General features: G+C 42.4%; 1 protein-coding gene and 2 non-coding genes across 3 annotated transcripts; 2 read left to right on the forward strand and 1 right to left on the reverse strand.

The window, feature by feature from the left end:
• The first annotated feature begins 6,730 nt into the window (after positions 1-6,730).
• On the forward strand, positions 6,731-186,922 carry LOC124595905 (serine/threonine-protein kinase 26-like). Its single transcript, XM_047134816.1, has 10 exons — positions 6,731-7,405; positions 122,085-122,309; positions 162,462-162,627; positions 163,129-163,286; positions 164,969-165,154; positions 167,213-167,358; positions 170,223-170,424; positions 171,464-171,784; positions 175,934-176,136; positions 182,821-186,922. The coding sequence occupies exons 1-10, from the start codon at positions 7,226-7,228 to the stop codon at positions 182,831-182,833; spliced, it is 1,800 nt and encodes a 599-aa protein (XP_046990772.1). The 5' UTR covers positions 6,731-7,225; the 3' UTR covers positions 182,834-186,922.
• Positions 85,635-85,708, forward strand: Trnat-ugu. The gene has a single exon. It is a non-coding gene; the product is annotated as a tRNA-Thr (tRNA).
• A 28,771-nt stretch (positions 186,923-215,693) lies between the features above and the next one.
• Positions 215,694-215,768, reverse strand: Trnas-cga. Its single transcript has one exon. It is a non-coding gene; the product is annotated as a tRNA-Ser (tRNA).
• Between the last annotated feature and the right edge of the window lie 72,590 nt (positions 215,769-288,358).

The raw sequence follows: 288,358 nt of genomic DNA on the forward strand, positions 1-288,358 counted from the left end.
GAAAGCTCCGCGCCATGTGTGCAACTAGCTCTGACTATCGGCAAATTCACAAACTACGCTGTGGTGGTATACATGCAAGAAAAAAAAAACTTTCATGGTTTCTCTTCAAAATGATATGTATGACATCTGTACAGTGTTTGGTTCTTGTGCAATAAACAATTGAATGTGTTCCCGGACTTTATGTACGCCCTGTATGAGTTATCTAGTGGGTAAGTCGGAAACTCCAAGAGACGGATCACAGACAAAGCTATTGTCTATAAAAAGATTGCAACGCTAGAAGACGATAATGAAATGCAAGAAAGACTGCGGAGGATCGTTGACTGACGCAGGGACTCGCAGTTGATCTTGAACGTAAATAAATGTGACGTATTGAGCATAAACAGGCGATAAGATCAATTACTGTTAGATTACGAACGCAATGAACATTTAAAACTAATTTTAGAAAAAGCAGATCCAATCTGAGATTAATTGGAAGAATCGTAAGCAAATGTAATTCATCCACGAGAGGTGTGCCTTGCAAAATACTTATTCGACCGATTCTTGAGTGTATTCATCAGTCTGAGGCCTTTAGCAGGTTGGATTAACAGGGGCAGGGGGGAGGGCGGGAAGGGCCAGGAAGAGAGAGAGGGGGGAGAGAAAGATCCAATTAAGAACTATACGACTGACCATGGGATCGTTTAGTAAGCGTGAGAAGTGTTATGCAGATGTTCAACAAACTTCATTGGCAGATGCTACAAGACAGGCGTTGTGCAACATCGATAGAATTATTGCTGAAATTACGATACCATCCCATGAAGAGTAGGGAAACATATTATTTCTCACGAAATAGCCACGACGAGAAAAGAACACGAATTACAGCTCTTGTTTGTCGATGGTCTTTCTTTCCATGCTCTGTTCGCAAGTAGAACAGGGAAACCGGGAGGGAATAATGGGACCAGAAGTACCCTTGATGTCCTTGGCGTATAGGACTTCTGTAGTCAACGATTGGAAATGCAGGCGTTAGTGCAAGTTTCTTTTTCATTCTAAGTGGTGAACATTTTATATTTTTGTAGTGCTGAATCTTCTTCCAAGTTGTAGCTTTGTGTGCGGCCCAATTTACAAAATGCAAATGGCTCTGAGCACTATGGGACTTAACATATGAGGTCATCAGTCCCCTAGAACTTAGAACTACTTAAACCTTACTAACCTAAAGACATCACACACATCCATATCCGAGGCAGGATTCGAACCTGCGACCGGAGGGGTCGCGCGGTTCCAAACTGAAGCGCCTAGAACCGCAAGGCCACACCGGCCGGCCGAATTTACACTGCGCCTAATATTATTCCTCGAGTGTCCTCAGGGAAATAGAATTGTTTGTCCATTAAGGAGAGATAACGCATGCTTACTAGAAACACGGACTTCAACTTCTCTACATCGTCATATGCATCGTATTACAAGGAAAAACCAGCTTCAGTTTTTTTCCTTCAGTGAGTTATCTGGAAGGGTGGAGGTGGGGGTAGGGGGGGGGGGGTGGAGGGACGGGTGTGTCGTGGTGGCGCGTAATTGGGGCGGATAAGGGGACCGTTGCTGCCCAAGGTCCGTAATAAATTGTAAATGGAATTGTGATCCAGTTAATAGAGTAATCTATTACGAGGATTAGATGCTCATTAATTTCGGACCCAAAGCTAACATCCCCCGAATCTGACAAAATATTTCGGCACTATGTCGACGGGATTTGGGGGCCATAACCAATTCACAAGGCACAAGAACTCAGCAGTTAAGTGCACCAAGTTCTTTAAGGTCCTTAAAATAGACCAAGAAGTAACAGAAATGCAGACAGTTTTCAGCAGAGAGGTAACTGGGAATCATTTCGTAATATCATCTCCCGACTCAGGTAGACCTGCACTCCTTCTGCTCTTGGCCTTTTAAGTGTCACTGTACAGATTTATCAGATATTTTTAAGGAAAAAAATACACAGTTAAAAGAATTGTTGAGAAACGCAATCGTAAGCAAGGGGATGTTTTGTGTTGTCGGGTAATTGCGTGAACGGGGAATAGAATGTAGGAAAGAGATGTTGGGAGAGGAAAGGTATGAGCGTGGGACGTGAACCATGCCTCGATTGCTCAGCCGCTAAGATCGTTTCACCCCAATGGACAAGGCCTTGGTTCGAATCTTGCTCAAGTATGCAATTTTAATCTGTCAGTAAACTTCAGTTCCCTGTGGGCTTTGAACTCAACACGTGAGGTGCTTCCGTACGTCGCAAGTCTAGACATACCGGTACCGTAATGTCAGGAAATATTGTAATACATACTATCCTTTCTAATGAGCAAAAATCTTTCTTTTGGCACTATACTTGACCAAAATTACCGATCCGTAATTTTTTTATAGTAAATACTGTATTTTCTTGACGATAATAAAATATTTGAAAGCTCAGTACTGTGTTACGAGAGAGAGGTTCGAATCGTACTTGATAAGACTTTTGCTTTGAACAGCCCCTCGGCATTTTATAGGAAGCGCGCCAGGGGAAACTACGCCGGGATTTCTCTTGCACAGCATTTCGGCGACCCAGCGTTAGGTAAGTTCAAAGTATTTCATCGTTACGTAACACGTTTCTCGCTGCAAAGCCGTAACTCGCTGCCATGGCTCGGCAAGTTCTCCGTCGTTGCGCCCGGCTGCGTAATTCGTAATTGTCAGACCAGACTGCTGTGGAAAGCGCTTTGCTGTGTCATAAGAAATCCGTGTGGCTTTTGTGCGTTCGTGTTATCATGAAAAACTTGATTCTCTGTGTCTCTACACGATTACCCAGTCAGTTAATATCGACAGAGATAATTAGTTAATCGCTTAGTCTATGTTAAAATTGTAACACATAAGACAGTATTTTTTTCTTATTTAAAATGTATTAATTTCCGATTATTGTGATTAATCGAAAACATTATAACCATAGTGTTCACGTAAATGTCAGCTGATAGCTGGTAGACAGTTTTAACCGATGATCACAGGCACATACTGTGCAGTGATTAAGTACGGGGTGCTTGATGTTTGTCGGTATCTCTGTCCCGATTTTTGAAGGCGCAGTTAACGGCATTGAAAACAATTCCTTTACCATTGAAAAATCCATTTAGTGTATGTTCTAATAGAAAATATGAAGGTCATGTTGATGTATCAGAAAGACCGTGGGGAAATGCGAAGGGAAACTATCCAGCAGAAATGGGAACTGTTAGAAGACGGTCTGTTGGTTGGCAAGCAGGTATTCTAAAATATATTAATAACCGACACAGAAAAAGACGGCGAGATGGAAAAAAATGTACATCAGTTATCGGAGAACTGAGCGGTAACTAATTTGTTCCTATAAAGCATGGAATGCGATTTCCATAGCTAAAAACGTGTTCAAAAATGCCCTGAAATACAGATATCTACGTTGCGTTTCCCTTCTGCTGATACCTGAGCTTTGAACGTAGTAATCCCTGTAAATTTACCAAACATAAATAATTGGAAGCACCAAGCTAAATACAGTTACGAAGTAGCAGGGCCTGTGTTATTCAGAAGTACGATGCGCAGGAACATTGCATGTTATAGTGACTGTGACTTGACGGCCGTTTGTGGTGTCGAATAAAGATTTTAAATGTCATTCAGTCACTCCTTCATGACAGTTACGTCGAAATACAAAATATTTCGTGTTACTTCCCCAATACGAGGTCCTAGATTCTCGATAAATATTGTGTTTCTGGACGGGAATATATAACGTACGTGTGCAGTTGTGACACAAGGACGACGACATGTGGAAATTGGGTCTGGCTGTGATTCGTGCACGGATAGGCGAAGCGGTTAAGGCGACCGTTCGTGTGAAGCGGGAAATCCGGGTTGGCGTTCCCGTCCAGCACAAATTTTCTCTGTCGTTATTCCAATATACAGCCAATAGTGGTTCATACTCGCAGTTGCGAATACATTTCCTAAAAATACTGGTAGTGACAGAGAAGTTCAACAAAGAAAGCTGCGGCCAGTGTCTTATGGTGCGTCAAACGCGTACTGCAAGTTCAGCTTGTGGAACGAGGTGCAAGAATGAGTACAGAAGTGTTAACAAAAAAACGTTTAAAAAAAGCTACGAAGCACAGTCCAAGACGAATGACGAGGCGCTTTGTGTCCTTTTCTGTCTCTCGTAATTACAGTGAAATCAGGAAACGTCGAAGTTTTTATTTCTTGTTCCTGAACTTCAGTTCCCAATTCAAATTTGTTTGTGGTTTCGTCCACAGCTTGATCAACGTGCATGTTGAATTATTTGGGATGGCTACGTCTACATGATAACTCTGCAGTTCACGATTAAGTGCCTGGCAAAGGATTCATTCAACCACCTTCAAGCGACTTCTCTACCGTTTCACTCTGGGAACAACGCGCGGGAACAACGAGCATTTAAACCTTTCCGTGCGAGCTCTGATTTCTCGTATTTCAGTATGATATTATCATTTCTCTCTATGTACCTAGACACCAACAAAATATTTTCACACTCTGAGGAGAAAGTTGAAATTTTTCGAGAAGGTCCTGCCACAACGAAAAACGCCTTTGTTTTAACGATTGCCACCCCCAATTCGTATATCATATCCGTGACACTCTCTCCCCTATTTCGCGAAAATACAAAACGAGATGCCCTTCGTTGAACTTTTTCGATGTCTGCCGTCAAGCCTATCTGTTACGGATCCTACGCCGCATTGTAGTACCCCGGAAGAGGACGGACAAGCGTGGTGTAGACAATCTCCTTAGTGGACCTGTTGCATTTTCTACGTGTTCTCCCAATACATCTTAGTATTTGGTTTGCTTTGTCCAAAACATTATCTTTGTAGTCCCTCCAATTTAAGTTATTCATAATTGTAATCCCTTAGTATTCGGTTGAATTTACTGCTTTCAGATTTTTGTGATTTATCATGTAACCGAAGTTTAGCGAATTTCTTTTATTTCTCACGTGAATGAGTTTAGACATTTCATTATTTAGAGTCAGTTTTCCCTTTTCGCGCAATACAGATATTTTGTCTAAATCATTTTGCAGTTCATTTTTGTCACCTGATGACTTCACAAGACGATAAATGTCAGCATCATCTGCAAACAATCTTATGGGACTGCTCAAATTATCTCTTGAACCGGTTATGTAGATCAGGGACAGCAGAGGACCTATAACACTACTTTGGGGAACTTCTGATATTACTTAGTTTTTACTCGTTGACTTCCCGCCAGTTATTACGCATTGTAACCTTTGACAGGAAATCACGAACTCAGTCTTACATTCAGACGATACTCCATAAGCACGAAATTTGACTAGAAGTCGTGTGTGAGGTATGGTGTAAAAAGCCGTTTGGAAAAACTTGGAATCAATTTTAAAACCCCTCTCAGAAGCTCACATATTACTTCGTGAGAATGAACAGCTAATTACATACATTTCACAACAATGATATTTTTCTGAATCGTGTTGGCTATTTGTCAATAAATCATTTTCTTCGAGATAATACATAATGTTCTAACACAGTATATGTACAAAAGCCTATCGCAAATCGATGTTTGTGATACAGGTGTGTAACTCAGCGGATTTCTCTGTTTCCTTTCTTTGGTAGTGGTGTGACTTATGCAACTTTCCAGTCTTTGGGTACGGATTTTTGTACGAGCAAGCGGTTGTATATGACTGCTAACTGTAGAGCTATCGTATCAGGATACTCTGAAAGGAACCTGACTGGTATACAGTCAGCACCAGCGGCTTGGTTCTTTTAATTGCTTTAAACTGCTTCGCTATACTGAGGATATCTACGTCTAAGTTACTCATGTTGGCAGTTGTTAGTGATTTGAATTCTGGAATATTTTCTTTATCTTCTTTTGTGAAGGAATTTCGGAAAACCGTGTTTAGTAACTTTGATTTAGTGGGAGTGTCATCAGTAATATCACTATTGTTATTGCGCGCTGAAGGTATTGACTACGTCGTGCCCCTGGCGTACTATACATACGACCAGAATCTCTTTGGGTTTTCTGCCAGATTTCGAGAATGTCGGAAAATATTAAAAGCCTCTCGCACTGAAGTATGGGCTAAATTGCGAACTTACGTAAAAATATGTCAGTCTTTGGGATTTTGCGTTCTTTTAAATTTGGCAATTTCGTTGCTTCTGCAGCAGTATTCTGACATGTTTTGTGTACCATCGGGGATGAGTACCACCTCTTATTAATTTATTTGACATATGTCTCTCAATTCCCGTCGAGACGGTTTCTTTGAATTATAGTCACGTTTGGTCTACGCTTGCGCAGTCAGATGGAAGGAGAGAAGACTGTCACTTAGGAAGGCGTCAAGCAAATTTTTATATCTTTTTTTAAATAGACGTATTTTTCTTTCCTTTCTTGTCCTTGGACTCTTATCAGTGCAGTCTGGTGCCTACAACTTGTAGATAACTTTTAGCTGATGGTATCTTATCCCTGATATCTCAGCAGTTTCGTAGAATGAGTTATCATTTTCCCAGTAACCGAATCGAATCGGCGTCGTATGTGCGTGGAATTTGATCAGGTGGGACATGGAGAAGTGCAGTCACGTCGACGACGTAGGCGGTCGGCGCGAGGCGACGCTTATCGCGCTGTGAGCAGCTGTTGGCAGCCCGCGGGCACGGCAGGCAGGTAGCGCGGCAGGTAGCGCCGTGGCCGCCAGAGGGCAGTGGCGGCGCCGTCACGTCATGGCTGGTGCTGACCCACAGCTGGGCCGCCAGCAGCCAGCCAGTCAGCGGCGCGCCGTGTCTGCAGGTAGCGTGGTGCGCGGTCGCGGCTGTGGGCTTGCGCGTGCCCTCAGTGTGTACGTGTTTGTTCTTCTGTGAATCTGACGCAGTGTTTCGAGAATGTAATTCTCCAGGCGGACCAGGCAGTTTCTTTCGCAGGTCTCCACACCGAAACTAACAACTGCGGTGATTCTGCTGTAGAAGTGCCCTCCATATGTACTTCACCACAAAGTATTCAGCTACAGAGGCAGTCCAACACTGTAACAGTATCGCCGGAATGTGGTCAATAGATCCAGTGTGCTAAGGTTTGCGAGGTTATTACTGGTGCCGATTACGCAGCTGTGTACAAGGAACCTATTATCCGTTCCGTCAACGTTTATACTGCAGAATTAGCAAAGGAAAATACCTGTAAACAGAAATAGGAAGACTGTAGGCCCCTTGGAGCTGACCACTCAGAGTGGAGACCAGGCGTGGTAGTGTGTGGTGTGGACGAGAGTGATGGTCGCGTCACAACAATGAGGGGCACGTCGGAGTCTAACGGCAGCAGCAACGGAGTGTCGAGCCGGCAGCAGCAGTGGAGCCCGTCCGGCGGCGGCGGAGGCGGCAACCTGCGCTTCTGGCAGTCGCAGCACGCGCATGCCCCGCCGCTGCCGCCCCCCAACAGGAACGGCGCCGGCGCCGGAGGCGGACCTTTGGTGAGCGACAGCCACACAGCGTGCTCTGGTCAGGGCGCCTTGCATCTACTTCTGTGCTCCGCAAGCCATTGTACGATGTCTGACGGAGGGTGTATATTGTACGAGGGTCATAATCGCCCTGCCACCTCTCTCCCCAACTGATTCCATACAGGGATATTGCGCGGGTAGAAAGACTCGGTACATCTGCGCAAGTAAGTGAGGCTGTCATCAGCCCCAAGGTTGGTTCCAACCGCAGTGATGCACAAGACTTGGTCTACATCTACAGCTATACTCCGCATGCCACCTTTCGACCTATGGCGGAGGGTGCTTTGTGTATGTCAGTTCCCCCTTTTCCTTTTCCAGTCGCGACTGGTTCTCGGGAAGTGACTGTTGATGAGCCTAAGTATGAACTCGAAGCGCTTCAGCTTCATGGACACTCTGCAATGCACACAAAGAAGGAAGCAATATACATAGTGTTCGGAAATTTCCGTTACATACTTGTAGAGGGGAGTGAGTACATAATAGGCTGTTTTGAATAGGAACCCATGTCCAGAAACGTCATCCAACGACGCTGCGGAGTGTCAAACTTTTAGGCCCCGTAACCTGTAAATGTATGTATATACAAGATAATTCTCTGATGATGTTACAAACTGTCTAGGATGATGGAGAAAGCTGACTGTATCAATTTGAGATAAGGGTCCCTGTACCGGAAACGAACGCTTCAGCAGTTATCATCGAAAGCTATTCTGATATCTTTGATAGTGGAATAAATGTACCGGTAATGTTGCTAAGATTTTACGGTAGGCAGTTTTCAGAGCTGTTAGTATGGACCAAAATAAGAGAAAAATCTAGTATACATGGGCTCTAAAATTCATACTTAAAGAGCTATGCGCATTTTTTCAATGAACGAGATGTTTCATAGTAGCGAAGAGGAATAAGTGTTCGTAGCTCCTCATGTATGCGTCTTAGAACCCATGGTTACTGCACATTTTTTCCTTGTTTCGGTCCATACTATCACCTCTGAAAATTCCTTACCCAATCTTGCCAACATCAGTATCAGTACATGTATTCCACTGTCAGAGGTATCAGAACGGTTTTTTCTTCTAAATTTCGACTCGTTAGTTTCCGGTACATGTATCCTAACTTCACATTGATACATTTAACCTTATCCATCATCCTAGATAGTTGGTAACGTCACCAGGGAATAACCCAAATCGCCGGCGCCTATAACTTCGTTAGTTTACATTTCTCGCCATGGTACCCTGTTCAAAATATTATGTACTCAATCCCCTCCACAAGTCCTCTAGTTTGTAATCCGGAATTTACGAACACCCTGTGTATTGACTGACTCTAGGAACGAACGTTCTCAGTACGCGGTCGGTAGACCACACCCCCATCCTACAAAAAATCCGAGCTTGTGTACCACTCTAATGACGTCACTGGCGACAGAATTTTAATCTTCCATCTGTCCTTCACACCGTCATACAGAACGCCCCTCTTGCAGCGCCTGCCACTGGAGTTGACTGAGAATCTCCGCGACGCGCTTTCGCCCTTACTAAATGAACCTGTAACGAAAGGCGCTGCTCTTCTTCGGATATTCTCTATTTCCTCCATCAATCTTATCTTGTATCGATGCCAGTCGGACTAGCAGTGTTAAAGTTTTGGTCGAAAAAGGGTTTTTAAGCTAGCTCCTTTGTGGAAGGAATACATTTTCTGAAGATTCTTCCAGTGAATCTGTCTTGCATCTGCCTTGCCAGCGCTTAGTTTTATGGGATGGTTCCACTTTAAATCGTTCCCTACGCATACTCCTAAATATTTTATGAAAGTAACTGTTCCCAGTGATTGCTCTGCAGTGTTGTGTAATCATACAGTCACCAGTTTTCTATCTGTTACGCAGTACGTTACATTTGCGTATGTCGAGGGTAAGCTACCAATCCCTCCACCGACTGTCGATCCACTGCAGGTCTTCCTGCATTTCTCTGCAATTTTCTAGTGTTGTGACTTCCATACAACAGTAATATCCGCGAAAAGCCTCGTGGAACGTCTGACATTATCTAGTAGTTCATTTATATACATACTGTGAGCTTTCAACGGATTTCACCAGCCAGTTACAATGGGGGCCGGCCGGTGTGGCCGTGCGGTTCTAAGCGCGTCAGTTTGGAACCGCGTGACCGCTACGGTCGCAGGTTCGAATCCTGCCTCGGGCATGGATGTGTGTGATGTCCTTAGATTAGTTAGGTTTAAGTAGTTCTAAGTTCTAGGGGACTGATGACCTCAGAAGTTCAGTCCCATAGTACTCAGAGCCCAGTTACAATGGGCCAATAGCAGTAGCAGAAAGTGGACCCTGAACCGCGGTGGTTCTTGTCGTCCCCAGAAGTGAAAGATATGACGACAAATATAGGACCGTCAGGTATCGAACGTCGGATCTGTAGATTTCTAGTCCGGTATTTTCACACTGAACTACGGAACCACAAATATGGGTCCAAATTTATCCAATTGTAGCGTCTTGATCTTAACGCGAGATACACGTTCGTTGAATTAATACGGCCCTTGAATCGTTTCGGAACTTCAGCCATTGTAAGTTTGCCACTACAAGCTTTCCGCAGTGCATACCATCCCTCTTATAACGTCGCCCACTGCAGTTAGTTAAACATTTCCGTCGTACGTCACGGTCACACTCACTAGACAAACATGGGACAAATCGTTCAGCGTTACTTCTTTCTCCGGACCGAGATTATTCTCACGAACTCGATTTATAAGCGACCACTTTCGTGCCTGAATTGCTCATCTTCAGAATTGTTCCAATAAATCCGATTGTGGCATTTGCCTTCCTTTCTCAGGCTTAGATTTATGAAATCATTTAGTCTTAAATCGTTCCGATCAGAATCTCGTAGATACTTGAAGATTGTGACTAGCTCCGGTGATCGCCGATCGCGTCCAACGACAACGGGCCTATTCGTCCAATTACGCTCTTCACATTGCAAGTCTTTATGTTTACAGTCAGCTGGTTATCTTAACACCAAGTGCTGATAACCTCCACCATTGCAAATTCGCTATTTGTGTCTTCGTTTTTGTATATCAAACATGTTTCATCCCAGATGTGCAGCCTTCATGATGCTCTTTTTTTTTTTTTTTTTTTCTTTCATAACCTGGAATTTTGTTCGAGTGACGAAAAGATACATATTTTGGCTTAAAACGAATATGCAGTTTATAAGAGAAATGCAGCTCTTCCATTGACAGGCAACGACAATGTACACTTGCCCTCTTCTTTTCGTCTGCTAGTTGTCATTCTTGACAGTCTATACCTCTACCAGTCTGAAAGCAACTTGATGTTCTATCGAAAGATGAACTACAAGTTACACGCCGATACAAGTGTTTTTGCCTCGCGTAGTGCATACCTATATTTGAATCCGTTTATCTTGTACCTGGATATGTGAAAGGTAACGACCATCCCAACCAGTTGCACAACGAGACGAAGACTGCCCGTGTAGTGAAAACACTCTTCTGAGGATTATCAGCCACCACAACCGTCCTGGAATGTCCGTCCCCCCCCCCCCCCATTTGTGTTCCTGCCACTTTGTATGGATCTTCGATACGACGTAGTTCGGAAACTAAGTCTTTCTTACTGTCTATTCATCGGACTTCATGTGCGTATGTGCCCTCGAAAGACCCCATGAATTTCCTCATTTAATTACAATGAGCTTATGTTGCGTTTAATGCTTCTCAGTGAAACTGCTTTCTTTGGTTTAGTGCGCCGGTTGTTAAAAGTGGATACTACTGCGTTAGTTGTAATGTGACACTTTTGTTAAGGCATAATCTTTTTGCTGGTTATTCAGTCACGGAAGACGTGGAGAAAAATGTCTCCCTGCCATCTGAAGAAGTGCTAGGAGTCTTGTTCTTTTAAGGCTTGTCGAATCCAGTGGAATATACCTGTATACCTCTCATTGGACTGTTCGGCTGGCAGACAATATTCTTATAGCACTTCTTTGTACATACTTCTGAAAATGGAATTTAATCTTATCACGCGAGTATTTTCCGATAGTTAAGAGAACTCGATAACGCCAAGAGTGTTTAATTGCTTTTGAGATCGTCTGGAAATTTACTGAAAATGGCAAATGTGATTGGGTAGTTTGTATGTTTCACTCGTTAGAGGGAGCGTAGTTTCCAACGCTTCTGTTGTCATCCTGAAGAAGACTCCACGTCTGGCACCTTTTACCTTCCTGGTCAGTGGAGGTATGGCATAGATAAGTATGCACGGACGTGAAGGGGCGGTAAGAGCCCATTGTGTAGTACACGGTAAGGTGTGAAGGAAGGCAGTTCCAGCAGATGCCACACAGAAGCTAGCAGAGTTAGCTAAGTGCATCCATCAACACTGGAAAATATTCGTACTGCTTGTTTCTGCCATCTCCTCACCATCGTCCCAGGTGTAAGCTTCACTACTGTTCAACACCAGTTGGTCAGTGTTCAACACCAGTTGGTCTTAAATAATGAAGAAAAATGTGTGTTACCAGTTTACCGACCTATGATAAGGGATTCTTCCACATAACCGACAATACCCTATTGTTGCTCGGTACTGTGTGTCTGATGGTGTAAGCGTTAACGGATTCTTAAACAGTTGCATTCTGAAGTAAACAGTATACTCTTTTCCGTCTTCGGACCGTAAAGCCCGCTCAGCTTCTGCAGGTCTTCATATTTTTATCCAGAAATATTCAGAATTTTCAGCTCACTGATTCGTCTGTATGTAATTTCGTTCACATTTCCGTAAAGAAAATACCTGGAGAGAACAGCATATATGTCTTTAGAAGGGCCGTAAGCTGTTTGACTCTGGAGGAATGCGGTTAGTCCTTCGTGCAACAAGATGGATTGACCTCGGACGTATTTGGTCAGTCAGTTGCGTGTACGTTTTGCAGTGTTCGTGTGGACTCTCTGGTAACGATTTAAACTGTACGGTCTAAAAACCATTAAACTCAAGAGGATAAGAAAGAATGTTTGAGTTAATGATATTATCTGTTAGTCGAGTTTTTGTACTCTTGTCTAATTTGGTTAAACTTTGCTTGATTGGTTCTGATCTTGCAATATTATGTTTCAGTCACCATATTAATTACAAGTCGCCCAAACATTTTGGTTTTCATTGCCTTCGGTGGGATGAGCGTCAAATTTTCTTCGATATCATTAGGATATACCAGGACGGGGATAGGTGCAACTATCGTCCGTGCCCTGTTCGAAGAGTGTCTCGTAGCTGAGCCCCGGAGTAATTTTCAGAAATTACTGGAAGCGTAAATCGGTATGACAAGATGAGTATTCGAACTCTTCTCCTCCCGAAAATGAGCTAAATATCGTGGCCACCTAAACATCTCCCGCGTTTTTGTAAGCCTTACACCTGTCGCGTTTTATAGTTTTCTAGACCTTGTTTTGTAATTATTGTTGCTGAAGATCTCCCTGTACTTTATCATTTGCCCTGTAGGACATTACACTGTATTACCACCCTGCAGGGAGCCATATGAGTATCGGGAGCTGCCCATTTCTTCCAAAAAACGTCAAAATATTATGCCACTCGGCCGTGCCTTACTGTCAATTCAAGGATCTGCTGATGGCAGTTAGGGGTAGTTTTATTTTTCACCGACGAAACTCAAGGTCGTAGGTGGTGTTGCGGGCTGTAGCTACTGTCTGCGGCCAGGAATATTCCACAACACAGTTCGCACGCGGAAAATGAGTCAAATGGACGGTGATCTACTGTCTGGGGTAACACGCTGCGCCCTTCCGTGCTGAAGAAAGATGATGTAATAAAAGCATTTGATAGTTACTTCAGTCATTGTTGATTTATTGATGAGCTGATTTTCGTTTTCTAGCCTCTAAACCTGAACAACAGTAAACGTAAAGTTAAAGATATAATAAGAGATACTGGCTACAGAGGAGGGATCACACCCACTCAAGGCAACTTGAGCGCAAGGCACATCACAGCAGCAGTACATCCAGGCCTGTTTGAAGTGCAATCATCTCACTTGTTGGATGCTGCCGTGTGCGTCTGAAGAGCGTACGAGATCAACAGAAAAATAAGCCTTAACCTGCAGAATGAACGAGATAATCTGTTACCGCAACCCAGTCTCTTCCAGTTTAATCTTCTGAACAAACTCCTTATTTGTTCCCGTATAGGGATTATCATATATTCCTGGAGTCATCATTTAAAGCCAGTTCTTGAAATTTCGTTAGCAGACTTTCTACGGGTAATTTGCGTTTATCTTCAAGTCTCTGCCAGTGTCAGACAAACCTGCGACCATTCGTGCAGCCCTTCTGTGCCCTGCCAGTCCTATTTGGTATGGGTCCCATACGCTTGTGAACAGTCTTCCAGGATGGGTTTCCCGAAAGATTTATAAGCAATCTCCTTTATAGACTGATTGCATTTCGCTAGTATTGCACCAATAAGCTGAAGTCTGCTACCTGCTTTACCCACGGCTGAGTGTATGTGACCGTTCCACTTAATGTCGCTATGAAGTGTTACACCCAGGTATTAGCTAATTGTTAACAGAGGGGCTAACTTAGCTGCGAATTGGGCATAGAATCTAATAGGGATTGAATGTATGGAATCTATACCACAGGAAATGAAAGCACAAGAGTTTCCATAGATCACAGAATCAGCAACGATAATGAGACAAACATAAGACTGAAAATGAGTATGAGGTGAGTCAGCATTGTTGGATCCAACGACACTTTTCAGTTAGTGAAGTCACAATGTTTACGTAACAACATGAAACGGCAAGGGTCCATTAAAAATACAATATTGGTTCATACTACGCACACTCTCCATGCAACACATCACACAGCGCTGAAGAGACGCCAAATATGCACACACTTCACCTTACGTATCTGCATTTCCTGCAATCAAATTCGTTTCTTTCGCCTTATAATTACCTTGGTCTCGAGTATGTGTGCATTAAGCACGCGGGAAACGACTGATAAACACAGAAAGGAAGGGTTCAATTTGGCACTTTCAAATAACACTCTTAATGTTCCGAGGTTGCTTGACACACACACACACACACACACACACACACACACACACACACACACACACACACACACGGATGTGGACAAAGAAAGTGCGTGGTGCAACTGGAAAAGAACATTTTTCTTCAAAATTATATTATTTTCTGTTGTCTCTGGTTCCAGTTGAACATAATTTTTATGTATCTATATGCAAAATTTGACCCCGAATCACGCGAATTCGACTTTTATGGTTATCACTCTGTCGCACCAATTGCTTAAGTCCGGAGTATTGTTAAATTTACAAATCCAGAGATCTGGATTTCAATCCTCGATTGATCCTAAATTTCTTAAATGTCAATCTATCGCATCTTCCATTTCTGACAATAGCTTGTTAATAAGAAATAACAGCGAGTTGCATCATGGTTCGGAGTCGACGTTAAACTGTAGCTCCCCTAATAATCGTTTGAGTAAATCAGTTCAGGTCGGAAGCCGGCGAGAGCGTACCACTTGCAATAAGACCATGCTTAGTTCAGCAGTGTGGCGATGAAACCAGCGTCCGGGTCGATGACGACTTACATTTCCGTATTAGTAAGTCACAGAGCAATATTTTGAACAAGGTTTCAAAAATTATACGTGTTCAGACAACAGGTTTCGACCGAGCTTTTCGGGAAGTTTCTCTTGCTTGTCACATTTATGCCGTAACTAGAATCACGTTTCAGATATTTCCAGTTGGGTACGCCTTTGCCCCACTCCCAGACTGATGACATTTGGCCGAAAAGAACGAAGTTAGGCAACAGCCAGCCTGACAGTCCTGTCCTCATAAAAAGAAAAAGAACCCATGCACATTATAAAAAAGTGTGTGTACCATATGTCCTCCTGAACTCCTGGATCGATTTCAGCCAATCTTGGTACATATATCCCTTACTGTCAGACAACTGTCTCTGTGGGGATATTATCCAGTTCAAGAGATATGACGTCATAAACATTGAGATCCGTGAAAAAATGACGCATTATGCATGAAGTTCTAATACGTTTGTTATTTACTACTAAGACACTCCTACAGTCGAGGCAACTTGAGGATATCCCTGACTCCTGGCAGCGTTTTTAACAGTTTTCAGCTGCGAAGCGGAACCAGCTGTAGCCGAAAACAGTAGTCTACAGAGATCGAAGAGGCGTCGCTTTAGAGACGTTGTAGACACGCGAAGCAACTACGCCCAGCTACTTGGACATGTAACTGGAAATATTGTTTATAATCAGGTTCTGAATTAAACAGGCATTGCGTTTCTACCTTTATGCATATTTTTTGTACGACTGTTTCATAATTTCAAAAGTGTTTTCTCGACTTCATAGAAATGAAGTTTTTTTGTTGCACTATATCTACAGTTAATTATTTTCGTTTCTAATAGAAAATTAGCAGTATAAATTCCAGGGCAGTGCTGGTTTTGTCAGCTAGTATTTTAAAAAAAGTGAACTCATTAAGAAGAGAGCAGCTCTGATAACTGCCCTAAAAGTAACGTGTAATTCAAGGCGGAATTTAAAGTGAAAGGTATGATATTAGGATTTTGATTTTACTACTGTAAAAGTCATCGTAGTTAAAGTGGCAGGTTAGTGACAGAAACAGTTGGTCTGATGCAGACGCCAGTATGCACAATGGCGTTTATACACAGAACGGACCCGAGCGGAGACGGTGACGAGTGTGGGGCAGGCGGAGTTTGTGTGTGCTCTGCGGCCGACCAGCCTTGCCGCACGGCGTCCTCGTTGGCCGTGGGCGCATGCCAGCACGATGTGGCACGCATTTCCTTAGGCGACCGTTGCGAGGCCCTGGGCTCTGGTGTCCAGGCCGGCGGCCCCGTGTGGCTTGAGACGGGCCAACGTCGCTCCGACTTGCCATCTGACGACAACCAGGCTACCAGAGGCTTTATAATTCTGCGCTGCTTTCCAGATGATACCGCGACCTCGTGATGAAACGGACGAGAGATGCCGAATAGGCTTACGCACGCAACGTGTTTGCCTTGCATTGTAGTGTTCTGTGTCATATAAACGAACTAAGGAAGATACGTAACCTTCAGTGATGTTTATCTCTTTATCTCGCTTTTATTTTCAATGTCTTTGAGTTCAGTGTGTGTGCGTATGGTGGTTGTTTTTTTTTTTTTTTTTTTTTTTTTCCAAAGGCAAAGGAAATTTTTCTGTGGCTAAACGATTTCTATGGAAATATGCTGTAGTGTTTCGCGACTGGTGTTTCTAACAAACAAAAATTCACAGCAAATCAAAAGTATAAAAATGAAAGCTCTTGGTGTATGACTGCGAACTGCATGTGAACGCTTGCCTGTCGTGGACAGTGTTCCTCATCCGTCCCTGAAGGATCAAGCCAGTGAATACACAGGCAGACGTAGTCCCACGAGTTACAGCAAAGCACGCTGAAGTTGGCTCAATGAAAGGGTCACCTAATTTACGGTAGTATGGAATTCCATTCAGACCTTCATGCAGCCATCTCGATTTCCTTATATCATCATACCTAGGCGCCAGGATGTGACCGCCTTCATGGAAGATCTCTTGCTCATTCTGGTCTAAGATTATTCGCCGAACTGTCCCAGTGAGCGACGGTAGATCCTCATGATCGGAAACATTACAAGTACCCGTTAACAAAAAGTGTAAAATCTAATAAAGTAGAGACAGTGTGTGAGTGTAGACTTCCCCGGCGCTTACGAAAAGCTGTCGGGCTTCCAGCCTGGTGGCAGCGTTGAGATAACCGCGACATTCCGAAGAGTACCATATTATCATCTTCTGACGAAGTTCTGAGGTATACAGGGACATCCACAATACGTCTTCACTTCGCGACTTCTTGATGGTACTATGACACTCGTCGAAACATCGTGCTATCTCAACTATACCACCTACATGGGAACTCGAGGGCTTACCATCGTAAGTACAGCGCGAGATGCTGATGGTGTATGACACTCTTCTAAACATCGCGGTATCTTAATAATACCACCTATGTGGAAACTCGAGGGCTTCTGATCATAAGTACAAAGAATATTTATAAAGAATCTGCCGGTAGATCGGAATAACGTACTGCGACTAGTATGGAAATTTCTATTAATTCTCTGGTTGGCTCACCTCACACGAAGGCATCTTTCCGTGCGACATAACATACTTAGGACTAGAGTAGCAAAAACTACCGTAAGCTATCGTAAGTACGCGTAGACTACGGTAGTTTTCCTGGTAGCTTTTGTCTGTTCTAACCGTGTTGTCTATATGTTAGGTATGTCGCATACCTGTTGGGCGCTACCTCATTTCGATCGCTTTGTTTGCATGTGCGATCTTTGTTTTACTAGGTTCCCCAAGAAACCGGAAGTGGTGAATCGTCTAGAAACTAAGTGCTACGTAACATTTCCTTTCTACGTAGTTATTTTCCTGTCTCTTACCTAAAATAAACAGTATTTATAGCAAATTTGAAATTGTTAATGTTCATTCGGTTCCTTTCGAAAATTATTGGTTTGCAACGTGGAACAGAGAGGTACTGCAGAAAAAAATAAAAAGGATACGCCTTTATCGTATAGCGGTAGAAAATGCACTTTCAACATGTCAAACATCGCTTTAATTTTTAGTTGAGCATATACAAAACATATTTCTGTTATTCCTAAACAACTTTCGCACGTATCAGTTATAGCAAGAAACTCTTGCCTTTATTCATGATGAAGAACGTTGTATTGTGTACAAAATAACAACAATAATTATACAGAATTTTTTGTGTTTGTGCATGTAAACTATACTTGCATCAAAAGTAATTGTTTTGGTTACATAAAAACGCAGAAGTTTCTTGATCAACTAACTTATTTATTTATAAAATGAAATTAGTATTTTGTAAGGATGTAAAATAAGCAGTGGACTAACACTGAACGATATGCGGCTTTAATTATGTCAAAAATGTAAGCAAATAAAAAAACAAAGATAAGTAATTGGTTCCAGTTCCTCTCTTATACCTTCATGTTTTCTCCCCTACCAATGCTACCAAAACTATCGAATTGAGGGTTTGGTAGTGCGCAACTCTACGTGGCACTAACCCTAATGCGCTTCCTTGTATCCAGCAACTGAGTATTTGTACATTCCATACAAATCTCCAGAGTACGCCCATAGAACAACATCGTCGATGAAACCATAACACCGCTGATTTCTCTTCGCGTCAGATGTGAATTCCTTTCCTTTTTAGAGAATGAATTTCTGCCTTTTTAACACACTTGGGGTTCCCAAATGAGAGGCTGCGTGTAACTGCAGGATGCAATCAGTGCAATAATGTAAGTCATTGTGCCATCCCAGTCCCGGTTACATATACGTGTTTATTTAAATAGGCACTTTTTCTTTACCGCCGTCTATTATTAAATTGGCTGTAGCATAGTTCGATCTTCATGATCTGAGTGTCATTTCTACCCCACTGGAAATCATTATTTGTCTTTCACAAGACAGTATCCAGAATTTGGTGCCGAGTGCATTTTACTCCGGTATCGGTTGCCATCTTTCCTGTTGCATTCGTTGGCGGTTCGTGAGAATAATTACTCGTGGGAATCACCCTCAATTCCTCTAAAATTTATAGTAGTCGTCATTGGCTGGAAAACGCCTCTCCCTTTTGAATCTTCTCCGTCTCCTGTTTAAAGCTATGTAGCGGAGCACTGAACAAGTGAGTGTAACGGATGACAGCTCTACCTCGTGTATATTTCGTACTAGAGCATTACTTTCCATGTTTCCCATCGAATGTCTACCTAGCATCTGCCTCTTTCACAGCTGTAGCTCGGTGAGTGTTCATTCCACGTTGCTACGAAGGGTATCACTAAGTACTTCATTCATTTCACTGACTCTTTCACTGCGTTTGATGGAGTGGATCGTCTCGCCCGAATGTTATGGGGAATCTGCTGTGCTGTGCTGTGCTGTGCTGTACTCTGTCTGTGCTCGCTGTGCCGACACACTGGTTTAATGCTGCCGGAAATAGAACGGAATAGCCGCGCCGATTGTAAATTGCTTTCGACCCAGCGCGTCGGATATTTCGTTAGGGCGAGGCAGGTGGCAAGTGGAAGCAGTCTTCTGTTTGCTATCACATGCAGTTGAGACCAGAGAACGATTTAATGAGTCGATGCTACTGAAAAGTCAATGTTAATGCAGACGTTCCGAGGGAATACTACGTGCTGTATATAGCGCTCATTGGATTTATGACTTAGTAAAGATATTGAGTTGTTCCACAGAAGCAGCTTGTGAAACAAATTGTAGGATACCATTTACCGTCTTATTAACGCCTCAGTTGTGCAGCACAGTCGCGTTAGCACACACTAAAACTATTTGCCGCCAGAAGTCAGCGAAATAAAACTGAAGCTAAAATTTTGTCACTAGTTACACTTAATGGTTGGTTATCGAAGCTGGAACATTACTTGTTAGAGGAAGATGCAGACTAATGTATTGTGCAGTAGCAGGTAGTGACGGAGAGCCGAACGAAATACAAAGAAAAGCTTGTGCAAAGGCCATGAACCAACATTTTACTACTTCGTAATGGATCTTAGGAACAAAAGCAAAAAAGGTTGATGGTGGAATATTATTCATAAGAGAGTCTTTCATACTAATGTGGTGTGCAGCAGCATGCAGAGTCCGTAGAGCCGAACGAAATTATAGAAAAAGGTTTCTCAACAGGCGTTGATCTACCGCTGTAGACAGAAAATTACGAGATACGCGGTCGCTTGAGTTAGAAAGAGATGGCATTCACAGTAGTACTGAATAAATACTTGATGACGATTACTGCTGTCGTGGGAATTTCTTCTAGTGTGTGTCATGGATCCCATTGCCGCGATAGCGAAAGTTCCGTTCTTGGCTCCACGTCGCGATGCATGTGCTGGCTATTCAGTGGAGCCAATAAGCTGTCGTATTTACTTTCCTCGGCTTAGGCTCATAGTCAGCGCGTAAAGCCTTCAAACCGACTGTTTTTGAAAATTATTTACAAAATTAACTAAAATTAAAGTCCTCATGCTATCCTGGCCGCATAGTCGTATCGTTTGGAAGAATCTGCAGCCATACAAGTGTAATATTCTTCTTGTTTTCGTTGTGTATTACGCATTTTATGTAGTGTACAGAGACGTGAGAAAACGTCGAAGACTTGAGTAGGATTGATCTAGTTAGCTTCAAGAGAATGCCATACAACTTTGAATCGAACTACACGCTAGAACTTTATGAACGCCTGCTGCTGCTCCCTGGGAGCGCTTGTGGCATGGCGATGTGTATTACACACCCCATTTTGTGGCTTGATTACCAGTCACATTTCATTTGAAATAGTAAAAATGATACCGAAAAGGCATTAGACGTATTTTTTTATTCCAGTTATTTTACTGTCTCGGTTTTGTCAAGAACAGGCACTCCCTTCCATAAAAACAAGCCGCTTCATTTATGGGAATTCCGGTAATTTTTTGTGGCAACTCTAGGGGAAAGTAACGTTTTGTTTTGTTTTCTCGTAGGTGATGTATCCGTGACAAGGTCGAATGTAATTGAAGTTTCCAGATCAACTTACTGTACTTAATGTGATGATAGTAGAGTGTATTCGGGATCTGAACTGACGGGAACGCCTCATATAGAAGGGATGGGGTGGAGGAATGGAAACCATTTCGTACAAAATAAAACTCGTAAGTATCGAAAAAAGTGTTCATTAACCACCAAACATAGTAACTCTACCACTTTATAACAGGTGCCTTTTGAGAGAGTATAATTTCACATTTATTCTTACAGTTTTGTTGTCAGGCAGGTAATATAAAAAAAAAATTGTTCAAATGGCTCTGAGCACTATGGGACTTAACATCTGTGGTCGTCAGTCCCCTAGAACATAGAACTACTTAAACCTAACTAACCTAAGAACATCACACACATCCATGCCCGAGGCAGGTTTCGAACCTGCGACCGTAGCAGTCGCACGGTTCCGGACTGAGCGCCTAGAACCGGTAGACCACCGCGGCCGGCAGGTAATATTCAGATAGATGGTATCTTCCTTATATTTACATTTTTGGTAGTCTTCGGCATTGACTGGTAATGTGAGGAAAAAATCAGTCTGAATTGATCGTACACCGATATTGGAGTTTGTAGAACCCAGAATTACCTGGCATTTTCAGTTGCGAAATAGCCACTACTGCGAATGAACCGATTCTGCAATAAAAGTAGTGATTCTGTTGAGAACAACACCCACTGAAATCGTACAAGGGAGAGAGACTTCTCCCAAATGCGAATCATGGTTTAGGCTGTGTAAGGTGTGGTTGGTTACACCACGATTTTCGATGACGCATATGTTCGCATTGAAAGCAACATGACTATTAAGTTAAATGAACTCATTTTTGGTGATTGTGAGCATTTAATGGTTCTGGCAGTGTCCGCAGAAGGTCCCATGTGACCTCCGCAATAGTGTGGTTTGAACATTCCCGAACATTTATAGTTTGCGTAGCAGACAATCTCATTTTACTTTACATTGTAGACAAAAAGCCTGTTCCCGCTCCATCTAGACAGCTACTTTAAATTTTCGTTATCTTCCGCCGTCTCATCCCCCTTCCAGGCCGCTCTTGTGTTGGTATCACGAGTTTCTCTCTATTTTTTACAAATTGTTTCTTTTCTTGCTTGGTCTATTTGCATTAGATGTGTTCGCATTTCTCTCCTTGGAAAGCTTATGAATAATATTAAAGTCCCTTGTACACAAGAGTAAGACTTAAAGTTGTGTGTGTCGCCGTGAAGCCTGTTGCCTTGCCCGATTTGTTCCAGTTTCCTTGTCTAGGCGGGTTGCTTTCAGCTGCGTAGTCTCAACTACCTACTTAAAAGAAGTCGAAGAAAGGAAGATAGGAAGACACACTCTATCCTCGAGCTCTCTAATTACGTTGGGATCGAAGAGAACTAGAGATGGTGCAGACGGACTTACAGGATATACTAAATAAGGGAACCGCCTCAAAGTAAATGTAAACAGAGATCGAGTCAAGACAGTGGAGAAGGCCGCACTCCTACTCCCTGGATCTCTTGGTTCACGGGTTCTTCGTTATATTCTTGCCACTTCACTGTCCGGTTGGACCCTTCATCTGGCACCTAGAGGACGCACTCTGTAGATGTCAAGATCCTCCTCCAGTACGTAACACGCATCGGTATGTGGTAGAGTTGGAACTGTGCTTTTTTGCGCCAAAATTGACTGTCCACCACATGTAACCACATGTATTACTGTGTCCAGTCATTTTAGTTGTTGCGTGCTTGCCGGAAAATAGCAGTTCACTCTTGGCTAGCCGTAGAGGAGATGCTCGGGGCGGTGCCCGCTAGAGTAGAGGACGTTCTGCAGTCAGTGAGCGTCGAGAGGCGCGGCGGGCTGCGTATAGCGTATTTAAATGGGGCCGCTGGCGGCGCGGCGAGGCGCCGTTACTTGTCGCGTCGCAGCCGTGGAATGCACTCCGCCAGGAGGAAGCGGCTTTCTTCACCGCCCGCCACCGTCCTCGACCTGTTTGCGCCGCCAGCTGCTGAGCTATGCTATGCTGTGCTGGGCCTGGCCGCCTCACGCACCTAGTCTCCAAAACACCTTTGTTTCCATTTCCTCCCCGAAGTTGACTGCCAAGTGCAGAAGGTTGTTGACACTCTACGCCACATATAAAGGAGCATGCAAGTATGTATGTGTGTCCAGATTCTCCTCCAAACTCCTTGATCGATTTCAGCCAAATTAGGTGCATAAACGCTATACTTGACGAGTATCAGCACCGTGGGGTCCCTAGCTCTAATATGAGCGGAAATATGGTGACGTATAGGCTGCCTGGCACTATGGTGTGTGTTGTTGTAGTAGTTGTCCTGCCGTATCGACCTGCTTTGCCAGACAGCCTGCATGTCAGGGCAAAGAAAGTATTTTGAAGCGCGCACCCCCCCCCTCCCCCTCCCCCAATGTGTAGGATACTCCTCACAACAGGTATGTTATGCGGGAGCTATATCAGTGGAGGGAGGAGAAGGAGGAGAAGAAGAAGATTGATACAGAAACGGTTGAGGTGAGAAGAACAGGGAGAGATTGTGGAGGAGAAAATTGATTTAGAGGGGGTCATAGGAGATGAATAGGGAGTGGTGGGGAGGAGGAAGTGGATAGGGAGAGGGGGCAGCAGGAGATGGATAGGAAGATGGGGATGGGAGGAGGTGGATAGGAAGAGGGAAGGAGATGGGCTGACAGGGGGCAAGTAGAAGATGTATAGAGAAAGAGCGATGAAGAGTATGGTCAAGGAGGGCCACCTGGCGGAAAAACCGTCCCACATGTTTACCTGAATTTAATACCAGGCGAATTTGGTTGCTAAACCACTGTAGCATGACTGTGGCTTTGTGACACGGATGGTGCTCTTGCTGAAAGATGCCACCACTGTCAGGGAAGAAATCAAGCCTGAAGAGCTGCAGATCGTCCGCAATTATGTTCAGATAGTCCGTAGCTATCATGATGCCTTCGATTACTACCACTGGTCCATGGAAGCGCAGGTGTAGTACGTCATAGCGTAATACTGTCCCCACTGGACTGGTTCTTAGGGCAGTGCATGTTTCAGGCAGCCGTTCACCTGGATGACGATGCATCAGGAAACAGCAACCGACCTGGTGTAACAAGAAACGAGATTCGTCCGACCATGCAAGTCGTTTCCATTGACACACGGTCCGAACTCGATGATCCTGTCCCCACTGCAGTCGTAACTGACAATGTTCTTAGGTCAATGCCGCCAGTTCTACCTTAGAGATCGGAACATTTGGGGATTAGACGTTACGTTAAATTGTTTCAGAGTTGTGACGTATGTTACCCATGCCAATATGAATGGGCAGTTACAGGAGCAATTATTTTCTGGGAGTTGTGAGATGGCCACAGTCGATCATACAAAGTATCCATTGGGATTTTCGGAAGAGTTTAAAATTAAATGGGTTCTGAAATAGTCACTTTATTGGCTTCATTAGGGGAAAGGATTTCGTTCCCCAAATCCGAGCTTAGAGTGAGCCTTGGGGAAATTTTCACTACATCAAATATTCATAGGTTTTTCCAGTGACGCCATGGAAGCTTTCGTAGCTGCTACTTTGCGGTATTCTGATGCGAGTTGTTTCTGCCGTCAGACAGCACTGAATAGAAGATTGTTGCTAGCTGTAGAGGAGTCTGGACCATTGAAGGAGCACATGTGCGAGATACAAGCCAATCATTCGGCAGCATATGCGTTAACATCTGAGCTGCTCTGTTGGGTTATGCAGTTGTACTTACACTGAAGTGCTCTCCGTGTCCATTTGACGAGTTACTATGTATCGTATTCAAATGCGTGTTTGCTGTACTAGGTAGGTTTGAATTATTTATCGTCACCTGGTTTATTTTTAAGGAGCTGACCTGATGATGGCGACTTTCTAAGAAGTCGAAACGAGTGATAACATGCGTATGATCTGAGGCTCGAAAAATAGAATAAAATTTTGTTTACTAGGCGGTCACTGTGTCTCCTTAGACAGTATCCTATCACTATGTAGGTAATGAGGCTTATGCTGAACATACGAAATATGTTCAAATACCCTCAAAGAAAGGCACATTTGAGTCATTGCCAATCAACACACATCGACATTCGTTCCTTCCACTGCTCCACTGATTTTAGCATGGCATTTTTCGTGAGAGTCCGCAGGAGCTCCGCCGGTTATGCCTTCTGCGACAGGCAATAACATATAGACCCGTGGAGCAGATTAGTTGGTCGATCTCGTTGAAACATGTGACAGTGAAGTACACAGTCGGAGGGTCGGCAATAATGTCACACAAATTAGGCCACTACAAGTACAGAACGGTGGAAAAAAATGTGGGAACACCAAAAAGTCATTACTACGCCTAACACGATGTAGAAAATCCTTTAGTTTTCAAAACTAGTTCCAATCGTCTCGGGAGGGATAAATACAGGTCCTGTATAGTTTTGAAGGGGTCGTATACCATTATTCCTGCAAAATAGTGGCAAGTCCAGGTACCTATGATGGAGGTGGATAGCGATAACGCAATCTTCTCTCCAAATTAGACCACACAGGCTCAATAATGTTTAGATCTGGTGACTGTAGTGATTAGGGGAGGTGCGACAGTTCACCATCGTGCTCGGAAAGCCACTCGTGGACGATGCGAGCTGTGTGAACAGAGGCGCTGTCGTCTTACAACACAGCATTACCATTGGAGAACAAACCATGTACCGTGGGATGGACCTGATCAGCCAAAATGGTCACGTAAACCTTGGCAGTAATGCAACGTTGCAGAAAAGCCATGAGGCCCACAGACTACCACGGTGCGGCCGCCCAAATCATCATCTAACCCCCGCCATATTCGAGTCGGGGACGTAAACTTCGGCAGAAGTTGGAAACAGTGTGCAACAGACTCATCTAAGTGACTTCCTTCCACTGCTGCATAGTCCAGGTTTTATGGTTTCGGCATCTCGTCTTCCTGTTAAGAACATTTACATCAGCGATGCGTGGTTTTGGAATTGCAGCTCACCCTGCAATTCCCTGCTTCTGATGCTCCCTTAGAGATGGTTCGTGTGTGCGACATTCACTTCTGCAGTGACTTTTGCAGCTGTCGTCCCCTGTTTTTCGTCAAAATCCTGTTCAATGACCGTCTGTCGCGATCACTCAAGACACGATTTCCTTGGCGTTCTGACTTAGCGGATATGATTTTCCGCTTTCCCTGTCATGCAGTATAAATCTTCGATATGATGCCTCTCGAAACAACAAACACTTCGGCTACTGTACTGGCCGCTCCCCGCTTCTCCTTGTTGACGGCGGCAAGTAGCCGATTCTGCAAGGTTATTCCATTACATTCACGCAGCCACTGTTCGGCGTGATGATATTAGTTGCGTCGAGTTACACGTGAAAGTATTCATAGCAATAGGGAGTTAGCAACAGTCAAGAATAATAATCATTCGTTGCGGAGGCATAGAAAATATTCTGAAGTTGTTAATGTGTGCGACACTACTTGCTGTTAATCGTAGTAGGTCATAACCCCTAGGCATCGCCGGCATAAACTTTCGCTCTACGGGAAAAGCCACCAGTACGCCACACCTACGTAACTAAAGAAATTTATAGGGAAATGTGCTGACCGCCGACCGCGGTGGCCGTGCGGTTCTAGGCACTTCAGTCAGGAACCGCGTGACTGCTACGGTCGCAGGCTCGAATCCTGCCTCGGGCATGGATGTGTGTGTTGCCCTTAGGTTAGTTAGGTTTAAGTAGTTCTAAGTTCTAGGCGACTGATGACCTCAGATGTTGAGTCCCATAGTGCTCAGAGCCATATGCTGACCTTCTGCTGAAAATATTACTTTATGCTTTCAAATGGGTCATTAATCCATTAATTTATCGTATAGGTTCGTTCAGATATATATATATCTCGATCGCAACAGGCGAATCAGAATGGACATAAAAGTTAACACATAAAAGAGAAGGTTTATAATAATCTCTGACACTACTTTCGACGTTCTGTGATACTGATGTCACAGTCATACGACATTTCTTAGCACAACACTGTACACTGTATTTCATTACTGACACTTGCAGCGTGCTGAGGACGTGGCGCAAGTGCTGATCGATCGCGGTCAAATACAACAGCGCAACCTGTTGGCTTGGGGGGAATCTGCATTTGTGTTCAAGGATCCATTTCTCGCGGTGTTTCCACATGTCTGTCCAATTCCTTAGTTACTTAATAATGCAAATGGTCTCGTTTCTTTTGTACCGACGTAAAACCAGGGATGTCTGTTGCGAATCCCACAAACCTTGCTTTCACTTCTTAGAAAAATGAGCGCTTTAGCGCTTTTATACTTTTTATGAATACGACTTCTTGGAACAGTGGTTGGTACACATGATTCACCTCTTACACATTAAGGTAAAAATTTTAGTGGCGTTTGTTTCTGTGAAACGCCTGCTTGCCGTCTCGTAGACTCACAACGGACCGGAATGCCGCGCTGTCGTCAAGGCTGAGGTAGTGTTATGTGTTACAGCGGCGAGTAATATTTTCTTGGCCAGCAGGAAGTGTTGCTGGACAGAGAATGTGGGCGTTTGTATCGTGCTTGTGTCCTGGCCGGGGTATAGCGGCAGTAGCCGTCCATGGTGGTGTGCGGTACTGTGCCTTGCTGGGCTGCGCTACGCCGGCGGTTTTTATTGCCACACAGGCTGCCTGCTAGTCTTTGTGTTTCGCCACCGCCCGACGGCGAAATTGCCGGCAAGGAAAAAATTGTTTTCGCTCGCAGGCTTTCTCGACGTGACTGAGCTTTTAACTCAGCTTCAATGAAGAACACCCGACTATGGTCATCTTACATAGAAGACGACAAAAACCTGCACATTGCGTCGTAGCTAGCACACGCATCACCGAATCCGAGCTTGTGTTCCGTTTCCGTCCCTAACTACCTCGTCGGCGACTGATGTTAAACCGTAACTTCAGACTTAACAACAACTACTTATGCGCCACGACGCACGCCGAGTGTTGACCATCCCGTTTCCGATAAAGATCGTCTGACGAAATCGTGTAGCGTCAGAAGAGATCTCTATGGACTGCTACGTGTGCTGACCCTGTAATCACGTGCCAAGTACTTCAGCCAACCCGAGTTAAAACTGCTTAGTGATTACATAATCAGGGAACGAGTGTTCCGTATATCTGTGATGTATCTCCACGCGCGGCTGTCGGTTCAGTTTCCTACAAATTTGGTAGCGGAATGTAGTGTAGGAGACAGGTGTTGTAAAGTTTTCGCAGCGTTCAGCGCCATCCTTTCATCCTGTTTAAACTAGGTAAGGCTTTGATAACAGGGGCACCTGCTGCGCCGTAATTGCCTTGTCAAAAACAGCTTCTCATGTTAACTGGTACGTGGGATTCAATATGTCAGTAGCGCTTAGTGCGAATCGTGTCAGTAACAGGCAAGAATCGAAGAACCGCGTGAATGGCAAGGAGAGGTGCTACAACCAGGGGAGCCGTTACTCTCCCGGAGCTTTCATTGTCTTCAGCGCCATCGAATTTGCAAGAAATTACAACCGTGATTTTATAGTATGACTATCGCCTTATATGACTTCCTCGGTTTGAAGAATTTTTTACTTAAGTTCCTACTTACCTTGGCATTATGCCGTTAAGTTCTTCATGGTTTTAGCGAATGCGTGGATGTCTAAGAACTCTAGTGTCACCGCGTCAGAGACGAATATTTCTTTAACACAGTTGGCAGTCTCGTCATGTACAGTAATTTGATTGTAAAAATAGTTTATCATCAATATCTGTAGGGCTAGAAATGCAAGTAACTCTCAATTTTAGCGGATTTCCATTAGAGGACAGTTACCAAACCTATGTTTTAGTTAATATACAGGAACAACTCGCGACCCGCGTTCACAGCTTCCCTTCTGCCAGTACCTCGCTCCTAGTTTCCAAACTTCACACAAGCTTACTTGCATGATCTCTCTCTCTCATCAATGAAACATAATGGCGAAAAACCGTTAAAAAGCTGCGAGAAACAGACTGTGATTAATGAGTTCGAAAAGTTTGTTTTTCTAAAAACCCATTGCTACCTCAGAAATACAGAGCTTAATGGTAAGCAATTTCATTGTTGTTACAGATTATGCGAAATGTAATTTGAAGTTAAATCGTTTTTAGAATCACATGTACATCAACCGGTAAGGATGTGTGCGAGCTACGAGGTTGTATCACAGACGCACTGTAGCCCTAATAGGTCAATCGTAAATCCACGACTGCAATCATCAGGGCGTGATTTACGTTGTGCGGAACGGCAACTTCGATGAGGTAACAACAAACGTGGGAGAATACATAGCGCAGTTCTTCCTTGCAAGTTAAACCTGGCATGAACAGTGTATGGCTTGCCGTTGGCGTGCTACGCGCTGTTGAAGCAGCAGCGGCTAGCGCCAGCCGCCGGCCAAGGGCAGTGCGGAATTCCATGGCCGACCGCCAGCTGTCGCCGTGTCGCGCCCTCACGTGCAGTCCGTGCCGCGCACGCTCCCTGCCTGTCACCGGCTGCGGTTGACGGGGACTCCGGAGAAAGCAGCTGTCGCCTCACACCAGCTGTCCAGAGCAGCGAAACTGCCCGCCTTATTCAGTTGAGTGGGCTCCCAGCTGAACGTCAACATTAACGACACCGCGTTAGGTCGGTATTACACCATCAAATTTCTTTGTCAAAGATTTGATGAAATATTCGTCAAATTTACTTGACAAAGATCTTTGACGTGGCGCTAAAAAGGGGTATTGCACTGTCATCATATTTTTCGTCAAAGTTCAAGATGGCTGACAACAACAACTTGTTATTAACCGCAGCAGTTGTATGTGCCACAATTGCACTGTGTGCACATGCGGAAGAGAAGCTGGGGGGAAAAAGGAAACGTACCTGGGTGAAGCCGTGGGTTTTACGACGAGACGGTAAAAGCATTCAACAAAACTTATGTGAGCTTGTACTGGAGGACGTCAAGTCGTCCATAAATTACTTAAGAATGGATGAGCATACATTTAAGTATGTGCTCAGTGAAGTGTATCCTCATATCACAAAGGACAATACTCACTTAAGAACTGCTATATCTGCCGGCCAGTGTGGCCGAGCGGTTCTAGGCGCTACAGTCTGGAACCGAGCGACCGCTACGGTCGCAGCTTCGAATCTTGCCTCGGGCATGGATGTGTGTGATGTCCGTAGGTTAGTTAGGTTTAATTAGTTCTAATTTCTAGGCGACTGATGACCTCAGAAGTTAAGTCGCATAGTGCTCAGAGCCAAGCCTCCAATCTTCTTAATCTATTTTTGTATTCAGGGTGCCTCACGTTGTAAAGCGCCTCATCAGCTTCTTACATCTCTGTTAATTTTGTAGTTGTCGATGCACACCAATTGTATGTGCCGGCAATGCTTATAAAAACACTACAGATCACAGAAAGCTGCAGATGTGCTAGCGCTCCTCGTGGTAACATGTCACATTGCAGTGAACAGAACACAAACCACTTTTATGATTAAATCTACAGCGAGGTCCTAGATTTGATGAAATTTATTTGACGACAGACGAGATTTGACAAATTGCCCTATTACGCCATCAGACTTCTTTGACAAAAATATTTGACATATCAACTTTGACAAAGAAATTTGATAGCGTAATACCAACTTTGACAAAGAAATTTGATAGCGTAATACCGGCCTTAAGAAGAACCATTGGCAAAACCGCAATCCAACTCTTTGCGGTCTTTCGTCCGGTCATATTGAGGGAGCTATCGCCTGGACAAGTAGCATCAAGATGAAAGTCTTAGGACAGCAAGACACAGAGAATCAGGTCACATAAGAAAGCAGATCCCGAGATCTGGGGCCAAGTTTTAATGTCGGAGATTATCGTGATCATAATTTACAAAGTAACCTTAGTACAGCACTGCGCTGAAACTAGCCACTCAGACGTCATCAACAATGTCACAGTGTCTCTCGGTTGTTCTGGGCAAGTAAGCCAAATTACGTTCCACGATTTTGGGTGCGCATATTGATGATCGCATGAACTCGAAGAAGCATATTAATGAAATGCTCAAACAATTTAGCTTCAGTTACATTGTAGATACCGAGCGAGGTGGCGCAGTGGTTAGCACGCTGGACTCGCATTCGGGAGGACGACGGTTCAATCCCGTCTCCGGCCATCCTGATTTAGGTTTTCCGTGATTTCCCTAAATCGTTTCAGGCAAATGCCGGGATGGTTCCATTGAAAGGGCACGGCCGATTTCCTTCCCAATCCTTCCCTAACCCGAGCTTGCGCTCCGTCTCTAATGACCTCGTTGTCGACGGGACGTTAAACACTAACCACCACCACCACCACATTGTAGATATCTCTTCAAGAAGTTAGGCATTTTAACTACACCTCCACGATATTCACTAATGAAGTTCGTCGTAAATAATCCATCGTAATTTCAGGAGAATAGCGATATTTATACCTATAAAACTAGAAAAAAATAACCTATGTTATCCATTACGAGATCAAAGCTGTCAGTGGCTCCGAAAGTAGTCCTACATCTACATCTACATCTACATTGATACTCCGCAAGCCACCCAACGGTGTGTGGCGGAGGGCACCTTACGTGCCACTGTCATTACCTCCCTTTCCTGTTCCAGTCGCGTATGGTTCGCGGGAAGAACGACTGTCTGAAAGCCTCCGTGCGCGCTCTAATCTCTCTAATTTTACATTCGTGATCTCCTCGGGAAGTATAAGTAGGGGGAAGCAATATATTCGATACCTCATCCAGAAACGCATCCTCTCGAAACCTGGCGAGCAAGCTACACCGCGATACAGAGCGCCTCTCTTGCAGAGTCTGCCACTTGAGTTTATTAAACATCTCCGTAACGCTATCACGGTTACCAAATAACCCAGTGACGAAACGCGCCGCTCTTCTTTGGATCTTCTCTATCTCCTCCGTCAACCCGACCTGGTACGGATCCCACACTGATGAGCAATACTCAAGTATAGGTCGAACGAGTGTTTTGTAAGCCACCTCCTTTGTTGATGGACTACATTTTCTAAGCACTCTCCCAATGAATCTCAACCTGGTACCCGCCTTACCAACAATTAGTTTTATATGATCATTCCACTTCAAATCGTTCCGTACGCATACTCCCAGATATTTTACTGAAGTAACTGCTACCAGTGTTTGTTCCGCTATCATATAATCATACAATAAAGGATCCTTCTTTCTATGTATTCGCAATACATTACATTTGTCTATGTTAAGGGTCAGTTGCCACTCCCTGCACCAAGTGCCTATCCGCTGCAGATCTTCCTGTATTTCGCTACAATTTTCTAATGCAGCAACTTCTCTGTATACTACAGCATCATCCGCGAAAAGCCGCATGGAACTTCCGACACTATCTACTAAGTCATTTATATATATTGTGAAAAGCAATGGTCCCATAACACTCCCCTGTGGCACGCCAGAGGTTACTTTAACGTCTGTAGACGTCTCTCCATTGATAACAACATGCTGTGTTCTGTTTGCCAAAAACTCCTCAATCCAGCCACACAGCTGGTCTGATATTCCGTAGGCTCTTACTTTGCTTATCAGGCGACAGTGCGGGACTGTATCGAACGCCTTCCGGAAGTCAAGAAAAATAGCATCTACCTGGGAGCCTGTATCTAATATTTTCTGGGTCTCATGAACAAATAAGGCGAGTTGGGTCTCACACGATCGCTGTTTCCGGAATCCATGTTGATTCCTACATAGTAGATTCTGGGTTTCCAGAAATGACATGATACGCGAGCAAAAAACATGTTCTAAAATTCTACAAGAGATCGACGTAAGAGATATAGGTCTATAGTTTTGCGCATCTGCTCGACGACCCTTCTTGAAGACTGGGACTATCTGTGCTCTTTTCCAATCATTTGGAACCCTCCGTTCCTCTAGAGACTTGCGGTACACGGCTGTTAGAAGGGGGGCAAGTTCTTTCGCGTACTCTGTGTAGAATCGAATTGGTATCCCGTCAGGTCCAGTGGACTTTCCTCTATTGAGTGATTCCAGTTGCTTTTCTATTCCTTGGACACTTATTTCGATGTCGAGTCCTATTGTTGAGGGCAATATTTCTCGCTGCATATTGACTCAAACCTTCAGTAAGCTGATCTCTGAAGGCACCATCGTTCTCAAGCCTAGACGGATCAAGCAATAAAGACCGACCAGCAGTGTTTGCGCCTTTCACCGATGCAATGTGAACCACAATGTTGTCAGCAATAGGACGAACTGTTCCAACTCCTTGGACGGCACACAGTGCTTATGTGGGATGCCTGAAGATTCGTCATCAGATTGGAAACTTTATAAATAGTCAGTGTCTTCTGCCTGGTAAACATTTTCAGAGTCGGTACCACCAGCAAAAATCACTAGATTCAGAGTTTAACTGTTGCTAAAATACGTTTCCTCTGCGTACAAATATTCACAGTGAAACAGTTCAAACACTGATATAGAAAGTTATTAAATGTAAAGTTGTTCGTCTCGAAGGAATGAAACTAAATGGCCGCAGACTTTCGAGCGTCCAAACGCTACTCGATTTCACTCAGCCCTGAATTTACGTTCATAGGAGCTGTACCTTCGTATCATACAGTACATATTGAATTAAAAGAGCATGGACAGGGTGTCCGTATTGTTAAACTTAGTATCCGAAAGCCACGGGAAAGGTTATGCCATTTGAAGTGCTGTATATGACGCACAGATGTGACTAAATGATTCGGCGCATGGCGCTAAATAGACACTATATTTGAATAGTCTGTTACAGATATATGTTTAATGAACATGGCAGCACCTCGCGAGTTAATCGACTGTGAACGTGGATTAATAATCAGTTTAAGACGCTTGGGTCATAGTATATCCGAAGACGCAAAAGACTTTCAGTTTTCGAGGTCAACAGTGACAAGGACGGATCTTCGGCATCGCAGACACAGGGTTTCCACACGCTTAAACCTCCACATCACAAATGTTTGACGTACAGACGTGACGTCATCTCACAGGGCCATATGGTCTACTGCAAGTCAGATGGCCGCCAATTTGAAAGTGGGGTGGTCCGGAAGCCGTTTCTACCAGGCTGTACGGAGATCAACGCACCGCGGAGACTTCAGCAGTTGGCGACTGACTGGTGTCCCTTTGGCGTCCCATGACATTCGGACACGCCGTGTTCTGTTCCAGTGTGAGAGAGGACTAGTTAACTTAGGCTAGAAAATACTGTTGAATACTGATAGAAGTTAACATATTCATCATATCATTTCCCTCGTACCTCTCATACTGCCACACTGAGCGATCCAGCCGATCTTAGAAGGGAGATGTCCCCAGCGGTGGGATCGACGATTGAAACCAAATATACGGTGATGTAGGTAAAGAGTCCAAGTATCACACCCCGCATTGATTCCTCGTTTGCAAGTAATTGACGAAAAAGAATTTCGAAATTTTGCGTGAAGCGTAATAACGTTAAAAAAGCCGTAATACGTAGACTGTTTGCGTGGTGTAGTGGATAGGATAATAGCGTCACACGCAGGCGGTTATGGGTTCGAATATCGTCAGGTGCAGTAAAGTTTTTTTTACTTTTAAATCTTTACTGAAATGATTTTGATCATTATTTTTATTCAATTAATTGGTTTAAATTTAATTTTTGATTTCTATTTTGTTGTCACATCATTTTACTCACCCTATGTACTTTCCATTTGTTTCATTTCCTCTTTATGTCATTCTTTTTCCAATCGGAATTTTCGTGGATATGAATTTAATTATATTTATCTGTTACAATAATCAATTATTTGCAAAATCCGATCTACGATTTAAAAAACACAAGACGAAATAATATATTTGAATTGACTGTACAGTGGTGTGAAAAATGTATGTTTCGGTCCAGATGTGCAATATTTTGCACGATAATTGTCATGCAAACATTATTTTAAAACACAATCCATATACCAGTTGTGCTGTGGACAAAATAACGCAGATGAAGATTTAAAAGAAACTTGTTTTATAAGTAAAACGAAATTAAAGCAAAATGAGAAATAGGTATAATGAACGCAATAATGTGGACGAAAAAACAGGATGATAAAAGAAATTAAATCGAAATTAAGACACAAAATTAATCAAAAATATAACGAAAAAGTGGAAAAAGAGTGATAGGAGGAAAAATACGAACAAATGAAGAAGTTGATATGTGATTGAAGTTACGTTACGAAGGAATAGAAATAAAAAATTACATTTAAATCAATTAATTGAATAAAAATGGTGAGCAGTCATTTCGATAATGATTTAAAGGTAAATAATTCGAACCCACAACTTCCTATATTGAAGCTGTTATCTTATCCATTACACCACGCAAAAACGCTATACACTGTGTGATCAGAAGTATCCGGACACCTGGCTGAAAATGACTTAAAAGTTCGTGGCGCCTGCCATCGGTAATGTTGGAATTCAATATGGTGTTGGCCCACCCTTAGCCTTGATGACAGGTTCCACTCTCGCAGGCATATGTTCAATAAGGTGCTGGAATGGCAGCCTATTCTTCACGGAGTGCTGCTTTGAGGAGAGGTATCGATGTCGATCGGGGAGGCCTGGCACGGAATCGGTTTTCCAAAACATTCCAAACGTGTTGTATAGGATTCAGGCCAGGACTCTGTGGAGGCCAGTCCATTGCAGGGATATTATTATCGTGTAATCACTCTGCCCCAGTCCTTGCATTATGAACAGGTGCTCAATCGTGTTGAAAGATGCAATCGCCATCCCCGAATTGCTCTTCAACAGTGGGAAGCAAGAAGGTGCTTAAAATATAAATGTAGGCCTGTGGTGTGATGATGCCTCGCAAAACAACAAGGGGTGCAAGCCCCCTCCATGAAAAACACGACCCACCATAACACCACCACCCCTGAATTTTGCTGTTGGCACTACACACGTTGGCAGATGACGTTCACCGGGCATTCGCCATATCCACATCCTGCCATCGGATCGCCACATTGTGTACCGTGATTCGTCACTCCACACAACGTTATTCCACTGTTCAGTCGTCCAATGTTTATGCTCCTTACACCAAGCGAGGCGTTGTTTGTCATTTACCGGCGTGATGTGTGGCTTATGAGCAGCTACTCGACCATGAAATCCAAGTTTTCTCACATGCCGCCTAACTGTCATAGTGCTTGCAGTGGATCCTGAAGCAGTTTGAAATCCCGGTGTGATGGTCTGGATAGATGTGTGCCTATTACACATTATGACCCTCTTCAACTGTCGGAGGTCTGTCAGTCAACAGACGTGGTCGACCAGTACTCTTTTGTGCTGTACGTGTCCCTTCACGTTTCCACTTCACTACCACATCGGAAACAGTGGACCTAGGGATGTTTAGGAGTGTGGAAATCTCGCGTAGAGACGTATAACACAAGTGGCACCCAATCACCTGACCACGTTCGAAGTCCGTGAGTTCGGCGGAGCGCCCCATTCTGCTCTCTCACGATGTCTAATGACTACTGAGGTCGCTGATACGGAGTACCTGGTAGTAGGTGGCAGCATAATGCACGTAATATGATAAACGTATGTTCTTGGGGGTGTCCGGACGCTCTTAATCACATAGTGCGTATCGCAAGTTTTTTTAATGCTATTGAGCATTACGCGAAATTCCTAAACTTTTTTTCGTCAATTACTCGCGAACCATGGCCCAGCAAGGTGAAAGGCTGCAGTGTGTGATAACTGGGATCTTTACCTACATAACCGTATAAATGGTTCCTGTTTTGTGATCCCCAATGGCTGTACTCTTAGCGTGCTATTCTCCTGCAGCGTATGCATGTAACTCGCTTCATCACTTCAAGCAGTGAAGTTACGACTTCGAAACCCCTCGTCCGTGGAGTGATAAGAGACAGTTTTCGAAGGTATAAGCACCAATCAACTGTGAAATTTTTGAAAGAACTTAACACCAGTTCCACCCCAATCCAGTGTTGTGCTCCGTCGTGTAATGATCTCGTCGTAGACAGGACATTAACCCTAACCGTCACACCTTCCTTCGTTTCTATCTTGTTACCATACCTATAAAGTATAAAAATAAGTGTTGAGATGGAGGCTCTACCTTTCACAATGGAAAAGTACTAAAGTATACGCGTTTGATGATCTGAATTATTGTACAAGAATCTTAGAAAAGCGGTAAAGATAAAAATGTTATGTCTCATTTGTAAGGTTCTTGTACAGTAATTCTTATGATAAAGGCTTATTCCTTCGAAATGCGTCAATTTAAGTGCTTTTGCATCTTGAAGCACGGTTGCGCCTGCTCTTTAACATATATTTTAACAACCAATACCTCCTATCCTTATGGATAAAATCAACGCATAAAGAATGCTCCCCTTGTCCGTTAATAATATTTTTTTTCGCCCAAATATTATATTTAGGAGTGAAGGCAATGTTTTTCTGTTCAAATGACTTTTTACAGAGTTGTTTTTTGACTCAATACTAAAAATGTCTTAACGTATATTTCTATACAGCCTGTACGTGGATCACATTTCATTTTAGTATAAATATGCCAGAGATTGTTTTGTTGCTGCATCGTATAAACAAGGCAGGGAAGCCATAAACCGTCAGTGTCGTTATACAGTTGCTCAGAGCTTGTAAATGAGATATTAATGCGTGTAAACTTTTGCGAACGGTAACACTGTCTGAACTCTGTGGCGTGAAGAAAATAAATACATAATAAATAAAATGAAAATAGGTACATCGAACCATTTTTGTGTTTCGATATTATAGCACTGTGAAGCCTTGGAAGGCAGAGATCCAGGAAAATAAAATTTTTTGGTGCGTGTAGTCTGCAGGTTCCGTAGTGGCTGACTCTGATATTATTTAACCATGAATTCCTCGAGTGTAACGAATCCACAGTGATTGAGTGTTGAGTTACACGCAACGCTGTAATTGTTCGATTTCCATTTTATAACTGCAATGTCTTTTATCTCACGAAACATTAGAAAAGATAGAACGTCATTACATTTCCTATGACATAATGTATTCAAAGCATACGGCGCCAAAGAAAAACTTAGTTCTTCTTCTAATGTACAGCAGTGAGTGGATGTGTTGCGTGATAGGAGTCTAGGAAATGAAAATAATATATTTCAAAAAACACGCGTCGCTGATATGTTACTAGAATTGTCGTCAGTATCTATGCGTTGGACATGTTTTGTTTCCTGGTAACACTAACGTATTTGCAGGAGGAACGAACAGTAGTTGTAGAGTATACCTTAAGCGTAGTTCGCAGGTTTGTCTTAAGTGATATCTCGCTCGTATTCCACTTACAGCCAAAGTCGCGTAAGAGCGACAAATCAGAAACACTTTGAAATACGTGTGCGTGCTGAAGTTTGGTGTGAAAGCCTATATTGTCCACTATACAGAGCCAAAATGGCAACGTTTCTCCGGGGGTACCGTGTGAACGGCTGGCTACTTTCTTCCTTTTTTTTATTGCGCCATTTGAGTTTTAACGCGGATATCCTCCAGGAAAGCACACAACAGCATGGCGCCGAGTGTCCTTCCGCGTTACAGGTGGAAGTCCAATGAAAACGTGATGGGGTGGGGAAGGGGAAGCGCCACACCGCAGTTCCGCTGGAGTGGTGGGGAAGTTACATTCTCCCTCCTCTTTCTGTTGCAGCGCAGCCGATTCTGTCGTTTTGTTTCTCGCGGGGGTTAGCATACGCTTTACAGGCTTTCTGTAGCAGTAAAGTGTGGTGTTTCGCGGAAAGAACGTCTTCCTGCCAGTGATTCTCATTTGTGTTGACGAAGCATTTCCGTAATATAACGTGTTGATTGAACTTGTTACACACTTTCCGAAGACTGCGTTCAATAAGTTGAACATTCTTGCTATATTCATCTCTTAGTCTTCCTCTCATCTAATCTTCAGCATTCTTCTGTAGCACGTCTCAAAGGCTTATGTTCTCTTCTTGTCTGAACTGCAGGCTACACTCCATACGAATACTTTCAGGGAAGACTTGCTAAAACTTAAATCTATATTCGATTTTAACAAATTTATCTTGCTGCGAAACGCTTTTCTTACCATTGCCAGCCTACGATTTAGATCGTCTCTCTTCGGCCATCATTAGTAATTTTACTCCCCAATTAACAGAACTAATCTACTACTTTCAGTGCCGCATTTCCTAACCTAATTCCATCTGAATCAGCTGATTTAATTCGATTGCATTCCATTATCTTTGTTTTGCTTTTGTTGATGTTCATCTTACATCATCCTTTCAAGACACTATTCATTCTGTGCGGCTGCACTTCCAAGAACTTTGCTGTCTGTGATAGAATTACAGCGTCGTTGGCACACCTCAACGTTGTTTTAGCCTCCCTGAACATTAATTATTTCTCCAGACGTTTCTTATATTTCCTTTACTGCTTGCTCAGTGTACAGAATGAATAACGTCGAAGGTAGACTTCAACCCAGTTTCACTCCCAACTCAACTGCTGCCTCCCTTTCATGCTCTTCGACTCTTACAACCGCCGTCTGGTTTCCGTGCAAGATGTAACTAACCTTTCGCTACCTGTATTTTACTCCTTCAGCCTTCAGAATTTTAAAGTGTGTGTTCCAACCATCATTGTCAAAACTTCTAAGTCTACAAATGCTATGTTCGTAGGTTTGCCTTTCTTTAACCTCTCTTCTGAGATAAGTTGTCGGATCAGTATTGCCTCAGGTTTTTCGGAACCAAAAATGACCTTTCATACCAGTTTTTATCAGTTTCTCCATTCGTCTGAAAGCAATTTGTGTCAGTATTTTTAGATTATGACTTGTTAAACTGATAATTCGGTTACATTAATATCTGTCAGCACCTGCTCTCTTTAGAATTGAAATTGTTACGTTAATCTGGAAGTCTGAGGTATTCCATGGGTCTCATGCATAGTGCACACAAGACAGAATAATTTTGTCATGGCTGGATCTCCCAAGGATATCAGTAGTTCTGAGGGAATGTCGTCCACTCCGGGAGCCTATCAGTGCTCTGTCAAATTCTTTCGCACAGTATCCTTCTCACGTCACTTCATCTACTTTCTCTTCCCTTTCTATAACATTGCCTTAAAGTTCGTTTCCCTTCTATAGCTCCTCTGTATATTCGTTCCACGTTTCAACTTCACCTTCTTCGCCTAGTACTGGTTTTGCATCTGAGCTCTTAATATTCATACAGCTGCTTCTATTTTCTCCAAAAGCCTCTTTAATTTTCGTATAGGCGGTATCCATTTTTGCACTTGTGATACACGCTTCTATCAAAAAATGGTTCAAATGGCTCTGAGCACTATGGGACTTAACATCTATGGTCATCAGTCCCCTAGAACTTAGAACTACTTAAACCTAACTAACCTAAGGACAGCAAACAACACCCAGCCATCACGAGGCAGAGAAAATCCCTGACCCCGCCGGGAATCGAACCCGGGAACCCGGGCGTGGGAAGCGAGAACGCTACCGCACGACCACGAGATGCGGGCACGCTTCTATCCATCGAACCTATCGGTAAGAAATGTTGGAGCACGTTTCTGAATTACTTCGCTGTCTTCCTTTAATCCGGCCTCGTGGCAGTCTCAAACAGTCGAGCAGTACTCATGAATGGATCGCACAAGTGTTCTCTACGCGGTCTTCTTCATTGATGACCTGCGCTTTCTTGGAATGCTTCCAGTAAGCCGAAGTCGACCATTCAGCTTCCTACAACCTGCCTTATGTTCTCTTTCCATTTCATCTCGTTTTACATCACTACGCTTAGATATTTAATCTACTCGATAAGCTAGAATGTGATATACTAGAATAATATTTACGTCTTATTTAGAGTAGATTGGCGAATTACATATTAATCAGTTAATGTCTCAAGAAATTAGCTGTAATGAAACCGCCTGTCAGACACATTTATTTTGAATTTTTGAACTTGAATTGTGGCATGTTACATTTTATAAGCCATAATCTCTATAGCTCTTGCAGCAATTGGGTATAACATAGCAATGTTCATTCTACGATAGTGTTTCGTTCGATACTACGTTGCCAAATTCCCAACACAGCATCAGAATAGGAGTAATTACTCACGAAAAGCTGACCGTGACCCGTCCATCATTCTGATATTACTAGGCTGAGTGTCGTTGTAGTTACGCCACATGCAAGTAAATATGTTTGCGAAAAAGGAACTGCTCGAAACGGCACACTTTTCAAGAAACGAGTGTTCAGTTCAATTCTTGGGCAGTCCGCCTAATGATCATTGCAGATATTGGCATCATTAAGTTATTTTTGGCTTGATTGGATGCACGAAAAAATTACTAGATGAATTACTGTATTGAAATTTATGTGAATAAATTTTCATCCGGATTCCAGTTTCTATATTCATATTTTTCTACCTACATGTGTCATGTGGCAGACTATGATGTAGTGCTAAGGGCAGTTATCTTGAAGACGAGTCGTAACTCATTTTATTCAGATATCAGTCAAAAATAAACATTGCATTTAGAAACAAGACAGGAGCCTGAATTCGTTCTCGGATCAAGTGAACTGCACGAAATGGCAAATGGAATAAGGCATAGGACAAGCCTTCTTTAAGTGATGCGATGTTTGATCAATATCGTCTACTATGAAGTCCACTGTCATTTCATTTAAGCAGAACGGCCGTAGCTAAATGCGTTATTAAAAAGTTAAATATTTTGGGCTACACAGTAAGTTATTCTATAAAGCAAACAGTATGTCGAAGTGTAAACCTCGATATCAAGTCGCAAAACCATTGTTGTTACGTGCTATGTACATTTTATTTCTAAATAAAAAATGTGGCTACGCGTTTCGCGCCTCATCTCATCATCAGTTGATCAATCAGAAAACGTGTTTCATTGTCTCTCTAAGCTTAATCTAAACTGCGTGACGTTAAGGATGCACCATTTTTGTGGAATGTTGCTGATATCTTCCGGAATATTTCTCGCCTAATGAATGAAGCCTGTGAACAATGCTACTGCCTAATAAAAATTTACATTTGTAAAATTCATACCTCTTGGCTGCGATTTTAGTTTTGCGTTTTATAACTTCACTTGCGCACTGTCGTTGCATGGTTGTAGTCAGACCCGTTAAGTTCTTTCTGGTGAGGCATATATTGATGCAAACGCTTGTAGTTTTGATTACAGCACTTTACAGATGCGGCGTCAGCGCATTCGAGGCAATGAATAGTAAGCGTGGTGCACAAAGAGGTTGGTCTTCGGATGCCGATCACTTTCACACTGACATACAATATACTTTTATATCAATAATTGGAAATGTTTTCAAATTGTGAAAGACGTATTTAATAGATGGGGAAGGATTAAAACTAAAACTATTTTATTGAGATTGACCATCAGTGTGATGGAATCGTCATGTAGTTAAACGTATGTGCAATGAAAAGATTACTTTTGCTATTTGCAAGAACATATCGCACACAAACAAGTTCTTAAAGTTTCCAATACTTAAACTATTTTATTGAGTATGAACGTGTGATGTTCAAGTGCCAAAATGTCAGCAGATTTTATTAATAAAGTCAAGAAAATATAACACACGGTTCCTACGAGAAACGGGTCTCATTTCGCACGAATTAGATACCGTGATGTAGACAAGATGCGTCGTGCAATAGCTGTAGCCATCTAACGGTTGTTTTCTGCAGATGAACGTGGGGAGGGAGCCCTTTTGTGTGCGAAGGCGACCTTCTGGCAGGGCGTGTCCCGCCGGTTATTGGCTTGGCCAGCTGCCCGCCGCAGCACACGGAAAAACTAAACCTTGCCGCCGCTTGCTGAAGGCAATGCGCACCTTACGGGGGCGAGCTATCGCCAGCCGTGTTAATCGCACTCCTCTAACGTGTTTCCAATATAAGGAACGGCTGACGACGCAGCCTCATGAAGGCAGCCGTTAGTACTGCTTTGTCAGGGTGTCAGTCGACGCGTGGCGTGGTGACAACCCTTGTGTCACGTCACGTTACGATAGTCGACTGGACCCTCAAGTATTATTTCGCACACACTCCTTTGAAGACTCAACGGGTCTTGGCTCGGGTCTTTCATGGTCAACGAGTGTACAAGTGGGAGAAAGTGAATTAGCATTGATTTGCTCGCGGTACCGAACTGCGAAATTACTTCTGATGTGTAACGTCACGTCGGCCTGGTGACTTAACCTGTGCAGCGTCACTTACTTAATTTAAAGTGAACGTGTTTCATTTTGTGTGCTGGCTGATCTGCCCAATGTGTGCTCCAGCGGTGAGACGAGACTAGTTACGTGTTCTGTTGTAGGCTCTCTTTTATATCCGATCCCCTGCCCTCATTGCTCGGTAAGGTTCAAATGGCTCTGAGCACTATGGGACTTAACAGCTGTGGTCATCAGTCCCCTAGAACTTAGAACTACTTAAACCTAACTAACCTAAGGACATCACACACATCCATGCCCGAGGCAGGATTCGAACCTGCGACCGTAGCAGTCTCGCGGTTCCGGACTGCGCGCCTAGAACCGCGAGACCACCGCGGCCGGCGCTCGGTAAGGGAGTTTCATTTTTTGTGCTTATGTCCAAGAAGTGACTTCAGGTAGTCATAATAAATTTGCGAAGATCCAAGTTCAGATATAAATCTGGTCGTCGTTCGTAAGTGTGTACCTAGTGTTAAATAAACTACGCAGTCAGATAATGTTTTCAACAAAGACACTGGAGATTTCGTGTCCAGTAAATATTTAAATGCCTCATTACCTACAGCACGTTTCATTTTGACAAAAAACTGAATGTATATTTTGTAGAACACTTTTTTAGTTGCGTGTTAAAGAGCACTCTGTGAATGATGACAGATGTCGACGCGGAGAGTGTTTAACCCGCCTACTTGTGCGTTATTTTTGGAAGTGACACTGCCTGCAAAAATTGCAAGTCACTCCAACCTTATGGCTCATGCATCCAATTTATGCGGGAAACGTTACCAGCGGAGGAGTACTTACATACGAGTGCATGGTCCCTCAAGTAAAAATGTACTGAAATTTATCGGCAAATTTCGCGCGATACCAAGTTTTGTAGTTGTGCCAATTCATAGTGGCTGTTTTTCCTGAATAAACTTCAATCCTCGTTTTTCTTCTGATGCAGTTATATTCCGATTTACTCTTCAGAATGTTGTTGTTGTTGATGATGATACCGTGTTAAAATGTCTGTGATTCTACGTGTCTCCTACGTTTAGACACTCAGAGATACTCGTAGATGGCGTAGTTCCGCTAGAACAACTCACGGTCTAGAGTTAAGCGCACCTTAGGCCCTTTAATGTGACTCACTATTGATCAGTCAGCCGCGGAGGAGAACTCAGTTAATACAACTATAACGTTTCCAGAATGAGATTTTCAGTCTGCAGCGGAGTGTGCGCTGATATAAAACTTCCTGGCAGATTAAAACTGGGTGCCGGACCGAGACTCGATCTCGGGACCTTTGCCTTTCGCGGCCAAGTGCTCTACGAGACGAGGTACTGGCAGAGGTAAAGCTGTTAGGACGGGGCGTGAGTCGTGCTTGGGTGGCTCAGTTAGTAGAGCACTTGCCCGCGAAATGCAAAGGTCCCGAGTTCGAGTCTCGGTCCGGCACACAGTTTTAACCTGCCAGGAAGTTTCATATCAGCGCACACTCCGCTGCAGAGTGAAAATCTCATTCTGGAAACGTCCCCCAGGCTGTGGCTAAGCCATGTCTCCGCAATATCCTTTCTTTCAGGGGTGCTAGTTCTGCAAGATTCGCAGGAGAGCTTCTGTAAAGTTTGGAAGGTAGGAGACGAGGTACTGGCAGAAGTAAAGCTGTGACGACGGGGCGTGAGTCGTGCTTGGGTAGCTCAGTTGGTAGAGCACTTGCCCGCGAAAGGTGAAGGTCCCGAATTCGAGTCTCGGTCCGCAACACAGTTTTAATCTGCCAGGAAGTTTCAACTATAACGTTAATTGAGGGATCGCTAATCCTGTCTCTAAGTACAACAGCTGCTTTTACGGATGAGGTTTCTGTAGACAAGTAAAGATATTATTAAGGGACACAAAAGCGCTATAAAACTGTTGATGTTTTTACCAGGACCGAAAAGGATTCATTTCTGTGATCGAATATGTGATTGTAACACAGTTTTTTTTTTCTTGTTTTTTTTTGAAGAAATATTCTATTTGCATTTCTTTCACAGCTGTAGTAAAAAACTATAGATCTATCACTAATCTTGCATTTTGTAGATATATTGATACCCAAACACACACAGGCACACAACCTAATAATTTTGATAGGTACATATATAGTACATTAAGGAAAGCTGAATGGTGGATACTATTTTCTGTGTCGTGTCTGTTCCCTTTCATGTGAAGTAGACACATCACTGCATTGTTCTCGTGTTGTTTATGTTCTTCCGCTGTCATTCTCTAAACAGTTTTCGAAGTTCGATTGGCATCTTTTTTCACCACGTGAAATCATTGCTGTTGAAACAAAATCATCGCCTGACTGCTGTCCTTTTTTCATAGTCGTATGACTTTATGCACATCATTTGGCATTACTTCTAGATTTCCGTTGTATTAAACATCTAGATATGTATTCTGCAAGCCACTATACAGCTGATGGAAGAGGGAATTACGTACTAACATTAGCGAATTCAAGTCATCTTCCGTTCACTCACTGAGTGAAGGAGGAGAGTTGGCTGAAACCTTTCTCTGTACGCGCCCTTAGTTGTTTTTGCTTCCTCATATGTTCCCTACGCGTGATACACAATGATGACAGTACTTTTATCGCTCAGTCTTCATCGAATAGCTTTTTTTAAAATTTACCCTTCATAGTTTCGTTTGAATAACATCTGTCTGAAATAACCTTCATTTCAGTTACAGCGAGGTGGTGCAATGTTCCCACACTGAACTCGGATTCAAGAGCACAACTGTTCAAAACCGCGTCCCAGCATCATGATGTGGGTTTTCTGTGATTTCCCTAAATCGCTCCAGACAAATGCTAGGATGGTTCCTTCCTCATCCTTGAAACCATCCGAACGTGTGCTCTGTTTCTAACGATGTCCACGTTGGCGGGACTTTAAATCCTGATTTCTCCTTTTGCAGTTTCAGGTGTTCAGTTTGATTCCGAAACTGGCTGAATTTGTAATCTTTATTTGTATTACTTCAGTGTCGAATGACCAAGCAGCTGAAACTACACTAACACGAACAACAGGCTTTATTTCCTATTTCTTCTATTCCAGTTTAAGTTCCACAAGAGTCTCTGTCACACTTAAGTGTTGGCTATACCGACCTGTGACGATTCTAACGGCGCTCTCTGATTTCGTTCGATGCGGGTGTCGTGTTTAAATGAAAGACTCCAAACGTTGGAGGATTATTTCAGAATTGATCACAGTAAAGTGTTTTGTGCGGTATCCTTCTTAGGAGCATTGCACTTGCCACAACCGTTCCATTCGCTTCCCTACCACTCATTTTACACTTTCCTCCTATGTAATATGTTTTCTAGATATTACCCATGCATACTTAAATGGAGTGATGTGACATACTCAAGACGTTCAGGACGAATGTTGTAATGGGTTACTGTCGGTTTCCTTGCCATTCTTATCTTAGCTAACCACATTTAAAACATCCCTTACGAGACATGGAAATTTCGTCCAACTCTTTTTGCCTTTCCTTACAGTTCTTTGCTACAGACAGCAGCATCTTCAGTTCCCATGTGGAGATAACGTAGTCGTATCCGTCATACGAAGCGATCTACGACGCACTGTTTCAGCGTAAACGCCCAACCAGTCGCTTCTATAGTTACCAATCATCGTTTTCAGGCGTGTTTCGCAGAGCGCCATCCTCAGTGGCAGTTTCAGTGTCTGTTGTTCAAGAAAATTGCCACTGAAGATCAACATGTAGCTCTGCGAAACAATCCCGGAAACAAACCGTTATAAAAGCGACTGGAAGAGCGTTTATGTCGAAACGGCATGTCGTTAAAAAGCAGACAAGGTGGTCAGTTTTCACTGTCAATTGCAAGCAGCTGTACGCGCGGTGAGTGCAGCGTCCTGGTACTGAATGTGTCAGTGGCCGCAGAGCAGTGGGGAAGAGTTCAGCTCAGAAAACGCGAGCGCGGAAGTCCGTGTGACGAGTCATTTTTTAAAGGACGCGAAGTGTTGCCCAGCTGTGGGGCTGAACTGAGCCGTGGCGGCTCGGAAAGCTCTCGCGTTGTAGTGTAGTGTGTGGCAGCGGTACAGGCGTGGGCGGCGGCGGCGGCAAGAGCCGGCATTCAGGACGCAGAAAGGTCAGCGCCACAGCACAGCACAGGCACACAGGCCGGCTGGCTTTCGCTTTCTCGCACGACCGCTCGCTGCTCGGCCGCAGTTACAGCACCGCGCAAGTAACGCCGGCCGCCGGCCAGCCTTCTCTCCTGTGGTCGCTGCCTGCCGCCAGTACTAGGGTGACCGACGCTCCCGACTTCCCGGGATCTCCCGTCTTATAACATTTTCTTAATCCTCCCTGCTCCCTTATTGACCTCTTGCTTCTCCCTTATGTTTTGTCAGTGATCACTGGTTTAAATATTAATCCCGTGAAGTACTGTCGATAGTTCAAGCTCCCTCACTGGCAGATCTCGAAAAGTTTTCGGATAATAGTCGATACTATACTCGACGTGGCCCTTTTTCAGTTCGTGCTTCTACGGAAAAGACGATTTGGCTTAAACGAATACGTGGAGAGGAGAAAGATTATCATAGCCTAGAGGGGCCCTGTGTGGACAGGGGAATCTTTCCTTGTTTCTCGTACAGTACTAGCAACTCATAGAGGTGCTCGCCTCGTACCGATCAGCAACTGTGGTACAACAAAGTACAAGGAGCAGGGTAAGAGGATTATAGACACGTTCATATTTACGTACTCTCGTTGTGTTATTTATTTTTCAGTTGACTCGCACAACACGAGAACATTGGGCAGCGCTTCGAAAGAGTTCTTGCTGTTATGAACAACAAGTGGACTATTTAGAGAAACAGACTGATTAAGTCAGAGCTTATGATTGAAATCACTGTTGATCATAATTTCAAAGACTATTTTAAATTTGCATAGTAAGATAAAAGTTGGCAGAGTTCTACAGCTTCTGTCAGGGCACACCTGACATTCGTGTGGAAATTTGTTAAATTTTATTGTGGTTATATTTGTGTATTATATACGATGAAAAAATAAATTTTTTTGTTTGAATTAGAGAATTAGATTAAATTCACTTTTCTTTGCCGAATTCCAAAAATGAGGGCATACTCGTAGTTGTGGAACATGTCAGAAAACGTAATACAACAAATACATTTAGGGGTATGAGAATTTGAGAACACTGGCATCAAAGCTTCTTCGTATTGTGTGTGGTATCCATGTTAGCTATGCAGCCCATTAGGTATCAGTGTAAAGGGGACGCACGGACTCCGTTTACGGATAGTTCAGTATGCTGAGCAGGACGGCAAAGTGATGGTTTTTCTGGACGGAATGCTGTCAGTAAATTCAAGATTTGTGAGCTGCGGGGCGACAAAGACCATGCATCCACCTCAAATTGATGACTAATGGTATTCGTAACTAATTGTTATGCCAACACGTAATGCCTGATGTGTAAAAAAGGAGCTTCCGGTACTGTGGCCTTCCAGGAGTTTTTTTTTTATTTAGGCGTCTTAAAGCGTCTGTTTAACGCTTTTTTTCGTCAGAGGTACCGTTACGACTTACCGTCCTGTACCGTCACAAGTCAAGCGCTGCCAATACACTATCTGGCGAAACATTGATGCCATCCGTTTTCATACTTCCACGCTCCAGAGCACACAAACTGTGTAGTTTTATATGGAGGTTCCATGTGACCAGTAGATAAATGAACGGTTAAGACTACAAAAATATGGTGTACACGCCATCTCAACAGTTCCCTCTGTAGTGGGGCCGAAAAGGTCAGAGATACGTCAAGAGCTTTCTTAGATCTCACGTATTCTGACTGTATTATTCGAATAAATGCAGAGGACACTTTTGACGAGCAGAAATGTAAGGTAAGGAGAGCGTGTTATTATTCCACTCCAAAAATGCAAAGGGATCTGCCTATCTCGAATATTTCATTACAGTGCCCTCAAGCATAAGAATAAATTGGCACTTTCCCAACTATCTATGTGCGCATGTGCATCCAAAATTTGTTTGTGGAATAAAATTCACAATGAGAAACCGTACTGAGTTGAAGGCAATACAGAAGTGACCATAACAAAAGTCTAGCATAATCGAAGGAAGGTGAAGGCCGATGAACGAATACCGGCCGAGTAGCATCCAACCTCTGTTTCATATAATTGAAGCTTCAGTATACAAGGAACTATTTCACCCCCACAGTCCGTTCTTCCTTTTGAAATTTCGCTGCGCTGGCATAATTAGTCAAAATGTAAAATTTCTCTCTCCTTTGTGAGTGACAGCCAATATCCTGTTGCTAGGTGCAATTACATTGTTTGGGTGTGTACTGTTTGTGTTTTATGTGTCTGTCAAAGGAATCTCAATCAGGTATTTGCCTTTTTTTGTGAATGAGATAGTGTCGTTTCCTTTGAAGTTACGAGCAAATAATTAGTCGCCTGTAGGTGCACCAGCAACTGTGGAAAGCGTGATAGCATCAAGTTTATACGGTCAGATTCTCTCGCAAAGGCTTATAGAAGTACAGGCGATATGCCAGCCGGTTACCGCGTAGACCGAAACTGCAAGCGAAGACTGCGGATATTTCTTCAGAAGTATAAAGTAAAAGAATTATTAATATAACTCTGCAACTAAGTGACAATCGAACAACTTGGCAAAAGAGAAACATCATTATACGCTTCTTTGTGTACATTCTGTACTTTAGGAATCCAGTGAGTCGTTTTCATTACAGAATACTTAACGTTTATAAGTTTTACAACGTCGTACTATTACAGTTCACTGCAACAGTGCAATAATGTAAGGTATTCATTTATTGCCGTATCTCTTGTTTCTTCCCCTTCTCTGAATTGAAAGTTAGAGTAATGAAAAAAGGGTTAGATCCTCGAAAGGGAGATTTGGTTTAATCTGTTCAAGTGTTTGTACCAAGTAACAGCTTTCGGCATCGTTTGCCATGACTGTTACAGAGTTGTACTATGTGGTTCGTTAAAGTCGATGATTAAATGAATAATTTCACGAAGTGATGATCTTCTAAAAGCCTGCTGTGAACCAAAGTTCATCTCGCTAATTTCTCATACACAGTCGGATTTCAACATCCATAACTGTTCATCTAAAAGTAGCAAAAGAGTTTTGCTGTTGGAGCAACAAAAGAAATGTCGACGGCAGATAAATAAACTGCACACAGCCAAGAACAAGAAAAGCTTTACAGAAAAAGATGAATATGTCAACATCCAATACAAATTTAAATGATAGAAAAGCTTTTGTCTTTGCCTGATATGGGAGCGGCCAAGGGCCTTGCCGCAGTGGTAACACCGGTTCCCGCCATATCACCAAAGTTAAGCGCTGTCGGGCTGGGCTAGCACTTGGACGGGTGACCGTCCGGTCTGCCGAGCGCTGTTGGCAAGCGAGGTGCACTCAGCCCTTGTGAGGCAAACGAAGGAGCTACTTGATTGAGAAATAGCGGCTCCGCTCTCGTAAACTGACATACGGTCGGGAGAGCGGTGTGCTGACCACATGCTCCTTCATATCCGCATTCAGTAACGTCTGTGGGCTGAGGATGAAACGGCGGCCGGTTCGGACGGGGTTTGCTTTAGTTTGATATGGAAGCGATATGTTTTCGAGCTAATCATTCCACCTAATCGATTGGAAGCTCATTTGACTCGCAATTCCTCCTGCCAAACTCATGCAATGAGAAATGTAATGACACTGACACACTTCTATTTCGATTGGAAATGCGGTCGGACGCGTTGTAAATAATTAAGCTACAAACATCATCTTTGTCAAGTCGAATGTTGTATTAGCAAGTAATTGTAAAAATATCTACGAATAATAAAAATGGTGGGTCCAAAATTTTAGTACTGGTGTGGGGTATGTCACTTACTTCACAACAACGTGATTGGAAACTAAATCTGTTTAGAAACCTGCTCAAAGAAGAACAAACAAAGTCGTAAGAAACAATGAAAGTCATGAAACGTCATTAGTACCGTAAAAAGATGAGCTGATGAGGAAAGGAATCGCAAGGGATGACCAAGTATGTCATACAGGCTGCAGATTGTGAGTGATGTGTGATGTGCTACATATGGGGAAATGTGGGCAGATGAGCGGAACGGCGTAGTGCCGCAAACTAACTTACTGGTTGAACACACAAGAGGAAGGGGCACAGATTGAAACATCACTGGCCACCCGTTGCCTAGCAGGTGACATGAGGCTCTTAGAATGTGTAACGTGGTACACCAACCTGCAGCGAGCTCAGTAGCTTTCAGGGTCAAACCTTTGCAGAAACTGAGTCTGCAATGCGCGCCACTTGTTGAAAACTAAAAGGGTTCATTTATTAATCAGTGGACAACTCAAAACGTTTTTACACATAATAAAATAGTAAGCTTCCAATTTCCTTACAGTATTAAGGGTTAGTCTCTTATCCTCTCGCATAGCCGTGAGCCCAAAGCGCCGCTTCCGGGACGGGTACACGCGCCGAACCCAGACAGAATCCGTCCGACGGATTAACGACGATGGCCGGTGTGTTGGCCAGCCTGGATGTGGTTTTTAGTCGTTTTCCTGACATGCCACTAGGTGAACAAAGGGTTGGTATCCATGTCTCGTCTCAGTTAGATGGTTTGCAAACATTTAGAAAACTTGTAATCACTTCCACGTAAATCACACTGCACGCAGACAGTTTAGGTACACATATTCGATCACGAGGGATAACAGGTGGCGACAGGAATGGTATCCGCCAGCCCTTAAACCGTAAATAACCATGCCGACCCTGCACTGATTATTGACAAAGGCACAAGAAAAAGAAGATTAAGAGAGAGTCTTTCCCAAACGACGTTTCGAAGAAAAATGGTTCAAATGGCTCTGAGCACTATGGGACTCAACTGCTGAGGTCATTAGTCCCCTAGAACTTAGAACTAGTTAAACCTAACTAACCTAAGGACATCACAAACATCCATGCCCGAGGCAGGATTCGAACCTGCGACCGTAGCGGTCTTGCGGTTCCAGACTGCAGCGCCTTTAACCGCACGGCCACTTCGGGCGGCTACGTTTCGAAGAGTATGTGCCATTTGCTGTCAACAGCTCCTGTTGTAACCTCTTCGTGTTTATGCGCCAATACTGTCAGCGTTTCTGGAGCTGAAAACCTCTTTCTCTGATCGCGTTTTCGCTGTAGTGAACTAGAGGACGACGATGTAGTTGGCTAGAACAAGAGTTCCCTTTATAGAGTTATTATGTAGCATCTGCAGTGTTAAGTCCAAATATTGTCGCTGTCGAACAGACTGCTTCTTGATACAGATCATCTTTTTGTATACATTTTTTACACTTGTGCGATAACAACGACATGTGCTGCCCGTCTTATTGGATACAGATTGCATATGATCGTTTTTGCCAAACTAATAACGCATCCTAGAATCTTTCCTGTGGTGGATTGACTTCTAGTTAGAGTGAGCAGACTTCTAAACACAAAGAAGCGTTGGGACTTGGTTGCTGTGTGCGTAATGGATAATACTGAATGGAGGCAGCAATTCCTTGCTGTGGCTGTAGGTGATAGCTTACGTCGTTTCCTCTAGCGGTAACGGTGTATTCTACAATGGCTGATGGGCTTCCATTGTTCTCTTCGCATAGAATTGTGGTTAATCACTTTAGTTTGACAAATCAAGTGGACATTGTTAGGATAGGAAGGAGGAAGCCCCAAAAGCACTTGTAAGTCTCAGTTACGGTTTCTGCGAAATGTGAACCGATCTGATAGTTGTACTTTAATTGAATTCTCAGTGCGTCCTCGGTCCATAGCAATTACGTCACAGTAAATCATTCCGCGTAGACACGATACTGCAAGGGAAAACTGCTGATATTTCTTCAAAAGAGTGAAGCGAAAGAATTGTTAACATAACTCTCCTCCTATTTCACATCTTTGTTGATGGCGTCACTACGCACAACACTACGTTTTCATGAGTTCTATGAGCGCAGAACACTCAGCAGTCGAAGCCTTTCTTTCTGGTTATAGTGTTGTGAAGGTCATTGTGGTGCATACTTCATTTTTCCATAGATTGTTGCATCTTCAAGTCTAAAACCTTGGAAAGATTTCTCGGATAGCGCTGATAGTTTCGTCAGAGATAATTGTTTTTCAGTATTATTCTATTCAACAGCGAAAGATAAAAACCAATGAAGTATGGAAGTTACGTGAAACAGTTAAAAGAGGTTTTAGGCCTGCAACATCCAGTATACTCGTTTACTCTGAGCGCTTACTAGATAGAGCTCCTCACTCAGTTCTGAAGGCCAGGACCTGCCAGTGACGGGATGGGTTGGGAATGTCAGTGATTATGCTCTGTACAGTGCTTCTGCATTGGGATCATGCACATCTTGACGCTTGTAGAGTATCACCGAGCGAGTTGGCGCAACAGAGGTTGTGACACTGGACTCTCATTTGGGAAGACTAGGGTTCACATCCTCATCCGCCTTTACAGATTTAGGTTTTCTGTGGCTTCCTTGTATCACTTAAGGTGAATACCGGGTTGTTTCTACTGCAAGAGGGCACGACTGATTCTACCACAATCCGAGCTGATACTACATCCACTCTTCCTATCTTCATTATTTCATAAGGTGTTATAGAGAGGACAACCGCGTACATAGAGGTTTTGCCTGGTGAACGTAAACTTGCTCGTTTTGTTTAATATATTTTTGTTTTCATAATTTAAAAGGAGTGAGGGTTGATATCCTGTGTGTTATGTTGACTTTCTTTCAGGGTAAACATTGAAACATAGAACCAAGAATTAGTTTCTTGGTTCTTATGCTTGAGAGCGCTGTAATGAAATATTCGAGATAGGCAGATCCCTTTGCATTTTTAGAGTGGAGTAATAACACGCTCTCCTTATCTTACATTTCTGCTCGTCAAAAGCGTCCTCTGCATTTATTCGAATAATACAGTCAGAATACGTGAGATCTAAGAAAGCTCTTGACGTATCTGTGACCTTTTCGGCCCCACTACAGAGGGAACTGTTGAGATGGCGTGTACACCATATTTTTGTAGTCTTAACCGTTCATTTATCTACTGGTAACATGGAACCTCTACATAAAACTACACAGTTTGTGTGTTCTGGAGCGTGGAAGTATGAAAACGGATGGCATCAATGTTTCGCCAGATAGTGTATTGGCAGCGCTTGACTTGTGACGGTACAGGACGGTAAGTCGTAACGGTACATCTGACGAAAAAAGGGTTAAACAGACGCTTTAAGACGCCTAAATAAAAAAAAAAAAACCTCCTGGAAGGCCACAGTACCGGAAGCCTGAAAAACTGTAAGTCTTTCTGTATCTCAATGACAGCAAGCCTTATGCTAAAGTGTCTTTTATTGGAACGTTACAGAAGGCTACGTAATATAATATGTGCAAAACTTGCAAGATTAAAACTGTCTGGCGGACCGGGAGTCGAGCCTGGGACCTTAGCCTCTCGGGGCGAGTACTGTACCGACTGAGCTATCGACATGTGGCACTCGACCGGCTTCCACAGCTTTACTCGTACTTTTTACTTTAGTTTTTCATGTCCAGAGCTGGCAGTTTTTCTGTCCAATACTGGGCTAAGTCTAAAGCCTCCGGTTTGTCTCGCCAGAGGTCGTCTAGCAAGCAATGTGCAGGATAATTTCAGCATGTTAGAAGATGTTCCATGTTTTATATTTCTCCACAGTCGCACTTAACTGTCATCAGATTCTAATAGGCTCCATTATAGAACCTGATGACAGCTTTACACTGAAGTGATGAAAGTCAGAGAATAGCCATATGCATATGCACAGATGGCGGTAGTATCGCGTACACAAGATAAAAAAGAGCAATTCATGGGTGAAGCTGTCATTTGTACTCAGGTGATTCATGTGAAAAGGTTTACGACGTGATTAAGACAGCAAAAAGTGGTTAACAGCGCGGAATAGTAGCTGAAGATAGTCGCATAGGACATTTAATTTCGGAAATCGTAAGGGATTTCAGTATTCAGGAATCCACAGTGTCAAGAGTGTGAGAGAATACCACATTTCAGGCATTACCTCTCAATACGGACAACACCGTGGCCGACGGCCTTCACTTAACGACCGAGAGGAGCAACGTTTACATAGAATTGTCAGTGGTAATACACAAGTAACACTGCGTGAAAGAACCGCAGAAATCAATGTGGGACGTACAAGGAACGTATCCATTAGGACAGTGCGGCGAATATGGCGTTAATGGGGTACGGCAGCAGAGGACCGACACGAGTGCCTTTACTAACACCAGCTGCAGTGCCTCTCCTGAGCTCATGGCCATATTGGTTGGACCCTAGATGACTGGAAAACCGCGACCCTCTCAAATGAGACCAAATTTCCGTTGGTAAGAGCTGATGGTAGGGTTCGAGTGTGGTGCAGACCCCACGAAACCATAGACCCAAGTTGTCAGCAAGGCACTGTGGAAGCTGGTGGTGGCTCCATAATGGTGTGGGCTGTGTTTAAAAGGGATGATCTGGCTCCTCTGGTCCAACTGAACCGACCATTGACTGGAAATGGTTATGTTCGGCTACTTGGAGACCATTTATTCTCAAACATCGGTGGGATTTGTATGGATGGAAATGCGCTATGTCAGCGGGCCACAATTCTTTGAATTTGGTTTGCAGATCATTCTGGACAATTCGAGCGAATGATTTGCCCTCCCATATCGCCCGAGATGAATCGCGTCGAAAATTATTGGAAATAGTCGAGAGGTCAGTTCGTGCTCAAAATCCTGCGCCGGCAACACTTCGGCAATTATGGACGGCTATAGAGGAAGCATGGCTCAGTATTTCTCGAAGGAAACTGGAGAGACATGGCGTAGCCAGAGGCTGGGGATTGTTTCCAGAATGTAAATTCGTTCTAGGAACATTTCCAAAATATATTCTTTCATCATCATTCTTAACTCAAGCGTTCAGTAACGTCACTATGAAAAAATCCACTTTATTATCTGCTTTTAGTTCACACGTATATATTGTTACAGGATAATTCGTTCGACACAGTATCGTCACTGGTGTAAAAAACGAGACCACATCTCACTGTACGCGCACTGTACAAAGAATAATCAGTACATAGACTCTGAATTGCGTATTTTCAGTGCAGTCGTGCTGGCTTCTGATTAGTTTGCAGCTATTGTTTGAAAAGCCGAAGCCGTCGCTGGCGGCGTTATCATTGCACGTCATTGTCCCGCGACACACCACTGGCACGCGGAGGCCTGCCGCCATTATGTGTGCGCTCCACGGCTGCTGTTTAGCTTCTCTCCGACCCGCAGGCAGCGGCAGCTTGCAGTGGCAGTGGCAGTGGCGCGAGCTCGGCCGATTAGCTCGCGCTGTGTGTCAGGACGAGCGTTCCGTCCAATTTCACGGCCCGCTGCCGTGGGACAATGTGGGGAGTGGGATGCGACGGCCGGCTCTGACATTGTCACCGCCCGCGGCCGGTGCACTCGTCTGGCTGCGCCGGCCCGCTGTCGCATCGGCGCCGCCGCTCGTGCATCTCCCGTATCGATGGAGGAAGGGACTAGGCCATTCCGCACTTCCACGTACCCGTGTTCTTTTGTGCACCAGTGAAGCGGCCCATACCTGCGGCTCCCCCCTTAAAACGATATTTGCTGATTTTTTTTTACACACATTTACAAACTTAATGATTTTGTAAGTTAGCTTAATAAAAAGTGAATCATTATTGCTTCCGTAATTTTACCAAACAACCACAGGAAGCTTATTAACTTTTAATTTAACCAGCAAATCGTACCATCTGAAATTTTGGTGACAGCAAAATTTCGTATCCCGTCCAACTTCGGTGCTGGCTTCCACCACAAGCGCGTCTCGCTCTAGTATTCACTCGTCAGAAATCGACAAAAATCTTTGGTCAGATGGCTTTGCATCAGCGCCCTCTTGCTGACCTTTAAGATCCTAAAATAACACCATACCGAAGTATTACGTTGATGTATAACTTCGTAGCGTTTTTTATTTCTATGTTGGTATTCCGATTGCTAAGGATTTATTTATTGCTTGTCATTCTTTATTTGTGGTTCACTTTTGCTGTTTGAGTTTACATATTGTCCTTTGGAGATAGCGAGTGGAGGTGTGGATGCTTTAAAAATGGCTCAAATGGCTCTGAGCACCACGGGACTTAACATCTGAGGTCATCAGTCCCTAGAACTTAGAACTACTTAAATCTAACTAACCTAAGGACATCACACACATCCATCCCCGAGGCAGGATTGGAACCTGCGACCGTAGCGGTCGCGCGGTTCCAGACTGAAGCGTCTACAACCGCTCGGCCACTACGGCCGGCGGACGCTAGAAAAGGGAGTGCCAAGTGGAGAAATAGTAACGTTTCCGACGTATTCTTCTGTTTGAGTTCAGTACATGAACAGCATCGGAGGGAGCTAGAAACATTTACTCCGCGAATAGGGGTAATGCCATTGGCTACAGCACGGCAAGAAAATTGATTTCTAGTTTTAAAGAGGATCGCTTTGACACCAGTGACTCTCCACATGAAGGATGACCTTCGGGGCTTGATTAAGATCATTAAAACTCATTCAGCCAAGCGGTCTGTGTCAGTGTACTCGAAAACTGGCAGATTTGATGAACTGTCATATTCGACATTTCCATGCAGTGAGGGAAGTTCAAAAATCGAGTGTATCTGTACCGCATTCTCCAACTCAAAAATAAAAAAAATAAAAAAAAAATCTGCGGGTGACCATATGTGCATCTCTGCTTGCTCGTCATCAGTTGACTCGTTAACAGCACCGACCATTCCTATCCTGAATCATTACTGGTGACGAGAAATGATGTGTTTGTGCTAACATAAGGAAAAGAAAGGAATGGTTGAGCTCAAACAAACCAGCAACTCCCCTTACAAAGACCTGAGCGCATCCACAAAAGATAATGTTATGCATCTGGTGGAACAGCGACTGTGTGGCGTACTACGAATTGCTTCCCCGAGATGTGTAACAATCACTGCTGACATTTGTTGTCAATTATTGAAACGTCTTGCAGACGCAATTTAGGAGTGATGACCAGGAAGACTGCCTGAAATGTTGCTACTCCACGATTGTAGCATTCTGCCAGACTGTCAGGAAACACTATACACGAGGTCATTCCGCACTCTCCTTATTCACCCTATCTTGCGCCCTCAGATTTTCACGTTTTTCCGCTCTATATCGAACAAAGGCACTTCCTTTCCAGATGAAAGTGCGCTCCGAAAAAGGCTTGACGAGTTCTTCGCCTCAAAACCACATGATTTCTACAGTCGCAGAATCTGAAGGTTACTCCAGCGTTGTAAGGCTGTTGTAAATAGTGATGGGGAATATATTATTGATGATTAAAGTCTCTGTTGTGTGTATCTGTCAAACTTAAGGAAAAACGCTACGAACTTATGGACCAACCTAACAGCTGGCAAGAACTCCATTGTTGGAGATGTTCGAGCTGTGTAGGCGGCAGCTGTGTGACCCCACCTCACTCTGCCACGTAAGCGATAGACGTCCACTCGGTAGTAGTCGTTACTCTATGATGCTACTTGCGCGAAATGACACTGTACCAGAAGCTTGCCTTCTTGTCGCAGGCAGAAAATAGGAATGGATAAGAGAACTCATGTTCCTCTCGTCGCTAATATTAAACTTTCTTTTTACCCCTTCTGTTCCTTCGCCCGTGGTAGCGGCCTATTTCGCCAACCCCTGGTACGTCCTTACACAGGAATAAAGGCTACGATGTCATTAGAGACGGAGCACAAACCCGTATTGGGGAAGGATAACGAAGGAAATAGCCCGTGCCCTTCCGCAACCATCCTGCATTTGATTTTATCAATAAAGGGAAATAACGGGAAACCTGTATCAGGATGGGGAGGCAGGGACTTGAACCACCGTCTTACAGAAAATCGAGTCGAGTCTCTGACTACTGCCGTAGCCGCCTCGCTCGCTGCTCTACTGTATCGTTTCTACATTCCGCCCTGTCTACTCTCAACCATTACCGCCGTCGGGATTCCGTGTTCATTTGACGTCCAAGTTACGATATTTTGGCTAAACTATGACAAGAGTGCAATATTTGACACCCCACTAAGTGTGTTGAAGTTAGTTGGGCTTTTCAAATTTATAAGATAGACCTGTTAATCAATGTACAGCCCTGTTAATCAAGGAAAGTGGAAAGGCGAGAAAAAATGTTGAATGCCACAAAAGTTTATCCAGTTTCCTATATGGATTTGCGATACAATCAATGTTTTGTATTTTGTGATTGTGAAACTATGCCGTGTTGGTTTACTTTGCCGCCGGTAGCTGTGGCCGAGCGGTTCTAGGCGCTTCAGTCTCTAACCGTGAGACGTCTACGGTCGCGGGTTCGAATTCTGCCCCGGGCATGGATGTGTGTGATGTCCTTAGGTTAGTTAGGTTTAAGTGGTTCTAAATTCTAGGGGACTCATGACCTCAGATGTTAAGTCCCATAGCGCTCAGAGCCATTTGAACCATTTTTGAAAGTGGAAAGAAAACATTCCTGCGTAATGACCGATTATGGACGGTCAAATCGGTTAGTGTCAAAGTAATACAGATGTTAAATGATGCTAAACTGTCTTGAAATGAAGAACTAACGATCGGAAATGAATGAATAGTGTTTTATTGATATAAATAGACAGCCTCCACAGACGAATGGGTAGTATTTCTGCCTGCGGTGTGAAAGGACCGGGGTTCGATTGACATTACCTACTTCGGGTTTTATTAAGGTAGGGAGGTCCGAACGGGACGAGAGCTTCTGTGAAGTTTGGAAGATAAGAGACGAGGTACTGGCAGAAGTAAAGCCGTAAAGCCGTGGCGTGAGGCGTGCTTGGGTAGCTCAGACGGTAAAACACTTGCCCGTGAAAGGCAAGGTCATGAGTTCGAGTGTCGGTCCGGCACACAGTTTTAATCTGTCAGGAAGTTTCATATCAGCGCACACTCCGCTGCAGAGCGAAAATCTTTTTTTTTTAAGCTTCCATCTGTTTGAGACGATACATGCGTTACTTTTCAAGTTATGGGTGAGTTGGAAGCGGAAATTCAACAAATTTTTCGGTCTAAAATTAATTTATGAAATTTTATGTTTGCTTACGAAATTGCAACATAGGTGTGTATTGAGTGGAGCGCTACACTTCAGTCTCATTTAAAGATACGGCGTCGATGGACTCAAGAGCTGATACTCTCCTTCGGTAACAAGTCATGTGTACCAGTAATAGTCTCTTAGGGGTGCTGATAGAAATACGAAACGAGTGGAGTAGCTGTATGTGCTACGAAACACAGCCAAGTCGGAGTACACGTAAGAAGCGATTTTATGGTGCGGTAGAAACGATATTGTCCTTCCTTGCTATCGCTGATGGGATGGGAGCGATGAGCTGATGTGCAGGCGGTGGAGGCGAGGCTCCCGGACCTATGTTAGAGGTGCGGTGGACGGGCTGCCTTTTTGCGGCGGTGAATCAGCGCCGGGAGGAAGCCCGCCGACCGCCGGCCACGGCTCGGCTCGCCTCACCTTGCCTTTTCACTGTGCGATGCGATGCGGCGCGGACACGCCCAGCGCTGCGCGGGCACCGCCAAGGACGCCGGGCAGGGGCAGCCCCGCTCTGCACGCTTTTCTCCTCTACTTCTCGCACTGGGTGCCCGTGTACATCGAAATCTTTCGTAACGTATTGTAGTGGGTACTTTTCACGGCCGCCTGTTGCATTGCGCTTTGCTGCGCTCTGCTTTGAGCGCCAATTATGTAGTGTCGCTCTACACCCACATTAAGCACGTACACTAGATACTACAGTGAATTGCGTATTAGGCCTTCTTCCCTTTCCATTTGCATGTGAAGGGCAATAAGAGCGATTGCTTAAATAGCTCTGTGCGCGTGGTAGTCTAACTTACAGAAACGTATTCACAGTTGCGAATGTGAATGACCATCGACTGTAGACGACAGTGATAATTTGTGTCGCACCGGGATTCGAATCCGGATGTTCCGTTTTACGCGAGCACTCACCTTAATCGCTTCGGCTATAAGTGCGCGAATCACGGTCAGACCAAACTTCATATCTCGTGGTCCACGGTTCACAAGCTTCACCCGTCCGGGAACACTTACTCAGAGATGTCAAAAGTCGTGAGATACCGATATGCACATGTACAGTGGGCGGTAGTATCGCATATACAAGGTGTAAAAGGACAGTGAATTGGAAGAGCTGTCATTTGTACTCAGGTGGTTCATGTGAAAAGGTATCCGACGTGATTGTGGCTGCACGATGGGAATTAATAGACTTTGAACGCGGAATGATAGTTGGAGCAAGACGGATGGGTCATTCCATTTCCGAAATTGTTAGGGAATATTCCGAGATTCCAGAGTGTGGAATATCAAATTTCAGGCGTTACCTCTCACCATGGACAACGCATTGGCCGACGGCATTTCAAGCATTACCTCTCAACACGGACGGCCTTCTCTTAACGACCGAGAGCAGCAGCGTTTGCGTTGAGTTGTCAGTGCTGAAACAGAAGCAACGCTGCGTGAAAAAATCACAGGAATCAATGTGGGGCGTATAACGAACATATCCGTTAGGACAGTGCGGTGAAATGTGGCGTTAATGGGCTTTGGCAGCAGACGACTGACGCGAGTGCCTTTACTAACAGCACGACATCATCTGCAGCGCTTCTCCTGGGCTCATGACCATCTCGATTGGACCCTAGACGACTGAAAAACCGTGGTCTGGTCAGATAAGTCACGATTTCAGTTGGTTTCGAGTGTGGCGCAGACCCCACGAAGCCATGAACCCAAGTTGTCAATAAGGCACTGTGCAAGCATGTGATGGCTCCACAATGAAGTGGGCTGTGTTAGCGTGGAACTGTGGAAGTGAACCCACCATTAACTGGAAATGGTTATTTCCGGCTAATTGCAGACTATTTTCAACCATTAAAGGACATCACGTTTCTAAACAACGATGGAATTTTTATGGATAAAAATGCGCCAAGCCACTGGACCACAGTTGTTCGCGACTGATTTCGCCGCCCAGATCGCCCAACATGAATCCCATCCAATCCTGCACCGGCAACACTACCGCAGTTATGGACGGCTATAGAGGCAGCATTGCTCAGTATTTCTACGGGGGACTTCCAACGTCTTGTTGAGTCCTTGCCGTATCTACTTACTGCTCTACGCCGGGCAAAAGGAGGTCTGACGCGATGTTAGGAGGTATTTCATGACTTTTGTCACCTCAGTGTATTTATTGAGAGTCGAGGGTTTGGTATTGCCGAATAAATAATAAAAAGCAGTGCCTTTGTTATTTCTTAAACATTCGAAGTAGGACTTTACGAAATAATTTTGCGTTTGTCTTCAGTTTTCTATCACTTCTGATTTTCATCATCTCCTCGACGTTTCTTGTGATTCAGTGAAGTCTGTTACAATTTGTATTGCCGATCTCTATATACATTCAGTAACCCCCTATGGAGCTACTTGCTGTGGCCCCAACACACTACAGAAGTATTCTGCCATGGATTCCAGGAGTGTTTCGTAAGTAATTTCCTTTGTAGAATGATTGTATTTTCTCTGGATCCTCCCAGTGAACCGAACTCCACCAGCAGCGTTACGTATGACTGAGCCTATATCGTAATTAGATTTCATACCCCCACAAATTTCTACACTCCGGTATTTCTGTAAATTGACACGTTCCAGTCGTGATTATTGAAATTATTCCTAAACAAAAAAAGCCTGAAGGTAAACCAATCTCCTCCTCCTCCTCTTCCCGTTTCTTCTATGGGGTCGACATTCTTATATAGGTTGAGGCAGTGTTAGTGACAATGTTGCTGATATTTGTATTATGGACTTTAGGCCATGGTCCAAATATCAGCAGTGTGGCAAATACCGGCCGTGAAAGCCTGCATTCTAGGACTGGTGTTTGTGGCAGCCCCCTGGCTACCCCACTTCCACCGAGGCGGAATCTGTGTTCCTCATCCGTCTGCATTGCGAATAAATCTGTATTCAAGTGTGAGAACTGTTTCTGAATGTTTGCGTAGCGTATATCTGAGGCGGGACGTGGGTACCAGCTCCGTATTTACCTAAATGGATGTGCGAAACCACCTAAACAGGCTCGTCGGCTCACAAGCTCTCGTCGTCAGTCCGCGCGACGGTGTCGATCTGGGTTAGGCCTCACCGTATTTCGAAAGCGGCTCTTCAGTGAACTCGGCTACCCGGCTGGTCACTGGTAACGATCAGATTTATATAGCGGTCGATATGTTTAGATGAAATAAAAGTTGTAAATAGGAAATAACTTGCATTAAAACAAACAAATTCGTTGGGAATCCGTATTTTCTGTGAAAAAGAGAGATTAAATATTTTCCTTCTCCATCTCGGAGAGCAGCTTGCTCTCGGCAGAAGATTGTATGTTTAGTATTCCATGCGCGCCGCTGAATGAAGTCGCATGTGGTGGTATGCTGTACACGCTACAGATGTTCCTCTAGGTAGCAGTCGCTGGCCCTGGTAGAAAGCGAATGCTCTCCCCTCATTGTATCGTCAGCTACCATTGTGTGCCTCGCCGAGGTTGTAAATGCATTAGCTATTGGTACTTGGCTGCTGGCCAGTTGACGTCGCTCTGCGCCGGCGATGACCGTCAGTAGGCGAAGATCAGTTCTGACCTGGCGTCTAGCACGCGACAAAAGATTTCGAAGACCAACGATGGCTTACATCAGGACAGATGTCTGATTTCTTTTTTGCGCAGTCCTTTTTTGACTGTTTAGTGTTCTCTCTAATATACCTTACGGGACACAAGCTTTTTTCATTTTTGTGCTGTTGGTCAGAAATAATACGTTATTCTGTCGGTGGCGGAAACTTACGATCGTTCAAAATTCTCTCATCTTCCCAGTTTATTATCGATTCACTTCCGTTCCCCGCAGTTTCTTAAATTTCAACAGGTTGTCGAAAAACCACTGCAGGCGGTTGCTACCCGTTTCCAGGCGTAATATCTCCTCACACCGAACTCGGGCTGCCCATGACGTGGTTTCGGGCGTGACAGTATTGTAGGGGCTATGTAGCTGACGAAACAGCGGGGTGATTTATTTAATTGCGCCCCACACCATCGAAACAATGAAAAGAATTAAATGAACAGTTATATGGCCTAAGATGAAAAACCGCACCCCGTGTCGTGAAATCTCTTTACTCAGACAGCAATTGCAGTGGAACGAGGAATGCTGCGGATGTTTTCAATTGTACCCTGTCCCAGAAGGTCAAGGGATTCGGCAGGAATGGAAAAAGGAGCATTGGCAGACTACGACTTTATTGCTGCCTTGTCGAGGAATTTATGGGGATGTATTTATGATTGCCTTGCTAAAAGCAGAACTCAGTCAGCAAGACAGGCACCACAGTATAAAATACCGTTTTACGAAAGTTGCAACAATCAGAAGAAAGGACGCGGATGAACTCACACGTTTGGGGAATGTGTACTAGAGTGTACCAGTAATAAGTCAGTACTGCAAAGGCGTGGCGTTCGCGATGGGCTGAGACAGCCTCCTCTTTTGTGCTCGGAATAGTGGAGCGCCAAACTCGTAGTGAAGAGGCGTCAAACAAAGTGGGTCCGCACAAGTCAGTTGTCGAGACATCAGTGTACGAGTGAGAAACGGGCAGAATGACAGCTCTTTGGGAAGTTGTTTCCATACTGTGACATTTCTACTGGTACAGACAATGTTGCAGATATAGTAGGGTTCAGAAGGTAGAAAAGGGTTAATCTGCGATGAAGAGACCGGGGCCGAGCAATATCTGCAAACTGCTCAGGCTCCCATGGGCACATTATCTCCGTCCCTGATGTGCTGACACTTGCTTCAGCGTAACCGCATGTCGTATATACTACAATGGTGACCGCCTTGCGATCACTGCAGCTACGTATGTATTGGGGGCAGCCTGAACACAAGGAATGCTGTTTTAAAGAGTCCGAGTGTCTACCTCAACTTCCGTGAACTCCACATGCCGTATTTTAGGGAGAATGAGCAAGCTCACTTTGATTCCATTTTACGACATTTTTACGTCGTGGTTGAGTTACACAGCGGTTCAGTCTATACTACAGTCCCGTATAGACCACGTATAATTCTTTAATGTACATCATTTTTATGTTTTCTTGCAGCTGATGTGACCTTTCCGGTCGTATGTATCCCCTTGGTGTTGTACTCTCGTCAAACATCAGTGTATATGCTTCGACACAGGTAGATGTGATCGCCACGGCTGTGAATCTGGACGGGCGAGGACGTGGAATTCTGTGACATTCCGTAGTCTAGTACCTTGCGAGTCCGACAAGGGGATAACGTATTGCCTTAGATGGCTTTCCTTCTTGTGGAAGATACTACACATTCGCCATTTCAGGAACATGAACATGCTTACGGTTCTACCTCTTCTTAGAGAAATAAGCTTTGCGTATGATGTAAGTTTTTTCTGCTTTCGATGAGAGTTATATTTGCAACTAAATGTTGCTCGGAAATATGAAATAGTTGTTCTTGAAGCATTTCCTAGGATAGTAGCGTTCTTTTACCGACGTCGTCGCTACGTGGTTAAAAATAGCTAATCAGTCTTATACCCAAAGTATGCCTTGTACATATAAATGCTTTTATAGGCCTGGTCGTCATAGCTTTATTTCAAGGAATATGCAGTTATCTTCTGTGAAACTTGTGGCACAGCAATGGCTCTGAGCACCATGGGACTTAACAGATGTGGTCATCAGTCCCCTAGAACTTAGAACTACTTAAACCTAACTAACCTAAGGACATCACACACATCCATGCCCGGGGCAGGATTCGAACCTGCGACCGTAGCAGTCGCGCGGTTCCGGACTGCGCGCCTAGAACCGCGAGACCACCGCGGCCGGCTGTGGCACAGCAGCTTGTAGGAGAACGTACAGCTTAACATGGAATTCGAACCGTTGTGCAACTTGGAATTTTTTACATACGCAGAGCAGTATCAGTCACGAAAGATGTGTTGAAGACTACGTGCAGACCGACTTCGTAACTTGTGTATTTGTAGTGCGTTAATCACTCAACCGTCAAACCGCACAGTTTATCTACATTCACAGCATTTCCGAACTGAAGCCTAGAGCAAAAACAACGAAAATAAATTGTTATTAACAACGAAAATGCTCGACCTTAGACACAGTAATATGGTATTTTTTTTATACATACTCGCGACTGTTACAGAATGAGTGAGTGACAAGCTACGTTTAGCATTATTTGTTGAAGAGAAGTCGTTCGTCCATTTACAAACATACTGATTCACGTAAATAATGCACATTGCCTATTAATAACGTGTGTTTCTAAGATCATAACACTGAAGCGTTATGATTAACTTTCGAGAAGATTTTGCATGCTTCATAAATAACGTCGACAACTACAACTAAGTATTTCACTTCTGGGAGAAAATGTAGAAGAAAGGCCATTAAGAATACCATCTAACTAAGGTGATTAGGGAATTTAATTATTTTTGTGACAGAAACAAATAAAATTATTCTCTCTCGTTCTCTCTTTAGTTATTACCCACAATGTACCAGTAACGGAACCAGAAGAAAGTAGTTGCATGTGTATCAAGCGTGTAAGACATGGAGCACTAGTTCAAGAGCAGAAATAGTGGGATGGTATACGGCTGCACCACGGTGAAGGGACAATTCAGAAAATTTCCTGAAATATCCATTTTCATTTTGCGCACTTTTTTCCATTTTTCTTTCGTAGTACGGTGTCGTTCCATACTAGTGTAGTGTAGAGATAGACGGCACAATCAATATTCATAGGTGTGATACGTTTTAAAATAATAAGTGGCAGCGTGCTTATCATACTGTGGTCTATAGCTGTCTCGGAGACAGCAACTGGGTATAGTCCCAGAATTGGAGAAAATAATGTTCTGGTGTACACTTGAATGTCGTAAGTTTTCTTCCTTGATTTTCGTCTTCTGACAACTACGTGATATTTTTAATGTTGAGACGCATCCATTTAACGCGAAAGCCCAGTAAGCTAAAGCGATATTTTGATATATGGCGACCCCCATCATTCGATGACTGCTAAAGTAGGCCTTTGCGTACCTCTGAGAATAATATCAGCTAACTGGTTGGTGGTGGTACATCTCGGTAATAGTACGGGTCATTAGCTAAGTTTTCGAATCGAGTAAATCAGTTATCACGAAGGGCACGTGTGTACGGGAGCACAGCAGCGGTGTGTTGTGCCTGGGAAGAGACGTGAACGGACTCGTGAATTAGGTGTTGTACGCTGATCTTTACACAGGCGCCCTGGAGTTGAGCAACAGTTGCCTCATCCTATCCCGCAGCCCACTGCAAACACGACCGTGCTGAACCGTGGAGCGGGAGGGGGAGTGGCTGGCGCAGGATCCGCCTGATGCTGGAGTGGCGTGTTTGCTGACGGCGTCGCCGTTTCCAGAGGCTGTAGGCTGCTCCTCTCGGCATGCTGACGTCAGCCCGCAGCAGATCTTCGGCAGCGCTGACGCTGCCCCGCCGAGGCCGTTTTCCTCACGCAGAACAGACGTCACGATGGCCGAGTTCATTCCGTTCCTGTCGCGTTAGATGCACCTAATTTACGACTCGCTGACGTTGATCATTACTTCCTTTGCGTTACTTTCTGTCAGACAGTTGCGGGGTCGTGGAACACACAGAGTAGTTTATTAATTGCATTCCACTATTTTGTTCTAGACGAATTCAACAGCTTGATACACTAAAGGATTTAGTCAGTACACCCCCCCCCCCCCCACCACCACCACCACCATGCATACCATAACACCACCTCCTTCCTATTGCACTGTGTACACTACACATGATGGCAATTAAAGTTCTGCCGGCATTCGCCAAACCAGATGCTCCTATCGGATTACCACAGGCTGTAGCGAGATTCATCACTTCAGATCACTCGTTTCCAGTCAACCACTGTTCAGTGGCATCACTCTTTACGCCACCTCAAGTGTCACTTACATTAAGGTTACTTAAGTCATGGGATACCTATTAATACCGTATCGGACCTCCTTTTGTCCGGAGTAGTGCAGCAACTCTTCGTGCTGTGCACTCGACAAGTCGTTGGAAGTCCCTTGCAAAAATATTGAGCCATGCTATCTCTACATCCGTCCAAAATTGCGAAAATGTTGCCGGTGCAGGATGTTGCGCACAAATTGACTTCTCAGTTATGTCCCATAAATATCCGACAGGATTCATGTCCCGCAATCTGGGTGGCCAAATAATTCGCTTGAATTGCCCAGAATGTTCTGCTAACCAATTGCGAACAATTGTGGGCCAGTAACACGATATCGTTGTTCCGGAATATCAAGTCCAGGAATGGCTGCAAATGGTCTCCAAGTAGCCGAACATAACAATTTCCAGTCAGTGATCGATGCAGCTGGGCCAGAGGACTCAGTCCATTCCATGTAACGTAAACAAAGTCCACACCATTGTGGAACCAACACCAACTTGCACAGTGCCGTGCTGAGGACTTGAGTCATGGCTTCGTGGAGTCTGCGCCATACTGAACTCTTAGCAACTGAAATCGGCACTCATTTGCCAGGTCACGATTTTCCAGTCGGCTAGGCTCCAACCGACGTAGTCACGAGCCCAGGAGAGGCGCTGCAGGTGCGCTTGTGTTGGCCGTCTGCTGCCATAGCCCATTAACGCCAAATTTCGGCGCACTGTCCTAACGGATACGTTCGTCGTACGTCCCACAGTGTGGTCTGCCGTTATTTCACGCAGTGTTACTTGTCTGTCAGCACTGACAACTACGCAAACCCCGCTGTTGTCGGTCGTTAAGTGAAGGCCGTCGGCCACTGCGTTGTCCTTGGTGAGAGGCAGTGCCTGAAATTTGGAATTCTCGGCACACTTGATACTGTGAATCTCGCAATATTCAGTTCGCTGACGATTTCCGAAATGGTATTTTCCATGTGTGTAGCTCCAACTAGCATTCCACGTTCAGTTGTGCGGCCATAATCACGTCGGAAAACTTTTCACATAAATCACCTGAGTGCAAATGACAGCTCCGCCAATGCACTGCCCTTTCATACCTTGTGTACGCGATACTACCGCCATTTGTGTACTCATATGTGCACATAGCTATCCCACGATTTTTGTCGCCTCAGTGTGGTACCTACTACAGTAATGTTTGGCTTATGAGGAGCTGCTCGAGACCATTGTATCCTATTCTTTGTAACTCTTCACGCAATCATTTTGGTAACTGGTCTGCTGGAAGCACTTTGGAACTCATGAGCGATTCCTTCCGCTGATATCACGCGATTTTTGCATCGCCTCTAGTCGACTTGGGGAGCTTTAAAAAGGTTGCATGTCCGTGATGGGTTTGTTACTCAGGTGACATCAAATGATTTGACCGTGTTCGAAGTCACTGAGCTTGCCGGAGCGACTCAATCCGATGATAATGATTCTGCACTGTATCACTATATACTCGCAGCCGCTTATTATTGTTGGCGTGTCCGTCTCACATGAAATCTAATGGTCATGTCCGCATTAGATAGGGTGTCCTGCTACTTTTGATCAGATAGTGTATATGTAATCCCAAGTGGTCGTCTTATCATCTTCAGCAAATAAATAAACTAGTAAAGGTAAAAAATGACAGCGTTACATGACTAACTTGAGATATTTAGACGCATCCGTGCTTTTCTTTTAAATATTTAATGCTTCTGACTGCTTGACATTCTCGTAAGGATTTGAGATACCTGTTACACTTGTAAAAGAGTGTAACACATCTCGTGATTTTTAGATTAGTTATTCACCAACTCCGGTGGGTGAAGTACTCTTATCAGTGGCGCTTTGCTAGCCTTTAAGATTCATTTTTTCACTCACGAAGCGAGTAAAAGGAATAAATACTTTTCTCTGAGTGGGCGTGGTAAACACTATGGCTATCAAATAATAACGAGACGAAACAAATCACAGCCGGTCATTTTTACAATATACTTATTTTGGAATTTAGACACTTTGAGATAGATCTAACCGAGACAACTGTGTCATTTGAATTCAGAAGTAACTGTAATCAGACACTTTGTCTTTCCACTGCGCGTTTCTGATTATTACAGCTCCATCACCAGGTGGGTTTGTGTAAAACTGACGTAACATTGATGAATTAAACATAATGTTTTCAGGACGGCCTGTGCCACGGTCTTTTAGTGGTAACAAGTTGGTTTTCCACATCGTGTTGGCACTGCACTCGTCGCTGTCCCAGAACACAATCTCTGTTTATGTGAGTGAATGAAAGGTGAAGTGCGAAATATAAATCGGAACTGGTAGTGCAGCGTTTCACCAGTGAAAGTCAACGTGTATGTTGCGCAAAAAATCATACATACAAACCATGTATTTTACGAAGACTGTTCGGAAAGTAATTAACGATCGGTCTCAAAATGGAAGTCACAGTTAAAATCAAAACTGTTTTATTTGCAACAGTTAGCTTTACCTTCCAGCTACTTTTCTACATAGTCGCCGCTCCGACTTTGATATCTGTCATTGCGTTGTACCAACTTACCAATATCCTCGTTATAGAAGGCAGCCGTCTGTGCGTTCCGACAATTTTCTACATTGGACTGTAGCTCGTTGTCTGTGCCATAATGTTGTCTTCATAGCCAGGGGTTCATTTGAGCAGACATGAACATCAGAGGGAGCCAGGTCGGTGCTGTATGGTGGGTGATGAAACACTTCCTATCGAAAACGCTGCAGGAGCCTAATTTCCCCTGCAGTCTGCGGCCGAGAACTGTCACGAAGAAGGAACTGCATGACAGTTATGTTATGTGGGTTTGCATGAAACAAGGCGAAATCTCTCGCCAGGCACCCATACTTGGCGGGAGGTACTGTTTTCTAGGCATCTTCATGCTCTCCCTGTTCGCTCAGAACAGAGAAGAGCGACGTGACGCTATCTACGGGCATACCGAAGACACTGCCCAACACATCTGTGCAAAACTTCAACGGATATTCACTGTGGTTCCCATTTTGCGAGCAATAGTTCCTTATTTTCCGAATAGCCCTCATGTGTTAATTTTAAATAAGTCCACCTGATAGGTATTCAGCGAGAGAATGCTGTCGGTGACATTAATTCGGCTTGCCGAACAAAATTTTTGTGTGCATGAGGGTAGTACGTGACGTGTAGCTGAAGTGAGTGCTAGCAGCCCGCCGCGTATCGCGTCGCTCCACCTTGCCCCAAGTGCTGCCGGGTGTTACATTGTAAGATAGCTCCTGCAGCAGCGAGGGGCCGGAAGCGGCGACAGCGGGCTCCGCTCGTTACGTCTTGCCTCCCAGCTGTAATCCCGGAAGTGAAAGTCGCGTCTACGGCGGGCCAGCGTAATACCCGGTTTCATAACCGGCCGCTGCAAGTGGCTGTCATCTATTGACGAGCGTCTCACCGTGAGACCGCAACTGCGACCAATTCCAGAATGTTGTTCCAGCGCTTGGAATCCTTATCAGGTAGGCGTTATAGTCCACATGAAGGTGTCACAGAAGTGCTCGAGTAGCACAAGTAAAAGTCCTTGGAAGAAAGACCAGATAATTCTCGCTAGACTCTGTCGGATAAATTTAGAGAACGTCCATTTCAAGAAGACTGTGCGTCCTTTACGCTGTCATCTTTTACGTCTAGGGCTCGTGAGAAAAAGGCAAGAGAGATTAGGGGGTGTGAAGAGTTGTATACGAGTAGACAGTCGGTTTTCCTTGGCTCAGTACATGAATGGAATAAAAATAAAAACATAATTGTGGGACGATGTACCCTCTGGCTTGTACTGTACAGTGGCTTGTGGAGTATTTACGTGGATGTACATATTCAAAAGGTGTCGCATCTTGACGTTTTTCTAGTCCTTCGCGTTCTTCCACGTTCGTTCCCTTACTTCTTCTTCTTGCTTATTGCTTTATTTTAATCTACAGTCCAAACATAGATTCTTACATTGATCCTGTCCATTGTAGACGTTGTTGAACGCTGCAACTATGCTGTAAATTAATGATAATGATAGCAAAAGCAACAACGAATTTCGTATTTTATTTCGTGGAATTTGGTATAATCGTCATGTTGACGTTTATAGGCGGTTACAGCGCAATATTCATACAGATATTACGCAGAAAATTGCGGTCATGAAGAAACAATAAATTTAGATGGAGTCGGATACTGAAGTTGTATCAGAGGTGTGCTTAGTACTTAAATGTAGAAACTATAATAATGTGTGAAACGTTTTTGGTAGAATATTTGAAGTTCAGTTCGTATCAAAGCTCACAAGTTTACGTATTTTTATGGAAAGAATAGGAGCTTTTGAGATGCGGTTTTATAGAAGAATGCTGAGCATTATAGGTGTGGATGAAGTAACTAATGGGGAAGTTGTTGAAAGGAACTGGGGAAAAAAGAAATTCCTGGCACGATCTGACTGACTGACTGAGGTGTGTGTGTGTGTGGGGGGGGGGGGGGGGGTAAATTCGTAGAAGAAGAGTGAGACGTGTAATACAGTAATCAGATTCAAATGGAGTGGGACTTGCACAGGACAGACTAGCATGAAGAGTTGCATGAAACGACATGATATGCGTAGTAGACCGGACTGTTGTCACATATATAGAATATGTGGAAAAGAACATGAAAAACGCATTACTGGCCGTCAGAATAGTGCTGTTATCTAGGAGGAGACGGGTGACAGTGAGTACTGGATAACAGGTTTGTTTAGTCGAGACTTTGTCAGCAGAACATCGAAAAAGTTTAATGGAGGGCAGCTAGATTTTTATTATCGCGAAATAAGAGAGAGAGTGTCACAAATTTGATAAGTGACTTGGAGTGACAAGCATTGCAACATAGGCGTGTTACATTGCAGCGAGGTCTATGTATTTTCGAAATTTCGATCACCAACTTTCTCCTCGGGATGCCAAAACAGGTCTGTGACTCACATCTACTTAGGGAGAAGTGACCATCGTGATATCCGGAACCGCGGGACTGCTACGGTCGCAGGTTCGAATCCTGCCTCGGGCGTGGATGTGTGCGATGTCCTTAGTTTAGTAAGGTTTAAGTAGTTCTAAGTTCTAGGGGACTGATGACCTCAGATGTTAAGTCCAACAGTGCTCAGAGCCATTTGAATCATTTTTTGAACCATCGTGATAAAATACGAGAAATCGGAGCACGATGGGAAAGATTGAGATGTTGATTTTTCGGGAGTGGAACAGTCGAGAAATAAAGTCTGAAAGTGGATCTCTGCGCCTTCTGCCAAACACTTGAGTGTGCATTGTTCAGTAATCGTGTAGATGCTGATAGGAAAAAACGGAAACATTATGGGTTTGCGAGTTGTAATTTGGGCGAGGTAAATGCTATACAGGTAACCGTGCGATAGGTCGATGGAAACGGAGGAGGATCGTAGAATTTGTGGCGCGATATAAACGAGTGTTTGACAGCTGAAAGGCAGCAGCTGCGAGGTTGGCGCTGCTCGAAGTAACTGCTGCGCCGCGGCTGGTGGGTCGCCTCGCCGCTCGCTACAGCTAGGCCGTCCACTGCCGGCTGTCCCGTTAGCCCTGCGCGCCGCGGCACGCTGCCAGCCGCCAACCAGCCACCACAAGCTGCCGCCGTTCTCTCGTGTCTGCTGAGCACGGCTACGGACCTCACCTGGCGTCCAAGCTAGCCAAAACCCCGAGGAGGCGCGGAGCTCTAGTGGACTTCATTTTAACTTTTCCTAGCTCCATCTAATCAAGTCGTTCCGTGAACAAATAGGTTCCGTCTCTACAGTTCATAGTGAACCTTGGCTTCTTAAGTAATTCTCCGCCTGTCATCACGACCCAACGCTCGAACTTTCCATATACCCTACATCTCGTTTTCTGTGGGTAGCCTACTCTAACTATCCATCTGGTTCTCGGTCGACCACGTCCTTTTCGATCCTCTGGATTTCCATGTAATATCCTTTTATCTACTTAAGTATCACTTGTGCGTGCCTTGTGCCGTGTCCATCTCAATCAGTCTGATTTTGCTATTTTTGTAACTAGTGGATCTTTACGTATAGTTTTCATCTAGTGATTATACCTCCTCTACCATCTTCCTCTTTCACACGTTGGCCCAACGATTCTTCGAAGTACTTTTTTTCTCGAAGGAATCAAGCATTCCAGCCTCTGTTAATGTAAATGACTAAGTTTCCAAGCCATATATAATTACTGGTCTTGTAGATTCAGATGACAAAACTCATGGGATACCTCCTAATAACGCGTCAGACCCCCTTTTGCCCAGCTTAATGTAGCAACTCGACGTGACATGAACTCAACAAATCCCGCGCAGAAATACTGATCGATGCCAAGGTTCCATAATTGCGAAAGTGTTGATGCTGCAGGATTTTGTGCACGATTTGACCTCTCGATAATGCCCATAAATGTTCGATGGGATTCATGTCGGGCAATTTGGATGGCCGAATAATTGATTCGAATTGTCCTGAATGTTCTTCAACCCAATTGCGAACAATTGTGGCCTGATGACATGACATTGTTGTTTGGGAACATGAAGTCCAGGAATGTGGCTGTAAACGGTCTCCAAGTAGGCGAACATAACCATTCCCATCCAGTGATCGATTCAATTGGACTAGAGGCTCTAGTCCATTCCATGCAGCCTAAACAAAGCCCACAACAATATGGATCCACCACCAGCTAGCACAGTGCCTTGTTGACAACTTCGGTCCATGATTCCGTTGAGCTGCCGTCAGTTCTTACCAACTGAAATTGGAACTCATCAGAACAGGCCTAGGTTTTCCAGTGGTCTAGGGTCCAACCGATATGGTCAGGAGCCCAAGAGAGGCACTACAGGCAATGTCGTACTACTAGCAAAGGCACCCAGGTCGGTCGTCTGCTGCCATAGCCCTTTAACGCCACATTTCGCCGCACTGTCCAAACGGATGCGTTCCTTGTAGGCTGCACATTGATTTCTGCGATTATTTCACGCAGTGTTGCTTGTCTGTTTCGATTGGCAACTCTACTAAAACGCCGCTGCTCTCGGTCGTTACACTAAGTCCATCGGCCACTGCGTTGTTCGTGGTGATGGATAATGCCTGAAATCTGGTATTTTCGGCACGCTCTTGGCACTGTGGATCTCGGATATTGATGGTTCAAATGCCTCTGAGCAGTAAGGGACTTAACATCTTGAGGTCATCAGTCCTCTACAACTTAGACCTACTTAAACCTAACTAACCATCCATGCCCGAGGCAGGATTCGAACCTGCGACCGTAGCAGTCGCGCGGTTCCGGACTGAAGCGCCTAGAACCGCTCGGCCACAGCGGCCGGCTCGGATATTGATTCCCTAACTATATCCAAAAAGGGATGTCCCATGCGCCTAGCTCCAACTTCCATCCCGCGTTCAAAGTCTGTTGATTCCCGTCGTGTGGCCATAATCACATCGGATATATTTTTACATGAATCACCTGAGTAAAAATTACAGCGCCCCCAATGCACTGTTCTTTTATACCTTGTGTACGCGATACTGTCGCCCTCTGTATGTGTGTATGTCGCTATCCCATGACTTTTGTGATCTCAGTGTGTTTTATAAATCGTTTATTTTGTGATTCGAATCAAGCCTTGAGGAAAATAGTTACTTTAATTCGAAGAAGGATCTGTTCACTGCTATTAATCTCTTTTTAATTTGATTAGAGCTGTCATTTGACTGGGTGACTGTAGATCCTAGATATTTAAGCTGATAAACTCTCTCAGAAGTATATATGCCCAGAGGGCATGTTCTCTTAACTTGCTTTCCCACCAGCATATATTTTGGTTTCTACTAGTTTATATTCAACCTCATATTCTACCGGCTTGTTCAAGTTCCATGAATGGTTTGTTCATTGCCTTCAGAGTTCGCGGAACTGTCTGCGTCATCGTCGTAAGCAAGTATCTGCACTTGCTCGTCTCTGATGAATTTGAATTAAATGGCGGGATGACAGTTCAATTCTCCGTCTTCACATCAAAGTGTGACATAATAACGTTTGTTATGTAGAACACAAATTTCATTGCCATTGTTAGGGTAACCGCGCGCGATGAATGTTAGCACTGCACTTAAAGTTGGTACTGTCATCCCCATAATTGACAATATTGCATTGTAGTTGAAGTTGCAGTAGGATGGGTTACCTGAAAAGCCAGACCGAGCTCGATCGTGTGTACGAGCCAGACAGAGAGAGAGAGAGAGAGAGAGAGAGAGAGAGAGAGAGAGAGGTGTGTGTGTGTGTGTGTGTGTGTGTGTGTGTGTGTGTGTGTGGTAGGGCGCTGTCAGCAGCTACTAATACAAATAATCTCTGCCCAATTGCCGAAGACTAGCTTTAGCCTACTTTTTCTGCTGCTGACTACAATTTGGTGGCAGATTTCGTGCAGCTAATCTGTATTGTGAAGTCAGCTCCTTAGTCCGTTGTGAAAGTGCTGTCGTCGATTAATCCGCAATTCTACCATGATGGATCTTCGCTTGCATCGTAACTCTTATATCACAGCTCTGTCATCTGTCGACGCATTTATTGTTCAGTAATCAAGATGCGCTATTATCTTCCACCTTTAATTCAACGTAACAACACAAAATCCTGAAGACGTAATTGTTAATCATTGAAAGTGAAGCACTCACCGTCCTGCTATGGCGAACAATTGTGTACAAGTTTCTAAATAAGATCCTTCAGTTATCTGTCTGGACTATGTAGCGACCTTTGTCGATAGTTACAACACTTTTCTTGCTAAATGCTGCTTATTGAATACATGATAAAGATAGAACAATGAAATGTCGCCTGGTAGTGTTATTTGACCAGAATACTATATATAGTTAATTGCTTCACCAGCACTGATTCTCTGTGTGATGTGCAAATGCTCATTTAATGTAGAGAGACAAATTCAGTTTGGATGCTTAACAGTCACTTTTTTCGTAAAAGTTCAGTTTCGTAATTGTTGTATAAATTCGTTCTTGATCATCCCTCTGTTACAAAAACTTCTAAAACGGAATCGCTGTGACCTGTTTCTTACTTTCCATGTTGACCTCTGTACGACAGTTCTAGAGAAACAACTGCTTCGTCTTATTTAAAGCTCGTCTAAATTAAGCGTTTTACATTTGTTTTTCTCTCTTTAGTGAAAACATTTTAATCCCGTTCAGCAGCCTTTATTGTGTCCCTGCTCCATATTTCACATACAATCATCTTATAAAGTGTAAATATCTTTGAGGCATATTAGTTTAATGGAACTCACTATCGTAGTTTCAACATTTAAAATAATATAAAAAATAGCTGCACCGGAGAAGGGAAACTGCTTTGATCGAGTGTTCTCTCCTAAAATAGGGAGCTGTCCATCATTTCTTCCAGTAAGAAGCATCACCATACAGCAGTGCGAGCGGGTTCGCATTGAGACAGCTGTTTCTTTGCCGCATTTGTAGTTGATGCTACAGAGAGAGGTTTACATGAAAATGCGAGGTACTTCAGTACGATACCTCAGAAGTGACGGCAACTGGGCGATACTGTTGCGTTACCGCCGGATCATGGCCGGTATCGGCCGTAAATGGAGGGTGTGAGAAGGCTTCTAGCTCATCGCCACTCGCGAAGCCTCTCAGGCTACGACCCGCTGATGGCGAAGTAAAGCAATTGGCGGTTGCGCTGCGCCTCGCTCCGCACCCAACTGCGCCAGCGAGGAAATCGGAAACCCATTGCGCTTTCCGCGCCTCTTCAGCCCAGGCTGGAAATTGCCCCCATGCCGTCCTCACCTCTTCCAAGTCGATCGCACCGCCCCGCTCGGTGAATCGCCTGCGATCGACCTCGAGTAAGACCTGCGCTCAACTTCTGGAAACCGCGTGCGTTTGGTTTCAGCACCACAGGTTCTGGTTCTGTTGGGTGTGGATGCGGTCGTATTCAGTCACCCATAGGGAGACAAAACAGTTAACTTACGACAGAGATATCGACTAGGATTGTCAGTCAGAGATGCTAGAAGTGTCCGAGTCGACAGCATGCGATCCTTCCGTGCGCGGCATTCGCACACGATCAGGCGTTCATATGGCTTTTCTGGGTAACGGCGTTAAGTGCCAGAGCGCGACACCTACTCTCCAGTATTGGATGAAACGACGAGTATACGTCACGTGCCATTCAATATTTGCTACGTGCCAGTGTCATGCTGTAGACGTTGCTCTTTGACCATTCTACGTTTGGCAGACGACAAATTGTGCTTCGCACTGCGTTCTGATTCGCGAGTTATTGCCTTTAGCGAGTACACAGTTCGTTCCCGCAACCACCTGAGCCGGTCACGAGCTCGCTGGTAGCTAAAAGCGAGCTCCGAACTACCCTGTTTGTCCACAGTTCCGCCGCTACTTTCAGTCATCTGTATACTCGTAGCCACACTGCTGCAGTTTCTGACCACTTCCATGCGATACCATCTTGTCAGGTAGTATATTTTTCACATTCGCTAGTCATTGCCAGAGACGAAAGAAGCGACAAGGGCTAGAAAAAGTCCTACGACTGACAGGGCATCGAACTCTTCAATCTGACACTTAACCACTCAACCACAGACAATTACGTATAGTCAGTTGTAGTGACTTGCCAAAAAAAAGGAAAAAAAAAACTTGTGTAGCTTTTCGAAACGTTAAACGATAGTGAGTATTGTGATATAGCTGAATCACTGCAGGTAGAGAGAGAGAGAGAGAGAGAGAGAGAGAGAGAGGTTTCAGTTGCGGCTACACCACATGTTAATATTAATGCAGAAGCGATTTTTCTTTGACTGTTGGTTGTCGTTTTCCAGTTAAAGATACGTTTCTGTTTTCAAGAACGACACCATGTACTGAATTTGAAACGTAGTAGGTATCCTCATCTGTTTTATTGTTTACCCTATGTGAAGTAATTTTTGTATACATCAGTCGAACTGCTTGACAGACAACGGACTTTCTCGTATAACACTTTCAGCAATTTGGAAACACACAAAAAAACTGCAAAAGTTTCCATGTTTCCTGATGAATGTTGGGCCTGTTTTTTCGGTAGAAATTTGTAATGTGTTACTGATGAAACACAGCAGCCAGACACCCATTATATCGATGGTGTGACTAACATATCGTTGGGCACTGAAGATGTCTCACTATCGGTACTGACAAGTATCGCGTCGCGTCTGAGACTTCCATCATCATCATTTAAGACTGATTATGCCTTTCAGCGTTCAGTCTGGAGCATAGTCCCCCTTACAAAATTCCTCCATGATCCCCTATTCAGTGCTAACATTGGTGCCTCTTCTGATGTTAAGCCTATTACTTCAAAATCATTCTTAACCGAGTCCAGGTACCTTCTCCTTGGTCTACCCTGACTCCTCCTACCCTCTACTGCTGATCCCATGGGTCTCTTGGGTAACCTTGCTTCTCCCATGCGTGTAACATAACCCCACCATCTAAGCCTGTTTGCCCTGACTGCTACATCTATAGTGTTCATTCCCAGTTTTTCTTTGATTTCCTCATTGTGGACACCCTCCTACCATTGTTCCCATCTACTAGTACCTGCAATCATCCTATCTACTTTCATATCCGTGACCTCAACCTTATTGATAAGGTAACCTGAATCCACCCAGCTTTCGCTCCCATACAACAAAGTTGGTCGAAAGATTGAACGGTGCACAGATAACTTAGTCTTGGTACTGACTTCCTTCTTGCAGAAGAGAGTAGATCGTAGCTGAGCGCTCACTGCATTAGCTTTGCTACACCTCACTTCCAGTTCTTTCACTATGTTGCCATCCTGTGAGAATATGCATCCAAAGTACTTGAAACCGTCCACCTGTTCTAACTTTGTTCCTCCTATTTGGCACTCAATCCGTTTATATTTCTTTCCCACTGACATTACTTTCGTTTTGGAGATGCTAATCTTCATACCATAGTCCTTACATTTCTGATCTAGCTCTGAAATATTACTTTGCAAACTTTCAATCGAATCTGCCATCACAACTAAGTCATCCGCATATGCAAGACTGCTTATTTTGTGTTCACATATCTTAATCTCACCCAGCCAGTCTATAGTTTTCAACATATGATCCATAAATAATATGAACAACAATGGAGACAGGTTGCAGCCTTGTCTTACCCCTGAAACTACTCTGAACCATGAATTCAATTTACCGTCAACTCTAACTGCTGCCTGACAATCTACGGAAAGACCTTTAATTGCTTGCAAAAGTTGGCCTCCTATTCCATGATCTCGTAGAACAGACAATAACTTCCTCCTAGGAACCCGGTCATATGCCTTTTCTAGATCTATAAAGCATAGATACAATTCCCTGTTCCACTCGTAACACTTCTCCATTATTTGTCGTAAGCTAAAGATCTGGTCCTGACAACCTCTAAGAGGCCTAAACCCACACTGATTTTCATCTAATTTGTCCTCAACTAATGCTCGCACTTTCTTTTCAACAATACCTGAGAAGATTTTACCCACAACGCTGATTAAAGAGATACGTCTGTAGTTGTTACAATCTTTTCTGTTTCCATGTTTAAAGATTGGTGTGATTACTGCTTTCTTCCAGTCTGATGGAATCTGTCCCGACTCCCACGCCATTTCAATTATCCTTTGTAACCATTTAAGACCTGACATTCCACTGTATTTGATGAGTTCCGACTTAATTTCATCCACCCCAGCCGCTTTATTGCACTGCAATCTATTGACCATTTTCTCCACTTCCTCAAATGTGATCCTATTTCCATCATCATTCCTATCCCATTGTACATCGAAATCTGAAACACTGATCGTATTTTCACCTACATTGAGCAACTCTTCAAAATATTCCCTCCATCTGCCCAAGGCATCAACAGGATTCACCAGCAGTTTTCCTGACCTGTCCAAAATACTTGTCATTTCCTTCTTACATCCCTTTCGAAGACTGCTAATTACACTCCAGAATGGTTTTCCAGCAGCTTGACCCAAAGTCTCCAACCTGTTTCCAAAGTCTTCCCAAGATTTCTTCTTGGATGCTGCAATTATCTGTTTGGCTTTGTTTCTTTCTTCAACATAACTTTCTCTGTCTACCTGAGTTCTAGTATGTAGCCATTTTTGATACGCCTTCTTTTTCCTTTTACAGGCTGCCTTGACTGTGTCATTCCACCAAACTGTTTGCTTCATCCTACCTTTACACACTACTGTTCCAAGACATTCTTTAGCCACTTCTAGTACTGTGTCCCTGTACCTTGTCCATTCCTTTTCCAATGACTGTAATTGACTACATTCAACTAACTGGTACCTTTCTGAGATCACTGTTATGCACTTGTGCCTGATTTCCTTATCCTGAAGCTTCTCCACTCTTATCCTCCTACATATGGACCTGACCTCCTGCACTTTCGGCCTCACAATACCAATTTCACTGCAGATTAAATAGTGATCAGTGTCATCAAAGAATCCCCTGAATACACGTGTGTCCCTCACAGCCTTCCTCAATTCCTGATCTGTTATTATATAGTCAATGACAGATCTGGTTCCTCTGCCTTCCCAAGTATACCGGCGAATGTTCTTATGTTTAAAAAAGGAGTTTTTGATTACTAAGCCCATACTGGCACAGAAATCCAAGAGTTGTTTCCCGTTCCTATTGGCCTCCATATCCTCTCCAAATTTACCCATAACCTTTTCATACACTTCTGTTTGATTTCTAATTCTGGCATTAAAATCACCCATGAGCAGAACACTGTCCTTGTCCTTTACTTTAACAACTACATCACTGAGTGCGCCATAAACACTACCCATCTTATCTTGATCTGTCCCTTCACAATGCGAATATACTGACACAATCCTAATTTTCTTGCTGGACACTGTCAAATCTATCCACATCAGTCGTTCGTCTACATACCTTATTGCAACTACGCTGGGTTCCATTTCTTTCCTGATGTAAAGCCCTACACACCATTGTGCTATTCCTGCTTTGACTCCTGACAGGTAGACTTTGTATTCTCCCACTACTTCTTCTTTCTCAGCCTTTACCCGAGTGTCACTAACAGCTAAAACGTCCAACCCCATCTTACTTGCAACCTCTGCCAGCTTTACCTTCTGAGACTTCCATAGAAGATAAAATGCTTTGATCTACTGTCGTCCGTGGAGATATACAAGGGAACTTCTTCCAGTTCAGAAGTAAAGCACCTCTCCTCAAAAGTATTTTTCGTTACTGCTTCTTTAGGGTAGGTTAGCCGCATTGCAGGTATCCATCACCTCTTCAGTAAGAGTAAGGCGCATCACCGCCTACCGCTGTGTATAATCGTAGTACGTGGGGAATGATTCCGTGTTACGGCACAGTCTCTACTTATTCACAGTGACCCCGAGCAGCAGTATATTCGCCTAGCTGCTTAGGACTCCGTGATCGACACAGGACAGACTGTGATGAAAAACAACCACTGTGTTCTGTTGTGGTCTGACGCACTGTAGTAGAGGCTGTAGTGGGCCCGGTTAGCGGTTGCGGTGCGATCGAATCGTGCGTGCCGCTTGAAACGAGGACGCACCGCTTAACGCCACACGGCACACATCCTCTCAATTCAATTTCAGCCTTACTACAAGCATGTCGTGGGACAAGGCTACATAAACAATTGTCGATAAAAAGCGGACGATACATTCGTGGTTAGGGTTTATTATTTCGATTCAGTAAGACGTCCCGCCGATATCGGGATCATTAGAGATATAGAAAAAGGTCCAGGTGAGAAAGGAAATCACCTGTAGTGTTGCTCAATGAGCCATCCTAGCGCTTTCCCAAAGTGATGTAGGGAAACTAAGGACGACGTAAATCAGGATGACCAGGCGAGAAACACCGCTTCTTCCAAACGCGAGTCCAGCTATCAAGAACTTACCCAATTTAGACACTCGTTCGGTTGTAGCTCTGTAGACGCATGTAGCCCTGAAGGTCGATACAGCGGCTGATCTATGACAGAAGTTACAAAAACAGGCAAAAATATTGCTATCGCTACTGCTCAGCAATAGCCACATTTCATAATTATACGTTGAATTTTGACCATTCGTGTAAAGAAAAGTAGAAAAACTCTTGGAAATGTACGAATTCATTTCGCAAGATACGTGGGACCAACAGCTTCTGCGACAAAGCTTGTACGATTCGTGGCGTTGGATTAAACAGCCATTAAATTTCTGGAAATCTGTGCTTCAGTCAGATTCTCCCCATTTTTATGCACGTGTATACCGCTATATGATACCTTGACCGACGAAACCCGTTACATGTTCAGCGAATATGTCGGCAGTGGTATATAAGGGAAGTCTGTTGCACTGCATAACGATCCTCGACGTTCCTTACAACTTGAAAGAGAGAATTCGCATTTAGTTGGAATTTTTAATATTATATTTTTCTGACATGTAGTTACTAAAACAGATTGTGTTTTTAAGATGTTAAATGGTACATATACGTAATATGAAGCTTAATATTAACAAAGTTTATCAGTGTGGCAGGTTTAAATAGCGGTAAACTTAAAAACTTATTAAGAATTGGAAAGGCTTATAATTAATAATATATATATTAAGAAAATAGCAAACTAGAAAGAGAGTTCAGATTCAGATGGCTCTGAGCACTATGGGACTTAACTTCTGAGGTCATCAGTCCCCTAGAACTTAGAACTACTTAAACCTAACTAACCTAAGGACATCACAAAATCCATGCCCGAGGCAGGATTCGAACCTGCGACCGTAGCGGTCTTGCGGTTCCAGACTGCAGCGCCTTTAACCGCACTGCCACTTCGACCGGCCGAAGAGGAGGTACCCGAGAGGCTCTCTATCCTGGACAGCCATCGCCCGATCTAGTACTGCCCACCGTCCGAGGACGAAGACCTCAGCAATATTTTGAGTCTCTCGCCCTCAGATGACGTGATCCTACATCAAAGCTAGGTTACTCTACACGGCAGCGTGTGCTGTCCTTTATTTCTACATTTCTCTTACAATCTAATTCCTGTCATTAAAATTTATCCGTTGTTCTATGTTCCTACCTTTACTTGTGCAAGTACTCTTCATGGATGGTCTACATATTGTGCCGCACAGTAGTTGAGATCGGTCCACAAGGTCTGGCCTCTAAGTGATTGTGATATGTCGCCATGTGAGTGCGATAGGTCGTATTTCCCGCATGCAGTGGTCATACTGTAGAAGTACGTGTTCTGGGGTGAATCTCTCTCCACACCACAATCTGCCCCCTGACCGAGGTTGACACGCAGCAAATGAATGACGCATGATCCTTCACCGGTGAAGAAACGAAGCCCGGACTAGAATTGACATTTTTCATTCGTAATCGCTCTTTGATGCTGGGAAAGAATGCTTATACCTTTCAGGACTTTTTGCATTTTTCCCACTCCCTCTCCCAAGAATTCACTCTTTAGGTTTGAGGCGCCACGTCAGCAATGTGCCGCACTGTGGAATACGTGTGCGTCGCAGCAGACGTGAGGAGGCACATCGCCAGAATATTAGATGGTGATGCGAACAACAGTCGATATGAACGCGCAGTCTCTGACGGCTGTTTGGATAACGCGTCAGTCAAGATTTGCTGACTTCGCATTTCAAGGCCAGCTACAACGCTGACAGTACATTCAGATGTCTCTGGTCCATTTTGCCCACAGTGACACTGTTGTTGTAACACATCACCCCGTAGCAAGTGTAATTCCGGATGTGGCAAACCGCGTTAATCGAGTTAGAACATGGACCCGCGTTGAAGCCCGTGATTTGAGCATAAGGCGGCGAGTAGCGTCGGCTGTGCGTAGTGAAATGTTAAGCCGCTTCCTAGTAAGCGCCAGAAGCGGTCGGCGATCGACAGCGAGCGATGTCTGTATACGCGACACTCCAGCAAGAGGCGGCAAAACCGGGCGATATGCTCGGGTGTCCTGCGTGCGAGTGACGGAATTTTAATATAAAGACGTAATTTCTCACTAGGAGTATCGTTTGCTTACAACGTTCGTTATTTTACGTTACGACAGAAATCTCGATCTTCACAGAAATGTGGTTCTTGTCAATTTCATCGGAAGTTTCTTCCTTATATTATGCAGGTAAGGTGGTGTCAGTTGCATCTCATCGTAAACATACTTCTGATTCGTATAAAAATAAAGCCAAATGAATAAAAAATAAAGCCAAATGGACAAAACACTTTCTCAGTTATGACGTTATTTCAGTAAATAACGTCGTTTAGATGGGATTTACCATTTAGTTACTACATACAATTAAAGTGCGAATCCAGCCAAGACGTGTAAGTTTATATATACTAAGAACAGATGCCATCGGTGACCATGCAGCTCGCTAGAATGAAATTACAATGAAATGAACACCCTTAGCTGCTTACAGGCGTTGACATACGTCAGCGGGGACAGATGAAAATGTGCGCCCCGACCGGGACTCGAACCCGAGATCTCCTGCTTACATGGCAGACGCTCTATCCATCTGAGCCATAGAGGACACAGAGGATAGCGCGACTGCAGGGATTTATCTTTGGCACGCCTCCCGCGAAACCCACATTCTCAACGTACTGTCCCGCACTACATTCGTAGTGCCCCCGCCCATTATACTCATTACTCGCGGGGCGTTGCCGATTCCCGTAATTGTTCGGGCACTGTTTGTGCATTCGCACAGAAGAAGAAGATGGTCAAGTGGCCGGTGAGCCGTAACTATCTATATGTCCGAAAGAACAGATACCATCTTAGTATGTATATAGAGAGGGCTCACCGGCCACTTGACTATCTTCTTCTTCTGTGCGAATGCACAAACAGTGCCCGAACTCTTACGGGAGTTGGCAACGCCCCGCGAGTAATAAGTATAATGGGCGTGGGCACTACGAATGTAGTGCGGGACAATACGTTGAGAATGTGGGTTTCGCGGGAGGCGTGCCAGAGATAAATCCCTGCAGTCGCGCTATCCTCTGTGTCCTCGGTGGCTCAGATGGATAGAGCGTCTGCCATGTAAGCAGGAGATCCCGGGTTCAAGTCCCGGTCGGGGCACACATTTTCATCTGTCCCCGTTGACGTATGTCAACGCCTGTAAGCAGTTAAGGGTGTTCATTTCATTGTAATTACATGTAAGTTCCTCACTTTCTATTTCATTTCGGCCGACATTATTTCTATCCGACCACGTTACTGCCTGATTTTCGCATATTAATTACGATAAAATCACTTGCTGACGCAGCAGGTCGTGGACTGAATCAAGTAGTAACAGAGCTTTCGTCCCACCGTAAAGACCTGGGTTTCTGGGTTTACGCTGAAATGAGGATGCGTGAAAGACGATTTAAAGTAGCGGCTTTAGGAAACTCGAAAGTTAGTCCTGTCGGGCTGTTTAATGAGAGGCTGGTAAGGTAGTTTCATTGAAATGTTGCCCATGAGATAATGGCTGTATAACTGTGTGTGTGTGTCCACGGTGACGTCAGTGGGGGTACTGTAATCGGTCGTCAGCGTCTGTGTTTGCTTGAGGCATTACGCTCTTTGCTCTCACAACATAATTTCATATGCCTTTTCGGCTAATTGCGTTTGCGAAACTAATTTGTAGCGCGCTGTGAATGGGCAAACTTTGAACGCGTTTCTGCTTACCGGTTTGTTCCGCCATCCCGGACGTACGGCTGGTCACAGCCTTCATTTAAAAGTAAAATGAAAACACGCGTTGTGATAGAGTATGCTTTAAACTTGATTTAGTGAATGTTTCCAGTTGTATTTGATGGAATTATAAGCCAACAATTCGCAGAGAAAGTGAAAACAATAGTTGAGCAAAATAGGTGAATTCCGCTAGCAATTGTTACGAATGACACTACTTTTTCATATTCCTCCTAGTTAGGAAATTGTTTAGAAGTCAGCAACAAAGGCAAGAAGATTAGAGCCCCATCACGTTGCGCACACACACAAACTGCCCGTCTCTGCATCTCAGAGACTTTCAAAGGCATTTATGAACATGGCTTCAACTAAACAAAACATGTTGGTCGCAGTCATTATTATTTTTTCTTTCGTCACCAGTTTTGTGTAAATAGGTTTTTCACTTTGTTCTATCTTGGTACTCCTTACTTTTTATTTCCTATAAACAAAGTTCAGTGACTTGCTTTAGTGGTGGTGTTTCATTTAGGAGTTCCATTCTTGGGTAACACACTATCTCAGAAACAAAAGACATTACTAACTGCATTTATGATGAGCAGACAGGAAGAAGAACGAACTGGCAGACCTAAAATCTGCGGAGGCGACACACGCTCCGGCCTGGATACCTGCTTGAGTAGAACAATCTAATTTATATTTTCTCCGGTCTCCTGTACAGTCGGCTAAACCTATCGTCCCTTACGCAGTCAGTGGAGACGAAGAAGAGGAGCACGATTTTGACAAGAATAGGGCAGAAAATCGGCCGCAGCCTTTTCAAACATCCTGACTTAGAGGACCTATGAATAACCGAAAAAGCTGGCCGCGGTGGCCAAGCGGTTCTAGGCGCTACAGTCTGGAACCGCGCGACCGCCACGGTCGCAGGTTCGAATCCTTCCTCGGGCATGGATGTGTGTGATGTCCTTAGGTTAGTTAGGGTTAAGTAGTTCTAAGCTCTAGGGGACTGATGACCTTGGAAGTTAAGTCCCATAGTGCTCAGAGCCATTTGAACCAATAACCGAATAATGAATGGCTGAGCAGTATTTGAACGGTTTTCCTCCAGAACATTAGAGATAAATGTCGTTACCGCGTGGAACATATTAGTAACGTGCTTTAAAATGAATTGTAGCAGAATTTCATATGAAAATTGTTGTAGCTTGAAACTTATTGTGGACTAGAAAACAGGCGGTTACAGTAACGAGAATACTCGGTTGTTTGCAGATAAACTTTGGGCTCGGCATTGTACGTTATCTACCGCTGCGCAGCGTGTGTTTTGAGATAACCTGAGTGGCAGGGCAAGTAGAATTGGGGGACGAGCTCACGGCGCAGAAGCTGGCTCTGCTCCGGTGATTCAGCGGAGAGGCACCCGGGACACACCTTGGCGGCGATGTCGCGTTTGGTCAAACCTTCCACGTTGGGCGCTCTGACTCACCTGACCGCCAGGTCACACTCGCACTGCGTGGGCGGCTGGTCGCGAAAGCAGGCTACTGCGCTAGACTTCAGCAAAGCCATGAGCACCATTCGCGGATTCAGGTGGAGGGGGGGTAAAAAATGCCCCAAAGATCATTTGAATACAGTGTTTGTTTATTTACATACATCAGTGTCCAAGATTTTCTTTTCTTCCTCCCTTCCTCCACCTCACGTCTCGTTCCAATCTGCAGTTGCAGAACTCTACAAACATCAGTAGCCTTCGAACTCCCGCTCGAACGAACTCGAGATTTCGCGATAAGCCCCAGAGCTCGATTACAGTATTGAGTGTTGCTACAACAAGCGCACCGCATTTGACTCATCGCGTCGTGAGAGCAAGCGATTGCGCAAAACTAAAAGACTGCCACAAGAAAAAATTGTAGCTCTGCTTGAAGTTTGACAGTTTAGTTTAGTGAAACACCGCTGGAAATGGTAATGGTAATAAATTCTACCGCCGTACAAACTATTGGTGTATTTGAACTAATTTCAATAAAAAGGAATCATATAATAATTACGGATACCATATATAAACATTTATGTTGATTTTTCCATGTAAAGCAAACAGTCAAAGCCAAAGTATTCTTTCGAAGCTGTTACTCGATTCTGAACCCAATACTGTGTTTTCTTTAGTTATTGGAAACCATAATAATTTACCGAGTTGCTACTCTACATTTCGATCCCTTTTCACATATTATAATAACGTGTGAAAATGTTAATCAGCTTCAAAAGAAGATACTAACATTCACATGAAACAAGATAGAAAACTAATTGGGAACTGAATGAGTAATAAACGAAATAAATCGTATTAAATTGACTCTAATTGCAATCGGGAGAATAAAGGCCAGGTCTCTACAGAGATAGTACCAACAGACGTCACTAGATCAGAAGACGAGCAAAAACGGGACAATTAGATTAAATCGTGATGTGATTCTTTATTTATGTATCAGTGACTGTGTTCACATCTGACCTGCACGCTATGAGATATTGCGGTACATGTTTCAAGGTTATTTTTATTATTAATATCGCAATGACGAGTCATGGAGATAGTGTAACATAAGTCGCTAGATCGTTCGGCGATCAAAAGCTAGAGCGAAGCCCGAGCATTCTAGAGCTGTGGCGTCAACTGCACGAACTTTCGGACGGTGACCAAGCACAGCACCGCCTATAAAATAGAATCTAACCATAGAGAACTAATCGCATGAATTCGATTGTTGAGCCTGGACGGCCGTTAGACGACTGCTGTACAAACCAAGCGCACTGTTGCCACATGAGCTATGTTAGCCATCGACGTCTGTTGAGGTAGTAGTCGGGTTTTTATTATGCAACTTAGATGAAATGACAATGTGACGATAGCGTGAGTTTAACTCTTAACTCAGGTGGTTACTCTGTAATCTATATTACGATGCGAGGTCGCTGGGACCCCTGTGTTTAAACCGATATTTAAGGCCTAAATCATTTCAAAGTTTTAACTTTAATTTTATGACATTTATTTTGACAGTTATTTAAGTGATCAACTAACCCTTGTTGATCTTACTGTACTAATCAAAGCCTGCAGGCCTTTAATCTTTTATGACACATCAGATGCTTTCGTGTGGTTTTTTAAGTAATACACAAAAACGAATTGTTAACGGTACTGAATTTTACTTTCTGTTGAATTATAGTATCTGTGAAGCATGTAAATTTCCACATAAAACAAAATGCCAGGGTTTAAACTTGCACATAAAAATTGCCGTCATAGATACAAAAAGAAAATCTGCAAAACTGAAATGCAACGATGGGATCTACATTTTTTAATCACCACTCAGAACGCATTTGATTTTACAAATACTTTAAGTATTTTAGTTTAGAAACAGAAAGTTCCACATCACACATGTGAAGATCCTCTTCTGAATGGTCATCTTGTTAGCTAGCAGACATGAGATCACTGGCTATTGTAAAATAGTCGTCTTCTTCGTCTATTTCTTGATCTTCCTCCATCCACCTACAAACAATTTTATAAAACTTTCTTGCAGATTGAAACTGTGTGCCGGACCGAGACTCGAACTCGGGACCTTTGCCTTTCACGGGCAAGTGCTCTACCATCTGAGCTACCCAAGGACGACTCACGACCCGTCCTCACAGCTTCAATTCTGCCAGTACCTCGTCATCTCAGTCTGGAAACATCCCCAGGCTGTGGCTAAGCCATGTCTCCTCAATATCCTTTCTTCCAGGAGTGCTGGTTCTGCAAGGTTCGCAGAAGAGCTTGAGTGAAGTTTGGAAGGTAGGAGACGAGGTACTGGCAGAATTGAAACTGTGAGGACGGGTCGTGAGTCGTGCTTGGGTAGCTCAGATGATAGAGCACTTGCCCGCGAAAGCCAAAGGTCCCGAGTTCGAGTCTCGGTCTGGCACACAGTTTTAATCTGCCAGGAAGTTTCGTACCAGAGCACACTCCGCTGCAGAGTGAAAATCTGAATCTGGAATTTCATAAAACGTAGAATCGTTAAAACTGACAGGTTCCTGCGAACATATTTTGTAGTATACTGAAGAAAACAGGTACGTATTTCAAGAGGCGCGGTCAAGGAGACCCAGCATGTATCAGTAACACGTGTCTGACTATAAACAACTAAAGCAATAACGCAGCCGACACCAAAAAATTGTAGGGTAGGCGATTTAAGGAGGAGTATTGAAGCATTTCGCCCGAACTGATCTTCGAGAGCTAGTTCGAAAGTTTTCGCATTCTGAGAGACCACCTCTTAAGTGTTACGAATCGCGAGTCGAGGAAATGGCTTCTTGTAGGATACGAGCGCTAGCAGAACTCACGCAACTGTGTCGGTTAATTCTTAAACCGCCTATCTTCCTTTTTGTTTGCACCCTTGCGGGGGCCTATCTTGCCACCCCCTGGGCACGGCCGGGTTGCCCGGCGCACAGTGGAGCAGCTCCTGTAGGAAGCGGCGGCCGGTGGCAGGTGTCCACGGCGTGGTGTTCCTGTTCCGGTTCCCAGCGCCGCGCTCTCGCAGTGAGACCGTTCCCACAGGCCTCAATGGGTGCACGATTAATGGCCCGCCCTGCCGCACCCCTCCTTACTGGAAGCCAGGGGAGGCTGCAAAAAGACGCCGCCACCCCCTTGGCGGCCGCGCCAACTCACCGGCTTCAAACCGTTCCCGGCGCGTCCGGTTTTTGCGCTCTGGCGGTGCATTGCGGCCGCAGATAGCCTCTCTTGGGTCTTCCTTCTTCTTCTCTTCCTCCCACAGTCCACTTTTGCTTTCCCCCTCGCCTGATATCGCGCTGCCAGGTGCGTCCACCCCTGATCATTCACCTATGCGGTGTAATCGTGTCTCAGCTTTGAAAAAGAAAAGTTGCATAGAAATCCCGCCTTATCCGTGACATCATTAATTTGTCTTTCCTGTAGTAGAGGAGAGTTATTCACCCAACATGATCAGTTCCCTGCAGAAGTTTTTTTACAATATACGTAAAAAATCGCTTACGTAAAATACAAAGAAAAGTAAAAGAAATTGTCTCATGTTTTAAATATTTAGCAACGGCCTTGCCGCAAATGTAACACCGGTTCCCGTCTGATCACCGTAGTTGAGTGATGTAGATGGGTGACCAACCGGTCTGACGAGCACTGTTGGCAAGCGGGATGCACTCAGGCCTTGTGAGGATTCATTTGACCACATCACGGTTTTTCAGTCGTCTAGGGTCCAACCGATATGGTTATGAGCCCAGGAGAGGCGCTGCGGACGATGTCGTGCAGTCTGCGAAGCCACTCGTGTGGATCACCTGCTGCCGTAGCTCATTAACGCCAAATGTCGCGGCACTGTCCTAACGGATACGTTCGCCGCACGTCCCACATTGATTTCTTCGGTTGTTTCGTGCAGTGTTGATTGTCTGTTAGCACTGACAAGTCTATGCAAACCTTGCTGCTCTCGGCCGTTATGTGAAGGCCGTCGACCACTGCGTTGTCCGTGGTGAGATGTAATGCGTGAGCCGGCCGGTGTGGCCGAGCGGTTCTAGGCGCTTCAGTCTGGAACCGCGCGACCTCTACGGTCGCAGGTTCGAATCTTGCCTCGGGCATGGATGTGTGTGATGTCATTAGGTTAGTTAGGTATAAGTAGTTCTAAGTTCTAGGGGACTGATGACCTCAGATGTTAAGTCCCGTAGTGCTAAGAGCCATTTGAACCATTTGTAATGCGTGAAATTTGCTATTGCCGGCACTCTCTTGACGCTGTGAATCTCGGAATATTGAATTCCCTAACTATTTCGGAAATGGAATGTCCCATGCTTCCAGCTCCAACTACCATTCCGTGTTCAAACTCTGTTAATTCTCGCCGTGCGGCCATAATCACTCGGAAACCTTTTCAAGTGATTCACCTGAATACAAATGACGGCTCCGACAATGCACTGTTCTTCTATACTTTGTGTATACGATATTACCGCCATCTGTATAAGTGCATCTCAATGTACCTGCGACGGGTTCGTGAGTTTGCCGTTTACGATAATGACATGCCATGAATTTCAGTGTGCATTATCGGAAAGAATTTGCCCCAGCCCTCTGCTCTCCAGAGGGAAGAGAAAACGAAGTGGTCTGCATAACTGATGTAGATGGAGACCTTTTCGGCCTAGACTTAAGAGGACAGATGTGGCGAATTTGCTGAATTGGAACAAGGTTGCATTTTCGAAGAATTATTATCGCTTGAGGAGCCCGCCAGGATAGCCGAGAGCGCTAACGCGCTGCTTCCTGGACTCGGGTAGACACACCGGCCCCGGATCGAATCCGCCCGGCGGATTAACGACGACGGTCGCTGTGCCGGCCATCCTGGATGTGGTTTTTAGGCGGTTTTCCAGATCTTACTAGGTGAACACCGGGCTGGTCCACACGTCCCGCCTCAGTTACACGACTCGCAGGCATTTGCAACGCATTCACACTATTTCACGATTTACACTGGACGCAGACAGCTGGGGTACACTAATTCCGTCCCGGGGGGTATGAGGTGGCGGCAGAAAGGGCATCCGGCCACCCCCTAAAATTAACCACGCCAAATCCGTACTTAACCCCTGCTGACCCTGCACACAATGCGGGATAACGGCAGTAGCGAAAGAAAGAAAGAAAGAAAGATTATCGCTTGAGGATGTGCGCATGCCTCTGAATCGCGTCGGGACAAATGGGTGAGAAATTGAGATGTCTGTGGTGAGTATTGCGATAGCTGAAGTGTGCTGAGTGCGGAGCACACCTCCGGTGTGTTCCGGTGTGCCGCTTGCCGGAAGCACCGCTAGCCAGTCTGTGCGCGACGCCGTGTTTTGCGCCAGTATCGCCGCACAGCCCGGTGCAGCCGGTTTGGCGCGGACTCGAGATTTGCCGGTTTGGCGAGTTGTCGGCGGGCAGGCACGCCGTATAGCCCCCTGCGCGGCAGCGCTGGCGTGGCGCGGCGCGTCGTGCTGGCGCGAGACAGGTCTAGGGGGCGAGGATTGCCGGGGCACACGTGCGCAGTAGCGGAGCAGTGTGTCGCCACTGTCTGGGCCGCTACGAGGCAGAGAAATTGTGCAGTTTCTCTCAGGCAAATCCCATGTAACCTATTTCGTCACCAGCCGAAATTCTACTACACTCCACAAGCCATTTGATGCCACGTGGCGGAGGGTACTTTTGCCGCAAATGCAGGGTGTTACAAAAAGGTACGGCCAAACTTTCAGGAAACATTCCTCACACACAAATAAAAATATGTTATGTGGACATGTGTCCGGAAACGCTTAATTTCCATGTTAGAGCTCATTTTAGTTTCGTCAGTATGTACTGTACTTCCTCGATTCACTACCAGTTCGCCCAATTGAAGAAAGGTAATATTGACTTCGGTGCTTGCGTTGACATGCGACTCATTGCTCTACAGTACTAGCATCAAGCACATCAGTACGTAGTATCAACAGGTTAGTGTTCATCACGAACGTGGTTTTGCAGTCAGTGCAATATTCACAAATGCAGAGTTGGCAGATGCCCATTTGATGTATGGATTAGCATGGGGCAATAGCCGTGGCGCGGTACGTTTGTATCGAGACAGATTTCCAGAACGAAGGTGTCCCGACACTAACGTTCGAAGCAACTGATAGGCGTCTTAGGGAGCACGGAATATTCCAGCCTATGACTCGCGACTGGGGAAGACATAGAACGACGAGGACACCTGCAATGGACGAGGCAATTCATCGTGCAGTTGACGATAACCCTAATGTCAGCGTCAGAGAAGTTGCTGCTGTACAAGGTAACGTTGACCACGTCACTGTATGGAGAGTGCTACGGGAGAACCAATTGCTTCCGTACCATGTACAGCGTGTGCAGGCACGATCAGCAGCTGATTGGCCTCCACAGGTACACTTCTGCGAATGGTTCATTCAACAATGTGTCAATCCTCATTTCAGTGCAAATGTTCTCCTTACGGATGAGGCTTCATTCCAACGTGATCAAATTGTAAATTTTCACAATCAACATGTGTGGGCTGACGAGAATCCGAACGCAGTTGTGCAATCACGTCATCAACACAGATTTTCTGTGAACGTTTGGACAGGCATTGTTGGTGATGTCTTGATTGGGCCCCATGTTCTTCCACTTACGCTCAGTGGAGCATGTTATGATTTCATACGGGATACTCTACCTGTGCTGCTAGAACACGAGCCTTTACAAGTACGACACAACATGTGGTTCATGCACGATGGAGCTCCTGCACATTTCAGTCGAAGTGTTCGTACGCTTCTCAACAACAGATTCGGTGACCGATGGATTGGTAGAGGCGGACCAATTCCATGGCCTCCACGCTCTCCTGTCCTCAACCCTCTTGACTTTCATTTATGGGGGCAGCATTTGAAAGCTCTTGTCTACGCAACCCCGGTACCAAATGTAGAGACTCTTCGTGCTCGTATTGTGGACGGCTGTGATACAATACGCCATTCTCCAGGGCTGCATCAGCGCATCAGGGATTCCACGCGACGGAGGGTGGATGCATGTATCCTCGCTAACGGAGGACATTTTGAACATTTCCTGTAACAAAGTGTTGGAAGTCACGCTGGAACGTTCTGTTGCTGTGTTTTTCCATTCCATGATTAATGTGATTTGAAGAGAAGTAATAAAATGAGCTCTAACATGGAAATTAAGCGTTTCCGGACACATGTCCACATAACATATTTTCTTTCTTTGTGTGTGAAGAATGTTTCCTGAAAGTTTGGCCGTACCTTTTTGTAACATCCTGTATAAATTCGCTAGTTCCTGCTGCACTCGCAGATGGTGCTGGGGAAGAATTACTGTCGGCAAAGCCATCGGCACGCAGGACGAGATGGTTAAAGTTGATGTGGAGGTCTATGAGTTTTGTGACGTCGCTTCCTGCTATTTTACGGTGAGGAGTCATTTCGTCAAGCGAAGCACAAAAGAAGTGCTGCGATATTTCGGCCACGTGTAACGTAAAGTACAAGTAGTAGGAAGCAAGAACGCCCCCCACGTCACAAGCAGAAAGCTTGTGGTCCGCAGAAAGCAAGACGGCATATTCTATTTGTTGTGTTCAGTAGAAGTGGGTTTTATGTTATACCATACACCCCATGAATATATGCTGTTTCATATCACCAACATATTGAAAGTCTTCAGAACGAACGAGATTCGTAGGATTCTGTTGTGGACTGGCAAGACAGCCAATCCACAGTGACGGGTAGCCGAAAGGCACGCGTTTAAGCTCACGCAGGCTGGCGTGAGGTCTGGAACTGGACAAGGTAATTAGCCAATAACGTACGTAGCTGCTGGAATATTTAACTTTAATCCACAATTGGTGAACATCGGTCTGACGGTACATGCATCACAAGATAAATAGCAATTGATAATGGCACCTTGCTAGGTCGTAGCAAATGACGTAGCTGAAGGCTATGCTAACTATCGTCTCGGCAAATGAGAGCGTAATTTGTCTGTGAACCGTCGCTAGCAAAGTCGGCTGTACAACTGGGGCGAGTGCTAGGAAGTCTCTCTAGACCTGCCGTGTGGCGGCGCTCGGTCTGCAATCACTGATAGTGGCGACACGCGGGTCCGACGTATACTAACGGACCGCGGCCGATTTAAAGGCTACCACCTAGCAAGTGTGGTGTCTGGCGGTGACACCACAGATTCGTTGTACAGAACGACGGGGAAACGTTAAAGAATTTTCGTATTTAATTATAATCGCGTTTTAACTCACGTGCTATGAGAGCAAGCCGTTTTAAGGCAGCGTCACATTGCAGATTCATGAAAAACGTGTCGTTCTTGTCGGGGGATTTGTTATAATTAAATGAAAGTTCATAACACTTCGGTGATTAAAGCCTGTAGAAGAGTATAATATAAAATACAAAGCTTATCATCACGAAGCCGCAGCCTTGTGTAGTTTCCTAGAGACACCGCGTTATGGAACGCCTCAATCAATAGTGTGTTCCATTCTTGTCGTATCTAATCTTTTTTTTCCAGATTGTGGGAGTTTCTTCCGAAATTAATAGAAATAATTTATCTAATACTTCATGTTATGTAAATATAAGTGCGTTCTCTGTAAGGAGTGAGTTTGTTGGATTTGGTGAAATTTTATAAGCTATGACTTTACTGTCTGGACTTGTTTGTTTCCTTAATGCCTTATTAAATTTTGACGGATATTGAAGTTTTTATTTGTGCATACCGCAGAGAGAACAACGCAACTAGCGAAGGACAAGAGAGGAAATGTGCATTTTTAATAGAGCCAACGTAGGAATTTCATACACGACGATTTTGTGAACAAACTGTATTGTTTGCGAGTCAGATAAAGCCAACTGTCTCTGGAGACCAGTGAGAGCGCAAAATCACTTCATTTCGCGAGATGTGTGTTTGGATGGAAGTCACCTCTCTCTTCTTGGAACGTACGTCTCGGAATGTTAACAGTGAAATTCTGCTTTGTACACCGACACCTGTCCTGTAGCGACTGACGCAGGAGTTCGCCGAGCATCGCCGGAATGCTTTTGCGCTTAGTGAACAATCTCATCATGAATCGCTCCGTTCTTATTTGGACGTACTCTACTTTTAAAATTAGTCCCACGTAGTAAGGGTCTCATACCGACGAGCAAAAACCAGAAATCGGGCGAACGAGGGTTTTGGAAGGTACTGCCTTCGTGGGTGAATTACACTCGCTTAGGATTCTTCCATTGAATCTCAACCTTCCATCTGCTTTTCCTAAAACGAATTTCATGTGGTCATACTACTTCAAATCGCACTGAACGCCTACTCCTACACAATTTTCTTCTGTTGATGTTTCCAGAGATTAATCGCTGAGAGTGTAATCGAACAGTGACGAGTTTTTCCGCTTGTTGTAGCATATTGCGTAACATTTATTGATTCATCGTGTAATTTTGTCGTGAACAGTAACGGCCTCACAACACTACCTTAGCGTTGTCACGATATTACTTTTACATTCAACAGTTTTGCCCCATTAAGAACGATATCTTGAGTTACATCTACTACGAAGTCCTGTATCCAGTTACAAAGCGGGTTTGATATTCCGTAAGCTCGTATTTTGCTCAGTAGGTGCCCATACGAAACTGTATCGAATGCTTTGCGGAAGTCAAGGAGCGCGGTATCAAGTTGGGAGTCGTAAACTATTGACCTTTGGATCTCATGGACGCGCAGAACGAAATGAGTTTCACAACTTCAGTGTTTGCGGAAAACATCTCAGTTGCTACTCAGATATTTTCGGTCTCCAGAAAGGTCATAAAACGAATGCATAAAACTTGTTCCATAAACGTAGAACATATTGAGCTCTAGGCCACAGCTTACAGCCAGGCGGCATACATTATTTACTTTATGGCCAAATAAGCTTTTCAGTATCTTTAACCTTTTGACTTTTTATCGGAAAAAGTGTTCATTGTTGCAGACACCGAATGATTATAGCATCACCAAAGACCGGAGGGTAGAAAAAGTGCAGTTTCTGGTTCTGGGAACAGTTGTTTGACTTCGTGAATTTGTGGGAATGTCCGTTTTTATGTGTTCGCCATTGAATACGTATCATATGGTTATTTATTCACTGTTGGTACAGAACTCTGAATGAAACATACACAGTAATAGTTTGAGATGTTACTGCATCTGAGGGGCACTTTCACTCTGAAAAAAAAAAAAAAAAAAAAATGGTTCAGATGGATCTGAGCTCTATGGGACTAAACATCTAGCCACTGGGGCCGGCTCACTCAGCAGCTTTAATGAAAGTTTCTAACTGTGGCCGAATCGGTACTCAAACACAGACACTTCCTTTTAGTGGTTGTTAACCCGGGTACGATGCACAGGCACTCCTCAAAATCTGGGTATAACGGTTCTGTGTGGAATTACGTTTACTTTTGTCAGTTTGGCGCTGCAAGTTAACTCAGTCCGTAATAACAAGACCCTTAAAAGGCAAAGATCCGCATTGAAACGTGCAACAGGTTTGATCATTTGGAAAATTGCGTGCTATTGAGCATTAAATTCTAAGTGAATTTAAAACTATATTCGAAGCATAAAAGAACCTGTCTCTTCTCTTGAAATATATATTCCACTCTAAGATTGTCAACTAATAGCGTGTGCCATGTTTCTTCAGCCCCTTTGTCATTTAAACAGCTGTCCGCGGAGTCGAGCTACACCATGGTGCCGCCGCTCAAATCGGCGCAGTCTAGGATTCAACAAAAATGCTCATTTTAATAATAGCAGAATATAAATTAAAAATGTAAAAATAACGAAGAACAAAATTCAGCAATTTGCGTGCAAGCGGCCAGACCATGAAAGGGATTAGCATACGCGGTAGTTGTATTGCGGCGGCGTCAGGTAGCAGCCATTAGGAGAGAATCGTGCGTTATCGACCTGCGTAAGCCTTTTTGACTTTACTGTGTAACTGGGGTGGTTAATGGGAATATTAATACACTGTTCCCTTACCTCGAGACATATTCAATGAACAGAAAACTGTAATGCTTTTTATTTATAGTACTTAATTACATCGGAAGTAAGAGAGTTCATTTACAAAGCTTGTGGAAAGTGCCTTGCAGGATCGGCAATTGACTTTTCTTTGGTAATATTGGTTCTTAATGATACACTGGACTTATACTTACTAAATATTAATAGAACACACAAGAATGGGAATTTACTATTTTAAGCCAGTTCACCAATGTTTAACTCGCTGTTTTATAGAGATTGCAAATAAAATACAAAGAATTCTCCTTATCCACACATCCTCTATATTTGGTACACAACACCCAGTCTTCTTCAAATGACTGCAAACACGCAAAGCACTTTTCAGTCTATTCTGTTGACCAGTTATTTCCAGTAAATTCCAGTTTTCCTCGCCATTTTGTAATTGGCTTTCCATGACCACTCGTGGCGTGTTTATTTTATTTTGGAGCACCCTTAAGTTCAGCTTTCTTCAACTCTTTTCAGACTTCATTTTTTTCTGCTTTTAATCTCTCCTCTCGGTGGCCATCTTTTTCTTTTCTACTTGTTGAAAACTATTTAGCTGCCTCCCTCGGATTCATTTTGTTAGACGTAACACTGCCCACAGCCATTTTCATTCACTCTTCATTCCAATTTCCTCTTAGTTTTTTCTCGTTTTTCGCGATTTCAGTTTGAATAGAAAGAAGAAGAAGAAGAAGAAGAAGAAGAAGAAGAAGAAGAGTATCATTTAAAAATTGAAATTGCTTCTGGCCGACACTGAAAGACAATCGGATGGTCGGTACTGCAAGACAAGTATACGGTTGGACAGAGTCGTACCGTACCTTCCTTATATAATACAGATAACTGAAATATAGCAACGAAACTAATCGCTTACTTAAAACCGGATACCACAGGCCTCAAAATGTCTTCCATACGCTAAGAGCTACAGCAACACCATCGAACACTCAGAGCAGACAAAGCACTGAAGAGAGGAAGAAGATATCCAATTCCAGTGCACGTGGATACACGAAATTGCTTCTGCTTACTGTACACTTCTGCCATTTGGAGGCGGAAAGAGAGATCCCCTAGTGCTTGTGCTGCACCTGTTCTCCATAGATGAAAATTTAAGAGCCAAACAATAACGCATTCTGATTTTTCTTGTGTGTAATTTTTTTTCTCTAGAGATCGAAGTTTTTAATGGTTAACACTACTGGAAGAGTGGAAGTAAACTCGTCGCGCACGGAGACTGTCGTTATAAAAGTTTCGGATATTGAAAAATGCTAAAGAAGTCGTACACAGCTTCTGGATGGGAACAGTCTACTAGGATGAAATCTGTGACGAAGTAGCGGATTAACGCATTTCTTTTCCATTCCTTGTATCGCGAAAAAGAGAACTTAAAGTAGTTGCTGATCTCTCTTGGTAAAACACGGTATAATTTTCCGGCTGTATTGACGAGTGGAACAATCGACGTAATCGCATGAGACCTCCGTAGATTACAACACCTTATCCCGCTCGCCGTATCCCTCTCTCTCTCTCACTCTCTGAAGAGAGCTCTTTCAATTTTGTTTATCTCGGCAATCTGAAGAGCTTTATGCGCTATTGTGTTTCGTGATAGATATACGTTTGTATCTGTTGAAAAAAGAGGAATTAATCAGAGCTGTGTCTTGTTCGATTGGTTGGAGAACAACCACCGAAATGGCGCTAGTGGCGTATGTTGGCGGAACACAATGGCCAGTGCCGAACAAAGCGCGCAGGCGCTGGCCGCAGTCGCGGCCCCGAGAAAGGGAGGCTCCTAAATTATTCTTTTACTGCAAAGCAGCAGCCAACATTGAAACGTGGAACGACTAGTGGGCAAACAGAAGAGGAAAATAAGAGGAGGCACACCACGGTCACGAGTCGACGTTTCCGGATATTAGCAGCGAGCGTGCTCCAGCTTTTCACGAAATCGAAACAGTACAAAGGAGACAAAAGTAAATAAAAGCACAACATACTCGGAACCAGTGCGTTGCGTATACAATGAAGGAGCTGCATTTTAGCCGAGAAAGGCACAGGCAGATTTCTGAGTCGCATGCTGTTCACGGTGTGTTGTAGCCTGACGGATAACGTCTGTAGCCCCTGAGAGGATATTCGCAGGCAATACAACTGTGCACAACGAGGCGACATAGCTAGAAACCTGTTGTGAGTCTCGCAGGTAATCATGCCTGTTGCAAGCACTGGCAGTTGATTCTAAATAAGAATAAATGTAGGTTTCCAGAAATTACTGCAACCAGTCGTCTTTCGTAATGGTAGAATGATATAGATCCGATATTGTTTGACTGCACTGTCACTGGAATCAACCACAAAAGTTAAGCACACTATTTGATCGAAAGTATCCAGACACCACTGTGTAATGCGGAATTGACCATTAGATGAAAGACCTGCGAACGGACACTAAGAAAGGAGGCAGGAAGTATTGTGTTGGTAGGGAAGGCAGCAGCAACCGAATGGATCGACCAGGAGAGCTCATTGACTTCGAACGTGGTCTTTGCCAATGGATGTCACCTGAGTAATAGATCTGTCGCGGACATTTCAGCCTTTCTAAAGCTGCACAAGTCGACTGTTGGTGATTTTGTGAAATGGAAACGCGAATTACCAAGCACAGCTAAACCATGACCAAGCAGACGTCATGTAGTGACTGACATGGGTTATCGAGCATTGCGGATAGTGGTTGTAAAAAATCGGACGAAATCAGCGTAAGAAGTCACCTGCGAGTTTCAAAGTGCTGCCAGCAGTCTCACAGTGACTGAGCGCAGGGAGTTAAAAAGAATGTGGTACACTGGTCGAGCTACTCCTACTAAGCCACACATTTCTGTGGGCGGTGCTAAGCGACGCTTGAGGTGGTATGAAGAGCGTCGTCACTAGGCAGAGGATGACTGGGAACGAGTGATTTGTAGTGGGGGAAGTTCGGTGGATATGTTTGGGTTTGACGAATGTCTAGAGACCGGTACCTGTCATCATGTGTAGTGCCAGCAGTACATACGAGGTGGCATTCTGCTATAGGAGTGTTCTTCGTGGTTAGGGTGTGGTCACCTTGTTGGGCTAAAGGAAGAGCAAATTTTGGAAGGAATGAACACATTTTAAAGGATTATGTACTGGTTACTGCAAAGGAACAGTTTGGAGGCGATGATCGTTTGTTATCACCATGACATTGCACTCTGACATAAAGCAGCATCTGCGAGAGAATGATTTGTGAACAGAAAGACTCCTGAAATGGACTGGTCTGCCGAGAGTCCTGGCCAGAACCGAGTGGAGCACTTTTGGGTCGACATCTCCAGCATACAACACCACTATCATCTCTGTTTTCGGCTCTTGAGGAAGAATGGACTGCCGTTGTCCACGGACATTCGGACACCTGATTGAAAGTGTCCACAGCAGAGTTCAAGCCGTCACTGAGGCGATGGGTGGACATATCCACTATTAATCCCTACTAAAAGGTGTCCGGATACTTATGATCAGGTAGCACAACTGGGAGTGCCTGTTTGGAGCGATTTAAAGTAGAACGAGCACATAAATCTTGGCGAGGTAAAGCAGCTGTGAGAGACTGATTTACTGGAAGAATTTAAGTGTAATTCAATACGAAATAAATGGTTACAAAACCTTCGTCCGAGCGGTTCTTGAACAATATTCATCTGCCTGCGACTCTCGGCAGTTTGGATTAACAGGAGAGAGAAAATATTCAAAAACTGCACTTTCGTCTTGGGTTTGTTTATTCAGCCTGAGAATGTCACAGGAATGTGTGAGACGTTACAGAAAGAATTGTACCATGTCAACAAAATTCCGAGTGCCCCGTTGCAGACGAGTCGAGAAACAGACTGTTTCAGCAAACATGTATCTCTTGTAACAAGCAGCACAGTCTTTCCGCGATCGGAGTAGGGCGGATGAAAATTATGCTCGTACACTACGTATTCTCCCCCACACATAGTACGATTGCTTACGGAATACAGTTGTAAGTATGGGTGCAGCTAGAACTGCCTTATATACCACAGTACCAAAATGCACGACTACTTCTGCTGTGTTAAGTCTGTGCGTCTCATGACAATAAACGCAAGACGTCACGAAACATCGCCTGTGCTTAATTTTAAAATCTGCCGAGAGCGCTACAGAAACTACGATAGATAACGAGGTACACCCAGAAAGTAAATTCTCATCGTATTTCCTTCCGCGGAAGGGCTACAGTCGCAGTTTTGCTCTTGCGAGGTAGTTGTTTTGGGTCACGGAGAGGGAGAAGACACTACTTTCAGTTCCCTGTGTCCTCTTTATGGTGTATAGTGCCCGTCTAGAATGGCAAAGTTGATTGAAAATTTCGTCGCTTGTGAGATTAGATCTGTAATTCGTTTCTTGAATGCGAAGAACACTAAACCAGTCGACATTCATGTACAGACTTGAGAAGTTTACGGAGAAAATGCGACGAGTGATTCAGCCGTAGAGAGATGGGTCCGACATTTCAGCGAAGGAAATTACAAAATGTATCATGACGAACGAAGTGGGCGTCAATGTTTGGTTAGTGAAGAATTAGTCTGTGCAGAACCGGAAAGGCGAAACGTGGGGAAAATGTAAGTTTGCAGTATCCCAAATTGCTAAAAACTTTCCTCAAACTTCAGAATCTCTTCTTCATGAAACTGTTTCTCAAAAACAGTTTTTCGATAACTGTGCGTTCATTAGGTGCCAAAAACTTACAGTATGTTTAGGTAGTGCACTCGAGCTTTGATACATTACTTTTATCAAACCCTCCTGTAGAAAAGACAGCCAATGGAATGGAGGCGCACAGCATAACCAGTAAAGGCTAAAGCGATAGACACAACTTTCTTCATGTGCATTTTTTTAGCGCCTGGTGAAACAATCAGATCAGTTGCTGACTGTGAGACGCATATGAAACTGCGTTGCGGAATACATAATAAACGCCGCGGAAAGCTCACATACGGTATCATGAGTTCACTCGTAACAGTGCCCGACGTCACACTGTGAACAAGACCCAATTCTTATCGGGCTTTGGCTGGAGGCATTTTGATCACTCTTCACACAGCTCTTACCTCATCCGTAGCGACTCCCATCTTTTTCTGCACCTGAATACGTTCCTTGGTGATCATAAATTCAACAACGATGACTAACTCAGGCAATAATTACTATATGGTTGACAACACAGGCAGCAGCGTTCTGTGAAGAAGGTAAACATAGACTTGTGCCGAACGGACTCGGCACGTCATGCATTTGTCAAACATTGAAAGGCTTTGATCATACACTGCCCTCGTTACTGTGCCGATACCGTTGTCGTCCTACAGTACGCATAAAAATGTTGTTTATCGTATTTCGTGATAGCGTTCTTTTTTCGTTTGTTACCCGCACTCTGGGTGCTTTGCAAGTTTCTCATTTTCCCCATTATCGCAGATTTTCTTGGATGTTGTCGACACACTATAAAAATTTAATCTTAATTTCTGTGTCATTCTATACATTTGATTCATTGCTTTAAGATCGTAAGTGTGGAAAATCAAGTACAAGGAAGACTATTTCTGTAAGTGGAATCTATCCTTCGTGCTGACGCAACCGAACCAGTTCGTGACGCATTGCTTAAAGTACGCAGTAGTGAAGAGATGTTCTTTTCGTTCTACAAAGACAAACTGGTTTACTGTGTGCAGGAAAGAGCATTCAGCATTGAAAAGCAAGGGAATTGTGGCTTTTAGTTTACGATGTCAAATGCGAGAAAACTTGCGCACTTAACCAAGAGCCTGTGCTGGCGTTAGCACCTCCTTCAAAAACTGCACACCCTGTGTGATATTTGAAGAGATACCGGACGATATATTACTTTTAGCATATGCTACCGAAATGAACAACGTGAAATTGTTTCACAGCGATTTTTCTCGTCATTTAAGAGTTGGCACATAATTCTGAAACGCTCCCTAACGATGCAAGAATCGTCGTTACAGAGGAAAGTCGGAAGATTGGCGTTTAACCTCCCATGGACGACGAGTAGTGAGAGGTAGAATACAAACTCGGATTGGAGAAGGATTTCGGTGGAAGTTGACCATGTCGTTTTGAAAGGAACGGTCGCTACGTATACCTCAAGCGATTTTAGGGAAATCACGTCATTCCTAAATCTGAATGACCGGATGGGGTTCAGAACCAAAATTCTCCCGAATGCAAGTCCAGGATCTCACCACTCGATGAGTCCGTATAGTGAAGAAGGAAAATCCGATGTTTCGAACGTCCGCCGGGACCAGCCGCACAGTCCATTACTGCAGCGCCTTAGACCGCTCGGCTAATTCAGCGCGGCTGATGTTTCTGTTAAGTTGTGCGTTCAGTAGACAAAGGAAAAAATAATAATTTAAAAAAACCTGTGAAGAAGAGACTTTTCAAATCATATTCACATGAGAAGGGCTGTGAACGTTTGATTTTTAATGTACTGATAGCCATATGATGCAGCTTAACGACCAGTATCTCACAAACAAAAGTGTGAGAATACCAACGTATTTTTGCCAGTACAAAACTCTTCACCAGTTAGCAAAATTGGAAGCTTCGTAAACGTTCATAGCATGTCACTCAGATTGTGGCGCGTTGCACATCCGAGATATTATTAACTCGTGCACCGATATTTCAAGTGACAACCTCTCAGCCATTGTCAAGGAGAGTCGGTTGCAAGATTTTTAACGGAGTTTACACCACAGTGTAAAGGTCCATCCCATGGCATGGTTTTTATTCGCAAATGGTGATGCTGTGGCCCGAATCAAGAGGACCCCTGTTTACACTACTCTCGTCATCAAGGAGTGGTTTTATTGTGCACGAGGATGAACTGTCGCGTCGCCTCTGGGCACCAAAATCACCAGATCTCGATATCGTTGAACCTTCGTGGTCTGCTTTGGAGAGAAGACTGCGTGATCGCTATCCGTCTCCCTCATCGTCACCTGTACTTGCAACAATGTTACACGTCGAATTATACAAAATTCCCTTTAAAACCATACAAATCCAGTATTTACCCATCCGAGGCGAATGGAAGCTCTATTCTATTCCAAGGAGTTTCCTAACCTATCTCAGGCATGGTAATGCGTTGTGTTTGATGTTTCCATATTTTTGTCTATCCTGTTTTGTCGTACCTAAATGGGTACGCCAGAGACTCTACAAGCGGATACTTTCTACTTCCGGAGGAAAATTTTATGAATTAATGGGCTATATACGGAGACGGGTGAGGGAGACTTGGTCCCGCAATTGTGACGGAAAAGAGGAATGCCACAGACGGATCATTAGTTTCACGGTCCACAGCTTGTTGTTCCCCAGCTGCAGCCACTCTTCCTCGCATTTATGCATGACCTGGCTCAAAAAAAGAGAGTTACCAGCATTTAGGAGTATGACACATTGTTCAACTCTTGTCCCATCAACACGCCTCATTGACGGCTACGCCGCGTTCACGATTCGCTCCACCCGCGGGTGCCACGCTACGCAGCTGAATACAGCGTGTTCCCCATGCTGTTGAAGCAGAAGAAAAATATCCTGTACGTTATGTACATGGTTTTTGTTGTTGCGGGAGGTGTTTGTTAAAGCACCTGTAGAGCACCTAGAGAATCATAGATTTTCACATTAGGCTGCGTATCATTTACAGATAACATGTGCACGGATTCAGGTCTCAGCGGAACAGCATTCCGTGGAAATTAACAAAAAAAGCTCATTATCCCTTTCAGGTTGTTGTTAGAAAATTGCCAGTATCAGTTGCGGTTACGTAATTTGTGCAGTTACTGAGTGATATCAGCGAGGATCTTTGTACGTGTTTCTGATTTGTCTTTAATTTTGTTAATGCTGTCAGAAGCTTCATATTACGAGTTCAGGGAACGAAAGGGAAGTAGGAGTTACGGAACAGAAGAATAGCGAACTTACCGGGTTTTTAACACGAATGAGTACTACAAAACACAGCGTATTAGTAAGAATAATTTAGTCGAGAAGCGGGCAGCGTCGGTTGCAGTAGGATTTGCTGATTTGAGGTCTTCTAGGCTGCAGTGTGCGGGACAGACAGGGCAGGAATACGTTTGGCTTCCGGAATCTCACCGCTGCTGCACAGGTCAGACGGTACTGTGATCTACATTTTGTGACGTTTGCTTTGGACATTGTTTTTTCCGTCGTTAATCTGGCTAGTGATTTCCAGACTACATCTCTACTTTAGGGTGAATTTAGGGCTAGTAATAGCCCATTGATGTGAGGAAATTATTTCTTGATTTTAGCCTTTGGATTCCCGTATAGCGGGTGTTGTAAAGGCGTGGAGGACTCGTCACTGTGTAGGCATTTGCCTCACGTGGATTTGTTGACGCAGAGCTTCCAGCCAGGTGACGTAGCTTGTCTGTAGGAGTAAGTGATCGGTTTGCACTTTCCTTTGGGTGCGAAATTAATTTATGTAGCCTGGGCGGACTCGTACCAGATGGGGGAGGCGTATTCAGCGTCGGACTACCAAACTGCCACTGCTCTTCTTTTCTGTATACAAATTTGACCTGATTATTTTCTGGAGGAGGTTATTTCTGCCATTGATTTTCATGTTGGTGTTGGCACAGTGCTCCTCATACGCCAGGACACTGCCCAGGATAACACCCAATTATGGTGAGATAGGTACAGCGCTCCAGCGGCATTCGTCTCCATGTGACCGGGCATCCGTCTCGGTGCATACCTCTTGCGGAGAAGAAAAGCACAAACCTGAGTTTTTGTGCAGTCAGGCTCAAAAGCTGGTTCCGGACGTACAATTGTTAGAGCGTCTCTAGGGCTTTAGTGAGCCTCGGTTCGAGCTCTCACCTGTTGAAACGAGCGCACTCGCGGCCCGCCGCTCGCGCCTCTCGAATGACCGACACCCGCGAGAGGAGGTGGTAATTACAAGAAGAGGCGGGGCCGCGGAAACAGCGGTTTTTGCCGCAACTTTAACTGAAATCGTGACGAGGCCCGCGCACAAGAAGGAGCGCGCCGAATCGCGGCGCAGTGTGCCGCGCTGGGGTCGGAAGCGCCTCGCCTGCCTAGGCGCTGGTTGGTACTCAGGCTGCCGAGAAGATGCCGGCCCTCGGCGGTATGTCGGAGCGCGCGCGACTTTCACACCCACATCTGTCTGGTTCCTGCGGTCGGCAAGTGCCACACGTTTCTCCGCTCTGCGCTGTTGGCGAAACAAGTCTGTTGCCACTCTGTGAAACCGCAATTACATATTTTGAATTTAGTTGCTGAAGGCGGGTGATTCGACAGTAACTTCACATGAACCCTAGAGGTGTACACCAGGGTAGGTCCGACCCTGGAGGTTTTTGTTTGTTGCTGTGCAAGCGCTACCGCACACTCACAACCTGCTGCCACATGTGTAAAGTCAGCGTTGAGTGAGACTTTGTAGAGGAGGGACGTTCGAAGTCGTAAGACATCGTTGTTTAATTCATTTGACAAAAATACATTACTGGCCATTAAAATTGCTACACCAAGAAGAAATACAGATGATAAACGGGTATTCATTGGACAAATATATTATACTAGAACTGACATGTGATTACATTTTCACGCAATTTGGGTGCATAGATCCTGAGAAATCAGTACCCAGAACAACCACCTCTGGCCGTAATAACGGCCTTCATACGCCTTGGCATTGAGTCAAACAGAGCTTGGATGGCGTGTACAGGTACAGTTGCCCGTGCAGCTTCAACAGGATACCACAGTTCATCAAGAGTAGTGACTAGCGTAATGTGACGAGTCGCCATTGACCAGACGTTTTCATTTGGTGAGAGATCTGGAGAATGTGCCGGCCAGGGCAGCAGTCGAACATTTTCTGTACCCAGAAAGGCCCGTACAGGACCTGCAACAGGCCGTCGTGCATTATCCTGCTGAAATGTAGGGTTTCGCAGGGATCGAATGAAGGGTAGGGCCGCGGGTCGTAACACATCTGAAATGTAACGTCCACTGTTCAAAGTCCCGTCAATGCGAACAACAGGTGACCGAGACGTGTAACCAGTGGCATCCCATACCATCACGCCAGGTGATATGCCAGTATGGCGATGACGAATACACGCTTCCAATTTGCGTTCACCACGATGTCGCCAAACACGGATGCGACCATCATGATGCTGTAAACAGAACCTGGATTCATCCGAAAAAATGACGTTTTGCCATTCGTGCACCCAGGTTCGTCGTTGAGTACACCATCGCAGGCGCTCCTGACTGTGATGCAGCGTCAAGGGTAACCTCAGCCATGGTCTCCGATCTGATAGTCCATGCTGCTGCAAACGTCGTCGAACTGTTCGGGCAGATGGTTTTTGTCTTGCAAACGTCCCCATCTGATGACTCAGGGATCGAGACGTGGCTGCACGATTCGTTACAGCCATGCGGATAAGATGCCTGTCATCTCGACTGCTAGTGATACGAGGCCGTTGGGATCCGGCACGACGTTCCGTGTTACCCTCCTGAACCCACCGAGTCCATATTCTGTTAACAGTCATTGGATCTCGACCAACGCGAGAAGCAATTTCGCGATACGATAAACCGCAATCGCGATAGGCTCCAACCCGACCTTTATCAAAGTCGGAAACGTGATGGTACGCATATCTCCTCCTTACACGAGGCATCACAACAACGTTTCACCAGGCAACTCCGATGAACTGCTGTTTGTGTATGAGAAATCGGTTGGAAACTTTCCTCATGTCAGCATGTTGTAGGTGTTGCCACCGGTGCCAACCTTGTGTGAATGCTCTGAAAAGCTAATCATTTGCATATCACAGCATCTCCTTCCTGTTTGTTAAATTTGGCGTCTGTAGCACGTCATCTTCGTGGTGTAGCAATTTTAATGGCCAGTAGTGTAGTTTTTGAAGGGCCGTTCTGGTGAGTCTGTCGAATCTTCAGACAGCGATGAAGCAAATACAGTCGTCCACGATAAGAGTGGTCATTGCTGCAACACAGTTGTCCGTAAAGGAAGAGGCCAGTCAGTTGCCGATAAATTGCAGTTCATATTCCAACAGTGTGGAAATAATGAATGAATGGATTTATGAATAATTGAGAACACCAAAACATACTTGTGTAATATTTTCAGCTCACGGAGTGAATAGCGCCTTCATCTGATTAAGCTGTAAATAATGTCTTTAGATCCTGATCATCTTCAAATTTCCTCATTGAAAAGCTTCCGTGACAGATTTTAATTATTCTCGAGTTTTGGATGCCCTATATTAGTATTGATTGAAGAAGTACGTGGCAGAGGTGAAATAAAACGCGTTTGGGAGATGAGGGTCCAATTTCAGTAAAAGTAGTCTGTATTCATGCAGTTTGACCAGCAAATAATTGAGGGTCAATATGACCCCGATGTACAGTCAGGGTAACTAATTCAGATTTGTACACTACAAAGGTTAGCGTAACGTGTCAGTAAACCATCTCATTCAAGGTAATATATAGAGCAAACAGCAACGTGTCCTAATGTATTCGTCCTTTATATGGTCTTATAAGTAGAGCTTATGTATTTAATAGTTCGTTCTCGGAATATGAGATGATGCAACTAAACATAAATGTCCCCTATTTGCAAATACAGAACAATGATGACTTATAATAACGAAAAAAGTAAGAAAACGGCTGAAACAAGTGTTAACCAGACACAAATTTAAAGATCCGTAATGATTTTATTCCCTGTATAACTGGCTGTGGGAAATCAGTTGAAAGGTTGGAGGAAAGCAAGGGTATGTTGTTTCGTTGTGCTATATAGCCAAAAAACTGGTTTGCTTTAGCTGTCCACGATTCTCTCTGCTGTGAAAGTCTCTTGATCCCCGCAAAACTTTTTGTTTATTTACAGTTATTGCTATCGCCGCGAACCCCTGCAAAACTATGCCCATTCATCCATCTCGGCAATAGATAGACGATAAGAGAGCGTATAGGAGACGATTTTCTTGTCAGTTACGACCATAGGAGGGTAAGGACAACGCAGCAGTTCCCGAGCGGAGAAACAGCGACCCGGTAGGTAGTCCACCCCTGGCTCCTTCGGTCACCACGCTACCACGCTGAACTCACAGCTATCGCCGCGAACCCCTGCAAAACTACTGCAACCTATATCCATATAAACCCGATTACAGTAGACGAGACTTGGTCTCCCTCTGCACTTTCAACACCCAGACCTCACTCCATTACCAAATTGAGGTTCGTTCGTGCATCAGATGCGTCCTATTAACCAAGCCCATGTTTTAGTCAAGATTGCCATAATCTTTTTTTTTCTCGGTTCAGTTCAGTACCTCTTCATTAATTACTCGATCTACCCATCTATTCTGCATTCTTCTGTAGCACCACATTACAAAAGTTGCTGTTCTCTCCTGTTCGGTGTATCATCTGCGTTTCACTTCTGTGCAAGGATATTCTCCAGACAAATACCTAACACTTAAGCATAGCCGGCCGGGGTGGCCTAGCGGTTCTAGGCGCTACAGTCTGGAACCGAGCGACCGCTGCGGTCGCAGGTTCGAATCCTGCCTCGGGCATGGATGTGTGTGATGTCCTTAGGTTTAAGTAGTTCTAAGTTCTAGGGGACTGATGACCTCAGAAGTTAAGTCCCATAGTGCTCAGAGCCATTTTTGAACTTATGCATATATTCGTTACTAACAAATTTGTCTTTTCCGAAATGTTATTCTTGCTGTTGCCGGTCTGCATTTTATGCTCTCTATTTCGACTGTCATCAATTTTTTGTTGTTGCTCAAATAACAAACCTTATCTACTACCGAGTGTTAGCATGAGAGTGTTCTTTTTTTAACCGTGAAAATATATGGTGAAGTAGTATCTATCAGTTCTCGTAAAGTTAAATCAAGAAGACGTAGAAATTCAGATTCATGCAAGTCAGCTTCATTTCCCTTCTCTTTTGACTGTTCACTCCTTTAGAGGACTGATTATGCTCGTGAGTGTGAATAGTGACGAATATTTTTACTGCTTGGCCAACATTGTGTCTAATACCTAATGTCCTCCCAGAAACTTGAGAATAACCATCTGTAAAAATATAGACTGCATTTAAAGCGATACGTGGTTGCTTCAGGCGGCTGCAAATGAGGCACCCCATACCGGTGACTATCATTTCACATCTTCGTTTTTTACTAAGAAAAAAAACTGCCATTGAGTAAAAGTATGCTGTTCCCGGTGGTTACGATATTAGTGAAGGACTGCTAGTTTTGCGAATGCGTCACAAAACCACCTCACACGTTGCAGATAGCTCGATCACACGTTCTGCCCTACAATTAGTATAGCTCCGTTTAGATGTAAACACACATTCCCTGTGGCCCAGAACAGGTAAATAAAGCCCCCACTTTTTATTTGAAGAATTATTGGCTAAGTAATTAAAAACTGGTCAGAACAGTGACTGAAAGTGTAAAACTCAAGCAACAAATCTAAAGATCCGCGGTTCGCTGCCCAGTCGGATCAAAACATTTTTAGTACTACGTATCGCTTCTTTCGTCTTGTGGTAATGATTTGTATATGTAAAAAATGCCAAGTTTCACAGGAAACCACGACAAACTTTAGGTATCCCCATTACTAGCCGAGTAAGTCAGTTTACAGGTCATAAAAACGAAAGAGCGTTTCCAATGCACTATGCGAGTGCGTGGTGGTGAGATCAACCTTCAAATGGTTCAAATGGCTCTGAGCATTATGGGACTTAACATCTTAGGTCATCAGTCCCCTAGAAGTTAGAACTATTTAAACCTAACTAACCTAAGGACATCACACACATCCATGCCCGAGGCAGGATTCGAACCTGCGACCGTAGCAGTCCCGCGGTTCCGGACTGCAGCGCCTAGAACCGCACGGCCACCGCGACCAGCTGATCAACCTTCCAGTTGTAGACACTTTAGCAGGTCTAAACAGGAGGTTGTTAGAACGTCGCAGTAGGTTGACGCAATAAGTCTTCACGAGCACTTCTCTTTGTATCTGTAGTATCCGCATGTGCACTGACCGAGGTGACGCAGCCAAAACACTGCACTCGTGGGCAGGAGGAACGAGTTTCAAACCCCTTCCGCTCATCCCTGTTTAGATTTCCCATTTTAATTTAAAATGAATGCTGGAATGATTCCGTCAACATGTCCACAGTTCACATCCGGGAATGATTGCCTAATATCTACCCCATAGAGGTCACTTAGAAAGGCAAGCAGTGACTCACGGAGAGGCGTACAAGCTGTCATCTTTCTCACGCTCCATCTCCGGATGGGAAGAAAATTAAACAGAATATGATACTAGAAAAAGTACTCTGCCACACACATCACAGTGATTCGCAAGCTATAGCTGTAGATACAGAACGTCGAAGAGAGGGAGAGGTACAGTTAGTGGTAGACTGGAGGCTAGATAAGTTTGAGATTATTGTACATTTCACAGCATTCATGTTGGAAATTGGCGAATAAAATTCCAGTGAAGAAATATTTATTTCTGCAGACGATGAGATTCATACTGCTCCACCTGTGGAACGCAAAAGAACAGCGATTCTGCGGGGCATCGATTCGACAATTCTTTGGTACGTTTACGGGGTACCAGCTGTCTGCACTAGGCCGTTGGTTTGTTGTCAGCGTCCCAGATGTGTTCTGTATGTTTCAGGTCAATCTAACTTGGTGGCCAAGACATTCAAGTGAGTTCACTGTCATGCTGCTGAAACCACTGTAGCATGATTCTGGCCTTGTGACACGGACAGGCTCCCTGCTCTTTGAACAGCGCTTCGCCTGGATGACGGGGTATCCGGACACGACCACCAACCTGCCGCATTGACCCACAATCCGATCTCGATGATCCCTTGCTCTTCGCGCTCATAATTACGGACGCCAAAGTAGGAACTGGTAATGTTTGTCTTTTGCCGACCCTCCTGTTCAATAGCGTGCACTGAACGGTTTTCTCCGAGACACTTGTGCCTGTACGAGTATTGTAAATCATCGTTAGGCCTGCTACAGATCACTGTCCACCCCGATTTATAGACAGGGCAAGTGCCCGACTTCCAGGACGTATGGTGAAATGTGGTCGTTCAACACCCTGTCGCTTAATTGTGGTCTCACGATTCTTCAGCCACTTCGCTAAGATGCTTACGACAGCAGCGTGCGACCAGCCGACCAGCTTCCGACATTTCCATTCACAGGCGCTGCGTTATAACAGTCTGCCATTGTCATTCAGCATGTCAGTGGTTTCCGCTATTTGTAGGTCGTGACGTCGCTAGAATAATCCGCCTTTACGTATCTGCTCCACATACATACGTTCCTTACTGCGTCACGTGTCAGCAACGCCACTTGGCGCCATTCAGTCTCGCGGTGCGCAGTTGTCATGTTTTGATTCATCCGTGTAATGAAGTTAGTATTCCGTGTACTGCGGAAGCAATTAGCTTTAAACGATACGTGTAACTGATTAACATGCTACCCAGTGGCCAGTACCCAGTTAGTACCTAGCATACAACAAAAAATATTCATACTGCTCGTGTTCGTGACTTCCGTAGTTACTATACACCATTAAAATTACTTCATTAATCTGCAACCAAGATCCAACGAGGACAGCTCATCGGTCGGTAACGCAGCAGCTCGTGTAGCTAGTGTGAGGATTGTTTCAGGTACCGAGCGATAGCGAGATATTACAGTTCGCATTTAGCGCTGAAACTGAATTTTTTCTGTACTGATTTTGCTCTTAAAGGTTAGCTTTAATCGCCGTGAAGAAAGCGATCGCCGTTTTACTTCTGCTGCAGATTGCTGACCGCGACCGCCGTTTTCTTGGATACATTGCACATCACGAGGTTGTGGTTAGCTCAGGACAAGAGTTTAAATACAGGGCTACTAAACGTGTCGTCTGCCGCAGTTCAGTCATTGGCCACTCAAAATCAGCAGCCGACCTCGCATTTCTGACATACCTAACGGCAGCCATTTCCAACATTGCTCCACGTTACATATTAACAGCAAATTGTGAAGTGAACCGCCATGTTTGTTTGTCATTTGTAACCGAGCGGTAGCCGGCAGCCGAAGCGGCAACACTGTAACAGTAAGTTACAGACCTCAACAATCACGTAATTTTAGCCGAATTCTAGTGGTCGTCTTCAGTCGGGCTTATATCGGTGCTGTGCACGCATCGCCATGAGGTACGGTACAGTCGTAGCTGGTGCCACACGGCCCTACGCCCTGCACGTGTTCTTGGTGAGTAATCCGGTTACCAGCAATCTTGTTACGGGGGCGGCACTGTCGGCATAATGCTGTTTGTATAATACAATTAGCGGGCCGGCGGCGTGCGTACCGCTATGGTGCGGCGGTGTATTTTCGGTGCAGCCGAGACGACTTGGCGGCGTGAGAGGGGGAAACCCTAGTCGGCGCGCCTGTCGCTTCCGCGTCCCCTCCGAGAGCGGTAGATTCTGCCGCAGCTCCTCGACACAGCGCTGCCAGCGCCAACGTCGTGGTTCGCCTCCTAGGGGGTAATCTACTGTTGTACAGGACACTGTGTCTATGACCCACGACCGGCAGGCTTGTCAACATCCACATTTTTATTCAAGGGTAGTGTTGCCATATTCCCCGATTTTTGTGGGTGTCGTGATCAGTCTGCCGTATGTCTTACGCAAAATGTAACGGTCTAGTGAGTAGATCTGTAGTCTACGACCCCGGAAGTCTGCGTTCAATCCCAGTCAGGTACGGAGATTTCTTCTCGCTTGAGGCCGTCCAGGACGGACCAGGTCCACTTGGGCTGCTGTCAGATTGAGTAACGGCGATCTTTCCAGGGGAAGAAGGTCGGCTGGGGCGAGTGACTCATCGCCCATCCCCCTCCTAGTGCCGCGGTGGATAGAAGGGTGTGATGACTGGGTGTTGTGTGATGTCCTGAGGTTAGTTAGGTTTAAGTAGTTCTAAGTTCTAGGGGCTGATGACCATAGATGTTAAGTCCCATAGTGCTCAGAGCCATTTGAACCATTTTTTGATAGAAGTGTGCACCCAGTCCGATAGTCCGATCACTGGCTTGCGCCGTAGACTTTACTCTTTCGGCCACTGCTAGGAATTCACTCCACTTAATCACTCCAAAATCGGCCAAGTACATGAAAGTTCAGAAATGAGTTTTTGAACTCGTCTGTGGCGTTAACCGTGAACTAGGAATAAGGTACGCGAGGAGATTGCGATCAGCCGATGAACTAACAGAACTAGTGAGCGCGTGCCCGAAATGCGCGTTTCAAACACATTCAGCTGCGCGGTCTCCATTGTTGTATTATTAACACTAAGCCGCTGCTTCCTGAACAGTGTTTCATGCTCCCTCCTATCTCTCTCTCTCTCTCTCTCTCTCTCTCTCTCTCTCTCTCTCTCTCTCCCTCCCCCCCCCCCCTCTCTCCCCCCCCCCCCTCGCCCATTGACCGACTGCTGAGCCAATTGCCTCTTTGTTTACTTCTGCTGAAGCGTGTCGGAAATTTTTTTATTAACAGCCCAAAGTTACATTTTTGATGAACAGAAGAGTGCCTTTGACTGAAGATGTACTAGTGAAGAGCTGGCGCAAAATAACGTGGTCCCTGTGCAGAGGCGAATTTCAGAATTGAGAGCCACACCTCATTGCCTTATTTCTGATCTTGAAGACAGGCTTATGCAGAGTGGAAGAAAAAATATAACGACAAACTGGGGCGGGTTCTAATGTAGATGGCATCTTGAAGAACAAATTGAGAATAGAACCTGAGTCCGGATACGCCACCAAACGACGCTGCGGTTACGGGGGAAAAGCTTGTTGCTACGGTACCTCTACGGCAATAAACTTCAATTGCAGCGCTGGCGGAACGCAGGCCGAACACCTCGCGCTGTCCGTGACAGTGTTCTGAACGTTAGGTGGTGTCTGATTCGTGCACGCCTCTCACACCACCACCGTAGCGACCACTAAGAGCGTGACTGCAGGGGCGCCAGCGTTACAACTCACGTTTGCTGCCGAAAGGGTAGCTTAGTGGCAGGCGATGGCCCCTTATAACTCCTGACGCTTTGCTGTGTCGTTTCCGGACATAAGTGTCTGTTCTCACTCAGTTTGTGCCTCAAGACACAGTCTACACTTTAAAAATAGCCCAAATTTGTCGGTACCAAGCTTACTGTTTTCGCATTACCAAAATGCCTTTGTAGGTCTTTCGCTTATTTTTCCATGCGCTTGATCAAGAAGAGTTTGCTTATCATCCGCGAGTCTCTTTTTTACACTTCGAAGGGTAATCAGCATGAAGAAATTATTTTGTTTAAAAAAATAAATAAATAAACACCTCTGTCAACAACCTATCCCGCCGATGAAATTGACTTTCACTTTCACTTTCACTTTTGCGCGCGCGCGCACACACACACACACACACACACACACACACACACACACACACACACACACACACCACCTTCCGCCTCCAGCTTTTGTAGGCCGCTTGTTTTCTGCCTTACGGTGACGAGCCGACAGGAACAAATCGGGGTTCTCTCAATTGATTTGGTCAACAAACAAAACGTGCGCCACCCGTCCTACACAGTCTTCTCGTAGGAAATTCTACGTACATGTAAAATACGTTGTGCGTTTGCTTCTTACATACTTATAGCGTAAATTGTGTCACACGTATTTAATCACGCATCCTGCACCCCAATATTGCGCACTGTCCAGACGTTACCAGCTGTTGTTGCTGATGTGACACTTGTTCATAATGTTCATCTTCCAAAGAAACAGCGGCGATTGAATCAAATGGTTCAAAATGGCTCTGAGCACTATGGGACTTAACAGCTGAGGTAATCAGTCCCCTAGAACTTAGAACTACTTAAACCTAACTAACCTAAGGACATCGGCAGGCCGAAGTGGCCGTGCGGTTAAAGGCGCTGCAGTCTGGAACCGCAAGCCCGTTACGGTCGCAGGTTCGAATCCTGCCTCGGGCATGGATGTTTGTGATGTCCTTAGGTTAGTTAGGTTTAACTAGTTCTAAGTTCTAGAGGACTAATGACCTCAGCAGTTAAGTCCCATAGTGCTCAGAACCATTTGAACCTAAGGACATCACACACATCCATGCCCGAGGCAGGATTCGAACCTGCGACCATAGCAGTCGCGCGGCGATTGAATCCACCACTCGATTCTTATATCTCGAAAAGCAAGGTGCATACAACTCACAAACCTCCACCTACCTAAAATGCATTCCATTGCCGGTAATTCGTTCAAAAGAAATTGTCGTAACAGAGCCGTATACGACATTTTTACACGCTACGTGAGTACCTTACGAAGCCGCGTATGCCAATACCAGTACTTCTTGCTGCCGTCGCAGGTAGGCCGTAGCAAATCGGCCACAATGGGCCCCCGCCAAGGACTTATCAAATTCAAATGTAGTGGCAGAAAAAGAAAGGAAAATTAGTAAGTCTTGACTACTAAACGAAATCGCCATGATGTAATTCCAAACCAAATATCACGCGAAGAGATCCTGAGCTTCGATTTATAACATTTTGTGAGAGTAAGTACTTAATAGGAAGCACCAGGTATATCTGATAGTGTAAGAAGCCCCATCAAGAAACACGTATAGCACATTGATGGCTACTGCACAAACTAGTCTCAAGTGGAACATCACCTACGAAACACACTCTTTTGCCTTTCCGACCCGTAGTGATCTTCTACTACTTGTACCACCTTTCTTTTTCCCACTGAGATGCACAAACAATATGAGACACAGGCCAGAAGAATGTAGTTCACTATTTCTCTTGTAAGGGAAAAGAGTACAGTTTCTTAGACCTCTCCGAATAAATGTTGACAGGCCTTTCCATTTCGATCTGCTTGCATCACTTGTTCATGTCACACAACGACATTCCCAGCGAGGGGCAGGTGTGGCAAACCGGCATCCTGCTTCTCCAAACAGATAGATATATCAATCCGAAGAAAGCTAGAGTACGTACGGCGCTACGGTCGCAGGTTCGAGTCCTGCCTCGGGCATGGGTGTGTGTGATGTCCTTAGATTAGTTAGGTTTAAGTAGTTCTAAGTTCTAGGGGACTTATGACCTCAGATGTTAAGTCCCATAGTGCTCAGAGCCATTTGAACCATTTGCCAGTACGTACGGATATTGACTGGCAGCAAATGCACCCAGAGCCCCCTGTCGTGAGATCTCAAAACTGTTTCGTCATCCGCCACGATATTCTCTCTCCGCCTGTAGCTCGAAGCTACCTCGTACTGCTCTCTTGGGACATCTCTCTCTCTGCCGGCCGTTGTGGCCGAGCGGTTCTGGGCGCTTCAGTCTGCAACCGCGCTACCGCTACGGTCGCTGGTTCGAATCCTGCCTCGGGCATGGATGTCTGCGATGCCCTTAGGTTAGTTAGGTTTTAGTAGTTCTAAGGTCTAGGGGATTGATGACTTCAGATGTTAAGTCCCATAGTGCTCAGAGCCATTTGAACCATTTCTCTCTCTCTCTCTCTCTCTCTCTGTATCTCTCTCCCCCCCCCCTTCCGCCCCCTTCTCAACAATGTGGCAAACGTCCCTGAATTGAACGCTAATCTGCATGTACGTTTTTATATTTAGAGTCACCTTCCATTCAATGCCCGTAATTTTGAATCACATTAGGTATTTGTATTTGGCGTGAGTTTTCATGAGGGAGTGTTTCTTGGCACGTAACAGCTACATTTGCAAACTGTGGTAAAATGCTCTAGCCATAGTATGCTAAGCATGTTATTGCTATTGGAATAACACTGGCACCCGCTCTCTTCTTGGAAGTAACAGCAGTCCATTCTTATTTGGACCTGATGTTCTTTCATTATGCAGTACGGCTGCCGTTTGAGTTGTGATACTGTTCGATCTAAATTTTCAGCGTCTTTAATACGACTATACCGAAAAGTGCTGGTCAGCTCTCTACCTTAATGCTCAGTGACATACGCTGTTCCAACGGTGCACGAAAAAAGTACTTGGGAAAGCGCTGAATCTAACAGGGAGCGCTTTTTGCACTAATGATTAACTGTGTTCTCTCGCCCTTAACTGATTTTCATTATCAATAGCTCTTACATCTAAATGTCTTTTAATTTCTCCCGATTTGCTTCGTATCAGAGAAAAATTATTTTTGAACCATTAGCTATTGATTAAGCATCACAATTTCTCGTGTATTTTTGTCTGTTTGTCTTTGGCAGTTTTAAATGTGGCCGTAAAAGACGTTTAAACTTTGTTGTTGATACACCTATATACCCGCGCATCTTCTTCTCTTCCCTTTCAGTATGAACGATGTGGTACTAACGGGTCTCTAATCCCATGAAATATTGTTATTGAACTGGAATTGCTGCATTCCCATCCGAAATGATCTGCTGCAGTTCTTGAAGACTATGATGGTTGTTGCAATACACCTAAATTTTAGGGCCCCCCACACAAAGTATTCGCACACTGATAGATCAGGTGACCAGGGTGGCCAACTAGGGCCGCGACCAGACTGATCTCTGCTAACAACTCTGTCAGACGTGAAGATTGTGTAAATGTGCTCCAAGGTTCGGCCGGCTGTATGGAAAGTTGTTCCATCCTGTTGGAAGTAACTGTAGATCTTTTCCTCCCCACAAATTCACGTCCATTCGCATCCACTCGTTCGCGCCACTTTTATGTGCCCCACCCTGTAAATGCGAGTTTAAATTTATAAATTCCTCTCGTCTGCTGACAATTCAGGCAGTGTAGTGGACGTTGTGTTATTACGGTAACTCGTTTGTTTGCAAACTGACAAGTACTTATTCTTGGATTCTTTACGATATCTGACTGATGTTTATTTTTATATGGTAGAAGAGCTTTATTATAAGGTATCGCTTCCTATTATCAAGTAGCTCGAATTCGAACCTCATCCATGTTCAGGTATCAACAATCAACTAATTAGGAGGGGGGATGGAGAGGAGGAGGGGGATCCATTACTCCATCTTCAGAGAATGTGGGTAGAGCTCACGTGCCAACTCGGGGACTTCGATCCGGTCAGCAGTCACTCATTTGTTGCTTGACAGCCGTTTAAAGCTATTCGCAACTGCTTCGCGGAATCGCTACCCATGCACATCGGCGGCGCACTGGACTTTGGCGGCTGTGGAAAATCTTCGCCAGACTGCCTGGTGTGCAGTTCACATGCGCTGTTTACGTGTCTATCCACTGCAATGCAAAGAAACGAACATACTAACGGGAACATTACTCAGTATATAGAAAGAGTGAGCCTTTGGTTATAGACACTGCATTCCCTTCCCCAGGATAGTGCGTTCAAATCTCTGTCTGGGCAGGTGATTAAGGATTCTGTGGTTTATTTAACTCATTTAGACAAAAACCAAGCCAATCCTCTTTACTATGTCACCAGTGACTTCCTTCCCCATCCGTATCCAAATACGTACAGTATTTCTTTGTCAGTCGGTCAAATTTATCTCTAATTGTCAGGAATATTCCTCGCAGCGTTGTTCTTGCTGTGAAATCTTGCATTTCCGCATGCCGACAACACAAAACCGTTACACTGTGTGGCGATCGTAAGAAATACATGCGCTTCCATCATTCAGTTTACCTAATGGGACAACTACTAAGGATGTACGAATTTCGTATTTAGCTAACCAACAGAGTAAATAAGGAATCGTAATTTCAGTAACCAAAAAGCGGAGGTCTTTGTATGCAAAATAATTGTCAGAATGCAGAAGATATTTTTCTTTAGTAAAATAAATGCATATCTGGAAAGTACATTGTCAGAACATCTAAAAATAAATTGTGTGCCACAACTTCGTCGCATCGCACTCTTTATATCTTCAGTAGGGTGTGTTATTATTGGAGTAAAAAAGAAAGGGAAATTGTATCGTCGTACATTGCTTATTATTTCTGTCAAGGAATTTTAAGCTTAGCTGTAGCTAATTGCTGGAAGTATCAGGTCGTGTCGCCATATATCTCCGTATATTTATGGTTTTGAGCGGGCTATCACCAGCATCCACTGCGTTACCATTAATACACCACTTACATATCTTGACCCATTACTAAAAATACACATTGGATGAAATTCTCGTCTCCTCATTGTTGCCATATGTTATTGAATTGCAGTTATTTTGGGATTGTGTTTATCGACTTGTTGGAAAAAGGCAACGCTCTAGCAACTCTTCAGACTTTGTACGTAACATAATATCGGAAACGCATCGTGATAGGTATATCGTGATAGGTATATGTTCCATTAAAGATTTTTAATGAGGACCTCTATCGTATGCTATTTTGCTTTATGATTTCTGTTTGTAACGGTCTCTTTAATTTCAAATGTGCATTGACAAAGTAGCACATTCCATCTAAATTTTCATCAAGAAGAGAACTCAGCTTGGAGGCCTGTAGACATCTTCTGACTTGTAATAACTGGCATACCACTTAGTTGACGATGTTGCCTACTATTAAACTTGGGATTGTTAACCCTACCTCTACATGGAGGACCAGTTGTTACAAACTAGCTGGCCGTATTTTATTACTAGTGATATACCTTTCTTGATATGACAGCTTTTCTAATTGCGTTTTTTTTTCTGTTGCAGAAGGTGGACCCTGAGCTGATATTCACAAAACAGGAACGTATCGGAAAGGGTTCGTTCGGCGAGGTGTTCAAGGGGATTGACAACCGATCCCAGCAAGTTGTCGCTATTAAGATCATCGACCTCGAAGAGGCCGAAGATGAGATCGAGGACATTCAGCAGGAGATCATGGTGCTGTCGCAGTGCGACAGTCCCTTCGTCACCAAGTATTTCGGCTCCTACCTCAAGGTAAGTAAGCTGGTGTGAGTCCGAAGAACATATAGTTCCTACAGTTAGTCTCTCTGACCTGCGTGGTATAAAACTAATCTGTTTTGTAGATGGCGACCGTAGGTGGAACCGATCACTGTGTCATTGCTGTCTGCATTTTGGTATGAGTTTCAGAACAATGACGTGACCAAATGAGTCCGTGACAACCACTTTCGAAATAAGACGGTGCTACTAACACCAATAATACGCACCAACAATTAGTGATCCACCTCTTTTAACTTGTTCAGCATAGTACTCGTAGTCAGTCTTATGTCGATATAGGTTCCTGCTTCTCTTTTATAGCAATATACGTTATGTGCCCTTCCCTCAATACATCAGCTGTACGGATAAAATAGATGTCTTGTAAGTTGACTCCAGGAATGCATGTCTTGTACATTAATATGTTTCTTTTCGAAGCTATCGCGCGTCGTTTTACTCTGGCGTACTGAATAAAAATCTCAGATTTTTATGTTGGCTCTTTGATTTACGTGTATCAAGAAATTTGCATGTTGTCCCACAACGTTAAAAATCGTGTTATAAGCAATATGAGCTATTGACGTCATTCCGATACCACAGCCGGCCGTAGTGGCCGTGCGGTTAAAGGCGCTGCAGTCTGGAACCGCAAGACCGCTACGGTCGCAGGTTCGAATCCTGCCTCGGGCATGGATGTTTGTGATGTCCTTAGGTTAGTTAGGTTTAACTAGTTCTAAGTTCTAGGGGACTAATGACCTCAGCAGTTGAGTCCCATAGTGCTCAGAGCCATTTGAACCATTTTTGAACCGATACCACAGAGTGAATGATGTACTTTTGGTTTCAGAATTAAGAGTGGTTTACGATGCCATCGAAAGCATAGTAGGACATTGCTACGTTAAGTACGTTTTTTTTCTGCGTAGTGGCGTATGACCTTGCAACCATTAAATTAGTTACACTATAAATAAATAAATAAATAAATAAATAAATAAACACAACAAATGGCTAAACTTTATTTTTCACCTACAGGGCGATTCGGAGTCTTCGCTGCATAACTAGGCGACAGTTTTTGCTTTTGCCTCGGCACCATTCATTGTTCCTAGGAAACCAATGGTTTGAGAAATTTCTGCAGTCCTGTGCAAAGGCGTTGCGTATTTCCGACGACAGATTAGCATTTTACAGTTTTGGTTTTCAACTTGGCAGCATTGCTACCAAGAAAGCAATGCAGATGCCCAGGAGTGCAGCAAACTCAACACCGTTGTTCTGCTGAGAACAGTGCTGCTCAGTAAACATGCAAAAATCTCATCTGCAGATGGAGCCAAGCCTCCGAAGTGCATTATAGTTTAAACGTACAGTTATGGAAGCAGCCTATAAAACATGTCACAAGTCACACTTGAAGGGTATCTCTGAATAACTGGTGCTAAATCGGGCAATAAGTAATAGTAAAGCTCTGTGCCGTTTCATCGGCCATAAGTATATGGATTCTTCCCGATATAGCAGTAACATTAAAACTGAGGAATGTTCGCGTGGACGCGCAGTAACACTCGAAGGAGCAGAGCCGTTAAATCGATTCAATACGAAGCGGCACAAATTTGCGAGCCTTATCCCTTTTTTGATCGGGCCAGGAGAACTGCCGTACTTTAGTGCGGCTCGTTAAGCCGTACACTGCGGGGTGGTGGTAGAGGGAAAAAGAAAGGCGGCTGCCGGTAGCAGGTGGCCAGTGGCCGGCTGTGACTTCAGAGGGGTGGAGGGAGGGAGGGCAATCGCGTCGCCCCGGCTCCGTGCCAAGCCAGCCGGTTATTTGCTCGCGCGTTAATTTGCTGCCCGTGTGCAATTAACGTGGCGGCAGCGGCGGCGGCTCAGCGAGGAGCTGCCCTCCCAATTAACTTAACTTACTGTTGTAGCCGTCTTGTCTTTCACGTCTTTACGCCAAAAGCCAAGCCTGTATCAGTCGTCCCGGACTTTCGTCCTCAGTTGAACTATGTCACATGGTTCTTGTATTTCATCACGGTGAGTTCATAGAAATTTCAATGAGCAGTTTTTATAACATGGTCCTCACTAAAGCCGTCAGCACACGGACCGTGCATCCGAACGTTGAGCGTGCCCAGTTTCTGACGTCATAGCGTGGAGTAGCACGTTCGGGAGTTCCGAACATGCAGAGCAATATCTGGCGTGTCAGATATTCTGAGCGTGCGTCTGAGCGTTGACCAATGAGATGGCACAACGCCATCTACGTCACACGCACGCCGTCTCCCTTCAGTACGGAGTTGTAAGGCGCCATATTGGCATTCATTTCAAGCCTATATGTATATATGCCGTTTCTGAGCACCAGCACATTGAGAATCACTGGAAAACCCGTTGTTAGTTGTGTGATTCGTTCCAATAAAATAATGAGAAACATCACATTCGTGGCAAAAGAATTATTGTAACGAGCGCATTATAAGATTAGGCTATTTGAAGGCAGCGACACACTGAAGATCCGCCAAAAACACATTGTTCTTCGTACAATTTGTTAGAATTAAATTTCAATTAATAACATAATTATCTACGATTCATATTTTTAGCAAGGGGTAACACAATATTTTTAAGACATCGGAGCCTGTTGTTGGTTTAGCGTAATGAGTAGCGTCTCTGTCCAATTATGTCTTTGTTGGGGCGGTGGTTCGCGTCTTAACGCTCCCAACCTTTTTTTCCCTAACATTCGCGTTTTTATTTAGTTCTGATACTTCATTATTAGTTTAATATAAGTATATGCTATAATATTTGATGTTATGTAAATATAAGTTCACCTTTTTTTAAGGGTGACTTTGTTCGATTGGCTTAATTACAAGACAGCTTGCGCTACTTGTATAAAGATATTTTGCTCCTTTTTCTTTTACGCTTCTTAATTCACATGTTGCAAAGATTCTGCTACTGGGTAGGAACAGTGATCAAGTAAGACTGACCTTGGGGTTTTACTGAAATGTGGGAATGATGAAATAATGTTTATCTTATGCGGAGAAATATTCCAAATTTGTACCGCACTGTTTGTAATGGAACTTTCATAAACCTGTGTCCTTATTGATTCGACAGGGTGCTTTCCTTTTCGTGGACGATGGAGGAAATGTGCTTTTTAATAGAGCTAACGTGGGAATTTTACGCGCGCCCGTTGAGTAAACAGTGTGATTTACGAACTAGAAACATCCCTCAAACTGCCGCTGGAGTGTGATGCGATCGCGTATCCACTTTGGGGCCCACGTACAGTATGCACAAGTCGCATCGTTCCTGAGCGTTCAGCAGCACGTTGAACTTGGCACGCTCAACGTTAACGTTCGACAGCACGGTCCGTGTGCCGACGGCTTTAGCGACTGCTGAGAGATGTCGTGAAAATGGTGTGACGTATCATTTCCGGTCTGCGCCTGTGTCGCTCGCCGAATGGCTATTGTGCCCACCAGAGCCAGTGTCTGGGGGAGGGTGGTGTTCTCCAACTTAGGAGTGATGGACCAGTCGTTCCCTAATCCACCCAAATGAGTTTTCGCCGCAGTCTGAATGGCTGGCTGAAAGGTTTGCCGCTGTTTTCCGACACCCGTTGTGGTAGAAGTTCTAAAGCAGCAACTTGCAGAATCTTAACTAGCGGGAGCAGGAAATGGCCAGTGACATTGCCTTTGTTTTGCTGCAGATTCTGATTAGCTGAAAGATCTGTATGCTAAACACAAGGATGATGTGTGAAGTCAGTAAGAAAAGCAAGAAAAATGTTTGTTTCGTGTACAGCTCACCTTACTTCTCGCCGTGTCTCCTTTGAGGGACACACACGTAGCCCAGCGATCCTCCAGCTTTTTCATCCTGCCGGAAAAATTGTCTCTCGTAACTTGGCAACATATTCGTTGACTGCAACTATTCATTTGATGAAAATTTCTTCCCAGCGATCCAAAGTTCCAAGTTAGGAAAGAGCAAGAAATCACTTGGGGCTAAGTCTGATGAGTGGGGTGGATGAGGACCCAATTCAAAGCCGGCTTCATGCGCTTTCGCTATTATTATCGCTGATTTGTGGGATGGTGCACTATCCAGTCAACGCAGGTTTCAAGTGATCCAGCAGTGAAGCGTAATAGGGTCCACTTATGGTTCTGCCATTTTCGAAGTAATCAATGAGGATTATTCCCTGGGAATCCCAAAAAACAGTGGCCATCATCATACCAGCTGACAAAATGGTCTCTGCCTTTTTCGGTGCACCTTCACCAGCCTTTGTTCATTGTTTTGTCTGTCGTTTCGTCTTTGGTGTGTAGTGATTGATCCAAATTTCATCAACACTCATGAATCGGCGCAGAAGTCTTGCGGATTGCAATTAAACATCGCCAGACATTGTGTTGCGATGTTGTGCAGGATGCGCCTTTGCTCGACTGTTAGCAATCGCGACACCTACCTCACACACAGTTTCTTCATAGCCAATTCTCCGTGAAAGATATTGCGCACTCGCTCAGTTGAGATGTCCACAGTCTCAGAAATCTCACGAATCGGCGCTCTTGCTTTACGATGTGATGGATTTTGTCATTAGTTTCCTTTGTGGTGATTTCGGTTCGACGATTGGAGAGTGTTTCGTCTTCTCTCGTTTAAATTCATTAACCAAAAGTAAATGATCATGGTCTTCAGTGATTGTGCAGAGTCCTGGTGAACTCGATCCCATTCAGTTTTGATTTGTGCGGCAGTCCAGCTCTTCAAATGAGAATGTTAAATAACAGCACGAAACTCGGTTTTCCCCATTTGCAGTCGCAGTCGACAGACTGACCAATTCAGACGGCTGTCAGCAGTGCACAGTAAGCTTTAGATTGCTGAAATTCTGTATACTATCCTTGGTATAATCAAGCTAATCAACCATGAAGGCGCAACGAAAGTGTTTCACTCTTTAACTGAAATTTATCAATCATATCAAGCTACCCGTTCAATTTCATGGATCGGTGTGAACCACACGAAATCAACAAATCACTCGGCATCGAGGTTAGGAAGGACGTCGTGGACCCTATGAGCCGGAGATGGATTTTAAAAGAGTTGGTTGTATGAAGCCGAGAGCGAGTGATCTTCAGCGTTCAGTATAGTCGCAGAATGAGTTTTTCACTCTGCAGCAGAGTCTGTACTGATACGAAACTTGTTGGCAGATTAAAACTGTGTGCCGGACCGAGACGAACTCCAGACCTTTGTGTTTTGCATGCAAGTGCTCTACCTAGCTGCCCAGGCACAACTCACGACCGTTCCTCACAGCCTTACCTCCACCATTGAGCGCTTGACGCGAAAGGCATAGGTCTCGTGTTTGAGTCTCGATTCGACACACAGTTTTAATTGCCAGGAAGTTTCATTAGTATAACTCTATTGCGGTTTTTGAGAGAAAGGGGCGACTTAATGAGCTAACTTTTGCGAGGTGGACATAGATCTCATACAAAAACATGGAGACATCAGCTAGCTGGAGCTAGTGATTGATAATAACGAGGCGCATTTGCCCTGTTCTTATAAGAGACTAAAATTCTGTGTGTTGCAGTGGAAACTTGTGGCGTTTTCGTCTTTGTCTCTCTTAACTTTAAACTGTTATCCCGTTTTGTTTACGGAGGAGGTGGTGGTACAATCCGGTCGCAGACAGTGTAGTGACTGCTTGCGTTGCTCGCTTCCAAATCAAGTGATCTAATCTGAGAGTCTATTGAAAGCAGTTGCATTGTTATAGGGCATTGATGACGTACATGTAGGTGGCGACAATTTTAACCGTCACACGCAGGTTAAAGCGATGCTGGCCAGCCTTATTTAGCGTTAGAGTGTATAGGATGTAACGGGTATAAGTGCAAATGTTTTTATATGTGGTACCTTAATACGCACACCCATCGGTGTGTTGATTGTTGTTTCTCTGCGTCGAGCAGTCTTCTTACAAACACACGACAAACTTTACGACGTGATTTTTTCGCACGGTCATACTGGAGCGGTAAGTGGACTACGCATGTCAGTATAGATCGACCATTTTGCGTCCACACGTCAACATCTGACCTGCTGCCCAGGGGAAAATAAGCTACCTAAAAACATACGACTTGTAATGTCTATAATTAGTAGTCGGCAAATGATTTAAATACTGATGTAATGTTGTTAGTACATCGTCCTCAGTTACCAGCAGAAATATCTGCACTTAAACTCGTTTGACCCTTTATATGTAGCAGTGTACAGGAATAATCGGGGTTCGCCAAGAAATGTTCCTGAGGAAGCCTATACAGTAGTACGTTGCGTAATATGTCTTTGTCACGCGTGTAGCACGGCGGTAAGATTGGGCGTACACTGGCTGCGGTCGGGAGTTGATTTGGATGCATACTACGTAAGCCCCGTGGACAGGACGAATAGGAACAAATCAACGTCCTGCGTGACTGGCCGTCGTGACTTAGAAAAGAGACACCCAACTACCCAACTGACGGCGGCTGAAAGCATAAAACTCTCCTCCTACTGCAGTCTTCGTTTGCATTCGCATCACGCTATATGACATTGTCGAGCGGGTGTAAAATTAAGGGAGAAGAGGCGATAGAACAGCTCTGCTTAAATCAGAGTCGACTGCAGGTTCGGTTTAACAAACATATTGTACTCTTTAACACATTTCCAAGAAGATTCATACATTTAATTAATTAGAAAGCAGTGGCTGGCAAAAGTGCTATTATTGTTGGTTATCGACAGTTTAGGGACCAGTAGACAGCCGTCGGTCAGTAAGAGAAGGAACATACACGCACAACGAATTATTGGGACAGTGCTGCAAATATGGTAATTATCAGAGATTCCCGGCAGTCGAGAGACATTCTGCCCAACGGTGGTAAACGGCAGTAGAAGAGCAGAGTTTACCTTAGCGATGGCATAGAGGCGTCGGTGGCCCAGGGGCGGTCGTAATTGTGAGTTTCCGTCGTGCTTCTCTGATGGTCGTGAATTGCGTGCAACGAGAATGTAAACTGTCTTACCCAACGAAATCAGCAGCTTCCCCAGAACACAAGAGACTATAAGCTCCCAAGTAAACCACTGCAACACGGCACCTGAGTTCTAGATTCCTATGTCCTGGACGGTGACTATTAACTGCGGAAGATGCGTGTTACATGTAGATCATCCAGTAAACTAAGATCCTGTTCAAAATCTCGGCGCTCAGAGAAATCAGTCGACTGTCCAGAGGAGGACTACTTTGTACAGACAATATGAGAAGGCTATGCAGACCCGTTATGTTGCCTGACATCTAAATGTTTTAAGCCACCTCTCCATCTTAGTGAAAATTACGAACATCTTAGTGGAATGGAATAACGACTCGCAAAACTGATGGAAAGTTCCCTTTGCACTTACGTGTCATTATTACCTATTTAGTATACCCTCGTATCATCGTAAAATTAATAACAACAATTAAACACTCATTAAGAATTCAATTTTCTAAGTTGTTTCTCGCTTCAAAGAGTTTCTATGCTTTAATTGCACTAATTATTTTCCTGTATACTAGCAATAAAAATGTAAAATCGTCGTGTCTGGCTGTCTGAAAATGTTAATTTCCAAAACTACTTGAATTTTCAGGGGGGTTTTCACAGATAACTTGAGCGTAGCTTGGGGGCAACGTATAGTCTTCATGTAATCAAAATGGATCACAGAAGAAAGATATCGTAATTTAAAGTTTTTATCTCGTATGAAGAATTTAACGCAACGTAGGGAATACTCTTTGAAAAAGCTGTTTACTTTTTTACTTTTGAACTGCATCATATTTGTGAAGATGCTTTTATTGATTGATGGGTTCTACGTAATAAGATTAATCTTAATGAATACACTGCTTATACAATCCTCGACGACTTTAGTCCATGCTTCCGTTGTTAAATGCGAAAGTAACTCTCATCTGCTACGTTTTCACGACTAAACTGCTGAAACGATTTCGATGGAATTTGGTACGAGGATTGCTTGACCCCTGAGGAAGAACATGGGCTACGTTACGAAGTTAAAACACAGAAAAAAGACCTCTAAGTGTACGAAGTAGGGGATGGATCATTTTTCGCATCAGAGAATATAATTATGTTACAAAATTATTGAATTTGTTGCATAATGTCCATGTTTTATGACGTCACATCATGCAATGGGATAATTGAGTGGTGATGAGGGGTGAGGCACATCACTAGCTATGCGTACCAGAACAGGCAGACACGTGAGGGCAGCTGGCATTATTTTCACGTATAGTAGCTTAGTTACTCACCATCACTCATCGTAACAAAACTTCGTATGCGAGCGCAGCCGGGGATAACAGCTGAATTATTTAATAAATTCTGCCACCCTTAATGAATGTGGCATTACAGTGGTAACATGGGTAAAAGATGTCAATATATTTGTGTATGTCAATGTTATGTGATATACCAGATGGGTCACAAAGTTAGGTTGGAGAGAATGGGAGAAAGATGGTACTTCGATTTCACACAGAGGGCTTTTCGGCATTAGCACCATGCTTACCTTGCATTTACGGTGAATCCCCCCCCGGTGTGAAATTCGAAAAGAATGGAAAAAAAGTGCATGTGGTTATGTGGTTCCCGTGCGTAAGAATGATAAAAGAAAGGAATTGCAGAATTACTTATCAATATTCTTAGTTTTTGGTGCAGAATTCTTGAGCATATTCTTGCGGGATATGTCTGTAGATGTGTCAACTTGCTTACCGCTCTAAAATAAACGAACTGACTGATGTTGGAAATTTGTGGTAAGTCCTATGGGAGCAAACTGCTGAGGTCATCGGTCCCTAAGCTTACTCACCTCAAAATCTAACTTACACTAACGACAGCACACACACCCATGCCCCGAGGGAGGACTCGAACCTCCGACAGGGCCAGCCGCGCGAACCGTGACAAGGCGCCCTTGACCGCACGGCTACCCCACATGGCGATATTGTTTCTTCCTGTACATGCTGTATGTAGTGCGTTGGTAGGAAACCGGTTAGCGAAATAACAGCCACATTTTTGTACTTCTCATTTATCATTATGAAGTTTTTCCACGAAGAAGCGACGGACAAATCATGTTGAGAGATAATGCGTTTAACAAATTGGGAAAAACTCATAATATCGAATTACAAGACCAGGACAAAGCAAGTGAAAAGTTCCAAGAAAGTGGCGTGCATCTGTGAAAGAAATCACGTACAGGACGCTAGTGCGACCAATTCTAGGATATTGCTCCAGCATTAGGGGTCCTTATCAAGTAAACAGCACAGCAGACACTGAAACATTCGCTGCTACAACTCTGACAGGTCGGTATAGTTCATACGAAAGTGAAACAATGATGCATTGGGAACGTAAGTGGGAACTGTTGGAAGAAAAGCGACGTTAATCTTGCAGAAACCTGGTGGCCAAATTAGGATAACCGATATACAAGAAAGCCTATGCGACAATTCTGTTGCCACCATTGTATATCTCCCCTAGAGACCGTATGAAACAAAGAGGGATGCAGTCATCTTCCCACAGCTGAATTCTCGAATAAACCATAAAGTCGCCAATATTTATTTGCAGTGGATGGTGGCTTGCGGTGTGTATTTATAGGTGAAGATTTCTATCCTAACGAGTCCATTACATGCTTTGTATATACGATTTGTTTGCATGTGTGGCAGCGCACTGGCCTTGTACCCAAAACCAGATAGCACTGCTTTCCTTTACTGTTGTCTATTTCGGGCTGTTCTAATACACGAACGGTAATTCAGGGTTGTGCAAACAAGATACGTGTTTACACTGCGACTGTGGCTGAATCGTCGCTGGGCGGTATTTTTGCGGGCTCGTTTGTCGCAGTAGCTAACCGGAAACTGCGCGAGCTTCCGGCACGGCACGCAGCGCTGCATCGGACCGCGGCGGTGGAGCAGGAAGAGCGAGCGGTTGCGACCGGCTGCAGCCCAAGGCCGCGCCGGCCCGCCGTCGCCCACTGCAAGGTCACGCTGTACTGCCTCTGCCGCTGCTGGCTGGCCAGCATCTACATTCTACAGGGTAAACCAGAGCTTCACCGACAAACTTTCGAGAGTTTCTTCCGGGATACCCTCTGAGTATTGTGGTGTAATGGTCTAATGATGTAATTATGATTTATTCGGTTTGATACCGCACTTATCCTTGTTACTAGGGAAATACCTTCACAACTGTGATGAAGCCTGGAACATTCAATAACTAAAACGTACGACTCACAACACAGGGTAATACAACAAACTTCTGAAGAAATACGGTACTGTAATGTGGTTGCCGTCGCTGCGGGACCAACTCAGCAAAGCGTTCATTGTGCCGGTCTTCCATTCCATTCATTGAACCTGCGTACACGAATACGTACTGGCCAACTCTTCATCAGTAAACCGATACATACAGCTGTGTATCATTGTTAACGTGCAACACTACCGGAAAAACAAACCCAAGACAGAACCGAGCAGTACTGAATGCAAGCTTGTAGGCGAAGAGTAAAGTGGGTACTTCTGTTCTCAACAGCAGGTACCGTGAGCAAATGTAACAAGACACACAACGCATAGTATCGACATTTGGTCTGTTCTGCACTATATTCGGTGCAACACAGATACAAATCTGATAGGGACAAGAAAGCAAAAGAAATGCAGTAGCCCTATAACCAGCCATGGATCCATTATATCAAAATACTCAGAAGGTATCTCAACAACCTCTGAAAGCTTATCGGTGGAGTTTTGATTCACCTGTATATAGCTATAGCCCTGCCTGCCGCCACGGTTCAGACGGGGATATCGGTGGTGGAAGTAGAATGGCAAGAGGTGCGTGTGAGATTCTACACAGATTTTGAGAAGGAACTTGCTTTCCTTGTAGTAATAATTTAGCATAGCTCACTGGAGCAGCGAAAGGTACCTAGCAACTGGATAAAGGCGCAATTCGTTCCCATTTTCGAGCGGATCGTAAGACAAATGGATGTAATTATAGGCCCATATCGCTGACGTCAATCTGTTGCAGAATTGTGGAAAAGTTTTTTATGCTAACGTATTATGACGTTTTTGGACAACGAAAATATCTTCTATAAAACTCTTCATGGATTCCGAAAACAATGGCGTAGAGGCTTCAAAACTAGCCCTGCAGATGTATACCATGAAGAGCTGAGTGGCGGGTCCAATACTCAGACCAATGATACCATGCAACAACACTGTGTTCTGATCGACGATTGAAGACTCATGGTCTGGTTGATGAATTTCTCCGTGTCTGACGCACCAACACTTATACGATTATCACAGAAAAGCTCATATAACTCGAACTGTATGAAAGAGGGCGCTGAAAATCCTTGCCGATAAACACAAAGAGCAAAGAATGATAAAGTCACTACTTCCGCGGAGCTTTGTCCCATCTTATCAACAAAGCGAACTGCCAAACTGAAATCATTACATAACATCTATGCTGCCATAACTGCTGGATAGGTTGGCGTGAGACTTGCCGAAAACACTTAAACTTCCTGTCTCGTCAGGTCAGCGCGTATGCACGTTTGAGGTGTAAACTGATTCAGTTTTGGATTCTGAAGAGACGGAACCGACGCAATGCGACGCGTGTCATCACCAGTCCAACTGACAGTACATGTTGTAGCACAGTCGATGTAGACAGGTGCACACTCATTGCAGTGCTCCAACTATCAGTCAACGCCGTGGACAAAACTGTACAGCTCGCTACAGCCATGTGGACAACGTGGCGACCATTTCATGTCATTGTCGCACTGTCATTGTATACAGCCCTTCTCCTCCACTGGTTCTCCACATGCACTGCTGCTGCTTTTCCATCCCCGGTATAAGCCAATAACCACTGTATGACAAATCCGAAGCTTTCTAAGCCAACCGCACGTGATACTGTGCCCTTTGATGTCGGTGAAGAGTAGTGGCACTTGGTGTTTCCACATCATACGGCATTGATACTTGTAGTCTGGTTAAAATTACTTGATAGTTGACGTCTGTCACTTGCCGCTACAGTGTTGCCACGTCGGCTGCCGGTACCGCTCGGTTATAGGTGACACTCAAAGATGGTGGTTAACTTCACAAATGCTGTTAATGTGTAACGCGGACCGCCGCGAGGTACACTATGTGATCAAAAGTATCCGGACACATGGCTGAAAATGACTTAAAAGTTCGTGGCGCCCTCCATTGGTAATGCTGGAATTCAATATGGTGTTTGTCCACCCTTAGTCTTGCTGACAGCTTCCTCTCTCACAGCCGTAAGTTCCATCAGGTGCTGGAAGGTTTCTTGGGGAATGGCAGCCCATTCTTCACGGAGTGCTGCACTGAGGAGAGGTATCGATTTCGGTCGGTGAGGCCTGTCATGGAATCGGTGTTCCAAAACATTCCAAACGTGTTCTTTCGGATTCAGGTCAGGACACTGTGCAGGCCAGTCCATTACAGGGATGTTATTGTCGTCTAACCACTCTGCCAGTCCGTGCATTATGAACAGGTGCTCGATCGTGTTGAAAGGTGAAATCACCATCCCCGAATTGCCCTTCAACAGTGGGAAACAAGGAGGTTCTTAAAACATCAATGTAAGTCTGTGCTGTGATGGTGCCACGCAAAATAACAAGGGGTGCAAGCCCCCTCCATGAAAAACGCGATCACACCATAATACCACCGCCTCCGAATTTTGCTGTTGGCACTACACACGCTGGCAGAAGACGTTCACCGGGCATTCGCCGTACCCACACTCTGCCATCGCATTGCCACATTGTGTACCGTGATTCGTCACTCACGCAGCGTTTTTCTACTGTTCAATCGTCCAATGTTTACGCTCCTTACACCAAGCGAGGCGTCGTTTGTCATTTACCGGCGTGATGTGTGGCTTATGAATAGCCGCTCAACCATGGAATCCAAATTTTCTCACCTCCCGCCTAACTGTCATTGTACTTGCAGTGGAACCTGATGCAGTCAGGAATTCCTGTGTGATGATCAGGAGACGCCTATTACACATTACGACCCTCTTCAACTGTCGGCGATCTCTGTCAGTCAACAGACGAGGTCGGCCTGTACGCTTTTGTGCTGTACGTGTCTTATCACATTTCCACTTTACTGTCACATCAGAAACAGTGGACCTAGGGATGTTTAGGAGTGTGGAAATCTCGCGTACAGTCGTATGACACAAGTGACTGACCACATTCGAAGTCCGTGAGTTCCGCGGAGCGCCCCGTTCTGCTTTCTCACCATGTCTAATAACTATTGACGTCGCTGATATGGAGTACCTGGCAATAGGTGGCAGCACAATGCACCTAATATGTAAAACGTATGTTTTGATCACATAGTGTATGTCGGAAACACAACATGCTCTGTAAAAAAACTTATTTTAAGCGGCCAGTGTCTGAACTACGGCAAACGACGCGTTTTGTAGCCCTAAATCTAAACACTTACGTCGTCAGCAACCATAATCTCGTGATGTGCAGTGTAGCCGAGAAAACGGCGGAAGAACGACAGGAAAAATCAGTTTCAGCGCCAAAGACAAACTGTAATATCAAGCTACAGGCACAACGTGGGGAGCACACGCCAACACTGTGAGAACCTCTTCTCTTGCATTGTATTACTCTGCCGGAGAATACGCAAGCCCGGTGTGGTTCAGTTCTTGCCATGCCAAAACAGTAGATATCGCTCTTAATGATACATGTCGTATCATCACGGGGTGCCTGAAGCCTACTCCTCTGGATAAACTGTACAGCCTCGCGGGAATTGCACACCCCGACATCCGCCGAGAGGTAGCAGCAAAAAGTGAGAAGAAAAAAATCAGAAACTTCTGAAGCTCACCCTCCTATATGGCTATCAACCAGCAAACCCACGACTAAAATCCAGAAAGCCTCAGATATACCGAGGCTCTAGTTGGGGCACCACAGCAATGCCGAATCGAACTATGGCGTGCAAAGCTTACCAGTACTGTTGGGTGGATTACACCAAGCGAAAGACTACCACCCGGCTACACAGAGAATTGGAGTACATGGAGATCCCTCAACAGACTATGCTCGGGTGTCACGAAATGTAAGAGCAATCTGGCTAAATGGGGTTTCCTAGAGGAGCCTCCTCTCTGTGAGTGTGGAGCAACGCAGACGACCTTCCACCTGCTCCAGTGTACCCAATGTCCAGCCACATGCACAACAAAAGACCTGCTACATGCAACGCCAAATGCAGTAGAGGTCGCTAACTTCTGGACGGCAAAAGTGTAAATAATTGTCTTGTAAATATATATACGCAAGACATGTAAATATTGTACATTATTTTATGCATCGTAAATGCTTCTGACACGAATAAATAAATAAATAAATAAAATTTTAATCGGACCGTAGGTGAGCTTGGCTGACAATGGCTGATCTAGATTCACACTACCCGTTTCGAGTGCGCGCTGCCGGCCTGAAGTGTACGCAGTCTGCAATGACTTGGCACGTACCGTCGGAGGCTCGACAAGGCTGTTCGTGAATATAGAGAAGTCGTAACGCTAGAAAATTTTAGCGGATTGTATAGGTCCGATTCTTGGTGCAGGGATTGGCTATTCAACCCTCAACGAATGCAGGGAGATACGGCTAAGATTTTCGTCCCAAGATATTTCCCGAAACACGTAAAATGTCGTAACGCTGTTATCATCAAAATAAATTGTAAAAAATTCCTCACTAAATGATCTGTAGTTTCTTTTCACAGCTGTATTAATAGCAGAGATGTCGGCAGCAACTTGCCTTTTTCAAGAGGAAGTATAGCAATTTTTGATGCTAGTATCGTAGTTCTAAGAGAGACAAATTCAGTGGCGTTTCTTTTTTTCACTTTTCAAAATATAATTAGTAGTTTCGGAGTTACTACAATATTTAGAACTTAGGGCCTATATGTTTTGAACATGAAACCTCTTACTGTCTAATGCAGCTGAAGCTGGTGTTGTCCAGAACTGCAGCGTCAGGCTGCTGAGGCGCTCCAGCTTGACACAAAGCGGAATAGTCCAGAAAAGTTTGATGTAAAAGAAATACAAATGGCACATGCCTGCATATTGTTGAACTGACACAACTACTGGAGGGCAGAGGTGAGGTTCTGTGGGACCAAACTGCTGAGGTCATCGGTAAGGAGGTCAGAGGACTTGGCATATAAGGATTATTCTTCTGTTAACTACGGTAACAGTTCTGCTCTTCTTCCTGCCAGAGCCTTGAAAGAAAGGTGCATGTCAACAAATGAACGGATTTGTAAAACAGGGAATGGAAACATAAAGTTAATTAAATAATAATTTTGTGTCATGATCGTAAAGAGCACGTTTAAAATACAAAATTACATCAGCAACTGCAATAAAAAGGGAGTGAAAGAAGAATATTGTAATAAACACACGCTTCAAATTCCGTTCATGTCATCAAGCTGTCGTGCAGTTCCTACTGTCTACTGCAGCACACGTTTTCAGTCGATGGTGCAAAGAATTCTGGACAGACTGAGGAAATTCCTTTGATATCACTGCATATGCTCCAAAAGAGCGACATTTTAAATCATCTTTGATCGTCAGAAACTGTGCATAGACTTTATATTTGTGTTTACGGCAGGTAAAACAAGTCCAGAGGCGTCATATCGAGCGGACGTGCACGCCATCCGATAACGCCTCAACTTCCTCTCAAACGACCAGGAAAGAGCTGGGTGAGCGGGTATTCAGCCGGACACCCATCGTGCTGCTACCCTCCATGTATCTACACTTATAGGAAAGCTCGTAGCACTTTTGCTAAGAAATTGTATGTATGTTCTACCCTTTAAGATTTTTCGGTGAAGCAGGGACCAGTCACGTGTTGTTGTTGTTGTCGTCGTTGTCGTCGTCATCGTCTTCAATCTGAAGACTGGTTGGCCGGCCGGAGTGGCCGAGCGGGTCTAGGCGCTACAATCTGGTTAGTTAGGTTTAAGTAGTTCTAAGTTCTAGGGGACTGATGACCTCAGATGTTAAGTCCCATTGTGCTCAGAGCCATTTGAACCATTTTTTGAAGAGTGGTTGATTCAGCTTTCCATGCTACTCTATCCTGTGCAAGTCTCTTCATCTTTAGTAACTCCTGCAACATACATCCTTTTGAACGTGCTTACTGTGTTCATCTCTTCGCCTCCCCTGTACGATTTTTACCTCCCCACGCTTCCCTCCAGTTCTAAAGTGGTGATCCCTTGATATCTCAGGTTTTGTCCTACCAACCGACCCCTTCTTCTAGTCAGGCTGTGCCACAATTTTTTTCCCCCTTAGTTCTGTTCAGTTCCTCTTGATTAGTCTAATCAGCATCACCTGATTTAATTCGACTACATTCCATTATCCTTGCTTGTCTTTTGCTGGTGTTGACCTTATATCCTCCTTTCAAGACACTGTCCATTCCGTTCAGCTGCTCTTTCAGGACCTTTGCTGTCTCTGACAGAATTACGATGTCATTGGCAAACCTCAACGTTTTTATTTCTTCTTCCTGAATTTTAATTCCTATACCATTTTTTTCTTTTGTTTCCTTTGCTAATTGCTCAATATACAGACTGAATAACATCGGTGATAGACTGTAACTCTGTCTCACTCCCATCTCAACTGCAGCTTCCATTTCATGCTCTTCGACTCTTATAATTGCCTTCTGGTTTTTGTACGTGTTGTAAATAGCATTTCGCTCCCTGGTTTTTTGTTTTTTTTTTTTTTTTTTTTTTTATTCCTGCAACTTTCAGAATTTCAAAGGGAATATTCCAGTCAACATTGTCAAAAGCTTTCTCTAAGTCTACAAATGGTGTAAACGTATGTTTGCCTTCTCTTAACCTATATTCTAAGATAACCTAGTCACTTAGATTCCAGTAACCCGCATCATCGTTCACACTGCACTGCCTCTCATGCTCAGCCAGTGTGGGTTCGTCACCGGCCCAGTAATATTTCTTCCATTCATCGTTCCATGATTTGCCAAGCTAGCTTCATCGGTATAGATAACTCTTTTAAGAAAGATCTTATCGTCTTGTTGTCGTATCAGAATCGAGCAACATCCATGCTCGTTTCTTATACGTATAATTCCAGAGTTCTTGCAGCAGCGATTTTTTACATATTTGCTGCGTTGTCATTGTTGCTAAAGACCGTATGTCGCGATATCTTGGTGCGTACAGTTAAGCTGTTCCCTTCGCGTTCCTTTTGCAGTCTTCGCAGGGAAGCAGTATATCTTGTTTCTCGTGGTTAGTGAAAGCCATTTACTTTTTCAAACTAACTAGAACTCGACACTCCTGAACGATACAGGCTGAATGAAAGCTCCGTGTGCTCTGTGCCCCTTTTTGTACCGATTTCGCGGGGGTGCACTAAACAGTTCCCTGCTCATTCGATCTGATGTACTTCCTTATTGGATTTGGAATCTCCAACGTCCACATAACACAGCAATCAGTTTCATGTTAATTGCAGATAATTTCTAAGTTTTTAAATATCAAATTGAAGTATGAAATGCCGTTGAATTCGTCTGTTTTAGCTACGATACTAGCCGCACATATTACTATAGTTGATGCTAACAGCTTTGTAACTAATATAACTATGAAAAGAGACTATACTCGTGTAGTCACGACTTTCTCAAAATTGATCTGGATGAAAACAGAATTAAGGTACCTTAAACGGCTCCGGAAATATGTGAGGTGAACAGCTAAGCTAATCACCCTGTGTACAGGGTCTCCCAAAATAATGTATACACAGTTCGAAACTGAATTTCTCTTTAATTAGAGCATATATAGATAACTTTTTGTGGGTATTAATTCAGAAGACGTTGAAGAACTTGGCAATCCTTCCATTTGTTGCAGAACTGGAAATAAATATGGTGTTATCGTTTGAAGAACAGAAGCGAATTCATAAGTGTTACTGGAAAACAGAGAATGTCGATGAGATTCGACGACGTTGAAGAGACGAATTAAGAACACCACCACCTTCACAGTTAACAATTAAAAGACTCCGAACCGTTTTTGTAGTCGATGCTCTAATGCATGATGTGGAGAAGAGGCGTAGCGGAAGAGAGAGTCGTTCAACAGACAACAAAAGGATTGATGCAGTGTTCAGGCGTACACACACGCCCCGAAAAAGTATGTGGGGCATGCTGTCATGAGACTGCGATCAGAAAACCACTGGTCCACGGGATTTCGCGGAATGAGAGATGGAAGCATTAAATTCATCTGCTTCTCCTTGCCCTGAACGAAGATGATTCCGATATTCTAACCGATTTTTGTAACTGGTTAATCAACATTTGCGAAGAAGAGAATGTTTCCAAAATCTAATTCTTTGGCCGGATGAAGCGACTTTTAAACTTAACGAAACAATTAACAGCCTTAATTGTATGTACTGGGCTACTGAAGATCCATACGTAACCGAAGAAACACTTTTTAATCTGCCAGAAGTACCTGTCTGCTGTACTCTGTCGTCTTGAGAGCTAATGATGTCTTACTTCTTCGAAGGGACTGTCACAGGTGATTCTTACCAGAAATATTGCTCTTGATAACTCCAGGCCTCACGGCATTTTTGGCGTGAAGATTGTCACTTTCTCATGATGGGCGGAATCACACTTTCAACTTAATATGAGGGAAGTTGTCAGTCGCATTTTCTCTTCGAGATGAGTAGGACGAAGAGGAAGTGTTATGGAGTATCGATCTCGATCACAGCATTTGACCCCTTTTGACTTTTATTTTTGGGATACTGTCAACAACACAGTGCACGCCGCAAAACTACAGCCATTGTATGGTCAAATAGAGCAAATTGAGCAAGCCTATGATGCTAGTCAATTAGAAACTATACAGTTGGTATATCGCTGTGTTCCAAGTCGTTGTCGACGATGCGTTGCGCTAGGAGGAGGCCACTTTAAGCAGACCCCGTAAGTTAGGCCGTAATGTAGACAACACCAAAAACTTTTCATTTCTGTCTGTTTAAATCAAAGAGGTATTCAGCTTAAGAGAGTGTATACATTATTATGGGACAGCCTGTATACATCGTACTGCGTATAAATAAGCGGCAAGTCCCGTTGTTGTTGAATGTACGATTTCCGAACAGTCACTGTAGACAGTCACGTCCATACAATATCTGTGACTAAGAGTACGGAGCGATTTAAAATGGAACGACCACATAATACTAATCACAGGTAAGGCAGATGCCAGGCTGAGATTCATAAGGAGAATCCTCAGAAAGTGTAATCCATTACCAAAAAATATAGCTTATAAAACCCTCGTTTAACTCATTTTTGAGCATTGCTCCTCTATTAGGGCTCTTACCATATAAAAATGAAATAAATGTCGTGTGACTAGGGCCTTGCGTAGGGTAGACCGGTCTCTTCTTCTTCTTCTTCTTCTTTCTTCCTTTCTTTCTTTTTTTTTTTTTAACGGAATTGATGGACGAAAATAGAGCGGACTCAAAGAAGAGCACGCGTTTCGTCATATGTTCGTTTAGTAACTCGAAAACGTCACGAAGATTATCGGCGAATTCCAGTGGTAGACATTGCAAGAGAGGAGTTATACATCGCGGTGTGGTTTAGTGTTGATATTCCGACAGCGCAGGTTCCCAGAAGAGTCAGTAGTCAAAATATTGCTGCTTCGTACATATGTCTCGTAAAGAAGACGGTGAAAAAAAATTAGAGACAGTCCATCTCGTACGGAGTTCAGCAGTCGTCCTTCCCGTGCATCATTTGCGCCTGGAACAGAAGGGAGAGAGGGAAAGTGAAAGTAGTATTCACCGTAAGGTAGCCTGCGAAGAATAGATGCACATCTGTCAGCTGCCTTAATCACGTATTAAAGGCACACTTTTGTACATGTCCCCAAGTGTGAGTTCATTTTTGGCCTTTCTTTAAGAGAGTTGAAAGTTCAGTATAATTGTAACACTTTTTGTGTGTTTCTTCCTAACGGTTGTTGTTCGGCTATTTCTTCATGAAACATTACGATTTACGAGGTAATTTCAATTCCTTTCCTACTCTGCGTAAATGTGAATTGTACTCTCAGCAAATAATCAGTTAAGGATCCTTTCGTGGGATGAGATTTCCGAGTAATACTTTAGATATGTCCTGATTGTCCAGTGTCAGAAGCGAAGACGTTCGGCAAAAATTGAATGTCTTTTGCATGAATGAGAAGATATCGTTGTTAGGCCTACAGAGAGAACTGGAAACACCACACCGACAGACTGGAGGATAAGAGATGCTCCAAGCAAATCCTGATATACAAGCTTGCCGGTAAGGGGGCTTAAGGAAGCTAGTGGGTAAGGGTGATCAGTAATTGGAATTTCATATGCCCTTGGACAGAGACATTTTGTCTTAGCTCTGCATGGAGGAAGAAGAAAATGGAAGCAATTACCGTATTTCTTTAAAAGTAGGTTCATGCACTTGTTTGTTATTTCGGTAGTTCTTGGAGACATGAATAGCGTGATATAACGCGGGCTGATGTTTGGAGTGAAACGTTTCGTACAAAAATAGCCAGAAAATGTGGTACTCCAGTGAAATCTTAAACTCCAATTATTAACAAACATTATATAAGGATACTCCACACCCCTTTAAGAACTATCGAAATGTGAAACATGTACGTGGTTCGATTAAATAAATGATGGTTGCTTCAATATTCTGGTAGACAAAAAGTTACTGTGTTAACCGTTTATATGTAACGGACACACAGTTCTTCAAATATTACATGTGCTCCAGAAACACCAATTCCATTTTCCTTCATTCGGTAAAGTTACAGAAATCCGTATATAATGACCTCTTGTAGCCTGGAAAAGTCAAGGAAAAATTGTTTTAACAATTGGTACCGTCTCATTGTAAATCAATAAGCGGATGTTACTTATCACAGTAATAGTCGTGTACTTGTATCTTTTGCTGTATCGTTGAAAACTGACGGCACCAGGCTGGAAAGCACAGCTTTCCAACAGCTACATCCATCGTTTCCTACGCAATTCGACGTTTAATTCACTTTCTCATCGTGACTTTACCGAGAAACTCATTTCGTTTGCTTTCTGCGTCTTTGATGACCTGCTGCTCAATAACAGCCTTCAGAGTTGTCGAGAACTGCCTTCTCTGATACTTTTTATATTTCCCGTCACACGAAGCTTGAACGCTCGAGCTATCGTACCGGTTACTTCAAGGTGGTAAACAAAGCGTGGCGTGTACAATGGCGAACACACAGACAGTCGTGGAAATTTCCTGCTCAGTTTGCTCTCCAGATACACTAGCCTCATGCTATCGATTTTTTTCAGTCAAGTATTCGGTCGTCGTGTACCGCGGCGTTATAAAGTATGGTGCGTTAGTGGAAATCTTAGCGTAGAATCTTTCTGTCTGTCTACTTTCACAGTTTTTGTCCTCTCTATGTAATCTTCGGTGTTACTCAGCAGCTAGATGATTATGCGGGCCCGCCCTCACGGAGTAATAAACTCTTCACTGGTCATTGGGTCTCATTTCGAAGCGGGGCTCATCATTGAAGACAATTCTACTCCTCTCAATGAGATTCCGAGCCAAAGACGTGTCTGGAGACGCCAACCTGACTGTCGCCTGCCATACGGCCCGACAAGAGGTCTGGGGTGCCATGTCGTCAGCAGCACCCTTACAGCACAGGGCAATGGTGCGTCGACGATGTTTGTGCGCCCCGTTTTGGCCGCTTCGTGGCAAGCTCTCCATGGCGTAAATTTGAGCAAGATAACGCCCGCACTCACACGGTGAGAGTTTCTACTGGCTTGTCTTCGTGCTTGCCAAATGGTAGGCTGGGACCACCAACCAGCTCGGGATTTTGGCGATCCAACGCACCAATTGGACAGAATTAGGCGCGACATCCCTCGGGACCAACAACTCTATCAATCAGTGCCAAGCCGAATAACTGCTTGCATAATGGCCAGAGGTGAACCAATTTGTGAAGTTCTTTCTCTTGAATAAATCAACCGACTCTTCTGAAATGTTAATCATTTTGTTTGTCTGTACATGTGATTCACATCTACCGATTACCGTCCCATTTGGATAATTCCTTCGTCTTGCATCGTTTTTTGTCTTAGATTGACCTTGCAATGACACAACTTCATACTGGTAATGCATATTAAGCTCTTAAGTATAGATACAGAATATTTGATAACATTTGGCACTTTGGAACAAGCGATAACAGAATCCAAAGATATGGTCACCCATCTCTTCATTGATTAGGAAAAAACAAAGTTAGTGTATATAACAGAGGGGCTCTTGCTAATAATCTTCCATTTACGTAACGGCGTTTTGTAATTAAATGGATCCATTGTATCTAACTTCGCCCCGACACCAGCTAAAACTTGAAGCTACTCCACAGTCGCTATATTTTATTTATCTATCAGAAACCGTAGGACTAAGTGGGCCAAAGCTATTTGGCCATGGAACGAATCAGTACATAGTTTACCAAATGCTGATTAGAAAACATATAAAGTAAACAATTAAAGAATTAATACGATCCAAAAGATTGTGAAAGAGCATACCAGTAAATAATACCTTACAGAGAAAAGATGTCAGCTGCGACTATCTCTAGAGGGAGTGTGCGTCAAGGAAACCTTTTATCCTGGGTTTGAATATTTGGGGTTTATCAGTCAACTTGTTCGGTTCTGTTGGAAGCCTATTGAAAATGAAACCTGCCGAATAGTGAATATCCGCTATCGAAGTGCATGGCGTTTATCCGTATTCACTGAATGAGTGTTGCAATTTTTTCAGAATGAGTCAGTCCTGTCAACAACAAATCGCACTTGGGACAAATGTTCAGAGATTCCAGACACCTGAACAGTGTCATAAACGAAATTCGCGAACTGACTCCGCCGTGTCAGTCTGACCGCCCGTTTCTGGGCCAAGAATGTTCCTGGTGAGGCCACATAGTTACCCAAAATATAACAGTATGCGAGATAGTACAGTGAATAAAAGAAAAGTAAACACGTCTTCTTATTAGTGTCAGAGATAGTAAGATTGTTGTTATCATGAAGATAGCAGCATTCAGTTTCTGGACAAGACCTTGAATGTGGTACTTCCAAGAAAGCGTTCCATCCACCCACAGTTCTAAGAATTTAATAATTCTTTAATTAACAATAAGTTTTTAGTATAACAGGTTTTTACATCAGACTAAGGGGTAAAAAATAATTTCTCGTAGCCATATAAAGATATGCATATGCCTGAAAATTTGTGACTATGGAGTCTTAGTTGCTATGAAAATAATTGAAGGATTTAAAACGAAAAATGTAAGGCGTAAGCATTAAATAATAGTTTTTTATTTAAATAATTTTGATGCTGCATTTAGAAAGTATTGTTAAAAGGAACTCACAACTTGTGAATTATCAGTCACATCATTGTCATGTAGTTTAATTGGTACGGATGCAGGCAACAATAGGACCTTACTTGTTAGCTGATATGCTTAGGGAATTATTCAAAAAATGGTTCAAATGGCTCTGAGCACTATGCGACTTAACATCTGAGGTCATCAGTCGCCTAGAACTTAGAACTAATTAAACTCAACTAACCTAATGACATCACACACATACATACCCGAGGCAGGATTCGAACGTGCGACCGTAGCGGTCGTTCGGTTCCAGATTGTAGCGCCTACAACCGCACGGCCACTCCGGCCGGCTGGGAATTGTTCAGAAGGTGTTTTAAAAAAAATGCGTCTGTAGACAAGTGGCTGGACAACGAACTTGAAATGAAGCTCGTTGTGACTCTCTAGCATTTTCTTGTCAAAGATTGTATTTAAAAATTCAGTTTACGCAACTTTCTTGTTTGACTTTTGTTAGTCCGTTTGTTGCCATGTTTTTGTTAAGACAATTTTCGGGACAGTACGTATAGAAAAATGCGTGTAGAACTCTATGAAGTTACTAGTATTTTTTCCGACGGATAGGTTATGGAATACATATACCACTGCGTAAATATATTGATGAAGCGAAGTATTGCTGTCAAATGGGATCTAAAATTGCCACCAAGAACAGGAACCTACGCATGATTTATTTCCGACGGAACACGTATGAAGTAAAACCTAGCCTTTGTTGTACCTTTCATAGCGTCAGACATATGAGCAGAAATGAACAAACACAACTTCGCAGACATTTCGATGGCGCTGGCTGACGATGGCGCACAGGGTTCCTACAGAGGACGGGAAGTTTCTAAATTGGTTCAAATGGCTCTGAGCACTGTGGGACTCAACTTCTGAGGTCATTAGTCCCCTAGAACTTAGAACTACGTAAACCTAACTAACCTAAGGACATCACACACATCCATGCCCGAGGCAGGATTCGAACCTGCGACCGTAGCGATCTCGGTTCCAGACTGCAGCGCCTAGAACCACACGGCCACTGCGGCCGGCGGGAAGTTTCTACGCGTGTCATTTATTGCCGGCGAAAGATGCGAAATACACACTTTCTGTGCGCTGTTTGAAGCGTCGTGCGCATTCGCAGAGTTGACACGAGAAAGGCATGGTGCGCTCCTTACACGTGGAATAGCGGCCCGTGGCCCCGCGGCAGACAACTGCGACCGTCCTTGGCCGCCAAGGCCGCCTCCCCGAAACCGGGACGCGGCTGTCCTCCTGCTGCCATTGTCTGCACCGTTACCCTAGCTGCGCCAACCGACCCGTTACCGAGCCCAATAAAACCGCAAGCTCCAGTGCTCATTGCACGTCTTTACAACTGCGAATTTCACACCATCGTTTATCAGAACTGTAGCACCGAGAAGGATAAATTTCTTAGTCACTTGGCTGCCTCTGAGTTAGTGCTACCATATTTCCAAGTGAAAAAGCCGAAGCGTATTACAATCAATCTTCCTGTGAACCACAAAACTTCTTAACTAACTCTCTCTTGCCTTTGATGTTAGCATAGTATTGAGAACAAGTGAATCTTTATAGTTATAACTGACGATAAACAAATTCTTTACACATGCACAGAAATTCTATTTCTCACACCAGTCCAGTATATATTTAAAAAATATCCACTCACGTTTCGTCATTTCTAATAATGAAGTGCTGAGCGCAACAACAGTTGAAAATGCGCTGCTACGTTCCTCTGTAACATAGCAACAATCGAAATTATATAAACTGTTAAGTCTCTCTCTGCAATTGCAGCAGTTGAATTATTAAGTTTCGTCCCATGAAAAAATGAGCTAAGTTTCTTCGATATAGCATTAAGTCGACTGTGAAGTGCCACTCTCTCATATAGGACCTGTTCTCCTAGATAAATACGCGTTCTCTCCATGGACAACTGTTTGCTTGAACTTGAATTATAGTTATTCTACATGCTCCTGTCCACAGGTAAATATTTCAATTTCCTCCATGCCAGATATATCTCGACTGCCTGTTATCTACACTACTGAAAATGTAAAGAATTTTAGTTGTCATTTGTACGTCAGTAATATTAACTGCATATTTTATTCAACATGTTTGATACTTGTAATGAAATTAAATGTAGTTAGAGATATAAATACTCATTAAATTTCAGTTTTTTAATTTGGTTTAACATAGTAAGGTACAAAAGTAAATGTAAATACGTACGTAATTCTCTAGCAATGTCAGCTACGGGGAAACAGATGCATTGTACATGTTGCGTACTGAAACACAGCACCTATCGAAATTCGTAGCAAGAACTTACCCTGAAGTGTTCTGACGTTTAAGCTTAGTAAGCAAATGCCCAGACATTTTCAAAAAATCCCGTATATACGGACAACATTCGACATGCTCGTATACAATACTCTGGGTTGCTGATCCAGCATACATCATGGGTATGGGTGGCGATGTTAAGTCTAACCTCCAAATCCTTTGGACAGTCTTGTCAGAAATTCCAAGCGCAAACACTCTGCCTAAGCGCTAATCTCCGGGGGCTTCTTCCCACAGCAATTCTTACAGGTTCCACATTCTCGGGAGTACGCACTGTCTTTGCTCTGCCACCTCTTTTCCTTGTTGTTTCACTGACATTTACAAAGTTTTCGACCCAAGTTTTTATTGAGTTAACCGAAGGCTCCGGCCGATTACTATTAATTTGAAAATGCGCCCGGAAACGACGCTGAGCGGCTACATAGCTACCGCTTTGGTAGAACGCTTTCACTGCTAACGACCGTTGTTGCTTAGTCCACTGCTCCATGGCTACTGAAATGCTTTGTGTTGGGGAACGCAGTGGGACCTTGGTTACTCGCCCCCACTACTTCCAACGCTTCCGCGCACTAATAAATAGTGCAAGTTTGACTACCGCACCCTGTATCAAGCCACAGTGACAAAAAAAGAAAAAGCTGCAGCACCATTCACTAGCGTAAGACAAAAATACGTTTCAAAACCGTGAAAGAATCTCTAGAAGTGAATCAAGCTGAAGGTTCCCTTGCGTTATTTTTTCCAACCATTGTGGGGTCATGTCATATTATCCCTGAAGTGAGAAAGTTCACAGACAGTGATGTTGCAGAAAACTTCAAATACATAGAACTAAGTGTAGTACAGTTACGAAACTTGTACTAAGGTCCTGTTTTGTGGGAAACCTGCGGCAAGCTATCGGGACAGCATGTACAGCGTTCCAACAGATGAATCGACAGACATCAGTGTGAAATTTTTTAGGAAAAACAGTAATTATTACAGTACTGCAACCAATGCGATCATTTCAACATTTCTTACTTAAATTAGGCGACATCGAGCATTGTAATGCATCGTCTGTTGTAACAACTATAAGAGAGGCGCTTCAAGAATAGCATATTAGATCTAAACAAGCTGCAGGGTATAGGCACAGACAATGCGGTGTTATCAGTGGTGTCCATCAAATTTTGAAAAGAAACATCCTCATTCGATTCTTATGCTGCGTGGTTGCCTAGTGTACCATGGGCGAATGTGGACATCAAGAGACTTTTTAGCCAGATGAAAATTATTAAAACTAAAATGAGAAACAGAATGAAACCCGAGGTAGTGAATTCTCCCTTGTCAGTTCGAGCAGGAATGACAAGGAAGAAACAATGTTGCCAATTATGAACTGCCGTAAGAACTGCTGAGGCGGATTGGAACTGTTAAGCTTATAAAGCATTTGAATTTACTTCATCCATTACAACCTCTATCTTTGATGTGGAATCTTCTGTCGAGGATAACGTTGATGATAAGTAGCTGTTCATTTTCTTGTACATGAATTCGCCATGACACAATTCATGATACTTTTCTAGCCTTAAACACAAAGGATAACTTTAATTTGTTAATTGGCCGACACTCGAAGAAAGATTGCTTACATCTCATAGAAGCTTTCAGAACCGCTTTCGAAGGTAGAAAACACGAAGTTACTTCAGGCACCCCATGTAGGCATAAAATCTGAAAAATAACAGTGTACGAGCATCATTCTTCCCACGCCCCATCCGTAAATGTAATAACAAGAAACCGTGACGTACTGTAGAATAAACATACACTGTACCATGCAGTGCTTTGCGAAACATAAAGATTGTTCCATAAAGAACGCAACCTTTAAAAGGTCCGACATTTCTAGTCTAGTAAGTTGGAAGGGCTGAACGTTGCACGATTTTCATCTATTTTCTTTGTAGTTAGTAATGATGCGCTTAACGACAGAACAGCGTTGTTGTCGTAGTGTAAACTTATTGCAAATGTTCAAATGTTTGTGAATTCCCAAGGGGCCAAACTGCTGACGTCATCTGTCCCTATACTCAGTCACTACTTAAACTAACTTACGCTAAGGAGAAAACAAACAAACACACACACACACACACACACACACACACACACACACACACCTATGCCCGAGGGCGGACTCGAACCTCCGACGGGAGGGGCCGCGGAATTCGTGACATGGCGCCTCTAACCGCGGGGCAAATTTATTACAGATGTGGTGAATGTTGTTCGCAGATTCCTTGGAACGTTTTCTTAACCTCATCCCCAGAATAAATAGACTGTGATAAAACTGCTAAATTTGATAAAAACGTTTCAGTTGTGCGCATTAAACCGACGGGGCGTCCTGATGTTAGTCGTTCTGAAGAAGACGTAGACAACGTGTTAATGTTACGGTACGCTTGGTGAAAACTGTTCACTGACGTTCTCGCAATAGGTTGTATATTACTAAACATCTAACTCCGGTCATGGTTCACGATCCCGGTTGCAGATTGCCTATCTAACGGTTTCCAGTGCCAGCAAAAATTTAATTTTCAGTATGTCATGCAATTACTGAGAGACTTTACAAATTTAAAATGCTAAAGTGGTATCAACGTATGTTAAAAGTTAACATTGTAAGACAGATATTACATTTAGAAACTGTATGTGTGTCTTGAAGCAGCGTTACTTACGGCGCGCAGTACCCGGCGTTTATTCATCCAGTGTTTGAGAATGAGGGCACTTAGTGACTAACAACGAATTTTAAACTTAATTTCAAACCTTGTCTATACTTTTTCTCGCTTACATGGTTAACGTCAAATATGTGACACATTATTTCATGTGTAAAGTAATTAGACGTATGAAGCTGTCTTATACATGGGAGCTCGATTTTCCAGACTGTTGGGTTTACTGGTATTCCCAGAACCTGCATGCAACGAATTCTAATAGAAGATGTGCACCTGTAGGCCTGTAGAATCCAACTGATACAAGAAGTGAAGGGGAACGACCACGAAAAGCGCCGAGCACTTGCCGATTATGTGCTTGCGAAACAATTATTGTGTTGAATGCCTTCCTGAACAAGCAGACTTGCAGAATCTGGGACACAGAAACCCTCGATTAATTATTGAGACGCCATTACATCCACAACGGGTGATTGTAAGGTGTGTCATTTAGGCTGAGGGTGTGATTAGGCTCTACTACTTCGAAAATATCGTCGAGCAGGCATTAACAGTGGACGGCGAAGGCTGCCACAATATGGTAAGGAAGTTTTTGTAGTCTGAGCTGTATCATGTGAATGCTGAAGAGATTTAGTTTCGACAAGATGGCGCTATATGTCCCACATAAATTGTAACAGTAGACTTGTTCGAGAGAAGTTCCCTGGCTGGGTTATTTCTTGCAACGGTGACGTGGATTGGCCACCCAGATCTTTTGATTCGACACCATGTGATTTCTTTCTGTGCGGGCATTTGAAATCTTGTGTGGTCCCAACAAACCGCGATCACTTCGGGAACTCAAGGCCGAGATTGAGCGAGTATGTCAGAACTAGAGGTGTAAGTTTGCCGAAAAGTCATGGAAAGAACGAAAGTGTGTGCATAGAGTCGTGGAGAGCATTCGAGTAATATCATATTTGATACATAATCACATCCAGCCAGTGCAATAATATGTAAATTTCTGAATTTCATCGATAAATTTTTATGTTGTTATGAACATAAAAGTTCATTTCTTTATGGAACCCGCTTTAGATGTAGACTTTTTACTCGCCGATGAGCCTCGCTTCATTTGGGGATAGTGATGCCTGGCTAAACACCTCTGTACCAAATCGCCGGCGCCCTTAGCGTTAACAACTAAATGAGCCAGCTGTAGATCGCGAAGTGGTTCCTGGCACGCTGCTTTGTCTCTCTCATATTGAAAATAGTATTCCGTCGCTCGGCCACTTGATCGTATAGAGCACTAAGTAGCATTTTTCGGCCTAGACCTGCGTTCGAAAATGTTAAGTTGTGCAACATGTTCGAAAACCTCAGAAAAGTGTATACGCTATGTAGAAAGACCAATATGACCAAGAACCAACAGGGGAGAAGAAAAATGGAAGATCAAGAACAAAGCTCAGAGGAGGGATTAAAATTCAGGAGGAAAGGATAGCAGAAAGAAGATGCACTGTTGGCATTGCTGTTCTGCGTGAAATTGAGGAAGAATTGCAGGGCCTGTTGAATGGGGTGATTTTTCTACTGAACTTATAATATGGATTGAGAGAAAACAAAGCAAAGCTGAAATGTTAAGTAGCAGCGTAAATGAGATCAGCGACAAACTCAGCATAACAATTTGGGGACTGTGTCGTAGGCGAACTGAACGAATTCGTCTACCGTAAAAACAAAGTGACCCGGATGGACAAGGAGGGTGCAAGACGCGTATAGCGGAAAGATGGCATACCTAGCCAAACACAGATTCAACTTGTGAAAGAAATTTCTGAGCTGTTCCTCTGAAGCAGTTGTGATAAAAGCGAAAGAGAAAGTAATCGGTGCATTTGAGGTGTGACCCGATAAGACACGAATTTGCAGAATCAGCGAGGAAAGGAGAAGGGACAGGATGGTAGAACGTGTGGTAAGACATCATGGAATAATTTTCATGGTACTAGAGAGAGCCTTAGAGCACAAAAGTTGTAGAGAAAGACAGCGACTGGAATGTATACGACAAATAATTGAGGATATTGGGTGTAAGCGCTACTTCGAGATGAAGAGATTGACTCAGGATATGAAATAGTGGCAGGCACCAACAAAACCGTCAGAAGATGGTAGTCCCCCACCCTCCCTCCCTCCTCCTCCTCCGCAACAACAACAACAACAATAGCAGCAACAACAACAACAACAAAAGAAGCAGTGTCCCCTTTTAATTTCTTTCATTTACTTCTGTCCCACGAGATTTTTAAATAATTTTTTGTACGGCGGGGTGATGGTTGTCTGCACTGAGTGCGGCGGTATATGTGTGTCCACTGGTTCTTGCTTCTGTGGCGGCTGGGTGCGAGGGCGTAGGATTGGGCAACATGAGTTAGCCGCACAACCACTGTGCATGTCGCCACAGCTGTGCCACACCGTTCTCTCTCCACAGTGAGCGTTGCGAAACGTGCCGTGGGCGAGGGGTGCCACGCCGTGGATCCGCAGTCAGCTTGCTGGCCAAAAGCCATTTCGCTACGCTTCGGCGCTAAATGGTAACACGTTGGACACGTGCTCGTTAGAAGCAGACTTCAAGTATCTGTTTACTCTTACTGATCTGTGAGTTCTCGCTATCCCCTTAATAGACTCTGCTTCCGATTTGTCATGAAGAAGGGAAAAAAAGTTTCAAGTGACTTTACGCTCCTTTGTCTCTGTACACTGATGAAACCGGAACAACAGTAGTCCGCCTCGGTAGCTGCGGGGTCAGCGCGCCAAATTACTAACGGAGGGGGCCCGGGATCGATTTCCGGCCGGGTCGGAGATTTTCTGTGGTCGGGGACTGGGTACTATGTTCGTCCTTACATTTGTATCGTCATTACTGACACGAAAGTCGCCTCAAACACGGAAGTCGCCTCAAACACACTGTCATATCGTCTTTTGAGGTGGCTGTCTAGAGACGAACCGAAAGTCAATAAAATTGGGGAAAAATCGAGAACAATATGATCACTACCCACCGCGAGATTCGTTGGTGCCTGTTGACATTGCAGGCACGTGACGTGCTAAGGAAAGAATATAAGCAGAGCAGAGACGAATGGGTTATCACTCAAGCAATGATACGGCCCGAATATGGCGAAATCCAGTGTTCTAAGCGAATCTGACAAGGGGCAGATTGTTTTCGTTCGTCTTCTGGGAACGAGCATTACGGAAATAGCGAAGATGATTGGCTGTTCGCCTGCTACTGTCCTTGTCATCTATGAATAGTGGTGGAAGGACCGTGAAACCACGTGTAAGCAACAAGACGTCCACACCTCATCGCAGAACATGAGGGTCGGAGGCTTACCCGCCCTGTACCGCAGATCTGACGTCAGTGTACGACACTGGTGCAGGCTCAACTGTTTCGGAGCACCCTGTTCAGCGCACGTTGTTGAACATGGGACTCTGCTGCAGTCGATCCCTGCGTGTTCCCATGTTGATCCAGTGACATCGTCAGTTACGAGTGGGCACGAGGTGATCGATATTGGATCTTGGATCATTGGAAACGTGTCACCTGGTCACCTAATGCACCGTACCACGGACGGAGGCCAGTCGCGGTAGTATTGTACAGGGTGATTCAAAAAGAATACCACAACTTTAGGAATTTAAAACTCTGCAACGACAAAAGGCAGAACTAAGCACTATCTGTCGGCGAATTAAGGGAGCTATAAAGTTTCATTGAGTTGTACATTTGTTCGCTTGAGGCGCTGTTGACTAGGCGTCAGCGTCAGTTGATGCTAAGATGGCGACCGCTCAACAGAAAGCTTTTTGTGTTATTGAGTACGGCAGAAGTGAATCGACGACAGTTGTTCAGCGTGCATTTCGAACGAAGTATGGTGTTAAACCTCCTGATAGGTGGTGTATTAAACGTTGGTATAAACAGTTTACAGAGAATGGATCTGCCGCCAGGCAGCCCGTGACAGAGCACTTCATCACTGGCCTCCAAGAAGCCCTGATCTTACCCCCTGCGATTTTTTCTTATGGGGGTATGTTAAGGATATGGTGTTTCGGCCACCTCTCCCAGCCACCATTGATGATTTGAAACGAGAAATAACAGCAGCTATCCAAACTGTTACGCCTGATATGCTACAGAGAGTGTGGAACGAGTTGAAGTATCGGGTTGATATTGCTCGAGTGTCTGGAAGGGGCCATATTAAACATCTCTGAACTTGTTTTTGAGTAAAAAAAAAAAAAAAAAACTTTTTAAATACTCTTTGTAATGATGTATAACAGAAGGTTATATTATGTTTCTTTCATTAAATACACATTTTTAAAGTTGTGGTATTCTTTTTGAATCACCCTGTATTATGCCATGGGGTTCCATGGCATTTGTAACGGTAGTCGAAGGCACCATGACAATTGTGGGCAGTGGGAACCATATTGAAGACTACCTGCATCCCTTCAAGCTCGATATCTACCCCGACGGCTATGGCGTCTTCCAGCAGAATAATTGTCTGTGTTGGATGGCTAGAATCGTGCTACAGAGATTGGAAGACCATGTTACTGAACTCTCGTCGATGTCTTGACCACCAAATTCGCTCGATCTGGGACGTTATCGGGCGCCAGCTTCTTGTCCGAAAACTACCAGCCCATAATTTACAGCAATTGCGTGACTTGTGCGTAGACATCTGGTGCCTCATACCTCCAGAAACCAACCAAAGACTCGTCGAATCCACGACACGCAAATCACTACGGTCTTGCGTTCCAAAGGTGAAGGAATACGCTATTAAGCAGTTGGTCATAGTGTTTTCGTTCATCAGTGTATTTTTTTTTAATTTTATTGGGTTTCGAGACGTGCCTATATAGCCATCTTAGCAGTGGAATGTCATTTATGACGATAAGAATGTAAGAGCAACACAACATCCTGTCCCAGAGCGGAGAAAATCTGCTACCCTGCCGGCAATCGAACCTGGGCCCCTACGATTAGCAATCCATCGCACTTACCGCGCAAACTACCGATACGAACATTCATCAGTGTGTGTGACACACTACCGCATAAGTGAGGGTGCCGTCAGTAGTTAATTCAACAACTGACAACAGCTTTGCCGCCTTGCGCCAGTGTGAAAGTTCAGACAGCTTTAAAATCTATCTATGTTTCTCTCGTGTGATGTTCTAGTTAGCGAATGCCATATTTAATAAATATTGAAGTTTTGGCTTCTTGGAGTAGATGGGTACCCGCTCGCAGTAAAACTGGTAGCGCTATGCAGTATGGGATCCAGTTTCTTGGGGAAATCGGCTTTGTTAGGAAATCTACATCACAGTAAAAACGAATGTGTGGTGGCATCTTTCTTTCTTAAAAGTGTGTTCGGTGATAGATAGCGGATCGAAGGAATATGGTCACGACACGTGACAAAACAAACGAAATCGTTAGGAAAAGAAGTCAGTAAAGCTCTCCTCAACTCTGTTTGGTCCTTCGCTTTTTGGACCTACTGACTTAGCCAACTACGGGGGCACCTATAGTTTTACGTGAACACCTAACCGCGGTGCAGCTTGCCATCTTCCACTTCAACAAATTACTGCCTGAGGTGAAAGCAATAAATGACGGTAAAAATTCTAGGGCAGGCTGGGGATCGAGCTCCGGCCAGAACGTCACCCCGTGAAGTGAAGTGGCATGGCATTCATCTTTAAAGAAGTGGAATTAACTAGAAGACTTGTGCTGCACAAGTGCTTACATGTTTCTGAAATTGTGAGAAACAGTAGCATTAGTAGTCTTTTTCTGTTGTCTCAATCATTGCAGAAACGATACTAATTGTGTTTAACGCGCATGCAGTTACCTTCCCCAAGTGCTGAATAAGGTTTATAACAACTGTAGAGAAGGGCGATACTTAGAGCTATTAACCATTGAGGTCGCTTATTACCTACCGTATCCGCTAAATTCTATTCGTTTCATCAAGTTTGTGCCCAGCATTTTGCTTAACAACGGCCGTTATATAAAACTGGATACGCTTGATTGATTTGTAAGTACCTTCTTTCTCCAATTTTTACCGCTATGTTGGTTTTGCCATTTAGAGAACCCTATTTAGAGCTGGATCGAGGATTTTGCTCATTCTACCGTAGACCTGTCTTGGTTTTGGAAAGGCTCGTTTTTCTTTCAAATCTCTGCTCTTTCGTCCGAAAGTTTCACCTTGCGATCACCGTTGACATTACTGTGGCGGGTACGTGTCGAACATCAGAAGACAAAAATCATTTTCAGCTCTTAAGGTAATCTGAGCTTTGGCCACTACGTCCACTACGAAGAACCACTCATTTCCATTTTAAAGAATAAATTGGATTTTTCCCTCTTAATTAGAATTAGCGGAAAAGAAATATAGAACCCTGTTGGTTTCAACGATGGACCCCCACACCCTCCCTACCTCCAGTAACTGTTGTTACTATTAACATTCAGATGAAACTGTGTGATTCCAGAGGCCTTTTCAAGTCTCAAACATCTGTGATGTGTATGTGCAGACCGAAGCGACGGATGAAAATTTGTACCAAGGCCGGGTTTCAGACTGTTCTGCAGCAACATAAGCGCCCTGAGGCTCTGGGAGGAGCACGAAAATGGAGATCAAGGTGAACCCCGGCCTTGGTACAAAAAATTTCATTCGTCCCTTCAGTCTGCATACATACATCATTGACATTTCTAATACTGAGCGTGCCGAAGGAAGTTCCTACCTTAAACCTAAATGATGAAGTCCACACGGGGATTTGACCCCCTCCTTTCAGTGCGACAGCTCTCTCCGTTTTTATTCTGGAGTAGGTGGTGTTCAATGTGGTTCTACTAGATCGATTTAGGTTTTCCGTGTTTTCTTTAAATGTCACTGTGGTTGCTTATAGCGGCCGTAGCTGCAGTGTTAATGGTATGAACAACCCCTAACCATTTTGCGGGACTCCTCTCAGTAATCTCCATGGTTCAAATGGCTCTGAGCACTATGGGACTTAACATCTGATGTCATCAGTCCCCTAGAACTTAGAACTACTAAAACCTAACTAACCTAAGGACATCACACACATCCATACCCGAAGCAGGATTCGAACCTGCGACCCTAGCGATCGCGCGGTTCCAGACTGAAGCGCCTAGAACCGCTCGGTCACCGCGGCCGGCCAATCTCCATGTTAGTGCTTCTGCCAGAGCCTCAAAGCGCCTTATGTTGCTGCATAGCAGATTAGTCCCTCATAGCCCTGTAACTATCTAAATATGTACCGTTCTTCTTATAAGTCTGTAATTTTTATGAATCGCTGTCAGGACCGGTTTAAGACACAGACGACTGAAGCATTCGCTTGCGGCAAGAAGCTGAGAGGGACGCCAGAGGCACTCGTAGTGCGAAGTTTGTACACAGGGTGTATCGTAATTGGTAACGAAAACAACCCATTTCCGCACTAGATTTAGATTTACTGTTAAAGGTCTTACTAAGAACCCAAAGAACGGTAACTAATCGGCGAGGGAGGAAAAGGAACGGTAAGTAATCAGTGAGGGAGGAAAGGAAAGGGGGAGGGCCAAATGACATAGCACTTTTGTGGAAGAATGTCCTTGAACTCGCCCCGATTGCTTTTCAGTTTTATCGAAGATGGAACGACAGAGAAATGTGTATTGGAAATGGAACACTTTATGGGCTAATATCTCCTCCTCCAGCGCAAATAGTTCACTTGTAAATGGGTAATGCGCCACTTTGTCGAAGTAGGAAGGATTTCTTATGGGACAGGGAGTATCGGCAGGAAAACAAAATAAAAAGGATTGTATATTTTACAACTTGCCCAATGCCAGCGCAGTATCACAACCGTGTGCCAGGCACATTTATTCGTTTTGCCACTGAAATAATAAACATTTTAAATGAACTGTACTTTAGCGGGAGAAACCGCCTGAACAGCAGATGCAAAGTGTCTGGTGTTTCCAGAATAAAATACATGTACATCCAACACCGAAGTGACACAGCAGGAAAACAACGATCCTACAGTTGCTAGAGGGGAAAATACCCATTCTCTCCACATTGGGTATAGAGACCAACAAAATTGTTTGAGATCATTTTCAGCTGTCTGTATTCTGCTGTGTTATAGTGTACTGACACTCGTAACTGAACGCTAATCATCAGTATTGAAAGTGGGTTGCTTCGTTATTGATATTAAAACGTGATAAGTGACTGCTTCCACTCATTTCAAGTACACCACGTTTTCATAGATCTTGAGATTTTTACGAAACTTCCCACGTTTCATGCTCGCCCAACTTTTTTTCTCATTTCTAATGATTGACATGACGCCTTTCAGCAACAAACTGCAATCGTCAGGCGTAGGCAGATTATTTTCGAAACCCGTCGTTTCCGGCTAGTTACTGGAAATTGAAGGCTGGTCAGGTGCGAATGGGACTCGCGCTCTGAGTGTTTCCTTTATAGACATTTCATCCATTTCTGGAATCGAGAATCTCCACGAGTTTTGCCTGTTATCGATACCGATACTGGCAAGATATCGGTCCCGGGAATTTCAATACTTTTAGAATGTTTTAATCATGACAAAAAATATTTCTTGTGTGATATAATTACAAATTAACAATTTTATGATTTTTTCTTTACTTGTTCTGTGGAAAACCGGTGTTCAACATCCTTCGTTTTTTGAAGCTGTTTCGCCATTCATTATGTTGAGAGTAAACATTAAAACCACTACGTGGTGTAAAGGAATGTGAAGAAATTTCCAAAGTGATACGTTACGGCTGTAGTTTTTAGAGAATTCTAAATAGCTTGGAGAAGATAGCTAGCAAAGCTTTTTGGGTAATGAGCGCAACTATTTTTTCTTTCTGTACATGATCTGCTGTATGTCGTTGGTGCAAACAACTGCTACAGAGGTGCTTAATATTGCCACCGCATAGAGGCAATCTCTTTCCCCTTCTTCAGTGCTTGGCTATAATCTAAAGGGATACCAACAAATTTTTGTACGCTGTGAATGAAACTTTTATTTATTTATTTATTTTTTTTTTTTTTTAAAGACAACTTGAAAGTTGCAGTTAAGCGCTTAATTCTACGATTCACTCTTACTAGGACACCGTATTGCAGTTTAGCGTTTCACACGCTTAGGCTGTGTGAAGTCCTGAGTGACTGAATAGGCATTGCCTGGTTTCAGACATTAGGCCGTAAAACTGTATTCGTCAAGCGTTGTACGGTCTTGGGACATAGCTACGACTGAAATTAACTTACAGGCTCTTCGCTCCAGGCAAAAAAACCATTCATATTACGTATTATTTAATTATGGCGAACGTATTACCCCATTTCTGCTAAGCAGCAAAGATTTTGAATATGTTAATACGATCGAAAAAGGATGATTACACACATCACGGTCCTTAATCGAGTAATTTGCACATCCATTGCAGTAGAAACACCTGCAGAAGTGAGTATTAGTTAAGGGTATAACAGACATGACAAACATCATTTTATTCTGCGTCGTGAAATCATACTGTACAAGTCTTGGCGCAACAAGGAAGTCAATGGAAGCGAAAGTTCCTAGCGCGTTGATCACTTTTCTCACGTTATGTAAGGAGAGCGAGATGAATGGGGGGGGGGGGGGGGGGGAGAGGGAGCGGAGCGGGTATGTTACGGTACCGATGTCTGAATCGGCCTTACAACTGAAAGACGCTGTTGGTTTTTAGGTAACAAGAGTTTATACGCTACCCTATCACTATTTTTTTCTCGCCAGTTTACATACGAACTAGGTGACACACACAGATAGGTACGTTGCGAAGTGTTTTCTTTTCCTTCTCTCGTAGCTGCTGTACGTCGTGAACTGGCTGCATATATGTTATAGTATGCACTAGACTATCGTCCTCACGGTCTTCATTTCATTGGTATATTGACGGCTAAATAGATTGTAAGCCTCGTTTACGATATAATTGAACTTTTTCTTTACCCATTCTTGGCATTTAATTAATTTAGTGTATAAAATCAACTGTTTGGTTGCCCTCTTCCCATACTTAACGGATAGTCACCTTCAAGCTTGCATAATAGAGGTTTCAAGAGCTATGGAAATTGTCCACAGATCGTTCTACATTCCTGCCTTTTGCACTTGTCTGAAACAGATCATTTTTGCTAACACTAAATGTAATTGTCACTGTTTTATACATAATTATTTCAGATTAATGATGGCCCAAGAATGCACTGTTAAAGCAGACAGTTTCTATAGTAAAGTGCACTAAATTCCCACCTTTGACATGACCTATATTTTAAACATGCCACTGTCAGTGAACATTCAGCATTAGTTTCCCTAATATGGGATGATTACATGAAAGCACTGTTGTGGGAAGAATCAAAACAATTACATATTTTGGAGTATGCATTTGGAGTGTTTTAAAATGAAATGACTTAATAAATGTAGGTCTAATTGTCAGAAATGCAGGAGCCTGAGGTTTATTGGAAGAATCCTAAGGATTTGCAATTAACTACCAACAAAGGAAGTTGCATACAAAACCCACATTCAGTTTATGCTTGAGCAGTGTTTATGAGACCGATAGTTTTATCAGGTACATTTAAAAGATGAGGTAGACAAGATATAAAGAAGAGCAGCACTTTTCGCCACAGAGTTGTTTAAAAAGGGTCAGAGTTTCATGGAAGTTTTCACCCAACTGCAGTGCTACAAGAGAGGCATTGATGTGTTAGGGAGAGTTTAACCATTGAAGTTCCAAGAGTGTACATACCAAAGAGGTTTGAGTAATATGTTACTTCTCACATACTCTCCTACTCCCACATTCATCTTGCGAGGTGAAGGTGATGCTAAATTTGGAGAAATTCAAGATTATAGGGAGGCTTAGCAAAGTTGCTGTTGCTGCCTGTTGTTCATGGATGAAGCAGGAAAGGCTGGTAATGAATGTGGTGTGCGAAGTATCCTCTTCTCCTTTCTGTAAGATGTCTTCTGGAGTGCATATGTAATTGTAGCATGTGAAATCATCTGTGTTTGGAACAGTGAATAGTGCTGTGATGCGTAACCCTAGTTTGACTTTTAGACTGATGTTATCCACTACATTAGCAGCAGTATTGCAACTGGAGATGTTTGTTATAACATTTCCAGGATAAAGATAACAGTGACATACATCAGCAAAGTAAGCATTATTGAAAGCACTCATTTTATCACCCTGTAGCAGCCTGGTATTGTAACTGTAATATTAGTCAATAGGAAAGAGATTCAGAGACAAGCAGAGCTAAAAGAAAATGCCAGCCTGCTTTGAGTTTAGAAGTGAAATGTTCTGTTTTGGAATGTGGTCCTCATCATATGTGCTGATGTAGATGACTCCTGGCGCATTTGTAATTATATGAAATTCTTCGGATTACAAATTACTTAGAACAGGAGATACATTTTCATTTTATTTCTGTCTCTTCCATTAAGTGTTTAAGAGGAGATAACAGACAATGAAATCATTGTAGGTCACCACAAGGTATTTTAATGAAAGTACATGTATGGTTTTACTTGATATTGCTGGAAATGCTATCCTGACATGCACATGGTGTGAATTATAAAAATATAGATACATGATATCGTCTTATTTAAACCCAATCACCAATAAGAAGTCTGAAATTAATGTTTTTTTTTCATACTTATGTATCACTTTACAGTTTCATGCAACTTTTTTTTTCACTCATTACATACTAGTCATTACTTTGGCAGTATAAGAACTAAAAAGAAAAAAAAATTGGCAAGTGCAAGTTTTGCGGTCATTAGCTAGTGTGTATGTTTGATCAAAATCAAGCACATGCCCACTTTAAGTACTTATAAAATGCTAGCATGACTGTTGTAATCACATCTAATATTCAGTATAGTTTAGTGTTGCTGTCATAAGTGGTTTGTTAACTTTGAGGTGATAAAAAAGTGAACATTGCAATTCACTCAACAAGTAAATATCTTAGCTGCTGCAAGCTCATATATTTTTAACAACATAATAAAAAAATATATTTTGTGGTTTGCTATGCCGGCACACATTATGATAACTAATAGTAACCATTTTTAGCCTTTGATTTCTAAATTAAGTCTTTACAGTTACTATTAGTGCAATATTGCCTTAAGATACTATTGTTGTTGTTTGTGCAGGGAACAAAACTATGGATTATTATGGAGTATCTTGGGGGTGGCTCTGCCTTGGACCTAATGAAGGCAGGCAGTTTTGAAGAGATGCATATTGCTATTATCCTACGTGAAGTGCTCAAGGGTCTTGACTACCTCCACAGTGAGCGGAAGCTTCATAGGGACATAAAAGGTATGCTTTCTCAGTTAAATATAATGAAGGTAGCAATAGAGTCTGTCATTAAAAATACTACTACTACTACTACTACTACTACTACTATTACTAACAGTTGTACAATAAGTTCAACCATTCCTTTCTACCCTCTGTTATAAATTTGTTACATGTAGGCCCTACCACTTGCAAATTTCTTTATAAATGCAAGAATGAAACTGATTTAAGATGCAGAAAGCTGTACACATTTTGCAGAAAAGGGGGGGGGGGGGGGGAAGGACCACTCTCTGTGTTTAAGAGGGAATGGGGCATTGTGATTTGTAACATTTGCTGTTCACTTTGTCTAACACTCTAAGTCAAAATTAGATATAATATAATACCAATATCAAATACACATTAAGAATAAACTGACTTATTAAGAATAAACTGACTTTGTATACAGAAATGACACGAGACACAGATTTAGTAATAGAAAACTAATTGGACAGACAGTTGTTACTATATTGTTCACATTATTTGCAGCTGCAAATGTTTTACTGAGTGAGATGGGTGATGTGAAACTCGCAGACTTTGGTGTTGCTGGTCAGCTGACTAATACCACAAGCAAGAGGAACACATTTGTCGGAACACCATTTTGGATGGCACCAGAAGTTATAAAACAGTCTGCATATGACTCAAAGGTAAATTTTAGTGTTTTTGGTCCTCATAAAACACAGTTAGTTTATTTATAATTTCTTATTTCAAGAGCACAGTTATATGTTAAATGCAATAACAATGGGGCTATCATTGATGAACAGAACAGAGCTCTTAAGAAAGGAAGGAAACAAAAACCCATTTGAACTTAGGTGCATTTGAGAATAAGAATTTAAGCTAACATTCCTTGGAGCACATCCATTCATGACTGATTGTTAATCTTGGGTATGGTGACCAATACAGATTTGACTAATTATGACGTCATTACTGTCAGTTGACAATTATCCTAGGAATATTCAAAGTATTTTATGAACAGTCTTTTACCACAACTTTTCTGGCAGTCCATGTAATCAATTCTATTCATCTATAGAGTGTTTTGTTAGTATTTTGAGGATCATAGGCATATCAAAAATTGAAACAATCACTGTTAATATCCCACAATAATTTATATTTTATATTTAGTTGTGAACTGACTTTCAACTTTTTAGGCCATCATCAAACAACTTAAGAGTGAACAGATTGTCCACACATCAGTGAGAGCTTATAGCTGTACAGAGATTGTTATTTCTAAAGAAATGTGACCATTTTACAACTATGTAACTATACAAATAACACAAACATGTTGACGTACACAAAGAAGATAGGAGCAAATAAACCTGACTTTACATCATGCTCAAAGGTTAAAAGTACACAGGTATGAAGGTCAAAACAGTACACCACATGAGTACTGACACAGACTACTATGTTATATGGACAAAAATAACTGGTGTTTTAATAGTATAACTATCCCCTACTCCCCACACGATATTCCATTGACTCCTTCCCCGTTTCTGCTTCCCCCCCCCTCTCGGTCTTTTTTTACCTGTTCATCACATTCGCCAGTCATATTTGCCCATCTGACATAGTAGCCTGTGACAGTACTCGCTTGGTGTACTGATTTGGGCTTATAAATACTTATATTTTTAATATTCGAGTACAGTGTAATATAAGGTTTCCTTGTTCATCCTTTTCGTGTATTTCAGTATGCTTTTGTTTTTTGTATAAATATGAAGTTGTAAAGTAGTTACATACCTTTCAAAATGACAATCTATGTATAGCTATTAGTTATCACTGATTTTGTGTGGACAGTCTGTTCAGTTTCAAGTTGTCTGATGACAGCCTAGAAAGCCAGTTTTCAAGTTGTGGATCATTAATTAATGTTGTTTGTGTCATAAGCAAGCTGAGAACTGCACCTCAAATGTGCATTCGCAGCATTGGCATAATCCAAATAGAACTTGTTCAAAATTAAATCTTGGCAAAACAACAGTTGATTAAAGTCCATGTTGTGACTGCTCAAGTCGTAGATGTTAAATAAACAATGGAAACAGCCTCTCAACATCTAATGGAGGCATATAGTGGATAGTTACATAAACAAGAAGTTCAGCATGCAGCAGCATCTTCTGCATGTGGCTAGCTACTGCTCAGTGCCTCTGCTATGCAATGAATGGTTGTCTTTACTCATTCTTATATTTTTCTCCAACAATCTCAATTAAAGGTGATGTGTCTGAATTGCAATACTGGCTGTTCCTTCTGTGATTTGAGCAAGTCATTAGTAATTCTTTGTGGACAATGTACTGTAAATAAGAGTGTGAAAAGCGTTTGACAACTAATGGATACCTATTGCTTGTAGGCTGATATCTGGTCATTGGGCATTACTGCAATTGAGCTTGCTAAAGGGGAACCACCAAACTCTGAACTACATCCAATGAGAGTGTTGTTTCTGATACCCAAAAACAACCCACCACAGCTCACAGGGAACTACACCAAGCAGTTCAAGGAATTTGTAGAGGCATGCCTTAACAAAGATCCAGAAAATGTAAGTATTCCTTAACATCCATATTTATTTGTAAAGCATAGTACAATTTTGTGACTCATATTTCTGAAAGTTGGTTTGACTGACTGACTCAGTTATGCATGAATGGGGGGGGGGGGGGGGGGGGGAAGCCCTTGACATAATGAATTATTATTTCTGTGATATGTGCCTTAAAACTGTATTATAGGGAGATATCTTTGAAATACTGTTTGGAAATGCCTTGGTTGTAAGGAATTTAAAGTAATTAACAGTGTAAGAAATTCTGTGAAAATGATCTTTGAAGATAGACATTCCTTGGTAATGCATCATTTGTTGGGAGAGCAGTGCAACATTGCTTTAAAAGAAAAAGGAGAGCAATAAAGCCTCTTGTTGAAAAATGTGTCTCGTCCACTTTTAGTTTCCTCTGTTTTCACCTCTCTCAGGCTGCCATATAACAAAATTGTGAATATGCATATCTAAATATACGAGGTCTGTTCAAAAAATTCCAGGATATTCGTAACCGCAGTGGTGTGTTGTAGCAAAATCCTGTTGGGATCCTTGCACATGGCTGTGTTTAATGTGTAACTACCAGAAGTTTCATTGTTGTATGTCTGTGTCGTGCAGTTTGAGAATTTATAGATGGCAGAGTTAGAGGAGCAATGCGTCTGCATTAAATTTTGCATGAAACTCAAGAAAACCTTTACAGAGACACACCAAATGATGCAGTAAGCTTAACTATATTCGATTTTACGAGTGGTTCACACGGTTTAAAAATGGCCAAATGGAAGTTAAAGATGACCCTTGTTCAGGATGCCCTTCGATGCCTACTGATGGCACTCATGTCAGTAACATCAATGAAATTGTGTGTCCTAATTGAGGAGTGACTGTTTGAGAGATTGCAGAAGAATGTAACATTTCAGATGGATCGTCATGAAGTCCTGACACAGCATCTTGGAATGGATTGTGTTACTGCCAAGTTCATCCCAAGGGTCATGAGTCAAGACCAGAAAGATCTTCGCCTCACAATCTGAATCTGTAAAGAGTTTTTGGATTGCACAAATAAGAACAAGATGTTCCTCAAGAGAATCATAACTGGTGGTGAGACGTGGGTCTACTGTTCTGATGTTGACATCAAGGTTCAGTCTTCACAGTGGGCGGGAAAGGATCTCAAAGACTAAAAAAAGCTCGTCAGGTCAGATGTCAAAGACATGCGAATAGTTTTGTTTGTCTTTGAAGGATTAGTTCATCATGAATTCGGGCCACAGGGACAGACTGTTAATCGATGATACTATCAAGATGTGTTGTGATGCCTGTGAGCAAATGTGAGAAGGAAATGGCCTGAAATGTGGCAAAACAATTCATGGCTCTCGCATCACGATAGCGCACCCACCCATTTATCCCAAATAGTGTCTGATTACTGCACAAAAAACGAAATCACTGTGCTGCCTCATCCTCTGTACCATCCAGACCTAGCCCCTGCAGATTGTCTCTTTTTATTTTCAAAGTTGAAAACCCCATTGAAAGGACAAAGATTTGCAATGATAGACAAAATAAAAGAAAATTCACAGATGTCGCTTTGCGCGATCCACCAAGAGGCATACCAGGAATGCTTCTGGAATTGGAAGCGGTGTTGGGAACAGTGTATCAATGAAAGTACTTCAAAGGAGACGATGCACATTAAGTAAAAGGTAAGTCTAGAAAAATTTCGTGGACAAAGTTCTGGAATTTTTTGAGCAGACCTAATATATATCATTCACTGCATTTTTAGTGTTATTTATGTTGTTCTACTTCCCTTTCTGATCCTTTCCCCCCTTCCATCTCCTCCAATAGGCTCAAACAGTGAATTGACTGTATCATACTTACTTCAAATCATAAAACTCACTCACAGATACAATGTATCTCGAGAGTCATACTGAAATAATACGGTTTTGAAAAATTATAATGAATGTGATGTCATTTCTCTCAAGTCTGGTCATTTTCCCACGTAGCCTTTAATTTGTTGTAGTTTTCTTTAAGTATTGTAACATACATACCAAAGTCTGAGCTTATATGAATAATAACATTTTTTTAATTTTTTTATAGAGGCCAACAGCAAAGGAGCTACTCAAATTCCCATTTATAAGGAAAGCTAAAAAGAACTCTTATCTTATTGACCTAATTGATCGCTACAAAAAATGGAAGTCCCAGAGAAGTGAAGAGAGTGAGACTGAGTCAGAAAATTCAGATTCGTAAGTAACATTGCCATGTACAGTGCTTTTGCTTTCATGTTGTGTGATTTCTTTCTTCTACAGTTTTGAGCTGCTGTTTAATGTATGAATACTTACAACTTATGTTGGTTCAAGAGATTATATGATGAACATAACTAAAAGTAAGTTGAGAGTAATGGAATATAGTCAAACTACATCAAATGAAGCTAAGGGTGCTAGATTTTGAAATACAACATTTCTTGTAGTAGATTAGTTTTGTTGTTTGGGTAAAAATATAACTGACAACAGCAAGAATAAAGAGAACGCAATATGCTGGCTAGCAACAGAGAGAAAAGTGTTCTAGAATAAGAGAAATTTGTAAATATCAAATGTAAATTTAAGTGTTAGGATTACTTTTACGAAGGTATGTATATCTGGAGAGTATATTTGTATGGAAGTGATTCATGGTCAACAAGCAGTGCAGACAGGAAGAGAATAGAAGCTTTTGAAAATGTGGCACTACAGAAGTGTGCTGAAGATAAGATGAGTAAATGGGGTACTAACGAAGAGTTACTGAATAAAATTGGGGAGAAAATAAATTATGGAACAACTTGACTAAAATAAGCGATCAAGTGATAAGACACATCCCGAGGTATCAAGAAATAGTTACTTCACGAAGAGAAGGGTTGCCATGAAAAGAGGATGACAAGTTTTATGACGAACCTAATGTATTGAGGAGCTGTTTGAAGTCATGTTGGACATTTGTGAATGGGTCATAGTGGTAATATATCTAAGTGGATATGTCAGAAAAATGATGGAAATCTGCAGCCACATGGTCAGTGCAAAATTCATGGCCACTATATTGGAGATTTTGTCAGCAGGAAGAGTGATAGGGTTGGGACTAGTTTTCAGGTTGTGGATAGCTGCCCTTTCCATAGCTGTGATGTTGAACTTAACGGTAATGGATTATGGGAAGGAAAGCAAAGCCAGGTTGGAGGTAGGAAACTTCTGAATTGTTACCATGGTTTGATAGGGTAGAATGGTATTAGCATCGGGTTTGGAAAAAGGATTTAACTGTTAAAGACAAGATTCAGTGTACTTGGGATGGCTACAGCCAGATGAGTGGGTGGTGGAAACATGCTTACAATGAAAAGGGATAGGTGAAGAAAAGCTCCTTATGGTTAAACCTGTGCCTGAGGCTTCTGCAGGTGCCCAGTTTTTAGAAGATAGGAGTATGGCAGTGTTTTAATTCTGGAAAATGTTGCTCATGTGAAACTTAGCTTTTTCTTTTCTCACAAGATATGCTGCAAACTATGTATAAAAGGCAAGAGGCAGATTCCATATTCCTATATTTCAGAGAACGTTTGACACAGTGGCCCACTGCAGGCTGTTAACGAAGATCCAAGCATTCAGAATAGATTCCCAGATATCTGAGTGGCTTAAAGACTTCTTACGTAATAGAGCCCAGTACGTTGTCCTCAATAGCGAGTATTTATCAGAGACAAGCCTGAGTGCCCCAGGGAAGTGTGATAGAAACACTCTTATTCTCTATATAAATAAGTGATCTGATGGACAAGGTGACCACGTCTGCAACTGTTTGTCACTGACTCTGTGGTGTACGGGAAGTTGTCATAGTTCAGGACTGTAGGAGGGTATAAGATTACTTAAACAAAATTTCTAGTTGCTTTGTAAATGGCAGCTTCCTCTAAATGTAGAGAAATGTAAGTTAATGCAGATTAGTAAGAAAAACAGCCCCATAATGTTCAAATACAACAGTGTTGGTAGTGTGCTACTTGGCACAGTCACATCGATCTAGGTGCGCTACAAAGCAATTTGAAATTGAACAAGAATGTAAGGGCAATATTAGGGACGATGAATGGTTGACTTCAGTTTATTGAGAGATTTTTAGGAAAGTGAAGCTTATCTTTAAAGCAGACTGTGTATAGGATACTAGTGTGACTCATTCTTGAGCAGTGTTTGAGTGTTTCGTATCCCCACTAGGTAGAATTAAAGGAAGACATAAAGCAATTCAGAGGAGCCACTAGATTTGTTACCAGTAGGTTTGATTAATAGATAAGTATTACAGAGATTCTTCGAGAACTGAAATGGGAATCCAGGGGGGGTTTGGCAAGTAGCTGATTTTCTCACAAAACACTATTGAGAAAATTTAGGGAACCGGCATTTGAAGCTTATTGAAGGAACTACTGCCAATGAGCATTCTGTGTAAGGACCATGAGGATAAGATAAGAGATATTAGGGCTCACATGGAGGAAGATGTCGTTTTTAGTTGCTATTTTTGTGATTGGAACAGGAAAGAAAATGATTAGTAGTGATACAAGATACCCTCTGCCATACACCAAACAGTGACTTGCAGAGTATGTATGTATGTAGATGTACAAAGAATGTTCAGTGGTAGCGTGTTTTATTGTGCTGAAAACAGTTTTTTCAACCAAGCTGCCCACGTGTGTTTAAAGCCAAACACACTAGTATGCATCCCCCACCCCCATAACTCCCCTTCCTATTGAGTAAAGTCCTTCATTGATATCTGGTGAATCCTAATTTCTTTTGTGTAAGTCAGTAGTAATATGTTGGAAAAAACACTGCAAACCTCATATATAACTGAAAGTGCCCCACCCCTGACAAACTAAAAAACTGATCTTCATGTTACAACTTCTTTCACTATGCAGTACTGTTAATAATACACAGTTTGGGTATTTTAGACCATAAAATTATAGTGATATGACCTTGAGCAGCATCTGTTCAGGCTCTATTCATGTGACTGTATTTCACAGACTATGTATCCGTCCTGTGTATATATGTTCACTACATTGGATACTCTGTTTAAGGTAATGTTTGTTTTATATTGTGTTCTTGTTCATTACCAGTTTGTTTGATTTTCAAAATAGGGAGGAATCGAAACAGGACAGTGACCTCGATGAGCCATGGATCATGACTGTCAAAGGACCACATTCCATTAAACCTCCTGCTGATGAACCGGCAAATCACAAGATTCCTCAGAAAGTGCAGAATGGTTCAGGACCACCACTGACGAAATCACCTCCTAAGGATTCAAATCTCAATCATTATCGGACTGATAAAGCTGCACCAGTAAGTATTGTGCATTTGTTACACAATGTGTTATTACAACTTAATAAACTAGTGATTGTTTTTGCACCTAGTTTGTGACCTAAGTTGTTGTTTACTTTTTAAATGCATACTCCTGTAGACTTTTGAGTTTATCTTTGCATATTAGAGTGTAACATATGGTTGCTGTTCTTGAGATTGATTACTTTTATGGTTCTGTGGTTCTGCTAAGCAGAGGCATGAGACGGTGAAGTATGACTTCTTCTTCTTTTTCTTCTGCAGTGTGGCAGGTGCTGGAAGAGAGCTTCAGTCTGTCCAAACTACTAAATTATATTCTTTATTGCCCCAGTAACACTTTTCGTGTATGTCTCAAATTACAACAATGGGTGAACAGATCTCTCTTACCTCGTAGCTCATAACAGATTACAAGGTATAATCATGTACTACCCATAAATTATATTGCAGGACAGCATATAACCAACTGAAAGTTCTCATGATGTAACTTCATTTGTTCCTTCATTTGCATTTGTGCCAGCGCATATATTCACATACCCCTGATTTGCATTATAGGACAGCACATAACTAAAGTTCTCATAATGAAACCTTATTTGTCCCTTCTTGCCAGCCCCCCTGTACCCCTGGATCTCCATGGCACCACCAAGCCATGATGCCAGAGCGTAAGTGGGCCTCGGCAGCAGGTGGAGACTTATATACCTCACCACACCTTGCCAATGTGCTAATATAACTCCCTTTTTCTTTCATCAGCCTAGGGGATGAAAGTGGAACATGTTTAAGTACAATATGGAATGAATAGTAGTATAAAAGATCACAAGTATATGTCATCTTCTAGTCTCATTCCTGAAGTGAAAGTTATTCACTATTATTCGATAGTTTTAGGTGATATATGTTGATGTTGAAAACTGTTACTGTATTATATTTAGAGTTCATCTATTTCTCTGCCTCAGTTAATGATATTTGCTATTTTTTTGTCCTTAAACCTTGCTTTATGTTATTCGTTATTTAAATGAGTACAGCAATAGTAAAATATTGAAATATGTTGCAGTCACGGCCACATTCCGCTGCTCCAGCTGTACCAGTAGACAACCGGAAGGACAGGGACAGCAAAGATTTGCATAGTCGAGACAAGAGAAGCTCCAAGGAAGCTAGTCCTCTCGACCATCGGGGAGACCACGCAACAGATAGCAGTACGCCTGACAAGAAGGCTGTCCGCAGGGTGGAGGTGGAACCACGACCACGGGATGTCAACACTAATGCCAATAGTAACAGTAACAGTAACACAAGCAGTAGTGGTGGCAGCAAGGCGGGCCACCCACACCCTCGATCTCCATGCCTCTCCGGTGTTATCTACCCTCTCATTTCAGAGGTACAGCTTATTGGGATTCACATATATTATTTTTAATGAGCAAATGAAGTAGAAGTCAGACTTCTGTTGCATTGTTGATTTAAAACTTTTGTCGTGGACATATTTTGGTCATTGTTTTTTTACCTTTGATTATAATGTTGAAATGGAAATAATGTCAAATATGTTTATAATTGTTATTATAAAGTGTAAATGATACTCTGTGCTTTGGCACTAAGGGTGATGCTCCAGCTCCTGCTCTGCCATTTTAAGCTCGCAGATGACACCACTGCGCATTCGGCCACAGATACACAGGTGCTAGAGACATTGATTGGCAGAAAAGAAGTACATTCTGCATGAATTATGCCTGTGACTGTGTAATAGATCCACTCTGGGGTATCAAAGCACCACTCTGAGCTGCTTTGTTACAGCATCTTTGTAAGTTTGTGACAGAAAGCATCAGCTTTCATGACTTATCCAAGCTCAAGCTGCTATCGCTATGAAATAAATTCGTTGCTAAGTGAATTTCAATTGCCTTTTTCACCATCAAATCCTAGAAAGGTGATGTATACGCTAAAATTTTGATGTTTTTCTGCAACATAAACTGACCAACATTAAGGTGTGTTCTACAACAGTTGATTTATTGCATTTACTCGATTGTAAGACGAGATTGTCTCCCAAATACATCATTCGAGAACTAAGAGTTCGTCGTATCATCACATATTAAACTATTACAGCTGGGGTCAACAAGTTTACATTGTTTAATAGATTGATGTGTGTGTCATCTTACATTTGCTGATAAAACTTGGGATATTGAGGTCATATGCATATTTATTTTGAAGAATTTGGGAAGATAGGTAGTGTAAACGGACCCGTCATGGAGATGGTACCAACAGATGTCACTAGATCACAGAACGAGCAAAAGTTTGAGAATTCTGCTGAATTGTGAGTGCGCTCTTTTATTTGTGTATTAGTTAGTGGTGTTATATATGGCCTGCAACCTAGAAAATATTGCCGTCTGTGTTTCACAGTTCCTTGGCACAGCACTGCAGGAAGTTGGAGGGGGAACAGTGACACCGGCTTGGCCAAGAACTAGGATGAGTGTGGGGAGGGAAGTAGTGAATGGACAGCAAATTCTGACATGCTGTCAGCCATAGGAACCTGTACCACTGCAGTTTGCCTCAGTCCATATGAATTGACTTTAAAATTTGACAAATGCACAACAATAGTACACATTTCTGCAAAAGATAGTAAAAGTCTAGGTGAGGCCAGTGGCCAACTTACATGTTTTCTGTAACAGTACTGACAATGCTCAATCTGAGGTTAACGGGAATGAAAGGAGGTGTGTCAGCTACTGGTTCTGTGCAGCCAATGAGACAGCGACAGGCAGACTGTATGTTTGGAAGCAAGAAACATTGCAACATTCTGACATCAGTATGAAAGCAAAATCTGATATGTATTCAGCAAAAACAGTTGCGTCCTCAGGTTCCATTGTAACCACAATGCTGAGATATTGCAATGTTTTCCGAAGAAACTGAGAAATGTGTGTGTCAATGAAGATATAATTTTCACAACTGTTCTATTAGGATAATTGTGATGTTTAAAACTAATGTTATGCAACCAACAGGTTTAGTCGGGGGGGGGGGGGGGGGGGGGGAGTGAAGATAAAGATTAATGTTAACCATTTCATTTTATTTTATTTCTTCTTGTATGATCAAAATAATTTAAGCAATCAATAAATTTCCTAAGTTTAAAATTTGTATAATTCTAATGCTTTAGGCAAATACTTATGTCAGTAAAATGGTTTGTAATTTTGATTAGTCAGAACATCTTAAAAATAAATTTTTCTCAAGGTCATCTTATACTTATGTAAATGCAGTACTTGGCTGTAAGAAGCAGGTGAACCTGCAGTGCAGCTCACTGATACATCAATATCCCAGCAAGGATCTGCTGTGCAGTCATTGATATAATTAATGAATGTTGTACTTCTTTGCTGCCACTCAGTGTCTCTGGCACCTTTGTATCTGTAGCAGCACATGCACTGACGAGGTTGATGACTTTAAGAGGATGGAATGAGTGCTGTAGTCTGTCTTTCAGCGCACTCTGAAGATGGCTGAACAATATACAGCTTAAATATAATGAAGTGAAATTTATGTGGCTACATGCCAAAATTTAATGGACCGTCATATACCTTTAAATGTTTGTGAAATGAACTAGACATTTGTTTTTGCTCTTTTGGCTTTAGTTTAAATTTGACCTATTTGACAACTCCTCACTTTGTGTTTTAACCCAGTTGCTACCATTGTGCATTGGTTTATGAACATAGATACTTTCTCTTCAGTCTGCTTTAGCTGGTCGTCCTCAACACGGTGTGCCACCTTCCTAGAGGTGGACCTCCTACTCCTCTCTGATGGCTCCATCCACACCTCTGTCCACATTAAACCCACCAACCATCAACATTGCCAGCATTTTGACAGCTCTCATCCGTTTCATACCAAAAAATCCTTCCCATACAGGTTGGCAACCTGGGGACGGCATATCTGCAATGACAAGAACTCCCTTGCCCTGTATGTGGAGGGTCGCACCAAGGCCTTCACAGACAGGCACTATCCCCAGACATAGTCTGCAAACAGATCTCCCATGCTATTTCCCCCCCCCCCCCCCCAATCCTCACACCATTCCCAAGAGCCAGTCACAAAGGAGTGCCTCTTACGTCACCCAAAAGCACCCTGGTCTGGAACAACTGAACCACATCCTTCGCCAAGGCTTTGATTACCTATCATCATCCCTGAAATGAGTGACATCCTACCCGAGATCATTCCCACCTCTGCTAAAGTCGTGTTCTGTCACTCTCCCAACCTCCACAACATCCCAGTCCATCCTTATGCCACTCCCAATGCCAACCCCTTGCCTCAACGATCGTACTCCTGTGGAAGACCCAAGTGCAAGACCCGCCCAATCCACCCACCCACCACTTCATATTCCACTCGTGTCACAGGTTTATCATACCCCATCAGGGGCCAGGCTACCTGTGAAAGTAACCATGTCATTTACCAGCTCTGCTGCAATCATTACACAGCTTTTTATATTGGTATTACTACTAACCAGCTGTCCACCAAGATGAACGGCAACCCCCAAACTGAGGCCAAGAGCGAGGTAGATCACCCTATGACACAACATGCAGCTGAACATAACATGCTTGGTTTCAGTGGCTGCTTCACAACCCAAGCCATCTGGATCCTTCCCTCCACCACCAGCTTTTCTGAACTATTCAGATGGGACTTATCCTTACAGTGTCTTTTCTGATCCCATACCTGTCTCAGCCTCAACGAACATTAACATCCTGTCCCCAGACTCTCTAACCATCACCTCCTCCCCATTCCCATATCATACACTCTTTTTTTTTTTTGCCACCCTCTGCCAATATACTTGCCCATGTTTCCTTCCTCCTCTCCTGTTTTGCTCTGTATTCCCCACCTTCCAGCCTGACAACCTGCTGACACTGCACCTATTGGCATTCTAGAGCCTGCACACTCCGCCAGACAGCACTTCTCCTGCTCCCATCTGTACACTGCTATCCCTTCCCCTTCCCCACTCCCTTCAAATGGCTGCTACCATTCCATGTGATAGTTCCATTCTTGTCCGAGCTGCCAGAGTTGGCACTTCCGTGCGTGAGTTGTGCTTGCTTGTGTGCTTCTCTCTTTCCGATGAAGGCTGTGGCTGAAAGCTTAAGTGTAAGTGTCTTTTAATTGTGTCTGTCTTCTCCTAAGTTGCTGATATTCCTAGATGGAATTTCCATTGTTTGATTATACCATTCTTCTACTATTAATGTTGCAGAGCATTTGAATTGCCCCATTGATATCTGTGTGAAATGACTGTTTTGATGTAATATGTTAATAAATACTTAGCTGATGTTTTCCTGTAGTTCACTGTTTTTAATTTTCTTTCCATGCTTCAAATTTTGCTTGTCCACTTATCACTGGCCTTTGTGTTTCTTTTTATTATATGAAATAATTTTGCTTTTTAACATGAGGTAACAAATTCACAGCTGTAGTGAAAGTGTGCTACACATTTGCTGTTTATTGGCACTTGTTTAAATGTTGATTATATTTCTGTTAAAACTGTCTGTAAGTTGAATAGATAGAGGTCATTAAGCTGTCACCATTGTTTCAGTTACAAAGACGACATCATTATAATTCTCGTGGGCCTGAGTCACCACACAAGGCAGACGCAATAGAAGAACTTAAAAATGCTTTTGAACTGGCAGAAAGAGCTAGTCCAGGAATAAGTGATCTTTTCATTCGAGAAATGGTCCAGAAACTTCTCCCAACAGTTACGGAAACCAGGATAAAAAGTGTAATGGATAAGATCACAAGGTATTTACCACTCTTTAATAGTACCAGATAGTTTTATATGAAAATAAATTGTTTTGTTATTTGTAGCGTACATTTATGTTTAAGAAATATTTTCTAATTTAGTGGTGAGTTACATGTAGTCACATTTTAGTCCAGGCTGCATTGTCCAGCAAGTTTCCAGTGAGTAGATTCCATCCCTGATGTATTCAAGTAGATCTGCAGCCTACAAACTGTTAATGCCATAATCTGTTGATTAAGCTTAAAATTTTTTCCAGCTACAAATTTCTTTGTATATGGGTTGAAGGCAGGTGCAGGATACTATTTGTTTATCTGTTTTTCATTTCTCATTCCAGGGCTCTTCTCTCATATATTTTTATTCTGGCTCAAAATACTTCCATTGTATTTGTCAGTTAGTATTTCATTCTTTAATAGGAAAACATTACAATGACTCCCTTATATATACAGCGAGAAACCATGTGTAATATTTCTGGCATATGTCATGAAATTCGCCTTTTTTGGGCACAGTGATTTCACCCACTTAACTCTTGCTGGTGTGAAGAGTGAGCCAGCATTTCATAAGCAGCAACAGATAGGTGCACAAAATCAGTTGCATATTTTTGATGGTACAGATGTTTATTGAGAAACTAATTTTTCCACTTCCTTTTGATCGAAAATCAGCAGATGAAGTAGCCTTCATAGATGCTGTGGTATTTGAAAAACTGAGGCATTTGAAGTTTGAATTGCTACAAGGCAAGGATCTTTCTTAAAAGTAGTTCTTGTCGTGGCACGTGAATATGCTTTTTGGTATCCGTGTGCTTGTGTGTGACAATGTGTGTATTATTGCTGGAAAAATAGCTGGTGCCGAAAAGCTAGTGTGATTGTATTTTCTGTTACGTGTTACTGTGCTCCACACATCAACCCGCTATATGTGAGTGGTTGTCTTTCCCTTATTTCACGTATTGCTCCATCCAGTAGTTTCTGTTCCTGTTATACTTTTGAATGAGAGATGTACAAAAAGCCAATTATGTGTTACAAAACGTCATGAAAATGAATGCCTGCATATGCAAGTGTATATATTGGAAAACACACCTATACAAACTTTTGAAGCTAAACACAGCAAGTGTACCTGCTGGATTCTATCCACTACACAATAACATTACAAAATAAGTAATAATATATTGTTTATAGACTCATTGCCATTGCAACACCCATAACTCAGTTCTTTTATAAAAATAACATACATAAATGGACTAGAAGAAAGCCACAGGTAACACCACATTTCTATTGCATAGCTTAGAATAGGGACAAGAAAATTTGGTATAAAAATAATGTGAAAAATAATGTGAAATAGGCACTTTTTAGAAACATAACATAAAAACAGTAATTTCTCCCAAAATGTAATGAAATTTGGCATTTACCTCATTCTCATGTCAAAATGTCATGAATTAGAGGACAGCGATTTACTCACATTATTAACTGAATATTACTGAATGTTGAAATTCGATTTTGATTTGTTTTCATAAAGATGAGGGTCACATATAATCTTAAAATGACGGAGATGGCCATCAAAAGCTCGAGGAATTTATTCGAATTGACGTGGCTGGAAAACCGAGAACGTTTTATTCATGTATGCAGTTGCAAAAGTCTCTGAGGACACTTAAAATGATAATTTATTTCCTGCTTATGTAGCTGTGCTTCTAGGTGTTATGTCAAATGAAAACACATTACTTCCAATGAAGTCTGTTCCAATAACAGTTCTTATCACCATGTATAACTACTACCTCTGTTCCAAGTTAGAAGAATTTGAGAGATTGTATCATTAATCAGAGACAAGTAATTTTTGGTGATGAAATCAGCAAGTTTTTGGGAAATATGGAAGGGAAAATACTTCACTCGCAGGAGAAGGGCGTACTGAAACACCCTTGTGTGCACCTTGAAACTAGGCTGAGTAATATAATGGTCACAGGTCTTTGCAAGACAGTGGTCACAGTCCTAGGTTCCTGTTTCAAACACATGATTAGAACGATGAAACTGTATTAATACTGATGACAAAGACCAAATTTAGAATGGCAAGTGTCAGCCATGTAGATATTTTGAAAGGATACAAATATATCTTCACAATTTAATGGAAAATCTGTTTTCCATGCCAGCTGCAATTGAGGATATTGTCAAATGTCTTGTGTTTTAAAGAAGGCAGTTCATCACCAGTCTTCAAATATAGATTGTGGGTGGCTGCTTTGACACTAGAGTTAAGCGTAGATGGATTAGTGATATAATGTCCCAGAAGAGAACTTTGAAGTTATCACAATGCTTTCTTTTGAAAACTTTCAACAGTGCATGGTTGTAGAGTCACTTTTTCTGTAATTGATTCAGTTAATCAGTTTAAGGCAAATGTTTTCAGTTGCGTATATGTTTAAAAAAACTGTGATATCACTAAATGGAAAGTAGTTAATATCAAACGATGGAAAATCCAGGATGGAATGTAACGATATTATGAGAAGGAAAGTTGCTGCTCACCCTATAGCGGAGCTGCTGAGTCGCAGATAGGTACAACAAAAAGATTTTCACACTTAAAAGCTTTCGGCCAATGGCATTTGTCAACAATAGACGCACATACGGACACACACACTCACACAAACGCAACTCACACTCACGACTGCGGTCTCGGGCAACTGAAACCACACTGTGAGCAGCAGCAGCAGTGTATTATGGGAGTGGCGACTGGGTGGGGGAAAGGAGGAGCCTGGGGCAGGGAGGGGGAGGGATGCATGGTGGGGATGGCAGACAGTGAAGTGCTGCACGTTGGGCAGCGGGGAGGGGAGAGGTGGGGAGGGGTGGGGGAAGTAGCAGAGAAGGAGAGAAATAGAGAGAAATAAATAAATAATAATAACGAAGGTTGAGGTCAGGAGGGTTATGGGAATGTAGGATGTATTGCAGGGAAAGTTCCCATCTGCGCAATTCAGAAAAGCTGGTGTTGGTGGGAAGGATCCATATGGCACAGGTTGTGAAACAGTCATTGAAATGAAGGAGATTATGTTTGGTAGTGTGTTCAGCAACAGTGTGGTCTACTTGTTTCTCGGCCGCAGTTTGTCGGTGGCCATTCATGTGGACAGACAGCTTGTTGGTTGTCATGCCTACATAGAATGCAGCACAGTGGTTGCAGCTTAGCTTGAAGACCACATGACTGGTTTCACTGTGAATAGAAAGAATAGAAAAAGTACCAATATAATAGTGTTTGTCATAATTAAATTTTATTTTTTGAGGAGAATCAGTTACTGTTTTAATTATTGGAGCATTTACTTTTTCATGTTCAGGAGTCAAACTGTGTAAAATGAATGTAGGATGTATCTTTCTCTTGGGTAAGATGTTTGGATAATATTACCAATCACTTATTTTTGAAGTTGATTCCTTTTTTACTAGTCTCAGGATTAAAAGAGAAACTTTTTTTAGTTTCTGTGTTCTCACATGTCAGGCTGTCCTTACGTCTCACTTTTTGTTACGAGATTCCTGGGCTGATTTTAATCTTTGATTGCTTAAAACACATGATACAGCCTTCATAATCAAAAATTTTGTTGCCAGGTCATTTAGTAGTGTTCTACAGATATAAAAATTCTGTTTGATTAGTGCACTTCTTGCTATATGACCATTTATTTGCACACAAATAAACCAACACAGCTTTGCAAAAGCATCACACAGTGTGGTATTGTACTCAGTGACACCAACACTAGTGGCTGAAAGTCACTGCTAAACTCATCTCTGGGTGATCAACTGATGGCTATAAAGTTAACGGATCTTTCAGCATACTCCATATCATACATTACATGTTAGCTGAACAAATCAGAATTCTAAATTGTTTGTGTTGGGCACAGACAATCTGTATTAATAGGTGCATTTTTCTTATTGGATAGAAAACTTTAAAAGCATTTGGAGCAGCTACATGAGAGTTTCACGTTTACATAGTTAAATAAGAACTACAGATTTATATCACTAGATTTCGGGCATAGAGAGCTGTATTTCCTGTGTCAAGTTCATGTTCCTGTAGTAAAGTATTACATAAATCAAAGTATCATCTATGTTAAAATACTAGATGAATTGTGCTTTTTTTGATCGAGTGTTGATGCTTGTGACCGGTGCTATTTTACATTTCCCACACAGTTTGGACTTTTACACCCATGTTACTGTCTGTTTTCCATTGATTCTGTCTTATGATGATAACTTAAAATTTTAGCTAATGGCATATTTTAAAACTCCAAGAATACTTTCATATGATCGAGCTAGACCAAAAGGGCCTCACGTGACTAGTGCAACTATCATATTGTTGTATTTATTGGTTTTGTAGATGACTCCAGTGAGTTTACAATGGTTCATCAAGTGAATAGATATCTCATGTTACACCCTCTCCTCTGATGTGACAAAACAAGACATCATAACCACTTGTTAGAGGTCTCTCTCTCTCTCTCTCTCTCTCTCTCTCTCTCTCTCTCTCTCTCTCTCTCACACACACACACACACACACACACACACACACACACACACACACACAGAGGACAGAGTGAGTGAGTGAGTGAGTGAGTGAGAGAGAGAGAGAGAGAGAGAGAGAGAGAGAGAGAGAGAGAGAGAGAAACATTGATGACTTGATGTTATCACGCATAGAAACAGCCATTGTGCAGTGGTGCAGAAACACATTGTTGTGGTGGAACAGATACCCAAGCAGATGTATCTTCAGTCATTTTTTTTAACTTTTACCTGAGAGATTAAGAAGTCATTTATTCAGAGATAAATTATTGTTGGTAGTGTTCTACCGTCTTAAAATGTGACTTACAGCAATACTTCCTCCTGCAGCAGGGACAGCCACATCACACATCTTACCCTCTTCTTGATTTAGTACAGTCAGGGATGATTCATGAGCGTGAGTCACTTCATGTAGCTCAAGTTGATACAGCTATGTTAAATCAATGTTTGTGAGGTTGACTGTTGTTTATTAAATAAAGCACACTCCACTCAAAAGAAATCCAAACAATTAGACTAAGTTAGACACTGTTGTATCTGTTGGATACGTGTATTTCTTGAGTGAAGACTCCTGAATGAATCATCTTGCAGGTGAAAGCTGATCCAATCTTAATAGTGAAGTGCCTGTGCTGCTATGCGTGGCAAACATTGTTACAGTATCCCAAAGCAGAAAGCACTGGTTATTAGAATATGTCATTGGGCTCCAAGTCAGACTTTAATCTCCAGGAATTTTTTAAATTTCTGAATCTCTTATACTAATGACAGATTGAAGCCACGAAAAGTGTAATCACCAACTGTAAAATGCAGTAACTTCATAAACCAAATTGTGCTCATATCCAATTTGAAATCACAGAAACGTATTGCAAGAAAAAGCTCAGGTTTCAGTTTGATGACTATTGGTGATGGGTAGCTTAGGGCCAATATGATTTTGGTCCTTTCTTTGCTTCCCCTCATATGCCTTGGTGGTTTTTATGTAGTGTCTGTGTAACACACTCTGGAATTTCCGCTTGCTGGAAGGTCGTGACATCATGAAGTCCCATGTATAACAGTTTATATTATTAAATAATCTAGTCTTCAGTCTGAAAGAGAGAATATACTTGTACAGTACCAAAGAGAGAATATGATTGTGGAGGGAAACAATTTTGGTCCCTGTCCTTAAACCAAGGAAAGACAGAACATGCTCCAATGGAAGCAATGCCACCATTAACAACCTTATCTTTTAAGAGAACTGTACAACAAGTATTCCTACAAAATTATGTGGCATTTGATTTTAGTATGTATAAAGCTTGCAACTCTACTTGCAGGCACAGTACACTTGTACAGCTCCATCAATGGAACTTTCATGGTTGGCTGCCTATATTCACATAGTCCACGCTGTTAATGAATTTTTAGGTGCTCTGTTGGTGAAGTTACATCATAAAGATTTGAACTGCTGAATGATGTCCCACAAAGAATGTTCTTTTGGGTAATAACAGTCCTTAAGTTTTAAACATAATTTCTCCTACAGATTGAGGTGTTACATATGAAGTGAGGATTGTGCAGTGTAGAAATGTTGGCATAGTAGCTCTCAGTCACTAAGTCATTCATCATAAATATCCAATTTCAGTTATGAATGCCACATGGTGTCGAACGTAAGGGCACAACTATGAACACTGAGGAAGACGTTATCTTTTTCATAGTGTTCTTTATGAATTTGCATTGGTTTTTACGTGTTCATTTTATTTTCTTTGGCAGTTCCAGACACTCATTATATTTTGAATGTAATGTAAATTATGATTTGTTAGTATAATTTATTGTTGTGGTATTATACTGCTAATGGAGCACATTCATTGAAATTTACGGGCAGTTATCAGCAATTTATAAAGGAGATTGGCCAGAGTAACTGATAATTCTAGTTTTATGATTTGACAGTAAGAGGAAAAGTAGCAGGAGGTGGGAGGCATTCTCTTCCTTATTTTCTCATTTCTTAATCTTTGCAGCTTTGTTGTTAACTTTGAAAAAATATTGTAGTGCACCAGCAAAAATACACACTGCTAGTAAATATTTGACACTTTTGGCCATATTATGTCTCTTTGGGTGAAGTTTTTTTTTAAATGAATTTTATGTCCTTCCTATAGCTCCAACCTCCCTCCTGCACTTTTCAGTATATTTTATTTTGTCAGTAATGTAACATGAGGTCTTTACTTCCTGTTGCAGGGACTCCACATAAACGTGTTGGCTGCCTGATAAGCTGCACATTGCAGCAGTTCATCCAACTCAGGTCCTCAAAATGGTTTTTACTACAAATACCATTGAATCTTGTATAAATAAACGTTCCTTAATATCAGTTACATGTTTCAAAATATGGAATTTATTTATGATGAATAGACAGACAAATAAATATTTATATTTTGACTTTATATTAAAATTAAACCTATTAATTTGTGCTTGATCCAAATGCAAACATCGAAATATCAAAATTTAGAATTTATGTAGTAATTTGAAAAATTATTCTGAAATTGCATTTATTTCGGTGATCACCCAAATAAGTTTTCCTGTCAAAGCAAAACATTCTATTCAGTAGTAGATTTGAATGTGACTAAGAAGCTAACAATATAGAAGCACCGAGTTGCCATGGTCATGTCCAGTTTTGTGCTTCTGTCTATAATTTTTTATATCATATGTTTGATTAACTTTCTTGCTGCTTTAAAAAAATGCAGGAGTGAGTTAAAAGCAGATATCTCTGACTTCTTTCAGTGTTTGAGAGCAAAGACATTTATTTTTGATACTGGCTCAACATGCATTAACACTGTGTTCATTTTGTGTGCTTCACATGTTTTTGGATGCAAAAACTTTGTAAATATTGGTATGTAGTGAGATACATATGAGACAAGTATATTTTTCACATATTGAAAAATAAGAGTTTTGAATCAGAGTGATTGGCAGGTTTTTCTTCTTTGCATATTTGACATTCATTCTTGTGAAAGCATGTAATATGACCAACACAGACATTTAAAAATGTTCAGTCTGCAGCAGAATGTCATTAATATTCATACATTATATTCAGAATATTTACAGTGAGAGTTGAACAAGAGAATACAGCCATGTTTATATAATTTTGAGATTCTCAGAGCTTTGGACATCTAAAACGAGTGTAATGGATGTGTAACTTGGTAGTATGCAGAATAATAGAAAGTCGTAATGCATATTACATGATGTTATATATGTATAGTGTATTTTATGAACTAATGAAAGTAAAAGAATAAGAATTTGAAGTGTTCATGTTATTGCTAGAATGTCAAAACCAAAAAACTTAAGAATAAAGGTCAATAATTGAGCCAAGCTACCATTAGTTGAAGTAATATTCAGGTTGAGGTGGGCATAAAACTACTGACAATCCACTCTCAGGAATTTGAAAACTGAGATGCTCTTCTCAGGAGAGAAATCAGAAAATGTGACAGAGCAAAAAGAACAACAAGGGTGGTTTGCTTAACTGTGTTGTGTATGCTTGATTTATCACTCTTTGTGTCATCTTGTGTCTTTTGTTCTCTTCATCTTCTGAGAAAGGGTGCCTCAATTTCAAAAGCAGTGTAAGTAGTTAGTGTTCCTGCCATCAACACATTATTATAGGTGATAAGTCCAGTTTACATTTATTTGAGGATAATTTAGTGTGAAATACTAAGAAATGGCTGATCTGTTCATCAGAACCTAATTTTTTAATTAATGCAGTGGTAAAACATATCATAGTGAGACAATAGAATGAGTAGACAGGTGATTTTTGAAGCTGGGAAAGAAGAGAACTCCTCAAAATCGTAGAATGCCATTTCTGTGCACCACAGCTTATCCAGCTAGAAACTGATAGTAATGGTTTCTAAATACAGTTTCTTATCTTTAGCAGTTTTCTTAAATAATGTTGTCTTCCTGTTTTCTGTTTACAAACAAATAATTTTTGGTAAAAGAGAGTGTGGGAAACGTAGGGTTGGATTGTTCAAGTAGATGAGGAAAGACTAATACACAACTCACAGATGAAGTTTTGATTGAGAAATAGGAAACACTAAGGGACTTGTTGGTTTGTTAGCTGGATGGTTCTTCTTTGAGTAATGAGAGCAACTTTAGTGTGAATGTGAATGCTTTTTCCCCCATTGCAGAGTGGCTGCAGAAGTGAGCATGTCTCTGTAAATCTGTTGCATAAGAAACGGAAGAAAATTAATAATTTAAGCAATGTTGATTGTTCTTTGCTCGGAACTTCATCTGTAATTTCAGAAACCTATGTATTGTGCAGTATTATGTCTCTGTAAAGACTTTATGGTAACTTGTGTCCACATTTTAAAACTATGTATGTTAGTTACGAGGGAGACCAATTGCAGTACGCATTTGTACCTCCTCGGGTATTGCTCACATCATTTTAAGTAAAAATTACTCGCAATTTTGTGTGTGTCGATTATTATGTACAGTAAATATTTTTATTAGACTACTTTAAATTTCCGGAAAGTTTTGTTTCGAATTTGGTATTTCGATGTTTTCTTGTTCCAACTGTACTAAATTCTATTTGTAAGTATTTTCTATTTGCCAGTAGTGGAAAAAAAATCTTGGAACTAGGGAAGGTATTGTAGACCTGATTAACTATATATGGGAAACCAGTCATACAATGTCACTGAATTTCGGAGGGTGCCTCATAAGCTCATGCCCACTCTTTACAGAAAATATAGTTAATTTTTTGCCACACTCAGTTTCTTTACTTTTTTTGTAACAGTCAGTTTTCTGTGTGTGTTTAGAGTAGAGAGAGAGAGAGAGAGAGAGAGAGAGAGAGAGAGAGAGAGAGAGAACTTTCTTCCATGTATTAATGTAAATATGTAAATGTAGGTTCAGACTATTAGGGAGACTTGTCCATATTTTTTTTCTTATCACAAAACTGTATTTTTTTAGGTGATGTAAATATAATCTAGAGAAATCACCAGATGTTTGTTTAGTATGACCACAGACTGAATGCTGATCATCTTGATGTGGAAATGTGGGAACTAGATCATTGTTTTGATAATATAGATTTCTGCTTAAGAGAGTCTTGCTGATTCGTGTCACTACACATATTCAGTTAGTTATTAGTCTGCAGACTAATGGGAGATTCTTGAGAAATGTGATTTACTATCAGATAATAATTTTGTTTTCATTTTACGGAAAAGAGGATTGTTGTTATATGTCTATTCATACTTACGTGATGCATTAGAGTTCTGTTAGTGTAGTTTCCCCTGTACTATTACACAGAATACTGTTATGTTTTATGTGTAAAAAAAGTCTGTGTGTTTACACAGCATGTAAATGATTAAAATAGCATAAATTGGAGAGTACAAACATGTTACTGACAGTTATTCCACAAGTCAACTCTTCATAGCCAGTGTGTGTGTGTGTGTGTGTGTGTGTGTGTGAGTAAGAGAGAGAGAGAGAGAGAGAGAGAGAGAGAGAGAGAGAGAGAGAGAGTTTGAACAGTTCTGTCTGAATGCTTGTGTGAATCTTAAACAGCAAATTAAAGGTAGTGGCTCTCTTTATCAGTGCATATGCTAAAGACCAACTCTGCATTGCTTGATATGGACCACTTTCCAGTATTATCGAAGAAGGAACATGTGATAGTTGATTGTAAGCCACATTCTGCCCTTGGAAAGTGCCAATGAGTGATTCCATGCATGTGTGTACAATGTGAATCATGCAGCTGTTGACACTGAAATGTAATTTTGTAAATACGTAATTATAATGTTGATTATTTTATTGTGTATGCAGTTTGTGAAAGAAACAGTATAATGCAGTGAATAATGGTGATTGTTCTTTATGTACACGAAGGAATTATGCAATTTCTGTGATAAAAGTGCAAGTTTACAAACTTATGTAATGTCCTGTGGCCCCCCTGAGAGTAACATCTTAATATTTTCCTTTAACATGTACATACATTAAAGCTGAACTTGACACACTGTACTAAAACATATGCTGTATTGTTGTCAAGTTTGCACTTAACTGAAAAATATTCAGTCAGTCGTTTTAAAATACAAATTATGATTTTTCTTCAAGGCAGATGCTTTAATATTAAATGTTAAACTTGTACACTAATTATTGTTGAAGATTAATTGTTTATGTTTCTCTCCATAGGAGAAGTTCAGACATGGATAGAAACTTGTAGCATTTGTCATGATTGTGGATTTTAACATCTGTAAAGTTCATTACTGGGTGATTTCTGTACACTAAGGTGAATATGTAACACAAAGTAATCTTGAAAACAAGATCTGGTTGTACAGAAACATAAATAAAAATAATAAATTATGTGTATGACCAACATGTGTAGCATTTATTCATTTTGTGTAATGCTTTGTGCAGCCTAGTGGTTACACAGGTGTCAGGCTACAAGTCCTAAGGTTTTTGATTCCATCCTCAGTCTTTCCCAGGGTATGTTGTCAGTTATTGTGTCTTGCATCTCTGGCATTTATTGTATATGTGAAAAATACTGAGTTGCCCTATAATTTTGAATCAAAATTTAAATGTAGACCACCTTTAATCGGGTGGGTAAGCAAGTTCAGAGGTTGGAAGAAGGCAAGGGCATGCCATGTCCATCAGCACCAAGCCAACCAAAATGTTGTGGTATTCAAACCAACATTAGGTGCAGAATACATTTAAAGAAAATGGTATGGAAGGATGAGAGAAATGTAAAAGTACTTACTGTCTTATAGAAAAATGAGACTACTAAACACAATATTTTTAAAAATATTAGAACCATCACTCAGCAATCACACTGACAGGGACAGCATAATCCTATGCATCATCCATTCCATCCATTTTTCCCATGTATGTTTTTAGGGCATTTGTGGGAATTTTTATGTGTTTGTGGCCTTTTTTGCATATTTTTATGTAATTGTGTGTATTTTTGCTTATCTATAAATAGTTTTACATGTTTTTTTCTGCTATTCAGCTCCCCTCACAACCTCCAACACATTCATTTGCTCATTTTCTTTGTCACTTAAAATTGCCCCTAGGCAACCCCTGCCACAGTGAACTGCTGTTCCATCCTGTTCCATCTTTCTGTATCAGTTCAGAAAAGTATCCCTGTCCCTGGCTAAAACCCAGTCCCACACCCTGTTCGTTAAATGATATCTAAACCACGAATCCCCCCTCCCCCAATGGCCTCACCATAAAAATTCCTTTCTGTGGATTCCACTCCTCCTTTCACAATAACCTTAATCTTTCCAGATACTACCAGTCCCTGCCTCTCACAAGTCTGGTACTGCAAACACACATCTTCATGATGCAGGCATCCCCACAACCAATTCTGATCCCTTTGCAGATACTGCTAGTGTGCAATCCCTACTACATGCATCACATCTCAGAAATGGAATCCCTTGCACTCCAGCATCTGGAAGAGCAATCACTAACCTACCCATTCCCCCAGAGTTCCTTCCTGTCAATTCCTCATAGCACCTAGACCCTGCGTAGCTGACTTTTCAACTTGCTACATCTCCCAAAACTCCCTGCCAATACTCCACTATATTCAGAGCTGAAACAATCACAGAACTCTGTTGTTAACCTTTCCACCAAAATCCTCAGCCCTACAGAAGTTTGTCCTGTGTCAGGCCTCACTTTTAGCCCTACAGCCAAATCTAACCATGTTGAACTTCTCAAAGACTTACTCTCCTTCTCCCAATCCCTGCTATGGAAACACTTCTTTGCCACCAATCCCTCCAGCCAAAGACAACCTAATCCCAACATTGAACCCTGCTTCTCCCAGTTCATACCATTATCCAACTTTGAGCTTTCCCTCCTCCCACCTAGCAATCCCATGATAACCTTCCATGAAATCCTTACTCCATCTTGGCCTGGCCATCCTTCCACAGGTCCCATCCTGAGAACACCAACCTTATGGCAGAAAAAAGGACAACCATACACAACCTCAAAACAAATCTTGACCTAATCGTCCTATCTGCAGACAACGGTTCCACCACTGTCGTGAATCACATTAACCACATGGTGGAAGCCTCTGCCAATTGTCTGACTACTCCATCTATAAACTCTGCCAGAGTGATCCCATCCCAGAAAACCAACATAATCTCCAATGCCTGCTTAAAGACTTAGCTCCTTCCTAAAACCTCTCCCGTGAATCTATTTCTAACCTCACCTTTCTGACACCCTGTACACTCACCTCCTACAGGGCGTCCGACAAAAGACACTTGAGAGGGGTCCGCGGGTCATGCAGCACTTTTGCCAGATGTTGCTGCTGCGTCTGCTGGTTTTTACTAAGTGTAGTTCTTGGACACAATACTTTTTGCGTGTCCCCTACAGTGTGTGACTGAGTTTTTTTTGTCAAGTTTCACCACTTCAGAGATCGTCAGTAGACGTACTATTGCAACTGCTCTGAGTCAGCCGCTTTCCCTGCTTGTATGTCATTGGGCCTGATCCTCGGACAAAAACACCATGCATGTGTATTCTATACTGTGTGACTGAGTATTTGGGTGTTTGCTTTTGAGTTTCCTGTTGAGTTTCCATTGGGTATGGAAGTTTTTCTTGTGTTGAACTACGTAAAAACAGAATCATATGTGGAATGTCAGCTTGAATCCATGTGAAAATTTCCCAGTCTACATGTTCCCAATGATTCAAAAATATGCAGATTAGGGAAAAAATCTCAGGAGGTCTGGATCAGTGTTACAGAAATGAAGGCCCAGAAAACCTAGTGTCTTAACCGAATATAAATTAGACGAGAGAGGGGATGCCTTGAAAAGAAGTTCGAGAAAATCTCTACACCATTTGGGGCACTTCAGATTGGTGTGCCAAGACCGTCTGCTCACAGAGCTGTGCACAAACTGAAACTGAAACTGAAACCATACAGAATAATGGTAGTGCGTCACCTGAGGAACTCGGATACTGTTGCTTGGTGTCATTATTGTAATTGGCTGTCACAGGCTCTTTATGATGGGGAAGATGATCCTGAGATACTTTCTTTCTGACAAAGCATGGCTACATTTATCAGGGTACATAAATTATTAGAGCAATGGATACTGGAGCTCCGGAAATCCTCATGAATTACATCAACAACCTCTGCATGATGTGGATGCAGGAGTGTTTTATGCAGTTAAGCAATACAAACTGTTTTTGATGATAGGATGGTTGACTTAGTTGACTTACCTACCCGTTCTCCAGATCTAAATCCATGGGGTTCTTATAATTGGTGAATGTTAAAAGACAAGGTGTAAGCAACCAGTATCCACGTGCTCGAAGAGTTGAAAGACAGGGTTTGGCTAGTCATTTCCCAGAATTTGGCAGCCGAAATTCATCAAGTGTTTGCTGATGTGTTCAGGAGATGTCGGGCTGCTCTTACCACAGAGGGACATCATTTTGAGTAACTGCTGTAAATAAAGGTAAGCTTAAGTTTGATGATCGGATGGCAATATTGTTTATGCTTAACACAGGGAAGTGTGCTTGCAGCCGACTACTGTCAGATTATTGTCTGAGAGTTGGGTGTGGCAGCTGCCAATGGATGTGGATGTCGTGGAGGCCATGCAGCTTGACTCACAGACCCTTCCTGGGCATCTTTCACAAGACAACCTGTATGTGCTCCCCAAAATCCACAAATCCAACAATCCTGGACACCCCACTGTAACTGGTTATTGTGCTCTGGCTGAAAGAATTTCGGCCCTCATTGAGCAATACCTCCAACCAGTAGCCTATAATCTAGCCTCCCACACCATAGGTAACTAACCACTTCCTTCAGCGACTCTCCACTAACCCCACCCCTTTATATCTTGGATTCCTACTCGTCACTGTTGGCACCACTTCCCTATACGCCAACATCCCTCATGCCCATGTTCTTGCTGCTATTGAACACTACCTCTCTCGCCATCCTTCACACTCTAAACCATTACCTGAATCATAATAAACCTCACTTACTTTATCCTGACACACAGATACTTCTCCTTTGACGGAAAATTATACAAACAAATCTGTGGCACAGCCATGGGCAACTGCATGGAACCCTCCTATGCCAGCCTGTTTATGGACCATCTAGAGGAAACCTTTCTAGTCTGCCAAACCCTTAGACTGGTTCAGGTTCATTGGTGACCTTTTTATGACTGGACTCAGGCCCAGGACACATACTGATTCCTTCACAACTTCAACACCTTCTCTCAAAAACTGCTTCACCTGGTCCTCCTCAGCCACTCTTGCCACCTTTCTGGATATTGACCTCCTCCTGTTAGATGGCTCCATCCACATTTCTGTCCACATTAAACCTGCCAACCACCAATAGTATCTGCACTTCAACAGTTGCCATCCCTTCCACACCAAAAAATCCCCCTGCATAGTGTGACCATGGCCACCTGAGGACGTCATACGAGGAGTTACAAAACTCCCTTGCTCAGTATGCTGAAGGTGTCACAAAGGCCTTCACAGACAAGCACTATGTCACAGACCTAATCTACAAACAGATTTCCTGTGCTGTATCCCTACACGCCCTAATCCTCCCACCGTTCCCAAGAACCAGCTTCAGAGGAGTGCCCCATTCATCACCCAATACCAGTCTGGACTTGAACAACTGAACTGCATCCTTTGTCAGGGCTTTGCTTATCTACGATGATATCCTGAAATGAGGGACATGTACCCAAGATCCTTCTCACACCTCCTAAAGTGGTATTCTGTCACCACACAAACTCCAAAACATCATAGCCATTCCTATGCGACTCCCAATCCAAACCCCTTGCCACAGGGATCATATTCCCATGGAAGACTTGGGTGCAAGACTTGCCCAATTTACCCACTCAGCACTTCGTATTCCAGTCCCGTCAGAGGCTTATCACAGCCCATAAGGGCTTGGCTGCCTGTGAAAGCAACCATGACATATACCAGCTCTGCTGCAATGATTGCTTAGCATTTTGTATTGGCATGACTACCAACCAGCTGTCCACCAGATGAGTAGCCACTTCCAAACTGTGGACAACAGCAAAGTGGACCACTCTGTGCAAAAACATGCAACTGAACATAATGTGCTTGATTTCAATGATGCTACACAACCCAGGCCATCTGGATCCTCTCCTCCACCACCAGTTTTTTTGAAATTTGCTACTGAAATTATCCTGGCCTCAACCTATTGTAACCTACTGTACCCACACCCTCCGCCCAACAGTTTCCAACCTCTGTGCCCTATCACCACCTCTGAATTCACATCCTCTCAACCTCATTGTGCGCTGCTGTCTGCCAATGCATGCACCAGTCTTTTCCCCTTCTCTTCTCCACTTTTTCCCTGCTCCCCATTTCCCTCACACTCTCCCACAGCCTCTCGAAGCTGCCCCTGGCAACCTTGTCCTGCCACCTATTCCTTGCACACTCCGCCAGACAGTGCTGACTCCTCTTGCCTCACCCATATCCCTGCTATCCCTCCCCCTTCCCCAACCCAATTAGGATTGCTCCTTCTGCTTGACACAGTACTGTTGCATTCTGGCCGGAGTTATCAGTCGTGTGTGGGTATGCTTGCTTGTGTGAAATTTTTTTTTTTTTCTGAAGAAGGCTATGGCTGAAAGGTAAATGTGTAACAGTCTTTTCATTGGGTCTGTCTGCAACTCACTGTGTCACGTTTATGGTGAGAAGCAATCTCTCTTGTTCATAATATTGTTGAAACTTTAAAAAAAATTGTGGAAATAAAAGTTAGTTAACAGATGAAGAAAAGTTCTTAAATGTCATGCAGGATTTGGCAAAGACAGCAAGCCAATTTAGCAAGTACTGCAGGTTTTTATTGAGATATTTCTGTTAAAAAGTTAAAAACAAAACTGTAAAGGGAGAGAAAGCCATGGACATAGGGAAAATATTTTTTAAGATGGTGAGTATTTCCAAGTCCTTTTAAAGGCCTGAAAGTATGTTTTTGATTGGAATCGAGCTAGTGTAGTTTTAGGAATGAGACCAGAGTTTACAGGAGGGAGGGAGAAAGGCCAGAAGTCATAAAACTCTTCAGCTCTATGTTATACGATACAATGGTACACTGAATCCTTTATGTACAGCTAAATCATCATGGTAGTTGTGTCAGTGTGAAAGTATAACATTGGTTCAGTTATGAGCATCTTCCAAACATTGAGGCTTTTGTAAGTGGCACTGAAAAAAATTGTCATAAAATTTGTGAAAAGGGAAAAAATATTAGCTGTTTGGGAAGGGAGGAGAAATGAGTGTTTTTGAACTTAAACACTTGCAAGTTATGGGGAAAAAGATGAAAGGTTTTTATGACTGCATGCTTCATTCCCTTCTGTGATAGTAGAATATCCGTGGAGATTGTTTTCTTGCATGTTGTGACTGATTGTTGGCAACACCTTCATAAGAGAATTAATGCAGTGTGAGTTAGTCATTTCTCTCTGCAACCTAAAGAGCTGTCTCCAACAGATCATGGAATAGATACCATATAGAATTATTCTTGTTTTTGACATGAAGGCATAAGTATGTTGTTGCCCACAGTGGGAAAGTACTTAAATGTAGCTGTTTGATAACACAAGTTCAAATCATTGTGTTTACCAAACAGTTTTGTAAAATAAATTTTGTTTGTTGATTTTTATTGTGTTTACTAAACAGTTTTGTAAAATAAATTTTGTTTGTTGATTTTTCCACAAGTTATTGTTAAGGAGGAACTAAGGTTTTACTGCAGTAAAGAAGTGTATTTGATGTGTTTTACCCATGTTTAGTGAATGTCCACTTGCAGATGACCAGTTTATAACATCCAAGAAAGTGCTGTGTACCTTTTGTAGCACTGAGAATAATGCTTGCATTTTCAGCAAAAAGAGCTACTTCAGTTACTATACATGTATGGAGTATTACCACAGCACCCTTGCTCTATCCAAAAAGACCAGTAATAAATTTAGCCGTGTACTTCTAAACAACTTCAACATCTTCCTGTGATCTGATAAATGGGGAATTGTGAACACTCTAGTACTACTAAAGAATGGCTACATACAATTTCTGGTGGGTTAAAGGGCAGGGCAGAGGGAACAACTATCAAACACTGGATGAGTATAGTGTGGGTAATTTGTATCCCATTTTAAGCAGAAGCTAGTTTTCGCATATCTAAATGTCTGATGTCATAACTCCTGAACTGTATGTGCCATACAGTGATGTAATTTTTGCAGAGACATACAGTTGTAGATGTGCATATTGACTGCAAACTGTGTTGTGAATAGAGTTGATAGTAAAAAAGTAATAAATCAAGACATCGTGCTTGATGCTGAAGATGTACTGCATGAACAGTGAAAATGTAGTAAGTGATAAACTTTTTTCCTTTAATCATGTCGTGGGGAATCTCGGCAAGGAAATGTTTTGCAAAGACTTGAAATTATGTATATATTTAGTTGGAAGTCGTCAGGTGCACTCAGTCTCAAATAATGGATGGGTGAAGTGCGGGTATTTGTGTGCCATGAGATATGCTGCCCCACGACACCTGCACTGTTTCTAACTGTAATACTTGCCTTGAAGTGTTCAAGTTTTATCATAAGGTTATATATCTCTTTAAGAGTAGATTATGACAGCATTTTAAATTTATAAATTATGCTTGTAATTACACAAAGTATCAAAAATTTTTTGCTCCTTGTAGTCATTAGGTAGGCAGCCTGCAATTGCAACAGGTTTCGGGTTCCGGGGTGCTCACTTAGTAGTATAGATTAATTCTGTTGACGTTTCATCAAGATATACATAATTACCATTTTTACAGCTGGTCTGGAGTAAACAGATTAGCAACAATTTTAATTATAATTAAAAGTCTGAAATGCAATTACATCCTGGTATACTTTTTATCCTAAACAGGAAACTTCAGTAGTCAGTTATTTTTGTATAGAAAGCGTAATATTCTCAAAAAGTGCAAGGTCTGTCCTTGGCCATTAGTAGTGAACTTTGGACATTCATGTAGGTCAGTAGCCATCTAATAGGACAACCAGCTAAGTGTTCATTTGTGCCGACAGCTACTTGGTCACCCTAACTGTGATGTACATACATGGCAAAAGGGTTAAATGCAAAACATTTGTGATATTAGTTCTACAGATGCTCTTTAGGTTCCAGACTGGATGAACATATTGAGGATTTAGAGTCTCCAATGAGCGACACATCACATGTTGAAGATGATCAGGTCAGCTGCTCTTCAGCTTCATTACCTGCAGATTTCTGGAAGTGGCAGTAATCAACGGGAGTCTTTTGAAGGTGGCAAAGATGCCAATGTTTGTGACACAGATAAAGCAGACGAAGGGAATAAAGATCCCTGAATGACAAGTAAAATTAGGTGACTATGTTAAACAAGTTCAGTGTGTGAGATGGATGTTCTGTCATGACTTATGAATTCCAAGGTTGTGGGAGCAGCCACTACAATTAAGAAAGAATTTAATAATGCTGAGCAAGCCCCTTGTTTCAATAACTCTTTAAACATGTGTACTTCTACGTGTTCTGATGTGCAATTTGTGCAAAACTCAATTAGGACCATTACAGAAGTTGTTTCTTTTTTGACAACTTTACCAAAAAGAAATACTATACTCATAAAGCATGTAGGAAACCAACTACTCTCCATGTGTAAAACAAGGTGGGTGGGAAGGCATCTGTCTGTAGCATCTTTTCTAAAAGAACACTGAAAAAATCGTATCAGGCCTGGTCACATTTTTCAAGTGACATCTCTAGCATAACAGCTAAGACTCTTTTTTTACATCCTGTCAGTAATAGAGAATTTATAGTAGTTCTTGTGTGCCTTGCTGACATGCTCAGCCAAACATTACCTCTCAGAAGATTTTTCCAAATGGAGACTATTGATGAAACTTCCTGGCAGATAAAACTGTGCTGGACCGAGACTCAGTCTAGGGGCATCTGCTGCAGAGTAAAAATCTCATTCTGGAAACATCCCCAAGGCCTTGGCTGAGCCATGTCTCCACAATATCCTTTCTTCCAGGACTACTAGTTCTGCAAAGTTCGCAGAAGAGCTTCTGTGAAGTTTGGAAGGTAGGAGACGAGGTACCATCTGGATTGAAGCTATGGGGATGGGTTGTGAGTTGTATTTGGGTAGCTCAGTTGGTAGAGCACTTGCCCGTGAAAGGCAAAAGTCCTGAGTTTGAGTCTCGGTATGGCACACAGTTTTAATCTGCCAGGAAGTTTCATATCAGTGCACACTCCACTGCAGAGAGAAAATTTCATTCTGGAGACTATTGATGTTAGCAAACCTACTGAGGCCTTGACCAGTACTTTGACAATTTTGAAAATAAAGTGAGAAATGTCGTCGTAGAATTCAACTTGCTGTACAAGTAAGTCAGAAAACTGGGAGACATTATGGGAAGCATGATTTAGGATGACTGTCCTTATCCTTATTCTTGATGCAATAAAGACCAATCTAGAAAACAGAGTCTCTTAAGATATTCTGAGTCTCTACAATTGCAACACATTTTTAACAAAAATCTATCAAGGTCCATGCAGTCAGTGATTAGGGATGCAGAAACTCTGGATACAAAGTAATTGGGAAGATGAAATTGACTGTATTTGTAATCTGAGGCAGAGCTCAATTTGTGGGTGGCAGAATGGAGATGGAAGATGCAAACAAAACAATTCTGCCAGGTTATGTAATGGGGTGTTTGCAGTCTTCAATTAGATCTTTAATACTGTTCCTGTCTTCTCTTCCTGAGCCAACAACAACAGCAGAAAGCTCTAACTTGACACTGAAACTCCTTATGACATTGTTGAGAAACCATTGTGGACAAAATAGCATAAAAGAACTTGCTTCATTGTATATTCATAGAGATATCACTGTTTACAAAGAAGAAATTACAGACTGGTGCACTGAGAAGAATAGAAAAGATAATTTTTCTTAAGTACAGAAAACATACACTGAGGTTACAAAAGTCATGGGATAGTAACATGCACATATACAGATGGCTGTAGTATTGAATACGCAATGTATTAAAGGACAGTGCATTGCTGGAGCTGTCATTTATACTCAGATAAATCATGTGAAAAGGTTTCCAATGTTATGGCTGCACAATAGGAATTAACAGAGTTTGAACACAGAATGGTAGTTGGAGCTACATGCATGGGACATTCATTTCACAAATTGTTAGGGAAGTAAATATTCTGAGATCCAGAGTGTGAAGAGTGTGTTGGGAATACCAAATTTCAGGCATTACCTCACCACAGATAATGCAGAGGCTGATGGCATTCACTTAATGACCAAGAGCAGTGGTGTCCGTGTAAAGTTGTCACAGCTAGCAGACAAGCAACACTGCATAAAATAACTGCAGAAATCAGTGTGGGATGTACTATGAATGTATTCAAGTGTGGCATAATTTGGCATCAATGGGCTATGGCAGCAGACAACCAATGTGAGTGCCTTTACTAACAGTACATCAACTGCAATGGTGCTCCTGGGCTCACGACCCTATCAGTTGGACCCTAGACAACTGGAAAACTGTGGCCTGGTGAGATGAGTCTTGATTTCATTTAGTAAGAGCTGATGGTTGGGTTCGAGTATGGTGCATGGCCTATGAATCCATGGCCCCAGGTTGTCAACAATGCACTGTGCAAGCTGGTGGTGGGACCATAATGGTATGGTCTATGTTTACATGGAATGGACTGTATTCTCTGATCAAACTGAACTGATCATCGACTGGAAATGGTTATGTCCAGCTACTTGGAGATCATTTGCAGCAAACAATTATGGAACTGTTATGGATGACAGTGCACCATGTCACCAGACCATAATTGGTTATGCTTGATTTGAAGAACATTCTGGACAGTTCAAGCTAATGATTTGGCCACCCATATCACCCGACATGAGTCCCATCGAACATTTATGAGACATAATCGAGAAGTCAGTTCATGCACATAGGGGACTTCCAACAACTTGTTGAGACCATGCCACATCGAGCTGCTGCACTACACCAGGCAAAAGGATGTTGGAAACAATTTTAGGAGATATCCCATGATGTATGTCACCTCAGTGTAATGCCCATTGTTCCACTGTGATGTAAAAAGATAGAGGAATTAGCATTCACACACTTAAACTACAGTTTTATAACTTTCACAATTTTATACAGAAACTGGAAAAAGCCAAATCGGGTGCTGATACAGTTGAAGCACAAAAGATATATACTATATGGGTAGAGAACTAACATTAAAAATATAAACAGAATAAGTTTTTTGATAACAAGGCCTATGCCAAATTTTTTAACCACTTAGTTCAAGTAAGCTTTGTGTTAAGTTAGTAGCATTCTGTTTACACTGTAATTTTTTGGAAGTATTAGTCTCAAATACATTGTTTTACTGATATAATTAATATGGGTACTGCATTTTTTCATATTGTGTTTCTTTCAAAATGAGTATCATCGTAATTGTATTGAAAATAAAAATTATTTGCAGTTATATTCAAGACTTAACAATACTATTTCAAAGATTTAAGTACATGCTTTTATAAACTGTACTGGCATAAATGTAACTGTCAACAAATTAAAAACAACAATTTTATGAGTATTTTATTCTAATTTCAATTTATTTGCTTTAATTTACGTAGCAGCTCTGTGTTGACAGAAGACTCGTAGAGCTCATGGTTGTGTGTTAATAGTTATATAAATGAAGTTATACAAAAAAAGGAATGCTACACATAACAAGAAATTTAAAACATGTTTGTCTAAAATAAAGCATATTTTTGTCCTGCTTTGATATTTTAAAGTATCAAAACAGCTTAAAATAGCAGTTTGTGAAATTTTTCCCCCTTGACTTTCAATAGGAGGGCCCCTGGATCTTCTCTCTCTCCCAACCAACCACCCCCACCCACAAAATTTCATTAATCCACTGCTGCTTCCCACACACAGTACAAATCACCTTTCCACCATTCAGTCTATCGAAAGATTACTCAGCTATCTAGTGTAGCCAGATAACTTGTGACTATCATACATAGTCCATTTAAAACAAATCTCCTCTTCAGCATGTGACACTAATATTAACAACAACTAAAATATACATATAAACACTATACTCTCTAAAGCTTACAGTACAAAAATCAAGAAGTGAAAGCAGTCCTATTCCTAAAACTATGTGTTTCTAAGCAACTCCAAGCACTGTACTTAATAGAAACGAAAACAGGCCTTTCGATCAAAGTTGTGCTTGAGCAGCGGAGGCGCGGGCATCACTGGTGAAGCATGCTACATGTGCTTGACCAGAAGAAGAGCTGTGAAGCTGTGCTTGGACTGTGGTGTGACACTAAGCAAATTGTCATGCATCATTATTATGACACAGAAAAGTTGTCCTCGTGTCACAGAATGGGCAGAAACGGGCAGAAGAAGAAGGCAGACGCAGAGAAGAAGACTTCGACTGCTCAACCCAGCAGGAATGTGGAATGGAAATGCGAAGAACGTCATACATCTGTCCCCCCTCTGTATGTTCAGTGCAGTAAAGGGTTGTGGACAGAGCAGCCAACTGCTGCAGGGAAGAAGTAGGCGTAGAGTCCCTGGACTCAGATGCCATTGTCCAGCTGCAGGCAGCAAGTGTGGCCGACCACTGTGCACTGAAGAGCGCTGTGGCCGTCCACATTGTTGATCCACCTACTGCGGAGAAGATGATCATGCCGGAATAGCGTGAGAAGCAATCCAAGGCCCTGATCAGGGGGCTGCCTTTGATAAGAAGACAGTCCAAGAGGGGCTGTCACATGCCGAATTCTGGAGTGCAACTACTAAGCTGCACAACTGGAGGAAGAGGCTGCTGCTGTACATCGTCGTAGTGGGAACTGTGATGGATGGCAGCTACATCATTGGGTTAAGGAAACTCTTAGGCTTTCCTGTGACCACCAAAGGTCTTCCCCTAGGCATGGACCCTAAGCCACAGTGCTTCTCGTGCCTGCTGTGGGACAAATGTAGCAAACTGGCGGGGCTGCCCGGCTTTCGCCAGTGATGGCCACACTGGAGACAAGGTGCGAACCAAGAAGACACGACGATGGCACCATAAGTGCCACTGAACAAAGACACAACTGAAAGGAGAGAAGACAGCTCCCACTGCCCAAGGGCGGCCAGAATATTGCACCAATGAGAGTGGCATGGGGGACCGGCCACCGGTGGTAGCACAGCAGGCACCGCTAGTGCACGTCATGCTGGCAGCCGCAGTGGAGGAAGTAATTGTGGCCTTCAAAGCCACCATGGACTCAGACAGGGCAGCTTTTAAGGCCATCCTGACTGCAGATACGGAGGAGGCATGCAGCCAACTGCGGCAATTGCACTCGCAGATGGGGCACGGCATCTGTGCGGACGCCTTAGGCGAAGAGAAGATGCCTGCCGCCACTCCCCTTATGGAGCAGCCAGTGGAAGGACACACCGAAGAAGAAGACAGAAGCCGCCAAAACAATGCCAAAGTCCATTGGTTCTGAGCAGCTCTGCATCAACGAGTGGGCTACCAGAGTGATCAGGACGCTCAAGGGCATGGGCTATATCATCTGCTACACAGGGAAGACTCAACAGCAGCCCTCATTGAGCCTTTCAGCGCAGCCAATGAATGAGGAACGTTGCCGCTACATGACCACACATCTATGAGCGCTTGGCTTCGTCACTCGCCCACCAGACACCGATGGGCAACCTGGGCCTTCCCCAGCACCAAGTCACCACTGACACGGTGCAGCAGGGGTCTCTCTCAGCCCCAACTGCAGCACACTGGTCTGCATCACTGTCATGGACTGATCTCTTATGATGGACATGTGGCATGACATGGTATCCGTTTGCATGATACCCACTTCTAACTCAACCCATCCTTGCGTGACCTATCGCAGTCAGCAAGACATCCACTACTGCTCTTACTACCCGACCTAACTATCACAGAGGTTTTTTCCCTGTGGCTCTTGTCTTGGTACTTTTTTCCCTCTCTCCTTCAAACAGCTACCCTTTGTTTGTCTTTTGACCCAATCTATCTCTAAATGAGCATGTATAAATGGTTAATCTTAACCAGATATATGCAAATATCGCAGTACCCACATCCTGTAACATGTCATTTTATTGATAACTCATCCTTATGCAGAGGTGCCAATAGACCTTTTGAGTTGGCCATCATGCTGGTGTGGGTGTGGAGGGGCTCCACCTCAATTTAAAAAAAAAAAAAAAAAAAAAAAAAAAAAAAAAAAAAAAAATTGCATACCTCAAAACATCTGTCAATGAATAGCTAAGACACTATAACACAATAGTCTGACTATCACTCCTCTATGTATCACAGTGCCTAATCGAGGAGACCAAATAAGAGTCCTCAAATCACAAGAAAGGGAATTCCTATGAAAGATAGTGGCACCAAGTTCAAAGAGAACCTCACAGATACCATCAGAAGAAGATAACTAGCCTTTTCTAGTCACCTGTGCAGAATAGATCTCCACAGACTGTCCTATAAGATCTTCAAAGTAGCCAATATGGGTGTTGTTGTTGTGGTGGTGGTGTTCAGTCCTAAGGGTGGTTTGATGCAGCACACCAAGTTACTGTATCCTGTGCAAGCCTCTTCATCTCCAAATAACTACTGCAACCTACATGCTTCTGCATCTGGATACTGTATTCCATCTATGATTTTCAACTCCCACAATTCCCTCCAATATTAAATTGGTGATCCCTTGATGTCTCAGAATGTGTACCTTTCAACCAGTCCCTTCTTTTGGTCAAGTTGTGCCACGAATTTCTTGTCTCCCAATTCTATTCAATACCTACTCATTAGTTACATACTCTATCTATCTAATCTTCAACATTCTTTATAGCACCCCATTCCAAATGCTTCTATTTTCTTTTTGTCTAAACTGTTTATCATTCATGTTTCACTTCTGTATATGGCTATACTCCAGACAAATACTTCCAGAAAAGATTTCCTGATATTTAAATCTGTATTGGATGTGAACAAATTTCTCTTCTTCAGAAATTCTTTTCTTGCTGTTCTCGGTCTACATTTTACATCCTCCCTTCTTCACCCATCATCAGTTAATTTACTGCCCATCTAGCAAAACTCATCAACTACCTTAAATGTCTAGTTTCCTACTCCAAATATTTCTTTGATTCTCTTAACAGCTTGTTCAATGTACAGACTGAATAACATCGGGGATAAGCTACAACCCTGTATCCTCATGCCCCTTGACTCTTATAACTGCCATCTGGTTTCTGTACAAATTGTAAATAGCCCTTCACTCCTTTTATTTTACTCCTGCTACTTTCAGAATTTCAAAGAGAATAGTCCAGCCAATGTTGTTAAAAGCTTTCTCAAAGTCTACAAATGCTATAAATGTAGGATCGCCTTTCCTTAACTTATCTTCTGAAATGACTCATAGGATCAGTATGTCCTTGCATCTTCCTACATTTCATCAGAATCCAAACTGGTCTTCCCCAAGGTCGGCTTCTACTAGTTTTTCCATTCTTCCATAAATTTTCATGTTAGTATTTTGCAACCATGTTTTATTGAACTGATAGTTCAGTAATTTTCACACCTGTCAGCTTCTGCTTTCTTTGGAATTGAAATGATTACATTCTTCTTAAAGTCTGAGGGTATTTTACCTGTCTCGTACACCTTGCACATCACATGGAAGAGTTTTCTTGTGGCTGGCTCTCCCAAGGCTATCAATAGTTATGACAGAATATCATCTCCTCACGGAGCCTTGTTTCAACTTAGATCTTTCAGAGCTCTGTCAAATTCTTCTTGAAGTATCATATCTCCCATTTCATTTTCATCTACATCTACTTCCTATTCTATAACCTTATCTTCTAGTTTATCTCCCTTGTATAACCTTGTATATACTCCTTGCACTTTTCAGCTTTCCCTTCTTTTGTTAGTGCTGGTTTCCCATCCGAGCTCTTGATATTCATGTAGCTGCTTCTCTTTTCGCAAAGGACTCTCTACTTTTCTTGTAGGCAGTATCTACCTTTCCCATAAAGAAATATGCTTCTAAATTCTTTCATTTGTCGTCTAGCCATTCCTGCTTCGCACTTCCTGTCAATCTCAATTTTTAAACATTTGTATTCCCTTTTGCCTCCTTCATTTGGTGCATTTTTATGTTTTCTCCTTTAATAAATTAAATTTGATATCTCTTGTGTTCTTCAGAGATTTCCACTAGGCCTTGTCTGTTTACCTATTTAATCCTCAGCTGCCTTCACTATTTTATCTCTTAAAGCTACTCATTTGTCTTCTACTGTATTCCTTTCTCCTGTTCTACTCAACTGTTGTCTAATGCTTCCTCCAAAACTCTCAACAGCCTCTGGTTATTTTGGCTTATCCAGGTCTCATCTCCTTAATTTCCTAACTTTTCCAAATTTTCCACTTTTAATCTACAGTACATAGCCAACAAATTCTGCTCAGAGTCCACGTCTGCCCTTGGAAGGTCTTACAATTTAAAATCTAGTTCCTAAATCTCTGTCTTACCATTATATAATCAGTCTGAAATCGTCTGATGTGTCCAGGTCTCTTCCATGTGCACAACCTTCTTTCATGATTCTTAAACCGTGTTAGTGGTGATTAAATTGTGCTCTGTACAAAATTCTACCAGCAGGCTTCCTCTCTCATTGGTTTCCCCAAGTCCATATTCACCTACTATTTTTCCTTCCTTTCCTTTCCATACTACAGAGTTCCAGTCCCCCATCACAATTAAATTTTCATCTTTTTTAACTATCTGAATAGTTTCTTTTATCTTGTGATATGTTTCTTAAATCTCTTGATCATCAGTGGAGCTAGTTAGCACGTAAACTTATAGTACTGCGGTAGGTGGGGGCTTGGTATTTATCTTGGCTATGATAATGTGTTCACTATGCTGTTCATAGCAGTTTACCCTCATTCCTATTTTCTTATTCATCATTAAGCCCACCCCTGCATTGCCCCTATTTGATTTTGTATTTATAACCCTGTATTCACTTGACCAGAAGTCCTGTTCCTCCTGTCACCGAACTTCACTAATTCCACTATATCAAACTTCAACCTATCCATTCCCCTTTTTAAATTTTCTAACCTACCTGCCTGATTAAGGGCTCTAATGTTTCTCTGTTCAACCCATAGAATCCCAGTTTTCTTTATCCTGATGACGACGTCCTTCTGTGTAGTACCCACCCAGAGATCTGAATGGGAGACTATTTTACCTGTGGAATATTTTACCCAAGAGGATGCCATCATCATTTAACCATATAGTAGAGTATAGTATAGTAGAGCTGCGAGCCCTTGGGAAAAATTATGGCTGTAGTTTCCCTTTGCTTTCAGCCATTCGCAATGCCAACACAGCAAGGCCGTTTTGGTTGATGTTGCAAGGTCAGTTCAGTTAATCCTCCTGACTGTTGCCCTGCAACTGCTGAGAAGGCTGCTGCCCCTCTTCAGGAACCACACGTTTGTGTCAATAGATTGTTGTTGCACTTACAGTACCGCTATCTGTATTGCTAGGTACGCAAGCCACCTCACTGTTAGCAAGGTCTATCATTCAGAGGGGGGGGGGGGGGGGGGGGGGAAGGTCACTGAATGCCTGTGGTTCAAGAGAATATAGAAAGGCCTTGCAGAACTTCATACTAGGCAAGACATAATAAATAACAAGGGTTACTGCCATTGAACTATTGAAACAAGACCCTTCCTTGTAGATGTTAATCATAACAAGATCAGGAAATGGACCAATGAATGTAAGACAAAATTCAGCAGGAAAATGAAGGAATACTGGGCAAACAGAAAAGCTCAAAGTACTAACAGTAAAACAGCTATGTAACTGTACCCAGAACACCAGAAAAGGCAGATGACAACAGTACAGTAAAAATGTAAGAACATGGTCTACAGTTGGTCCCAATAAGTAAAAAAAAGTAATGTTACAACTGTACAGCAAACTTATTAAAATTTTTGTTTGTATTCTCTTAGAGCCAATGCTATTATAATGATGCAGTGAAATCAGATAAACAGTTTACGACTTGTCACTATTTCCACTTATCATTGCACACATTTTGTTATTAAAGACAGGAATTTTCGAGTTGACTAAAAAGAAGTATAGGAGTTTGTATCTCTTGTAGTTCTTCACTGATAATAATGAATTTATTAAAACTAGTAGGGAACACTTCAGTTTTGTCAAGTCATGTGAAAGAGTATTTATGTAAAGCACCAATTACAAAATTATTTAAGCACTGTTAAAACTGTCTGAACTCTCTTGGAACAGTCTATATGCCAGGAAAGTTTTAAATTTTGCATTGACTTATTCCTGCTTCTGGAGATTGCCACCCATAGAATCTAATCACCCATCAGTTAGATCTCTGTCAAAAATCTGACAAGACTGAAGAATCTCGCTGGAGGTTTCATTCCTTATGCATTTGTGTTGCTCTGCATTGCTATATGAGGTGCTACCCTTTCAAAATATCCAAAAATATCATTGTACCAGTCAAACCAGTAGCAGTATAACATTCTGCCACTAGATGAGGTACACATCTTAGCTACTGCAGCACAAAGTTGCATCATCTTTGGCGCTTGCAGCTGTGAGTTGTAGTGGTGCATATCAGGACATGTTCCAATGCTTCTGCAAATTGTAAAATGGATGACATGAAGAAACAACGGATTTGCATCAAATTCTGTTTCAAGTTGAAGAAAACTGCAGCTGAAACACACCACATGATGGTAGAGGCATTTGGTGAGAGTGTACAGAATCAAGCAAGAACATTTGAGTGGTTCAAGTGCTTCAAGTAAGACTGAGAATCTGTGGAAGATGACAAATGTCCTGGTTGGCCAGCAACATGCACAACATCAGAAATGATCATGAAAGTACATGATGTGATTCATGGAGACTGAAGATAGACAATTGACAAAGTTTGTAACACACTTGGGCTGTCATCCTATGTTACATGTCAATGAATTCCAGTTGATGAACTGAACTTGAGATGAATTGCAGGGAAGTTTGTTCCCCACCTTCTCAGCATCGACCAATGAAAACTTAGGATTCATATGTGCACTGAGCTGCAACAAAAAGCTTGAGAATATCCAAATTTTTATCCAGAGTCATAACAGGTGATGAATCTTGGTTCTACAGTTATGAGCCTGAAACAAAGCAGCACTCATCTCAATGAAAAATGCCATCTTCTCCAAGGTTGAAAAAAGATCAAAAAGTTCACAGTAACATGCAGTCAATGCGAATCATTTTCTTTTTGACATTCAGAGAATAGTGCTCAAGGACTTTGCTCCACATAGTCAAACTGTCAACAGGCAGTTTTGCTGTGAGATTTTGAGGCAGCTGAGGGAAAACATTCAGTGCAAACTGCCAGATTGATGGCAAAAGAAAGACTGGCTGGCACACTATGATGATGCACTCGCACACAGTTCACCGATTGTGAAGGAATACCTGGCCAGAAACAACATGGTGACAGTCCACCCCTTCCCTGCTTACCAGACATAGCACCATGCGACCCCTAACTGTTCCCAAAGATGAAAATTTTGTTGAAAAGGTGATGTTTTGACTCAATTGAAGACATCCAAGTGGAACTGCAATGGGTCCTGAACACCCTTCACACTGCAGATCTCCCGGAGTGCTTCCAAAAATGGGAACAATGCTGGGATTGTTGTGTACATGCCTCAGGTGATTACTTTGAAGGTGACAGAGGACATTAGGATGTAAGAACAGTTTTCTGATATTTACAATGAAATTCTCAGATATTTTGGGCACCACCTCATGTAATGGACCTTCTCAGCTATCTGCACTACGTTACTTACCATTCATTGAGACATCCCTCATGTAAATTCCAGGGTTTCATTGAACCCCAATTTTCATCCAGTCTCTTTACAGTTTGACTTGATAATAATTAGCTAAGTTCATAGTCACTTTTCAGAGCAGCAAGGTTATGAACTAACACTGTATTTATGAAAGTGACAAACTTGCCAGTGAATGAATTTACATTTTGAATAGAGAAGCATGTGAGATGCAAGGATGAAGCAAAAGTGATTACATTTGTGAATCAGTGGAAACGGAAAGCAGAACCAAATGTAGATTGTAAAGCACCAGGCTTGATAGACAGTTGTTCTGATGACACTGCACAAATAGCCCCATGTGGTGCACTATAACTAGTTTTGCCCATGTGAGCCAGTATTCATTTAGGGTGCTGAGCTGTTGGCCATACCAATGTAACTTGCTCCAGTCAAGCTGGCAGGCCTGTTAGTAACTCTACAGGATAGCAATAACACCTCTGTCATGCTGTCTGAATTTTGATGCACACCTGGTGGAGAGGCTAAAACCACAACTGTCCTCTCTCACCTTCACTCCAACTTCATATAGTCACTACTCCTATACTAAATAAATCACTTATATGTTACTTTTATTATATGCTTTCTCACTATTCCATTTCCATATTCATTCTGCATTCTTATATTTCCACTATGTGCCTCATCTTACTACCCTTTTACACTAGCTCACTTTTGAGATTCTATGTTCACAATTGAACTTAACCACCCATTCAAATGTCTTGGGTATTATACACCCACATAACCTTTTTGGTTGTTGGCTTTGTCATCACTATAGTGTGATAGTGTGCATCATTTGAAAGGCACCTGTCAACACAGCAGAGAAAAAGAGAGAGAGAGAGAGAGAGAGAGAGAGAGAGAGAGGAGATAGTGAAGTATGCAGAGGATGAGATTATTTTACACGTGGTGGCAAAGACACTTTCCACATTGGCAAATGATGCAAAATGTTGCTGCAAACAACAATTAATAAACTGTTATGCCACTGAAGTGTGGCCATGTTGCTGACTGGAGGAAATCAATTATCCCCATCCAACACTATTCACAGCAAGTCATCCAGGGAAAGATATACCTCTGCTTGGGTGCTAGAAGTTGTTGGAGCCAGGTGCACTGAACACTTCAGACCTGAGCTGTCTTCTGATGAGATGTGGACTATAATGCCTTTGGAAGAGGAATGGTTATTATTACAAAAGACCCTTTATTTAGTGGAAAAAACTTCTTGACTCTCTTTATGTTTCTAACTGTGAGTTTTATCACCATTTACCAACACCAAGCTATTTACATTGGAGACCACAGGCTCTCTTTGAGATGATATTTTGTTATGGTTCTCTCCCTTCTTGGTTAACTGGCCTAGAATGTCATTCTCAAATGCTGACATACTTACCTGACTTAACTGTTGTTGTGGCCACTACACATATATCATCGGAGGCTCACCTTCTCTTTTATATCCTGCTACCTTTTAAGGTGCAACATATACACCCCACTCTTTTTTTTTTATAATACTGTCAGTTAAGGTGGTTAATGGCAGTCTCTTGTGTCTCCTTCTTTAAAGAAGCAACCTGACTAGCTTTCTGAATATTCTACTTAACAATAGATAAGCCATATGCCTCTGGCTCTATCCAGTGGGCTGTGTAGATCCACAGCCATCAAATACCGCGAAACATGATATTATTGAGTGTAATCTGATGTGTGCCAATGGCATAACAGTTTTTAACTTTTGGCAGCAATTGGAGGTTTTTAGGACATTCTTAGCCACCAAGAAGATTCTTTCATAGTAACAGTATTTTTGGATGTGCACATAAAGTCTTATGGTGAAAGTGGACATATCACACATTAATGTAACATGTAAACACCTTTGTACTCTGATCATGTAAATATAGTGAGCCATGTGATGAATCGTCCTATTGCACCAGAATTTTGTGCTCGCTTATCTTTAAATAGAGGGTGTCCACAGGTGAATGCTAAGAAGTCTCTGGTAAGCCCATTCTCTTGGAGACAGTCCAGTGAGGAGGCATGTTGTGCCTAGCTGGAAAACCCATAGGGCATGTGGAGCACCTGGTGGTTTGGCAGCTGTGCTTTTGAGAATGGGCATGTGGGCTATATTCTGCTGTAGCTAATGGTATTGTGGGAAGAAGGGCCTTTTCTGCCGCAGCCTTAGAATTGAATCGCAAATTGTTGAAACCAAATAAGTCAATATTTTCAGTTTTCGTTTTTTCACTGAATAGTACATTTAAGATTATAGCCTATGTCTGGAACCGCGTGACCGCTATGGTCGCAGGTTCAAATCCTGCCTCGGGCAGGATGTCATGTCCTTAGGTTAGTTAGGTTTAAGTAGTTATAAGTGTAGGGGACTGATGACCTCAGATGTTAAGTTCCGTAGTGCTTTGAGCCATTTGAATCATTTAGTACAGCCTATTGTTTGGTGTTGAAATGGAACAAGTCATTATCCTATAAATTGTAGAAAAGGTGGTGCACTTTACGCTGTTTGTTGTTGAAACCAAATAAGTCATTGACTTATTTTTTTTCAACACATGCTGCTCATTCCCACGCAGAATATGTTTTCCTCCAATATTACACATTGTTGGCGAAATTGTCCACTTCCTTTGTTGTGGCACTAACAGTCACTGTTAATGTTCACTGAGTGGCAGTTGGTTGTGGTACTATGGCTCCAAAAAGGAAGAATAGTAGTGCAGATTATGATAGAAATAAGGTAAAGACATCTTGTACCAAAGGACTGCCTTATCGAAATTACAGAGGATTTTATGTTCCAGGAAAACCAGTTAGAGAATCTTGCAGGTAACTATCACTCTTTCTTTGAACAACCATTGGAAACTGTATAGATGTAAATAATATCAATATTACCAGCAATACTAATCTTACATTAATTTCCTTTCAGCTGCAGAATGAAATGTTATGACTCCATTGATGTAATTTAATGTAATAATATGTTGCCAAGATTTCTTGATCTTCCTACCAAAGATGCCCAGGACTTACATCTGCAGTGCCTTATTGAAGCAAAGGAAGTAAAGCAGAGGTGTCCTCAGAAATCTGATCCAGAATGTTGTGAAAACTGTAGCGATGCAATGTTTCTTTATCATATAATGCTTGGAAGTGAAAGGAAACTGGTTTGCAAGAAACTTTCCTGAATATACATGCAGTGATGAATTCGTGTTTGGTTCAAATCTGTCTATGATGGATTAGTAAGACATACATTTCACTTAAGAAAAAGACATGAGCCCATCATTCCAGGATTAATAGACAGCATTCCAACAGCCTACCCAATGTACCAAGTACCTATTTCCAGAATGAAGATGGAAGATGTGAAGAAAGTCATTGAATATGTGCCTGCTGCAAAGAGATGGTGGTGCTTTCTTGGCCAGTGGTTGATTAAAATTATAGCTAATGTACAGTTAATCATTATTGCTGTTACAATAATTTGTTTTGTTCTATTTTGTCAGACCATGCTAATATATTATGAAGTGTTGATACGATTAAATCCTAAAAAAGCAAAAATATGTTTGTAAATTGCTGAAAGCAAATTAGTTAAGAAACTTTGAAATCATTAAATATCAAAATGATGCACTCTAAGTTGATTATTTCTCTCTCAATAAAAGCAGAATGAAGTCACTTTCAGTTCTCAAAAATTCCAGTAATGTAGCAGTAACACATATGGAAATATTCAGTTTTTTGTTTCTCCTGGAAAGTGTAAAAAAATGATTTATTTGGTTTTAACAATTGACGATTCAATTGGTTCTGCAATCTGCTGTGTGTGGTGGAGTTCTACTCTACATGCCACTATGGGACTGCAAGCTGCATGTTCGTATGTCTTTTCATTAACACCCCGTGAGGATCTTTGGAGTGGTTGCTTATATTTAGCAGCACAGTGGTTATGTTCTAACTGCAGTTACAACATGTTATACCAGATGAGTGTCTCGCAAGTTGCACTAGCTTGGATAAAGCGTTTAATTAGGCGGACCTCTGAGAGAAACCAATATCTGCTAATTAGCAACTTGCTATTTAAATAATTTGATTTGTTTGAGAATGTTCAGCCTCCCATGGTGAAACTTCCTTCTAATTACATGCTTGCTGTTCATTGGATGGATACTCTGGTGAGATGAATGGACAAGGACATAAAATCTTACATGCAGTAAATTTTGCCATTGTGACCAGTGTATAGCTTTGGTGTGAATTTTAATGCTGCACCTGTGTTCTTATGGCCATCAGTGTGGAGTTGGCCCAGTCTAGGCTCTCTTAAGCATTAACGAGATTGCTTGTTATCTTATATGCAGTAAATTTTGCCATTGTGACCAGTGTATAGTTTTGGTGTGAATTTTAATGCTGCACCAGTTGTGTGGGCCTTGCTCCAAAAATTTTATACTTCTCGTAAATGAAGCAGAATTGTATTAACTTATTGTCGCTCTCTGTTACATCACCTGGTACCATGAACATTTTTTACTTTTCCTTTCTTACAGTGTAAAACAGAGTGGTACCAGAGGAAGGGGTACAGCTAATCCCTAATTTTAATCCCCAGAGTCTGAGGTTCAGCTCTTTGTTGACATGCTACAGTGTGTGTGTTAATTTTATTATGTTTGTAATAAGAGCCTTGTGTATGTTTTAGAAGTAGTTAATTTGGGGTACATGGCTTTGTGCTTGTGGAATGTCATGGGTTCTGCTGCCCACTGTGAACCACATATAATACTGGAAGGTTGCTCCAAATATTGTAAAAGTTTCACCTTCAAATTTCTTATTACAGTTGCTGTACTTGTCTTTTCTGAAAACATTTTTTAAATTGATTTACATGTGCCCAGTTAAGGTTCAGTTGGGTGTTACAATGAGTTTGTGTAAATTTTTTCAGACACTGCTGAAAGATTTTAAGAGTTGTTTGATTTTATTTAAAGGCTATAACATTAAGATTATGTACTGGTATGAAGTCAGAGCTCTGCCCTCATGTTGTGTTTGTGGAGAAGCCATCCACTTATAATGATTCAGATCGTTTGGTCTCATTTAGTCAGCAGTATAGAAAGAATAATGCAAGCTGACATGAGATGAGGGTGAGAAGAGAACTCTCTTAGGCTGAGTGATGCTTCTGCTCCCAAGAATGTTCCCCTTTGCAGTGTCAGCCACTTTAAGGAATGTTGTTATCACTGTGGATAGCCAGGCCACCTTGATCCTGATCATCAAGTTGGTAGAAAAAACGAGCAGCTGATGGCAAGAGAACTGCAGGCAAAAATCATGAACCAGTTTGCACATTATTAGACTCAGGGAGTAGTATTTCACTATTATATCACAAATGGTACATTAGGTCCGATCAGTTTGTAAATTTCCTGAATTACAAACTGTCATAAGGACTTGCATTGCTGCTAATGGTCAACAGTTAGTTTTGAGAGGGTGGTTGAATGCCCTTTGTAGAACTAGAGAGTTTCCTTGACCCTTGTAGATGTTATAGTGAAGAGATGAGTACTGCTGTTTTGTTATGTTGTGATTTTGTGAAAAAGATTGGTTAATTCTGGACTATTCACATGAGGTTTTGTATTTTAAGTTTTGCCCTTCAATAAAGTTCCATTTTCATTGGCATGCTAATTTTTTGGGCATGTCTTCTGTATTGGGTATTCACAGTGGCTTCGATGTGGACCTCTTGTCCAGGGAAGAAGCTCAAGAGTTACTCTACTTGTTGAAACAGTTTTTGGAGGTGTCACCAATAAAATAGAATATCACATCCACTTGTTGGATGAACTGGGAGTTAGACAATCACCTTACAGGCTGTCACTCCCAAAAATGAAGGTGTTGAGGGAGATAATTGGGAACATGTTGTGTGAGGACACCATCTGCCCTTGTACTTCCCATTATGCCTCTCCTATACTTTTGGTTGCAAAAAATAATGGAGGTGGGTTGAGGCCTGTAGTTGATTGTAGGTCTTTGAATTGTAAGGTAGTTTTGGAGTCCATACCCTCACCTGACTTACCCATTGTTTTACTAGTTTTGCTGGAGCTCAGCATTTTATTGTACTGGACTTGAATCAAGCTTATTACCAGATGCCCCTGGCAGAGGAATCTGAGGTGGCCACAGCATGTACCATGCATTGGAACTTACATGTGTTTAACAGTGTGCCTTTTCAGTTGTCAACTGGAACTGTCATTTTATTTAGGCTTCTCGATTCAGTGTTGTGTGATATTGAGTTCCAATTCATGTATAATTGTAAATTAAAGGGGGATGACTACTGTCAGCTGTAGTGGGACATTAAGTGGAATCAGTGACAATGCACTGAAAGAATTGACAACAGTTTATGTATGGTTACGAACACAAATACATCAAACCTATCACTCCCACAAGGCACAGCCTCATCAAAGTCACCCTCAGTGCTAGACGTGAGGGTTTGTGTGTTCCATCAAAACTGATGTCATTGCTGGCAGTAACTGGCAGGATCACCAAAGCTGAATAGGCCTTGACAGAGGAGCCTCATATGAATTGTGTCTCAGGTGGGGTAGGGAGGGAGTGGGGGTTGGGGGACTCTACAGGTATAGGTATAGTAAATCCCAGGTATAGTAAATCCCAAGGGAAAATCTTGGTTCTCCTGGATGGGGGTTGGCTCCAGAACTAACAACCCCCATCTTACAATGGAATTGTTGCACATATCTCACATCGGCCTCAGAAGGATACAGGCTACATGTTGATGACCTGATGAGAAAAAGGTTAATGAGAAGGAAAATGGATATCATGATAGCCATAAAGAATGTGAGAACACTCGAGAGACCTGGCAAATTGCTAGAAATTAGGGAAGAAATAGACAAGTATAGAGGGAAGGTAGTGACATTACAAGAAATACGAATGAAAGGACAAGAATAATAGCACTGGGGAGCATACAGGTCATCATGATACCAACTGTCTTATACATAGTCCAATGAAGGGAAATATAATTTGTTTCAAAGCAAGCAGTGATAGGTTGTCTTCCCTGAGATATAGGGCAAGATTTCTTAAATTACAATGATGTGTGCCTATTTCCCTATGGAGGACGCAGATGAAGAAGAGAAGGATGCATTTGATTCCAAACTAGAGGAGGAAATCTGAAAAGTTCAGAGGCCTGATGTGAAAATGATCCTTGGGGATCTGAATGCAAAAATAGGGAAAGAAGAAGGGTAAAGAAAAATAATAGGAAAAGAAAAACTGCATGAAGACAGTAATGATAAAGAAGTAAGGCTGATAGACTTCACCAGTGGGGAAGAGATGATAATAAAAATTACACAGTACCCAAGGAAAGATATTAAGAAATGCACTTGGGCATCACCAGATTGACTTACAAGATACGAAACAGACCACTTAACTATAGATCAGCAGCACACATCTGACATCCTGGAAGTTAGTAGCTGTTGAGAGGTGGACAGAGACACAGATTATTGCTTAGAGCAAATCAGATACATAAACAGAACTGGCAAGAAGTAAACAGTAAAGGGGGTGGGGGTGGGGGGGGTGGGTGGGGGGGGGGAAGCACTCCATCTTCAGGCCATGAGTGGCCTACCAGGACCATCCAACTGCCGTGTCATCTTCAATCTTCAGAGGAGGAGGGGTGTGGGGTCAACACACCGCTCTCCTGGTCATTGTGATGGTATTCTTGACCGAAGCCGCTTCTATTCAGCCGAGTAGCTCCTCAATCGGCATCACGAGGCTGAGTGCACCCCGAAAAATGGCAACAGTGCATGGTGGCCTGGATGGTCACCCATCCAAGTGCAGGCCACGACTGACAGCGCTTGACTTCAGTGATGTCACGGGAACCGGTGTATCCTCTGCGGCAAAGCCGTTGCCCTGAGGGAAACATCAAAACATAATATGCAGTAGAAGTCTGGTGTGTTTGGAACTGGCCTGTGCCAGATTACCAAAAATTTCAGACTATCACGCTGTTCCTCTTATTACTGGTACAGGCTAAGTTGTACAGCAAAAACAGCTGTAATATTGTATTTTGAAGTAAAATGTTGATTGGGAGAATCATTAGGTTCATAACTTTAGCTCAAGATTAGGCTCATACCAAATATTTGTTTAACACTTTTGACTTAAAAAAATCTTGAACATATTTTTGTTTTTGAGATTGCTGTTGCTTGGCATAAAAGTTATGTCTAGTGATATGTAAATAAATAAGTTCAGAGACATTATAGTTAGTGTTACACTCAGCAAAAGTGATGAATTTATTTAGGGAGTCACAGCTTCTGCCCAGATATCATCTCCTTTTCTTCTGTTTCCTCATCTGAGTCATTCTCTGTAATATTGTGTATAGGCTGAGGGTTTACTACACTTTAGATAATGCCCTCATTGTTTATCACCTGCTCAATATGTTCCTCTTCAGGTACGTTTTCCAAGGGATTGTTGTTGGTTACACTTGTAACAGCATCCAAAACTTCAGACACTGGTTTAGTATGTTCTTCCTTCTTGATAGTCTGTGGTGATGAAGCAAATGAATCAAATGTAGCATCTGCAATTGGCCAAAATTTTCTCCAGTACTGCTGTAAAGTAACTTTTTGTATTTGACTGAAGACAGCGTGACAGCATAGAGGCTTCTGGTACATTAAACATTTTTGAAAGTAAGTTACATCACTCTCAGTGTTTAATAGGCCATGAATGAAAGAGCTCCTATATGAACATTTGAAGTTCAGGATTACCCTCTGATCCATTAGTTGAATCAGTGATATAACAGTAGGTGGGAACAGTGTAGCAAATATGGTTCCAGAAACTAACTCGGCTACTACTAGATGTGCTTTGCAGTTGTCCAAAATAAGAATGGCTTTGCTCTCTTCTGGCAGACCAAAGTTTTTGAAGCTTTCTTTGATTTGTGGCAGAAAATGATGAAAAAAACCTGTTTTTGAAATTGGGGCAGTCATCTGTGCATTTAATTGAGTGTCAGAATGAACAGGCAAGTTTTTAACATTTTTAAATGCTTAAGGTTTTCCAGATTTATCAATTACAAAAGGAGTTATTTGGTGGCTGCCAGACACATTAGCACATAGCAATCTTTTGTTTTTAATGACCCTTTAGCTGCCTTTTCCCCTTACCCAGCTAGTGTAGATGCTGTTAAGCACCAACATAGTAGGGCTGTTTCATCAGCATTGAACTTCTGATCCACTGTTAGATTATTATCTGTGATCGTTACTTCAAACTCATCTTTGAATTTTTCTGCTGGGTCTTGATTTGCTGAAAATGTTTTTCTAGTTAGATCAAGTCTTCAAATTTCATTCTGAAACTTAAAGTTTCAGTGCCAGCCATCAGAAAAAATACATTCACTGTCTGCAACATGTAAATCTTGTCCAAATTTCTTTGACTCTCCAATATGCATTGACCCCATTACCAGCTTTCCTTTGGAGAATACTCCACTGAAACATTTGTACAATATGCTATCTACTCGAAACTAACTGGCAGATTAAAACTGTGTGCCGGACCGAGATTCGAACTCGGGACCTTTGCCTTTCGCGGGCAAGTGCTCTACCAACTGAGCTATCCAAGCACGACTCACGCCCCATCCTCACAGCTTTACTTCTGCCAGTACCTCGTCTCCTACCTTCCAAACTTTACACAAGCTCTCCTGCGAACCTTGCAGAACTAGCACTCTTGAAAGAAAGGATATTGTGGAGACATGGCTTAGCCACAGCCTGGGGGATGTTTCCAGAATGAAATTTTCACTCTGCAGCAGAGTGTGCGCTGATATGAAACTAACTGGCAGATTAAAACTGTGTGCCGGACCGAGACTCGAACTCGGGACCTTTGCCTTTCGTAGGCAAGTGCTCTACCAACTGAGCTACCCAAGCACTCTGCTGCAGAGTGAAAATCTCATTCTGGAAACATCCCCCAGGCTGTGGCTAAGCCATGTCCCCGCAATATCCTTTCTTTGAGGAGTGCTAGTTCTGCAAGGTTCGCAGGAGAGCTTGTGTAAAGTTTGGAAGGTAGGAGATGAGGTACTGGCAGAAGTAAAGCTGTGAGGATGGGGTGTGAGTCGTGCTTGGATAGCTCAGTTGGTAGAGCACTTGCCTGCGAAAGGCAAAGGTCCCGAGTTCGAGTCTCGATCCGGCACACAGTTTTAATCTGCCAGTTAGTTTCACATCAGTGCACACTCCACTGCAGAGTGAAAGTTTCATTCTGGATGTTATCTACTTGTTCCAGTTTTTTTGCCTGGAAGCCAGTTTTCCAGCTGTTACTGATTGTGAAGCAAATTTATGAAGTTCACCATTTTGTTTTTTTTATGTCACCAATGGTTGATGAGTCAATATTAAATTCATTCATCAACATATTTCTATTCTCACCTTTCTCCAGGCATTTGATGATTTCCGGTTTCTGGTTGATGGTCAGAGTTACGTGCATAGGTTTCTCTCCTGATTTAGAACTTGAAGAAGATTTTGATGTTGAGAAAATTGTCACTTCTTAAATTTCAATAAAACTTCCACAGGTCACTTTGATGTTTACATTCTCCACTGTAATGTGGATCTTAGTTCATAAGAAAAAATGGCAAATCCACTCACAATCAAAAAAATGAACTGAATCTGCGTGTGGTGACAGTGAAGATCAGCTGAATAAAGTCTCCACACTTCTAATTGATTCTGAACAATGCCAATTGCATGTAACAGTAGCAGATACACAGTGGACACTTCCGACTGGTTCCAAACCTGGCACTGTGCCGGACCATCAGATGTTCCAGACTGTTAGATGCTAGGCGAATATAAGTCTATTGCAGAAACTCCCAAAATTAAAGAAAAGCAGGAAGAATACAAGAAGAAATTAGAAGAAATTTCTAAGATACTAAAAGACACAGGGAAGGAAGGGGATTTGGAAACTAAATGGGAGATACCAAACACAGCAATCAGTGTAGCTTCAAGGAGAGTAGAACACAAGAGAATAGTTAAATGGTTTGGCGAGGAGTGTTCACTAGTAATCCAAGACAGAATTGAAGTGAGCCAAAGAATGTTGCAAAGAAAATGAGTCTCCCATTGGAAAAGTATAGACCGAAGAGGAAACGAGTGCATAAGTTGTGCAGGATGAAGAAGAGGCAGTATGAAAAGAGTAAGAGAGAGCAGTTGGATAAAACGAGGGACAACAATGAGACGCAAAAGTTCTATGAAAGATCTAGAGGCCTGAAGGGAAGATGCTAAGTGAGAGCAATCTTCTGTAAGGATGATTATGGAAACCTAATCTATATGCTGTACACCAATAAGTTGTTTAACATAGTTACCAAAAATCGTGAAAAGGTCTTGACTAATTTACTTCATAGTTTTACTTGACGTTCCAATAAACACTTATAGATAGACTGACTCACAAGGAAGGTCAATTTTTATAAATATTTAGTGGAGATTGGCTGAACTACAATGAATTAAAGTCCACCACCACTGTGGAAACAATGGCATTGTCTCTAATGGTACAGGTGCTGCAGAAACTCCATACAACAGTAAAGCTTGAGCAGAATCCGAGTTGGTCCTGGAGATAGAGCAGTAAAATGTGTGCCTGTTAACCAAAAACTCACAGTATTGAATCCCCATTGGACTACAGATTTTTCAGTATCTTTTAACCTAGGATATGCCTCTCAATGATGGATAGAAGCAGAATGTGTGAATAGGTGTATCTTTCATTTGTTAGAAGCCGAAGGTGGTTCAGATTCTGTGGTAAACTGAAGGTGTCATTTTCAAGAGTACCTTTGTAGACAGGCTCAATGGTCTCATGGTAAAGTGCTTGCTTTGCAATGAAACATCGTGGAAACGAATCCTGGTTGGGCCATGAATTTCTTTGTCTTTCTTTTTTAACCTGAAATTGTGTCTCATTGATATGGAGATTTGCCTTTTCCCAGCTGGATAACTGGCTAGGGAGATACAATTCACCAAAGTGACATCCAACTGAAACATGCCAGAACACTGAGCTACATGAAAGACTCTATACATATACGCCTACAGTCTCCTTCTTTACAAGTTATAAGTTAAAGTGCCCTGCCACCCTTTTCTGTTTACATATGGAAGCTAATTGCAGGAGCTACCATAGGGATCTTGATAAGGTTTTCACTAATAGATACATTGATTCATGAGGAAGGTTCATGTATGTAATTTATGAACATTTTGTGCAAATTTGCTGAACTATGATGAATTACAGTCCCTCACCACATTTTTCTATCTGTATGTGAAAGCTACTCTTGTGAACTACTGTACAGATTTTCATATTCACAGCCCACTGGCATGACTACCCTGTTGTCAAATGACTAGCCTCATAGCCTTTGACATAAGGCTTACATTGTTAGTGGCATATGATCGGTCAGTCTGCTTATACCTGTAAGCACTGCAGTACACCAGCAAATGGTGTGTGTTGCTTAAATGATTTAATTTATATGAAAGTCATGATATTTAGTTATCTAAAATTGTTCTCTGATTCTTAAGTTGGGGTTGGGTTGTTTGGGAGAGGAGACCAGACAGTGAGGTCATCGGTCTCATCAAATTAGGGAAGGGTGGGGAAGGAAGTCGGCTGTGCCCTTTCAAAGGAACCATCCCAGCATTTGCCTGGAATGATTTAGGGAAATCACGGAAAACCTAAATCAGGTTGGCTGGATGCGAGATTGAACCGTCGTCCTCCCGAATGCGAGTCCAGTGTGCTAACCACTGCGCCACTTAATCGTAATTCTATGCAGTGCCCCTCAAACAAAATTAGCACTATGCCAGACAAATCATTCACCTGTAGAGACTTTGTGCTACCCATGTGAAGTCAGAGCATGTTGCTAGTACATACGGGGGCAAACCAGAAAGTAAGTTCTGATTGGTTGTGAAATGGAACAGCTGTGAAAATCCAATGAAGGTTGGCACAGATGTGTTGGGCAGTGTTTCTAGTATGCTTGTTGATCATATCAAGTCGCTCTTTTCAGTTCTGAGTGCACAGTTAACACGTAAAGCAGCCTAGAAAATAGTGTCTCCCGCCAAGTATGAGGGCCTGGTGTGAAATTTCACCTGAAGCTGTGCAGCCCATATAACATAACTGTCAAGCACTTCCTTCTTCAAGACAATTCTCAGCTGCTGCATTTTTGAAGGGAAATGTTTGATCACCCACAATACAGCCCATAATTGGCTCTCTCTGAGTTTCACCTCTGCTCACATGAAACATTGGCTACGAAGACAATATTTTGGCACAGACAACAAGCTGTAGGCCAGCTTAGAGAATTGCTGGAAAGGGATGATTGTGATGAGGGTACTAGAAAATTGGTACAACACTATGACAAATGTCTAAGTCAGAGCGGTAACTATGCAGATAAGTAGCTGGAGTTGTAGCTAACTGTTGCAAATAAAACATTTTTAATTTTCACAGTGGTTTCCATTTTGCAGCTGATCAGAGCTTACTTTCTGAATACCCCTTGTATATAGTGTAAAAAGGGGAAGCCTTGTTGGCAAAAATCTTGTAAAAGTTCTTTGCAAATTTACTTCAAATTATTCAATTACTCTCTAATAAGGGGAAACATTGTCATCAAAAATCTAGGAAAGACCTTGACTGATTTAGTTAAGATTTCTACACAATACTCTAATAAATTGTTAAGAAAAAAATGCTATGTTGCACTATTTCCAAGTTATTTAGCAATGAAGCAACGAAGTTAGCCAATCAAGTTGTCACAAGTGCAAATTCAAGCAGCCTGCCAGAGGCGGTGTCAACAAATGTATTCTTCTTCTTGGTTCCTGAAACTGAACAAACACAGCTTTTGTCGACCTAGCTTAGATTTAACACCAAAAAGGGCACATTTTAACTGGAAATGAGCATTTCAGCAAGGGTTCCTCATAGACCCACAGATGTCTGTGCATTACTGCCTTTTAGTGCATACATGCACTTGAATTTGAATGTGCAATAACCTGATTGGGTAACTTCAATGCTAAATCGCTCAGAAATGGTGCAAAGTACCAAATTTTTTCTTAACAATTATTTCTCAGCACAGTCTCTCCTGCAACAGCTTCACAAGCTTATCAGACTGTTTCTGACCACACTGTGTTATAGGGTAATGTTGTTAGCAAAAATCTCGAAAAGTTCTTGACCAACTTATTTCAGATTTGCACACGATACTCTGATAAACATTTGGACAGACATAGGCTATATATATCATCAGCAAAAATCTCAAAAGTTACTGACTGATTTCCTTCAAATTTTTACACATTGCCCTGATACATGTCCACCTGCTTAGCTGAGTGGTTATGTGCTTGTCTACCATGCGGCAGGCCCATGTTCGATTCCCAGCCGCATTGGAGGCTTTCTCTGCTTGTGGACTGGGTGTCGTGCCCCTGGGGGAAGTGTGATAGGCCCACTATTATTCTCTGTATATGTCAATGATCTGGCAGACAGGGTGAGCAGCAAACTGCGGCTGTTTGTTGCTGATGCTGTGGTGTTTGGGAAGGCATTGTTGTTGGGTGACTGTGGGAATATGCAAGATGACTTACGCAAAATTTCTAGTTGCTTTGATCACTGGCAGCTTGCTCTAAATGTAGAAAAATGTAAGTTAATGCACTTCAGTAGGAAGAACAAATCCATAATGTTTGAATACAGGATTAGTAGTGTGCTGCTTGACACAGTCATGTTGATTAAAGAGTAAAGGAAGATACTGAAGCAATTCAGAGGTGGGCTATTAGATTTGTTACTGGTAGGTTTGATCAACATACACGTTTTACAGAGACGCTTCAGGGATTCAAATGGGAATACCTGCAGGGAAGGCAACATTGTTTCAAGGAACACTATTGAGAAAATTTAGAGAACTTGGATTTGAAGATGATTGCAGAAGGATTTTACTCCCACCAACATATATTTCACATAAGGACCATGAAGATAAGAGAAATTAGGGCTCCTATAGAGGCATATAGACAGTTGTTTTTCCCTTCCTTTACTTGTGGATGGAAAGGGACATGACTGGTGTTGATATAAGGTGTCCTCTGCCACACACCACATGGTAGCTTGTGGAGGAAGTATGTAGATGTAGATGGAGGTGAAACTGGAAACAATGTTAGTAAAATTCTCAAAAAGTTCTTGAGTGATTTACGCAAAATTTTTACTTGATACTCTAATAAAAATTCAGGCTGATATAGGCTATTGTACACAGTTAACACCAAGTGAGGCAAGTTGTTTTCCTTGACCAGGACATAACTGCCTATCTGGGGCTTCATGCTCCTTCTGATTTCGATTTACTGCATTGCTGGAGTTGATGGATGTACTCAGTGGACCACCTCCTCCAAAAGGACTGATGCAGCTGCTGTACAAGTTGCCACCTGTGCAACCTGTTGGCAGGAATCTCAAGGATGGAGGGTTTGGGATGGGCATAAAGTGGCTGTCCAATGAGGAAATGCCCAGGAGTGAGAACAGATGGAGAATCTATGTCATCGGAGAGAGCACACAACGGCCTCAAATTTAGGCATGCTTATATCTGAGTTAATACCATAGTTAGTTCTTCGAAAGTCAGTACTGTATTGCCAGTGACACATTTGAGATGTGACTTCATACATTTGACTTCTGCTTTCCACAGTCCACCAAAGTGAGGGGCACAAGATGGAGTAAAATTCCAATTGATACCCTCTGAGGTCAAAAAGTTCACCTCACCTTCAACTGTGGCATCATCGCACAAAAAACATTTAAGTTCATTGTGTGCACCTACAAAGGTTTTCCTCTTCTCGAAATCAATCTCCAGAGGGCAGCCAGAAATGACTGGTTACTAAGTCGCTAACTAACTCTAGATGGATGGCTTTGGTTGCCATTCAAATGAATAAGGCAATGTAGCCCTCAGTAGTAACCTTACACCGTCTTCCACCATGCTTCACAGTAACAGGGCCTGCACTATCCACTCCACAGTGCTGGAAAGGATGAGACTGGTTTACTCTAGATGCTGGTACTTGACTGCAGTCTGTGACTTGAATCTAAAGCACTTCAAACATTTCTCAATAACTTCTTTGACGGTATTGCACCCAATGGAAATCCAAAATCTCCTACACAACATGTTCCAGCAAAAGCTGTGACCCAGCATGCAACAGATTCTCATGTTCATAGATGACGAGAATTTTTCTCAGGTGATGTTTAGGAGGTATGATAATCAGATGTTGCTCATGACATATGTCAACATTCATTAACCTCCCTTCCACTCGCAGAATACCTTCTGCATCAACAAATGGATGCAAATCTCGTAATTTGCTGTTATGTGGTATAGAAGAATTGACCATTAACAAAGTGATCTGACGAGCATACTTGCCATGTTGAACCATGCCAAAGGCCTTTTTGATGGCGTTTTGTCATTCTTGTGGGGTAAGGGGACCAGTTATCCTGTATGCTTGCCACGCTCTATTGTTGTTAGCAAACCTCCAATGCATAAGCCAAAGCCCTTTAGGTTTTCTTGAATGAGGAGTATTACACAGCAATTCATCATCAAGCTTAATAATGGAAGCCACAGATACTTGCACACACCTTCTTTCAGATGCGTCTTCTACCACAAGTGAAGGACAAGAAGTGCTGTAGCCCAGGTCATAGTTGGATAGCCATGAAGTGCCAGGCCACCACTGCACAAGTGACCTCAAATGTGCTGGATTAATGCCACATGGTAAGTGATCAGCAAGATTGTCTTCTGATTTGACATGTCTTCTGTTGGGAATTGCACTCATGTCCTGAATTTCAGAGACTCCGTTGGCAACAAAATTTTTCCAGTAACTAGGACTGTGTTGCAGCCAGCAGAGAATTATTGTGGAATCTGCCCACAGATGGATATCACTGTTGTTTACAAAGTCCAAGGCATTGGCCACCTTATGAGTGAGTTCAGCAAGAAGCAGAGCACGACATAATTCCAGTCATGGAAGAGATTGCAGTTTGACAGGAGCTACATGACATTTTGCTCCAGCCAATGAAACTAAAACCTTGTTGTTGGAAAGAACGCAATTGATGTATACAGAAGCATCATATGCCAACTGTGAAGCATCACAAAAATCATGAATTTCAAGTTTAACTCATTGAGCACCGGGAACAATCTTCCTTCCAATCAAACTACCATTTAGGGAAGGTAGTTGCATGTAGAGGACATTCCATTCATCATTTAGGTTGGATGGGAGAACTTCATCCCAATCAAGGGTTAGTTGCCACAAGCACTGCAAGAATAGCTTGCATCTTATGACTCGTGGACCCAGAAGCCCTAGTGGGTCTAAAATAGATGCTGTTGTAGACAGAACATTACACTTGGTAATCTTTGAGCACCGATAACACTTCAGCTGCACGTGGAACTGGAATGCACCAGAGCCAGGGTGCCATAATATTTCTAACATTTTTATGGTTTCTTCACCAGTAAGCTTACAAGGCAAAGGGGTTTTTCTGTTCTGCAGTGGTGTTTTTTCCATAACCTTGTGACCATTGAAACACCATTTCCTCAGTGGAAACTCTACCAGAAGCAAGTAGTTGAGTCAGCTGGGTTTGTAGTTCCTGAGCTTAAGCTTCTGTAGCTGACTCATCTAAGAAGTCATCCACATATTAGCTAGACAACAGTGCTTGTGATGCCACTGGAAACCTGTTTTTCTATGACCAACTGTTGGAGACACCTAGTAACAAGAAAAGCAGCAGGAGCAGTTCCATAAGTGACTGTAGGCAATATGTATTCTTGCATTGGTCCAGACAGTGATATCTGCCTGAGAATTCTCTGGAAGTTCCTATCATAAGGAAAGAGAGACACTTGGCAATACATTTTTGTTATGTCAGTGTCAGAGTCACATTAAAGGATCAAAATTTTATAATAATGGAAAATAAATCTGGCTGGATGATGGGACCAGCCATCAATATACTATTGAGAGACACTCCATTAGAAGTGGCAGCAGAGCCATCAAACATTACAACTTAGTAGTGGAGCTGCATTCCTTGAAGACAGCATGGTGGGAAGGTAAAGGTTTGGACCAACAATATCCTGAGAATTAGAGACCTCCATGTGTCCTAGTTCAATATACTCATCCATGAATGCAGCATATTCCCCCTCAAGTTCAGTGGCCTCTTAAATCTCCTCTCAAGGTGCTCCAGCCTCCAAGGGTCCTGTTCTCACGATTCAACTAAGGGTTTACAGTCAGGTTTCACTGGCAGTCAAACCACAAATCCTCCATCTTCATCTCGAGCTGTGTGGTGCTGAAAGTGAGTCTCACACATTTTATCCAGCTTACTCATGATTTTATGATATAAATAAAATAGAAAGAAACATTCCACATGGGAAAAATATATTTAAAACGAAGATTCCATGACTTACCAAACGGGAAAGCGCTGGTAGATAGACACAATAAACACACAAACACACACACAAAATTTCAAGCTTTCGCAACCAATGGTTGCTTTGTCAGGAAAGAGGGAAGGAGAGGGAAAGATGAAAGCATGTGGGTTTTAAGGGAGAGGGTAAGGAGTCATTCCAATCCCGGGAGCGGAAAGACTTACCTTAGGGGGAATCAACTGGTGTCTATCTACCAGCACTTTCCCATTTGGTAAGTCATGGAATCTTTGTTTTTAATATATTACTCATGATTTTGGTAGACAATTCCTCTATCTCCCAAAACTCTTGCAGTTTGGTATCTAAATTTTCACCTCTAACAAAGCACGAGGTCACTGTAGAATGAGGCATGTTGCGTGAAGCTGAAGGAATCCTACCCAACAAAATCCACCTGAATTTAGTTTCGATCAGTGATGGATGATTTGGTTTCTCCAGCCTTTCCCTGCAAACAACATTGAAGAAAACTTCAGCACCAAGAATTAAATCTACTGTGGCAAGCTTGCTGAACTCAGGATCAGCAAGTAGTAGCTCAAGGGGGACATTCCAACTTGTTATTTCTATATAGCTTGCTGGTAGGTCACTGGTGACATTTTCAACAATTGCACAAGTGGTTCTGTTATGAAAGTCACCAAGTCTAGATTACAGGTATAAGACACTGAGACTGCAAACGCATTCTTTTTGTCATTCGCAGGAAATGCTGTTTATTTATTTTAGGTTTTAATTTATCTGCCACACTCCTAGATATAAAGGACAGCTGGCTCACACTATCTAGTAGCCCCTTACAAGACCACTGCCTACTCATGCTGTCTTTAATGTTGACAACAGTAGTTACCAACAAAGCATTACAATTTGTGTTACATCTCCCATTTGTAGCCTGATGGACCAAGGAGTGTTCTCCAGATTCACCATTCCGTTTATCCCTTGAATCAGCTGATGTGTGGAGCAGTACATTGTGCCTTCCCTTACAGGTATTACAAGGAGAAACCTTGAATTTACTCGAGAAGTGACCAGGGCACATGCACAAAAAACAAAGCTTATTTCATGTTACAAATACCCATCACTCTTCGATATTTAGTGCTTGAAACTGCTTGCATTTTCTGATAGCATGAGGTTCATTGCAAAATTGACATGCCCCTTCAGCATCAGCATTAGCCAGATGAGCCTTCCTCAAAGGCTTAGTTTGATTTAGAGTTACTGGAATTTCCTTGTGGATCCCTGAATCTGATCACTCAAGAGCCTGACATTTTTTTTCCAAAAAATCTATCAGTTGATTCAATGTGGTGATGTGGACCCATACATTTTTACCTTCCACTCAGTATGTGGGTTGCAAAACAGCCAAAATTGCTTCAGAAAGAATCACTTCATGAAGTGGGACATCAGGCTTAACAGCTTCTAAGGCCTTCAAATGGCTATACATGTGATTAATTGCCTATAATTGGTTGCCATGCCATGGGAGGCTGTAGGCAGAGCTAACAAAGACTTTGAATGTCTGGCTGCAATTATTTTTGGATTATCACACCTCTGCTTGGGAAGTCGTTAAGCAACTGATAGATTTCTTGATATTACAGGTATATGCTGCAAAATGTTCCTTGCTTCACTTCGCAAAAAGGTGTTCAGGTCTCATAATGAGACTTAAAAAGGCATCTCTGCAGGATGACCACTTAAGATAGTCTCCTTCAAAATTTGGCAAATTAATGGCAGGTAGTTTTAAAGTACTGGCACTGCTTGTTGGATTCAGTTCCACAGGCTGTAACTTAGTGTACCTCTTGATTAAACCCTTGACAGTCATTTCAATCATGTCCCATGAATCCCTGAGTTCTTCCCTATTCTTGCTGTGATTCACCTTCAATTTCCAGCCAACCTTGACATGATTCAAAGTCAGTCTGAATCCATGTCAGTCTGCTTAGTTTTGCATCTAGTATTTTAATGCTAGCACCATCTACATTCTGGAAAAAGGTCCTATGCATGCTAGAGTGGCCTTTGCAGCCCCTCTCTGTTTGACTAATTTTGTTCTCTCACAGGAATCCGTTTTGGGAATGGGCAGATGATGACAGAAAGCCAACAGTTGCACTTACCTGGTTGTAGTGGCAATACAGAACAGTATGACCTGAAACAGCAGCGGCATCATGGGTGCTGGCAGCTGGCATGTCAGGGGCTGCAGACTCCGATGGCATGAAGTTTCAGCAAGAGCAGGAGGTGACATCACAGATGATAATGGCACCATCCGAGCCTGTAATTCTCGTGTGTAGAGCTCGAAATATGTTAAATGTCAGTGAAAAATGTCACTGGTCACTGATGCTTAGGCTGCTGATATAGAAGTTCCAAACAGGCCTCAGAACACTCGATAGCACTTACTGACAAAACCGGGTTGTTTGCATCTCATACATGGTTATCATCTTGTGATATTTTATGCGATCACAAATACTGCAACAAACACACACGCAAATCTGCGTGCTGACTGTATCGGGTCCAGAGGACCAAAAAATATACACAATTCACTTGCAGGCCTCTGGTACTGTGTTAGTACATTTAAGTTTTGAGCATGTAATGTGAGAATACTCAATTTCCTCCCCTTGTTTCCACTCACAGTAATTAGATGGAAGACAGTCTTTTTGATACACAAAAATTTTATTCTGTATTACTTTACAGGTGCTTTTCAGCATATCTAACAAGTGCACAAGGTGTCTGCAAACTGTGGCCCTTGGCTGGACGAGACATATGTATGCTCACTGCAGATCCCTGGATTACCTGCTGGCCACTTACAACAGCTGACTAGCTTACCTGCTTGCACGAAGTACCTGGGAAGTCTACTTCCACACAAACAGTTACAATGTTTCCCGAAATGGAAACCTGACCTGCCCAGTTTTCAAGCTGCCACTAGATGGCTCTTACAGTGGCAAGTGAGTTATGGAAATCAACAGCTATATATTTTTAAAAAATGGTGTAAGGTTTTCTATTACAACTGAATGTGAAAAGAAAATGCTTTTCTGTGAAAACGTGCTGTTTAATTTTGTTTCTCACAGTAGTTATGACTATGACAGTGGGGCATTTAAACCATTACAAAATTGTTTCTCACTCATATATTCTTTGCCCTTATGTATAATATTTTAAACAAAAATTCTATAAACAACAATGTGCTATTTTGCATTCTTTCTCACAGTTGGTTTTAACAGAAAAGTTGTATTTATGGTTTATCAACTGATGATTAGCATATTACTGCAGATTCTGAATCATAATCCTACCTGTTCACAGATTAAAACTATTCAAAATACTGTCTTTGAACCTACTGTCCTCATAGATTCAGTAGATGGAGAGGTCTCTCTCATAGCCTGTATACCAACTATCCCAACCAATTTGCTCACTCATTTTGAGTGACTTTAATTCTCAATCAAGGCTGTGTTTTCAATAGCAGTAAACGGGGCACAAGGTCAGAGAGAGAGAGGAAGGGGGGGGGGGGGGGGGAAGAAGATGGACAGAGAGGGGAGGGAGGAAAAGATCATAGAGAGGGGAAAGGAGGAGATGGACAGAGAGAGGTGGGAGTAGGAGATTAGGACGTTTATCCAATTACAATACAATTTAGCAGTTGCAAAGCATTGCTGGATTCACTATTTGGAGATAAAATCAAAGCACTGGGAAGATGGCAAGACTAGGCTACTTTACTGAGTTATTTACTTATAGCTGATTGTGTGTGCTGCTTAGAAAGACATAACAGAGAACAGTATTTACACAAGCTTTCAAGCTCTTGCCCATTCTCTAGAAAAACCACACACATTCATACCCATAACCACACATACTCCTGAATGTATGCACAAGAATAATGAATATTTTCTATTTATCAACTGAATTGTTTGCCTGAACAATGTTGCAACTGGCATTTTTGTTGAAAATGAGTTAGAGGTGAAATTGTGTTGTATCTGAAACCCTGCTTCTGCTGGTTGCATTGTTTCAACTGCATGTTATTTTTAGTACCCTTGGCAAACCACAAAATTCCTTGCTGCAGTGAATAGCTTTGTAAATGGAAGCATCATGGGAGACACACTGAATGTGTGGTAACATGCAGATGGAAAAATGTCCTTGAATAAAGGAAAGAAACGTAAAGTTAATCTTTGTGAGTGGAAGGACAATAAATGCAAATTACTGAGGGACAGTGAAAGCTACTATATATCATTGAGAAATGATCCTGCACCTGGAAAATTGCAGCTGATGGGGTGAGTGAAACAATGCTGTAACCACTACTCATAATGAAAAAATATTGCTCGTAATTTGTGTAGCAAAGACATTGTATATGTTAAATATTTCCTTAGTCATAACACAGTAGTGTTACACTCAGCCAAAACTGGAATATTTTCATTTGAATGTAAGACTAAATAACACAGATTTTGTGAGAGGTATTAAGAATATTAGGAACAGAATTTTGTTTTTCTTTTTTTCTGGGAAAGAATTTGCCACTATCAGTTTTAATGTGGAGACTTGTCAGCAAAGTATAAGGTGCAGCTCTTTTGGAGATTTTACACATGTAATTATGACAAGCAGTTTGCTTTTCCAGTGCATTAAGAAGGCTGATTTGAACAGATGCACAACAGGAGTGTGCTTCATCACTACTGTTCACTTACACAGAGGGCAATAATACTTCTGTGCTTACAAAAATTTCTTTCTTAGGAACTATGCTAGACACAGCTATGTGTTTTGTTGCAAATGGTAGCTTAACTCGTAAAGCTTTTTATGGCTACTCTTCTGCATGTGCTCCATTTGTTGTTTGTAGAATGTCTAGGAAATACTCAATTTCTTTCCATGTCTTTGTCTACATCTCTTCTGTCATCATTTCTACAACACGTTTTATCCATTCTGTTTTGTGCACCAGGAACTGCTGAACTGAACTCTTTATCCCTAATCTAAAAACACAAAGAAAGGTTTAGAGGGGTTATGTCCAGTGAATGTATCAGTCACAATGGATCCTCTCCACCAAAGTATATATTAACAGCATTATTAGACCACTTCCATTTAAGGCAAGTGACTACTACTAACTCAGAAGTCATGTCAAAATGATGTGCTGCTCAATGTGGCAGAGACCATATCGATTTTATCATATTTAACTGTTTTGTATTATAACTTGCAGTACGCCATTTCGAGACAATGACACATCGAAGATTTATCAAAATGATGCATTATTGATATAACCCTTAAATCTTGGCATTTGCCTGGAGTGATTTAGGGAAATCATGGCAAACCTAAATCTGGATTGCCGGACACAGGTTTGAACCATTGTCTTTCTGAATGTGGTCCAGTGTGCTAACCACTATGCCATCACACTTGGCTGTAAATTGCAGCAAGTGAAACAAGCTATGCTTAGCATGTGTGATGGGAATATTAGATCATGTAGTGCTACTCATACTTAATAAGAGCTCAATAACACACTTAGAAATGGGTTGAACAGTGTTATTAATGTGAAATTACATAAGAGAAAGAATCAGTTGTTATGTGCACCTTGTCAATATATAACAAAAAAAAGGGCAGACTAAACATAAAGTAAATGAGTTACAATGCCAAAGGCTTAGTATTAAACATTAAAACAGTTCTCCAAGTGGTAGCAATTTATTTGTCACCACACAGCCACTCAACTTGCACCACAGCTACATCCCTGGATGGCACAAACAGAGCTAACACACATAACCATGGCAATCAATGTGTGTAGTGGTCATTACAGGAGCCCTGTTGGTGAAAGCAGTGTGTGGAGTGTTTTGTCTGAACCAGGCTAGGAAGTGGACATGTCACCTGGAGCAGATGGTGCACTTAGATTCTACAGCGATTTGTTGCGGCGGTGGGGCTGGAAGTCGGGATGACGCATGTGCTTGGTGTACAGCTCTTGGCCACAAGGTGGGTGGTGCCCCCTTGAAAATGTATGTGGGCTATGTGGGCTTTACTCTGCTAAGATACACAGTGGCCTGTTTTCCATTTACTCTGATGACCACTGTGTGTGTGTCTCCCTATAGGATGCGGTGGGGTCCAGTGTAGGGTGGTTGTAGTGGTGGCTTGATGCAGTCTGTATGTAATATGACATGTGAACAGCCATTGAGCTCATTGTGCACAGAAGTTACTGGACAACTATGCATGGAGGTCTTTCTAGGTCTGATGTGGTTACATGTTCCCGTAACTTGCAAGGGAACTCTGACAGTATGCTGGCATCAAATTACTTCTCTGGCAGGTGCAAAGTCTTGGAATAAACAAATTCTGCTGCTGAGGACTCTATATCTGGTCTGTATGTGGTTCATAGGCCCAGCACGACTATGGGCAGTGAAGATGCATAAGACATCTCATGGCACATTAGTGCAACCTTCAATGTCTGATGCCAACATTCACCATTCCATTGCTGGTCAGGTGGTAACTGGTTATCTCATGATGGACATAGCCACAGAACTTCACCAACTGCGTGAACAAGTCCGACTCAAACTGTCGGCCTCTGTTAGTAGTGATACGGAAGGGCAGCCAAACCTCACCAGCCAGGTCGATGTGAAATTGGTGTGTGATGAAGCAAGCTGGGATATTTTTTACTTCCCCTCTTGTTTTGCCTTATGCCCTCTTAAAATTCATTTTTTCACTTTTAACTAATTACCATTAACATATGTGGGTATAATCTGCATTTTTATAAAAGAGAAAGGTTGGCCTTCATTTTTAAAGAATATACCACCAGATCTAATTTTGTGCTTAGTTTTATGCACGTAATTGATTTTATAATTTATTTCAACTATTCATAGTTAGTATCTTTGGCTGTAGGGTGAATTGTTTTGTAATTTAAATTCTCTTGTTGACTTATAAACAAATATAAATTCTGTACTAATTGTAACATTTGGAGGAACAACTAATAGTATTTTTAAAGGATATATTTGGCTCTATTCAAAAACATGTTAGCAAAGCCAGCCCTTAATTAATTCCAAAGTAATAACACTTTTGTCAAAAGCCTTGTTTGTGTAACGATATTTGTTAATTTCATGATTTAAACAAATAATTTGGCCTAATCTTGTAGTAAAAGAAACTGTTAAAAAGAACCAATTTTTTAATATATTCTGTTAATTTAATGAGTTAAGTTTCAATGGTAATTTCTGTAAAATAAATTTCGAACAATGTGTAGTTTCGCTACCTGTTATTGTGAGGATATACAAGGGCCCGATTTTTGGGCCTGGGACAGTCAGTCCATGGCCAAGTTTCAGACAAGAACTTGTGTTGGTTAGATCAACAACAATGCATCCATGAAATAAGTGTAACACAATTAGGCCATGTGTTAAGACAATGGCAGTGTCTTTTCAATACATATCTCAATTTATTTGAAAGACTGTGCATAGTGTGGTTAGGTTTTTACTGCTTGTAGATGTTCAACAATAAACTATTGTAGCAGTATGTAGATGTTTGCCTGCAATCTATTAATGAGGCTTATTGAAAGTTAAACAATAGTGCACTGGCCATACAACTGTGTAATATTGGTGGCCAGGGGGGTTGTGAATAGAGAAAGTAAAGGCCTGTGAAATGCAACAGTGCATCTGTCGGCTACATCATTTACGGTAGACAGTACAGCACTTCCACCCCCTATTTTTTCAGCCAGTACGTTGACACCAAGGACAATCAATGAAGAAATAAAGAGGGCGAACGTCACAGATGGCTAGTGTTTCTGCGGAGCTGTTGTCTGTCAGTACTGCCTCAGGCCATCATGTACATCTATTAATCATTGTGAATATATGACAATGACTGTCCGACAGAGGAAGTGGTCCCACTACATCAAGATGAAAATTGGCAAAGCGTGAAGAAGCATCCGGGAACTCTCTGATTGGGGAATGAACATGGTGGGTGATTTTGCAAAGTTGGCAATGCTGGCAAGTTCTTGTCCACTCATGGCAGTCTCTTCTTATCCTTGGTCACATCAAGCGCTGAGATACTAGCTTGAATGTTGACCAGAATCCAGGATGACAAAGATTATGTAAGATCTTGAACACTGTCCTGCAAAATGCAATGGCATGATCTGCCATGTGACACCTCACAATACAATTTCATGCCCTCACTGGGCATGTCAACTAGCTAATGAATTCCAATTGGCTGTACTGCCACAGGTAGCAGATCTTGCTGTCTTTCTTGAAAATGTATGTTAAGGTCTTGTAGTTGGTGTATATCATAAATTGTCTTGCCTCAAACTGCAATCAGAAGTATTTGATTACTCGATATATGGCTAAAAGTTCCCAATCAAATGTGGTTCTATTTCCTAGGAAGGTGATAGCTTGCACAAAAAATAAGCCAGCAGCTGCCACATGTTGTTCACCCATTGTTGGAGGGCTGCACCAATGGCTAATTGAGTGACATCCACCACTAATACCAATGGAGCTTCAAGCTTGGGATGCACCAGCAGTGCTGCTTGCACTAGGCCCTTATTGATTGCTTCAGAACGCACTTTCACCTCATCAGTCCACTGCACATGAGAACAGTTCTTAACCTTGAGACCAGCCAGTACTGCAGTCAGTGGCGGCAGTAAAAACTGAGCATTCCTAAGTATTAACATATTTCTTGTATTGTAGGCAGCTTAGGTAGCTGCAATATGGCTTCAACCTTCTCATTGAGTGGTAATGAGCCTGCTGAAGACATTTGATGACCTAGTAATTCAACTTCAGGTTACCCAAATACATATTTTGTCATGTTTTACACCATGCCATACTTTTCAAAATGCTTAAAAACTTCTCTTAGGTGCCAGTTATATTGATCCCTGGATGATGAATATACTAACATGTCATTCAAATAGGAAAAACAAAAGGTCAGCCTATGCAAGACAGAGTCAATGAATTGCTGCCAAATTTGTCCAGCATTACTTAGGCTGAAGGTCATAAACTTGCTCTCACACAACCCAAATGGCATAATAACCACAATCATCAGAATGCCCTCTTTTATCACAGGAGACTGGGTATACACCTTTCCACAGTCTGTAACACTGAATATAGTGCCTCTGTGTAGCGTATGGTTATATTCTCTTAATAGTGGCACCAGGTAGCGATCAGATAGAGTTCATGAATTGAGCATTCTTTAATCACCACACAGAGTCCAAGCTCCTCACCTGGGCTGCTGGAAGGTCAAGTGATACCTTCTCACAACATCGCATCAATTTCCACTTTAGCAATGATGAGGCATCCTAGAGCCAATCTTCTCAGCCCTTAAGACACAAGTGGCCCATATGTGGTTTTTATATGGTGGAATGTATCATGCAAAACTTGCTGTGGCATGTCTGGAGGTTGAGAACTCATGCAGCAATGTGTGGTACTCCTTGTCCAAAGCCTGTGTGACACTGATGCCATACGTTCTGGAATCACAATGGTACCCAGTGGACATGAGCATGGTAACATTGTCCACTACGTGAGCATTTGCTATGTCCAGCACTAGCTGATAGTGAGCTAGGAAATCAACACCCACGACTGCTTCAGCCACATTGGCTGCAGTGAACTCTATGTGAATTGACAGCAGAGTCTCACATTCAACTCTTCACGCTGCATGCCATATGTCACAATTGCTGAATTATTTGTGGTGGGCAAGCTAAATGCAGTGGATGGTTTGTAACAGTGCAGTTACACTCTGGGCTGGATAGTAAGGTCAGACTCTGTGTCTATTTTGGTGTGATACTATGTTGGTAATAAAAACTTAACAGCAAGTAGTTGGTCAGTCAGTGGTGCCTGTGACCAACTATCATTTGCATTTGGGCAGGTGCAGGGGCTAGTGTGCTTCTTAGCCTGCTCTCCAAATCTTCTGTGGTACCAGAAAGTTGATGGACCAGTGTCTGATATGGACTGAGTCGAGGAACGGCTCCTAAATCGCTTGTGGCTACATCCTCTGTAGTGACTAGGAACCCCCTGCAACATTGGTGTGCCAGTCTGTGCGCTCAGTGCATCAACTTTGGAGGGCAGAGCATCATAATTTGTATATGAGATGGGAAAGTTCATGGCCACACCACTACCAGACATTGTCAGACACTAATCTGCCTGTTGTTTCAGAGTAATGGCTTCTTGGATGCGGAGACACCTGTGACATGATGACTGCCTTTACCTGTGGTGGCAGATGGCTGCTCCATAGAGTGCAGAGGTGACTGTCAGGCAATGTTCTGATGCCCAACTTGCTGTGGAGATGACGCAGGTACTGGGCAGGTTTTCTGTTACCTATGTGTTCCTGAGTCAGTGCTTGTCTGATACTGTTTTCCTGTGACACTGCAACTGTGTGAAAAAGCTTAGTCTTTAATCTTTTGTGGGTGTTCTCTGCTGGTGGAGCCATGATTACATCCTGAACTTGAGAAGTGTAGCATTAATTGAGCTGACTCATTATCAATGCAAATTTAGTCGCATCCACTGTAATTCCTGCATAGCGAAAGCTGGCCTCAACCTGGGCAAACCAGAGAACTGGGTAACGCAGCAAAAACAGTGAGAGGTGAATGGCCAGTCATGATATTGCAGGCAGTTCCATTCTGTAGTCAATATTATTGTGGGACCAGTCTTCTAAGAACTGATCATGTCAAGGTCACAGCTGATGATAATATTAGATCATGTAGTGCTACCCACACTTAAGTGCTCAATCATACACTGAGAACAGGATTGAGCATTTTTATTAATGTGAAATTACAGAAGGGAATGAATCAATTGTTATAGGTGACTTGTCAATAAATAGCAAGAAAAAAGAACAGAATAAACGTAAAGTAAAAGAGTTACAACTTCAAGGAGTAAGTAATAAATGCAAACACAGTGCTCCAAGTGATGGATACAAGCTTAGCAGTTGACACTATTTATTTGTCACTGCACAGTCACTCAACTCATGCCATAACTGTATCTCTGGTATAATGAGGACAGAGCTAACACATGGAACCACGGCAGTTGATGTGTGTAATGGTGACTACATATGCAAAGGTCACACGTGCAACCACAGCAGTTGACGTGTGAAATGGTGACTACATATGCAAAGATCATGAAGACACGGATACTTCACATGTTACAGGCATCTCCAGCTGATATAATTCTGCCTCTAATGTCATGTCTCAAATTGATATATTTGTCTGGAAACGTTTTTCCCAAGAACTGACCAACAAATAACCCAGTGTGGTGGTGCACCATCTTGTTGAAACAGTACCTGTCATTGAAATTCCTGTAACTGAGCTGTGACAAAAAGTATAGGCATATTTTCAGAAGTGATTTTAAATTAAAATTATGGTGCCAAGGTTATATGCATGTACATATTGTGACAAACTTTTTATGTGTATTGTTAGTGTAGATTCTGTCAAAGGAATTAAAAAAACACAAACAGAAAGCCCAATGGGTTGCCAAGAACAATGGATTCCTCATCTGCTAGATGGAACTAGAGGAATTCAGGGATCTTTGCACACTAAACTAAGATTTGCATTGAGGATCATTCAAAATAACAACGTACGTCTTTCTACAAATTTCAGCACTATGTTTATACATCGATGTCACATTTCCTGACACTTGAGCATAACAAGCCATATTAAAATGTCACGTTTTTGAGAGATGTATGATCAGTACTCAAATTTCATCTGATGACTCTATGTCACTAAGGGGAAAAGAAGAAAATGTGCAACCGACAGTTTGTTAAAACTGCCCAGATATACTGGGAAAATCGATCAGCCACCAGCCAAAATTTCAATTTTCTCTATTTGTATGATAAATTTTGCCAACCAAAGGTGTCAAGAAAGTAAAACCTATCTGACATGTGCCAGTAGATCCCAACTGAAAAACAGAATTTGTATCAGCAACTACCAAGTGAACATCATTAGTAGATTTGCTGCGATATGCAAATGATTAGCTTTCCAGTGTATTCACACAAGGTTGGCACCGGTGGTAACACCTATAACGTGCTGACATGAGGAAAGTTTCCAACCGATTTCTCATACACAAACAGCAGTTGACCGGCGTTGCCTGGTGAAATGTTGTTGTGATGCCTCGTGTAAGGAGAAGAAACGCATACCATCATGTTTCCAACTTTGATAAAGGTTGGATTGTAGCCTATTGCGATTGTGGTTTATCATATCGCGACATTGCTGCTCATGTTGATCAAGATCCAATGACTATTAGCAAAATATGGAATCGGTGGGTTCAGGAGGGTAATACGGAATGCTGTACTGGATCCCAGCGGCCTCATATCACTAGCAGTTGAGCTGACAGGCATCTTATCCGCATGGCTGTAACAGATCATGCAGCCACGTCTCGATCCCTGAGTCAACAGGTGGGGACATTTGCAAGACAACAACCATCTGCACGAACAGTTCGACGACGTTTGCAGCAGCATGGACTATCAGCTCGGAGACCATGGCTGTGGTTACCCTTGATGCTGCATCACAAACAGGAGTGCCTGCGATGGTGTACTCAATGACGAACCTGGGTGCATGAATGGCAAAACGTCACTTTTTTCAGATGAATCCAGGTTCTGTTTACAGCATTGTGATGGTCGCATCTGTGTTTGGTGACATTGCAGTGAACACACATTGGAAGCGTGTATTCATCATCGCCATACTGGCGTATCACCCAGCGTGATGGTATGGGGTGCCATTGGTTACACGTCTTGGTCGCCTCTTGTTCACATTGACAACACTTTGAACAGTGGACAATACATTTCAGATGTGTTACGACCCGTGGCTCTATCCTTCATTCAATCCCTGCGAAACCCTACATTTCAGCAGGATCATGCACGACCACATGTTACAGGTCCTGTATGAACCTTTCTGGATACAGAAAATGTTCAACTGCTGCCCTGGCCAGCACATTCTCCAGATGTCTGACCAATTGAAAACATCTGGTCAATGGTGGCCGAGCAACTGGCTCGTCACAATACGCCAGTCACTACTCTTGATGAACTGTGGTATCGTGTTGAAGCTGGATGGGCAGCTGTACCTGTACATGCCATCCAAGCTCTGTTTTATTCAATGCTCAGGTGTATCGAGGCCGTTATTACAATGAGAGGTGGTTGTTCTGGCTACTGATTTCTCAGGATCTATGCACCCAAATTGCGTGAAAATGTAATCACATGTCAGTTCTAGTATAATATATTTGTCAAACAATGAATACCCGTTTGTCATCTGCATTTCTTCTTGGTGTAGCAATTTTAATGGCCAGTAGTGTAGAAAGATGTATCCTGGCTGAGAAACTCTTGCCATTTCAGTCAATATCACATGTATCAAAAATGTATTGTTCTGTCACATAATTTAAGACACATATGTGCTGCTGTGTTACACTGCTGTGTAGTGCTGCTGTGTTACACTGTCCTTTAACAATTCAGATTGTATGTTTGATATGAACATTACTACAGTAAGGGATATGATACGTAATGGTCTAGAAAAGTTTAAAATGTTTGTTATGAATGAAGATGGCAGTTGCCTAAACTTGATTGCGTAGGAAACGTTTGATCATGTACTATTGTAATACACGGCTGGTTTTTGCCGGTGTACTCTCATGAAGTGGCATTTGGCTTCTCCACTTTACTTAGTTGCTTTCATGAAGATTCTCTGTCAAAATTATGTGCATTTCTTGATACGCACCCTTTCCTATGGAACACTAAACTCAGATGGCATATCTTGTTATTTGTGCTCTCATTGTGAGATGTGAATTAGTGTCCTGAACATGCTGTCACATTGTGATCAGTAACAGCATCTGTAGGTATGCATTGGTTGATGTGGACACCATGTCTGGGCCATACTGTTCTTGTTTGGAGATATACATCTAGGAAAGAGAGACAACCTTTCTCAGTATACGTGGTAAGATTAGTACTGGGTTAAAGAGAACTAAGCTGATTAAAGATTAAAAATGACTTTAAACTTATTCCAAAATAAATTGCTTCATTACTTTCTAATATATATTCATTTATTAGCCCCCTCTCCCTCTGCCTTCATAAAGCCACACAGCTTGGCAGTTATCAAGGTGATGTCACTCTTCATGATCTGGACTCACAGTGAAGAAGAACTCCAGAATTTCCTCTCCAACCTCAACTCCTTTGGTTCCATCAGATTCACCTGGTCCTACTCCAAATCCCATGCCACTTTCCTTGATGTTGACCTCCACCTGTCCAATGGCCAGCTTCACATGTCCATCCACATCAAACCCACCAACAAGCAACAGTACCTCCATTATGACAGCTGCCACCCATTCCACATCAAACGGTCCCTTCCCTACAGCCTAGGTCTTCGTGGCAAACGAATCTGCTCCAGTCTGGAATTCCTGAACCATTACACCAATAACCTGACAACAGCTTTCGCATCTCGCAACTACCCTCCTGACCTGGTACAGAAGCAAATAACCAGAGCCACTTCCTCATCCTCTCAAACCCAGAACCTCCCACAGAAGAAACACAAAAGTGCCCCACTTGTGACAGGATACTTTCCGGGACTGGATCAGACTCTGAATGTGGCTCTCCAGCAGGGATACGACTTCCTCAAATCCTGCCCTGAAATGAGATCCATCCTTCATGAAATCCTCCCCACTCCACCAAGAGTGTCTTTCCGCCATCCACCTAACCTTCGTAACCTCTTAGTTCATCCTTATGAAATCCCCAAACCATCTTCCCTAACCTCTGGCTCCTACCCTTGTAACCGCCCCCGGTGTAAAACCTGTCCCATGCACCCTCCCACCACCACCTACTCCAGTCCTGTAACCCGGAAGGTGTACACGATCAAAGGCAGAACCACATGTGAAAGCACCCACGTGATTTACCAACTGACCTGCCTACACTGTGACGCATTCTATGTGGGAATGACCAGCAACAAACTGTCCATTCGCATGAATGGACACAGGCAGACAGTGTTTGTTGGTAATGAGGATCACCCTGTGACTAAACATGCCTTGGTGCACGGCCAGCACATCTTGGCACAGTGTTACACCGTCTGGGTTATCTGGATACTTCCCACTAACACCAACCTATCCGAACTCTGGAGATGGGAACTTGCTCTTCAATATATCCTCTCTTCCCGTTATCCACCAGGCCTCAATCTCCGCTAATTTCAAGTTGCCGCCACTCATACCTCACCTGTCATTCAACAACATCTTTGCCTCTGCACTTCCGCCTCGACTGACATCTCTGCCCAAACTCTTTGTCTTTAAATATGTCTGCTTGTGTCTGTATATGTGTGGATGGATATGTGTGTGTGTGTGCGAGTGTATACCCATCCTTTTTTCCCCCTAAGGTAAGTCTTTCCGCTCCCGGGATTGGAATGACTCCTTACCCTCTCCCTTAAAACCCACATCCTTTCGTCTTTCCCTCTCCTTCCCTCTTTCCTGATGAGGCAACAGTTTGTTGCGAAAGGTTGAATTTTGTGTGTATGTTTGTGTTTGTTTGTGTGTCTATCGACGTGCCAGCGCTTTCGTTTGGTAAGTCACATCATCATTGTTTTTAGATATATTTTTCCCACATGGAATGTTTCCCTCTATTAATTGATGTCATAATAAAAATGACAAAAAACACAAAATGTGCAAGAAACATATTGTATTGTTGTGTAAGGGAAGTTCACTAAGTTATTACTTATTGAAGTGCTTTGTGCTTCATTCTCTCCAGGTACACAAATAATCCCAGTCTCTGAAGCAATGAGAAGTGAATTTTGACTCAGTAAACTCACAATAAACTAATAATAGACAGAAATGCCCTTTTTGATACAGTGAATCACATTGTACATCCTATAGATAAATGGCAGTTACACAGAATTGAAAGAAGCAGACAGCAGATTAGCACTGTTTGGAAGTAGCCTGGAATGGATTCTGCAAAAGAAAGTAACTGCTGTACTATAACTAAAGACAGCCAGTTCATGTCTCAGAAGTATCTTGTTGAATAGTATATACCACTATACAAATATTCAGTGGTGTGCACAAGTGACTGTCAAAAACTGGTAAAAATCTCCAATCTGTTAATTTTAACAGTAAGCAGTAGTGACAATCTAATTACTGTAGTCATCAGACCAATTATCAAGTGCCTAATGCTTAAAAGAATAGTTTATCAAGAACTGGATAGATACGTATGTGGTAGAACAGTTCATGATGAAAGGAACCTTCCCTGGTATGGCAGTGAAACTTCTAAAGGAATCATGTGTACTGCATAATAGTTGGAAAATAAAGCATTGAGCTACATGTAGAGAGATGCCAAATGAAATGTTGGTTGTCAAAAGGGTAATGTGTGAAGCCTTCAATGGCTTAATGAAAAATCTCTCACAAAATCCAAAGAAATTGTGGTCATGTGTAAAAGACATCATGGGCACCAAAGTTAAATGTTTAGTTTAATGTATGTAAGGAATGGAAGTTCATTTAATCAGACATTGACCTCTTCATTTTATGTTGCAGTACAGCCTTGACAAGTTCAATTTATCATTTTTTTAATGTAAAATCCAGACAAGCCACAATCAATTAATTGTTGAAGCAGAGTGTGTATACAAGACAACTGTGTGTGTGATCCTAAGACCAGCTATTATAAGGGGTAGTCAAATGTAAATGAAACAGATGGATGAAAGTAAGTAGACTGTTTATTATTTCAAAAGTAATCTCTGTAACCATTAATACATTTATCCCACAGTGAGACAAAGCAGTCAATGTCGTCATGGAAAAATGTTTGCGGATGCCTATGGAGCCATGATTGTACCCCGACAAGCACCTCTTCATCTGAAGAAAATCAACAACCACTAATGTCTTTCCTCAGGGCTGCAAAAATATGGAAATCACTTAGGAAGAGAATGGCATTGTATGGAGGCTTCCCATCTAAACTACTGCAGTGTAGTGAAACCAGTCACCCACACATCCTTCACATTGTCCTGATGTCTTCCCCTGTTATTTCCATATTTCTTCTGCCCTGAAGAAAGACATCCATGGCTGTTGACTTGCTTTGGATGAAGAAGAGCATGTCTGGGTACACTCATGGTTCCACAGACTACCACAAACATTTTTCCATGAAGGCACTGACCATCTAATCTCATAGTGGTGTCAATGTATCAGCAGTTATGATGATTACTTTTGAAATATTAAAAAGTTTACTTACTTTTTTTCACCTGTCAATTTTTCATTTGATTGCTCCTTTTAGGAAGGTTTATCAATTTTCCTAATTACAATAAAAACTAAAATGTTTTGAGTAATTAAATAATTCTATAAAGTCAGTTTATATTAATTCAAATTATTATGAAAATCTTTCTGACTGTCTTTGTATGTAAGTTAAACAATGGATAGTCCAGGAAAGAATAACGACAATATTATGGATAGGACAGATTGGTACTCAACATATAGTGGAGCTGCTGAGTCACATACAGACACAACAAAAAGTCTGCTAAGCAAGTAAGCTTTCAGCTGAAAGGCCTTCTTCTTAATCAGACGACACACACACACACACACACACACACACACACACACACACACAAACACACACATCACACACATATGACCACTATATCTGGCTGCTGTGACCAACCAAAGACTGTGATATGAGGGTGTTTGAGTTGTGTTTGTGTGAATGAATGTGTGTCTGTTGTCTGATTCAGAAGAACTACTTTTGACCAAAAGCTTACTTGTTTAGCAGTCTTTTTGTTGTGCCTGTCTGCAACTCAACATCTCCATTACTTGGTTTGTATGTAAGTTATATATCTTTGAATTAATTATGTCAACAGTTATGATGAGAGTTGTAAGAAAAAATTATGTCTCCCTTCCTGCTCTTGAAAAATGTTAAAAAATCCAAAAAACTTAGTGTTTCAGAGTAAATAGCAATTACAGCTCAAATCCCTGTCAATTCACTAGTTGAAAACAGTGAGAGTAGGAGTGTTAGAAATGGTGAAGTTCGGCTGGGATTGTATACACTTTTTGCATATTAATGTCGTATTTTTATGAAAAGGATAGATTTCTACTCACCACATAGAGGAGGCACTGAGTGACAGATGGGCACAATTAAAAAAAAAGCTAAACATTTAAGTTTTCAGACAAAAAAGCACTTTTTCTAAATCAAACCGCCCCCCCCCCCCCCCCTCCACACACACACACACTATTTTCCACCCTGGGATTTCCATACATAATTTTTAATGGTTTTCAGATAAATTAATACATTATCTTGCCACAAAGGTGATTTGGAGTGCAAAATACTGAAAATAACAGCATACAATATGGATGTCACATTGTTTTGACTAAGTGTTGTGTGTTTGGGCTTCTAATGTTTGTATCAGAAAGAACTGAGTTTGCCGATATATAGACAGTTAATAGTGGTTTGTGTAAAAAGAAAATGCTTTGTTTGAATGCTGGGTAACAACAGCTAAGTAGTATAGAAAGATGATCAATGCTTGTTTTCAAAGCAGTTGTTTTTTTGCGTACATTCATGTGTGAAGTACACTAGCAGCAATTGCCTTGATTATCAGTTTGAGTAGTATAATATACAACAACAGGAACTTGTCTTGTTCCATATCTCTGAAGGATCTCTTTCTAAATGGTATTGCTGGAATGTCACGAGCAATGACTGGAGTGTTTAACGGCTCATGAGAAATCAGAAAAATAAGTGCTGGAACTTTATTCTATGTCTCATACTGTGCCATGTGAAAATGAAGGCAAGTTGCATTTTTTAAATTTCTGTCTGTTAATGTATTCACATATTATAAAAACAAATTCTGAACTAGGATAAAAAATAATGGGGAGGGATAATTTTGGATTGAATTGAAGGGGAATGGAATATTTGCTGAGGGACATACAGTAATTAATTGTGTTAAGAGAAAATAATAACAAAATTGGTAAGTTACAAGACAGGCTGAAAAATGTATGGATTAGTCAAGTATTGGAAATAAAATATGAATTGTGTAGTCAGTTATAAGACGTGAATAATAACATATGAAAAGTTTGTGACATTTATAGTGAAAAATGGGAATAATTTCCTTTAACAAATTTTTCTAGTCCTATAGTCTTAGCACTACTGAACATCCAAATATTTCATGCTATGAAGAATCCTACCTCAGTGAGACAAGAGGTAAAGCTTTAATTAATTCCCATGTAAGTCCAATTACTTTCACACAGAATTCCCCCCACCCCTCACAGCAACAAGGTTCATGGGATTGCTCTCCTTCTCGAAGAAGAAACTATTAGTTCAGACATCTAGGCTGGTGTACTGATAATTGTATAGTTTTCTTATGAGAGAACATATTTAACATGTCAGTTACATTCTTTGGCATATAAGAACATAATTTACAGGTTATTTGCTTGGTAGCATTCTACCGTGTAATGAGACATTAGAAAGTGGCACTGGAACAAGAATCCTAAGTCATATAAAATGAACATTCACTAAAGAAATGCACAAGTACATTTTTGTATAACAGTTACAATGTTTTACCTAGAATACAAAATCAGATAAACGAAAAGGTACATGTAGTACTAAAAATAAGTTAAATGGAGGATAACAGACAATAACCCACCTGTGAGACAAACTACAAGTAAACAACATTACATGACAAAGAAACCAAAACATAATGAGCTTTTGAAATAATGCTTTTTTTGTGCTTACCTGCATGAATGCTCCATGACCTTGTGCTTTAAGTCTGAGGTTGCATAACATTCCAATTAAGCATATACAGAAATAAAAGTCACTGCAAAAGTGATAACATTTATTACTTTCATTTCAGAAATTCATCATAAACAAATAATGTAAAATATAAAATCAGGAACTACAGTCTTGATTTCATCAGTCTTTGTCATCTTCCTTTACAGTCTTTGTGGAAATTTATGTCAGAAAATTCATCAATGGAAAATCCAGGATGGAACGTAACAATATTGTGAAAAGGAAAGTTGCTATTCACCAAATAGCAGAGATGCTGAGTTGCAGATAGGCACAACAAAAAGACTGTCACAAATAAGCTTTTGGCCGGCTTTCATCAAAAATACATGTGTGTGTGTGTGTGTGTGTGTGTGTGTATGTGTGTGTGTGTGTGTGTGAGAGAGAGAGAGAGAGAGAGAGAGAAAGAGAGAGATCTGTTTTTGATGAAGGCCTTGAAGGCTTTACTGGTCAAAAGCTTATTTGTGACAATCTTTTTGTTGAGCCCATCTGCAACTCAGCATCTCCGCTATATGGAGAGTAGCAACTTTCCTTTTCATAATATTGTTATAAGCCTTATTAATGTAGTAAATGGCATACTTTTGTCTAGACAAACCAAGAAAATAAAGTATAAATGTCCTCTTTCTTTAAATTGGAGTGAGTCAGCCAAAAAATCTGGACATCTAGAGTAGAAGCTGTGACAGTGTGTCATAGCATTGCCAAGAAGTATAAAAAGTTGCATGTTTCTGTTTCTCAATAAAGACAATGTGTACACTTTTGTTTGCAGATTTCTTATGAGTAGGTACTATTATAGTTCAGCGATGACAAACACTACATGAAAAACTGTGACCGTCTTTGGATTACACGTGGAAGACAGCTCTATTCATTTCTTCATATCTATAGTTATCACAGCTACAGTACACCTTTCATAAATTAATAATTACTGAAGATCACCTTCTTGGTGAACACAGATTTCTCTCTCTTTTCTTTATTTTGTTTTTGGTCAGATAAACTGCTGCAAGTGAGCAGAGTCACAGAAAGTAACACAGATGTGATTGATAGGATAATGCCTGGTCCAGCCATTCTCTGGCACTGAGAATTACTCGGCTATGCAAAAATTGTACAGCCAGATCAGTATGCAATGTGCTAGATATGCAGCTGACATTTACATCACACATTATGTGACTGGTTAGCTGCTGATGTGGTATCTCATATTGTTAAAACTTGTTATTAATGAGCTAATTTTATGTCTCTTTTTCTGAGCAATATATGTCTGCACATGAAATAGGAATTTTATTTTAATCAGTACCACATAGCATCACTATCTGTTTGTTACAACTTGGAAGAAACAGACAAATATTTAAATGTGTAGCCATCAGAAGATATCTGAAGCCTCAGCACTGTTCATTCTTTACAAGGTATGAAAGAAGGTATGCTAATATGGATCATTAATTGATCATCCTCTTTGTATTTAGAGGCACTGATTTCACATACAATGGCTTTACAATGAGGTTCAGTCAGTGGAACAGAAATTTTGACACAGGTGCTTTTGGCACACACACACACACGCAAAACACTTTTGGAGATGCACCATTGTGACAGATGATTACTCGCAGAAGTAGTAGGTGCGGCTGTGGCGGCACCAGTCGCACAACAGCCGCTCATGCAGCCAATGGCATCGACACTTGTGTGCTAGGGGCCTGCGTACGGTGTGGAAGCCACGGCCACAGCACAGCATGGCACAGTTGTCGGCATCCGAGCAGCGGCGCCCACGCGTCCAGCTGCACAATGGCGGTGTCTCATCCAGGTACAACAGCTGCAGCTGCCTGCCAGACCAGCCTGTCAGCACAATTTGTAACACACTAACATTGTTGTATATTACAGGAGAATATGACATACACAAATAATATAGAACATGATACATTGGTGTGTTTTATATTCATAATTTATTTTTTAATTCCTATAATGCCTTTTAGTTTTGCATTGATACTTTTCAATTTTTGATTACTTCTGTGTAAATATTCTTTCATTTATACTCATTATTCAGTAAGTGGAGAAGTAAATAAAGATGATCAATAGTAAGCATACAAAAAGAAGTGTATTTTTAACATCACTTAATAATTTTTAACATCATTTAATTATATTCTTAAAAGGACATTGTTGAGAATATTTATTACCACCAATATAAATACAATGTACTTATATCTTTACTCTGTTAACACATTTATGGCATAGAACTGGCTGACTGCAGTATGCACATGTACAATCGTTGTTGAGAAACTTCTGCACATTGCTGACATGTATAAATATACTACATTCCAACAGACCTACCTCCTACATTTTTATTGCAATAAAATTACATTTGACAAGTCTCAAAGTTTTAGGAGTCTCGAAGTTTTACAGACTTAACCTTGCTCCAAGATTTGGTAAAAGTATCTGCTACAATGTTTTCTGGATCTATTTTACATATGGGTATAACTCCGCTCATATAACAGTCATTTACAAAATGGTTGTGTACCTTAATATACTTTGAATTTTTAGTAAAGTTACCGTATCTGGCAATACTGACTTCATGTACTGCCTTCATATACTTCTAACACTTGCATCAAAGAGATTCAAAATATCCAGAATTAACCTAATCTCAGTGACAGCTTCTGACAATGCTACATACTCAGTAAAACGTAACAGTTTCTTAGATTTGCAAAATATTTTCTAAATGATCTAGTTACATAAGCTGATCTAGATTTATAATCTACTCAATCACCTGCCTAATCCACGTCTACAAAACAATTTAAGAAATCACTATTTTCTGTCTTTCTATATTTTAACTTCAAACTTTTGTTTGATGTAAATATTTCAGTACTTACAAAGCAAACTTAAAGTGAGTATCAGTGTAACAATTAATACTTAAATCTATATTCGGTGTTAACAAACTTTTCTTCAGAAATGTGTTTTTTGCCATCCTCTCTTCTTTGACCACCATAAATTATTTTACTGCCCAAATAGCAAAACTCATCTATTACTTTAAGTGTCTTATTTCCTTATCTAATTCCCTAAATGTCACATCATATAATTCAACTACATCTCATTATCCTTGTTTTGCTTTTGTTGACTTTCATCTCATGTCCATCTTTCAAGCACTGTCCATTACGTTCAACTGCTCTTCCAAGTCCTTTGCTGTCTCTTGACAGAATTGCAATGTCATCGGCAAACCCCAACATTTTTATTTCTTCTCCCTAAACTTCAATTCCTACTCCAAATATTTCTTTGTTTTCCTTTACTGCTTGCTCAGTGTACAGATTGGATAAAATCGGGGACAGACTATAACCCTGTCTCATTCCCATCTAAATCATTGCTTCCTCTTTATGTCTCTTGATTCTTATAACTGCAATCTGGTTTATACAAGTCCATGCAGCCTCCCACATTTGCTACTTTTTTTGCATCCATGCTTCAGAAGCCTAGTCCAAAAGCTGATGCCTTTACGCAAATGGAGGTGGCAAATGTTGGCACTGACGTCTGCACATGTCAGTGCACTTGCAAGGCAGCAAGTGTTCCAACACCTGTAGCCCCCCCCCCCCGCCACACACCCCCCCCCCCCCACAACAGCAGACGTAGGTACAGAGACCAACTTGGGGGAGCCCCAGGCACCTCCAACACCTGAGGCTGTTCAAAAGCCCAGCACGGCCATTACCACTCCTACTCCAGCCCCAGAAAAGACCGCAAAAAGCTACGGTAAAGCAACAAGAGCAGGTAAAATCAAGTGGTAAACAATCTGAACATGTCAATGTGACTCTACATGATGTTTCATCTGACTCTTCCTCAGAGCTGATGGAGCATGAGGTATGTGTGGGGCAGTCATCTCACCCCACGACAGAAACTCCACCCACTGCAGTTTCCCTGCCCCAGCGGAGAGACAGCATGAAGGTGCTATGTCAGTGATAGATGAATCCCATGTTGTTGTTGTGGTCTTCAGTCCAGAGACTGGTTTGATGCAGCTCTCCATGCTACTCTATCCTGTGCAAGCTTCTTCATCTCCCAGTACCTACAGCAACCTATATCCTTCTGAATCTATTTAGTGTATTCATCTCTTGGTCTCCCTCTGCAATTTTTACCCTCCACACTGCCCTCCAATATTAAATTGGTGATTCCTTGATGCCTCAGAATATGCCCTACCAACTGATCCCTTCTTCTAGTCAAGTTCTGCCACAAATTTCTCTTCTCTCCAATTCTATTCGATAGCTCCACATTAGTTATGTGATCTACCCGTCTAGTCTTCAGCATTCTTCTGTAGCACCACATTTTGAAAGCTTCTATTCTCTTCTTGTCCAAACTGGTTATCGTCCATGTTTCACTTCCATACATGGCAGCTACACTCCATACAAATACTTTCAGAAACGACTTCCTGACACTTAAATCTATACTCGATGTTAACAAATTTCTCTTCTTCAGAAACGCTTTCCTTGCCATTGCCAGTCTACATTTTATATCCTCCCTACTTCGACCATTGTCAGTTATTTTGCTCCCCAAATAGCAAAACTCATTTACTACTTTAAGCATCTCATTTCCTAATCTAATTCCCTCAGCATCACCTGATTTAATCCGACTATATTCCATTATTCTCGTTTTGCTTTTGTTGATGTTCATCTTATATCCTCCTTTCAACACCATGTCCATTCCGTTCAGCTGCTCTTCCAGGTCCTTTGCTGTCTCTGACAGAATTACAATGTCATCGGCGAACCTCAAAGTTTTTGTTTCTTCTCCATGGATTTTAATTCCTACTCCAAATTTTTCTTTTGTTTCCTTTACTGTTTGCTCAATATACAGACTGAATAACATCGGGGAGAGGCTACAACCCTGTCTCACTCCCTTCCCAACTACTGCTTCCCTTTCATGCCCCTCGACCCTTATAACTGCCATCTGGTTTCTGTACAAATTGTAAATAGCCTTTCATGCCCTTTATTTTACCCCTGCCACCTTCAGAATTTGAAAGAGAGTATTCCAGTCAACATTGTAAAAGCTTTCTCTAAGTCTACAAATGCTAGAAACGTAGGTTTGCCTTTCCTTAATCTATTTTCTAAGATAAGTCATAGGGTCAGTATTGCCTCATGTGTTCCAACATTTCTACGGAATCCAAACTGATCCTCCCCGAGGTCGGCTTCTACCAGTTTTCCATTCGTCTGTAAAGAATTCGTGTTAGTATTTTGCAGCAGTGGCTTATTAAACTGATAGTTTGGTAATTTTCACATCTGTCAACACCTACTTTCTTTGGGATTGGAATTATTATATTCTTCTTGAAGTCTGAGGATATTTCGCCTGTCTCGTACATCTTGCTCACCAGATGGTTGAGTTTTGTCAGGACTGGCTCTCCCAAGGCCATCAGCAGTTCTAATGGAATGTTGGCTACTCCTGGGGCCTCGTTTCAACTCAGGTCTTTCAGTGCTCTGTCAAACTCTTCACGCAGTATCATATCTCCCATTTCATCTTTATCTACATTCTCTACCATTTCTATAATATTGTCCTCAAGAACATCGCCCTTGTAAAGACCCTCTATATACTTCTTCCACCTTTCTGCTTTCCCTTCTTTGCTTAGAACAGTGAATCCCATACTTCAGTGAAATTTGCAGGGGTTCAGGATGCATGTGGAGGAACTTTGTCTACTATCTCAGGGTAGACCACTGTGTCTGTGTCTCCAGGAGAGTAATTTCCATATGTCATATACCATTGAGCTTTGGGGCTATGTACTCCACAAAAAGGAAGACCTGAGTGGGGAGAGAGCTAGAGGAGGAGTAGGTATTTTCATCAGTACCGACTACCGCTCCTCACCTCTCTCCCTTACAATGACTTTACAAGCAGTTGCCATATCAGTGCCATTGTGTCATCCATTGACAATATGTTGCCTTTACCTTATGCCATATGATGTGCTCGATGAAGAGACTCTAAATGATCTTCTTATATACCTCCCCCACCCCTTGATCCACTGTGGTGATTTTAATGCACACAATGTGCTTTGGGGGTCTGCAACTACCTGTCCAGAGGATAGAGCAGTTGAGAGGCTTCTCACATCGTCATGTGCATATTTGCTAAATATGGGACAGAGCAGGCACTTCTGCACTGTAACTGAGTCATTCTCTCCCATTCATCTCTTGCTTTTCTCTTCAGCCCTTGCTCACATGGCTCAACGGGAAGTTGTTGCTGACTTGCATGGCAGTGATCACTTGCCAGCCTGGATCCACTTGCCAGATAGGGTGGAACCCAAAAGGAAACTGCCACGAAGGGTGCTCCGTAGGGCAGATTGGATGCTAGCCCAGTTTGAACATTGTGCTAATGTTGAGATATGGGTGGATCATATTACCAATATCCTTACATTTTGTTGTTTTCCTAACATAAGCTGGAGTTACAAATTAAATATGCCTTCGTTTAGTAGTAGCCACATAGTTCAAAATAATTTCTAGGGCTACAAATCTGTTTATGTTTACATTTATAACAAAGGACTGCATAATTTCTCTTTAACTACAAACAATGTTGCAAGTATTTTCATTGCTGATCTATTATACAGTAAACTTTGATGAAATAGTGCATACAACATGAACAGAATATGAGGCAAATATAAATTCTAGTGAACATTGATAGTCATTAAAGAATTTAGCTAATTACTGGCTTCAGTGTTAACAAAAAATATTCCTGCCAATTACAGAGTCTGGATTTTAAGTATACTTGAATCTCATGCAGTTATGAGCTTTCTATTTGGCTTCTAACCAGAACTTCCTTATTAACTGCTGTGTAATTCACATAGTAATTAGTATCAAACTGCAATATTTGAATGTTTGACAATAGTTTATATGTGTATCTGAGGCTCAAATTACAGTTTTGAGGATGTTCTGTAACAAGGGCTGGTCAATATTTCTTCCTCCACCAGCTTCAGTACAGCCATCTAAACTATAACAGTTTGCCGTACAATCTTCGTCATTTTTTAAAAATATTTTATCTGTGTTGGTTGGAAAGTAATGGATCACCTACCTTGCCCATATTAACAGTTGTAGCAGTAACAACACCATTTAGCGACATGTGGCCTCCCTTCTGCCAGCTCCCATCAAAAGCTATGGACAAGTACCTGTCATTACTTTCAACAACAGGTTCCTTAACAGTGCCTTTCATATGTTCTTGTGCTAAATCTTTAGCAGAAGGCCCTATCTTTAGCAGAAGAGCCTATTTCAAGGGCATATTTATCAAATTTTGAGCATGGACTTAGGGGGCTCATCACGGCACACAACTTTACTTCTGTGCCCTGCCCTTACATATGCACCATAACCCATAAATCAGTGTAATATTAACACAGTAATTATGTCATATAGTTTACCTGTACCTGCAGTACCATCCAGCTGTGAGGAATTGGGGGAAAACTAACCTCCATTTACAATATTTAGGTATCAACTCTAACTCACAAGCAAGTCCTACATATTTGTTTGTTTCCAATGAAACACTGTGTTTACCATACTGTTTGCAGCATACATAGTTCTCCAAACTATCTGATAACAGAAATACATTAATGATCTCATATTTTTTAGTACCAATGCTCAGTTTTTTGTATTGTTCTTCAGATGCTCAAGTCACCTTTTTGGAGCACTTTCAGGTGTAGCAATAGTGTCATAACTCAACACTTCACCCTGTAGAGGTTATATATTACTATGACATCAAATGATGGAGCAGATAATGAGTTAGAACAATTCTGAGTACCCTTTAGCTACTTGCACCACTCTTTTGAAATCCCTTGAAACTAGGTCCTGGCATGCTGAAGGGATAAAATAATGCAGACTCCATAATCAAACTTTATGAGAGACTGTCCATATTCTAGCCTTGAAGTTTATATTGGGAATGCCTGTCACAATGGTCATGGGAAGTTAAGAAGACAGAACAGGTGATATGTATAATGAATGACATTATGATGTTTTCATTTTAATCACAGGAGATACATTAAGTATTTAATGTAATGCTGACCTAAACTTACTAGATGCTAGAGTGCAATCAAACTGAATTTTTAGAGAACAAAATTTTGCAGGGGTAAGTACACACAAACACATAATAAGTAATTTAACACTTGGGCTACACTATAGGCCAATCTGTCACCAAAACTTATATTTAATTCTCTCATATGTTGGCTTCACCAACTCACAACCAGATTGATATCTTCTATCCTATGTTAGGCTTTGGACTACACTATATATCGACCTGTCACCACAACTTAGATTTAATATTTGCATTTGTTGGCTTTGCCTAACATAACCAAATTGTCACCTTCCAATCAACCTAGACTTTGTGGTACACTACAGATCATTCTGTCACAACAACTTAAATTTTTAAATTCATATTGATATTTAAGTAGAGAATTATGGAGAACTAAAATAGCAAAACAATGATGCCTTTCATTTGCACATAACATTATTAATTTTTGAGTGTTTTTTTCTCCGTTACGTGTGAGATGAAAGCTGATGCCATTAACAGAAGCCAAATGCTTTGATAGTGTTAACATAAGTTGAATGTATTCAGATCATCATGATATCAGGGGAGAGAATTTCAACTAACACCATCCAGACATACCACCAACTATGCCCAGTATGTTAGTGAAACTTCTCACAAAATTATAAGAAACTGAAACTGGCTCTGTCACAGACGAAACCAAAAGCTGGCTGATTGAAAATGGCTATAGATGAAGCACATTGGTCACTTTTCTGGCATCATTCAATATGATTGCAGAGAGCAGTACTGAATGCATAAAACTGGGTCAACTGTATATCAGTAATGACAGTTTTTCCACACACAAATGGCATACTTACAAAAACCAAATGTTACGACATCCCAATTCAGTTTGCAGAATGGGTTACACAAACACTGGATGAAAATTATTGTTTCTCCTGTGACCTACTCTTTTTGGATGAAACTAATTTCTGTATGAAGGGGTGGGGTAAATAAACAGAATCACAGACACTCTTCACATGTCAATCTTCAGTGGATGGATACATCAAAGATAGTTGGCACAATGACCTGAAATATGGAGTTCTTATATTAGTGGACCGTTCTTCATTCAGGGTACACTAACAGCAGACCATTATCTATAGCTGCTAGATGAAGATGGGCTGCGAACTTTTTTTCAGCACAATGGGGCCAAACATAATAATGAGCCAGCTGTCTGGATAATCTAAATATCTTGTTTCTCTGAAGATAGCTAGGTCATAGTGGTCTGGTGGAGTTGTCACCACATTCCTTCAGTTTAAGACCACTAGATTTCTGTCTGTGGAGCTTGTGAAGGAAATTATTTGTGCAGTGAAGATCAGAGTCCTGGCACATTCCAGGGAATGGATTGTTGATGCCTGTGTCTGCATCCCGGTAAATAAGTTGGTTAAAGGCCATGAGGACTGGATGAAGCAAATAAAACTAACCTTACAATAAATGATTAATGGAAAATCTCATATAAAGATGTGAAACAAATACTAACAAAGAGATAGAGGGGCTGGCCAGTACTTACCTCAGCTCAGTACAGCCGGAAAAAAAAAAAAAAAAAAAAAAAAAAAAAAAAAAAAAAAAAAAAAAAAAAAAAAAAAAAAAAAAAGCAAGGATGGAGGCATGGTTGTCAGAGGGAAGCCAAAGATATTCTACTGTAAGTACTGTGCCAGCTTCAAACCAAAGAGGATGCATACAGAAGTAAAGAGGTATATAGAATAAAGATAAACACAACTATGTAGGATGAAAAGATGCATGAATGGCTAAAGAGGAAAGGGAAAGAGGAGAAGACTGAAGATTAAATGGGAGTGAGGTGGTTTAACGTAGGTTCAGTCCAGGGGGATGGCGGGATGAAAGGATGTGTTGGAGTGCAAGTTCCCATCTTCGCAGTTCAGAGGGACTGGTGGTGGGTGGAAGAAGCCAAATGGCACATACAGTGTAGCAGGTTCCTAGGTCCCTAGAATTATGCTGGAGGGCATGCTCCGCTACTGGGTATTGGACATCTCCTAGGCGGACAGTTCGTCTGTGTCCGTTCATGCGCTCAGCCAGTTTAGTTGTTGTCATACCGATGTAAAAGGCTGTGCAGTGCAGGCATGTCAGTTGATAAATGACATGTGTAGTTTCACATGTGGCCCTGCCTTGAATTGTGTATGTTTTACCAGTAGCAGGGCTGGAGTAGGTGGTTGTGGGGGGATGCATGGGGCAGGTTTTGCAGCGGGGTCGGTTACAGGGGTAGGAACCGCTGGGTAGAGAAGGTAGTCTGGCAATATTGTAGGGTTTAACAAGGATGTTACGGAGGTTAGGGGGGCAACGAAAGGCAACTCTGGGTGGTGCGGGGAGAATTTTGTCAAGGGATGATCTCATTTCAGGGGTTGACTTGAGAAAGTCATATCCGTGGCAGAGTAATTTGTTGATGTTTTTGAGACCAGGATAATATTGGGTGACAAGGGGGATGCTTCTGTGTGGTCTGGGGATAGGAACATTGTTGTTGGACGGGGAGGAATGTATTGCTCGGGAGATCTGTTTGTGGACAAGGTCTGCAGGATAGTTGCGGGAGAGGAAAGCACTGGTTAGGTTATTGGTGTAATTGTTGAGGGATTCGTCACTGGAGCAGATACGTTTGCCACAAATACCTTCATCCTACATAGTTGTGTTTATCTTTATTCTATATACCTCTTTACTTCTGTATGCATCCTCTTTGGTTTGAAGCTGGCACAGTACTTACAGTAGAATATCTTTGGCTTCCCTCTGACAACCATGCCTCCATCCTTGCTACCCTCCCTGTTTTTCTTTCCCTGTTGCTTCATAACCTGAGTTGTGAGTAACTGAATCTACTTTCCCTTCTTCCCTTTCTTTCCCCTCTCTCCTCCCTGATGAAGGAACATTTGTTCCGAAAGCTAGGAACGTAAATTTTTGGTTCTGTTCTTTGTGTATCTATCGGCTGTACTGAGCTGAGGTAAGTACTGGCCAGCCCCTCTATCTCTTTGTTACTAACCTTACAATAAGTTGGACAACTTGACAAGCACATCCTGTTTGTCCACTGGGACAACTTGTAGCCCTTCTTTCCATATTTTTGAAAATACTTGTCACACAATATACTACACATCATAACAGGTATCATAAAAATTTTAAGTTATTATTACTGAGTGGTTGGGAAAGTAAAAATGTGTATTAGTTTCAGTTTTAATACTTGTCCAAAGTTATGCCAACATTCAGATTAACTATAGAGCAGTCTTAAAAGCATGTTATTTTCTCTATATTTAACAATCTGGGTACCTACCAAAAACAAATCCAAAGTTAATAAGAAGTCAAAACAAACAGAGTTAGTTCAGTATTGCAGATTTACTTCAAAGTATCAAGATATTTGTATCAACCTGGCACTGAAAGCTATCATATTAATGGAGTATAAATACAGAAAAAACACATTTATTACTGTTAATTCTTAATGATATATACTACAAATAAAAATGTGCAAATTTCCCTATAAACATAACAACACACTTTCTCTAATACTGTAGAGGACAGAGATTCCTTTAAAATCTTCATTGACGTGCACAGGAGTTCATCACTAATATGAAGAGTGCACCTTTTTATTTACAATATCCTCACAGTAATAAATTTCAGCCTCCATTTCTGGCCACACCCAATGTTTTTCTTTCTTAATCATGCAAGTTATTCAGAATATTACTGAGCTGCCTTGTACCTATACTGCACTGACTTTTCCAGAACAACATTTACCCTCATATTCCAAAATGACATTCATTTACATGAAAGTTCTCTTCAAATATAAATAGTTTACTGAACATATTAGTTAATAATAACTCTTTTAGAACCTTGTCCTCTCCCAATGACAGGTTTACAAGTTTCATTTGAACATGCATATTGCTCTTTACATCTAATTCAGCTACATCACTGAAACTTGCTGGAACATCTGTAGGCACAATAAATTTAAACAAAGTTCTAAGCATTGCAGCATGAGTCCTTACACCTCCTTTCATTTTCAATCCTGATTGTGGTTGTGTTATACCGATTTCAATGAACCATCAGTTCATTCTCTTCTTTCACCTTTTGTGTTTGTCTCCATTTTTGGATGTCACTACTTAGTTCCTCATTCTCATAAAATTCTCTACCATCTTCTGCAGATAAACTCGTATGTGATTCACTCTCTTCTCCTCTCACTTTTATGTTTGTCTCCATTTTTGAGTATTACTACTTAGTTCCCTGTTCTCATAAAATTCTCTGACATCTTCTTCAGATACTCTCATACTTGGTTCTATAAGCAACTTACACTGTTTGGCAACCTTCGTATTCAGAGCTGACTGTCGTACTGTCTTAGAATATTTCTAGGATTCAGTTTCAACACTCCTCATCACAGAAGACTCATTTCTAGCATAATCAGGGAGTCATTGTAAGACTATCACAGTTCACAAGATATAGTCAACATTTCTCAAACAGAATGAAATTTTCACTCTGCAGTGGAGTGTGCACTGATATGAAACTTCCTGGTAGATTTAAACTGTGTGCTGAACCGAGGCTTGAACGCAAGACCTTTGCCTTTCACAGACAATTGCTCTACCAAGTGAGCTACCCAAGCATGACTCATGACGTGTCCTCACAGATTTACTTCCACCAGTACCTCATTTCCTACCTTCCAAACTTCATGGAAGCTCTCCTGAGAACCTTCTAAGACTATCACTCCTGGAAGAAAGGATATTATTGAGACATGGCTTAACCACAGCCTGAGGAATGTTTTCAGGATGAAATTTTCCATCTGCATTCTGGAAACATCCATCAGCATGTGGCTAAGGCATGTCTCCACAATATCCTTTCTTCTAGGAGTGTTAGTCTTGCAAGGTTCACAGAAGAGCTTCTGTGGGGTACGGAAGGTAGGAGATGAGGTGCTGGTGGAGTTAAGCTGTGAGAATGTGTCATGAGTCATGGTTGGGTAGCTCAGTTAGTGGAGCATTTGCCCATGAAAGGCAAAGGTCCCAAATTTGAGTCTCAGTCTGGCACACAGTTTTAATCTGTCAGGAAGTTTCATTTCTCGAACATTTTTACTAGATTTGTAGGAGCTATTTGTTCACTTAACTAGAGGGCCTTTGCCAGTAGGCCACTAAATATACCCTTTGGAAGAAACTGTTTCTTCTTTCCTTCTGGAGTCTTCCTCCAATGAGAAAGAATATCTCTCCATTAGAGAAGAAAATATGCCACATCTAGAGGCTGCAGAAGATGATTAGCATTCGATGGCAGGCAAATGAACTTAGTACTATTTCGCTCAACCAGAGCCAAATTTTTCATTGAGATGTAAGATTATCACCAATAATTACTCTCCATCCATCATTCTTTAAGATGAAGGGGAGGAAGGGAGCTTGAAACCAATCATTGAATACACACTGTTCCATCTATCCACTGCCAGATGCATTCATTCATGTTCCAGAAGGTGAAATATAAATCCAGTCAGCCTGTTTCTGCTTGCATTTGAAACTAAGACATGGAGGAAGGAATTCTCCTGCTTCATTGCCACAGAACATGACAGTAAACTGTGATTTGTAGGTGTTTTCAATTATCTTAGCATGTTGAAATATGTTACTGTTATGTCATGAAACCCACTTTTTTTTAAAAAACTGAAAACATTTTCAGCAGTTACACCTCCAACTTCATCATTGTATTTTTCAACAAAAGTGTTCATTAAATCATCACTTACAGCAGCAAGTTCCTAGAAATACTAGAGAGACACAGTTCTGCCCTGTATCTCTCTAAAACTACTTTTCTCCCATCTTATGCAGGCATTTTATCTGCAAAGCTATCTACTTGCCTTTTACTGAAGTCAAGATACAGTTGATTTTGGAAGACCCAAGTCAATGATGGTAATACAGTGTTCTATTTGGTAATCGCAGTGGGCCTTCCAACTTTACAGCTGTGCTTGTTTTTCAATTTGTTGGTAATGGTTTGTCTTTCAATGTAGTATTTTCTTGCAGCTTCACTCTGAGCAATTTCTCTAGCATTAATTTCATATAATGTTTTTCACAGGGTTTTATTCCAATAATGGGGCTTTGCACTGTATTTCCGAGAACCTGGTTTGGAAGTTTTCTTCTGTAGAAGAAAAACATAGTAAGCTTATTGTACTATTTCACTTCATGGACAAATGGAGGCTTCAAGTGAACACTGAAGATTATACACTCCTGGAAATGGAAAAAAGAACACATTGACACCGGTGTGTCAGACCCACCATACTTGCTCCGGACACTGCGAGAGGGCTGTACAAGCAATGATCACACGCACGGCACAGCGGACACACCAGGAACCGCGGTGTTGGCCGTCGAATGGCGCTAGCTGCGCAGCATTTGTGCACCGCCGCCGTCAGTGTCAGCCAGTTTGCCGTGGCATACGGAGCTCCATCGCAGTCTTTAACACTGGTAGCATGCCGCGACAGCGTGGACGTGAACCGTATGTGCAGTTGACGGACTTTGAGCGAGGGCGTATAGTGGGCATGCGGGAGGCCGGGTGGACGTACCGCCGAATTGCTCAACACGTGGGGCGTGAGGTCTCCACAGTACATCGATGTTGTCGCCAGTGGTCGGCGGAAGGTGCACGTGCCCGTCGACCTGGGACCGGACCGCAGCGACGCACGGATGCACGCCAAGACCGTAGGATCCTACGCAGTGCCGTAGGGGACCGCACCGCCACTTCTCAGCAAATTAGGGACACTGTTGCTCCTGGGGTATCGGCGAGGACCATTCGCAACCGTCTCCATGAAGCTGGGCTACGGTCCCGCACACCGTTAGGCCGTCTTCCGCTCACGCCCCAACATCGTGCAGCCCGCCTCCAGTGGTGTCGCGACAGGCGTGAATGGAGGGACGAATGGAGACGTGTCGTCTTCAGCGATGAGAGTCGCTTCTGCCTTGGTGCCAATGATGGTCGTATGCGTGTTTGGCGCCGTGCAGGTGAGCGCCACAATCAGGACTGCATACGACCGAGGCACACAGGGCCAACACCCGGCATCATGGTGCGGGGAGCGATCTCCTACACTTGACGTACACCACTGGTGATCGTCGAGGGGACACTGAATAGTGCACGGTACATCCAAACCGTCATCGAACCCATCGTTCTACCATTCCTAGACCGGCAAGGGAACTTGCTGCTCCAACAGGACAATGCACGTCCGCATGTATCCCGTGCCACCCAACGTGCTCTAGAAGGTGTAAGTCAACTACCCTGGCCAGCAAGATCTCCGGATCTGTCCCCCATTGAGCATGTTTGGGACTGGATGAAGCGTCGTCTCACGCGGTCTGCACGTCCAGCACGAACGCTGGTCCAACTGAGGCGCCAGGTGGAAATGGGATGGCAAGCCGTTCCACAGGACTACATCCAGCATCTCTACGATCGTCTCCATGGGAGAATAGCAGCCTGCATTGCTGCGAAAGGTGGATATACACTGTACTAGTGCCGACATTGTGCGTGCTCTGTTGCCTGTGTCTATGTGCCTGTGGTTCTGTCAGTGTGATCATGTGATGTATCTGACCCCAGGAATGTGTCAATAAAGTTTCCCCTTCCTGGGACAATGAATTCACGGTGTTCTTATTTCAATTTCCAGGAGTGTATATTACTGATGTACAGTAATGTTTGAATAACGTAGAACTGAATGACATAAGAAGTTATGTAACTGTCTGCAGCAAGTTTCTTTAATAACTGGAATATGAATTTCTGAATCTGTATTCAAATAAGTGCCCATACTGGCAGGCTCAACCATTAAAAACAGGTGATTCATGCTATACTAAGATATTTTCTCAATATCAGTTTTAAAGTTTGTTAATTTATTATTGTAGTTTCAGTTTCAGATAATGGAGAGACTGAAAGAATGAATGATGTGATGAAGGAAATTATTGAGATAGTTAAAGGAAGAAAAGGAAAAATAGTAGGAGAACATGGATGGGGGGAGAGGAGAGGAGGGAGATTAGGGGAGAGGGTAGTAAAAGAAGAGAAAGCTGCCTGGTAGAATTTTGATGGTAGAAGAAAATATGAAAATGCTGAAAATGAAGAGAGAAAAGGGAATACAGATATCTGAAAAACGACTTGGCAAGAAGAAAAAATTGGCTAAGCAGGATTGACTGGAGGAATACTGATCGCTGAAAAATGACTTGGCAAGAAGAACAAATTGGCTAAGCAGGATTGGCTGGAGGACTAGTGCAAGGCTATAAAAGCATATGCAGCTAGGGGATATACATAGAGAATCTATATATGGGAAGCAAACTTGAGGATGATATTGTAGAAAGCAGCTGAATAAAGATGGAAAAAAGCAGAGTAGACTGAAAAGTGTAAGAAGAAAGAAAGATAATGGTTATGTTGAAGTATATTTCTGTTCATTTCAATGTACATGTGGGTGTTTCAGTACTATGCCATAGTTGTAAACACTAGAAACACACTACTGAATGGTAAACGCTTTATTAGTGCCCATCTTTATACAAAGATCATGGTGGATAACAACAACAACAACACAAAAACATGGCAGACAAGGGCACTCACTGCAAAATAATCAAAGGAGTTAGCCCTTACAGAGGTGGTAGTTGAATGCCACTGTAGAGTCCCTCCTGGTAGTACGGAGCCCAGCAGAGATTGTGGACAAGCTCCCAATGTGATAAGAGCTGGTGTGACCAGCTGTGGTGTAGCTGTCATGGGAGGGAAGGTGAGGCTGGACTGCTTCTCTGTGAGAAAGAAGGAGGTGAAGAAAGCAAGTAATTTTGGTGCCAAAAAGAGAGGCAGAGGGGACTAACAGCATGGGATGAAGGATGTGAGGGGAGGGGGAGAGGGTTGAGGATGTGGAGAGAAGATGGATGGCAATGGTAAGCTTCCTGGAGGAGTCTATGAGGCAGTAATGTTGGCCTCGTCTGTGGGAGGAGGTAGTGTTTGAGAAGGGTAATGTGGGTAGTGTTGGGGTCATCAAAGGAGTGGGGAGGAGTATAGAGAATGAAGAGGACATCATTGTGGATCTGGATCAAAAGATATTTGGGAGTGAATGGTGAGACATCAATGGAGATCATTGTGACACTCAGTGGTGCTGGTGAAAGATGAGTCGTTAGAATGAGCACACAAGAACCATTTGTTCCGAACTCAACACTAAGGGAATCACTGTAGCACTGAAAGGGAGGGGGGGAGGTCAGAAGAAGATGCAAGAATCAGTGCACTTTGATCTAACAATGGGTTGTAACACTCAAATGGAGTAGGTTCATTGGATGACGGGTTATGCATGGCGGTGTCTTCAATTGTCTAGGATTGTTTTAACCTGTGCATGGATACAATTTATGACTTACTGTTGAGGAGGGTAACAAAGGTGTTTGTTAGAGCATGATAGTATCTCATGAGGGCCCAAATAAGAGAGCTGCAAAGCCAAGTGAACAGAGTCATCACAGAGCATGACTTAGCTGCAAATGGTGAGGTCACTGTGAAAGAAGGTATGCGGTGCTATGTGGGTATGGGGCACACAAATGAGTGAGGTATGTGAGTGGATGAGCTTGACTACTGCAGGTAGACCAGAGGGGAGAAGAAGATTGGAGTCCTCGGCATACTCTTTGGGAAGGATCAAAAGTTTGCCATACTGTATCTCAGCTAAAGATGACTAACGGTCTTGTTTAAAGGTGGTACATATGCCCAAGAGGACCAATGGCAACACTTCCTACCAACCATTAGTGCGACACATTGACTACAGAGCTTAGCAAAAAGGAGCAACTTGAATTGCCGATGCTGATCTGTGGTGATTGAAGATGGGCAGCCAAAATGAGCGAGCCAGGTGTGAACAAAGGCATGGGCTACTGAGTTGGCTGATATGTCAGCAAGGGGGATAGCCTTCACCCACCTTCTGGTCAATCATAGAAAGAATGTGTTTGAAATCTTCTAAGGGAGGTTGGGGATCAATTATGTCGAGATGTACACTGCAAAAACGTCCTTTTGGGATGTCAAAACATCGAAGAAGAGGTAGCGTATCTTGACTGACTTTGCTACTTTGGCAGCGAATGCACCCACATGCCCAAGCGCAGCAGTCACGTTTGATGTTCGGCGAAACAAAAGCATTCAGTAAGCAGGCGTGTCGTGGCGTTAATGTTGGGTGGGCCAGGTCGTGAATGGTATTGAAGACTGCGTCGTAGGGCAGAAGAAACTACAGGACCTAGTGTGCAGGTAGAAGTGTCAAACAACACTGGAGTAAGCTGATTCAGGCAGACATATACACTGATCACCCAAAATATTAAGACCACTGCCATCCCGACATTGGATGCCACCCGGTGGTGTTGGGAGCACGTGACGTGGTAACAAAAGTATGTAAGCAGAACAGTCATGGATGGGGGACCATTCTAGTGAAATATGGGCTGTAGATCAGGAAATCCATTGAGATAAGAGATTTTGACAAAGGACAGGTTATTATTACGCAGAGCCTTTGAACGAGTATCTCGAAAACGGCGAAGCTGGTCGAATGTTCAACATGCCCATGTTGCGAGCATTTATGGAAAGAGGTAGAAGAACACTGAAACGACCACTAGGCACTAAATTGTTGGTTGTCGACGACTCTTCACAGAGTCTGGGGTTCAGAAGCTTGTCTGTTCTGTAAAGTAGGATAGACGGTGATTTGCGGCATCTCTGCCAAAAGAGCACAATGCTGGTGAATGCACAAGTGTTTTGCAGCACACAGTTCATCATACGCTGTTGAACACGGAGCTTCACAGCAGGCTTGCCCTACGTGTTCACATATTGACCTAACGACACTGTCAATTATGACTACATTGGGCATGGGACATCAGGATTCGACTGTCGACCAATGGAAATCACATTTTTGCTACACTAGATCTATGGTCGTCTCCACAAACGCTGTTATGAACGTGAACGGCGGCTCGAAACGTGTAGAGTGCCACAGATGGAGTCTGGTGGGAGCAGTATTACACTATAGGAGACACTCTCTTGCGCTTGCATGGGACCTATGGCAGTAATCGAAGGAACGCTGACAGCTGCATCCCTTAATGCTTGATGTCTTCCCCGATGGTGATGTCACCTTCAGTAGTATAACTGTCCATGTCTCGAAGCCAGAACCGTGCTACAATGGTCTGAGGGGCATTATACTTAACTCACGTTGATGTCTCGGCGACCAAATTCGCCTGACGTAAATCCTATGGAACCCATCTGGGTCGCTATCGGGCGCCATCACTGCACACGCAGATCAGAGGCCCATTATTTGTGCAAAGTACGTGACCTATTCATGGGTGTCTAATGCCACATACCTACACAAACCTACCAACAAACTGTCAGATCCCTGATACCCAGAATCATTGATGTATTTCGTTTCAAAGGCAGACAGACAAGTTATTAAACAGGTGGTCATAATGTTTTGGCTCAGAAGTGTAGACGAGTCATGTAACCAATTCCGTACATCAGGGTCTTGTTGCTGCAAGTGAGCCAGCGCAAACAGATGAAGGGGCCAAGTAACGGAGTGAATTCTCAACATGTAGTCCACGACGACATTTTCAGGACGTTTGATGTAACGGACATCGGTAGTGTACTGAGAAATGAAGTCCATATGTTGAAAACGACGAGGGAGAATGTCGGTAGCAGGGTTATTTAGTGCCTCTGCAAGGGGGCAGTGGTCCATAAAGATGGTAACCTCACGACCTTCAGTGTCTTCTCAGACGCATTTCACTGCCTCGTAAATGGTGTATCACTCTCTGTCAAAACCAGACCATTTGCTTTGGGAGGAAGACGCTTTCTTGGAGAAGAAGTGAAGAGGCTGTGAGATGTCATCTATATGTTCCTGAAGAATGGCGCCAATAGAGGAGTCACTAGCATCCATGGTAATAGAGATGCACACATCGGCATTGGAGTGCATGATTGTGATAGCATTGGAGAGTACGACCTTGAGATTTCCAAAAGTTTGTAACATTGCGTCAGAACAGTTCACTCTTCGTGATCTGGAAGTGTGCTTGCCTGCTAAAGCGTCCATGGGAGAGGCTTGAAGTGAGGCGGCCTGCAAAGATCACCCGTGAAGATCATGTTAGGCCCCAGGTAGCAGCAGGTCAGAGGTGAAGGCGACACGATTGGAAGTCAGGTGAATACCCTTGGTGGTAACTTCATGACCAAGGAAGGTGATGCTATGCAGAGAAGTTGAGTTTTATCATGATTAATTTTGCAAGGACTTGTAAAACATGCAGTAGGTGTTTCTCATGTACATCATTGGAAGAGGAAAAGATAAGGATGTCGGGCCAGATAGGGATAGCAGAATAACAGCGGGAAAAGTATTGAATTAATAAAGCTCTGATAAGTTGGATGGCCTTTTTCAATCTGTAGGGTACGAAACAATATTTGGTTGGGCTGAATTATGTAATGACTGTCGTTTTCGGGATCTCATCAGCTTGCATAGGGATTTGATGGCCTTGTGGCAGAGTATGACGTTAAACCCAAGTGAACTATGCAGCTGTTTTGCAAAGCCTTGGATGTGTGGGATGGTACTGGGCATGCCTTCAGTTTGCAGTAGTTTCTGCACAACCTGTAAGTACCATCTGTTTTAGGGACCAGGCGGATAGGTAAAGACAAATACTAGAAGAGAAGTGGACTATACCCATGTCTAACAGTTTACGCACAGCGGCCTTAACTTGGCACAGTTTGTTAGCTGTCAGTCACCTTGCCTTTGAACTGACAGGAGAGCCTTCAGTGGTCATTAACCTATGACAAGTACTGTTTGAAATCGCCCTGAGGTGTGAAGAGGGGATGAAGACATAACATGCAACACTGATACAATAAAAGTCACTGACCTGTCGAGTCTGCAGGATGGCAGCTTTTGTGTCATCGGACGAAGTTGCAGCAGGTGGTATCAGAATGTAAAGAACACCAACCACATAAAGTGCACATGTCAGGTTGTCGGAAGCATCCATGATCAGCTGAAGAGCATGTTGTTGCCAGCATGAAGGACCTCAGTGTCACAATTTTGGAGTAAGACACGACGAGGGAGGTGGCGTGTTGAGGTGTCAGATGTATAGACTTGGACAATGGGTGGACAAGCGTGTTGCAGTGAGACATGGGGAGCTAAGAAATCTGGTACGCTTGTGCCAGGAGTATGATGCAACAGTGCAACAGACTGGATGTCCTATGAGAAGCCAAATAGCTTAAATTAGGCACTTCTGAGGACAGGACTCTTGAAGTCTGCCATGTGTAAGATCCATAGGAACTGCAGATTGGGGGTGAGCTGAAATTGTGGCACACCTCCACAGTGGACTTCGATATCTGAATTATTAGGTGCACAGAATGCTTAGATGAAGGCAAGGATGGCCAATGGAGTGAGAGCTGTCGGGATAATGCTTGCATCCACTCTGGTGTCAATCAGGAAGCATGTATTGGTTAAACTGTCGAGCACTTAGAGGCATTCAGATGCAAGGTGATCATTGTATGAAGACTGATTTTGAAGGCGGTGCCCTGGAGAAGAAGTGTGGGACGTGGCGCCTGCTGCACACGGAGGGTTACAGTTATGAGCGGCATCCCTGAATTTCAAGTGCAACCAACACCGTGGGTAAGCAGAGTTGAGAGCAGGATGTAAAGTCATGACATCTGCCACCACACTGCACTGGAAGCCATTGTGAGTAGAAGGTGAGGAGTAGGGGACAGGAAATGTGAGATGTGCGGCTGGTCTGCATGTAGGTAGCTGCATTGCCCCATAATGTGAAGTGCGAGATCCCACATGACCTACTCTGGGTGGGTGAGGAGGAGGGGTAGGCATTTCCAAAGCATGACTGCCAAACATAGGAAGTAGAATCCCTTCTCATAGTCATGACAAACTAGATGCACACTATCCACATGTCGAAGTGTATGTTTCAGGGGTTCTGCAGACAAAGGTAAGAACTACAGGTGGATGTTGTATGGAATCCTGATGATCCAAATGGGCCACCAGACTGTGTCTGACAGGGTATTGGTTCTGGCTCTGAGCACTATGGAACTTAACTTCTGAGGTCATCAGTCCCCTAGAACTTAGAACTACTTGAACCTAACTAACCTAAGGACATCACACACATCCATGCCCGAGGCAGGATTCGAACCTGTGACCGTAGCGATCGCGCGGTTCCAGACCGTAGTGCTTAGAACCGCTCGGCCAACCCGGCCGGCTGACAGGGTATTGAGATTGACAATGGCACATAGATGATGCCAGAGTTGTGAGGGTATCCTGTCACCAATTTGTTCCACATGAAGTATAGTAGTAGTAGTAGTAGCTTTATTCATCTGTAGATCTCATTTTACAAGGATATAGGACACGTCAAAGTATTTACAAATTTAGATCAATTTAAAATAAGCTAATTCGTATACACATATATTTACAGATTTCTAGGCAGAGATTAGATTTACTCCTGGTATACAATAAATTTGTACAAATAACTTATTAAATAATGTAATGCCACATTATTCACTCCTATCTCACTATCAGTCACTGCACACACTATACACACATTGTTTAATAACACTTCATTCACTACACACACAAACACACACACACACACACACACACACACACACACACACACACACACACACACACACCCAAACTGGTGATCTCTGGGCCATTTCCTGTACCACAACTTCCCATTTGCTATCCTAAAAAACTGAGTCAGCATCCCTCCATAATGCGTGAGATGTTGAGCTCAGAAGAGGAAGAGGTGTTAGTATTGTGCCATGCGTAGCTTGGGGGTAAGTATTTCTAGACAGGAAAAAAAATAAATAAGAAAACATAAAGTGAAGGAATTATATGGAATGTTGGATATTTTATAATCATTATTGTTATTATTATTTATTTGTATGACATTTTTTATCAAACCCCTACTCTGTTTTAGCTACGTAATCCTTCAATGTATAAAATGCATTGCATAACAGGTACTTTTTAGCTGCCTTTTTAAATAAGTAATTTTTGCATTTTCTTTAATCTCTTTTGGTAATTTATTGTGCAGTTTTATACCTTGGTAGAAAATGCTGTTTTGAGTTTTATGTTTATTTTTTCTTGGTAAATGTAAGTTGAGCTATCTCTAGTTGCATGGTCATGGACAGAGCTGTTTGTGCAGTAATTACCAATTTTATTTTTGATGTGTAAAACTGACTGGTAAATGTATTCACATGGAACAGTTAAAATCCCTTGTGTTCTGAACAGATCTTTACAATGAGCTCGACTAGTATTTGTTCCCCAAAAAAGAATGCCATAACTAAGAATTGAGTGTACATATGAATAATATGTAACTAAAAGACACTGCATGTTGCACACTGATGGTAGGATTCTAAGGGCATAACATGCTGATGACATTCTGTTAGCAAGTACCTTTGTGTGTTCACATCACATCAACTGAGAATCAATATTCATTCCTAGAAATTTTGCATTTGTTACACAGTCTATAGAGGTGCTATCTACATTTAATTTAACATTGTCATTTTTCCTCTTCAAACTGAAATTCATGGCATTAGTTTTCATTATGTTCAATGTCACTTTATTACTTACTGAGAAATCTCTTGTTTTCTCAGTGACTATAATATTGCTGTCATCAGCAAAGAGGATTTTTTCACTATGAGTAACACTACTGGGAAAGTCATTGATGTATATCAGGAACAGTATTGGTCTTAATATGCTACCTTGCGGAACATCTATATTAATGTATTTTGGTTCTGATAAGTATCTTACTAAATGTTTAGATCTATTTGAGTATCTTTGTACCCTATCTGTTAGGTATGATCGAAACCAGTCATTAGCTACCCCTCTTATTCCTAATGCTTCTAATTTACTTAATAGAATCTTATGGTCAACTGTATCAAACACCTTAGAAAGATCCAAAAATATGCCTGTGACACACTCATCTTTATCAAGAGCATCAAGTACAGCTTTTGTGAATTCTACTATGGTTGACTCCATATTTTTGCCAATTTGGAAACCAAACTGTGATTTGATTAAAAGATTGTATTTATTTAGGTAATTCATTAATCTGCCTTTCATAATTGCTTCTATTATTTTTGAAAACAATGACAGCAGGGTAATGGGCCAGGAATTTTCTATGTCTTCTGCATTACCTTTCTTAAGCATAGGTACAACTCTTGCCCATTTTAACTGCTCTGGAAATGTCCCTGATGTGAAGGATTCATTTGTTATATTTGTTAAGGGGTCTTGTATAATCCCTATACATTGTTTCAGTACACACAATGGTACTTCATCTAAGCCTACTGACTTTTTATTTTTTAGTTTTTGAATTGTTTTACTGACTTAATTCTCTGTGGTTGGAAGTAACATCACTTTATTTACTGCAACATTATTTACAGGTGTTATATTTGTTTGGGAGAATTTTTGCTGTAACTTCTCCGCAATACTTGAAAAATGCTTGTTTACATAGTTTGCTAAGTGCTATGGATCATTTATTACTTTATCCCTCTCTCTTAGCAGTATGTTATTCAGCGTTTTGCCAGCCAGAGTGGCCGTGCAGTTCTAGGCACTACAGTCTGGAGCCGAGCGACCGCTACGGTCGCAGGTTTGAATCCTGCCTTGGGCATGGATGTGTGTGATGTCCTTAGGTTAGTTAGGTTTAATTAGTTCTAAGTTCTAGGTGACTGATGACCTCAGAAGTTAAGTTGCATAGTGCTCAGAGCCATTCTGCGTTTGTTTGCCTCTCCCCATTTCCTTTTCTATAGCATCCCAGACTGCTTTGTGTTTATTCTCTGGATTGTGTATTATTTTGTCATTAAATAACTTTTTTGTCATGAAGTGCTTCCTCCAGTGAATGAGAAAGATGCTCAAAAACAATCTGCCTCACACTGAGGTATCTGAGGGGAGGAGGTGGAGTCAGGATTATATTGCTGATAAGTTAAAGGTCAGAGTGTAAGTGTCCGAGTGTAAGTGTCCAATGAGGCATACAAATTGTGAATTGTCATCACTCGTGATGCTGCTACTTTCAGAATAGAGTGCCCCAGGTTGAATCATATGAGGGGGCTATCCTTGTTGAGGGGAAGCAGCTTAGGAAAGTGGTGGGGGGGGGGGAGGGGGGGTTGTAGCCTGATCCAGCACTGGAACATAAAATTGTGTACTAGGTGAGGGCAGCAAGGGCTGTGTGCGACAACAGTATAATGCCCAATGTTTGGCTGTAATGGGTGGGGGGATGAGGGGGAGGGGGCATTTTGGGCTGTCACACATCACAGCAGATGCAGTCGACATGGGCACAAATGTGGATGCTGCAGAAGACAAGATTGGCACAGGAGGAATGGCTGTGATTGTTATATCTTGAAAGAGTCTGGAATGCTCAAACTGAGTGGATGGGACAGCACTGCCCGAGCGCTGAAAAAATGACACAGGTTTGGACGGGTAGATGCTTGCATACTGATGCCAGGATCCTGTTCAATCACCACTTCGTCAGTCTGAGCATTCATTGCTCTGTGACCTGAAGCGTCTGAAATAGTTGCTGTCAGTGGTGGAACCCAACCTGGGTATGTGAAGTTGGCGTGAGGGGCTGTGAGTGCATAATGGAAAGCAGTGTTTGACATAGTTGCAGCAACACTCTGTAATGCGCTCGAATATGGAGATTGGCACATGACATCTGACGTATCATACTTCGAGGAAGCACTGATTGTGGGAAACACTGTTCACAACAAACAGTGATGATCACTGTAGAGTCAGCATAACACAGAAATGCACAATAACAGGTTCACCCCTGTGGGTACCCCAATACTATGCCACAGTCAGAAGTACTAGAGACATAGGATTGAATGATAAGTACTTCATTAATAGTGTCTTTACGCAAAGATTGCAGCAGATAACAAGAATGACACAAAAATATTGCTGACAGGAGTGTACACTGCAAAACAAATGGAAGAAGTTAGTCCTCACGGAGGTGGTGGTTGAAATGTACTGAGTATGTGCAATTATAATAATCCTCAAACTTGTCATGTTAATGTATTTGTGCATTTATAGTAATTTTGGGGGCTTATTCATGTTACTGGCTATGTTGGATGCAATTGTTTTGGAGGTCAGTAAACTTCATTATATATATTAGACTTAAGTGAACATGTTGTGTGATAAATTTGCACAGCTGGTATAGGTATATTAGAAGCTTTGTTGGTACAATGTAATAAGTCAAAAGTGAGTCAAATGAACTGCTATGCGTAATGGTATGTGCATATTGGGTACATCTGAAGAAGTTGAGGCTGACTTGTCTTTATAAATATATGTGTAGAGGCATATAGGAAAGAATTAACTTGCTTGTTGTGAGGTGGTAACAAGGCAACTGAGGGAAGGAACATTGATGGGTAAGTAGATGCATGTGAACGTTTAATGATATTAATAGGTTTATTTGCCACTTATGATTGAATTAATTGTTCATGGAAATGGCAGAAAGGAGTAGGCTGTAAGATACTTCTGAGTATTAATTTTGTGTGCAGAATGGTATACAAATCTTTAGGAATATTTGTGATTTACTTTATGTACTTGAATAAATATAATTGTACGGATTCTTAAATATAGGAATCTACATCTGAGAATTAATTTTCTTGGCACAGGAGGTGGAAATATCTGTATGAGTTACTGATTTGGTAACATTTTGGGAGGATTAGATGGGATGACATAGGATATGTTTAATCATGACATGTTTGCATTTGATATGTGTGTTTTTGTTTCACTTGTATAAGACACATTTGAGAACTGATAATAGTGGACACAGGGTGTTCCAGAGATGGTTTTGACAGCCTGACTACTGGGAGCCATAGGTCTGCATTTCCAGGAAATATTTTACTTATATTTGTTTGTAATTGATATGTGATTTGGCAGATGATGAATGTACATGACTGCTGGTGTGCTGACAGACTTTGGTGACTCAGGAGTTTGATGACTGTAATTGATGGATGCCAAAGAGCTCTGATGTTCTCATTATGTGTCACTGTCAAGTAACATAGCTCGTTGAAACTTGGACCATACATATGAGGGGCAATTAAAATGTTTCCGTTTGAGGAACCACTCTCTGTCTTCCAGGCATCCCTAAACCGGGACGGGGAGGAGAGGGGAGGGGACAGGAAGTAGGAGCCGTTGTCAGTACCTGCATTCTGCTCTAACTCAAGTCTACTCTGGGTCTTGGGAGCCATCGGCGACACATGCACATACACATACATACAGAAAACAGAGTAAACGTACTGCAGCTGTAGGATATGTGGTTGGAGATGCCTGGATGCATTTGAGTACAGTGCTATACTATACCATCCGACCGAAAAAAATGGTGCATTTGCGCTAGGTGTTGACAACTGTACTACATTTACAAGCAATTTTAGAATTAGTGGCGAGAAGTAATGTTAAGATCGCATAAAAACGCATAAAATCACGAAAGATGACGGAAGATACGTATAAATTGGTGGAAACATACACCAAAATGCGGGAGAAATTGAGGAAGTACTTGCCTGTCTTCTGCTTGGCGCGGGAAAATTCTTGTACATGGAAACGAGTTCAAAAATGGTTCAAATGGCTCTAAACACTATGGGACTTAACATCTGAGGTCATCAGTCCCCTAACCAACCTAAGGACATCATACACATCCATGCCCGAGGCAGGATTCGAACCTGCGACCGTAGCGGTCGCGCGGTTCCAGACTGAAGCGCTTAGAACCGCTCGGTCACATAAGCTGGCTTGAAAACGAGTACGTAGCCATAAGAAGCATAGGAGAAAAAGTTGACATGGAAGTACTGGGAACCAGGGAAACAGTCATCTTTCGTCGACAGAGATAAGACTGTTAGAATAGAATGTTTTAACGTGGATGATCGCCAAATGTAGAGTAATAAATTTATATATGTCGGATCATAAGCCCAGGTGGAGCCTCAAGTTATCGACACCCACCGTATGGATTTTTATAAAGTGTCCTTAGCGTTGTAATACTAGCTTGGAGTGCAGTATACAACTACAGAATGGACCGCGTGTTTGACACTGTTTAGGTGTTTTAAAGCCTAAAAAACAGTATTTAAAACGTGCTTCACTGTATTCTCCACCAATCACAACCTTGCGATGCCAGCTAACAAATACATCACAAACAGTTGCTGTACAGCCTTTTTAACAACAGTCTACTGTATGTCTACTGAAGTGATAGTGATATATGCAAGTTGACTGCTGTTTTTGATGCTTTCCTGGAAAAGACACTCTAAACTGAGTTGCATCTGCGTTAAAGGATGACAGAGAGTGGATGAAGCGATCGGTTGAGATGGGGTTGTAACGAGGTATGATTTAATGGTAGACTGATGATGCATTCAAGAGACATGGAGATGTCGCTGTAGGCAATCTATCGCGCATTTAACAATTTTTTCCGGTGTTCTCTCGGGGCGTATCAGTTGAGTCGCATAACCTCCATTCGAATCATATACAATCGAGTCTTCTGTATTTAACTTGGAGCACTATCTACCTGAGATCGTTAAAAGCAAACCTCTCCATACCACAGTCATCAAAGGACTTCCAACACATGTGTGATGAAGCAGGCCCATCTATGGAAACCTGTTTCAGTGCCCTCCTCTAGACGAACGAAGATTTATTGAACATGCTCTATTCCCCTGCTGCATCTTGTGCATAAATCGAGTATTCAATTTCATATAGGTACAAAGCGACTGTTACTATACTTTTCATGTTCCTTCAATCCAAAATGCATGCATGTGGATCATCGGTGAGATGCCAAGTCTGAGGACTTTTTAGTAGGCTGGTGTATAAGATGCTGAAATATTCTCGTAGAAAATCAAACAGCACATGGCTAAGTGAGCAATATGACCGTATACATATGGAAAGGTGTGGAAAAATATAAAAATGTCGTAAAATCGGTCAAATTCGAGGAAAAATTAGTATAATCACGAACAATTGATGTGCTATACGTAAAAATTGAAGTAAATGCGATGAAATATGTAAAATCGCGAAAACGTAGTAAAATTAAAGGAACTGACTGAGAATAAATAAAATGAGACAAAAGTACCATGAGATGATTACTGACTATAATTAAGAAAATTGCGTGTTCTGGAGAGTGAGAGTAGACTGATGCTACATATACACACCTTAATAGTGGAAAGACGAGGCATTCTAGAGACGTGGCGTCAAGATGAACCGGAAATATTATCCTGCACATGAGCAATACAACCTAATCGGACCATGGCTTCTGTGTGCAAGACGAAGCTACCAACGGCGGTGATGTGCTGTGATAAGACTGTTATTTCTTCTGGCTACTGATTGTGGTTTTTATTTCCTCGCAAGATGTCACTGTTTCTTCGTATGCATTTTCGGCTGCCAACGATCATTTTACATGACTGTTGTGAGCGTATCATAATTTCCGTAATTGGGCTTGAACTTTGTAAACAGCAGGTGTCATAAACCTCTGGAGCTCTATGTAGTGTTTGTGGTACAAAGAATCGATGTTTTCTTTGATGTGCAGAGTAATTTGTCACCATAGTTTATCGTAGAGAAACTTACAGGGAGGATGTATGTCATGTGCTGGAAATATATTTCTCACAATGGAATACTGACAGCGTTGGATGCCACACAACTAAAAGGTCGGAAACCACCTGGCTTTAACATTATAGCGTGCTTTAAGTGCAGAAACATGTAGCCTTAGAATGCATGTGTCTATGTTCCACAATCATTTCTCTCTTACCAATACATTCTTGGTACCGACCCCAGACACTAGAACAATACTTTAGAACTGATAACGCGGTTGATTTACGTAAAATGCTTCAACCTCCGTCCGTCTGGAGCTCCATCATGCATAAAACACACGTTTCCTCTTCATAAGCGTCTGTTATATCATCACAACACTCTCATATCTACCCTATACCGATAAGGGTAGCAAACCTCCTGGGCATGTGCGCATCTGGAGAGATCTTGTGCATTTGAATGGGCGCCATGAGTAAGACTGGTGCAGAGAAGTCTTCGCTGAACATGAGTTATGAACTCGGCTCGCTCTATTCCTTCACGAGACGTCGAGTGTAGACTCCTACATCTGGTCAGCTGCAAGTTAAACTGGTGACAGTGTTGCAGGGAGATCTTTCAATCTCTAACTTTATCCTAAGAATGCCAAAATGATCTATGACTTCCATCCACACAGGGAAAGATGGGCAATCGTAATCGCAAATTACGCATTATGATCAAGGTGCTATAAATATGTGGATCGATGTAGGATGCTGTCTGGTATACTTTGTTCGATAATTAACCATGAATGGAGGTATGGCACAGTCAGGTTCAAATGGCTCTGAGCACTATGGGACTTAACATCTGAGGTCATCAGTCCCCTAGAACTTAGAACTACTTAAACCTAACTAACCTAAGGACATCACACACATTCATGCCCGAGGCAGGATTCAAACCTGCGACCGTAGCAGCAGCGCGGTTCCAGACTGAAGCGCCTAGAACCACTTGGCCTCACCGGCCGGCTGCACAGTTAACTATCTAAATTCTCAATCAACTATATGGTACTCGCAAATTAGTGGAGGGGTGGTTTAGCGGTGATACAAAATTTCGGAAGCATGCTGTCGTGTCACTGGTCGGTGCTGAAATTACGGAAAAAATGGTAAAATTGCTAAAACTGATCGCACTATCAGCTGAGGTGCTTATTGCAGTCCATTGTCCCATATCGACGGTGTTTTTTTTGCTGCCCATCCATCCACTGGTACGTTATTGATTACCACATAATGATTTACTGATGACACTTGTTTGAGATAGAGAGAGAGTCTTTGTGGAAGCAGAACTTTCTGGGGATGCCCTGCGTGAAACAGTGATTACATACATGACTGCAATATGAGGAATCAATCGAAACAGAACTCTGTGACCTCTGCTACCACATCACTGTGAAATGAGTTTAAATGTAGGGGTCATCAATTATCAGGGAGATGCTTCACAATGCCACAAAATTATTCCAGTTTCCATATGTAGCGATGTCTTCCACATTTGTGTCAATAAGAAACACAGCCCTTGTCTTTTGTTTCAATCAAACTGTGTGTTGTGAGAGCAGCAGCAGTCTAATTTACACTGTGTGAAGTCTAGCTTTCTGTGAGAGCTAATGGACCGAGACATGTTAATGACAGTTTGGCACGTGACACAGACTTCGAAGTCGTGGTGGAAAAACAAAATGTATGGCAGTGTACAAAGCTGCAGTCAAACGCTGCTTGAATGTGTTACAGCAGAAAAAACGATGTATCAAAAACAACACAGGGACCCCCTCTTGTGACTGATAGTCTGTGGGATATGATTCTCCTACAGTACGGGTGATGAAACTTTACATTGGTCTGTCAAAGCGACTTCGATCACTGGCCACTGCTCCAATGGACTAATACATGTGTATTTTATGGGATCGCCACATATGGTCAATGTCAACACGGAGACAGTATTTGTTTTCGATATACCAGAAGAGAGAGATATGATAAAACCTTATCGAGTCTCTAACGGGTGACATCAGTGGAATTTTTATAATTTTTAGTTTTTCTTTGTTGGATGGTACACAATAACGAGGATAGAGAGAATGTTTGGGTGAAAAACATGAATGCACTCTGAGAAACATAGCTTTCCTTCGGATGGCAGTACCTGTACCTAGTTTGGAGATGCACCGCAATACAGTAGCAAAACCCCTCTCCTTCTTCCAGTTTCCGTAATTGCTCATACTGTCTTTTCTGCTGCCTTGTGTGGCAGGAGAAAGCTTCGTTTGGCAATAGCCTTACACATTGTACACTGTTGGCAGAGCTACAACAAAATGTTCCCATTCCCACCGAGTGGTCAAAACATGGTCCTGTCGCATTAATTTAGCTCACCCTGTTTCTCCAAGGGATGCAGAAGGTCTTAGATGTAGCGCTCTAGGATATCCTTTCAGTTATGACTTAAATTGGAACGATCACATGGACAAAGCTGCAGGGAGCACAGGTGAGAGAATGAGGAACAGTTACAAGATGCAGGGCGACTGTCTAAAAAGCCACGCTGCAGTTTTGCTGTATGGAGTCCTTAGCAGATATGTTTGAAACAGGTGACTCGTTTTGACATAAGAGAGTGACACGAATATGATTCTCCAGTGGCTGCAATCATTAAAATTCATCTACATAGGGTCTAACGCAAGTGTGTGGTTGAATGGATAGACTTGATTCAATATCACAGACTGCATTTCTCCCCTATAAGGATTCTCATTTAAGCTATCCCGTGAGTGTACTCCGACTGGTGGAAAAAATTACTTGCTGTGCAAAATGACTCTCTAGATCAATTTAATTAGCATATCAATTTGACATCAATGACATGCTGCCTGGCGGGTGGAAGCAATGTTTAGGGTACTATAGATATGATTCAGGAGTGGGAGTGGTAATCAGGCAGTTTTTCGTTGCGGCGATATCTTTTAACGAAATTTCAATCTTCCATCTACACAGGGAGGGATGACCATCGTAATAAAATCAGACGTATTGCCGAATTTATAAAGTGATATGTAGTATAAACCTGATATTTACAATTTATTTATGCTGTTACCTTAAGAGACTATGTATGTGTCGAAGCATTTGGTTACTTTAAGAGAGTTCTCAAGTGAGGACGCATCCTCTGACAGAGGTAGATCTTAGCACTCTGTCATGAGCCAAAATGAATTAAATATTCTAGTCCTGTGATGCAGGACTTAACAGATGTTAAGCTGATTAGAACATTTGATGAGAGTATGCTTAGATGAAACATGGCCTTTGCCATACTGTTAGAGGAGTTTCACAACAAGTAACAATATCTTAGCGACGTGAAATGCGTGTATGCCCCAATTTCTTCTGTGTTCATCAATAACATGTATAAAAGGGAAAAATCTATATTTCATTTGGGAAATTCGAGATGTTTGGCCAACAGCATCACTGTCTCAGATAGGATAAAGTGGATGTCTTAAACTGGGGGGGGGCTCTATGTCAGGGTGGAATTTGTTAGAACTACTGTATACATCCAGGCTGCAGCTGTTTGTTCCGCAGTGCACAGCGGCTGGCGGCGTTTATTTTACTGTGTGCCTTGGCTGTCAGCAGAAGTGGTCATGAGGCTTTGGCGACCAGAAGTTGTGGATTAGCTCAGCCTGCGACAGGCGGTTAGGTGTAAGGAATATGCCGACCTGTCTGATTTTGCCCATGGCAGTGAGGGCTGGTGAGATAGTGTGTTGGGTGATTGGTGACAGAAGCAGACGTGTGCGAGAAGATTCAATACGATGGGTGTTTGCGCTGGATGTATTGATAACATCCGAATTCCTACCAACCCAATCATCCCTGGATGCCCTCCACAGCTGAGGGTTGTGTACCCCGGCATACATGCGTGTCCATGATTACGGTTGTGGCCATAAAGAGATTGACGCACTGCATGTGGATCTCAGGACATTAGCGTGTGGGACATGCAAGGGTTTCAGCGATCTCCAACATCTAGGCACGACAACTACTGCTACAGACCGGATCGTGGTTAACATGTTTCATGTTTATTGCTTCTCAATATCACACAGTGCTATTTGTTGTTGTTGTTACCATCCTATCATACAGTAGGCCCTTCCTCCTTCCAAATGTAGCAGAGAGAACCAATTTGTGACATCAAATTTCCGATTGATGAATTTATTCTTTCCAATATTTGTATTGTGAGCATGCACCTGTCCAGTTCCACCCACAAATTGTTTAATGACATAGCAGCAACTGAGCCGAAATTTAAAATTTTCAGCTACCCCAACATAATGGACTTCCTACCAAATGACCTAACTGTGTCAGGATCCACTTATGGTGGGCAAGGGAAAACAAATCCGGTAGGGTTTAGAAACTGGGTGGTTGCAGGATCGAATTCTGCCAAATATTCCAATCCTCTTATCCACCAATAGGAAGCAAGGAAAAACACACAAAAGGTACTGACTTAATTAATTAGTCAGCCAATCTATGTATTTTGACAGGAATTTCTCAGGTATCAGTATCAAAGGGTTGCCGCCATCTGAGGCTTTTGTTTTGGGATTAGTGCAGTACTTCACGTAGATGTGGAGCAGCCGACAGCTGACAGCAGTGCAGCCAGCCTGCTAGTGTTTCTAAGTCTCTCCGGCGCGCCCCGACTCGGGGCAACCTGAGCGGTTGGTGAGATGTGAGACAGTTTTTCAGATATGTTTGAGCGAGCTGTGACAGTGTAATTACGTGTTTCCTTACACAATTTGAACGAAAAAGCGCTACAATAGTTTAAATATTCCAGACACAGCGATCAATTTCCAGACAAATTTTTTAAATAAATTATTTTCCACACACTTCCTTGTATTTCATAAATGGTTTAAATAAGCAATATTCCATACACTGCAGTCAATTTCCTGGCATTTTTTTAAATAAATGAATAAACTATATTCCAAACACTGCCTTGTATCCAAAACACTGTTTAAATAAATAACATTCCCTACACTGCAGTCGATTACCTACCAAATGGCCAATCAACCTACTCTTCTTTTCGTCGATTTCCAAGTGCGGGAGGGAGGGGAAAGGCTGGGGGGGGGTCTTCGCAGAGGGGGAGGGTTAATTAATTGAGTGATTTAATTAATGAATCCATCAAATTGATATGGAAAGCCTGCTTTTGTCGGCGGGAGGAATTCCCAAAGGGGTGGGGGAAGAGGAGAGGGAGGAGGAGGGGGAGGAGTAGGAGGATGTGGGAGGAGGGGGCAGGTGGCATGGAAAACCACTTAACCAAACAATAGATTAAGGATTATCCCAAGGGGGTCAATATCCACAGAGCAGAACAATAGGTTAAGGACCTGTCAGTCAAAAGAGAACAACAGGTTTCCCCCTGAATCTATACTTGCCCCTGAATGTATGCAGCCTGCACTAACAAAGTGACCTGATTGTGCCATTGCCCCATCACTGACATTATGTCCCACTTCATAGTAACTGTGGCAGTTAGTTCTATTACTTATTGTCAATGATTTCCCACTTCCATACTTTTTAATTTTTTTTCTTAAGGAAGCTATTTGCCTAGCCTCATCTAATGAAGGATGTGACTGTGTACATTTACTTGATTTTCTTTGATGCCGCTTCATCCTCTTTCCTTTCCTCACCAATGTACACAGGGTGAACATTAACAAAACTGACAAAGGAAATGGAAATGGAAGATAAAACGTCCTATGAACATACGCCTGGACAAACACAAACACAATCTCAGTCTCTTCCCAACACGAATACCGGACCATTCTGCAGTGTACAGTACCCTGTCAGTCACGTGGCCTGTAACACACAAGGAACACACGGCACATGGTCAGGGGAACTTTCAGAGTCATCTACCATGACAACCATGCATTTCTGGACACATGTTCATAGACCTTTTTTCCTCCATTTACATTCAGGAATTCGTCCCTGCAGTTTGTCGGTTTTATTGACGTTCATCCTTTATGTATGTCTGTAAGAGGGAAGATACAAATGTTTGGAACTCCCTCCTTTGTAGACAGTGAGTGTCCTTCGTTAATGGGGTGTAGTACCAACTTAACTATAATATTTAGACTCGTTGGGAGGAACCAGAGACACAGCTGAAGCAGGAAGTGCATGTTCTGCGCTGGTGCAGAACGCAGGTATTGGCAACACTTCAACTTTCTCTCCCCTCCCTGCCCCGTTTAGGGACGCCTGGGAGACGAAGTGTGGTCCCTCAAACGGAAAATTTTTGATCGCCTCTCATATGTACGGTCCAAGTTTCATCGAGCTAAGTTACTCGGCAGTGACCACATCATGAGACACAGAGAATATCCGTCTGCAAAGCAAGTGTGTGATACATATTTATTAAATGAAATTAATTACAATGGCAGTGTTAAGCTATTGCTCAGTGCCTTTTTCCAACAACAAATTAATATATGGAGCTGTGTTATGGGAAAAATCCGATGAAAGAAAAGGCAATGAGAAACATTTGTGGTGTCACAACTGTCTTTCTAAAAGTAAAAGTACCAACAGTTACGTCCCTCTTCATTCTAATCTAGCTTGGTGCACACAAAGGAAAACAAAAGTATCGTGCTACAGTCTGTTCATCACCATGACGCATCATAGAGAGCAGATGGATTAACGAACTGCCAGACAAAAAAATCAACACACACACACACACACACACACACACACAAACCACCAACAACACAAGGATTTACAATTATTTAACATTACCTACATGCCAGTGCTCCACAACTGAAGTAACAAGTGGGCCTTTGTTTACCGTCGCTTTTTAAGGTTCCATAAATCAGTCGGTAAAAAAGGAACACTTACAGGATCACTTTGCCAATAAATTCTTTTTTCCTAGCCAGGAAATCAAATATATATGAAATCTATCGAAAGATGCAAAGCAAATTCGTTAAGTTTTTAATACATAAAGTGAAATCAGTAAATCCGTTAATGCTAGCCAAGTAAATTCAGTGTTAGTTTGTGTTTATAAAGATAATATAGCGGCGCTTAGTTCTGTCATTGCCGTAAACTTCCGAGAATGCTTTTGTCACTGAGGTCAATAAACTAACGGCGCCAGGTATTGGTTCTTTGGTGTACTCGCCGTCACTAAGATCAACATTCGAGCTTCTAAACTGAACAGACTCCTACATCTTTAAATTACGATATCTTTATTCAGTGATTCGATTTTGATGAAATAAAGCCTATATGTTGCTCCTAGCTGCGTTCATGTTACGCTTGAAAGCCCCATGAAAATTTGTTTAGTAGTTTTAGAGATTAGCGTATTCAATTAGACAGACAGACCGACGGACACGAGAGTTTTACAGTTTTATTATTTATATAGGTGCAAAATATTTGCTATGTCATTTAGTTCTTTCAGAAAAACCAAGCGCAAATGCCTTCGAGAAAAGGCATTTTATTCAACAGAAGAATTGTGCACCAAGTGATGCTTTGATATTTAAAGACTGTTACAAATATTCAGCACATTCCTATGGAAGTGGATTGTATAAAATTAAGAAAAATCTTTTTATCACTATTGTAATAAACTGAACTAATATTTCACATGTTGTAGCTCCACTCCACCATCTCCCAAAGCAATCAGAGAACCCACAGTTATACCGGACGATTGTAGTTTTGTAGCTTATAAGAACACTCACACATTTCCGGTACATTCTACTAATGTTCAATGTGTGCGTTCTTGGTCACCCAGCACGTCTTCAAACTCTAATCCAGTTTCGTCCATTCGTTCATCTGCACATTTTCGTCAATGCCCGTCGGAGCAGCAGTAATGCGTTCCTGCAATTCTCGCAGTGTTGTTGGCACTGGGGATATATAAGTTTTGTCCTTAACATAACCCCACGGGGAAAATTCTGGCGTGTGATCTGGCGATCTGGGTGGGTGGGTGGGTGGGGGAGGGGGGGGGGATGGCAACAGAGGCACAACACCCAGACCAGCCCGCCCTACCCAGCGATGTGGCAGCTCTGTGTACAGAAAGGTGCCGCCAATTGTGCTCTAATGGAGGGCAGCCCCAGCCTTTTCAAAAACGAAAGTCGGGGAATCGGCAGTCAGTTGCCGCAACAACTGCAATTGCAACATATTCAGGTATACGGAATCTGCCAGCGTTTGCTTGATGAAGAGCAAGGGGACTTACACCTTTGTGTTGGAATGGCACTGAACACGCTTACTTTCGGCGAATCCCTTTCCAACTACACATGGACTATAATACCACAGACAAAGAATTTAGAGGTTTAGTTGACAATGGAAGAGCAAAACATCGCAACGATCGACAGACGCGGTTCAGTGTTCAGAACATCAAGAATTATTTCGAACCAAATTTGCAGGGATGCAACACTTGAAGAAATGCACGCTTTATTCCACTGTCAGTTGCAACAGTTTTCTATGAAACTGAACGAAAAGTATGGAGACTTATATATTGCTGCAAAGTATTTTGGTTAAATCAAGGGGCATGCCTTGGACGATTTTTTGATTTGAAACTCGCTGTTATTGAATTTATGAAGGATAAATAAGTGCAGAAACGAAAATCCGAACTTCCAGAATGGATTGCAGACCTCGCATTTTAAGTGGACTTGACTGCACACGGCTCACAATAAGACACTGCAATGCGAGAAGCAACTTATTTTGATTTGATGGGGATACATTTAAAAAGAAAATCACATTATAGAAGAGACAAATTCTGACAAAAACAGTCCAGCTCCTTAAGCTCACAAGTGTTAAAAAAAATGCGAGGGTTGGAGAATTGTGGCCAAGAAAGAATTAAAACAAGGATAGTTTTCTAAACGTTTTGAGGACATTGTAAGCCAGAAAACAGAAATGTCGTTTTCGAGATCGTTTGCCGTTTCAGTTGAAAGTGCTCCTGTGCACTTGCAGATGCAACTTATTGGCCTGCAAGGTAATTCCCGTTTTAATATCAATCCAGCAGGTCAACATTCCTTTTCTCAGATAGAGTTTCCACGTCTCCTTATGCGCTTCTAAAAGTTATACAATATATCGATCAAAATATTTGTGTGAAAGACGTTCTTCCGATTATGAAACTAAACAAGTCACCATTACGTGGGAACTTGAGTGCGAAAATCTATGAAATTCTCTGCGTATGTCCGTATGCCGACAGTTCGTACCAGATAAAATTATGTCTTCAGCATGCCAAAAATAATTAAATAATATTGAAAATTTGTTTTGTTTGTGAGCTGTGTTGTTGAGAAATGTGAAATATAAGATCACCTCCTAGGCAGAGCGATTGCAGTGCGTTTTAAATGTTGCGCACTCACCGTTTCCCACTCCCCCCCGCCGGCCGCGGTGGTCTAGCGGTTCTAGGTGCTCAGTCCGGAACCGCGCGACTACTACGGTCGCAGGTTCGAATCCTGCCTCGGGCATGGATGTGTGTGATGTCCTTAGGTTAGTTAGGTTTAAGTTGTTCTAAGTTCTAGGGGACTGATGACCGCAGATGTTAAGTCCCATAGTACTCAGAGCCATTTGAACCACTCCCCCCCCCCCCCCCTCTAAGTGCTCAGACAGCGTGACGTGGCGGTAGGGGAAGTGTGCAGCGAGCTTGACACGGAAATGTTCTAATAAGGCATATCGAAATCCACCCTGAAATTTTTTTACACAGGAAGAAGACAAAGAAATGCACTGCCATAATTTTAGCTGCTAAGAGGCACTGCAAATATTTTGTTTAAAAATGTTACACATATTTTTCCGCGCGAGACTCGGCGAATCACTCACGCAGCGCCGCGTGGTGGAATTTTCCAGTGTTCACAGACACCAATTTTAAGCACCTAAAGCCTGGTTTACAATGGAGCGAATTGAAGCGAACACGTGTGAATGAGTATTTGCAGAAAATTCACTACCGTTGGTTGTATATTGGTAGAATCGTTTATACTAGAGGGAGCGGAAGAGAACACGAGATAGCGAACATCGTTTATGAACGCTGTGTTATTAGTTTTTAGTTTTTGGAGCTAATATTCGGCATACAGACTACAACTCTATTTTGTTAGAGCCACAATGCGAAACTCTGCTATTTAGTGAGGATTATTTTGCATGGCGAGCGCACTGTTCTTGATGGAGTATGCAAAATGGCGCAGGGAAGGAAGAATTTAAGTGTCTCAATTTGTATGGAAGCCTGATATGCGTGGAGACCGTGCACTTTATATGGAATTGCGTCTCCCATCTCTCCTTAGCGCTGGTCCAAAATTTTCCTTGTATGTCGGTTGCCATTTTTCCCTAGCTTCTCATTACCATTGAGGGGAAATTTATAAACAGAACACTAATTACCGACGTCGAGCATCATCTCAAGAGGTGACACAGCTAGCATTTCCACTGGGCGTGTGAAGTCTAATGGTAATTTTTTTTTAAACCAAAAATGGTCTAGTGACAAAGCGCGCGCTTCGTGTTCAGAGAGCGCGGGATCAAACCTCTTTCAGAACACAACTTTTTCAGTATGATTTTTAACCGTGCATTGACTTCTCACAGATGTTGGAAAGGTCACGAAAGACATGTCGTTCGGATTCCAATCTAAACTGCAGGGCTCCATTTTCCGATTAGGTAACTGGCAAAGCCTAGGGGCACGTAAGTAGCTGCAGTGGCGTCCAGTTGAAAGACCTGCAAGAGGCCTACCGGGTACACCAGACAGAATTCTCTTTTGCTCGTGCTTGTTAGCTTGTTTGCCCCGGTGAAAACCTTGCCTAAACTATACAAACATTCTTTTGAATAACTTCATATCGACAGTTCAATTCTTGCACACGTTGTTCTGATAAAAGTGACTAGCAGAGAAGATAAAATCAGGGCATGTTTGATGTCAGAGACGACTTCCATCAATGAGGACATGTAATTTGTTGAAATGAAATGTGTCTTGCAGTTCTACATTTTATAACATTTCCTGTAGGCCGTTTCTTATAATAATGTTTGAGTGTTGTACGAGTTTATTTGACTATCCGTGAAACAGTTCTTTGTTTATTCCCTGTAGCCGTCACAAAAATGGGAAGTGTCTATTGAATGACAAAAAAAGAAAAACATTTTTCTTGCATCAGGCGCACTGGACAATGGAAAAGTTGGCGCAGTCAGGCACTTCGCAGTAATCACTAGTTTTATTTAGAAACAACCGGGATGGAGACAGAAATGGTACCGGCCGTCGTCCTGCATATTGCGCTGCATGATCAAATTCGTAAAGCGTGGCGAAGAAAACTGTAATGCACAAATGACTGGAGCTTAAGAATACTGTTCCCCTCATAAACTTGCAATGACAGAGAGGTATCGGAAATTATGTTGTCTGATAATTTCCTGAAAAATGCTTTCCACTATCGAAAAAATTCTTTACTGAGAGGTTGAATCGCACTAGTTGTTCCAGGCGGAATCCACATTACATATACAGATTTTTCGTCGTCCTCCACAAGAACAGAGGCGTCGTTATGTCCAGACCATGAATCGAACAAAAGCAATGAATTAGTTTCTGCAGCTGGTAGGAATACGTTTCGAACGAAATGTTGAAAATTATTCTTTCTCATTTTTCCAGATTTTGATACGTCTATTACAAGATTTTTCCAACCAAACAGACCATTTTTTTCCCTAGTTTGCCTTGCGGTTCTTGAAGACAGGTCTACAGCTGGGAAAATAGTAAACCACTCATACTTATCACTGGCGTTATCGTATGTGAATGTGTCATTGCATTCATTGATTGGGCAACCGATCCGTCTTTTTTTCACCCCGAAATGATAAAGTGTGGTGTGCACGCAATACTTTCACGAAACCTGACTGATCAGCGTTATAAACAGCAGTTGCGGGTATAACAGCAAGTTTTGTCTTTACGTCAGCTATGAATTCCTCTATACCATTGTCTATCACAGGCAGCTGCTCTACATGTTTACGTGATAAACTTGGTAATTTTGTGACTTCCGCCTGCCGTTGTGGCCGAACGGTTCAAGGCTCTTCAGTCCGGAACCGCGCTGCTGCTACGGTCTCAGGTTCGATTTCTGCCTCGGACATGGATGTGTGTGATGTCCTTAGGTTGGTTAAATTTAAGTAGTTCTAAGTCTAGGGGACTGATGACCTCAGATATTAACTCCCATAGTGCTTAAAGGCATCTGAACCATTTTTGTGACTTCCTATTCGGTAAGATTTCTTAAACCTGCGTAGCCCGATCGCGGAAGCCTGGAAATTAGCGGTGTTCATGGCAGATGCAATTCGGAGGGCTCAGTCTAGTAGATCTCCATCGGTAACGGTGCGTAGCCTCTCACGAGCAGTTCTAAATCTTTCGAACAGTTTTTATTCAGATGGTATGGGTTTCCGTTTGGCTTATATTCCTTACTTCTTTTAATTTAATCTTCCTTTTGTACCGTTCACGCTCCCATTTTACGAAACGAAAACGCCTTTGCACACTGCGTAACTTCAAACGTTTTTTCCCTCCTTCCTTTAGCCACTATTTTACTGCCTCTTCTTTGTCGCTGAAAGATGCTGCGTAGGATTGGGAGGTATTCTTCTTCAGAACTGTTACTGGCACAACTGACGTCGTCCGAACCACAATTCATGGAATCGTCACAATTATTTCATATTTCTTCTAACGTGTCCACAATTTCAAACGAAAAGTCTATATCATTCGAATGAATGTCAAGGAAATCAGCTGACAAATTACACATATGTACGTCCTCAGGAGAAGTAGGTGATTTCGGCTGGAAACCACGTTATTCATGAATGAGATTTTCACTCTGCAGCGGAGTGTGCCCTGATATGAAACTTCCTGGCAGATTAAAACTGTGTGCCCGACCGAGACTCGAACTCGGGAACTTTCCCTTCGCGGGCAAGTGCCCCACCATCTGAGCTACCGAAGAACGACTCACGCCCGGTACTCACAGCTTTACTTCTGCCAGTATCTCGTCTCCTGCCTTCCAAACTTTACAGAAGCTCTCCTGCGAACTTTGCAGAACTAGCGCTCCTGAAAGTGCTCGGTCGGGCACACAGTTTTAATCTGCCAGGAAGTTTCACGTTATTCATATTTCATCTCTGCTAAGTTGAGAACGTTATTGGATTCCACATTACTGTGAAACTGGAAGAAAGAAAAGGTACTATTAGCAGGCATGCCTTACGAAAGCACAATAAATATTAATTCAGCTTTATCTGTATTGTCAATACTTACCATTACTGCAAAAAGCAGTGCCTAGTTGCGCATGCGCAGTTACTACAGCACCGGCAGGGGCGTACATTTTTACCGCCGCCTGGCGCGCTTCGACTTTGGCAATTTTCAGCCTTTTATTTTTTTAAAAATATTTTCAATGCCTCTTAGCAGGTAAAATTTTGACAGTGCATTTCTTTCGTTGTCTTCTTCCTGTGTAAAAAATTTCAGCGCAGATTTCGACATGTCTTATTGGACCATTCCCTTGAGAGAACTAGAGTACACGTGCCAGGACACGGCCTGTGAGTCGAAATCTTGGCCAATCTGTGCTGTATGTTAAGGCATACCTTTTAATTCAGAGCATATCTGGAGTTACCTTTATGGGTAAACCGTTTTCAAAACCCATTTAGGATCTTACAAGTTGATAGGTGGCAACAGTGTTGCAAACCGTAAGAGTTGTCCACTGAATGCAGCAAGTATGGCTGTGCCAGTGGCGGTAGGGTAGGTGTGGCGAGGCGAGGCGGCTCACCGAGTGTCCTGTGGGCGCGTCGCAGGTCGCGGTGCGAGTTGGGGACGAGCAGCAGCCGGGCCGACAGGTAGCGGCGCCGCAGCGCGTCCGCAGTGCGCTGGAAGGGCGCCAGCCGCCGCCAGCACGTCTTGGCCGCGCAGGACCCCGACACGCCGTGGCAGCGGCACGTCTCCTCCAGCTGCTCCTCCACCACCTGCAGGAGAACGCGCACCTGACGTCAACTCGTGCAGCTATCAACGAGGTCCAGTGGTGGCTGTAATTATTGTATGACAGCGAAACTTGATATACACGCTAATGGAAAAAAATAGTTCCAAATTTCGCCACCAGGAGCAAATCTGGCGCTGTTCTCTCTTTATACGACGGTAGGACAACCGCACTAGCATTTGACAAACCATAACGTGAGTGAACGGCTATGGATAAGAGAGACTGTGTTCTGTTATTGAAACTGTTTTATGTGAATGGCAGCAATTATAGTGTTGGAATGAGGTGAGAGAGCATAGCCGACTGAAAAGTCTGGGGAGAGCCCCGATGCCATTAAAGAGTTTAATGAAGAAGATAACGAAATTCGAAAAGACGGCGTGGCGTTCGCTGTGTTATTCAGTGGTTTAGTATTTAACTAATTTGTAAATGAAAATGATAATCTTATTTCATTACAGTGAGTAAGTACTAAATAATTTTTTCTCCCGGCTAAAGATTTGGTCAAGTTGCTAAAGAACTCCAAGTTAACGTTGTGTTAAAGTGTTGTCTGTAAGTTGTGTGTCACTAAATCACAGTTCTTACAACAGATTCTATACAACTATTGATTATGATGGAAACAGTTTTCTTCGGCAAAATGATCATTAAAACCACCGAATATCAGCCGCGCACAACACTGACGTATGTTACCTGAAACAATATTCTTCGCAACTCGTGCGTAATTAATTTCTGCTCCATACATCAGCAAGAAAAGTTTGTTATATGGATCGTGCTATGAGCACTGTTTTTAAAGAACCAACCTGATTCGAATTATTTTCATTAAAATGAGTTCGGGACCACCGGTGCACATTTATTTTTACACATTTTTATTACCTTCGGCATTTATGTCTGCAGAGTTGCGTAATTTGAATTTGCCACTGAGATAATTGTTAAGATGGCGGCAGACAATTGATAGAGACTTTCTATTGTTAGAGCAAATTTCCTTTTAACAGGATAAGTATTTGAAATGCTTATTAAACTTTACTTTCATATTGTGCACTACTTAGACTAGTTTTCAACGAGCAAACCTTTGATACTTTTGTAG

The sequence above is a fragment of the Schistocerca americana genome, chromosome 2 (assembly GCF_021461395.2).
Source record: "Schistocerca americana isolate TAMUIC-IGC-003095 chromosome 2, iqSchAmer2.1, whole genome shotgun sequence".
Classification (NCBI taxonomy): domain Eukaryota; kingdom Metazoa; phylum Arthropoda; class Insecta; order Orthoptera; family Acrididae; genus Schistocerca; species Schistocerca americana.

What these genes read in the sequence shown, in the direction of transcription:
- LOC124595905 (XM_047134816.1), top strand. Translation starts at nt 7,226, where the DNA reads ATGAGGGGCACGTCGGAGTCTAACGGCAGCAGCAACGGAGTGTCGAGC. An exon ending in ATTTCGGCTCCTACCTCAAG is followed by an intron (nt 122,310 to 162,461) that starts GTAAGTAAGCTG and finishes TTGTTTGTGCAG; the next exon opens with GGAACAAAACTATGGATTAT. An exon ending in AGTCTGCATATGACTCAAAG is followed by an intron (nt 163,287 to 164,968) that starts GTAAATTTTAGT and finishes TATTGCTTGTAG; the next exon opens with GCTGATATCTGGTCATTGGG.